General features: G+C 49.0%; 4 protein-coding genes, 2 long non-coding RNA genes, 1 other non-coding gene and 1 pseudogene across 30 annotated transcripts; 5 read left to right on the forward strand and 3 right to left on the reverse strand.

The window, feature by feature from the left end:
* Nucleotides 1-1,199: 1,199 nt before the first annotated feature.
* On the reverse strand, nucleotides 1,200-99,195 carry Rasgef1c (RasGEF domain family member 1C). Of its 9 annotated transcripts, none has more exons than XM_087194643.1 (14): nucleotides 99,072-99,195; nucleotides 40,084-40,266; nucleotides 39,830-39,952; nucleotides 38,750-38,887; nucleotides 32,736-33,143; nucleotides 25,619-25,708; nucleotides 24,340-24,442; nucleotides 23,922-24,001; nucleotides 23,749-23,844; nucleotides 15,565-15,660; nucleotides 13,063-13,186; nucleotides 8,758-8,830; nucleotides 3,842-3,913; nucleotides 1,200-3,148 (listed from the first exon to the last, which is right to left on the reverse strand). In XM_087194643.1, exons 2-14 carry the CDS (start codon nucleotides 40,258-40,260, stop codon nucleotides 3,115-3,117), a joined length of 1,614 nt encoding a protein of 537 aa, XP_087050769.1. In that variant the 5' UTR covers nucleotides 40,261-40,266; nucleotides 99,072-99,195; the 3' UTR covers nucleotides 1,200-3,114. The 9 variants fall into 9 exon arrangements, 8 of the variants coding, with proteins under 8 accessions (XP_087050769.1, XP_021098174.1, XP_087050773.1 ...); XR_015444682.1 differs by lacking the exons at nucleotides 1,200-3,148; nucleotides 3,842-3,913 and adding exons at nucleotides 5,761-7,939; nucleotides 8,165-8,273; XM_021242515.2 differs by lacking the exons at nucleotides 1,200-3,148; nucleotides 3,842-3,913 and adding an exon at nucleotides 5,761-5,953 and having other exon boundaries at nucleotides 32,736-32,810; nucleotides 32,943-33,143.
* LOC106007704 (uncharacterized) lies at nucleotides 33,149-37,213 on the forward strand. Of its 7 annotated transcripts, XM_021242545.2 has the most exons (7): nucleotides 33,149-34,409; nucleotides 34,725-34,808; nucleotides 35,545-35,665; nucleotides 36,096-36,218; nucleotides 36,399-36,557; nucleotides 36,687-36,819; nucleotides 36,920-37,213. In XM_021242545.2, the coding sequence occupies exons 1-6, from the start codon at nucleotides 34,331-34,333 to the stop codon at nucleotides 36,718-36,720; spliced, it is 600 nt and encodes a 199-aa protein (XP_021098204.1). In that variant the 5' UTR covers nucleotides 33,149-34,330; the 3' UTR covers nucleotides 36,721-36,819; nucleotides 36,920-37,213. The 7 variants fall into 7 exon arrangements, 1 of the variants encoding a protein (XP_021098204.1); XR_002388659.2 differs by lacking the exon at nucleotides 36,399-36,557 and having other exon boundaries at nucleotides 33,149-34,808; nucleotides 35,897-36,218; XR_015444685.1 differs by lacking the exon at nucleotides 36,399-36,557 and having other exon boundaries at nucleotides 33,149-34,808; nucleotides 36,687-36,829.
* LOC101697028 (histone-binding protein RBBP4 pseudogene) lies at nucleotides 72,904-74,319 on the forward strand (annotated as a pseudogene).
* A 3,367-nt stretch (nucleotides 99,196-102,562) lies between the features above and the next one.
* LOC147823042 (U6 spliceosomal RNA) lies at nucleotides 102,563-102,669 on the forward strand. The gene has a single exon (XR_015444905.1). It is a non-coding gene; the product is annotated as a U6 spliceosomal RNA (small nuclear RNA).
* A 9,334-nt stretch (nucleotides 102,670-112,003) lies between these two features.
* On the reverse strand, nucleotides 112,004-161,105 carry Mapk9 (mitogen-activated protein kinase 9). Of its 6 annotated transcripts, none has more exons than XM_004836741.4 (12): nucleotides 160,936-161,105; nucleotides 150,773-150,944; nucleotides 139,684-139,813; nucleotides 136,003-136,061; nucleotides 132,982-133,120; nucleotides 125,400-125,565; nucleotides 124,035-124,106; nucleotides 119,855-120,037; nucleotides 118,639-118,763; nucleotides 117,602-117,665; nucleotides 116,554-116,625; nucleotides 112,004-115,088 (listed from the first exon to the last, which is right to left on the reverse strand). In XM_004836741.4, exons 2-12 carry the CDS (start codon nucleotides 150,892-150,894, stop codon nucleotides 114,946-114,948), a joined length of 1,275 nt encoding a protein of 424 aa, XP_004836798.1. In that variant the 5' UTR covers nucleotides 150,895-150,944; nucleotides 160,936-161,105; the 3' UTR covers nucleotides 112,004-114,945. The 6 variants fall into 6 exon arrangements, with proteins under 6 accessions (XP_004836798.1, XP_004836803.1, XP_004836799.1 ...); XM_004836746.4 differs by having other exon boundaries at nucleotides 112,004-115,093; XM_004836742.4 differs by lacking the exon at nucleotides 124,035-124,106 and adding an exon at nucleotides 124,465-124,536.
* Nucleotides 161,106-161,218: 113 nt separating this feature from the next.
* Nucleotides 161,219-171,090, forward strand: LOC147823043 (uncharacterized). Of its 2 annotated transcripts, none has more exons than XR_015444886.1 (3): nucleotides 161,219-161,366; nucleotides 162,180-162,337; nucleotides 170,677-171,090. It is a non-coding gene; the product is annotated as an uncharacterized LOC147823043 (long non-coding RNA). The 2 variants fall into 2 exon arrangements; XR_015444887.1 differs by lacking the exon at nucleotides 161,219-161,366 and adding an exon at nucleotides 161,373-161,508.
* Gfpt2 (glutamine--fructose-6-phosphate transaminase 2) lies at nucleotides 164,979-216,272 on the reverse strand. Of its 4 annotated transcripts, XR_015444885.1 has the most exons (20): nucleotides 216,168-216,272; nucleotides 201,734-201,841; nucleotides 199,524-199,622; nucleotides 198,744-198,869; nucleotides 194,979-195,037; nucleotides 194,214-194,348; nucleotides 193,356-193,417; nucleotides 189,320-189,399; nucleotides 188,735-188,852; nucleotides 184,012-184,175; nucleotides 182,482-182,577; nucleotides 182,287-182,384; nucleotides 181,630-181,750; nucleotides 179,422-179,579; nucleotides 179,216-179,330; nucleotides 177,518-177,645; nucleotides 175,195-175,362; nucleotides 172,294-172,455; nucleotides 168,680-168,788; nucleotides 164,979-168,392 (listed from the first exon to the last, which is right to left on the reverse strand). XR_015444885.1 is itself a non-coding variant. In XM_087195006.1 (19 exons), the coding sequence occupies exons 1-19, from the start codon at nucleotides 216,172-216,174 to the stop codon at nucleotides 168,732-168,734; spliced, it is 2,061 nt and encodes a 686-aa protein (XP_087051132.1). In that variant the 5' UTR covers nucleotides 216,175-216,272; the 3' UTR covers nucleotides 164,979-168,731. The 4 variants fall into 4 exon arrangements, 3 of the variants coding, with proteins under 3 accessions (XP_087051132.1, XP_087051135.1, XP_087051134.1); XM_087195006.1 differs by having other exon boundaries at nucleotides 164,979-168,788; XM_087195009.1 differs by lacking the exon at nucleotides 216,168-216,272 and adding an exon at nucleotides 210,358-210,516 and having other exon boundaries at nucleotides 164,979-168,788.
* Nucleotides 179,382-188,873, forward strand: LOC147823044 (uncharacterized). Its single transcript, XR_015444888.1, has 4 exons — nucleotides 179,382-179,521; nucleotides 186,132-186,243; nucleotides 187,765-187,865; nucleotides 188,708-188,873. It is a non-coding gene; the product is annotated as an uncharacterized LOC147823044 (long non-coding RNA).
* Nucleotides 216,273-239,509: the final 23,237 nt, after the last annotated feature.

The following is a 239,509-nucleotide window of genomic DNA, read 5'->3' on the forward strand; positions in this document are numbered from 1 at the left end:
GTACCCATGCTGAGGCACCGGAGACCCTGGAATTCCCTGCCTAAACGGCCCTGGACCACTTTCTAAGACTTACTGCCGGAGAAGAACCTCCAGCAGGCGCCTCCCTCCCCTGCCCCTCTCACTTGGCATGCCCTAGCCTGTCCTTGCCCAAGACACTGATGGCCCCTACACCCTTCTCCTTACAAGTCTTCCGAAGTGTGGGTAACCATGCCCTTAGCATCAGAAACAGTTACAGAGGCCCCCACGCACCACCCTGTTAAGCCCAGTGGGGAGAAGACAGCTAGCTACCTTTAAAGCTCTCTTTCAGCCCTTCTGAATTTGTCAAGGAGAAAGTTGGTTCCAGGGCACCTTTAACACTTCCTTGGCATTTGCTGATCTTCACTTTCAGTAAAGTGAGACGCAGCCTTAGTAGGCTGCAGCATCTAGGGCAATATTAGCATCACCCTGTTTGAAGGAGCGTGACTGTCTTTAGTTTCATGGCAACTTTTCCTCTAGGGCAAGAGGATTTTCATTTATAATAGTGATATAAACCCACCTAATTTAACAAATGTGGCAAAATATACATGCAATTTAGCATCTTAGTCATTTTTAAGTACATAGTTCAGTGGCATGAAGTATGTTCTCACTGTTGAGTAACCATCACAATTACTCATCTACAAAAGTCTTCGTCTTGCAAGATTGGAACTTTGTACCCATTAAACAACTCCACATGCTCCTTACTCTCAACCTCTCACAATCACCCTTCTACTTTCTGTTTCTATGAATTCAGCTACACTAGGTAGCTCATGTTAGTGTAATCATGCAGTTATTTGCCCTTTTGTGAATGGTTATTTCACTTAGCACAATATCCTCCAGGTTCATCCATGTGAGGCATGTGTCAGGATTTCTTTCTTGTTAAAGGCTGAATAATTTATATTATTTTGCTTCCACTCATCTATTGATGGGCGCTTGGGTTGCTTTTTCCTTTTGGCTGTTGCTATTGATGCTGCCAGGAGCATGAGATACACAAATATCTCTTCAAGACCCTGCTTTCCATCCTTTTGTGCGTGTACTCACAGAGGGGTTGCCAAATAAAACAGCAGTTCTGTGCGGCTATACTGCTTTCTACAGCAGTGGCATCATTTTGCAAGCCACCAACTGTGCAGGCGTTTCGCTTTCTCTCCATCCTGCCGACACGAACACCTATTTATTGTCCTCTGTTTTACTACAGCCATCCTGACGAACGCGAAGTGGCATCTCCTTGTGGTTTTGATTCTCATTACCTAGAAATTATTTGTTGACCATCTTTCCATGTGTTCCCTGGCCATTTGTAAAACTTCGGATGGAGTCACTTCTAAAACACTTCAGTTTTTTAAAAGACGTGCAAGGACCCAAGTTCAATCCCCGGTACAAAAATTAATAATAAAAAATAAAAGAGTGAGCTAATTAAAAGTATGAGGTAAATAAAAGCACAGGGGTGGGTATGGCCCACCTCCTGGAGGACATGTGCTGAGTTCTGACTGAGCCTCCTCTTCTTTCTCCTCTTCCTTTTCTTCCTTACTTAGCATTTGAACCCCGCTGGTCTGAGCAGGGCCTTGCTCTTATTTTATTATTGACTTATTCTTTCTTATCACCATTCCTTTCTCCCATTCCCTGAAAGATAAGCAACCATTCTAATGCATTTAGCGTGTCTTTTTTGGTTTGTGTTCTTGTAAGACGTATATTGTTGTATAATGTGCACATACCTTTTAACTACTAAACACTGTTTAGTTATACCTGTTGTTCTGTCTTTCATTATCTTCACTCAATACTATGTTTCTTGAAAAAACTTTTCCTTACATTTATTAATTTTCATTTTGAATCATAACTATAATGACACAAACATCTTACATGTAATACTCACCCAATTCTTCCATGGTGAAAACACTTTTGTAACTGCCACCTAGATTAAAATGGGGAACATTACCAGCACCCGTGGAAGCTTCCCTGTGTATCTCAGTCTGATTTCCATGGCCACGGATTAATTTGCTTTGTAGAAAAAGAATCACACAATATATGCTTTGGCATTTCATTATTTTTCTTAGTGTTATATCTGTGAAGTTCTTTCTTCTTTCCTTTTCTTTTTTCTACAGATAGTTTTCTTTTGCTTTGCTGTATAGTCCTCCACAATTGATTTATTCATTGTTTTGTTGATTGGTGTTTATACTGATTTTCTTTTAGGGCTATGATGAATGGAGCTGTTGTGAAATCTGTATGTTTTCTATGGTTTGAACCCCAGAATTCATGTGTTGGTAACTTCATCCTCAGAGTCATATGATAATGGTATTTGGAGGCACCTCCTTGGGAGGTAACTGGGTCAGGGGGGCTCTGGGTCATGGGCTGAGGGGCTAATGATGATGATTGAGAGTAGCTTTGTAATGAGAGCAAGCTCTCTTGCCATGTGACACCTTCCTTCATGTTACAGTGCAGCAAAAAGGCCCTTCCCAGATGCTGGCACCACGCGCTTGGACTCCCAGCCTCCAGAACCATGAGCCAGATAAACTTCTATTCTTTATCAGTTACCCTGTTTCAGGCAATGTGTTATAGCGACAGAGAATGGCCACGACAGCATCTTTTGGTGTCCGCGTCCATGCATCCTGCGAGCATGTACTCTGAGCACAGTGGCTCATCGGGGGAGCAGTGTGGCAGCTCTGGGAGACTCCCGCTGCTCTTCCTCCACCTCCACCTCCACCTCAGCCGCCTCCTGGCCCTCCCTGCAGATCTCTGTCCTCCATGGCTCTCGGTCCACATTAGCTGTTCCATCGTTCTTGTGGACCACACTGCAGCCCCAAGCTGTGGCACAGGCAGAATCTCTGCGGAAACCCAGTCCAAGCTCGTGGGGAAGGTGCCCTGGGGATGTGTCTCACGTTGCTGTCTCCTCCTGGTGAAGGGCTGTGAGAAGCCGTACCTGTCTCACATAGCAGCCTCACAAGAGGCAAGCAGAGAAACAGGCCACAGGACCACAGAGCAGTCTCTGGGTCACCAGACCCTGCACAAAGAGAGGACTTCAGGAAGTGCAGAGAACATTATTTTAATGATTACATGCTCATTTTAACATCACCTTTGACTTTGCAGAAAGTGAGTTTGCTTCCAGTGCTAGTTGTGGGACCTGTCTTCTAACAGCAAGTGCCTTAAAGAAAAATATATAATGAGCAGCAGTCATGTGGAACCCAGAAGTGGTGAGATTCTGAAATTGGTATGCAAGGGCCAGAAGGTAGGAAATAGTAACCGAAAAAAAGAGTAGAGGCTTGAGGGACAGACCCCCAGAACTGGCTCCAAATCAGTGGTGCGCTAGAGATGACTGTTAAATATTCCGCAGTGTGTGTGCCCATTGTGAAACCACTGGCACCTTGAAGTTGGCTCTGCTGTCAGGGTAATAACTATACCACAGAAATTGGCAATCATCAGGAGTCAGAATATTCTTGTGATCTCTCTGCCCCCTTCCTCTCTGTCTTCCTCCTTATTTTTCGGAGTGGTTTGCCAGAGTGCTATTGGCGCACATTGTTCGTGCCAGCTGTGTCTTCTGCCGCCTTTTGTCCCTCTGGGGTCACGTTCCCTCTGTGAGGTGGAGGTGATGGCCTCTCTGTCTCTCTCTCTGCCCCTCCCTCTTATCCCCAGATGCAGATAAGATGCTGGATGCCCAGAAGCCGTGGCTTTTATCAGTGCCCCATTTCCTTGTGACCAGGACTGGCCTGGGTGAGGACTGAAGCGCTGCCCTCCCACAGCACCACCTGGAACAGGCCATCCTGAAGAGATGGATGCTAAGGCCAGTTAGCACCCTGTTTTGCTAATTGGATGTGGCGGTGTATGCCTGTAATCTTACCACTCTGTGAGGCTGATGCAGGAGGATTCCAAGTTTGAGCCCAGCCTGGGCAACTTCATGACTTCGTAAGACCTGTCTCAAAATAAAAAAGAGGTGGGGATGTGGATTTGGGTTCAATCCCTTATACTGCCAAGAAAATAAAGTTTGAACTATTGTCTGATGTCTTAGTCGATTTTGTTGCTATAAAAAAATAGCTGATGCAAAGGGGTAGGAGTGGCGGGAGGGGGAGGGGAAGGGCAAAGGAAAGGAGGGAAAGGAAAAATTATGAGAAGAAAAACAATGGAAACGAAGTCTATGTAAATAGGGAAGGGAGCACAGGGAATGGGGAAAAAATAAGAACCAAGATCCATCATGTACAGGTACAAGCACCCAATGCTAACTGTAAACGTATTGTTTACCTAAAATGTACCAATGAAAGAATTTAAGGAAAAAATATAGCTGAGGCTGGGTACTTTGTGAAGAAAGAGCTCACAGTTCTGGAGGTCTAAGAGTGTTGTACTAGTGTACCAGCAAGGGTGCCTTGGCCATGTCACAATGTGGTGGAAGTGGAAAGAGAAACGGCCACTTGCAGAAGGGCCACGCGTGTGAGCAAGGAAGCAGGAGCCGTGGGAGGGAGCGGACGAGGCCTGGCTGCTGGTGCTCAGGCTGAGCTGCACAGCCGGGCCTTGAGGCGCTCTCCCCCGGCGCTGGTGCTGTATTTGGGAACGCCTTCTGTGCACCGAAGAGGAGACAGGCATAGTCCAGCAGGGACAGACAGAACAAGGTTCTTTGGGAGGCTGCAGAGCTGCTTGTCTGGCTGAGGGAAGATGCCGGGACAGGGCTCAGAAAGAACAGCACCCAGGCAACTCGGGTCTGGCAGCAGCATTAGGGTGTCCCTGTCCAGCCAAGTCCACAGTCTTCCTCCAGGAAGAACATCTGATTGGGGGTCTGCCTTGAGTCAGGTGCCCGCACTTGGCTACTGAAACATGGGCCACCTTGATGGTCATCCCTGCCAAGAGAGTTTCCAATGCCAGAAGAATAGCCCCACCAGGGCCAGTGCTACATGGCACAGGCCAAACTGGCAGCCTCCGTGTGATGCAGGGAAAGCCCACAAAGGTGCCCAGTCGCACTTCCTGCCCAGTGAATGGTGGCTGCTTTCTTCCAGAAGTAGAAGTGGGGTATGGGCCTCTCTCTTCAGACCTGTCACCTACTATGGTCTGGGTGTTTTTCCTCCCCAAGCTCATGTTGGAACTTAATTTCCAAAGTCATTTGTTAATGGTGTTTGGAGGTTGAGCCTTTGGGAGGTGATTAAGATAAGACAAAGTCAAAAAAGGAGCCCCCCCCCCATGCATTAGTAGCTTTATAAAAAGGATAGAGACCCAATCTAGTGCGCCTGCTCTGTCTTGTCATGTGGCATCCTGTGCTACCTCAGTACTCTGTACAGAGTCCCCATCAGCAAGAAGGCCCTCAAGATGCTGGGCAGATGCCAGTACCATGCCCTGACTTCCCAGCTTGCAGAGACATGAGCTAAAATCTTTAGTCTTCATAAATTTTCCAGTCTGTGGTGTTCAGTTATAGCAAAAAAACCCACAAAGACATCATCCAGGTCATTTGTGGCCAACTGAGAGTCTGATATTAGAAGAGCAGCAGCTTTTCCGTAAGCAGCAACCTGAAGATTCAGGAGAGGCAGAACAATATGAGATACCAGCCTCAAGCTGAGACCAGAATCCAGACTGCTTTTATTTATGTATGTATGTATGTATGTATGTATTTATTTTGGTACTGGAGATTGAACTCAGGTCCTTGCGCTTGCAAGGCAGGCACTGGAACCACTGAGCCAAATCCCCGGCCCTAGACTGCTTTTAAACCAACATTCAACATGCAAATCAAACTGTGTGCATAAAGATGTTGATTGTGGCATTCACTACAGGGACAAAAAGTTGGAAATAAACTCATTTATTTGTTAGGCAAATTATGGTGCAACAAATTTGAGGATGATTATACAGCTATTAATATATCAAGGAAGCTGTAGCAGTGTGAAGAATGCTTCTGACATTCTGCTGAGTGCAGAAGCAGAATGCAAAATAAATCTCGTTACCACATGCAGAGGAAGACCACATCTGTGAACAAGTACTGGAAGAGAATCAGCAAAATGGAAATACTTAGGTTCATTTGGGAGGATTACAGGTGACTATTCCTATTTTACTTTTCTCTTCTTTTTGAGGCAGGGTCTCACTTTGTAGTTCAGGCTGGCTGTGAACTTGCTGTGTAGCCCAGGCTGGCCGTGAACTTGTGGTGCTCGCCCTGCCTCAGCCTCCTGAGTGAGGGGATTACAGGCTTGTGCCATCACGCCTGGCAAGGTGACTATTTTTACTTTCCATAATTGTTTTTTCAAAATGTGTTCTCTTTGCAGTGATAAAAAACTATATTCCAATGCTTCATCAAGGGGCACTGAGGAATCTATGAGAAGTAGTCCTATTTTGCTAGGAGGAACTGAAGGTTGGGATATTGTGGTATTATTGGGGCACTGAGGCTGGCAGAGTTGGTAATGTTCCTCGGTCAAATTCTCCTTGATAAACCTGGAATAGTCTGCTAAGTCTGTGAACTATGTGGCTTAAACAACAGGTATTGATTTCTCGCAGTTCTGGAGTCTAGAAGTACAAGCCCCAAGTGCTGGCTGATTTGGGTCCTGGTGAGCTCTCATGGGGAGGGAGCCCTCGGGTGGGGAACACAAGGTTACCATTGGTCTTCTCACTGAGGCATCCTTGTAACCTCAGCTCACCCTAATTACTTCCCAAACACCCTCCCGTTGTGAGGTAGGAGCTCAGTGTGTAACTTTGGGTGTGAGGACGACCCGACTTGGTCCACAGCAGAGGCCGGAAACCTCCCTGCTGCTCTCCAGCCACCGAATGATTCTGTCTCCACTTCTGGGAAAACTGAGACGCACATTTTGTTTGGCTGTGTGCACTTTTGTGGGTTTTAATTTAATTTCTGTTTTTATTGAGACAGGGTCTCGCTAAGTTGCTAGATTGCCAGGGTCAGGCTGGGCTGGAGCTTGTGATCCTCCTGCTTCAGCCTCCCGGAGCGCTGGGATCACAGGTGTGTGCCCCATGGCTAGCTTCGCAGGTATACTTGTAAAGATAAAGCTGTTCTTGTAGCACATGGGATATGAATGCTGAAAATGTTCCTGTGAGAAGTCCTAGTTCAAAAACCGTGCCAGGCTAGAGGTAGACCTTGGCAGTTGGAAGGCTGTGGTTATTGTTAAACTGTTTTGTCTTGTTTTGAGACAGGGTCTCGCTCTGTAGTGCAGCCTGGCCTTGAACTTAGCTGAGTCTAGCTCTGAGCTGAACATGCCCTTCGGGGGCCTGATATGGGCAGGAGGCAGCCAGGGTGGGCAGTGCACCCCAGGGCCCTGTCTTCCCGCAACTTCCCACCGAGCAGGCCCTGACCAGGGGAGATGCACGTTATCCCGCACAACTTCCTGGCTGGTGACCCGGCACTGTCAACTGCTCTGTGGGCCATCAGTGTGTGAGGTGTAGGAAGTGAGAGACAGGGCAGCCTTGTGCATTAAAGGCTTTATCATCCCTACTCCCAACAGGAGGCGTTTGTCACACCGATCACCAGTCACTGAAGGTTCCCTAAGCACCCACTGCACTCCTGGCGCTGCTGCAGGCCTGGGGCCTATGCTGGAAATGGCACCTCCCATCCTGCTCCTAAACCCTGGCTACGGCATTTCTGGAGCTCAGTTCAGAAACCCCCTGCACCTGGCGGAAGGTCAGAGACCGGTGTGAACATGGACGTCCAGGACGTGTGAAGGCATGTTGATACCAACACTGACGTTTACAGGGAACTGGGCAGCAGGACCGTAAAGTACATGCCATCAACTCCATGACTCCGGCTGGTCCTTCGGACCTGCTTCACAGCCATCACCAGGAAGCTGTGCTCAAACCAGCGGGATCCAGGGTGGGCAGTGCCCAGGGCTGAGAAGCCAGCTCCTGTGGGGACAGGTGGGGGCCGCCATCGGCTGAGCTGTTTGTTGCAGGCTTGACGCTCCTCACCCAGGATGCCTGCTGCAGCAGAGGCTCTTGAGCCACTCGGGATGGAGGGTGGGCGGCACTTCTGTGAGAACAAGACTGAAGTGGCCTACGATGGACAAACTGACTGGCAGTGTGGCCCCCATGGTCCTGAAGGCCGGGTGTCCCCAGGGGCTGTGCCATCCACATGTCTGGAGGGTCTGCCAAGTCTGCCGAGGCTGAGGTCCCACAAAGGCTTCCTGTGCCCCTGGGGCCATTGTGGTGGGCATCGGCCATGGGAGTCTCGGTTTGCAAAGTAGTGAGACGCTACCTGCGCCTCCACCCTGGGCCCTCTGAGGCGGGGCTATGGGAGCCTCTGCCGGCTCCATTTTCTCCTCCTTCAGCTCAGAGCTTCTCATGTCTTCCCCAGAATAGAAGATCTGCAGATCCAAACACGAGGACAGCGGTGAGAGCCCCAGGCTTCTGGCAGACTGCGCCCCAGCATGGCCACCTCCTCAGCACGCGGGACGAGGTGGGCACATGGGTGTCTGAGAAACCCTTCCGGCCCATCCCTCAGAGCACCTCCACTTGGCTGTGTTCACAGGGCAAACAGGCAAGAGACGATGGGTGAGTCTTACTTTCTGGCATAAAAGTATGAGCTGGGAGTTCCTGGTCCTGAGGCGCATGTCTGGACTGGCCACAGGGGCAGCCTCCGGCCTCCAGGGCGCATGGGCTCTGCCCCTCCCTACCCTTGCCTTTGAGTTCTGCCCCAAGGCCAGTGACCTGGCCTGATCCTGCTCCGGACTGGCCCAGCCGCCATGAAGCTGAGATCGACATCCGGGAACCTCCCTGCCCTATGCTGGCCCCAAGCAACCCCATCCATCCTCCAACCCTGCTTCCCACCCCATCTTGACACAGGCTCACCTTAGAGATTTCCACCTCTCCTTCTCTGTTTGGTTCTCTGGACTCTCACTCTCATAAGAAGCCAAATAAAGACCTAGAGAAAAAAAAGGAAGTGACATTATACAGTATGGTTGATGTTGATGGTGGTAACCTGTTCTACACCTGAGCCTGGCCTGCTTTTTGTTTGTAAACTAAATGATTGTAGATTCACAGATAGATGTGAGAAGTGACACAAGGAGGGCCTGGGGACCTTTACCCCACTTCCTCTGACGGTAACCAAAACACAGACTAGTTTAGTCAGACTGGTTTTCACTTATAATGGCTCGACTGAAGATTTTTCCACTTTAGGGTGCTATCAAAGTGCTGCGCACACAGTAGAAACTGCACTTTGGACTTGGAATTTGGATCTTCTCCTGGGCCGGTGATACGGGGTAAGATCCCCCTCACAGATGCTGGACAGCGGCCCCCGCACAGCTGCCAGGCAGCCACAGGGTCGTGAAAGTGGGGCCCAGCACCCAACAAAGCGCCCTCGTGTTGTGCTGTGCTTTACAGCCGCGGCCTGGTTCCCAGCTTAACTCCTCGTCTAGTCTCCATTTCTACAGTTTATCTTTTGTGTGTGTCGTGGCAGGGAATTGAACTTGGGGCCTTTGTACCGAACTACAGCGCCAGTCCTATCTGTCTATCATCTGTCATCTGCCCTCTCTCTATCTGTCCACCTATACATTGAGAAAGGCTCTCACTAAGTCGCTAAATTGCCCGGCCTGGATTCCACCTTGTGACCCCCTTGCCTCAGGCTCCCAGAGTGCTGGGATTACAGGTGAGTGCCACCACACCTGGCTTCTTTGATCATTTAAGAATATTTATAAATGGATGCCTATAGTATGGCACTTTTGGGGTTGGTTTTTTTTTTCCACTTAGCAAAATACCCTGGAGATTGATCCATGCTGTAGAATGTGTCAGTAGATGGTTCCTTTCTTGTGGTACGGATATATCACAGGTTTTTTAACCATTCACCCCCTGAAGGACGTCTGGGTTGTTCCTAGTTTCTGGCTATGATGAGTAAAGTGGCTATAAACACCGATGAAGAGGTCTTTCTGTTTTGTGAGCATGACTGTTCATTTGTCTAGAATAAAAGCCCAAGAGTGCAATCGCTAGATCACATAATAGTTACATATTTTATTTTCAAAGAAAAATCTTTGTCTAGCTCTATACCTATGCTTGTCGATTTATGATGGGATCACATCTCGATAAACCCTTCATGAGGTAAAATCATTGAGTTAGATGCATTCAACACACCTAACCTCCTGGCCGATGCAGCACAGCTGAAGCGTGCACTGATCGCCGCATCGGGGGTGCAGGAGCTGCAGCTCAGCACTGTCGCCCAGCTCCAGGAGACTCACAGCGCCAGCCCAAGAAAAGATCCAAACCCACACTGTGTGGTGCAGCTTCAGCGGATGATGTTCTCACATCTCTAAGGTTGACCAACCCTAAGGCTAAGCGTTGTAAGTTGGAGCAGTCTGTATCTTGAAGGTTTTCTCCCGATCCCCAGCACACACATCAGCCACCACAGTTTCAGAATTTTACACTTAAGTCCGTGAACCATTTCGAGGTAACTTTTTTTGTGTAAGGTGTCAAACTTATATTGCAGTTCAGTTTTCTTTTTTTTTTTCTTCAGTTTATGGATGTCAAAAATATTCCAGTATCACTTGTGGAATGGCTTTCTTTTCTCAAATTAATTGATTTTGCATTTTTGTTAAAAGCCACTGGGCACATCTGTGTGGGTCTGTTTCTGGGTTCTCTATTTTGTTCCATCGACCCATGTACCACACTATCTTGATTACTGAATCTACAGAATGTCGGCTTTAGAACAGGGAGATTGACTTCTCTCATTTTGTCTTTTTCAACATTGTTTTAACTATTTTAGTTCCTTTGCCTTTCCATATAAACTTTGCGATAGTCTTGTCTGTATCTTACAAAAGATCTTCCTGGGCTTTTTTTTTGAGGTACCAGGGATCAAACTCAGGACCTTGCGCTTGAGATGCAGGCATGGCATCACTGAGCTATCCCCTGCTCGCTACCTGGGCTTTTGACTGAAATCTCTATGGAATTTGGGAAGGAGAGCTGACATCTTTGCTATGTTGGGTCTTCTGATTTCATGGATGTCAGCTCTCTCCATTTATTCAGACCTTTGATCTCAGCATTGTATAATTTTTTAACACACAAATCTTGTACATGTGTTGTTAGATTTGCACTTAGGATTTCATTTTTTGAGTGATTGGAAGTGGCAATCACACACACAGAGGCACCCTTTCTTTTCGGCAGTACCGGGCCTTGAACCCAGGGCCTCTGTGCTGAGCTGTCTCCAGTTCTTCTTCTTCCTCTTCCTCTTCTTCTTCCTCCTCCCCTTCCCCCCTCTTCTTCTTCTTCTTCTCCTTCTCCTCCTCCTCCTCCTTCTCCTTCTTCTTCTATTTTAAAACAGGGTCTTGCTGAATCACAAAGTTGCCCCGGGTGGGCCTCAACTTGAGATCCTTCTACCTTAGCCTCCCAGAGTGCTGGGATTACAGGCATAAACCACTAGGCCTGGGTAAATGGCATCATATTTTTAACATTTTGGCATCCATGTATTTATAGCTAGAACACAGAAATACGATCAATTGCTGTATGCTCATCTTTTATTCTATGACCTTGCTAAACTCAGGTCTTAGTTCTACAAATGTTTTGTAGATTCCTCGGAATATTTTTATCTCACTACCTGCAAATAGTGACAGTGTTAAGTTTTTTCTTTTCTGATCTCTGTTGTTTCCTTTTTCTTGCCTTATTGTACTAACTAGGTGCTTTATCACTATGGAAACCAAGAGGGGAAGACAGACATTCTTGTCTTGCTATCCATCACAGTAGGAAAGCATTTAGTCTTTTACAGAAGGATAAATGTGTGTTGTTTTGAGCTACCAAATTTGTGGTGATTTGTGTCAGCACCAATAGGAAATGAGTACAGTTGTCCCTCTTTATCTTTGGTTTTGCTTTTTACAGTTTCAGTGACCCCTGGTCAAACACTGTATGAAAATATTAAATGGAAAATTCCAGAAATAAGCAATTCATGAGTTTTAGATGTGTGCCATTATCAGTAGCGTGATGGAGTCCTGAGGCACCCACTCCATCCCCCTGGGATGTGAATGTCGCTCCCTTTGTCCAGTTTGTCCACGCCGTCAACACTGCCGCCCTGGGGTCACTCAGCGGCCCTCCTGGTTATCAGATCCACTGTCACACGGTCACGGGCTTGTGTTCCTTTCACGAGGAACCCTTATTTTACGTAATAATGACCCTTAGTCGCAGGATTGGGATGGTGGTGATGTGGCTATGCCAAAGAAAAGCAGCAAGTGCTGCCTTCAAGTGTCAAGGGGAGAGTTCTTACCATGATACCGTCAGGGAAGAAAAAAATCATACGCTGATGTTGCTAAGATCTACGGTAGGAATGAATCTTCTATCTGAAATTGTGAGGAAGGAAAAAGATATCTGTGCTAAACTCTGTACGTTTTAAATTGCAGACCTCACGACCACGGGTGAGACGAAGAGGCGCCGCAGCCGCGTGTACGCAGAGCGGGGCTCGCATCATCCGCAGGCCCCAGTGCAGGCTGCCAGCCTTACCTGCCCGGCGGGTGTCGTCGCCCTGGCCAGGAAGGGCGTTCTCTCACCGCCCCTGGGGTGCTGCGGGCGGGCAGCCGGAGCGGTTTATCGTCGGCTGCTCTCTGGGGCAGTGGTACAGATATGGGTTAAGCCCTCCCCAGAAAGTTCCTGGCTCCAAACATGAAAAGCAAAATGCCTAAGTATCCAAAGGCAGTCCTGAAGAAATCCTTTCCCCCATTTTGGGGGTGCAGAAAGTGCTCCCTCCGTGGCATGCTTTGTGCTGAGAGCTGGGGCCCCTGCCCGGGGGACACAGTCAAGCACGGGCCCCTGCCTCGCAGAGCCATCGCCACTCGACCCAAAGGGGAGTCCGCGGGCGGCCCACTTAGTAAGTCTGCAAGCAAGTCTGCGTCTGATCAGTCACCAGGTGGGGGCGCCTGTCTACGGGGGGGGGGGGCGACATGGGCAGCAGACGGGAGGGAAGCCTCCCACGGGGGCCGAGCTCTGCGCCAGGCCCCGGCCGGCCACCCCAGCCATACAGGCACAGGCGGGGCCTCGCTGCCAGACTCAGGGGCTCAGAGGCTGCAGCCCTGGGCTCCTCGGCCACCCGCGTTGCTGCGGGGGACTGGCCAGCGGCTCACGCAGCCTCCTGTCCCCGGGCGGTGAAGGCTGGCAGGGCGAGCCTGCGTGCTGACCGCCACTTACCGTCCTCGCTGAAGATGGGCGCCGTGTGCAGGTAGTGGGTGATGCTGGGGTTCTGCTCGAAGGGACAGTCCGCCTGTTTCCACGTGACGAACTCCCCGACTTGCTTGGCCAGCTCCAGGAATTTCTGCCGCGTGAGGACAAGGAACGGGGGCTCAGGGAGCGCAGGCCGGCGGGGCCACGAGGAGCAGGAGGCCCAGGAAGCCCGCGGCTCTCTGAGGCCGCCTTCCTGGGCCTCCTGCTGTGGCCCTGTACCCTGGGGAACCCGGCTCGGCTCGACCCAGGCTCCACCGGGGCAGCATGGAGAAAGCAGCCTGGCCACCGCCTGCCTGCTGCTAGCGGGGGAGCACGATTTCATTTGAATTTGTCTTTGTGCTAACCTGTTTATGGAAAACGATACATTACAGACTGAGGTAAATGCATTTAGGTCAGCCTCCGATCGATTCCAGGACCCCCCATATAGAAATCTGGATGCACAGGTCCCTTATATAAGATGATGTGGTGTCTGTAGGGAGCCGGTAGCTCCCCTCCCGGACACCAAGTCATCTCTACCCAACATCTCATACCCAGTGCAGTGTGCACGCTGTGTAGGTAACTGCTATCTTGGATTGTTTAGAGAATAGTGACAAGAAAAAACCCTGTAAATGTTCAGTACAGATGCAATTTAAATTTTTTTCATTTTATTTTTATTACTTTTAATTTTGGGGGGTGGTACTGGGGATCAAACCCAGGGGTGTTCTACCACTGATTTACATCCTCAGCCCTTTTTATTTTTTTAATTTTGAAGTTATCCAGGCTGGCCTTGAACTTGTGATCCTCCTGCCTCAGCCTCCAAGTAGCTGGGCTGAGAGGCATTTGCCACTTGGCGTGGTCAGATGCACTTTTTCTGGCTTAGTCCGTGCTTGCAGTACATAATGACTGCATTCACCGTAGGGAGCTGGCACATGGACACAGCACACCTCAATCCTTCCTGCATCCGCTGTCCTCCTGCTCCCTCCATCTCCTGTCCCTCTTTCCATTTGGAAAAACAGAAGACAGACAATAGAAAGTGGGAGGTCAGGTCAGAGGCAGTTTAAAAAATACACATTTTTGACCCGTGCTTGGTTGAATCCATGGACGTGGAAGCCCTGGGCGTGGAGGCAAGCTGTGCATGTGCATAATTGTAAACAGCATGCCAAGTTTGGGAAGGAGTTGAAAAGCCAAGCAGCACTGTGCCAGGCCTGGGTGGGAGCCCTGCTTGCTGGACCCTTGATCTACCCTGGCAGCTGAGCTGGCCCCTCTGCTGCTCTGAGTCAGAGGCCAGGCGAGGACCTTGAAGTCTTACTTTATCCTTGGCCTGGTTTCTGAGGACCAGTTCAAGAAGGGCAAAAGACAGGGGCTCCCACATCTGCTATGCATCAGGGTCACCTACAGAGCAAGAGGCCATCCCAGCCTGAGCCTGCAGTCTTACCCCAGGGGCACAGCGGCCTGGGACACCTGCTGGCTGGACCTGAGTTGCTCTGTGGCTGTTGGGGGCAAGTTTGCCTGAGGGCTGCATGCGACAGCCCGAAGGGTCCCGGCATGTGCTATGGAGCAGGGGCCACGCAGGCCATGGTGGGCGATGCTATTCCCTTAGTCCTCCTAAACCTGCGGCATGGCCAGAGTGGTGGTTAACCGAGGGAGGAACTGAGGCTCAGACTGGGGAGTGGCTGACCTAGGACTCACAGCCCGGAAGGTGGAGGTCACCCTGCAGAGGTGAGCCTGGGGCTATGGCTGGCTCTCCAGCCAAAGAAGAGGCCTTCCCCTCCTGCAGACCACAGAGCACCCTGGCTGCACAGTGTGCAGCCACTGTCTAGCTCTGGGACCACCTACTGCCACCGCCCAGCGTCCACCCAGCCCGCCAACCACTCCAACACACAGCGTGTGGTGGGCCCACACTGAGGTCGGACGCAGAGTGAATCCGCCTGGCCTTGCTCTGAGGACCTGGTGAGTGATGGACAGGCTGCTGCTGTGTGGAGCCCTTACAGGTGGGTTCCCCTGCCTAAGAGGTCCTGAGGTCCCGGAGGAGGGCACTGTGACTGACAGCAGTGGCTGTAGGAAGCAGAAGTCTTTCTTTTCTTCTGCCCCCTGTAGCCTCTGGCCGACAGCACCCTCCCTGCTCAGGCCCCTCCTCAGGGGCCTGCCCTGACACCCACGCACTGAGGGCTTGTGCATGGCTGCACCTTGCCGGCTGGCACTGTGGAGCTACATGGCTGTCTTTCTCACCAGCTTAGTGTTTCTCAAGGGCCAGAAGGCATTTCGGTTTGCCCAAGGCCCAGCGTGGAGTGTATATCTGACACACATGTGAGCCTCTGCCCTCCGCTCTGGCAGATGTAAGGCTGGGGACACTGAGATAACTCCTCCCTGAGAGCTGCACTCTGCCTCAGGGGCCCCATTGGTCTGTCCAGGGGCCAACAGGCCTGCTTTGGGAACCTTAACTGGCCTGTCTAAATCGGCAGCAGTCCCCTCAAGGGCCCCAGTCCCCACCTCAAAGTTGACGTGTCCATTGGGAAGGCGGTTGGCACAGCCCTCGTTCAGGAAGTAGATGTCTTTGATGAGGAGGCTGAAGAAGGGAATGACAATCTGCAGGGAAGACAGTGAAGGTCAGCCCTTAGGTTGCTTCCCACAAGGCTGGCTCAAGGGTGGGAGGCAGCCTGGCCAGCACACACCTGTCTCAGGGACCTCAGACTCTACCCCAAGATGTAGACGGCAGACTTCCTAGGCAAGCCTGGCTTGCCTTGGGGCTTCATGACTTACAAGCCTGTGTTAGTGAGTTTCCTGACACTGTGAAAAAAAATCTAAGATAAACAATTTAAATGATGATTTATTTTGGCTCATGGTTTCAGTCCATGGACTGCTGGTCCACGGCTCTCGGGCCTGTGGTAAGGCAGAGCATCATGGCGAGGAGTGGTGGAGCAAGATGCATCCTCATGGCAGCTGGTAAGGAGGGGGAGGAGAGGCACAGAGAGAGAGAAATCTTTTTATCACCTTCAAGAGCATGTTCCCTGGGCTTGAAAATGACAGAGTAGTGATCAGCAGCAAAATACAGCATCTTCAGGACCCAGAATCCAGACAACTGGAAAATAACAACTTGGTGAAGAGAGAAAAAAAAAGATCTCTGGGAATAGGGAAGGAGATGACAGGAAAACTATAAACTACAGAGAAGCTGGTGGAGAAATGGAGCACAATGCAGAGAAGAGAATGAAGCAGACTGGAAGGTCATCCTGGCTCCCAGGGAGGGGAGCCTGTTTCTGCTAAGACAAAGTAAGCACCAAGCATGAGTAGTTCCAGGGAGAAACACTGGAGTTTCACTCTGAAAGTGATTAAGACTAAGCTACAGAATGATTCCAAAACAACTTTGCTTCAGGGTTCCCAGTGTCACCCTCCCACAGAGACAGCCACGGGACAGTTGTGGAGAGGGTGTAAGCTAGCCGTAGACCTCCTGAGAAGTTTAAGCTCAGGCTGGGAAGGACAGAGGGTCCCACCCTTTATGATGCAAAACCAGGCCTGGCATGTGTGCCTTCAGAGGCAGCTGGGTCTGAAAGTGCTGGCACTAAGTCCAGTGGTCTGCTTGAAGCCCTGCCTGCTGCTGACATCCAGCACAGATTAGGGGTCTGATCGATTTCCCCATCTACTAACATGAACAAGGACATACCCTCAGACAGTTGCCACAGCCTGGAGTGGGTGGACAGAGGGTCCTCTGGAGCAAGGAGGCACCTCACAAACAAACAGGCAGTAAAGCTAGGTGGAGGAACCATGGCTTGCTGGGTTTCAATACTCTGGATCCTGGAAGAAACCACTCTTCAAAAATACAGAGGAATTTTTCCCCTCTTTTTTCTCCATTGCCTTTTTTCCTTTTTTTTTCATGTTTTTATTTTTCAGTTCTTATTTTTCTCTCTTATTTGTTCTTTCCTGTCATTTTTATCTAATGCTATTATTTTTTTTTACTCAATAGAATCCTTTTTTTTTTCTTAATAGGATCTTTTGTCACATTTTTCTCTCCTTTTCATCTTTCATTGCTTAATTTTTCAAAATTTTCTTCTTTCATTCTCCCATTATCCATCTTTTCTATCTTTAGTAGTATAATCATTAAGCTTTATTAATCTTTAGGTAGTTAACTCTATGCTATTACTGTTAAATTCTTTTCTATTTTTAGTGTCAGTATGGTTGTTGCATTTAGTAGATATTTAATGTATGCCAATATCTGGTTTGTCAAGCCAGGGATTTAGATCAGTTGTTCTGGCACCTGCCTTGCAAGCGCAAGGCCCTGAGTTTGATCCCTGGTACCAAAAAAAAAAAAAAAATCTGGCTCATCTTAGTGTTTATATTGTAATTACAGATCTCTTTTCTGTGGTTAAAGGTGGTGTATTATTGGTTCTTATGGTATGTAAATATCCAATTTGTCTGACACTATTATTGTTGCTGATTCAGATGTTTTAGCCAGGGTGGGATAATTGCTGGTATTAATAGGTTTTTTTTCTGCATGCCTATATCTTGACTGCCTTTCTGTAATTAATAATACTGCAGGGGAAAAATAATTCTGCAGACCATTCCCAGAGAACTGGGTGTTGGGCCAATTACACTGCATGCTCCTCTCTCACAAATCAATGGAGGTGGTCGGATGTCGGGAGAGGCAAAGGTGTACAGTTAGCCACAGCAACAAAACACTCACAAACCTCAGTGCACACCCGCACACACTCTCACAAACCAAGAACACAACAATAGAAACATGAGAAAACAAGGCAACAAAATGCCTCCCAAAACTCCCAACTCTCCCAAAGCTGATCACTGGGGGACCCAGGGGGAGCCACCCACCTACATTATTTGAAATTATAAAAGAGAAGATTAAAAAGAAGATCAATAACATGCTTAGTAAGCTTAAAGGAGCTATAACTAAACAGATAATGGACTTAATAAACAAAATGATCAGTGAGTTTACAGAAGATACTAATAAACTAGATGAGCTAAACAAAATGATACAAAATACAAACGACCAGTTTAGCAAAGATTCTGAGTCCGTGAAAAGGTGCCAAACAGAAACGCAGGAGACTAAGACCTCTACGCAAAGTATGGGCAGCAGAAATGACCAACGGGAGGACAGAGTGTCAAAACCAGGAGTTAGGTCGCCGCCTGCTGTGCAAGCGCAAGGACCCCAGTTCGATCCCCGGTACCAAAAAAAAATTATGGAGAAATAAGATACTTTCATATAATGAACACCTAAAGAAATTCATGACCACAAAACCAGCACTCCAAAAAAATTCCAAAAGATATCCGAGAAAGAGTCAATGAAACCAACAATGACGAAAGGTCTAATAGAATGAATACACCAGATAGGGTGAGGAGTTAAGCAGAAGGGGAGAAAATGAAATCAGAAACAGGAAAATAATCCAATGACAAGAATAAGTCAATACCTTTCAGTAATAACTCTCAATGTGAATGGTTTCAATTCTCCAATTGTAAGATGCAGACTAGAAGAATGGATCAAGAAACACAATCCAAATATATATTGTATGTAAGAAATATAGTTAATCAAAAAATTCATAGACTAAAAATCAAAGGACAGAGAACAATATTTCATGCATTGGAACCCGAAAGTAAGCAGGACAAGCTATATTATTTCAGGCAAAGTGGACTTCAAGCCAAAATTTACCAGAAGGAGCAAAGAAGGTCACTACATACTGGTTAAGGAAACAACTCAACAGGAAGAGACAACAATTACGAACATATGTGCACCTAACAATGGTATGCCCAACTTCATAAGACAAAAACCACTGGACCTAAAAGATCAAACATCAACACAATTATGGTGGGAGACCTTGATACCCTATGATCACTAGACAAAAAAATCAACAAAGAAATGTCAAATTTGAACCAAATCTTCGAACAAATGGACTTAACAGATACCTACTAAGTGTTCCACCCAACAGCAGAATACACGTTCTTCTCAGCAGCACATGGGACTTTCTGCAAAACAGAACACACGCTAGCCCATAGGACATGCTTAAGTAAAGCAACAGAATCAAAATTGTATCACATATATTATCAGATCACAGAGCAATGAAACTAGAAATCAATGGCAAAATAAACCACAGAAATTATACAAATGTATAGAAATTAAACAAGTTTCTCTTAAATAGGGTCACAGAGAAATTAGACAGTTCCTAGAATCAAACAATAAAGTCAGCACAACATACCAGAACTTAGGAGGCTCAATGTATGCAGTCCCAAGAGGGAAGTTTACAGCCCTGAATGCCATAGTGGATGTAGTAGCTTACATCCCGCAGCAATGTGAAAGAGCTCCTTTTTCCCTGCAGCCTCACCAGCATTTCTTATTATTTGATTTCTTGATGGTAGCCATTCTCTCTGGAGCGAGGTAGGATATCAGTGCTGTGTTAATTTGGAGACCAAGCCTTCAACATGGGGCCCTTTGGAGGACACTGGGAGCTAAACTATAACAAATCATAACAAAGGCTGTTGTGTCTCAAAGGGCAATGAGCGAGCCAAAGAGAAAGGAGACATAGGCCCTAGAACTCTGGGACCAGACTGTTTCCTCCCAGGCCCCCTCAGATACCAGCTGAGCTCTTCCCCTCTTGATGGGGCTGGGTGAAAGATGCACTCACAAGAGCCTGGAGCATTTCTCCGGCAGCTGCCCAGAGAAGCCGGGGTCCCTGCTGCCTCCCTGCCTGAGGCCTGTGAGGCCCTGGCTCCTGTGCACTGTGATCAGAGGCCCAGGCTGGGCACACCATGCCAGGTGCAGGGAAGGAAAGGGAGTTCACTCGCATGACACACTCTGGCCTCTTCTTTTTTAAACAAAAAATACTTAACGATTTGTCATCCTTTGTCTTTCTTGGGCTAAGGATCCAATCCTGAGGCACATACAGTGAAGCCAGGAGAAAACATCCTTGCTGTTTCCGGAAGGAAGAGGCCTCTGAAGCCAGCCTGTGAGGGGGGGCAATAGCGTGTATTGTGGGGTCCGATGCATGCTCCCTGCTGGCTGGGCCCTGCTGCTGGAGAGTGAGCGCTGCTCCTGCTGGCACAGTCTCCCTGTGTCCTGCAGGCTCCCCGTGTTGGGAGCCTGGTCCTCGGTGTGGGGACAGAATGAGAGGGAGGAGCCCCCGAGCTGGGAGGTCATGCGGGGCCCCTCAGGAGGGGTTGGTGGAGGCCTCAGGGGACTCTGGGAATCCTTGCGTTGTATTAAAAAAATGCAGGGCCGGGGATGTAGCTCAGTGGCACTGCACCTGCCTGGCAAGTGCCAGGTCTTGAATTTGATCTCCGGTACCAGAAGAAAAACATGCAAGGCTGTCTGTTCCCTCTGACATGTGGCCTCCCTACAGGACTGCCCCCTCTGGCAGTGCTCCCACCGGGCCCCCTTCGCCTGCTGACAGTCAGGGTCACCCTCACCAGAGCCAAGAGGAGAGCACTGCGCAGCCTCCAGAACTCTGAGCCACATGAGCCTTTGCTATGGGAAGCCCTTGCCCCAGATGGTTTGTCACAGCAATGGAGTACAGACTGATCCGAACTGCACCCCATGTGGGCCTGACCGAGGCCCAACCCCTACTGCCTGTGTGGGGTGCTGCGCGGCTGTGGCCATCAGCAATCAGAAGAGCGAAGGAGTCTCATGGGGCCTTTGGTGGGAGCGTGGCCTGCTCACACTTTGCTGCTGGCCTTCCGGCCTCCAGAACCGGGAGCCTGCGTTTCTGCTGTTCCAAGCTGCCTCACTGGGGTTCTCGGTTATGGAAGTCTCAGGAATCTACTGCTCGGCCTCTGCCCTTGGCCCTCAGTGCTGGGGACATGCTGCCAGTCTCACCAGGGCCAAGTTCTCTCCAACTACCCTTGGGCAGTGGGCACCAGGCTCTGGCATGTCTGGCTCAGGGAGTGCTGGGGTCACCGTCATCCAAGCTGACAAGGGCCTTGAGATGAGGACTTGGACACTGACCACTCTGCAAAACCATGCATGGCAGATGGGGAAACTGAGGCCCACAGAGTGGCAGGGCCTGGCTCAGGATCCCCAGCTAGTGATGGCCAGGCCCAGGCCCAGGCCCAGATTTGGTAGTGAGTGACTGCCTGGTTTGCCGCGGGTTGAATGATTTCCTAGGATGCCAGACTTTTAACAATAAAACCATGACAGTCTTGGGCAGACAGGGTGAATGGGTCTCCCTGTGCTTGGTCCTGGGGATGGGGGACAGGAGATGCACTGCACCCCACGGAGCCCTCCACTCACATCCCGATTACAGGGGCCTCGGTGCATGGCCCAGGATCGCAGTCCATCTCCACAGAGTCCTAGGAAGCCGCACTGTCCCGGCCTCGCCCCTCACAGACGAGGAGCCTGAGACCCGCAGGGGTACATAACCTGGTCTCTGTCTGTGCTTCCCCTTCTCTCTGGGCCGAGCCCCCAGTCCCAGACCCTGGAGCCGGTCTGCGGGCGGCAGCACTTTCTCCACGTGAGCCTTTCTGACCACTGCTACCACCTCCGCCTGGGTCAGGGCTGCCATCACATCTGGCCTGGTCCCCTGTGCCGACAGGGACCTTTGTAACTACAAAGCCACTGCTTTGCCTTGCTACAAGGCCTTGCTTTCTGGACTTGAGAAGATGAATCAGAACCCAGCTCAGGGGAGACCTCCCGGAGAAGTGGGTCCCTTGACACCTCCTGGGAGAGAAGGGTAGGCAGGAGCTGATCACAGGCAGGCAGGAAGCATGAAGTGCTATAGCCTGAGCTCTCCAGGCCTCACCTTGAGCTGCTGTGCATGGGAACGGTGAGGTCATCTCTAAGCACCCACCCATCCTTCCATTCATCCACATTCGTCCATTCATCCATCCGTCCATCTTTCCCTCCATCCATCCTTCCTTTTATCCATTTACCCACCCTCCCACCCCTCCTTCTCTCCTTCCTTCCACCCACCCGTGCAGCTACCCACTTGTCTTCCTCTAAACACACACTTGTGAACCACCTACCTACAACACCAGTCTGAATGCACAGCACCCCGGCATCCTGGTGCTGGAAGGAGATGTGCAGCACAGGAACACAAAGTCCCAGCCTGTCCACCCGCCCCAGGCTCCCCCTGCTTTGCATGCCTAGCTCCTCTAGATCCTCAGTCCATGGTCCAGCTCCTGGGCTGCCAGCCAGCACTGTGTGTCCTGGGAACAGGGCAGCCTGGTACACAGACCATGAGATTCACACCAGGCCGGCAGGAGTTGGGGCCCTGGATCTGCCGCTTCCAGCCAGTGTGAGCGGTTGGTGAAGTCTCCCCTCTGAGACTCAGGCTTCCTGTCCAGGGAGTGGCGATGCTCAGGCCCGTCCCAGAGTGGCCTTGCGAGTTGGGAGGGGAGATGAGGCCAGCGGCCATGCACAGCAGGTCCCCCATGGCCAGGCTCCTACCCTGCTGCCCGCTCCCTGGTCTTGGGCTCCTGCTCACTTGCCTAGGATTAGGAGTCTGGCACCACCCCGCGCTGCTCCCCACTCCCTGCAGCATCCACCTGGGATCCAGCAAGTGCCAGCGGGTGAGGCCACACCACCAGGGAGCCAGGGCAGCTCACATGGCTCCTGCCGAGGACCTGGGGGGTGGCATGCGTGTGTGCCTGCTGCAGCACCTCAAGCCTGACCACTGTCCCCAGCTGGTACAAGCCCAGAGTGACTTAGAATTTTAAGAAAGCACTTTATGCTGTTGCCCCTCTGGTTGGTGCAGACCTCGCTCACCAGTGTGGCGGCCGGATGCCACCAATGTTCCTGGAGGAAACCAGACTCAGAAGGCTCACCATGCCTTGAGGTCTCCTCCTGAGGGTCAGGAGGCTAGTGACAGGTTTTAAGCCAGAGATCACTGCAATCCCAGGGCCTACATATAGCGTCCTGTATCACAGATCACTAGGAGAATCTGGAGGAGAAATAAATGATCAGGGTCAATGAAGTCGCTCCAGAACACAAAGGTGTAAGAACATCACCTGTGAGAACGCAGTTTGGATGAACAGGAAGCTTGGTTAGTCATTGCCAAAAACAAAAATGTGATTTGCGGTCACATAAATAAAAGTATTATGCTTAGAATGAGGGAGGCAAAAGACCCTCTGTATTTGGAACCTCAGTTTGATCTGAAACAAAGGATTCTGACAGGTGGAGCTGTGTGGGGTGAGCAGGGAGGGGCCTGGAAGCCCTAACACCGGGCGCGCCCGGGCTGGAGGGGACCGGAGGGCTGGGGCGGACCAGTGCCCGCAATCCGAGAGGAACAGCCCCGGGGAGGACAGTGGTGGCCCCATGAAGAGGCCCTTACGGAGGGGCTGCCGAGGGGCCTGGCCTGCTTTGGGAGGTGGGGCCCCCACTGGAGGAAAGCAAGCGAGGCGCACAGCCAACACCGGCAGGGCCGGTGCGACCCAGCCCGCACGCTCGGATCAGCCCAGGTGCCGGATTGCTGTCCACCGGATCCTCAGTGCCCGCTAAGTGGCGCTGTTGGGAGGTGCCCGAGCGAGCGCAGGCGCCCGGCCCTGAAGTGAGTGCTTTGCTCTGCCACAGGCCCCGGAGCAACAGGCCAGCCCGCCACAGACTGGAACCTCCAAGTCCAGGCAGAGCCAACCCTTCCTCTTTCCAAGCGGCCCTCCGGAATTTGCTGCAGTAACCAGCCGGCAGCACCTGACACCTGGCCAGGCTGCTCCCGAGCAGGAGGTGCGGCAGGGCCTCCCGCCTACCTTCTCCCGGCTGCTGTGCGCCGTCAGGGAGCGGTGGGCCGCCCCGCGCAGGGCCGTCCTGTAGTTGCAGAAGTTCCCTGTTGGGTCCATCTGGTGCTGGAAGGAGACAGGGAGGCGCTGGGAGGCTCTGTGGAGGCCCCGTGGCCGCGCCCTCCGCCCGGCAGCCTGGTTACCTCCAGGATGAAGAACTTGGCCGTCTTCACTTTGGCCCAGGTCTTTTTCAGCCTGGAGACGGGGCTCATGTTCATACCAGCTGCAAGAAGGAGGGCGGGCTGGGGAGGGCTCCCTGGGCCTGGGCAGTCTCCGCAGGGGCTCTGTGCACCCCGCCAGGACTGAGGTCTGCAGTGGCCATGGGCCCAGCTCATGTGTGCCCACTGAGCCTGTGTCTGCCTCATGGACCCTGCCCGGGGCCCTCATTCTCTCTGCATCTGAGGACACTGCCTGGCCCTCACCTGGCTCCCTGAGAGGGCGGGGCCGTGGGCACAGACCAAGCACTGCTCAGAGAGGACCTGGCCGGCACCTGGCTGCCCCACGGGCCCTGCCACCCGCCCTGCGGTCCCCACGTGGGACCCCGCCTGGGCAGCCACTCACAGATAATGGCCATCAGGGAGTTAAAGTTGCCGATGTTGAAGCACTCTCGGGCCACGTCGATGAAGAACTCGATCACCTGAGCCCTTTGCTTCTTCTTGGCCGGCTGCGGACAGACCCCAGAGTCAGAGATGAGACGTTCAGCCCGCCGGCCCGGCGCTCGGGACCCGTCCAAGCCCACTTCACAGCAGCACGGCTCCTACTGGAGGGCTTGGAGGGGGCCTGGGGCTGCCGTGGGGCCCAGAGCCATCTGCTGCACAGCCAGGGCCCGAGGCACGGCTTGGAACAGGTCGGTGGCTGCCCTGCAAGGGCCAGTGCGGCGGCACTCCATCTTCGATGCCCCAAACCACACTCCTCCTCCCTGGAGCCCGCTGGGTGCCCGCCTGGGCTCTGCCCCGGGCCCACGGGGTGACCCATCTCAGCCCTCAGGCCAGGGATGTGAAGGGGGGATATGTGCCCGGCCAGGGTGCCTGCACGGACTCTGCTCACTTACTGTGCCGCCAAGGCACGTGCTGTGGCGTCCGAGGAGACAGGCACAGAGCCTCCCTCACGGGCTGGCCATGGCCACGGGAAGCACCCCTGGCCTCGCCCTGTCCTCCAGGGGCAGCCTGCACCAGTGCCAGCGACCGAGCCAGGTGGGGGCTAAAGGCATCGCACCGAAGCTTCCCCTCCTCACATTACGGCCTGCCCTGCTCTCCTGTGCAGGAGACCCCACAGGAACACGGCTCCCAGGCTTGGCCTCAGCACCTGCTTCCAGGAGCCCTGAGTGGCCCCTGAGTCGTCACCTTACAGCATGGCAGAGGGTCCAGCGCTGGCTCCTCTGCAGGGCATCTCGGCTCAGGGACAAGTGTGTCCAGCTCAGGCTGCTGGGGCCTCCTGACGTCCAGGAGAAGCCACTGACTGGACTTCTCATATATGATCTCCCAACTCTTGAAGATCACTTTGGATCACTTCTACCTCTCAATCCTGACAGAGCCAAAGCAAACCTGCTACTGGCTGGGCTCTAAGGCAACAGTGCAGGCGGAGGTGGAAGCTGCCCAGGCTGACCTCCCCAAGCCTTCAGAGAGCAGCCTTGGATGTCACCAGGGGACACTGGCTGTGGAGCTGCCAGGCTCTGGCATGGGAGAGGTGTCGCCGCAGGACAGGGCGGTACCTGGAGGAGAGCCCCACTACACCCTGGGCTTGGAGAGGGTCCTGCGGAAGCTGCCCGGGGGTCTCTCCCTCGGGGCCCTCCTGGCCCAGACGCCTTTGGCCACACCATCCTGCCCGACTCTCCGCTCACCATGCAGATCTCAGTGGCCACCAGGTAGCACAGTCGGTTGAACCACTTCACGTAGGCCTCTAGGTTGTTGGTCTTGTCACTGAAACAGGGCTGGAAAAGGCACACAGGACCACACACTGGGTCTGTCAATAACTTAGAACATAAAGTCAGTTTATGGTTATGACAATCGAGACAGTGTGGAAAGCACAATCCGTCTAGAAATACCAATGCTTCAGTGGGCAGCCTTGGGGGGGTTCCTGTCTGTTTAAAGATGTAATTCAAAATTAGGTGCACGGGTGCACACGCGCTCGCGCGCGCGCACACACACAGAGTTGGCCTCATTATTCATGGATTCTCAATTTGTAAATTTGCCCACACCCTAAATTTTATCTGTAATCCCACAAAACAGAGTCACTCCACACAAGTGAGCATCTCCAGCAGAGGCTGAACTAGATGAAACTCTGCCTTCTTGTTTTGGCTCTTGCACTGTCAGCAAGTATTCTTTATCTATTGAATACCTTTCCCCATTTTCTGGCGCCTGTCCCGGCCCCATCGGGTAACCCAAGCACAGTGCTGATGTGATGTGAGGTGTCCCAAGTACACACAGGTGTGCTGTGTTCTGCAGAGCACAGGTGGAATAGCATCACTCAGGTACACGCCACAGTGCACGATGACTCTGATATTAATCAGAATGAAATGTCTTTGAACATAAACTTGAACAATGCTACACATCAATTGCCTGATGAACTGCCATGATGAGAAGCTTGCATTTGATGTAGGAACAATGGTTTAGTCACGGCATTAATGTTCTGGAAGATAATGCCTGTGAATAAGTGAACAACCCAGGCCAATTCTCAGTTCGATGCATCTCTACTGACTATATGCATCTCCACATTTCCACATTAACTTTTTCCTGTGTCATAAAGAATCCTTTGGAAAGATATTTTTAAGTTGATGTAGAACATTCAACTATATACATGTATCGTAGTTTAAAAGATTAAACCTAAGCTAGCTTGAAAGTGCAGGTTATACCTGCTGGCATCATTTTCAATAGCGGGGGAAGATGGAATAAGGGACCTATTAATTCAAAAGATGTAAAGGAGGAAGGAAAAAATAATAGAAAAAATGGACAATGAATAGTACAATGAGGACAATAAGAACAAATCCTTATAGATCAGTAGTTACAATCACTGTTAATTTAAAAAACTTCCTGGTCCTTGTCATTATTTAAGAGACACATTCTAAACTCAGGGATATAAGTAAAAAATGGGAAAATGTAAGTGTAATAAATATCAAACAACTGTTCAGATAGTTCTTGACAAGTGATGCTTTGCCTTAATGATTTTTTGACTTTACAATGAGCTTTCCTGGATGTAACCCCATTGTAAGTTGAGGAACCTCTGGATTAATATTAGACAAAACTGGGCTGGGGATTTAGCTCAGTGGTGCCATGCTTGCGTCGCAAGCCCAAGGTCCTGAGTTCGATCCCCGGTACTAAAAAAAAATCCAAACAAATATTAGACAAAACTGATTTCAAAACACAAAGGAAGAAAAGACTGAAATGTAACTACAAAATGGCAAGAGGCTTGGTTTATTGGGAATGGGTCATGAATCTAAACTTGTCTGCAGGTGTAACACAGCTTTCAGATGCAGAGGAAAAAAAAGTCAGCAGGAAGATGGAGCGCCTCATCAGGAGAAAGGGAATCATACTATCCCAGTGGAAGAGTGTTACACACATACCAGCAGCTAATGGGACAGGGAAACTGGGGGAAAAAGTAGAGACAGAAAGTTGAGGAACACAATTTACCTAGTTGAGATAATGGACAACAATGAAAGCTAGAACTCAATCACTTGAAAATATGCACTCTTTTCAAACACTTGGAAATCTAACAACACATTTTGAAGTATTCCACAGGCCAAAGATGAAATAATAATGGAATTGGAATGATAGTGAAAATACTGGAAAACACAATTTAGAAGCTATAAATAAATACGTATTTAAAAAGAAATGATTCTTTTATTAGAATTTTATTAGATAATAAAAATTCTTTTATTAGAAAAGTAGAAAGGCTAAGAAAAAGTTGAAATCCAGCATAAGAAATGAGAAAAAGAGTAACAGAATAAACTTAAGGAAAGTAAATGGAAGGAAATAAAGACTAGAAAATAAAATGGTAAACAAAGTTGAAATCATAAAATCAACAGTCAAAAGTTCTTTATGTGAAAACACTAGAAAAATTGATGAATCTTTCCAATACTGGTGAAGAAGCAAGGAGAGAAAAAACCCAAAGAATATTAAAGATAAATCAATTTGGATGTGACGAAATTTAAGAGATACAGTGGTACCTTGGTTCACAAACTTAATTTGTTCCACAATTCTGGAGAAGTTTATCACCCAATGTGGAATTCCAGAACAGAAGCAAAATTTTGCCAAATGCTTCTGTTTGCAAACAGAAGCGTTTGTGAACCAAGGCATTGCTGTAACTAGAAAATAGTTATCTGTGAATGTGTCTATGAATGTGAAAACTTAGTGGAAAGGCCAAATTCTTGGAAAAATATACCTTACAAAACAGACCTAAGAGGAAATGGAAACCTAAATGGTCTTATACCACAAGGATAAGCAAAGAAACAAAGAAGGAAAACCTTGAGCCTGCACATAAAAGTTATTCCTCGAAGAACATAGAAGGCCCACATACTTCACTGAAAAAGTTAACCAAATGTTCCAAGAATGGGTTCCAATTTTTAATTCAGAATAAAGGGAAATAGAAACCAAGTACCAGCCAAGAATAGTGTCAGAAAGGAAAATTACAGCTCGATCTCAGTCATGATTACAATTACAAAAATTCTAAACCAAACATTAACACACTGAATCTAGGGATGAGTGAAAAAGATAATGGTTTCATTTATCCCAGTTTTATCATAGAAATGGAAGGTTAATTCAACATGGATTAAAAAAAAAAACGAAAAGGAGAACACATGAATGACAGATCCAGAGAAAGAATTCAATAAAATTCAACAACCATTCATGTCAGAACCTTTAGCTAACTAGGAAGGAACGGGGTGCTTCCTGAGACATAAACGGGACCCCAGGAAGCCCAACAGCAAGCACCACGCAGTGCTCTACTGGGGCTGGTCCGAAGCAACCCTGTTAGAATCAAACAGAGCGGAGCGCCAGCTGCCACACTTCTGTCTACACTGTGGAGACCTGAGAGTTAGCACAAAGCAGTCAGACTCGCTAGCCTGGGCAGGGTTGGCTCTGCAGCAGCTCACAACCGCAACACCCCAGAGGTTTACAGTGGACTCAGAGGTCTCTACTGTTCTTGCCCATTCATAGCACTGGACAGAGACTCTTCTATGAACACGACAAAAATGGAAAGAATATAGCTTGGAAAGGGGGAGCAAAACTTGTTTTTCCCAGGTGATATGACTGTCTACTCGGAAAACCCTAAAGGACAACAGACACTTTAACAGAATTAATAAAGGTCTTCAATATTGTCACATACCAAATTGATAGATGAAAATAAATGGCATTCTATTAACAGCAACAAGCAGACAGGAAATGCAATAAATACATAGTTGAAGTAATGGACAAATACAGAAGGCTACGGTCATTTATTTGAGGATGTGTATATACAAATATATATATATATATATATATACTTTAAAAACATCTAGAAATCTAAAAACATTTAAAAATAATCTGCACAAATAGATTACCTCATATACAATAGCAAAAACTATGTATAGGCACATAGGGAAAACATCTACAAAATCTGTGTAAGACTTTATGGAGAAAGTTATGAGCCATCACAAGATATCATGGAGCTGTGTATTATTTTTATAGATTGGAAGACTCGATACCATGTAGGTGTAAATCCTTCCCGGATGGCTCTACATTTAATGGGATCCAAAAAGTCTCCATCAGAGTTTTCATAGAATTTGACAAATGATTCTAAAATTTAAATAGACAGGCAAAGGATCAGAAATATCCAAGCCAAGCCTAAAGCAGAACGCGGGGCATCTTCCTCCCTGGAGTCGGGAGTTATTATCCAACTGCAACAAGGAAGACCCTGAGTTCTGTCCCAGGGACAGATGCAGCAGGACCGAGCGTCCAGGCACAGACCCCAGCACCTACCACAGAGACGTGTGCCAGGGCATTGGCCGGGCAAGGGATATGTAAATAATGGCACAGAAGCCACTGGTCATTTTTCTGGAAAAAAAAAAAAAAGAAAATGAATCCCACCTGAAGCCAAATGCACAAAATGAATTTCAGATCAAAATGTAAAAGGCAGGCCAGGGATTTAGCTCAGTGGTTTCACCGCCTGCTGGGCAAGCGCAAGGACCCGAGTTCGATCCCCAGTACCAAAAAAAAAAAAAACGGTAAAAGGCAAAATGTAAAATCTTCTAGAAGAAACAGAGGATGTTGTCTTTATGCCCTGAGAGGGGCGTGGAAAGGATTTATTAACCCTCTTCTCTCAAAGAGAAAGAAAGAAAGAAAGAAAAAGTTTGGTAAATTTGCCTGGATCAAACGAAAGATCACTTGCTCATGAAAAGCCACTGAACTGAAAGTGAAAAGCAAATCAGCCAACCAGGAGGAAGAAACTTTGCAGGACCTCTGACAGAGGATTATTTTGAAAGTACACATTTCTAATAAAACAAAAATTTATGAAAAATCCTTCAAGAAAAAGACAAAGTGCTAATAGAAAACTGCAACAGTCACAGAGGAGGCCAAGACTGGCCGATGCGGCTGGCAGAGGCGCTGCTTTGCAGCCTGACTGGCGTGACAACGCAGTAGCGCGTGAGCCGCCCAGCAAAGGAGAAAACGCGAGTGTGGCTGGAGGTGCCCTCAGAGAGGCACAACTTTCCAGCTTTATTAAATCTTTCTCACGCAGTGTCTGATGTGACAAGTCCAGAGCACTTTTGTGGCCCGCCCAGCTCTTGAGGGCCGGTGCGTGAGTGGCTGGTGCTGAACAGACCAGCGCTCCTGCAAACGCTGCCTGTCCTCTAGAAAAGGACTAGCAAACTCTCATTTCCCAGACTTCAGTATTTGGCTGACATTTACTTAAAGAGAACGAAACAAACCCGTCACTTCAAGGGAAACAATTCACGGTATTTACTGCCAATGATAAGATTCAAGCTTTCAAGAGAAAATTGGGAACTTGTAAAACATGCATCTGCCTCTATGAGCTAGACTGTGTTTGATATTTAGTTTTTTTGCAGTGCTGGGGATGGAACCCAGGGTCTTATGCAAGCCAGGAAAGCTCTCTACCAGGAACTACACCTCAGCCTCAGCTGTCCTTCAAATTGTGGGATCAGGGGTGATACTACTGAATGCGATTTAAAGTTCTCTATAATGAAATGCGGCAATATTTGGAAGATCCGCCTAACTCAGTGACTATGTTTTCTAAATGACCAAAGCATGATGTTACAAAAACATGCACTTGAGATACAAGATGGACCGACGGATGTTATGCCACATAGAAAGTTCACTGTTACGCTTTCAGATCTTATATTACAATTGATCCTTAAAAACTATCATTCGCTGAGTTTTGATGCAGAATCTAACATGAACATTTACTTTCAACTTTCACACATGTCTGTGTGAGGTTGGGTTTTCTTCAACCAGAATAGGGTATGTTGAGAGACTGAATGCAGAAGAAGAGAGAATCTCTTTGTTTTCTGTGAAGTCAGACATTACAGAGATTTGTGAAAATATGATAAAACAATGTCACTCTTCTAATTTTCTATGGTGGAAATATAGTTATGGTTCATAAAATATATTAATTATGCAAACACGGGATCAGTTATTATAGCTATTTGTAAGTATTTTTAAAAGCCAGAAGTTTTAATGGCTAATATGTTAAGTAGCGATGGAAACAACTCACATAACCAAAAGTTCTTTGAGGCCCCCAATAATTTTCATGCATGTAAGGGGTCCCGAGAACAAGCCATTTTCCATGTGATGCCCTGGAGAAAGTGTGACCCCAACATGCGTCAGAAAGCTCACGAAGCCCCGTCTGCACAGCAAGGAGGGGAACGAAAAGGCTCATCACAGTGGGGTGGGAGCCGCACTTCTGTGCAACCCTGATACACACTGTGCAGTAAGAGGAAATGCTCACAGTGGGAAACCTCACACACAAGACCAACCACACTCCCAGAGGGCCCCCATATTTCTGTAGATTTGTCACGTACCTGGGTAAGCAGAGGGCCTCCGAAAGCGTTTTTTGTTATGATGACCCAAGAGGTCACATTCTCAGGTCCCCATCCCTACCTCTTTTTCTCTTGGGTAATTGGACGTATGGAGCTAACGGTGACCTTCTCTTTTGTTTTGAGAAAGGGACTCCCTATGTAGTTCAGGCTGGCCTTGAACTCACTATGTAACCCAGGCTGGCTTCGAACTCGAAGGGATCTTCCTGCCTCAGCCTCCCAAGTGCTGGGATTACAGGCCCGGCCAAGGTGGCCTTATTTTTAAAAGCTGTGTGTCACGGTGGACGTATTATACTTTTTGATCTACTCCTCACAATAATAAAGTAATTTCCTTCCAGTCTTTGCCCGTAGCAAACTATATATCCCGGGTATCTCTGCATGTGCGCCTTGTGTTTACTGCAGGATAAATGACTAGCTGCGGAAAGCTGAGTGGAGGATGTAGACTTACTTATGTGTCTGGCGTTCGGAATGCGTCCCAGGTCAGGGCAGCAGTAGGAGCTGCGTCCTAGCCGAGGCTGCCCAAACTGCCCCTGAGGCCTGCGTCCCTGTCCCCCGCTGCCCACGGTGCGGCTCCCCCAGCCGCCGCTCCTTCCTGCTGTGATCCTCGCTCACTGAGAGGCATAAGGCAGTCTCACACTGCAGTGCTTAGCTTGTATTTTTTTCCAGTCGTGGGGACTGACTTTGGGGCCTTTGGACTGAACTACACCCCCAACCCTTTTTGTATTTTTTATTTTGAGCCGCAGTCTCGCTAAATCACTAAATTGCCCAGGCTGGGCTCGAACTTGTGACCGCCTGCCTCAGCTCCCAGACTGCAGCACGCCAAGCCGCAGTTCAACCTCTTGCGTCGGGTGTGAGGGCGCCTGCGGGAGACCTGGCGCGCTTCCCCGCACGGCCGCTGGAGGGCGCCCGGCTCCCGCCCGGGGGCCCCGCCCACCTGCGCGCCGTCCAGCGGTTCCTTGCTCGCGAAAGCCTGGACGAACTCCTCGGGCCCGATGTGTCGCAGCCGCTCCTGCGGGGGAGAGGCCGCTGGCTCCGTCCCCCAGGCCGCCGGGCCGCCCCGGGAAGGGGCCGCGCGAGCCCGGTCCCCGCTGCCCGCCCGAGCCTTGCAGGCCCCCGCGAGCCCTGGGCGGAGCCTGCTCACCAGCTCCACGTGGGTCAGCTGCTGGGCCAGCGTGTAGGGGTCGCTGCAGACGCCGAGGAGCTCCCTGTGGATGGAGGCCTGCGGCTTCGTCCGGTAGGAGACGGGCTTGTCCGCGCCCCCGGGGCCTTCGGGGCCCTGGCCCAGCAGCGCCAGTCTCTGGTGCAGAGCCTGCAGCAGCTGATGCATCCTCTTCCGGTAGGCCTGGGGAGGGAGGCAGGGGAGGGGCCCTCAGCCTGGACACTAGTCCGGGCCTCTCCACGGAGGTGGGCAGGCTCGGGGCTCCGAAGGCGCGTGCTGCTCCCCAGGGCCACGACCTGCCCTGCCCGACAGACCGGGGTCAGGGCTGCAAGTCAAGGCCAGCCGGGAGGAGGCTGCCGGGAGGCTCACTCACCGGGCAAGGCGACTGGCCCGGCTCAGGTAGAGTAGGGTGGGCGGCAGGGAGACAGGAAGGAGCGGGAGGCTTGGGGCAGGCCCTGCGGGGAGTGGGCCCAGCCCCGCTGCCCTGCCCTCGGCCTCTGTCAGTGCCAGCCAGGAAACTGCAGCGAGCTTCCAGGGCTGGTGTTTATCCCAGCAGGACAAGGCTCCACCCGCACCTCCATGACCGGCAGCGTGGGGCGCACAGTGGGTGGCAATGAAGACCGAACTGCCACTCCCCTCAGCTCGGCTGGGACCACAGGGACCAAAGGCCACCACGGCCCCTCCTCTAAGACCCCCCCACCCTTCCACCCTAAGGAGAAACCGCCCCTTCCCGTTCAGAGAGCCTGTTGCTGAAGGGTCTTGCCTTCAGCTGGGTTTAGAGTGCAACAGCAGCAGTCCCAAGGGTCTGGTTGTAGAGCATAGCACCCTGAGCTCCTGAGCTGGAGCAGATGTCAGCCAGCCACAGACGCAGCCTCCCGTGAGCCAGGGAGCCGCCTGGTTGCTGGCAGGGCAGTGGCTGGCAGCAGGAGGCCCTGGTTCCCCAGCAACACTGAGGCCACCGGACAGACTGTGCCCGAGGCCTGGACAGGCTGGTGCACCTTCAGAATTGTCAGGCAACGACAGAGGAAAAGAGGAGCGAGCTTTTCCTCCTGCTGTTTTTTTTTTTTTTTTCCGTTTTTGGTACCCGGATAGAACTCGGGTCCTTGCACTTGCTCAGCAGGCGGCAAAACCACTGAGCTAAATCCCCGGCCCACTTCGTGCTGTTTTGAAACACACATCTAGTGGCCTTTTGCAGATGTGGGTGTCTGGCTTTCTGCGCTGAGAGGCACCAAGGCCCCCAGTTCCTTGGTGCCTCTGACAGGCTCGGGTGCCCCTGCTCTCTGAGGCCTGTCGGCTCCCAGTGTTCTGGTGACGGGTAGTGTCCTCCCTGGCCCCTGGACGTGGACACAGAGAGCAGGACGGGCTGCTTAATGCTGATCCTCTCTAAGCCTAACCCTAAAGAGAACCTGAGCTGTGGACGTCAGACGCAGGCGGCCGGAGAGCTGGGTGGTGAGTGACTAAACTGAGGACTGGCTCTGTTCTGGTGCCCGCTCAGCAATGCTTTGCACTATGTAGTCCGCACACTGCCTTGGGTTCTCCGCTGGCGGGGAAGATGGTGAGGAAGGTGACAGCCCCCTGGGACCCCCACCCTCCCCCATCCACTTCCTGCACACCATGTGCTTGGACACGAGTTGGGGCTACAGGCCCAGGCCAGCGGCTTCGTCTTGGCTCTTCACCCTGACTCCTCGGCCACTCCATTAGCTGCCACTCCCATGGGCCACCGGACAAACTCTCACTGGCCCTGACACCAGTCCCTAAAATCAGCGGCGGTTTCTCAGAGGCATCGTCCACAGCTGCCGGGGTTCCTCCTGCCAGGCTGTCGGTGGGCCCATCTGTCTGCCGCGCCAGGTACAGCTTCCTCCTGTCTTGGTCCAGAGCTCCCTTCCTGTTGCTTTGCTCAGCTCCACGGTGTCCTCAGCCTCTGGTCCCCACCGTGTGCTGCCCCTGGCCCCCTGATTACTTATGGGAGCTGCAGGCCCAGTCTTGGCAAGGACACCAGGCATCCATCTGCACACTGGCCGGAGTCCTTGATCCTCCGACCCTCCTCGCTCATGGCTCTAAGCCCCGTCCACATCCTTGGCATCCTTTTTTCCACTTCCACGCATGTCCACCATCAGCTCTGTGGTCCAGCCCCCTGCCACTGCCCTGGGTCCGAACTGGCCTCCAGGAAGGTCCCCTTCATCCACACTGGCTCCTCTCCATTCCTTCTCCGGCCAGACTGGGCTGTGCAAATGCAAAGCTGGTTGCCGCCTCCCTTTTCCTTAAAGTGTTTCCATGGCTTTTGTGGCTTTAAGGGCCAAGTCCACCTTTGGACAACTCAATGGCTCGCACGCGCCCTTGCTCCCTCTGGGCTCTGGACACAGGTCCCTCCTCTGGATCCTTTTCCATCCCCCCTGGTGTCCCCAGAAGACCCGAGTGTGCTGCTATCAGTATGTGCTGCTCGTCCCCTGAAGCTCGGGTGTCTTCGCCGCAGGGGGCCGGGTGCCCATGCACTGCGCCTGGCCCAGCTCCTGCTGTTGTGATCCAGGGCCCTGCAGAGGTCGCTCTGGTCACGTGTCTTCCCTCTGGACTGTGCTCCATGCAGACTACAGCAGGTCGCTGCTCATGCTCAGCTCGGCCTCGTCCGTTGCAGCTTGGATGAACAGGGCCTTCCCCTGCCAACAGCGCTCTCTCTGCGGGGCCTCAGGGTCGACTGCAGATCAGAGGTACAGGTGGCCGTGCCTATCAGGCAACCACCACCCACTGCCCTGTTTGTAAACAATGCCCTCCCCGCCCCTCATGCTGAGAATGGAATCCGGGGGTGTGGACAGGCTAGGGGCTCCTACCCCAGCCTCACCCCAGCCCTTCACAATCCTGGCCACCCAGGGACACCAGCCACTCCGACGGTCATGGTGCTCCCTGCTGCTCGCTGTTGTGACCCACATTTGCCATGCCAGGAGGTGCCTGGGCTGGCACAGTGCGTGCCTCACCTACCTTGGGGTCCCCCTCCACTGACAGAAGCTGGAGGACGTCCAGCCAACCTTCCCGGGACCTTCCTCGGAGCTGTCTGCGGCTCCCAGAGCTCGGGTGGAAGCAGAAGCCATGGAGCCTGGGCTGGTGGGCGGCCTGGCTCAGAAGGTGCCTGGGTTTTCGTAGATGGCACATTCCATGGCTGAGCCCCTCATCCTGGCTGGATAGCACCGGGCCCTGCTGTGTGAAGCCAGCTGGGCAGTGTCCCCTGGGCTCAGCCCATGCTGCCAGGGCAGGAGCGCAGGAGAGGTTTGTCCCGAGTCGGCTTCCTGCCACCCCTGCCCCCGGAGGGCAGTGTGGTCGGCCACCCGCATAGCGGGCTGCAGGGAGTGGGAGTGGAGGGTGAAGTCCGTCCTCGTCCTCAGGAGGCTGCCTGTGGTCAGGGTGGCTGCAGTGCAGGTCTGTGCTTCCTCCCTCCTGTCTCCCCAGCCTCCCCGAGCCGTCAGGGCTGAGCCTGACCTGCCAGCGCCCCCCAAGGCTAGGCTGGCCCGACACCAGAGCAGGTGTCCAAATGAACCCCAGAGCCCAGTCCCACACCGGCCCCTCTCCAGCATGCTGTTCCCAACCGCCTGGAAGGAAGGGGGCAGAGTGAGGACCTGGGGGAGAGCCAAGGGCCTCCGCGTACTGAGGCCGGCGGGGACGGGAAGGCAGAGACTCATCGCTGCCAGCTCACTGCCCTCTCCGGTGCATCCCTGAGCTCTGTTCCTCTCCTCACAGCTGCCCGAGGGAGGAGTCATCGCCTTCCCTTTAGGAAGACGTGCGGTTCAGCCTTCAGTAACTTGCCCAAAGGCGCATGCTCTGAAAACACCCACGCTCATTTCATGACTCGCGACCACTGAATTCCATCCCTGTGAGGACCAGTAAGACAGTGCCAGGGCTGGGGGGTGCCCAGCATGCAGGGCCCTGGGTGCAGTCGTCACCCTACTCCTCCTCTACCCCGTCCTTTCCAGACCAGAACGGCAGTGACACCGACAACGCTGGGATATTTCTGGAGCAGAAGACAGTCTGGCCCAGCGTCAACAGCTGCTGAAGCCAAGTGATGTACGAGGCAGCTCATGGTCTCCGTTCTCTGTGTGGGCATGTTTGAAATGTTCCCTAAAAGTCAGTGGCCTCCGTATGCCTGGACTTGTTTCTCATCCTAGCTTACAATTTGCCAAGGGCTGGATGGTGAGCATACGTGACGTCGGGGCCTCCTTGCTGCGGAGCTGGCAGTGGGAACAGGGAATAAAATCCGGGAAACTGAAGCTCAGAGAGGCTCAGCACCTTGCCAAGGCCCACCGCTGCGGTTCCTGAGCCTGCACCTCGGCCTAGGTGGTCCGATCCAGGGCCCGTTCTGAGCCACACGAGCCCTACTCACCCTGTTCCGCGCTCTTCCCACCGAGGCCCGTGGTCACCCACCGCCCACAGCCAGCACCCAGGGTGAGGATGCCGAGCGGGCCTGGCAGCAGGGAGACTGAGGTGTGGGAGCACACTGGCCCGGGTCCTGGCCGGCTCACAGGTTGGCGAGGGGCACTGGCCTAGGGGAATCCACCCAGGACGACACCAGTGCACCCGGCGGTGCGCCTGCCCAGTGTTGGGCAGGTCAGCCGGTGACCAGCCCTGCCTGCCACTGCGGCCTCTCACTGCGGACAGGCTGGGTTCTCGGCTCCTGAGGCCCCACCCCACCAGCAGGCTGCCTCCCCTCACAGGGCCCCCACAGACCCGCAGTGACGCTCCAGCCAGCCAGGCCGCCCGCACCTCATTCTCAGCTCCCACTCCTGCCGTCCTTTGGGTTGGTCGTCAGGTCTTCCCCAACCCCCTTGAGCTGCATCCGAGGCCCCGAATCTGGGATGGAGCAGGGAGCGCGGAGAGGGAGGTGGCGGGAGGGAAGGAGACATCTCTCATCTCACTTCCAGAGGTCCAGGCCCTGTCCCTGAGCCTCAGGCTCGGGCACCTGGGCCTCCTGTGGTCCCCCCTGCCTTAGGGCCTTCAAACCCACGCTGGGCCACACCACTAGCTCCCAGCCCGCTGGGTTCAGTTTCCTCCCAGGATGCCTGACAGCAGCCCTCCTTCACTCCTCAAAATGTCCTCTCCTTCCAGAAAAAGGACATCAGTGCTGCCCACAGGGTCCTCTGGGGCTCCGGTAACCCTCTCACTGCTAGGCACACAGGCGACATCTGGCCCCTTTGCAGGGCTCTTCCTTCGCCCTGACCACAATCCCGGGAGCTGGAGATTTCTGTCTCCTGGCACCCACAAATGAAGTAAGGCTTGGGTTCCTGGAAGTGCCCTCCCTGCAGTGACAACCAGGAGGGCAGGACAGGGCGTGGGACACAGAGGCACCCGATGCCCAGTAGACCTGCTGCTCCAAAGCCAGCAGGGTGTCCACGAGTCAGGGTCATGTCAGCTGCAGCGTGCTTTTGGCTGCATGACGGTCCTCGGAGGCCACCCCTGGGGACCCAGGAGATTCGAGGAGGGCCCGCCCAGTGTGTAGCTGTTAGGCCCGCCCTTGTCCTTCTGGTTCCTCAGCCGGAGCCGATCTCCTGCCCCTGCCTGGCAGTTCCCTGGCTGGGTGAACCAGCTGCCAGGCTGGCTCTGGGTGGGCCGAGGCACAGCTGAAGGGAGGCCCTGGTGGCCCAAGGTCCAGGAGGGCCCAGGCAGGGAGACCTCGGGTGCACAAGAATGTGTGAGGGGCTCTCCCCCCGCCACCATCTGCCGTCGGAAGCCAGGCCTGCAGCCAGCGGCCTCGGTGCCCCTCCCAGTGTGGCTGCGGTGTGCAGGTGGGAGGAGAAGGTCGGGCCCACCTCATCACAGGGCGCGATGCGGCCCACCACGTCCTCCAGGTGCCCGATGGCCGACGCCTCCTGGAAGTCCCGAGGGAAGGTCTCCGTCCACTCGGCCAACAGCTGGAGCAGTTTGGGGCCAAACTTCCGGACCTGGGCCTGCAAGGCAAGCAGAGGGCTGGGCCGCCAGGGCGAGGCGCGGGCGAAGCCGGCCGGCCTCACTGCGCATGCGCCGCCCAGGCCTGTGCCCGCGGAGGCTGGCGCCTCTCGGTGCCCCACGGGGGGCCGCGCAGGGCAGGGCCGAAGGGGCCGTGTCTCCTCCTGCCCGCTCCCCGCGTTCCTCTGCCTTCCGCGGTGGCCCGTTCAGTGTCCCCGAGACTTTCCTTCCGGCACACCCCTTCTCCCGGGCCTGTCGCTGGCCTGGTCCCCCCACCCCGTAACACTGACTCTCGGGTGGGCGTGGGACCTAGGCCGAGCCATCGACTGGGCCGTGTTAGAGCACGGAGAAGGCTTCCTCTTCCCGTGTGATCAGGAAGCATGGACGGGGCTCTGTGACTGGCCACCCGTCACCACTCGGGAACGGGGGCCCGGCGTGGGGGCTCCGCCTGGAGTAGACCACAGCAGCGGGTCGGAGAGTCCCCCGGGCCCCTGGAGCCAGCCGTGCCTAGGACTTGGCGGCTCCCCGAGACAGTCACGCCTCTGCCAGGTGAAGTTGGGTTTCTGACTGAAACCACGGAGGCAGAGCGACCCACGTGGCAGCTTGAGGGATCAGGCCGGGAAAAGAGTAAAGCATGCAGGAACCCGGGAGGACCAGGGCATCAGCAGAGCCCCGAGAAGCGGTGTGTAGGGGAAGAAAGCCCAGCAGAGGCTACAGGGCCACCCCAGGACACGGACAGCAGGGACCCATCCCACTGGGCCCCGGGGACACTGGTCAGGGCTTGACGTGCGCTCAAGAGCACAGAGGACATTGGGAAGCTGCCCCGGGATGCAGGGACAGCTCCATCCTTCCAGGGCCTGGCCTTCTTGTCAGGCCAGTGACAACCCAGCCTTCCCAGAGGGCCGGGCAGGGCTGTGCTGGCCCACCGGAAGCCCAGGGCTCACCTTGTCCAGCTCCGGCTTGTCCAGCTGCTGCTGCTCGATGCACAGGTGGCAGACCCGGGCCAGGAGCTCCCGGGGTTCAATGAAGAGGCGAGAGCTCAGCAGGAAGGTGAAGATGTAGGCTTTCTGGGGGTACATGGGAGAAAGACGGTGCAGCTCTCAGGGGCCCGGGTCAGGGCGTGCCCTCACCCGCCCCTCCTGGCCCTCGGTGGAGCGAGCCCTCTCTGCTGCCCCCACCCACGAGGTGGCGCACCCACCTCGGGGTAGTAGTCGGCCGTGGGCACCAGGTGCTGAATGAGGGTGTCCAGAGAGGCTGAGGAGGGAGCTCCGTCCAGGAGGGGCTGCCCCGCCTGCTCGCCGTCTGCGGGCTCTGTGGGGGGCAGGCTGAGGCCGCCTGGGGTGACCATGTCGGAAGTGCTCAGTGTCCGGGGCATGCCTGCCTGCAACAGCAAGGGGCCATTGGGGTGCCCTGGAGCTGGGGCCTGTGGGTTCCCCAGGTTCCCCTTACCCTCGATGTCCACCCAAGTCCAGTGATCACTTCCCGAGAGAGCTGCGCCCCCCCAGTGCCCCTTCTCCTTCCTCTTAAGCCCCCAACCTTCCCCTCAGAATCTGACCATCGCTTTTCTACGGAGCTTCTCCACTTAGGGGCAGACACCGTCGGGAGCCCCTCTCCCCATGAAGGTTGTTTCCAACAAGTCCTGGATCATCAGCGTATTCCTTCCTCCCACTGGCCACAAAGACTGGCTCAGAGATGGCCCTGATCCAAATGGAGTGGGGAGCGGAGCTCAGGCATAATCCCACAGCTCCCTGGCAGCTGGCGGCTCCGTGAGCTGAAGCAGTGCAAGGCTGACATTGCTTGGGCCATCTGGTCACTGTGAGGGGTGGGAAAGTGGGTGCATTCCTAAGGACAGCGCGGACCCTGGGTGCTACTGTGCTGGAAGCCGCTCCATGGACACTGCAGTACCCGCACCTGTTCAAGCTGGAGTTCTCTCAGGTGCACTCAAAACCTCCGGCCTCTGCAGCCTGGCATTCCAGGCTCTGTGATTTGGACCGGCTGACCTGTCCAGCCTCCTGCCACGCCCTATGCCCACCAGGTACTCTTCTCCAAATGCACGGCCTTCCTGCCATCTTCAGCCTTATCCTCCAAACCTGGCTGAAATGCCTCCTCCAGGGCGGGGGTGCCTCCTGTCCCTCCCTGTCCACCCACCAGCCCATCCAGACCTCTGGCACCATGGACTCTTTTTAGCCTTGCTGGGTGCCTGGGCACTGCTGTCAGGACCTGGCCTGGAGAGAGGCCAGATGTGGCTCTCACGGTGACCTCTCCCCGCACCTCCAGGGCCTCTTCCGGGCCTGTAGCAGGTGTGGATACGCTGCTGTGGACAACTCCTCTCCGAGGTGCGTCCCACTTCCCGAGGCCATCCTCCTGGAACAGGAAGGGGCCCTCACTGTGCAGCGCCCCTACCCTAGACACTCGGGCTGCCCTGAGTGCTCAGCCCCGGGCTCACCACTGGGACTTCCAGGACTCGATGTCCCTGCTTACCTCACCTCTGTGGGCCCCCAACTGTCTTTTCCAACCCGGAGAGGCCCTTCCCTGAGAGAGGAGGCAGGACATGGGGCTGGGGGCCCTGCAGAGGGCTGGCCCGAGGACCAGCGGGTGAGGGGAGCTGGGCCTGGTGACAGCTGAGGGGGCAGTCAGGGCCCTGGTGACAGTCAGAGCTTTATTTTCACCTCCTTGGCCCAGCTGTAAACATTCACTTTTGGGCCGATGAAACTGTACCGTTTCACAAGGCCACCTCCTGGACCCCCGAGGGAGGCTGCTGCCCGGGCGCGCACACGGGGTTGTGGATGCTGAGCAGGGATGCAGCCAGCTCTGAATGGGCCTCAGCTCTGCCTCACGGTGGGGCCCAGCCTGTCTAACACCACAGGACAAGGTCGGCTCCCTCCTGTAGTGTCGAGCCTGCCCCAGATCCCAGTCCAATTTTCTCCAAGATGAGCCAGTGGCGGGGCTGGAGGTTAGCACAGTTTCCCTGCAGGAGGTTGCTAGAATAGTCAGTCATCAAGACAGAAAACAGGAGGGTGGTTTAGGGGCTGGGGTAGGGAAGGGGAATGAAAAGGTAGTGATAAGGGGTACAGAGCTGCAGTGTTGCAAGATGAAAAAGGGCTAGAAATGATGGCTGCACAACAATGTGAACGTACTCAGTTCTACTGCACCGGACACTTGAAGATAGTTGAGACTGTAAAATCTTGCATTTAAAAAATTTTAAAAAGCAAGTGACAGTAGGAAAAGTATCATTCCAATTTCCCTTGGAGGTCCTTTAAGGCACCAACAAGTCTCCCTGGCAGAGCGGGCGCACTCTTGGATGCGGGGTTCGGAGTTTTGGGGCTGCATGGGGTCCCTGCGTGTCGGAGAGCAGGAGGAGAGGGCTGCACCGGAGGAGAGGGCTGTACTGACCGTGCCCTTGGAGAGCCACTTCGGTTCTGGCTTGAACCAGACAAGAGCCTAGTGTGCTTCCAGTAGGCCTTCGCTCTTTCCAGCACACCACTCTGACAGGCGCCCGAGATAATCAACTCAGAACGAGAGAAAGGCTGCTTTGGTTCACAGAATGGAGGCTCCAGGGCACGACTAGTGGGCCCTGGCCTTGTGGGAGGCACTGCAGCAGGAAGGCTACTGAACAAAACCACTCACCTAGGGCCGGGGAGTTAGCTCAGTCAGTGGTTCCGCTGCCTCCCAAGCGCAAGGTCCTGAGTTCGATCGCCGGTACCAAAAAAACCCCCAAACCACTCACCTCACTGCTGCTAAGTGAGGGAGAGGAAGGGGCTGGGGCCCTGCAGTGCCCTTCCAAGGTCCACCCCAGTGACCCGAACACTCACTGCACCCTCCGCCTAAAACCTCCCACAGTCCGTGCCTTAGCATGGAGGGGACCAAGCCTTAGCACCTGAGCTTCGGGGGAGCCGTTAGGGTCCAAGCTATAGCAACATTTGAGGAGTAAATACTGAAAACACTTAGCAGCACCCTGTAAACACTACTGGGGCAGGGTGTAGGGTCGCCACCCCTTTCATCTGTGTCGAGAGCTGGCTTGATGTGTCAAGAGCCTTATGTTCTTATGTCCTTTCACCCTGATAAAATCCGTGGAGAATTATTCCAAGAAGATAATGTAAAAGCAAAAAGCTCCAGAAAAAAGCGGTTCGCTTTGGTTTTAATTCTAAGCAGTGAACACAGTCTACATGCTGTCGGTGAGCCAGCACGGGCACAATCACACACCCACGGGTAGATTTCCATCGCTGTTGGAATGGTGGTGAGGAATGCTCTGTAATAACAGGGAGTGATTTCGGCATAATGAAGTGAAAACGGCAGGGAGAAAACTGTGCATGACACAATGATGTTATCCCGGTGGAGGAAGACTAGGCCCTGGGAAGCCTGTCTCGGAGGAGCCCTCCGCTCGCCCTGTTGCTATTGTCACCGTGTGGTGCCTTCAAGCTGAAGGTAAATCCCCAGGCATCTGACGAAGCCTCAAGGAAACAAGGCCCAGGGCTCTGTGAATGGCGGGCCAGGGGCGCGTGACACCTGGTACCAAGGCCACAGCGGGGCCACTCCAAGAGGGAATGCCATGCTCGGCACGTGGCCAACACGGCCTAGCCAGGGCCTGAGCTGCAAAGCCCACGTTCTGATCCGCCCTGGCAAGGACCCCGCAGCCAGGCCATGTGCGGTGCCAGGCCCTCAGCACACCAGACCTCCCCGTCCAGCCTGCCGCTCCTGACTGCTCCTGACCGGGGCTGCAGGCTCCCTGCTGCCCCTCCGTGTGCACCTAGGAGCAGGTGCCTCATCCACTGTGCTCCCCCAGGGCCTGGCACTGCCCAGCTCCGAGCAGGCACTCAGTAAGGAGGGGTCAGGCTGGGCCCAGGCGAGAGTGTGGACTGAGATCAGACAGCATGGTGACCTGCAGACACGCCAGGCAGCCTGTGTGTGAAGGGAGGAACCGGCTGGGGCTTGGGGACCCGGCCTGGCCCGGCCTCCATGGCCCTGAGCTCTCCCATCTTACAGACACAGTGAGGCTGAGAGTGGAAGGTGGTCCCCAGCTCACTCGCGGAGCCCGACAGAGCTTCAGGTGGACACAGGTTCCTGAGGCTGCTCCCATTCCCACCCACCAGTCCCCTGAGCACTGATGCTGCCGTCCCCCAGCTCTAGGGTGCAGGGCACGGTCAGACTGCTGAGGCAGGACTAGGCCTGCCGGGCACCAGAGAGAGCAGCGTGCCCTGGCTTACTGGTTGCCGCGCTAGTCACAGCAGCCCTCCTGGGACACCAGGGCCCCTGCAGGGGTTCTTCCACCCACCACTGTTGACACCCCGTGGGACCCCAAGGCCACAGGGCTCCTTTCCAGCCCAGACCTAGTTCAGGCCCAAATCTGCCCTTCCAAGTGCCTCTGGTCTGTTGGATCGGCCTTCTGGGCAGCCAGGGCCGCGGGGTTGCTCTGGGGAATAGCCCTCCCATGGACCCTGGTCTTGAAGGATGGTCAGTGGTCGCTCCGCCTCCCTGGGCTGAGGCACCAACCAGGCTGCGCCTCCCTGGATTTGGACTGGCAAGGTCCCCAGACCCTGTCTGACCTGCAACCAACCAGGTAAGCAAGCGATCGGGGACGCCCACCTGGCATTGGCTTCTCCTTCCTGCCTTTGGCCTAGGCCTACACTCCGGCCTCAGTTTCTCTGGTCACCTCGCCTGGCCCAGCACCTGCCCAGAGCCCACTCTGCTCCTGGCGGTGGCACTGCGCTCACTGCAGAGGGGGCAGTGACTGCAGGGCAGGTGGTGGTAGGACAGTCCAAGGACGCACAGACTTTTGTTCCCCTAATGTTGGTAGAGAAGGTGACTTTCTCCTTCATCTGACCCTGCAGTCGACACGGGGCCAAGGACTGGCGGCTGCTCCTCCCGGGCTGTGTCCACACTGCCCAGGTCCAAGGGACACAGCCTCCTGCCATAACTTTCACAGCTGGCTTTGTGGGCGGCAATTTCCATGGGGACCCAGAGGGCCTGGTTTCAGGATCCTCGTGGACACCAAAATCCTCTGTTGTCCCTAAGATGTGGTATTTACATGTAGCCGAGAAGCCTCCCGTATACTTTAAATCATCTCTAGATCACTTATGCTAGGTGAATAGCTGTTAGGTTTTATTGTTTGAGGAATAAGAAAGTTTGTGTATGTCCAGGACAGACACAATTTCCTCCCAAAATATTTCCTGTCTGCAATTGGTTGACTCCAGGGATGCAGAACCTGTGGATACAGAGAACCAATTGTAATTTTACTTTATTAAACAAAAAGCCATTTTGAGCACTTCGGTGGTTCATGCCTGTAATCCCTGCTACTTGGGAGGCTGAGGCAGGAGGATCAAAATTCAAGGCCGGCCTGGCACACTGTGGGCCAAGAGAACCTGTAGAAATGAGATCTCTGGATTCCAGGTGCCCAGTTTACACAGAACCCCACCCTGGCTGTCCCAGCCCCGAGAGCTGGCAGTTACAGAAAGTCTGCAACAGGGCAACACTGGGCGCAGAGCAGAGCGGGCGGCGGGCTGGGCAATGTGGCTCTCAGGACGTCTCACGCCTGGAGAGGGCAGGGTCTCCCAGCGCCCTTCCCCTGGCAGGCGCCGGGCTGTGCATGAAGGACAGGGGCCAAGGACGCGCTGGCAGAGGACCGGGCAGTCTGCAGCTGTGCCCACGAGGACACCGCTCTCTGACGAGCGCCTAGGACCACGCAGAGCAGGAACAAGGACACCTCCTCTTCCCCGTGGGGACAATGACCTAGCACCCGCTGGGTGCTGCTCCGGCGCGGTGCTCCCCGCCTGCTCTTCCCCGGCGCCCTCTGGCGGCCGGGCCTGGAGCTGCCCCTCTACACAGCATTGCCCCGCCCCCCCGGACGGCCGCCTTCTCATCCGGAGCCTCAGCACGGAACCAGTTTTGAGCAGCGGCCGGGAATTTCCCCTACTGCCTGGCCTGGAAGGCATCAGGAGGCCGAGGCTGTGGATCGGACATCGTCACGGTGCAGCTGGATAGTGACTGGCCACTTGGGGAGAGGTGCCCTTCGGAGGCCATCGCACTGCTGAGGGAGCTCAGTGCCTCTCTCGTGTTGCTGATTAGCCGCTGCTATGCAGCGGCCTGGCTCGAGCGCCCTTGTGCCTCTTTGTCCCTCACGTGCTGCTTGGGCGTTTCCCACCACGAGCTGGAGCAGACAAGGCCCTTCTAGAACTGTGCTTTCAGGCTTCCCAGCCTCCAGAAGCTTAAACCAAAATCAACGTCTATTCTTTATAAATTACCCAGTCTCAGATACTCTGTTACAGCAACAGAAAAAGGACTGACAACCCTAAATCAGAGCCATTCTGCTCTTGCCTTTAATAAGCAGCATTTTACACATTCTTATCATTTGCTTTCATTTCCCCCATTATATCTTTAAAATTTTAGGGTTAAAATGTACTCAACACAACGTGCACCCTTTCAGCCATCGTTCAGTACACAGTTGGTGGCATCAGGCACCTCACAGTGTTGCAAGACCATCGCCACTGTGCCCCACAGAAGCCTTCCTCACCCCAGCCTGGAGCATGGCACTCCATCCTAAATCATCTCCCTTCCCCCAGCCTGCAGTCCCCACCTCTCCACTTTGTGTTTACGCACTTGACAATCCCAGGAACCTCAAGCAGGAAAGGTCCCACAGCGTGTGCGTGTGTGCGTGTGCGTGTGTGCGTGTGCGTGTGTGCGTGTGTGTGTGCGCGTGCACGCGTGCGCATTCACTTATTTCACTTAGCATAACGTCCTCAGGTCTCATCCACATTCCAACATGTATCGGAACATTCTTCCTTTTCAGGGCTCAGAATATTCTGTTTTATGCATGTGCCATGCTGCGTTCATGTGCTCATCTGCCGGGGGACATGGGGAGGTTTCCACCTTGGCAGTATTATTTTGCACAGAACCTGAACCATTGTACGTTACCACTCAGCACTGTAAAGGGGTTCAGTTTCTCCACACCCTCACCAACACTTATTTTCTACTTTTTGAAAAAGTAACAACCATCCTGATGGGCATTAAATGATCTCACTATGGTTTTGATTTGCATTTCCTTAATGACTAGTGTCCCTCAGAAGCTTTGCACATACCATTTGCATATATCCTTTTGAGAAATGCCTATGCAAGTCTTTAGCTCCTTTTTTTTTTACTTTTGCTCATTTTTGAAGTGAATTGTTTGGGTTTCTTTTTATTGTTGCTTTTGTTGTGTTTTAGAAATTCTTGACATATTCTGCATATTAATAATACTTTATTAGGTAGGTGATTTGCAAGTATTTTCTCCCATTCGGTGGGTTATAATTTTGCTCTGTTGCTATGTCCTTTGATGCATGAAGGTTTTCATTTTGATGAGGTCAAAATAGAGTTGTCTTGGACCGGGGATTTAGCTCAGTGGCACCAAGACTGCCTGGCACCTGCAAGGTCCTGAGTTTGATCCCAGGTACAAAAGAAAAAAAGAGTTCTCTTTTTGTTGCCAGCAGCTTTGGTGTCATATCTAAGAAATCACTACCAAGTCCGGGGTCATGAGCTTTCCCTAGTGCCTCGTTCTAAAGAGTGTTATAGCTGCAGCACTTTCGAGGGCTTGCATTCATTTTGAGTTAATTTTGTATATGGTATTTGGTAAGGGTCCAATTTCATTATTTTGCATGTGATATTCCATTTCTCCAGGAACGTTTGTTGAAAAGACTGTCCCCATTGGATCAACTGGGTACCCTGGTCTAAAATTATCGATAATATCCCCCCCCCCCACCGTCTCTGTCTCTCTACACGGGGTGTGGGGAGCAACCCCAAGGCCTCTAGCCAAGCACTCTGCCACTGACCCACACCCCCAACCCTACTAATCCTTTAGATTTCTGTAGAATTGGTAAGAATGCCTCCAGTTTCTGTTCTGCTCTAAGAAGTTTGAGCCTTCTTTCTCTTTGTCTTCGTAAATCCAGTGAACGACTGTAAATTTGGAGAACCCTCTTTAGGCCTAAGTGGTCTCATCTTTTCTGTTTTCCACGTCTGCGCTCTCCTCACTCCCTGCCTTCTGCTAGTGTCGGACCCGGTCACTGCTGCCTGCCCAGCTCCGCGCTGTGTGCGCGCTGCTCCAGGACCACACAGCTCTGCCTGCCCAGCACCAGGGTCTGGACGGCAGCTGCCCTGAGCCAAGAGCCAGAGCTGGCTGGAATTCATCGCCATTGCTGCCCTGTCTTCCCTCGGAGCTGCTGCCTTCAAATAGACGCCGGAATTCCAAAGCAGCGCCATCCACGGATCCTGCCGGTCCCACCGTCGTCCAGGTGGGGAGAAGGAATCCCAGGGTCGCTGCTCCTCCTCTGCCACCTTCCCTGCTCCCCTCGCCCCAGGGCATCTTCATCTTGTTACTGCTATTGGGCTTTGTGCGTGAATTTTATATCCCATTTGTTCTAATAGTCTTGGGGTTTGCAGAAGCCGATCATGTACAATTGTGCTTCTCATCTGGTGGTTCAAGCTCTCTCCCTTTTGTTGTCTTAATGCACTGGACAGGACTCCAGCAGAGACAATGCTCGGGAGAGTAAGGCTGCATCAGAAGGTGTGGCCTGGGATGAAGCCGAGAGCCCTTCTCGGGCAGCGTCCCTGGTCCATAGCCTCAGCTTTGGGGAGGGGCTCTGGCTCTGCGTGTGTCTTGGAAGCCCCGGGACAGTGGGCTCTTCCACCCCCACCGCGAGTGAGTGGCAAGCCTGCACCCTTGAAGCCTCAGCACCGCCTCCACACAGTTTGCTTCTTCCTGCAGCTGTGAGTAGAGGACTGAGTCCCTGCTTCCTCACAGCAGCCTCAGCCAGCTCAGGCCCTGAGTGGCCACACTGCGTCTCTGCTTGGGATCGCTGCTGCAGCTTCTCCAGGAGCGAGGGCCATCCTGGGGCCTTAGGGGACAGGGAGCCGAAATCGGGGCGCTTCCAAGGTCCTGGATGAAATCTCCGGTGCACTGCCCCGCGGGTCCCTGCTCCGACACCGGGGCTTCCGTTTGCAGAGGAAACAGACTGTTGTTTTCCTGGGTCTCTTCTGCTCCCGTCGCTTAGTTCTGAAAATGAACCCATGGGATGGCAGAGGACAAACCTCAGTCCTGAGAGGTGCAGCGGGTGGACAAGGTCACCAGCAGGTGGCTGGGAGACTTCCCCAGATGGCCCTGAAAGAGGGAATTAGTGAGGGCTGAGCAGAGGACACACAAGGCCTCATACAGGATGCCCCTCCGCCTTTGGAAAGCTCTATGTCCAGGCACCAGTCCGCTGTGCGTCCTGGTGCTGTCCACCGCAGGCTGGTCCTACACCCTCACAGGAGACTGCATCTATCCATCTATCATCTATGGATCATCTGTCAATCATCTATCTATCTGTTGATCATCTATCTAGCATCTCTTTAGTACATTTTACATACACATATGTATCTGTACAGATATAAAAACAGCCCATTGATACTAAGGCCATGATGAACAAAACCCCTCCAGAAATGAGGGCCCTGAACCAACCCTTTTGGACTCAGCTGAAGGACAGACCTCAGCCTACCTCTCCTCCTGCCCCTACTTTGCACAGGACCCTGTGCATGACCCCCACAAGAGCCTGGACCATGCCTGCTCATGCCCAGCTGCTCTGAGGACAGACAGCACCTTGTCTAGACCCCAGCAAACACTGGGGTCCTCCTCTTCCCCTTCCCTGGTAAATCTTGGAGCTCAGACAAATCTCACTCCAGCCTGGGTCCCCTGAAGGGCTCTTCTGTGTTCCCTGGGTCTGAAGCGATGCTGTGAGGAATCTGGGGCCTCCTGCAGATCTGGGCCCAGGACTATGCATGCCTGGCTAGGAATACACCTGCCTTGCCCTCGGGAGGCCACCTGACAGACTCGGCAGGAAGAGGAGCACAGGATGGAGCTCTCTGGGGCTCCAGATGGCCCCGCTGTTTCCAGGCCTCCAGAAGCAGTGGTCTATGAGAGTGCAGGGCCTGGCCTGCAGGCGACCTGCCGGACAAGTGGACAGCATTAACCCAGCATTAACACTTGTGCAGTCACACGCACAACCATGATTTTGGCCACGATTTGTGGCTGGGCACAGAGGGAGTCGGCCTCTCCTCTGCTCTATAATCCATCCCAGCCATGTTCTCGATCACTCCAAAGGCATGATTCTTCTAGGAGGGGCTGTGGGCGGGGTGACACGGGCTTTCGCAGGGGTCTGAGACACCACCCAGGCGCCCCTCACCCAACAGCGAAGACGCTGCTTCAGCTTCCCAACCACCTTGCTTCTTTGCTTCCGGGAATGCTTCTCCCCACTGGCTGGGACTCCAGTTAGGGGACGCGGGGCAGGTGGGGGTAAACTGAGTCCCGGTCAATGAGAGCACAGCACCCCTCCTCAACCTGAGCAGATGATGCAGGTTACACATTGGAATCAACCCTGGGCCTTGTTTGGGGACTATCATGGGGAAATGTTCTCTTGATATTTCCCCTCATTAATTAAAAAAATTTAAACATAGAAAAACCTATAAACACATATATACGTTAAGTAACAATAATAATATTATTATCACTGCAACAACATGAATTCCTGTGACCTACAACCTAGGCTAATAAGACGAGCACTACTGGTACTTTAATGTCCCTTATGCATTTTCCTCAATCAATCCACTCCTCACTGCCCTAATCTTTAGGCAATGAACACTTGACTATTGTGGTGTTTGCTTGCTTTTCTTTAGGTACTACCTGTTTATCTGTCCCCAAACAATATGCAGCCATCCTGTTTAGTGACAGAGACTCATCTGAGAAATGTGTCCTTAGATGATTTCATCGCTGTGGGAATCACAGCACGTTCTTACACACACCTAGCTAATACAGCCTACTCAGTACCTAGGGTCGATCAGTTGATGCATCATTTACCTACCTGACTGGTGTAGTTTACATACATACACGTACATATACAGATATAAAAACAGCCTATTGATCCTACGGACAGGATGAACAAAGCAACACGAGACTAAAGCGAGCACAAGAGAAACGCTGCAATAAAAATGGGATGCATGAGGCCACTGTCTGTGTAACAAGACATATTATTCTACAGTGAACATCTTTGTAAGTAGAAGATAACAATAAAAAGTGTGATATACGAATACATCAGCCAGCAAAAACAGTCGTTTATTATTATTACCGTCATTCTTTATTACCATTATCAAATATGCACTACGCATAACTGTGTGTGCTCTGCGGTGATAGGAGAGGTGGCATGGTGGATCTGGCCCCACGGCATCATCACAGACCTGTGGGGAATGTGCTGCCCCTGACTCCGCGGGGTGACAGGAATTTTCGGCTCCATTATCATCTCGGACAGCCCATCATGTATGTAGCCCATCACTGGCCAAAATCGTGGTTGTGCGTATGACTGCCCGAGCACTAATGCGTGAGAACAAGCACATACTCAGCATGGAGGAAGAGGGCAGCTGGGTGGAGGAGGCTCCAGGCCACATCAGACTTCTGCTTCTCTGGGATTTACGTGGTGCCTTTGGGGAAAGTCATAGGCAAGATCACAAGGGAGTCTTGGGAAACACAGGGCTTAGCACGGCGGGGCACATAGCAGGGCTGGGGTGTGACCAGGTACCGGGCATGCAACTTAAATATGGTCAGACGGAGACGGATGCTCTGAACTCCAGCTCTGGAGGGAAAAGCTGAAAACCTCTACACGTGTGAGTATGGGAGTTCTCAGCAGAGCAGGAGGCAGGGGCCCCCATCGGCCCATGGTCAGGTCAGGCCTGCGAACCTGGACCCATCTCGCCTGGGTGTTGTCTTAGGTTTAAAAAATGCCCTGATGGGAGAACAAAGACTGAAGACTGATGCTTCCTGATTTCAAGACTTACTAGAAAGCTACAGCAATAAAAAAAACAGACCAATGGAATAAAATAGAGAAATAGACCCCCACAAATACAGTCAACTGATCTTTGGGAAAGGAACAAAGGTGACACGACAGAGACAATATCCTCCCCACAAGGGATACCGGGACAACTGGACACCACATGCAAAAGTGAATCTAGACACAGACTTTATGTCCCTCACAAAAATTAACTCAAAGTAGATTACTGAACTACGTGTGAAACACAAAACTATAAAACTCCTGAAAGAAAACAGGAGAAAACCTAGATGACCTTGTGTTTGCTGATGACATCTTAGATCTAACATCAAAGACAAGATCCAGAAAAGAAAGAATGAGTAAGCCGGACTTCATTAAGATTAAAATGTTCAGCTTCTGCACAAGACAATGTCAAGAGAATGCATAGACAGGGAGAAAATATTTGCAAAAGATTATTGATAAAGGGCAAACATTGTAGAGCTTCCTTTGCCCCAGTAGGGTGACCACCACTCTGGCTTTCCCCAGATCGTCCCAGTTTTAGCACTGAAGGTCACACATCCTAAGAAACCCCAGGCCCAGGCAAACCAAGATGGCTTTCCCCTGGCCCCAGCGTTCTGGTCCTTTGCAGTGCTACACCTGACAGGGGTCTTTCTGTGCAGAGTCACCAGGCTCACAGCTGGACACCCATGCCCTACAGTGGGGGAGAGCAGTCCTGAGTAATTTCACTGACGATTTCTTCCCATTATTTTCTCTGTCTAGCGTTCTATGGACCCACTTTCCATTAAAAAAACCTTTTATCTTCTACTTTCCATTTTAAAAATCTTATTGCTTTACTTTCCGAAAGCTTCTCAATTTTATCTTCCAAACCTTCTATTTTTTATTTCTGTCAACTTGTTTTTAATTTTCATGAGATCTTTTTCCTCTTTGCTACTTTTAACATGAATAACATTTGGTCCTTCTTAAAGCTATATAGATGGTCATTTTCTCCTACCTCTCTGAGACAATGAGCTGTAATCCTTGTTTGAGGTTTCCTCCCCGCCTTGGCTCTGGTTCCTCTGCTCTGCCTTCTCAGGCTAGGCTTGGCCTCCGCCCGCCTTGGAAGCTTTCGCACAGACGTCTGGAATCCTGGCTGTCAGAAGGGACCAGGAAGCCGATTGCCCATTCTGAGGGGCGGGCGGGGCTTGCTGGCAGGCTCTCCAGCGGGGACCGGGTGGGTTCTGGGAGGGTTCTGACCCTGAAGTTGGCAGTGGGAGCTGTGGCCTAACTCTCGGCCCTTCGCACCCCGCCGCTTAGTCCCCTGGCTGCAGATTTGGTCTTCTGAGGTCTGCTCTGACACTAGTTGCTCTCCATCTGCTTCCCAGCCTCCTGAGGCTTCTTCCCACTCGCGCTGTCCCTGGGTACCGTTGTGGGCCTGCTCATTTGGCAGAAGTCCCACTGGCACACTTCGGGGAGTTTCAGGAGGGACCGAGTGCGCAGCCTTCCCCGCTGCTCTCTTCAGTGGGCCTGGAGATGAGAGAGGAGGAGCCTCTGGGCATCCGGCTGCGGGCTGTTGGAATCCCTAGTCCAGCTGCCCGGGAAGTTAGCCTTGGGTAGCTTTTATTCTGTGAAGCAGTAAATTCCTGGTGTTGTGGTGGTGGTGGTGGTTATCTGGGCCGCTTGATCGGGTCTCTGAGGCTGGGGCAGGAAGAATCTGGATACTGAGGAATGGCCCAGGCCACTCTCCCCTGGCTGGCTCACCACCTGGCGCCTGGCCTCCTGTTTCCCACGGAAGGAGAGGGGGCGCACCAGAGAGGCGGCCTCTCCGCTGAGGTGGCAGCTTTCCTGTACGTCTCGCTCAGCCCAGCACCCTCCTGAAAGACGCCATTTGGCTCCATCTTGGCCTGAAGAACAGAAAAGGCTCGAGGGTCTCCAGGGTTCAGAGAGGCATCGACCTACTTGATACTACACTATCTACCTACTTGCCTTCTTAGTTTTGTTTTTTGTTGCTAACAATGCGATGTCACAGACTGGGTAAGTTACAGAGGCTCATGATTTTGTCCAAGGTCAAGGGACTGCATGGAGTGATGCCTTCTTGCTGGCAGAGTCCAAAGGCAGCCCAGGGCATCGTACAGCGAGACAGGGAGCATGGAAGGGACCTCGCCCCAGTGGCTTTCGCCACAGACCCCTCCCAAGGTAACCCTCCGACCGCATTCATCCACTACTGCGTGAAGGGACTGATGCATTCGTGAGGACAGAGGCTGAACCACCGCTTCACACTCCCACCTCCTCCTTTCAGCTCCAGCAGCCCACCGTGGAAAGCTGGCCAGAGCAGCTGGACTGCACACTGAGGAGGACTTCTGTGCTGGTGACACCCTGACCGCAGATTTACCAGCTGGGGCCACGCCACCCAGCTCCCTGCAGCAGGGAGAGGGACCCAGATTTCTATCCTCCTGCAGGCACAGCACTATCCCTATCCTTCACGGCACTTCACCTTGAGGAAGAAAGGACTGGTGGTTTCAGGGAGCCATAAAATGTGCATGTCAGCAATAACCAGTGCAAAGCTTTGAAAATGCCTCTCAATCTAAGAAATACACAATGAACCTCTAGATAGGTCACAGTGGAGAAAAAAGTGCAGAGAAGAGTATCTGTAGCAATAGGGTTGTCACACAGCAATAACCTACACACAGCTTAAGAACCTGCCTGTAAAAGCCAGGCGGATCCCTCGTGTGGACTAATAAATGCTTCTGACCAAGGCTTTGGGCCACTTTCACTGTGATGCTGATATTTATGTACATATTTATGGCAACCGTATTTATAGTCTAACACAATGTGGTGACATTTGAGAAATGTGTCAACAAGACAGATGACAGAACTGAGGAAGGGGCACGGCTGACACCTGGGGGTCCCTGCGAGGCTGCGGGACTGAAGAGAGGTGGGAGCAGGCGCACCACGAAGGAGGCGGGCTCGAATTCCACACGGGCATGCCTCCTTCCTCCCTCGGCCCAGCGCTGGCCCCTCAGGTCCCTGGGAGGAAGCAGCAGAAGAGAGCAGAGGGGCCTGGAGTTTTGCATGCCTGGGAGAAACATCAGGGGTACAGGCAGTGTTCCTCACTACAGTCAGTTATATTGTTTCACGTGACGGAAATTTACCAAGATAGTGGATTTTAGGCTTTTACCACCAAAGGGGGAAATGGGCGAGATGTAAGACACTGGAATTTGATTGTAGTATACTTACACGTATTAAGACAGCATGCTGTACACCTTAAATATGTACAGTTTAAAAAAAAAAGACAAAGTTGCTTTGTGGCCCCCAGGCTAAAAGAAGTTTCTCAGCTGTGGGAGAGGAACTTGCAGAGGCCCTGAGAGCCAGGCTGGTGTGGGCAGGAGGCCCCTCCTCCCCTGGTCCCCAGTCCTGGACAGGGGAGTGGGCTCCGGGCAGGGCAGGGCAGCAGCTTTCCAGGGGCAGCATCCTAGGTGGGGAGGCTAAGGACGAGCTCCTGGGGTGATGTGCTCCAGGGCCTGCGTGGCGCAGGAGGAGCAGGGCAGCGGCGGGAATCGCCCTGGAGAGGCACAGGTGGGGCTGTGACTGTCCCTTTGGGCCTGATCCAGCTCTGAAGTCTTGGACGTGGGCCCTGGGCGATGTGGACCTGTGCGGGTGAAGCGCAGACGCCAGGCACTGGGCGCAGCAGCTGGAGGGCAGGGCAAGCAGACAGCCTCACCTCCTCACTGTGCAGCTCTTCCAGCCCGCCCTCCGGTGTGCAGAGTCCCCTGTGTCTCTCACTCAGAGGATGGGTCTCCGAGATGCCTCTCGGCTCACAGCCCTGCCTTGCCTGACCCCCAACCCCACCACTGGAGCCACATTTTCACGGCCCCTTACACAGCTGAGGCTCTCAGGTCTGTCTGCTTACTCACTTATGCCCTCACAAGACAGTAGGCCCCATGAGGCCTTGCTTACCTACACTAGCGCCCTAGGGCCTGGAGTGTGCCCAGCACCTTTGAAATGAGTAAATGGTCGGTGGATGAATGACTACTCGGCTGCGATCTTTTCTGGCTGCTGACTGGCTGCGTGGCCTTGGACAGAATGCTCTCCACGCTGGACAGATTTCCTTCACTGAACTGTGGGACCCGACTGGGAAGGTCCATGGGTTCTCTGGCGCTGGCTTGCAAAGGGCCCGGGAACTGCCCAGGGCCAGGGCTCCCACTCACTGCAAATCAGGACGATGTTCGCTGGCCTCCAGCCTCTGGACCCTCTCATCACTCCGGCCACTGCTCTGGTGCTCAGCCTAAGCTCTCAAAGCCTCGGGTGAGGGCAGCTGAGGCAGGAAGTGAGCAGACTGAGGCCCCGAGACAGGACATTTGCATCTAGGCAGTGCACTTTGGGTTCACGCCCTGGACTCCGAGTCCCCAGGACCCCAAGTCCTAGGCCAGTGGATGGAGGGGCCACAGACTGCGAGCTCACACGCTACGGCACCTCGTGCAGAGCACACGCGGGTGGGAGTCTCCAATTCTCAGAGCTCAAGTGGAACCGTGCTCCTCAGCCGCCTCTGTGCTCTCCTGAGTCACAGAGACAACAGCCTTTCCTCAGTGACTCGTGAGAAGCTGTGCCCCTTGCCTCATTAAGGCTTTTAAACAGGTGTGAATTGTCATAAATAATCTATTATTACTCCTATTTTGGTGTTTCTAGCTATCTTAGTTCCTTTGCTTTTCCATATACATTTAAAAACTGCTGTGACTCTATCTACAAAAACCAATGAACTAACCAACCATCCAACCAACCAACCAAACAAAAATCCACCCTGGGATATTGGCCGGAACTGCCTTAATTCCGTAGCTCCGTTTGTTGAGTCTTCCAATGAACACAGTCTGTCTCTCCAATTACTTGTGGTTTTATTTTTTTCATTAGAGTTTCACAGTTAATAGCATACAGATTGTGCACATAGCTACATTTATCCTTTTGCGGGAGAGCTACAGCAAATAACATAGTATTTTAAATGTTGGTTACCAGTTGTTCATTGCTAAATTATAACCATATGTTATATTGTTATGTTGATTATATATTGAGTAAACACATTGATTATCGGGCTGGTATCCTGTGATCGTGCTAAGCCTATGCATTAATCCTGGTTGAGGTTTTTTTCTCCTCTTGTGATTTTTTTATACAGATAATCATCATAAGATCTGAAAACAGGGCCCTACCGAGGTCCTGGGTCACATGGAGGACGCCGAATCACCTCGCTGCAGGAAGGCAGGTCTGCCCACGCCCTACCGAGGTCCCCAGTCGTGCAGAACACACGCCGAATCAGTACACTGCAGACCGGCAGGTCTGTGCATGCCCTGCCGAGGTCCTGAGTCGTGCGGAAGACACCGAATCACCCCGCTGCAGACAGGCAGCCACCTGATTCTACACTACAAAGATGCAGAGGACACCAGACCACCAGACCAAGGTACTGAGTCCCACCGTTCCCAGCCCAGAGGTAGGGGCTTCCGAGCCGTTGTCCCACTGCTCCTGGTCCAGAGGAAGGGGCTTCCCGGTCACCATCCCTCCCGCTGCTCCCAGCCCAGAGGAAAGGGCTTTTGGGCCACCTTCTGTCCCGCTGCTCTTGGTCCAGAGGAAGGGGCTTCCAGGCCACCGTCCCTCCCACTGCTCCAGGGCCAGAGGGAAGGGCTTCTGAGCCACCATCCCACTGCTCCTGGTCCAGAGGAAGGGGTTTCCCGGCCACCATCCCTCCAGCTGCTCCCAGTCCACAGGAAAGGGCTTTTGGGTCACCATCCCTACCGCTGCTCCCGGCCCCTGTCCCACCTCACCCAGCTCAGAGGAGGTAATCCGTGCAGGCGCTAACAGCCCCCCGCCCAGGTCGAAATGAGAAAACACGTAAATAAGTCTCAAAACCAGACTTCCAGATCAGCTACAGCAACCCCAAAGGGAAATGAGATGGAACACTCTGATACTCAACCACCTGGACCCACTGAACTGGCAACAAAAGGGGATCTGGAAAAAATGAAATCAGAAATAATTTCTCAGATAACAGGAGAAATTGGGCCCCTAGTGCAAGACATGATTAATAAATCTAGAGAGGAGCTGAGGAACATGATGGAATCCCAACATAAGAAACAAATGGAATCCATAAAACAGATGCAAATAGATTTCCAGGACATGAAAAACTCCATTGAAAGTCTACACAGCAGAATGAGCCAATGTGAGGAGAGAATTTCAGATATAGAAGATAAGACTGCAATTAGTGACCAGGAAAAGGAAAATTGCTTCAAAATTATAAGGGAACATGAGAAATCAATCCAGCAGCTGCTAGATGATGCAAAGAAGAATAACATAAGACTGATTGGGCTCAATGAAGAAACAAGAGAGAGTGCAGATGACATAAAAAAAATCTCTTCACAGAAATAATGGCAGAAAACTTCCCAAGCAGGGGAAAAGAGCTTGACATACACATAAGTGAGGCATATAGGACTCCAAATAGCCTTGATCAAAAAAAATCTACACATAGGCATATAGTTGTTAAGATTCCAGAAACACAACAGAAGAACAAAGTTCTCCAAGCAGTGAGAGAAAAGAAACAAATCACATACAAAGGAAAGCCCATCAGAATCACAGCAGACTTCTCAACACAAACCATCAAGGCAAGAAGAGCTTGGAGTGACATATTCCAAGCCCTAAAAGAAAACAGCCTCCAACCCAGATTGATGTACCCTGCAAAAACTATCTTTCAAAATGGATGGAGAAATAAGATACTTTCATGACAAAGAGCACCTTAGGAACTTTGTGAATACCAAACCAGCACTCCAAAGAATTTTACACAATATCCTAGGAACAGACATTGAGGATCACAACCCCAGGAAGCAAAGCAGAATGAACCCATCTGGCATGACAAGAAATTCAATGGAAAGGGGGAGAACCCAACAAAAAGAAAAAGTCATGGCAATGACAAGTCAATACGTTTCAGTTATGACCATCAACATTAATGGTCTCAATTCACCAATCAAAAGAAATAGACTGGCAGAATGGGTCAAGAAGCAAAATCCAACAATATGCTACATACAAGAAACACACTTAATTCAAAAGGAAACTCATAGACTGAAAGTTAAAGGGTGGAAAACAATACTGCATGCGACAGGAACCCCCCAAAAAGCAGGAGTAGCTATCCTCTTGGCAGATCAAGTAGATTTCAAACCAACACTGATTAAGAGAGACAAAGAAGGACACCACATCCTTGTAAAGGGAAGAATCCAAGAGGAAGAGAGGACAATCATAAATATCTATGCACCAAACACTAGTGCACCCAACTATATAAAACAAATACTAACGGACATGAAAAGTCATATATGCACTAATACAATTGTAGTGGGGGACCTCAACACCCCACTGTCACAAATAGATAGATCAACTAGACTAAAAATAAGTAATGAAATACTAGAACTCAATCGAACTCTTGAACAAATGAACTTAACGGATGTTTACAGAGTCTTCCACCCCACAAAAATCAGAATACACATTCTTCTCAGCTGCACATGGGTCATTCTCAAAAATAGACCACATACTCAACACATAGAACATGTTTAAGTAAGTGCAAAGGAATTGAAGTTATCCCCTGTATATTATCAGACCATAGTGCGATGAAACTGGAGATCCATAGCAAAAGAAACTCAAAAAATTTCATAAACACGTGGAAATTGAACAACACACTTCTGAATAACCAATGGGTCACAGAGGAAATTAAAGAAGAAATCAGACAGATCTTTCAAGTAAATGACAATGATAATACAACATATCGGAATCTATGGGAAACAATGAAAGCAGTCTTACGAGGGAAATTCATAGCAGTGAATACGCATATTAGGAAAACAGAACGAGCCCAATTAAACAACCTGATGCTGAACCTCAAGCTTCTAGAAAAAGAAGAGCAGGACAACCCCAAAGCTCATACAAGGGAGGAAATTATAAAGATCAGAGGAGAAATCAATGCAATGGAGACTAAGAGAACGATACAAAAAATCAATGAAGCCAAGAGCTGGTTCTTCGAAAGAATCAATAAAATTGACAAACCTTTAGCCAACCTTGTCAGAAAAAGGAAAGAAAAGGCCCAAATCCATGCAATTAGGAATGAAAAGGGTGAAATGACAACAGACCCAGCAGAAATCCAGAGGATGATCAATACCTACTTCCAGAACCTATACGCCAATAAGATGGACAACACAGAAGAAATGGACAGATTCCTAGATACATATGAATTACCAAAGTTGAACGAAGAAGACCTAAAAATTCTGAACAACCCAATATCAACCAATGAAATTGAAAATATAATTAAAAACTTATCAACTAAGAAAAGCCCGGGCCCTGATGGCTTCACTGCTGAATTCTACAAGACATTTAGAGAGGAACTGCTGCCACTACTGTTTAAACTCTTCAATGAAATTGAAAGGGAAGCAATACTCCCAAATTCATTCCTGGAAGCAAGCATCACCTTGATCCCCAAAGCAGAGAAAGACCCAACTGAAAAAGAGAACTATAGGCCAATCTCACTAATGAACATAGATGCAAAAATCCTTAATAAGATAATGGCAAACAGAATGCAGAAGATCATCAAGAAGACCATACACCCTAATCAAGTGGGATTCATCCCAGGGATGCAGGAATAGTTTAATATACAAAAATCAATTAATGTAATACACTATATCAATAGAGCCAAGGACAAAAACCATATGATTATCTCCATAGATGCAGAAAAAGCATTTGACAAAATCCAACATGCATTTATGATAAAAACCCTACAAAAAATTGGAATAGATGGTCTCTACCTCAAACTGATAGAAGCCATCTATGAAAAACCAACAATCAATATCATACTAAATGGTCAAAAACTGAAATCCTTCACCCTAAAATCAGGAACAAGACAAGGATGTCCACTATCACCACTCTTGTTCAATATAGTTCTGGAAACATTAGCCAAGGCAATTAGACAAGAGAAAGAAATAAAAGGAATAAAGATAGGTAATGAAGAAGTCAAATTGTCATTATTTGCAGATGACATCATACCCTATATAGAAGACCCCAAGAACTCCACCAAAAGTCTTCTAGACTTAATAACCAAATTCAGTCAAGTAGCTGGTTACAAGGTCAACACACAAAAATCAATAGTTTTCCTCTACACGAATGACAGACTCACTGAGAGAGAAATAGGGCAAATAATTCCTTTCACAATAGCATCCAAAAAACTGAAATACCTAGGAATCATCCTAACGAAAGAAATCAAAGACCTCTTCTCTGAAAACTATGGCACTCTGAAAAGAGAGATTGAAGATGCTATCAGAAAATGGACAGACATCCCCTGCTCCTGGGTAGGAAGGATTAATATAGTGAAAATGGCCATACTTCCAAAACTGCTATATAGATTTAATGCAATTCCAATTGAGATCCCAGCCGCATACTTCATAGACCTTGAGAAAACAATCCAAAAATTCATTTGGAACAAGAAGAGATCCAGAATAGCAAAAGCAATTCTAGGTGACAGAGACATGGCAGGGGCTATCACAATGCCCAACCTGCAACTCTACTACAAAGCTACTGTGATAAAAACAGCATGGTACTGGCAAAGAAACAGACCTGAGGACCAGTGGAACAGATTAGAAGATGCAGAAACAACGCCAGACACACTCAGCCATCTTATCTTCGACAAAGGAGCCAAACATCCTCACTGGAGGAAAGATAGCCTCTTTAATAAACGGTGCTGGAAAAATTGGACTTCAACTTGCCAAAGATTAAAACTAGACCTATATCTCTCACCATGCACTAAACTAAAATCAAAATGGATTAAAGATCTAAATATTAAAATAGAAACTCTGAACCAGTTGGAACAGAGGTTAGGTAGAACCCTTGGAGACATCGGTGTAGGAAAAGATTTTATGAACAGAACCTCAGTTGCCCGTGAACTAGCACAAACAATCAACAAATGGGATCTCTTCTTATTAAAAAGCTTCTGCATAGCAAGAGAAACCACCAGCAGTGTGAAGAGACAACCCACAATGTGGGAAAAAATCTTCACCTGCTCTTCCTCAGACAAAGGTCTACTATCTCGAATCTATAAAGAACTTAAAAAGATCAGACCTCCCAAATTTAAAGACCCAATCCAAAAATGGGCATCTGAAATGAACAGATGTTTCTCACACAAAGAAGTAGAAATAGCAAATAAATACATGAAAAAGTGTTCAACATCATTGGTCATTTGAGAGATGCAAATGAAAACAATGCTGAGATTCTACCTCACCCCAGAAAGAATGGCTGCTATCATGAAGTCAACTAATAACAAATGCTGGAGGGGCTGTGGGGAAAGAGGAACCCTGCTCCACTGCTGGTGGGAGTGTAGACTGGTGCAACCACTGTGGAAATCAGTATGGAGATACCTCAAAGAACTAGGACTAGAGGTCCCATTTGACCCAGCTATTCCCCTGCTGGGGATCTTCCCAAAAGAATTAAAAGAATCATACCACAGTGATATATGTGCACCCATGTTCATAGCAGCGCAGTTCATAATAGCTAAAACTTGGAAACAGCCCAAATGCCCATCAACTGGAGACTGGATAAAGAAAATGTGGGGTTTTTAAATAAAACGGAGTACTACTCAGCCATAAAAAATGAGAAATTAGAGACATTTATACCTAAGTGGATGCACATTGAGGCGATACTCTTAAGTGAAATAAATAGGGCACACATGTGTAAATACCAAATAGTTTCTCTGGTGTGAGAAACTGAAAGTGTAAATAAGGACTAAATGTATAATAGGTCATGTGAAATAGGAAGAAAAGGGGCAAAGGGGAAGGAAGTGGGAGGGCTAGGGGAAAGGATCGAAGGGAATGGGATTAATATGAGAAAATGGAAAAATAGGAACAAAATCTTTGTAAATAGGGAGGACTGGAGGGGTTGAAGGGAGGGCTGGGCAAGGGTGAAAAATAAGAACCAAGAGAGACTATGTAAAGGTGCAAATTTCCAATGATGAATGTCATTATATTGTATACCTAAAATGTACCAATGATTAGAATGAATAATCGATAATGCAAAACAGGAAGAAAAGGTCCAAAGGGGTAGGGGTAGTGGGAGGGGCAGGGGAAAGGAAAGAAGGGAAAGGAAAAAATGATGAGAAATGGAGAAAATGGAAATAAAGTCTTTGTAAATAGGGAAAGGTGGAGGGCGTGAAGGGAGGGTTAGGAATGGGGAAAAATAAGAACCAAGATGCATTATGTAAAGGTACAATTCCCAATGAGAAATGTAACTGTGTTGTATACCTACAAGGTACCAATAAAAGAATTTAATACAAAAAAAACAAGATCTGAAAACAGGACAATTTCTTCATTCTAAGCTATGTGTCTTATTTTTCTTGCCTACTGAGCTAGCTAGGACTTCTAGGAGGATACTGAGTAAGAAAGGTAAGAGTGAACACCCTTGATCTGCATCTGATCTTAGGGGGAAGTGGTCAGTTTCCACCATCGAGTACAGGATTAGCAGTAGGGTTTGTGGACAGACCCATTATTATCTTTTGTTTCCTCACTTTTTTTTTCTTTTTGGTAATGGGGATCAAACTCAGGACCTTGTGCTTGCGAGGCAGGCGATGAAACCACTGAGCTAAATCCCCGGCCCTCAATTTCTTAAATAGTTACAGGATTGTCCAGGTTATATGCTTCATCTTGGGTGGGTTTTGGTAGATGTTTTCATAGAACTGGTCATTTTATCTGAGTTGCCCAATTTGTGTGTAGAGTTGTTATTCTTTTAAGGCCTACACATCCGCAGCGAAGACCTCTCTTTCATTCCTGGCATTGTGTCTTCCGTCAGTCTTGCCAGCAGTTTCCCAATTTTAATGATACCTCCAAATGAACACCTGTTTCTTTCAGTGACTATTTCTATTATTTTTCTGTTTTCAGTGTCATCAATTTCCATACTAAATTCTTTCCTTCTTTAAGGTTTATTTTGCCTTTCTTTTTCTTTCTCTAGTTTCTTAAGATGAAGCTTCCAGTTATTCACCTGAGGCTTTTCCTTTCTAATGTAAGAATTTAATGCTATAAATTTACCTTTTAAGTTGCTTTTGTTCCCCTAAATTTGATATGCTCTATTTTCATTTTCATTAAATTCAAAATATTTTCTAATTTCTCTTGAGACTTCCAATCTTACCTATGACTTATATGGAAATGTCTTGTTTAATTTCTAAATATTAAAAGATTTTTCTGTTACTGTTCTATATTTGATTTTTAGTCTAATTCCATTATGGCCGGAGAATATTTGTATGAGTTCAATGCTTTTACAACTGTTAAAATGCACTGTATGCTCCAAGATATAGTTAATCTTGGTGAATATCCCATGTGCACTTGAAAAAAAATGTGTACTCTGCTGCTGCTGGGAGGGGAGGATTCTATAGATGCCAAACGGGCCAGATGGCTGATGATGTTGTTAGGTTCTTCCACATCCTTTCCATGTCTGTCTGCTAATTAATGAAAAAGCAATGTTGAAGCCTCTGCATTTATGGTTTGTCTATTTTGTCTCTCAGTTCTGCCAGTTTTGCTTCATGTATTTTGAAGCTCTGTTGTTAGGTGCATGCACTTTCAGGATTGTTTTGTCCTCTTTGTAAATGTCCCCTTTGTCATTATGTAATGTTCATCTTTGCCGATTTTCTTTGTTCTGAAGTCAATTCTGTTATTAAAATTCAAGGTGTGATTGAATTCTTCCATTTTGCTTCTTTGAACCTACCTATACCATTATATTTGAAATGAGTTGCTTTAGGCAACAAATTGGATCATTTAAAAAAACCTATTCTGACAATTTGTGTCTTTCAATTGTATGTTTAGATGATCTACAATTAATGTATTTCTTGATGTGTTTAAATGAGGACTACTACATGAATAGACATACTTTTAGAACAATTTTAGGTTATCCAGCAATAATTTCATGAGGATGTATCTTGGTTCTTACATCATCAAAACATCATGTACAGGTACAAGCACCCAATGATAAATGTAAATGTATTGTATACCTAAAATGTACCAATAAAAGAATTTAAGGGAAAACAAATTTCATGTTTTCCTTTTTGTTGCCTCTTTTTAATTCAGTTTCCTTCTTTCTTCCCTCTTTTGAATTATCTAAACACTTTTTAGTATTCCATTTTAATTTTTCTATTCAGTTTTTTATTATCTCTCTGGATATCTTTTTCATGGTTGGATAAGGGATTATAATACACATACTTTAACTTTTCACAGTCTATTCAGAAGAAATATTTCACTGCTTCAAGTGAAATATACAAAACTTACTATTCCGCAGGTAGCTTTCCCCTCCCTTAATTACATATGGCTCTCTTACGTGTTACATACCCTGTCTGTTGGAAACACCATCTGATAATGTTTTTGACCATCAAACATAATTTAAAATTTCAAGACCAGCACAGTACGTTTACATAGACTCTCATCATTTCTGCTCTTGTGTCATTCCTGGTGGTATAAGTGTCCTAGTTTCATTTCTCTTCTGGCAGGAGAACTTTCTTTATCAATTCTTTTAGAGCAGGTTTGTGACCAGTGAATTCCCTTAGATTCTCTTCACCTGAGTGTGTGTCGTATCACCTTCATTCCTGAAGGATATTTTAGTAGATATAGAATTATAGGCTCATAGTTCTTTTAGCATTTTAAAAATGTCATTCCACTTATCTCTGGTCTGTATGGTTTCTAAAGATAAACCCAGTCATTTGAATCATTCTTCCTTTGTAAGTAAAAACTCATTTTTTTCTGGTTGTTTAAAAAAATTTTTGCCTTTGTCTTTCAGCTTGATTATGGTATACCTGGCTATGAATTTGTTTTATCCCAGTTGAAATTCATCCTGTCTGGGGCTCTTGTATATGTAGGTTCATGTCTTTGACCAAATTGGGAAATTTTCAGCTATTATTTCTTCAATATATGTATTTTTTTAATTTTTATTTTTTGGTACCAGGGATCGAACATGGGTCCTTGCACTTGCAGGGCAGGCGGCAGAACCACTGAGCTAAATCCCCCGCCCACTTCAATATTTTTTAAATGCTGCATCCTTTCTCCTGTCTTTCTTGAACTCTGGTGACATAAATGTTAGAGCTTTTGCTATTGTCCCACAAAAGCCTAAGGCTTTAACTTTTCTTTCATTGTCTCTCTGTTCAGACTGGATAATTTCCCTGATCCTTTCCTTGTCCTGTGTATTCTATGACCGAGCTATAGTGAGCTTACATTTTTGCTTATTGTATTTTTAGTTCTAAAAATGTGCATTTATTTCTTCTTTATAGCTTTATTTCTTTGCTAAGAATCTCTAGCTTTCCATTTGGTTCAAGGGCATTTGCCTTTACTTGATGGAGCATTTTTATAATACCTGCTTTAGAGCCTCTGTCCAACAGTCCCAACATCTGCTTCACCTTGGTGTTGGCACTTGTTCATTATCTTCTCCTGTGTGATGGAGATCTTTTACTTCTTCAAGTAATTTTGAGTGGTGTTCTGCATATTCTGAATACTATGTTATGGAATTCTGGGTCTTGTTTAAATCCTGTGGAGAACATTTAGCAGGGAACTGATCCAGTTGAGCTCAGGGCAAAAGCTCTGACCTGGTTTCTATGGATTATGGTTTCAATGCTAAATCCATCTTCAAAGCCACTGAACTGGTATTTAAATTTGTGTGCTACCTTGTAACCAGTCTGAGACCTGAGCAGAGGTCTGCTTCTCATTTCAGTTATCAAAGCCTTTAGTGTGCTGTGCAGGGTCAGATTCACACTCATGAACCTGGAGGCTAAGCCCCTGAGTTAATAATGGGGACTGCTTCTCCACATTCCTCCCTTTGTGCAGTCTCTACAGTACTTTTCAGTTTCCTGTAACTCCCTTTTTGGTTTTCCAGCCAGAAAAATAAGGGTTTACTTAGCCTGTTCCATTGTGCACTTCCCTGTAATTCCGGCCAAGTGGCAGGAGGACAGCGAGAGAGAAAAGCAGTGAGTTCCATCTACCTTCTTTGGGGCAGCAGCTGCTCCACACACAGATGGTTTCCCCTCCCTCAAAGTTTTAGGTTCTTGCAGAGCCCACATAATGTTCCTGAGGGATTGCTTGTGAGAGGCAGAAGACTTTTGGGGGTTTTGGGGTGGTACTGGGGATTAAACCCAGGGTCTCATACATACCAGGTAAGTGCTCTATTCCTGTGCTACACCCTGATCCCCTCTTAAATTTAGAAACAAGTTCTCACTAAGTTGCCCAGGCTGGCCTCGAACTTTAGATCCTCCTGACTCAGCCTCCAAAGAAGTGGGAATATAGGTTTGTACCATTATGCCTAGTGGGGCAAGATTTTTCAGATATTCTCCACTCTTTCTGAGCAATGAGAGACCCCTGTTCTGTTCCTGGAGCCAGAAGCATAGGGCTTCTCTGGGCCTTCCAGTGAGTGCTGCTGACCCTGCCAGGTTTCCGGCCATTCTGGTCCAGGATGGGTCCTACCAGGGGAGGAAAAACAGAGAACAGTACCAGTCTGGTTGTACTTCAAATCCTGATTTTTTCTTTCAATCTGCCTGCTATCATTTCATTTTTGAAGGCCTCCATGCATTGTCAGATTTTAAGCTCCATTTAGTGGGAGAGATAGAGTGCACTATGCTGACACCATCTAAGAACCAGAAAGCTGTTGTTCATATTTATATTGTGGCTGTATTCCATTTAAAGGAAGAATGTTTGTTTCATTATACTAACTTTTATGGTTGTTTTCTATTTCTGAGAATTCACACCCATGATTTAGGTAGAAATGCAAAATTTCATTGGAAAATAGACTTATTTTAATAAATGTGACTTTATGAAAAACAGTAAAGAAGATGACAGCACACTTAAGTGCCTGACTGCCACGCCCCAAACAGGCCATTCATGACCTCCCAGTCAGGCCTGGTGGTGGCCGTGTGTGCCCAAGGTCCACACGTGTGAAACTTATTCCCAAGGTCATGTTAATGGACTTGGAGGCAGGCCCTTTGGTGAGACAGCATCCGAGACCTACCCAGTAGTCTTCAAGGTGGACCTGCTCTCAAGTCAGCCCAGTAACCCAGTTCGCACTCCGTTACTGCAGAGAGCAGACAGAGCCATTCACACCGATGGAGACCTCGCCACCACTAAAGGCTCCCCTAGTCCTGCCTGACCTCCCAGGATGGGGGCTAAATCTTCACACGAGTTTCGGCGGGGATGAACCATAGTCAAGTCAGCACCTTCCGTGTGCAGCTGGCTTCTGGGCCCCAGACTGGTTACCTGCTGTTTCCAGACACCTGGAAATTAGATCAACACAGTGGCACCCCAAAGGTGTCGGTGGACAGAGGGCTGACTGGCACTTGCTCTTGCCATGTGATCCCCCTACCTGCTCATGGTGCAGCAAGCAGGCCTCAGCAGTGCTGACCAGATGCTGACACCACGCCCCTGGACTCTCGGCCTCCAGAGCGAGAGAGTCAAATACACTTCGTTCTTTAAAAATCACCCAGACTCAGGCATTTTGTTACAGCAACAGGAAATGGATGGAGACTCAGGTTTTTCTCCTACTTTAGAATCCCTCACACCTGTTCCCCTGAAGGCCCAGCTCCAGTGTCTCCTGGAAGAAACTTTCAAAATGCAGTCGAGACTTCAGGCACCAGTGGCTTCCAGAGGGGTCACTGCAGGAAGCGAGTGAAGAAGGGGCTGAGCAGGGTGCAGTGGAGGAGAAGAGCAAGGGAGGAGGCGGCAGGTGGACGGAGGCAGAGAGGGGGCAGGCAGAGTCCTCCCTGTGCCTGCGCTGCACGGATGAAGAGGCCGTGCAGACATGGAGAGGCTGTGGCGCTCCTGCCCCGCTACCGCGTGCTGGCCCGCAAGTTTCCTCTCCCTGCGTCCTACCCGCTCCACCCGCTCCTGAACTCTCCCCTCGCTCTCCGCTCGCCTCCTGCAGTCCTCATCGTCAGGAATGAAGGGCTCGGTGCTCACTCCTGTTTCCGTGCAGGTCCCCGGGTCTTTCCCTGCTCTCCGCTTCCCCCTCCTCCCCTTTCCTGCCCGCTGGGCCACATGGACTCATCGACCAGTCCTTCTCTGCCAGGACCTTGTTTTATTTTCCCAGTGGCATTTTCAGAACATGAGGTGCAGGTCTGTGAAGTCCCCGGGTACCACCTTGTCCCTGCTCCGGGCTGCACCCCAGCACCTAGAACAGGGCTTAGGAAGTGGCTGCGAACGAGTGAGTGTCTGGCAGTCATGGGACGTGGCTGTAGGTGGCAGCAGATGGAGGAGCTGGGTGCTGGGCAGAGGAGAAGGCTGAGCGCTGCTGGCCAGCAGCTAAGGGTGGCAGCAGTGACAGGACCGTGTCCACACATGGGCTGGCCGGCTGCATGGCAGCTGTGGGAGGGGAAGCAGCCTGTTTGGTGAGCAAAGACAAGGGCCTCATTCACCATGGAGAATGCGTATCTGCCTGGGCCAGGTCACGTTTGCCACCGAGTGCTGGGAAGCAGCCAGTGCCCAGGGACGGAAGGGCTGCGCTCCCTGGGCCACTGCTGCAGGGACTTGCACCTCGCAGGTCAGCTGTCAGGCCCCCTCCCCATGCCTTCTAAGTGCTGTGGCCCCAAAGCTGTGGTCTGGAGGCCCTGAGGCCCCGGTGCTTTCCTCACCCTCTCCTGTCTGGGCCCTGACCTCAGCCTGTCCTGCCCACCGGGCCACCTGCCTCCGCTGCCTCAAGACTGGCTCAGCGCTGTCGCAAGGGGCTTCCCTCTGCTGCTGGCCTGCCCGCAGGCTCCGGTGTGTGAGGCCTCCCGCCCCAGGACGACCTGGAAAGGACACTGCAGAGCCGCTCCAAGGAGGCTCCTCCAACCCCGGACAGCAGACAGTGCGCCATGTTGGAGGAGCTTCCCCAGGTGAGGTGTGGGTCCCACCAAGGGAAAGGACCCCAGCGGAGCATTGGCCCGGCAGGGGTTCTCCAGCTCCAGCTGTGGGCTGCTGGCTGCAGCGAGCACGGGAAGAAGCCTCAGCCTGGCTTGAAGGGGAAATGGAAGCCACACCCTGGGGGCACGGCCTGGGGCAGCTGGAGCCGGGGCCACATTCAGCCCCGAAGACCGAAGACCAGCAGGAAGGGGCTGTCAACAAGGACCAGGTCCCCTGCCCACAGCGCTGGGACCTCCACACACCCCGGGAGGACAGCGCACCTGCAGCCTGCAGCACCCCAGCCACTCAGAGCTGCCTCTGGGGCCTATGGGTGTGCGGTCAGGTTCCCAACACAGGGGGAGTCCACTCTGCCAGGCTTCGGTGCGGGCCTGTCCTGTCCTGCCTCCGCTGTCGCGGTGGGCACCGGCAGGGACAGTGCCCCGCCTACCTCCCCAGAATCTGGGGCAAAACGAGCCAATTCCATCTCCAAGTGTCTGCATGAGTCACCCACACCTCCTGGCACCTTCAACAACACAGGCATTTTGCAAAGATAAAACACGGTGTTTTCCCTCTGCAGATGGTGGAGTCGTGTGTAAGCGTGGTCTTGGGAGGCTCAGGGACCTGCTCCCAGGCCGGACTCCGTGTGGGCCTGCTGAGGTCTGCTCCGACTGGCTGCAGGACGCGCCGTCACTTTGGGCCTTAGTTTCCGCATCTGTGAAGTGTGAGGGTCCACTGGGGCCAGGAGAGGAGCCCTCTTTGGATGCGGTCCTACCCTGCCAGCCCCACCCTGTCCCCTTCACGGTGACGAGAGTACAAGGAGGCAGCCGCCGGCGTCCCGCGCGTGCCCAAAGGCCCGAGGTGCGGCCTCTGGGTAGCTTGCCCGCCCTCCACGGTGGTTCTCCAGAGCCCAATTCTGGCCTGGGCTGGGCTGGGCTGGGTGTGGCTGTGGCCTGGGCTGGGGAGGTGGCCAGGAAGGCGCAGGCGTCCCCACCAGTCAGCACACAGCCCAGTGCACGCCTCCCTGTCTCCAGGACCCTCCGAGGGCCACCCTAGAGCTGAAGCAGTGCCAGCCTCGCTCCCTGTGTCTGGCTGCCCGCTGTGCTGGCCTCTCCACTCCCGGCCCTCCCTCGGGCCTGCAAACATTCGCTTCTGGCCTCTCAGGACTCCTCCTGCCTCGGTGCCCTTTCTCAGGCTGCCCCTTCCTGACAGTCTGCCTGGCAGAGGCTTCCCACATTCAACACACACGCTTGTCCCGCAGAGCCCAGCAGGGCTGCCTCGACCTGACTACGCTGCATCTGCTCGTCTGGGGCAAGGATGTCCCACTCAGCCTTTGGTCCCGAACCTGCGCCGTGGGCACCTGCCAGGTCCATGCTGCTCTCCGTCCCAGCAGGTCGCCTGAGGTCGGCACACGGCAGCTCGGGTGTCCTGTTTGGCTTCTTCACTGTGAATCTGCTGACCTTATTTACCCACTGGGGCGTTCCATGACTGTCAGCGCGTTCGTCTTCCCTCAGAAGCTCAGGAGAACTGGCCGGGCTGGGTCTGCGTTCCTGCCTGGTGCCATCCGCTGAGGCTCGGTGGTGCTGCCTCCAACCCAGGGAGGCCACCAGCTCCCTTGGCTCACCACTGGCACCTGCTTCCTGGATAAATGCTCTGTGGCTGCTGGCCTTGGGGGATGTGTTAGGTACTTTTCTCTCATTGCTGAGACGAAATACCAGACACCCAAGGTTAGAGGGGAAGGAGTTATTTGGCTTACAGTTCATAGAGGTTTCAGTCCATAGTGGGCTGGCTCCAATACAGGGAAGGCAAACAGGCATCACAGAGGAGAAACAATGGAGTACACAAGGTAGCAAAGGCAACAGAGAGCCTTCACCAAGTCTTCCCGACGCTTTTATCCCATCCAGACTACAGGGATTAGGGAGGTGCCAAACTAACATTCATGTGTTGTGGTTTAGTAATCACATGCCCTTAATCCCAGCATCACACATTCCAGATTCAACAGGGCACAGGGAGGGACACCGAAGCAGCAGTCCTGGGGCCTCAGGATACCCTGGACGCCAGGCTGTCGCTCCAGCTAGAGATGACTGTCAGGGATCTAGAAAATCCTAAGTAAGAAATAAGAAATTAAAAATAAATAAGAAGAAGAATTTCATTTCTCCTCTACTTTTGGGAATTTGGAGAACCGAGTGAAAACCTGCAAAGTTCTTCATGGATGGTGACGTCGAACTTGACACACAGGTTTGGGGACCCAACAAGGGGGCGGTCTCTCCAAGTCCTGCTGTGGCTACTGTCAGGAGCCTAGGAGCCCATCAGTGAGAGGCCAGGGCAGGCAGCCTTGGTGTCCTGCAGACAGGGGATCAGAGACAGTCCAAGCACCCTGCAGGAAGCCAGGGCACCAGGCACTGAGCAGGACCCGAAAACACTGTCTGAAAATAACTCCGACAAGCAAGAAGCTGCTTTGAGTACTCAGCGCCGTCTTTTCTGGGAAGAACAGGGGAGATGAAGTCATCGGAGTCACGAAGAACAAAGAAGGGTGCTGTTTGCTCTGACTTCCCTCGGAAAGGATGAGCGGACGGAGAAAAGGCCCTTGTCAGAGAGGCAGGACGATGTCCGTGCGTATGTGCGTGTGTGTCAGGACCCCTCACCACCACTCCTGCCCACTGGCTCCACACAGAATTCTGGGCTCAGTCCCTTCCCGGCCACAGCTCTGGGACAGTGGGGCCTTTATTTACAGCCAGCACCCGGGACCTCAGACACATGCAGGACTCTGCTTCCTTCTCAGCTTGCTGCAGAGGTTTGTGTTGGTCTGAGACAGGGTCTTGTATGCGGCCCAGGCTGGCCTCACCCTCGCTGCAAAGCATTTGTAAGAAAATATAGGTTCACCGTGATGCAAGGGACATTCCATTCCACCTGCCCGTGCGAAGTGCACAGCTCACTGATTCATGCCTGAACTCTATCATCAAGACAAAACCACTGTTTTGATTAACTATAGTTTTGCTATTTTCATAAGAAAACATATGAGTCCTTCAGTTTTGTTCCCATTCAAGGTTATCTTGGTTATTCTTGGACCCTTGAATTTTCATACAAATTTTAGGATCACCTTGTCAAAATCTGCGAAGAAATCAGCCAAGACTTTTACAAGGGGTCTATTAAATCTGTAGATGACTTGGGAGGGGCTATTGCTCTCTTAATAGTACGGTCCTACAGTCCATGAACTTGGGGTATCTGACCATTTCTTTAAGTCTTCTTTGGCGTCTTTCCCCAATAAAATGTAGTTTTTACTGGCAGCCTCCCGGCCCCTCCCATGTCGTTCAGCCCCAGGGCCCTCCTGGCTCTCCTGCTGTCATGGCTGACAAGGAAGCAGCTTTGGATGACGCAGTGGAAGAACGTGTGATCGATGAGGAGTACAAAATATGGAAAAAGAACACGTCTTTTCTTTACGATTTGGTGATGACCGATGCTCTAGAGTGGCCCAGCCTAACCGCACAGTGGCTTCCAGATGTAACCAGACCAGAAGGGAAAGATTTCAGCATTCATCGACTTGTCCTGGGCACACACACGTCGGATGAACAAAACCACCTTGTGAGAGCCAGGGTGCAGCTCCCTAACGATGATGCCCAGTTTGATGCATCACACTATGACAGTGAGAAAGGAGAATTTGCAGGTTTTGGCTCTGTTAGTGGGAAAATTGAAATAGAAATCAAGATCAACCATGAAGGAGAAGTAAACAGGGCCCATTATATGCCCCAGAACCCTTGGATCACTGCAACAAAGACTCCATCCAGTGATGTTCTTGTTTTTGACTATACAAAGCATCCTCCTAAACCAGACCCCTCTGGAGAGTGCAACCCAGACTTGCGTCTCCGTGGACATCAGAAGGAAGGCTACGGGCTTTCTTGGAACCCAAATCTCAGTGGGCACTGACTTGGTGCTTCAGATGACCATACCATCTGCCTACGGGGCATCAGTGCTGTTCCAAAGGAAGGGAAGGTGGTGGATGCCAAGACCATCTTTACAGGCCATACAGCAGTAGTAGATGTTTCCTGGCATCTGCTCCATGAGTCTCTGTTTGGGTCAGTTGTTGATGACCAGAAACTTACGATTTGGGATATTCAGTCAAACACTTCCAAACCAAGACACTCAGTTGATGCTCACACTGCTGAAGTGAACTGCCTCTCTTTCAATCCTTATAGCAAATTCATTCTTGCCAGAGGATCAGCTGACAAGACTGTTGCTTTGTGGGATCTAAGAAATCTGAAATTTAAATTGCATTCCTTTGAATCACAAAAGGATGAAATATTCCAGGCTCAGTGGTCACCTCACAATGGGACTGTTCTGGCTTCCAGTGGTACTGATCGCAGACTGAATGTCTGGGATTTAAGCAAAATTGGAGAAGAGCAATCTCAAGAAGATGGCCCACCTGAGTTGCTGTTTATTCACGGTGGTCACACTGCCAAGACATCTGATTTTTCCTGGAATCCCAATGAACCTTGGATAATTTGTTCTGTATCAGAAGACAATATCATGCAAGTGTGGCAGATGGAGAAGAACACTGATAATGATGAAGACCCTGAAGGAAGTGTGGATCCAGAAGGACAAGGCTCCTAGATATATCCGCACTCATGATTTTAGACTCCCCTTTTTTCCTCTCAGCTCTGAGATTGATTTAACACTGGTTTTGAGACACACAGACTTTGTTCAGCTATCCCTCCACAATAGGTACCACCAATAATACTACTGGCCCAAAAAGTGGGTGTTTTCTAAATATTAACTGGGGTACTGGAATCAGCAAAGCCACAGACTTATATTTAAATTTTCTTTTTTTTACATTTAAATATTCTTCAGGAATTTTCTATTAACAAACTTAGGTCTAAAGTAGCTACAGAAAGGGGAATATAATGTGTGATTATTTTTCTTCTTAAGATAAATCCCTAAGTTTTTCAGACTTGTTTCAGTAAAGGCTCAAGTGAGTAAGGAATAAGAGCCAAGTGAGGTTAGGTGTCTGAGCCATGAAATACAAGTACTGCAAGAGGTCATTTGTATTCAGGAATTACGGGAGAATAAAGTCATAGATTCCTACTCTGAATCTTCATACCCAACTTTCCAAGATGCACATTTTGCCTATGTAGACCAATCTCCTCTTGGTTTATTCAATTAAGTCAAAGCTGCATGTTCCTCCTTCCTTATATATTTTTGCTAGTTAGTGTATTTCTTGAGCTGTTTTCATGTTATTCCTTTCTTTTCTGTGAAATGGTTTAGGCCCAACAGAGGGAAACCATCAGGCAAGGTTAGAAACTAAAGGGAAAGAGGGAAAAATAAGAAATAAAAGAGCCAACAAAAGTAAAACATCATGACAAGGATGAGTCAATATCTGTCAATTATAACTATCAATGTTAATGGCCTCAATTCACCAATCAAAAGAAGTAGACTGGCAGAATGGATTAAGTAGCAAAATCCAGCAATGTGCTGTATACAAGAAACACACCTAACTCAAAAGGAAATTCATAGACTGAAAGTAAAAGGATGGAAAACCGTTCTCCATGTGACAGGAACCCAGAAAAAAGCAGGGGTAGCAATCTTATTTGCAGACAAAGTAGATTTCAAACCAAAACTAATTAAGAGAGACAAAGATGGTCACTACATCCTTGTGAAGGGAACAATCCAAGAGGAAGAGATGACAATCCTAAATATATATGCACCAAATACGAATGCCCCCAACTATACAAAACAAATATTACCGGACATGAAAAACTAAATAAGCACTAATACAACGGTAGTGGAGGATGTCAATACCCCACTATCACAAATAGACAGATCATATAAACAAAAAATTAACAATGAAATTCAAGAACTGAATCAAGCTATTGAACAAACGGACTTAATAGATGTTTACAGAGTGTTCCACCCCACAAAATCAGAACACACATTCTTTTCGGCTGCACACGGGTCATTCTCCAAAATAGACCACATGCTAGCTCATAGGACATGTCTAAGTCAATGTAAAAGAACTGAAGTCACCCCCTGTATATTACCAGACCATAGTCCAATAAAATTGGAGATCAATAACATGAGAAATTACAAAACTCCCTCAAACACCTGGAAATTGAATAACACCCTCCTGAACAACCAATGGGTCACAGAAGAAATTAAAGAAGAAATTACACAGTTTCTACAAGTAAATGAAAATGCCAGTACAACACAAAGGAATCTATGGGACACAATGAAAGCAGTTCTTCACAGGAAATTCACAGCAGTGAATGCCCATATTAGGGAAACAGAGAAAACTCAGATAAATAACCTAATGCAGAACCTCAAGCTCCTAGAAAAAGAAGAGCATAACGAATCCAAAGCTCATACAAGAGAGGAAATTATAAAGATCAGGGCAGAAATCAATGCCATGGAGACTAAGAGAACGATACCAAAAAAATCAATGAATCAAAGAGTCGGTTTCTTGAAAGAATAAATAAAATCGATAAACCTTTAGCCAACCTTATCAAAAAAAGGAAAGAAAAGGCACAAATACATACAATTAAGAATGAAAAAGGTGAGGTCACAACAGATCCAACAGAAATCCAGAGGATCATCAATACCTACTTCGAAGACCTCCACTCCAATAAAGTGGAAAACACAGAAGAAATAGACAGATTCCTAGATACATATGAATTGCCAAAGTTAAACGAAGAAGACACAGAAATTCTAAACACCCCAATTACAATGAGTGAAATTGAAAATGTAATAAAATATTTACCAAAAAAGAAAACCCCAGCTCCTGATGGTTTCACTGCTGAATTCTACAAAACATTAAAAGAACTATTGCCATTATTCTTTAAACTCATCAAGAAAATTGAAAGGGAAGCAAGGCTTCCAAATTCATTCCTGGAAGCAAGCGTTACTTTGATTCTAAAAGCAGGGAAAGGCCCAACCCAAAAAGAGAACTACAGACCAATCTCCCTAATGAACATAGATGCAAAAATCTTCAACAAGATACTGGCAAACAGAATACAAAGAATCATCAAGAAGATCATACACCCTGATCAAGTTGGATTTATCCCAGGGATAGAAGGGTGGTTCAGCATTCATAAATCAATAAATGTAATACACTATATCAACAGAGTCAAGGACAAAAACCATATGGTCATCTCAGTAGATGCAGAAAAGGCATTTGATAAAATCCAACACTCATTCATGATAAAAACCCTACAGAAAATTGGAATAGAAGGTCTGTATCTCAACTTGATTAAGGCCATCTATGAAAAACCAATAGCCAACATCATACTAAATGGTCAAAAACTGAAAACTTTCACACTAAATTCAGGAACAGGACAAGGATGCCCACTATCACCACTCCTGTTCAATATTGTTCTGGAAACATTAGCCACAGCAATTAGAAAAGAGAAAGAAATAAAAGGAATAAAGATAGGAGAGGAAGAAGTTAAACTCTCTAAAACCCTAAACTATCATTAGTTGCTCATGATATGATACTTTACATAGAAGACCCAAAATACTCTGCCAAAAGACTTCCAGACTTAATTGACAGATTCAGTAGAGTAGCTGGATATAAGGTCAACACTCAAAAAACAATAGCCTTTTATATACAAATAATAGACTCACTGAGAGAGAAATTAGGGAAACAATTCCTTTTACAACAGCATCCAAAAAAATGAAATATCTAGGAATTACTCTAACAAAGGAACCAAAAGATCTTTACCCTGAAAATTATACCACTCTGAAAAAGGAGATTGAGGAGGATATAAGAAAATGGAAAGACTTCCCTTCTTCCTGGGTAGAAAGAATCAATATAGTCAAAATGGCCATACTTCCAAAACTATTATATAGACTTAATGCAATGCCAATTGAAATTTCATCAATATATTTCACAGAACTAGAGAAAACAATCCAAAAATTCATTTGGAACCAGAAGAGACCTAGAATAGGAAAAGAAATTCTAGGCAACAGAGATATGGCTGGGGGTATTACAATCCCTAACTTGAAACTATACTACAAAGCTACTGTGATAAAAACAGCATGGTAATGGCAAAGAAACAGACCCGAGGATCAGTGGAATAGATTAGAAATTGCAGAAACAACTCCAGACATACTCAGCCACCTCATCTTTGACAAAGGAGCCAACCACCCTCATTGGAGGAAAGATAGCCTATTTAATAAATGGTGCTGGAAAAACTGGATTTCAACCTGTCAGAGATGAAAACTAGACCCATATCTATCACCATGTACTAAACTAAGATCAAAGTGGATTAAAAATCTAAATATTAAGACAGAAACACTAAACTTGCTGGAAGGTAAGTTAGGTAGAACTCTTGAAGACACTGGCATAGGAAAAGACTTTATGAACAAAACCTCAGTAGCATGGGAACTAGGACAAAGAATCAACAGCTGCTTGCTGCGCAAGTGCTAGGACCCGAGTTCGATCCCCGGTACCAAAAACAACAACAACAACAACAACAAAGAATCAACAACTGGGATCTCATCTTATTAAAAGGCTTCTCCACTACAAGAGAAACCACCAACAGAGCTAAGAGACAACCTGCAACGTGGGAAGAAATTTTTAGCAGCTGTACCTTAGACAAAGGACTACTGTCTATAACATATGAAGAATTGAAAAAAATCAGACCCCCAAATTCAAAGACCCAATTCAAAAATGGGCATCTGAAATGAACAGACATTTCTCAAAGAAGTAAAAGCAGCAAATAAATTTATGAAAAAATGTTCAACATCACTGGTCATTCAAGAGATGCAAATGAAAACAACACTGAGATTCCACCTCACCCCACAAAGAATGGCTGCTATCAAGAAATCAACCAATAACAAATGCTGGCGGGGTGTGGGGAGAAAGGAACCCTTCTCCATTGCTGGTGGGAGTGCAGACTGGTGCAACCACTATGGAAATCAGGTGTGGAGATACCTCAAAGAACTAGGACTAGAGGTCCCATTTGACCCAGCTATTCCCCTGCTGGGGATCTTCCCAAAAGAATTAAAAGAATCATACCACAGTGATATATGTGCACCCATGTTCATAGCAGCGCAGTTCGTAATAGCTAAAATTTGGAAACAGCCCAAATGCCCATCAACTGGAGACTGGATAAAGAAAATGTGGGGTTTTTAATACAATGGAGTACTACTCAGCCATTAAGAACAACAAACTAGAGACATTTATGGCTAAATGGATGCATATTGAGGCCATCCTCTTAAGTGAAATAAATAGGACACACATGTGTAAATACTGAATAGTTTCTCTAGTGTGAGACACTGAGAGTGTAATTAAGCATTAAAATGATTAAAACGAATAATGGATAATTTGAAATATGAAGAAAAGGCTCAAAGGGGTAGGGGTGGCAGGAGGGGAAGGGGAGAGATCAGGTTACAGGCTGGAATCTTGAAAGAATCCATACATAGGTTGTGTTTTAAACTATAGGAAGAGATGTAGATAGAGACCAGGCTGGAGCTCATCAGTGGGTTGGGAAGGAAGAATCACTGAGACCAAAGGAGAGAAGGGTATGTTTCCAGAAGAAGCACATACAACTATCTACAGTACACAGTACTCGACAGTGATAAATGACTGTTACTGTTTTATGTACTTATCATAACATGCTATGCTTTTCATCCTTTAGAGCATAATCCTACTTATATAAAAGAGTTTACTGTGAAACAATGTGCTGCTATGCCAGTGGTAGCATCATGTATCTTGTGTTTAATTGCATATTTGGATAATATCAAGGGGCCATCACAGGTGACTGATGTATATCTTCTCAGTTTGCACTTAGAAGTTGGCACTCTGTGTGGTACTGTGCGATACACATGGATGAAATTGCCTAACAACACATTTCTCAGATTATATTTCCATCACGTGTGATGGAATACATCATTACTGTATTGAAATTTAAATTAAAAAAAATTTGGCCTAGGTGGAGTCTACTAGTTAATTAGAATTTTTTCTCCAGATCACTATTTGTTCAATATTAGTTTTGAAAATCTTTCTAAAACAATTCACATCTTCTGATGCCTTGTTAATGCTTGAGATTTTTCTTTTAAATTATATGGAAAAATGTTTAAGTACTTTTCAGTTTTGCTTTGGTTGAGTTCTATTATATTTGAATATCATTATAGTTTTTTCCCCCTTGCATTGGTTTTCTTTGAATAATTTTAATTTTTGTATATGTGTGTTCGGTGAATAATAAAGTTATACATTAATTTTAAAAATGTAGTTTTTACTGTATACATTTTACATTCTGTTGTTCCTGCTTTTGCGATTTCTAGGCACTTACTATTTTGACTCAGACTAAATAACTGTACACATTTTTGGGGTACAGTGGGATAACCGTGTGATGATCAAATCAGCTTCACTGGCAGGTTAATGCCTCTTGCCTTAAACATTTATCAGTTCTTGTGGGGAGAACATTCCAATTCTTCTCTTGCAAAGCAGTGTTGTTGTTCTCTGCATTTCACAGAAGGGGGCGCTGAGGGTTGTCAGAGCCTGCCCTGCGCTCTGTCACCCAGCTGGAGTGTGGGTTCGGGACTGGGCAGCCCTTTCTGCAGTCTTGAACTGACGAAGGCTCCGAGCACCCCTGACAGGGGCAGGTCTGCCAGGGTGTCACGTTCTGACTTGGGGAAGGGGTCTCCACAGAGGGACCCGGGAGAGAAAGACCCAGCGCAGACAGCCAGTTGCTCACAGCACAGGCCCTGCCGCCCGGGACGCGACCCCGGGCACTCGGCAGGGCAGGGCCTCCCCGTCCCCTCCTGAGAGACGTTCAAGGGGTCCCCTATGAGACCCTGCCTCCGAGGGCAGAGCCCCTACACGGGCGCAGGCCCTTGCTGTCAGACGGGGCCCTGGACACCTGTCCCCGCCCTCAACATCCCGGGCAGGGGCCTCCCGCAGCCCCTGGCAGCCCTGGTGGTTCTGAGGCTCAGCCTGGGAAGACCCTCGGCCAGGAGAGGGTCTGGCGTCGTGCGCACACATGCTCTGTGGCACCCTAGCTCACCTGCTTGTGCATCCCCCGAGGCCCTTGTGCAGACCCGCAGAGCGGCTGAAGGAGCCCTGGGCACGTCCCAGCCTCGCCCCCTGTGCTGTGCATTGGCTCCTGTCGCCCATGCCGACTCAGTTTAAAGTCAGCATTCATCCTCACCCTAACAGTGCTGAGCTCATGGGTTCGGTGTGCTAACTGTGCTAACTACGCTTTTTAAATCCATGGAAATAAACACACAGCGACAAGTGTCGAACCGGTGATCTCAGCTCTCGGCTCAGCCCAAAGCGGCAGGGTTGCTGGCCTGAGAGGGTGGAAGACACATGACTCTTGTGGTGGATTTCAGAACTCTCCGAGTAGGTTCCCAGAGGGGACTGTCCCTTAGCCCAGGCTGAGCTCGGGCCACCCCCTCGCAGGCAGCAGGTGGCCCTCCAGGCAGAGGGCGAGGCTGGGCAGCGCCGCCCCTGCTGTGGAGGCCCCGGAGGGCACCGGACCAGCCACACTGAGTCCCACTCAGTCTCGCAGGACTCTCTCTCACAGGGCCCCTCCGTCCTGGCCTGCAGTGATGACCTCCAGCTCGGGGCGTGCCGTGGGGCCAGCCAGCCCGCACAGGCACAGGGGAGATGCAGCCTGTGCAGGGCCTGCTGAGCTCCTCTGGGCGGAGGACCCGGCCACTCTGAGGCTAATCCTGCTTTCCAAAAATGATTCTCCACAAGGGAGAACACAGAAGCACTGGTGCTGTGGCAAGGCCAGCTGCTGGGTCTGGGGTAATCCTTCTGACTCCCGAGTACTGCAAGGCCCGGCCTCTGGCTCCTGCCCGCCTTGATCTACCTGGAGGAGGGCCACAGGCAGAGGGGAGGGTGAAGAGAGCAACTCTGCCCGTGCTTGGGGGCCCCGGGGTAGAAACAGGACTTTCTGAGGGGGCAGGAGGGGCGGGCTGGCCAGAGATCTGTCTGCAACACCCTCCCCCCAGGACAGGCAGTGTCCAGGCCAGCCGCAGCCCTGCTGCCCTGTCCCCATCCAGCCCTGCCTCCGTCACACACGGCTCAAGCTGTGTTCACTCACGCTGGCACCGCGCTCCTCCGGCAGTTTCCCGTCAGGACAGCGCTGTCCGTGAGCCCCACATTTGGCCTCCTCTGCGCCCCAGCAGAGCCCCTAGGCCAGGCTGCGGGAAGGCCAGTGTGGGGCAAGCCTGTTGGGCCAGGGGAGACCTGGGAGTCCCCTGCCATGGCCTGGCCCTGTTAGCAGCTGCCCAGGATCACAGCCTCTGTGGTCTGCCTGGCCAGCACCTGTTCTTCCTTCTGACAACAGAGCCCATTTGTCCTTCTCCTCCGGTCTGCACAGGAGACCACAGCCCCACTGCCACTCCGGGAAGGAACTGCCCTGGGCAGTGGTGGTCTGGGATGGGCGCTGATCTTGGCCTTGCCAGAACGGGCAGCACGTGCCCTGGCTGGGCCACCAGACTCAGAGCGATGATTTGAACTGCCAGGGCAGAGCCTCTCTCTCTGCTCAGCAGTGTGGAGGCAGGGAGGAAGGGTGGCGCTCCTTTCGTAAGAAGCCCACAGGGAGAAAGCAGAGGCAAAGGTCACGTTAGTTCCAGCCGGGCCTGAAGTCTCCCCCTAGGCCCTTTCCTCACAAAAGCAACCATGTTCTCCTTTTGTGCACAGGGCTGCTGGAGTTGGGTTTGCATGCCTGCAGTGCCCAGTCTTACTGGCCAGGCTCCAGAGACTGATACTGTGGGTTTTCGGGAAGTACCATTACCAGCCAGTGACTGCTACAGAGTCAGCTGCGGGCTGGGGGAAGTCGTGTTAGTCTGCTTTCTGATATAACCGAACACCTCAGACTAGGCGCTATGAAGAAAAGGGGTTTAGTGTAAAGGCTGAATAGTTCCTCTGGTGTGAAAAACTACAAGTGTAAATAAGGTCCAAAATGTATAACTGATATTGTGAAATAGGAAGCAAAGGTCTAAAGGAGTAAGGGAAGTGGGAGGGGCAGGGGAAAGGAAAGAAGGGAAAAGAAAAAAATATGAGAAAAGGGAAAAGTGGAAACGAAGCCTTTGTAAATAGGGAGGGGTGGAGGGAGTGAAGGGAGGGCAGGGAAAGGGGGAAAAAATAGGAACCAAGATGGGTTACGTAAAGGTGCAAATTCCCAACGATGAATGTAACTTTACTGTGTACCTAAAATGTACCCAAAAAAGACAAAAAAAAAAAAGAAAGAAAAAGAAAAGGCTTCCTGGTTCTGGAGGCAGAGAAGTCCAAGCGCATGGTGCACCCATCTGGCAAGGTCTCGCTCTGCTCATCTCAGGGCAGAAAAGCTGAAGGGCAAGGAGGCGTGTGTGAAGGAGACACAGAGGGACAGCCTCACTTACAACACCCGCTTCTGTGGTAACTAAGCCAGTCCCTGAGAGCAGCCTGAATCCCTCCACACGGGTGAAGCCCTCGCAGCCCAAGCGCCTTGTAAAACCCCAACGCTTTTCAACACATTACACTGGGAATCACACTTCCGGGGTGCAGAAACCATGCCCAAGCCATAGCGGAAGCGCAGTAGCTTTGCACATGGGCCGACTGGAAGGCAGCAGAGGTCGCTGTCCCCTCACGTGCCCATGGGTGACAGGCCTGGTGACGGGCCTGATGCTGCACCTCCTAGGCTGATGTGCACAGATGGCCTGCAAGGTGTCCTGGGAAGCACCAGCCATGGGATACCTCGGAGGAAGCGAGGTAGGAGTCAGCACCCAGGCCACGGGGAGAGGCAGGCCGAGAGCAGGGTCAGCGTGGCCAGAGTGGGCGAGGGAGGCCCTTGTCGGAGGTTTGCCCGCATGACACAGGACGGCCCTGCTGGAGGGAGGGCCTGCTCTACAGGGAACGGGAATGAGGTGGGCAGCTGGGAAGGTGAGGCCCATGGGCCACGCTCACTGGGCAGAGGTGGGGACTGCTGTTGACGAGAGCGCAGGGCTCCTGCGGTCTGAGGAGAGCTCCCTCACCTGGGGACAGCAGGGAGAAGAGTTTGGAGGCACGAGGGGAAATGGAAACTGGGGAGCACGTGGGTCTTGGGGGTGCAGAGAAAGGGCTTGAAGGGTTTGGGACTGAAGGGCTGGTCCCTGGGCCAGCGGTATACAGCAGGGTGGAGGAGCAGGAGGCACAGCAAGCCCAAAGGTGTGAGGAACCTGGGGACTCCCCGAGCCACACTGAAGGATGCTGAAGGCGGAGACCAGACTGAGACAACTGGGTAATCATCGCAAAGACCAAAGTGACGCAGCGATCAGTTCAGTAGCTACCAAGGCAACAGGACTTACTGTGCCCTGAGTGGCAGGAGTGAGGGGCAGCACCAAGATGTGGGGAGAGTGAATGGCTGGTTCTTCCACTCAGGGCAGACCTTGCAGCTGGTGAAAGAACACGAGAGCCTGGGAAGAATATCTGTGCTGCCCAAGAAGAGTCAGACAACGCAAGCTACCCTTGGTGGGAGAAAACAGTTCGGAACTCCAAGCCCCAGGAAAGTCTGGTGCATGAAATGAGGAGAGGAGTTACTATCAGAAGTGGAGAAGGTTTAGCTTTCTCCTTTACTCCTTTCTGCATTTCCAACTCCCCCTACCCCCATAATGTGTTTATCTGATTTTAACAAAAGAAAAGCAGAAAGGGATTTCTAGTTTGGAAAAACAGAAAAGAAAGACAAGGTCAGAAGGGTGGAGGAGGGATGATCGTGCTGTTGCTGAGGCTCATGCTGCTGCTGCTCTGCGGGAAGCCAGCCAGCTGGCTACACTGACAGGCAGCAGCCCACCCCTTAGCAGACTGCAGAGGTGACAATACATCAAAGTCCCGAGAGCACGCTGGAGTGTGGTGAAGGACAAGCATGACTGATTCCAAGTCATCTGTCAAAGTGTTTTGGCATAAAGGGTGGCCTGGCCACTCCTTCCGATGCATAACAGCCTTCCTGAAGCCAGCACCTCACCACGGTTGCTCTCTGACATGGGCTCCAAGACCCAAGGATGGCACGGGACCACACTGCACAGCTTGCAGGCGCAGACAAGGATGTGATGTCGCCGCTCCTCCGCGGGCTCAGGCCCACTGCACCCCAGACCAGCCTGGCTACTCGGGCTCCTGCCCACGGGCACCCAGACCTTTGCCCTCTTGCCTCTGGCTCCTCCTTTCAGCCTCAGTTGTTTGCAGTTACCTTTTCACTAAGTATAATGTGGAACCTGAAAACCACATATACTGAAGAGTGCAGCGGGCGGCCAGCACTTGGACTGAGAAACAGGACCCATCCAGCTGTTCAGAGCCCCCAGTGCCACCCTGCTCACAAAGCCCCTTGTTTCAGAGGGAAGAAGAGGATGCTTCGCCATGCTGGAAACCATCGCTGTTCATAACAAACTTTGAAGTTAAGCAGGGATGCACTCTGGAGCAGGAAGGTGAAGTCACGCCCTGCGAGCCGAGCCCGGCCCTGTGTGACCCTGAGCGTTTGGAGCAGAAGTGGGGTGCACTGGGCCTCCCATCGTGGTGAGCAGGAGGTGGGCGCCTCTGCACCGTGCCCACCTCTCAACTAGCAGGACGAAGCAAGGACAATGGCAACAGTGGCCTTGTGGCAAAATCAGCTGCTTTCCCTCAAAGGACAGACTGGGCATTCCTGAATCTGGAAACCTGCAAAGCTCCAAACCTGAAACTTTTTGACTATCATCAAGACACAAGTGGAAAATTTCATACCAGGAAACTTCATTTTGTGTTCACAATTACTTAAGATACTGTACAGAATTAGCTTCCGGTTACATGTTTAAGTTATATATGAAACATAAGTGAATTTCATGTTTAAACTTGGGCCTCACCCCTACAATATCTCCTTATGCAAAGGAAACTATTCCACCACCAAATCGAGATCTGAAACACTTCTGGGTCATCAAGCATTGTGGATGAGGAATACTCATCCTAGATCTTTCAACTGTTTCAAGCCAAGATAATACTGCAGCATGGGGCACAGAGATAGGGGGAGCAAAACGTATGACGATAATGGCAAGGTACGTGCTGAACCGTGTCTCCTCGAGGTCTGACCTCCTGGCCCCAGAACTTAAAACATGGCCCTGTTTGGGAACAGTGGCCGGCAGAGGTCATCAGCTGGGATGAGGCCACACTAGAGGGGAGTGGTCCGCAGTCCAGTGCGCCTGACGCCTTCTGAGAAAGGGGCACACCTGTGGCAGTAACCTGGGAGACCAGAGTCACGCCGCCTCAAGCCAAGGGGTGTGGAGACTTCTGGAGAACCAAGGAAAGCAAGGAAGAGGCAGGGATGGAGTCTACTCTTGGTTCCAGAGGGAGCCTGCTCTGAAGACACCATGGATTTCCAGCCACAGCACTGTGAAAGAAGACGTTTTTTTCTGTTGTTCTTAAGCTATCCGGGGGACATTTTACCAGGGAAGCCCTAGGAAACAGATATGAGTGCAAAGGCTGAGAGTAGAGAATGGAAATCTTGCAGGCACGGGCCTCACACCTCATGTGAAGTAACACAACATCACCTGAAGGTAGCTGTGATAAATTATCGCTGCTGCAGTAGGACGAGCTCTAGAGAGGACCTCATATTCCTACCCTCTGGAGTATACATCGTGTTAATCCCCTCTCCCAGAGTGTGCACAGGACCTGTGACTCTGAGGATGTCACTCCTATGTGCAGGTTATATTGTCTGCCAAAGACGAAAGGAGTTTTGCAAATTGAATTAAGGCCCTTAATCACATGACCTTGAGTTAATCAAGAGGGAGACTATCCTGGATGATCCTTACCTAGTCAGGTGAGCTCTTCAAAAGAAGATCTAGAAGACAGAGGTTTCTCAAAGACAAAAGCCACCATGACCTCTACTGCTTCAAGGAAATGAATGTTGCCACCAGCCGCATAATATAAGGAGGCCCTAAGCCTCAGATAAGACCCCAGCTGAACTTGTCGGTCCATGAAGAGAGGATCTAAGTAAGCTGTCTCTGAACATCTGACTCTTGGAAAGTCTAAAATAATAAATATGTGCTTTACTTTGCTAAGACTATTTTAACGTTTTAGATAGCCACAAAAAATACAATGTATGACACCTAACTCAAAATTAAAACAACAAGGGGATACAGCTAACAAGCAACAAAAGATTTAAATAGAATCATAAAAAGTAATTAATGAAATAGAAATAAAAAAAGAAAAAGACAAAAAAATAAATAGCAAGATTGTTGATTTGAATCCAACAATATCAATAAGCACATTAAGTATAAATGGTCTAAGCCACCCAACTAAAAGACAGAGATTTTCAGATTGGATAAGAAAGCAAGTACCACATAAATGGTGTCTACAAAAATCCTGGTTCACTATAGAAATTAGTATGGAGGTTCCTCAAAAAACTAAAAATAGAAATTCCATTTGACCCAACTATTCCTTTCTAAGTATCCTCCCAAAAGAGATAAAGATATCATGCTACAGTGATGTATGCATACACATGTTTATAGCAGCATGACTCATAACAGCTAAATCTGAGAAACAACCTATATGTCCATCAACAGATAATGGATAAACAAATGTGGTGTTTATGTAGTAATACCCTGCCATAAAGAAAGATAAACTTGAGTCACTTGTAGGGAAATGGATTCACCTTGTAACTATAATGCTAAGTGAAGTAAATCAGACACACAAGCTGAAATAGCACATGGTCTCTCTTATATGGAAAACTCAGGAGATAAAGCACAAAATAAAAGAAAGATAATAGGAAAAAAGAAAAAGAAAAAAAATTATTGTAATGCGGCATGGACAATATTCTAAAAGTGTACCTTGATTTAATATAATTGTCTTATGTGTTTTATATGTTTTTGGCCTATTAGTCTGGTTGTTAATCTGTGTATACGATAATGAACTTTATAAAGACAAATAAGATAAATTTGAACATAAGCAAAATAAAAGGGGATGGAAAGAAAGGGAAAAAAGAATTGCAATGTGCTATGTACATGTACCAGTCCCCCACAATGAATGTAATCATTCTGTACTGCAAACATGTACTAATAAAAATTTTAAAAAGAACCCTGGTGTAAATTTAGAAACACAAATAGGTTAAAAGCAAAAGGATGAAAAAAGGAAAGAAAGCTGGTGTGTTGATATTGTAATTATTATGTATATGTTATTATTGTAGTAGGCTTCATATCAAAGAATATTACCTCAAAGAGGGTCACTTCAAAATGACAAAGGGGCCAATTCATAAAGAGGACAGAACCATCCCAAACACGTTTCAGATGGCATGAGTCAAGGACCATTAGAACTCGAGAATGAGCAAATCCACACCTGTACTTGAGATTTTACACCTTCTGTATCAATGGAGTCAACAAAGGAGATGGACAGAAGTTGCGGAGGATGAGGAACACGTGAGTATCTCCGAGCGACTTTATCTGACCAGCATTTAAAAAGCCCTCCTAACACCGCTGAATTTACGTGCATTTCAAATGCACACATGTATCAGATGGCTTTCCATTAATTTAACAAATACATGAAAAATCAACCTATGAAGAAAAAGGTTTATTTCGGTCACAGTCTTGGAAGTCTCAGGTCACGCTGGCTGGACCCTTTGCTTTGGTCCTGTGGTACCATGCGCTGGCAGGAGGATGTGGCTGGGCTGAGGAAGAAGATGCAGGGACACAGCACACTCCCACGGTCCCATCGAGGCCGTGGCCCAGACTGCAGAGCCATCCACCAGGCCCTGCCTGTTACAGCCTGTGCTACCTGCCAGGGGCACCAAGCTCGACCTCTCCTAACACATGGGCTTTGGGGCCAATTCAGCCTCGAAAGCTGATTCAAGGTCACACAGACAGACCACCTTCTGGGCCGCGAGGCCAGACTCAGAAAGCTTACAAGCATCGAGTAATAGAAAATACTGTTCTTTGACCACAGGGGAGGTAATTTAGGTATCACTAATGCAGATAACTTTAATAAACCCCAGATTTGGTAGTTAGGGCTAAATACAAGAAAAGATGCACAAGGTACAACATGGCTGAGAGAAATGATAGCTCTAAATAAATATCTGTGTATCAGAAACTCAATTATGAAGATCTCAATTTTCCCCAATTGATGGAAATAGATGTTAGAAATTGATAACCTGATTGTAAAATGTATTTCAAAATGCAAAGAAACTAGAATAGCCAAATCAGTGTGAAAATGTGGGACAGAGCTAGAGCAAATGCACAGCAGCAGCGTCTTCAAGGCTTACAAGAACGCTGCAGTCATGGAGAGAGAAGGCGCTGTCCTCAAGACAGAGAACTGAACACAGTCAGGGAGCAGAGCCACAGATACGTGCTCGGTGAATCTTTCAAGAAGACGCAAATGCATCTTTAGTGGAGAAAACGGGCATCTAAACAAATGGTGTTGGAACAACTGGTTACCTGATGTAAAAAACTGATACCGAGCTACTTTTCCCACCAAAGGCAAAAATGAACTAACAATTGATGAGACACAACAACAAACCTTACAACGATAAACTTCTGAGAGACAACAGATGTAGGAGAAAATCTTTGTAACCATGGGTTAGGTAAAAATTCCTTGAATACCAAAACATGATCAAAAAAAAAATTGACAAAGTAGATGTCATCAAAATTAAGAACGTCTGCTCTTCAAGTTCACTGTTAGGAGAATAAAATGTCAACCATGTGGGGGGGGTTATAAATCACTTATATAACAAAACCTTTGTAGTCAGAATATATACAGAACCCCGAAAACAATAAGAGAATAAACCCCAGTAAAAGTAGGCAAAATACTTGGACTGAGACTTCGTCCAAGAAGAATTACAGGTGGTAGCATAGGGAAAGATTCTCAGTATCATTAGTCATTGGGGAAAGGGGAATTAAAGTCACATTAAGATACCAATATTCACTATCAGAACGGCTAAAATTTAAAAGGCTGACAATAGCAAATGTAAGGATGGGGAACAGCTAGAATTTTCATTTGTTGCCAGAAGGAACATATAATGACTCAATCACTTTAGGAAGGAATTTGGCATTTTTTAAAAGTTAAACATGAGTTGGGTGTGGTGGTACACACCTGTAATCCCAGCACTCTGGGAGGCGGGTTAGGAGGATCCCGTGTTTGAGCCCAGCTTGAGAAATTTAGCAACTTAACAAGACCCATCTCAAAACAAGAAGGGCTAGGGACAGGGCTCACCACAAAGGCCCTGGGATCAATGCCCAGAACCAAAAACAAAACAAAAAAAGGTTGAACTTAGTATATCATCACGAGATTTCAGTTACAGGTTGACATATAAATGTTCACAGCAACTTCATTCACAATGGTCCCAAAGCACAAACAATCCACAGGTCTATCCACAGCTGCAATGGATGCAGCATTAGTTTTTTATTTGCTGTGCAACAGTTACCACAATCTTAGTGATTCAAAATGAAAAGAATTCTTACTCTAAAGTAAGTTCCCCCCTTGGGCTAAAATAACATTAGGAAGCTTTTATTAATTTCAGGGTATGTGTCAAAGGCCTAAGCGTTATGGAAATAAAGTACCTCTCAGCTCCAAGGTGCACATCGAAGTCAAGAGGAGCTGGTAACCGTCTCAGATCTGCCTTAAAACCCAGCAGGGCCGGAGGAGGGTCAGAGAGACAGCCGGCTGTCGGCAGCTGTGGAGCTGGCGGAGGCAGGGCGTGGTCCACATTCTTTCTGCTCTTCACGTGTTTCAACAACTTCCACAGGAAAAGGCTGGGGAAGGGGAAGGTTTGACTTCCTCCCAGAAAGTGGCACCTGGCCTAGATGCTGTGTGGCCTTGGGGTTTTAGAGGGCAGCCTGTGGGTCCTCCCTGTCCAAGCCTGGGATGAAGACAGCGGCAGGAAGGAATGCAGGGCTCCATGTCTCTCTCCTTGCTAAGGTGAGTGGCAACACCACCAATCATGTTTATTAGGTGAAATGTGCATCAGTCAAGGACTCTGCGCAGGAAATCGGTCACAGCACAATCACCTAATTTGTTCCTCCTCCTCACACTTGCTGTTTTCGAAATAGAAGTCTATCTTCCCAAGCAGACATTTCAGAACTGCAGCACATGGACACTTAAGGTCCTTCTCCTCATCCAAAGTGCTAACGCAATTTGGCTGTGCTCATGCAGAAACATCTGTTTCCCAGCTGCAGGCCACCGAGGGCCCGCAATTCATGTCTCATGAGCAGCTGTCACACGCTCTGCCATCCCTTTAAGCCTCTCCCCCGACTCACCTTGCATACATTCACAGAACCACTGCATGTGCAATTTCTTATTCTTAGGGGCTTGTCAGAACAGCCTTGCCGTCAGAAGGGGACGCTGGGGAAGGCCCTGGTGTGGCCAGGACACGGCTCCTTCCCTGGTGACTGACAGATGCTTCTGTCAGACATACCACTGGGAAGTTGAGCCGATCAGTGGGAATTTGTCACAAGTAGATGCAATCCCCCTGGGGCTCTGGAGTGTGGTTACCCTTCTCTGAGGACTCAGAGGTGGCCCACGGTTCCCACTCCACATTCGAGGGTCTGGGGTCGATAGCTAAGTGTGCGGGAGACCACGTCTCAGAGGACAGCCCAGCCTGCTCGGTGCAGAGACTTGGGCCCAATCTCCTGGCTCCTGCACTGCCTGTCTGGAGCGTGGAGTTTGCTGAAGGCTGGCAGGGACCAGGGAAAGGTTGGTTGAGAGCTGTTAAGACAGAGGGAGGATGCTGGGTACTGGGAAGTTGTCCTGACGTTCTATGGACTGTAAGGTAGCTGTAGTCCTTAAGAATTAATCTTACATTTCCAAATAACGAGAGAAGAGCCTGCAGATTCCTAACACCTACACACGCGATCTGAGAAGATGGACAGGCTAATTACTGACTCAGTAGGTGGTTGTGCAACTGGGAAGCTGCAGGTGTTGTCTGGTTCAGCCCATGGTGGGAAGCAGGAGGGTGAGCAGGAATGTGTGGAAGAGGGGTGTAGCAGAGAGAGGCTGCAGGGAGGGCAGTGGGCTGGGGCTCACCCTGCACCTGCACAGAATCACTCCAGTCCTGCAGCGTGAGGAGAACCCCTCTCTGCTAGAAAAGCGCTTGCTTGTGGGCTGGTCGGTCGGCTGTTGGTCTTGTCTGTGGTACTGAGGACTAAGCTCAGGGCCCTCTCCACTGAGCTGCATCCCCGGTGCTTTCTTATTTTTTATTTGGAGACAGACTCTCACTAAGTCGTTACATTGCGCAGGCTGAGCTGGAACTTGGATCTCCCTGTCTCAGCCTGAAGAGTGCAAGGATCGCAGGAGCGGCCACCATGCTGGCTTCGTGAATTCTTGTTAACAACCTGATCACACCTTCAAGGCCCCGATACTCTCTCAGCTCTGTTAGCCTCCACGTGAATTTGGGGGCAAAGATCAGACTCAAACCATAGTGGGTGATGAGCAGAGGGCGGAAGCCCACGAAGACAGAAGACAGGTGGGCGAGGCTTCCTGACGTAGTCCAGTCTGTGGACAGTGCAAACCACATGCAGCAACCTGAGCTCCAAGAACCACAGGGGCTGGGCGACCCTGGGAAGCACCCATACATCCCTGAGCCTCAGGTTTCTCACCTGCAGAAGTGTCTGGCCCAGTGATGGTGCACCCTTTGGCGCCTTCAGTGATAACAAACATCCCGAAGCCACTGGCCTAACCCAGCAAAGAAGCAGTAGTGAGTTCAGGAAGAATTTATTGATCAAGTGTTAGAGTTTGGGGACATTTCGTTTCCAATCTGTAGCAGGGACATCTCTGAGTCCCCATGGGTAATGGGAGCTGCCCAGATCTAAGCCGACCAACCTGGAGAGCAAAGGCACCCACAGTGCGAGCAGAAGACAGGCCATTGCGCACCTCCAGCTGGTGTGAGCGAGGAAGGAAAACCCCAGCTCTTAGAACTAGCTCCAGAGCCCATGCTGCTACTGGGAGCAGGGCCAGAGACTGTGGGGAAGAGGACAGGACAGCTGGGCCAAGCCCTGAGGAGGAGGGAGTGCTGCCTGCTCTGTGAGGGCCAGAGCAGGCTGGAGACTGGTGGGCGGGGCCCTGTTCTCCCAGGGGATGAGAGGAGACAGAAGCGCATCTAGTCCCAGGGGCTGTCTGGGAACGGCCCTGCTTCTAGGGCAGCTAAGTGGCTCAGAAGGACAGGCAGTGCTCGGAGGCCTGGTGGCAAGGGCATAAAGAAGCAAGCAGGGAAATGCGAGGACCTGCAGCAGCAACAGCAAATTCTAGGCTCAGACACATAATTCCCGAAAACACGAGGCAAAGACCCTGCACCTCACTGCCGCTGCACAAGAAAGCTTCCAGACCTAAAAATCCTAGTTTGGTTCCCAAACTCCCAACTCCTGTCTAGTGACCTAACAGTGTCAGTTCAAGCAAAGCCATTTCTAAATTGACAGAAATAACAGACGATGTCCGCCCCAAGCCAATGTAACCGTCCCCACAAACCAATTTACAGAGGGGAAGCTGGAACACAATATCGCGACTTGACCTGCCTGCGCTACAGGTCGAATGTCTGTGTCCCCTCAAAGCTCCTGCTGAAATCCAATCCCAGTGTGGTGCCGTCCGGAGGCGGAGCTCTCATGAAGTGATGAGGCCAGGAGAATGGGATTTTTGTCCTTATAAAAACAACCCCAGGGAGAGTTCTCTCCCTTCTGCGGCCGAGGCGCAGGGAGAAGGTGCTGTCTGTGAACCAGAAAGGCGGCTTTATCCACCGAACACCTAATCTTCTGCCACCTGACCCCACACCTCCCAGCCTACAGAGCGGTGACAAATAATTTCTGTTGTTTTTAAGCCACCTGGTTTATGGTATCTTGCTATAGCAGTTTGTACGGACTAAGACACCCTAAGAAAATCCCCGGCCCCACATTCAGGAATATGAACAAAACACCCAAGTTACAAATTTAGAAACTCCACAGAAATGGACAAAAGAGCAGTAAACATGAAGTCAGAGTTGTCTGCACTCTAGAAAGAAAATGAAGAAAAAGAAAAAAATCATCTCTAAAATAAACACCAACTTAGAAGATCTCTTAGGAAGAATAAATTTGACTAAGAATTTAATAATATTCATTAGGGAAATAAAGGAAAACAACCACAAAACAAAACTGAAATAAAGTAGTAAAGAGAAAGTAACAGATAAAGAAGATAGGAAAGAAATCTAACACGCATACACATTATCGGAAGTCCTGAAGAAGAAAAAGTAATGGGATACAACTAACATTCAAACTACAATCCAAGACAATTTGTGGAGTAAAAGAAGGCTTGAATCTGAATATTCAAAAGGCCTCCCGTGCACCTGAGAAAACCGATCCTGCACGGGATCAACTCTGAAACGCTGCCTAGTGAGATGCTTAGACTTCACAAATCAAAAAACAAAAGCCCCTCAGAACTCCAGGAAAATTATTAAGTCACTTACAAAGGAAAAAAAACCCATGCAGCATGTTTATATCAGACTTCTTGACGACATGATGTAGCTAACACAACCCACAGAACAGCTTAACAGATTTAGGAAAAATATGAGCCAAGGATTTCATAACAGCCAATTTATCCCCAAGATCAAGGGTAGAGAAAGAAAGGAGTCCGGGGAGGCATGATCCACTCAAGAGCTCTTCAGGACCTGTCAAATGTCAAGCTTCATCCAATCAAGGAGGACCAGGCATGCTCTAGCAGTCGGAGTCCGACCACCCAGGACTTGGTCTCCACGCGGCCACTCTGAACCCTGTCTCCTGCTCCCACACCCCCGGGAGAGGTGGATCTTCGACTGACTGATGGGAGAACATGTCCGTGACAGGTGACATCGCTCTGTCCGGCTATTACGTTTTGTTAGGTTATCTATGGCATAGATCCTGGTAGATTTGCTCTAGAACCTCTTTTTTTTTTGGTACTGGAGATCGAACTCAGGACCTTGCAGGACCTTGCAGTTCCTGACCTTGCAGGTTCCTCAGTGGCAGAACCACTGAGCTAAATCCCTGGCCCTAGAACCTCTTTTGTTAGCTTAGTGGACTAAGCAGCCACCTTGGGGAGGCTCACAAGGAACTGGAGTTTGTGGGTGACCTGTAGCAAACATTTAAGCTTTCTGCCCTTTGCCCACAAGGAACTAAGTGCTGCCAGCCAGAGTGGAAAAGCCAATCCCTCCCCAATTCAGCCTCAGATGAGAACCCAGTCCTGGGCAACACCAGCAAGGACCCAGTGAAGCCTTGTAGAGATAACTGAGCCACAGTTATCCACTGCTTCAAGTCAGTCAGTTGACATAACTGGTTACACAGCAGAGACAACGAACACAGCCATATTAAAACAGAATACCTCACGCCCAAGAGGGACTGGTGTCGGGAATGCAAGGATGGCTTAGTACCAATATTCACTCATTTTATGTCTCCTCTCTTGCCTCTCCCTCACCTCAGACTTGATACTAGAAAATCCACTAAGATGATTCACCATATTAATAGAGCTGAGGAGAAAGAATATGCTATCTCCATATATGGCTACAATAAAAACATTTCCAGGAAGTTAGGAATGAATGCATACCCCTGGTCTGGCTGGAATGCATCCCAAGCTCACCCTCAGCGTAAGTGTTAGGAGGTGGCTAGGTCATGAGGGTCAGCACGGATGGATGGATTCAGCTGTTGTCATGGGGCTGGGTTTGCTACCTCTCGAGTGTGGCTGTTACAGAAGCAGCTGACCACTCCCCGCTCCCTCTGCTGTGGGAGATGGAGCACAAAGGCCCTGTCAGGTGTGTCTCCTCTCCTGCCTCCAGAACTCGAAACCACGTAAACATGCTGTTTATAAATTACGTCTTCGGTATTCCCTCAGAAGCAGAAGATGGACTGAGGCACTCCTTTACCTGCCCCTTCTTCCCATCATAAAGACAGCATCTTTTCTAATGGGAGAAGCACTACAGGGCTTTTTACTAAGCTCAGGAACAAGGCAGAGATGGCCACTGTATCCAGTGTTTAACACTGAACTGTAGGTATTTAGCCAACTTAGTTAGATAAAAGAAAGCAACAAACGCACAAGAAACCAGTAGAGAAAAAGCAAAACTACTTGTATTTGGAGATGACAGAATATCTGGACTAAAAGAATCAATGATAGGGCTGGAGATTTAGCTCAGTGGTTCTGAAACCTGCCTTGAAAGCACAAGGACCTGAGTTCGATCCCCAGTACCAAAAAAAAAGAATCAATGATAAAACTAACAACAAATAGATTTAGTGAGGTAAAAAGATAGCATATATAAGAACAATAAGTAGAGGGTTAATGGAAGAAGAACATTTATAATTGTAGGAATAAGGCAAAATACTCGTGAATAAACTTAGTAAGAAACGTGAAACCCCTATACTGTACAAGGAAAACTTTAAAACACTCACGAACAAACAGAAAGACATTTTCCTGTTTCTGATGATTCAATTTCACAAATATGTCAATTATCCTGACGTTAACACATACATTTACTATGATCCCCCCAAAATATCAGCAACATGGTGGAATAGTTAGGAACCCTTGAAAAAGAAAAGGAAGAAGAGGAGGAAGGAGCCAGCCCTACCAGGTATTAAAACACATTGAAGAGTTCAGTTCGAGCTGTCTCCCTTGCAATAATCTTGAACAGTCTTGCCAACACATCACACACACACACACACACACACACACACACACACACACACTGACACACCTACCCGCAAGGAAGACTGGAAACAGGGCCAGTGCTTTTGGATGATTAGCAAGTGACCAAAGGATATTTCCAATCACTAAAGGCAAGCTGTCCTTTTTGATAAGTGGTGTTGACACAGAGACAGACATTTGGAGAAAGGTTACCTTGGATCTACGCACTAGGTACAAAACCGAAGAAGTAGTAGCATGAATGAAGTTCTTTATAACTACACTGGGAAATGTCTTTCTATACAATGATTTAAACCTTGATATAATCAAAGAAAACTGTGATTAAACCAACTACACAAAAATGAGAAGCTCTAGGGCCAGAGGTTTAGCTCAGTGGCGCCAGCACCTGCCTGGCAAGCACAAGGTCCTGAGTTTGATCCCCAGTTCCGCAAAAAAAAAAAAAAAAAAAAGAGAAGCTCTTCGTGATAGAACCCATAAAAGCAATATAAGAAAATACAGAAATAATTGCAGAATAATGAGGATTAAAATATAGTAAGAGTGTAATAAGGATTAAAGAGCAATCTCTTTCATATGCATTTTAAACTTTTTAATCAAAGGGAGAAAACACCAAAAATCCAAAAGAAGACAGGCAAAATATATGGACAGATAATTCACAGAAAGTGTTAAGTGGCTCAGGAAGATGAAAACATCTCCAGTGTCACCCTGATCATGGAAAGGGAAACTGAAACATGACTTCTCAATGCCCGGATCAGCAGTGCGGCACGGGGGAGACACACACGCCGGTGGGGGACCGGGCGGCAGTGCAGCGCTCCACACGGAACGTGGGATTTTACAGCAAAACTAGCACACACCTGCTCCTGCGCCGCACACACCGCCTCCACACATGGCCACACGCAGAGCGAGCCCTTCCTCCCCGTTCCTGTAACAAAGGCCTGAAACGGCCAACACCCATCCGCAGGACACAAGGTAAATTGCCACAGTACAGGTGCATAGTGCTGTGTGGGGCGGCTGTGAAAAAGAATGCGAAGTGATTTTCAAGAGATATTTTTAATTTGAAAAAGAAAAGGAAGGAGAGGTATATGTTAATTTTGTCATAATGCATAAATGGCTTGTTTTGCAAAAAGAAACACAGATAAACCAGAAACTATTTTTTTTTTTTTGAGACAGGGTCTTGCTATGTAATTCAGACTGCCCTTGGACTCACTCTGTAATCCAGGTTGGCCTTGGATTTGCGGTGATCCTCCTGCCTCAGCCTCCTGAGCACTGGGATCACAGGCGTGCACCACCATGCCAGCTATAAACCAGAAACTTAAATGGTTACCTGTCTGTCACATGCAAGAGGGAGGAAGACACAGGGCTGGGACTGAGACCTGGTAGCTTTGGTACAGCTTTGACCTTTGAACCATATAAAAGTTTTACATATTCAAAAACCATAATTATATCACACAGACCAAAGGGGAAAACTTAAATTGAATGCAAACAAATGCTATAACAAGCAGATAATCACACAGTACTCTGACTGCTCACCCAAAGAAATCCTGAAGCTGACCTGGTAGGTCTTGGTTGGTAGTGGATTAGATGTAGTAAGTCTGAAACTATTTTGGGTGTATTCTAGTACTAAACAGAGGGTTTGCTATGCTGTGTTTGGGGGAACCATGTTCTTAATGTGAGAAAAGAGATGGGAAAATTAACTTCTAGTTTTAAAAAGATGCCTGGCTGACACAGCCTGGGTCCAAGAGGCCAAAGTGAACAGGGACTCACCTGGGCCCAGGCAGTGGCTTTCCCAGCCCGCGCCCCTAAGGGAGCCAGGGCTTCGGGAGCAACGGTCAACTCCGGATTCGGGGCTGAGGACAAGGGAGAGGTGGAAAGGGCGGTCCAAGACACCCGGCTCACCAGGATCAGGGCGCGGAGACCGGCCTGGGGGGCGCGGAGCCTGTGCGGGGCTCGGACTCGCGGAGAGCGGGCAGCGCCGGATGAGACCCGAGCCCCCGTCGCTGAGCAGGACCCAGGCCCTCGCGGCTGCGGCTCAGGGAGCGGAGCACGGCGGCCTCCCCAGCCTCCCGCCCCGCCCCTGTGTGCGCCTCGGCCTTGCCCCGCACGGGCGGAGGTCGCGCTCGGGGGTGTCCGCCCTGCCCCATCTCTGGCACCCGTCACCTCGCTCCCCGTCTGACGGGACCTGGGGTCCCCTGCCCAGCTCTGCCTCCGGCTTCCCGCTCCCCCTGCCGCTCGGAGCGCTCCCGGGCAGGGGCAGGCGGCAGGCGGCACGCAGGTTGACCGGTCCCCCGGCACGTGGCTTCCCCTCGCCGCCTCTCGGGCCTGGCACCCACCGCTCCGCCCCTCTTCACGCCTCAGCTGCAGCGGGGACCGGAAGCAGCCCGCCTGGCGGCTGGGCCTCCCCAGGACCCTGCTCTGGTCTCGCCGAGGCAGCTGCCCCGCAGCCGGGGGAGCTAGGGCTGAGGAGACTCCGCCACCGAGCCAGGTTCAGAGCGGGGACCGGAACAGCCTTCGCCTCGGCCCTCGCAGCCTCCCCCGTCTCCGTCTGTCTCCCCAGAGGACGCCGAGGGGCCCCTCGATCCCGTGGGTGGCCACGGCGCAAGGGCCACACCCCAGCCCACGTTCACCCGCGATTCCAGCTTCAGGGACAACACCCGCTCCCCAGAGACAAGGGCGCCCCCTTCGTCGCAAGCGCCCTGCAGGTCGGCCTTGCGGTCCCCATTCCGCAGACAGGGAAACTGAGGCCCACCGCGGGGCGAGGCTGGGACCCAGACGGCGGAGAGAAACGCTGCCGCTCGGGCGCGTGGAGGGGCGGGGCCGCACCCTCCGGTCTGCGGGCGCTCAGGGGCGTCCCACAGCCTCTCCGCCGCCCCCCAGCCGCTGTCACCGCGCGCCCCTGCACCGTCGCCGCCCTCGCAGGGTCCGGCCCGTCCGCGCCCCGCTCCCCTCGTCCGCAGCCCGGGACCCCGCCTGGCCACGCACCACTCACCGGCTCCCCGCGCGCCCGAAGCCTGCGCCCGGCCCATGCGCAGCGCTCACTGCAGCCGCCTTGGCGCTGCCCGCCTCCCGCAGCGCTCGGATCCCAGCGCAGCCCGCCGTGCGCCTGGCGTCGGCCGGACCAGCGCGGAGCGGAGCGGCGCCCCCTCGCGGCTGCACGGGCAGCACGCGCCAGGCCGGGCGGGGTGGGGCGTGGGCGGAGCTGGGCCGGCTCTGCGCTCTGCCCTCCGCCCTCCAGCTGCGTCCCACCCGGTTCCCAGGTCCGGGCCAGAGCCGCTCTCGAGGAGCTGCAGCGCTGCTCCTGAACTCGGCTGCCGAGGACGCTGCACCCGACGCGGCTCGGCTTGCCTCCTCCGGCATCGGGCATCGAGCTCTTTGGGGTGGTCTGTATCCCCGAGTGCGGCGGCACAGCGTGCGCACACACGCGCCCGCCTCTGGAGAGAAAGCCCGGGGAACCAGCCGTGGGAGGGGACACCCCTCAGACGACTGGCCGGGACGGCAAGGGAGGGGGCCTGGAGCAGGCCGGTGAGGCCCCCCCCCCCCCCGAGCTGCAGCGCTGCGACCGGAGGCGTTCGGGGCTTGTCAGCCAGTGAAGGGTCAGCAGGACCCGCCGGTGACGTGTGGCAGAAACCCAACTCACCTCACACAAGCGAGGAGTCCGTTGGCTGGGAAAGCGTGAAAAGCCAAGGGGTGCTGCTTTCAGCATGGCTAGATCCAGGGGTTCAAAGAGCAGGAGCAGGGCCCGCGCCCTCTCTTTACCGCCCTGCTGTGGCACCCCAGGAGGAGGCTTATTGCGAGCGCACCGAGGCTGGGCTGTGCCCAAATCAGAGGAGTCCTGCTCAGCTCGCTCTGCAGAGTCCAGAGGATCACAGCCTGGAGCTGGGGTGGACTCAGCCCTGGCTCTGTGGCCGCTGAGGACGGAGAAGGGCTCTGCCCCCAGCATGTCCTGACGGCCGTTTCCAGAAGAACGGACCGGTAGAAACCGCGGGGTCCAGCCCATTTCGCGCACAGTCGGAGAAACCGAGGCCCAGAGGGAGCGGGCCTGGGACACACAGATGCATTAAGACCGGTGTTGTTGGGTGGGCTGGCTGAGGAAACCTCAGGCCTCGGGACAGAGCGGCACTAGAGGCTGGCCACCGTGAGGGAGACGCCTGAGGCAAGGCCGGGGCAGATGTGGGAGCAGAGGCCCCGACAGACGGCGCAGGGGCAGGAGGCTTCCGGAAGAGCGTCCTGGGCTCAAGACACTGGGGCCCAGCCGCCTTCTCTGTGAGCTATGGCCAGGGCCACTGAGGCCTTTTCTGTCGTAGTGCTGGGAGCCAGGCAGTGGCAGAGCAGCCAAGGCAGACTTGCCCGCCGCCACAGCTGAGTCCCTGCTGGGTGAAGGAGGAAGGACTGCTCCCGAGTCTCTGTGACCGCCCCCTGCTCTGCCTGCTGCTGCACAGGTGTGGCAGGTTTGTGCAAAGGACGCCCCTGCCTCCTAACTGGTCTGTGAGCCGTGAGGCTGCACCGGGTTCCACGCTCCCCGCCCCGGCTCTGGAGTACACTGTGTCCCTGTGTCTGGGCCTAGGGAGACACCTGGCCCTGCCCCTCCCAGCCCAAGGACAGCACTGGCTCCAGCGAGGCTGTGGCCGCCCCAGCTTCCCTTCCCGCTCCAGAATGTGCCCAGAAGCCATTTCCAGAGACCAGGAGCCCCTCTAGAGGAGTCTTCGGGTGGTGAGGATTGGTGGGCCCCTTCAGTGGCTGGACTTGTGGATGCAGAGATGGTCTCCCGGTGGTGAGGGGGTGAGGGAGGGAGATCTTGGGGTTCCAGCAGCTGGAAACACAGTGCAGGAGACTGAGCATCCTCAGCGGCCCCCAACCCTTGGTGCAGGAACAGCAGGTGACCCAGGGAGTCTGATAGCAGTGAGGCTGCCCGGCAGAATTACCAACAAAATCTGAGAACAAGAAAGACAGAACTTTGGGCTCCAGCCAATGTACGTTATTGGCACAGCCCAGAAACTGCATTCTTGGGTCTGGTGAGTGCTCTCCAAAGTTACTACACGGGCAATATACAGCAAGGCACTGGGCAGGGGAACAACCATCCCTGCTCATAGACCAGTGCCCTGCTTACCCACATGCTCTGAAAGAGGTGCAGTGAGCATGTGTGTGCATGTCCAGTGTGGGCACACACGTGTGAGGGGATGCACATGGGGTGGTGTCCCAGGCACTGCATGGGGCATGTGCACGCAGCACACGACTGAGGTGTGTGGTGCACTGTGGTGTCTGAGTGTGGTGAGCGTGTGTGGGGTGCATGTGGGTGTGGACTGACCTGGGTCCCCAGCACCAGCACCGACACGAGACCACACACGGCTGGCCGCGGATGTGAGAAGGTGTCACAGATGGGACCCCAGCAGAGCCAGCAGTGAGGCTGCAGGCTGTTGATGGGAAGCAGATCCCAGGGAGCTGGGAAGGGAGCAGACAGAGTGAAGGAGGGAGCGCCTGAGAAAGGCAGGCATTAGGGTGGTTCCCATCATGACCAACAGCAGACACAGCCCGTTGGAGAGCTTCTGGGGAACGGTCCAGAGGAATCTTCAGAGTCCCCCACTGGGCAGTGTTCTCCCTCCCCTCACACTTCCTGCTCGCATGTGGGCTGCATGGGCTTCCATGGCCAGAGGCACAGTCCTGAGGCAGCAACACAGGAGCCTGCGGTGGCCTCTCTGTGGATAGCCTGGGGCCGTGCACCCAGCTAGGCTGAACCCAGGCCTGTGGGTTTATGGTGCAGAGCGAAAGCCTTGCCTGCCACAAGACACCCCAGGTCATCTCTCTCCTCTAGTACCCCTCCTGGTCCCCAAAGCCACACACAGCACTTCCTGCAGAACAAGTGGCATACCCGGGGTTGGCCATGGGGTCGGACCCCCAGTTACTGTCTTTGTCAGGCTGGTACTGAGCTTGCCCAAAGGTGGCTATAACTGGACATGGGCACAGAGATACCGGTGCCCTCTGAGTCCTAGACATTGTCCCCACCTCGTGCCACGGCAGCAGCCCTGGGTTCCCATGCTGCTAGCAGAGTGGCTGCTTTCATTGCTGGTCTACAAGTGTCCCAGAGCACAGATTTAGCTTCAGAGGAGCCTTCGCTGGGTCCTGAGGGCAGCGTGCAGCAGAGCTGAAATCTGCAGGCATGGGAGACACCTCTTGGAGGCCCTGCCTGTGAAGCTTGGGGCAAGTGGCCACATGGGCAGCCCAGCGGGTTCAGGTGGGGACAGGTGGCGTAAGCCTTCCCTACCTTACAGAGCATACCCAGGCTGTCACTCCCAAGGTCTCATCTAGGAGGGCTGTCCAGTGCAGCATGTATAGAAGGCCCCTGGAACACTAGAGAGACAGCACTCCAAGCGCCCCATCAGGACTCACGTTTGGGTGCATTTGTAACAAATGGCTCAAGTGATGCTGATTCAGGCTAAAGATGAGGTAAGCGTCCAGAAATGCCAATTTGAAGGGCTATGAGGTGTGCTCGCTTCAGCAGCACATATACTAAAATTGGAACAGTACACAGAAGATTAGCATGGCCCCTGCGCAAGGATGACACCCAAATTCGTGAAGCATTTCATCTTTTTTAAAAAGGGGGATATGAGGTTGTCATCCCCATCTGGGATAGGCAGAACGACCCCCAAAATGTCTACTTCCTCATCCCCGGAACCCGTGACTGTAACTTTCCATGGCAGAAGGGTCTTGGTAGGTTCGTGATGAGGCCAAGGATCTTGAGGCGGGGATATCATTTTGCTTTATCATAGTGAGCGTAACGGAGCCACATGGGTCCTTAAATGCAGAGGAGGGAGGCAGAAGAGAGCCAGGGAAGACGTGACGGTGGAAGCAGGTCTGGCCTTGACGGCAGGAGGGGCCTGGGTCCAGGAGCACAAGGGGCCTCGAGGAACGGGCCTCAGCAGAGACGCAGATTCTCTCCAGAGCTTCCGGAAGGAGCCATCCCTCTGGCGTCTGGCTTTGGGCCCCATGGAACCCATGCTAAACTCTGGCCCGCAGAACTGTAAGATACTGCACCTGTGCTGTTTTGAGCCAAGTTTGTGGACCTGTGCAGCAGGAACAACAGGAAACAAACATCATTCCACAGGAGGGGCTCACAGAGGGCAGGGACCCAGCACGGCCAGGGCCATGGCCTTGGCTAATGTCTGGATCCACCATGCTTCCCACCCACTGGGGAGGATGGGCAAGAATTGCCTAACCTCAGACGCAGAGGGTTTGGGCGGGGCCTCGGATTCTGAATTTTAGCAAATGTTGTGAGCAGTTCTGGCCCAGCCAAGTTTGGGATCCAGGGGCTCAACCATTTCCGTCCTGTACTTTATGGGTGGATTTGCCACTTCTCCCAGATGGCCTGGAGATAGCAAGTGTGCCAAAGACCGGGCAGCAGCAGTTTGCCACCCACACTCTTGTGGGAGAAGACAAGGGTGCCCAGCCTGTGCACATGAGCCTGCGGGAGGAGGCCTGGAGAGTGCTGACCGCATACCTCTGAGCGTGACAGTGGCCATGGAGAGCAGACGCACGATGCACTGCGGGTCAGGGTTTCTGATGGAGCACACCCAGGCCACACGTGCAGAAGAGCCTGAGAAGCCACGGTGGGCTGCAGAAGTCTGGGGCTGACGCAGGGCCGGCTGCACAGGCTGCCTGGGCAGCTTGGATGTGGTTTTCTGCTCTGCTATTGCCATCTTGAAATCCCCGCAACCCTAACCTCGTCTGTCCTAGGGATTGATCTCGCAGCCTTCTCACTGAGCTATACCCCTCCCCTTTTTTTCTTGAGACAGAGTCTTACTAAGTCACTAGGTTGCCCACACTAGGCTCCAACTCTCAGTTTTCCTGGCTCAACGTCCCAGAGTGCTGGATTATGTGCACCAGCCAGGACTGGCGTCTCCTAGGCGAAGCCCCATGGACAGGGATGCATGTGTGGAGGAGAGACCTTCAGTCTGTGTCCACCTCCACTCCTTGGCCCCCGGCCACCTTTAGGGTGTGCAGGGCCCCCGGAGCACAGGATTCAGGAAAGCCACAGTGCCTGGTCCGTCAGACTCAAGGTCAGTACAAGGTGACTAAGCTGACTCAGTGGGGCCCTAACAGCCCGAGAGGCCATGCATTAGAGATCTTCAAGAAAATAGGGCTGACCAGGTAAGCCAAGCGTGCCTTTCTTACCTCAGTTACTTCCTCACATCAGTCAACAAGTTAGGTTGGAGCTGGTGACAGAGAAGGAAAGGGAAGTATGGGGCCATAACAGTGCCTTTTCCCGAGACCTTCCTTACGGAGCAGCAGCCAAAGAGTGCGGCAGGGTGTGTGTTCCAACAAGCGAAGTGCAGACGGCTGAGCTGCTCTTGTGCAGCATTCCTACTGGTAAGAACAAAATACATATGCATGTATAAGGCACAAAACACAAATTTGTAATTTCAGTGACTATAGAGGAGTTAAATGTTCTTATATTTGCATTTCAAGAAGACATTGAATAGGGCCGGTGATTTAGCTCAGTGGTTCTGGCACCTGCCTCATAAGCGCAAGGTCCTGAGTTTGATCCCTGGTACCAAAGGAAAAAAAAAAAGATGGCATTGAACAATATAAAGATGAACACTAAAGCTTGTGGCAATGATCTCAAATTTTAGGGATTTTTTTCACTTAAAATAACATAATGTCTTGAAAAAACCCAAAAAAATCCCACCAGAGTCAGGCATGGTAGCACAGGCCTATAGGCAGAGGGTGGAATGTTTGAGCCCAGCCTGGGGAACTTAATGAGACTTTATCTCAAAATTTAAAAACCAAATTTAAAAGGCCGGGGACACAGCTCACTGCAAAGGCACTGTGTTCAATCCTCAGCACCATAAAAACAAACAAAAACACCAGGACGAGGGGAGAGAGAGAGAGAGAGAGAGAGAGAGAGTGAGAGAGATTGAGAGATTCATATTTTAGTACCTTAACTGTTTCTCAGGCACCTTTCCATTTTGTACTGGGCTCTGTTAACTGTGTAGCAGCTTTGGGCTGAAGAGGGAAGGAGCACTTTCCCTTGAAGCACCTTTGGGTGGAGTCTGGGAACTACTTGGAGAGACCAGGGAGACAGGCTGGGCAAAGACATCTCTGGAGCACTGTGGCCAACTCCCATGTGTGAGCAAGTCCCACGCACGCACGCGCCAGCCAGAGTGCCGCCAGCTATGGAGTGCTGCTGAGCACGTGCCTATGTGGCTTCTCGCCCTCTTGGTGTTTGAGTCTGGTAGGTCCCAACCTGAAGAGGAAGTGAGAGGAGAACAAAGCCAGGCAAAGGGGAGAAAGACTCGGTTTCCTTGTGCCGGTTAACATGCTGCTGACTCTGGGCTCCAAACCCCACCTGGGGTGGAGGCACTACACATTTCTTCATACGCGGCCAGCTCTGTGTTGGCTCTACCATGGGAGCTTCTAGGAGACCAGGAAATCGTGAGCTCCATCCTGTCTTGGCCATGTCCTGATGGTGGCACTACAGCAGTGGCCCTTCCTGCAACCGTGGCTGGCTCCACACTCAGCTTCATTCCATTCTCCGAAAACAGCTTCACAGGAGCACCACAGCCTGGGCATGCCACCTTCTTCACAGGCTGGTGCCCATCCTCAGGGCGCCTCCTCTGAACTTTTCGACTCTGTAAGCCCAGACGCTCCCTTTACTCCTCATCCTCCGGTGTGTGGTAGCTGCCTCTTACAGTTTTGTGGTTTTTTTGAGTCTTCCAACACCTGTTTATCAAAGTCCAACTATTCAATTTTTGCAATACCTAGAGTGGTTCCTGTTTTCCTGACTAGCCCTTGCCTGGAGGCACAACCTGATACCAGGAGTGGGGTGTCCAGAAGGAGATCCTCGAAGATGAGAGAGCTGAAATGCATCTTATGATGGATGGACCAGTCAAGTACGTACCTGTCCTACCTCTCCTTGTCTCATGCCCCCACTGTGACCCTAAGGGATAAAGGAGATAAATATCTCATGACCCCTTCCTGTCTCTTGCTCTCAATGAATTTGGCAAGTTTGAATGATATGGCACTGGCCATTTTAATTTAATGAAGGAGACTGAAGGACGCCAATTCCTCCTAGCACATCCCCAGAAGACTCCAGCCAGCTGACACTGCCTCATGAGCCTGGAGCACAGACTACTTGAGCCAACCTGGACTTCTGAGCCACAGACTTGTCAGATGATAAAGCTTTTGTTTTAACCACTCATTACACTTCTTGTAATTTGTTATGGCAGCAACAAAAAGGCTAATACGCCACTAAGCTGACCATATCCCTTGAGTCAGCATTCCACTCTCAGCGAAAGGCACAACCAAAGACATAAAATGCTTACGGTGCCACTATCTGCAATGGCCTCAAACTGGAAACAACCCAAACACCTATCAGCAGGGGAATGGATAAGTGAATTATGGTATCCTAAATGGCAACAAGAGGAAATTAATTACAACTCTGTCCAATAACCCGGAGAGACCCAGAGACAAGAGTACCCATCGCAGCATTCTAGTAACACAAAGCACAGAACCAAGCAAAGCTGATCTAAGTTGTTAGAAACCAGAGAATGGTTACCCCTGGGGGCTGTGACTGAAAAGGACATAAAGGGCTTCTGGGGTGAATGTCGTGTTTCACCTCGGGATGTGGGTGGTAGGTACTGTCGATACAGGTGTGTTCCACTTATAAAACCAACCACTTGGGCCAGGGATTTAGCTCATTGGTTCCAGTGCCTGCTTCACAAGCACAAGGTCCTGAGTTTGATCCCCAGTACCAAAAAACAAAACAAAAACAAAACAAAACTGACCACTTATTGAGCTGACCACTTAGAGTCTGTCCAATTTCTGTATGAATATTACATTTTAGACAAGTTTAAAAAGAGCCTCCCACCACTGATAGCAGGCATTTGATATAATGTAGTTTGTAATAAGTTGAAACTAAGTGATTGTAATCATGTGTGAGTCAAATATTTCTTTTTGCAGAATTGGGGATTGAGCTCAGGGCCTTAAGCATGTTATACAAGTGACCTAGCACTGAATTACAGTCCCAGCCCCTAAATCAATCTTCTGTCTCTCCCTTCCTTCCTCACTATCTTTTTTCTCTTCTTTCTCTTTTTATTTTTTTACTGGGCCTTTGCACTACATCCCCAGTCCTTTTTATTTTTTGAGACCGGGTCTCACTAGGTTGCTAAGTTGCCCAGGCTGGGTTCAAACTTGCAGTCTTCCTGCCTCAGCTCCCCAGAGTGCTGGGACTGTGGGCAATGCCATCCTGCCCAGTCCTAAATGTTTCTTTGACTTAGAAAGGAACTGTCATCCAAGAAAGAGATTGATGATCACTCTCACCATGTCTACTGTGGCTTGGTTGTACTCAAGAATATAAAACCATATATAGACTTTGAAAAATGAAAGCAAAAGTACAAATAAAAATGAAAGTGTAATAAAAGAAAGCCCAGGAAGAGTAAAAAAGATGTGTGTAAGACAGGAAATGGAATCCAGGACATCACTTGCCTCAGAGGTAGTACCCCAACACAGTGTCAACATGGATCACCAGCCTTCCATTTTTCAGAATCCTCCAGTGAAAAAGCACAGAAGATGGTCTCAGGGATCTCAGCGTCCTAACTATGATAGCTGGCAACCTCGATGGTGTCGGAGGCGTGCATGTGGGTGTCGTGGCAGGGAGACGTCCAAGTCTGAGGCACACCCATGAGCTGCAGAGGGCCCAGGGTGGTTCTCTGTGGGGCGATGACATGGTCAGAGCTGCATCCCAGGAGGCCAGAACAGCCATGTCCACACTGGAGGACTGGATGGGGAGAGGGTGAAGGAGACAAGCCGAGGTATTTCTCAGTGATGGAGTCAACATGAGGGGTCTTTCCCTGTGGAACTTCTTGTTTTTCGCAGTCAGCTCAGCTACCACTTCCTCAGGGAAGTCTCACTCACTTTCTGGACCGGGTGTGACCCTGTTACACAGCTTACTTCCACCATCTGACTCAGCTCCTACTGCAGCTGAGGCTGAGGCTAGATTCATGTGGTTATTTGGTTACATCCGCTAATGCTGGCTTAATTATCTGACCATGGCCATGAAGTGTTGAATGACATGAAGTCTGGAAGTCCCGAAAGGCAAGGACTGTGTGTCTTGTGTACAGCATGGTGTCCAGCTCAGGTTCTGGAACTGAGATGCTCAGTGCACATTTGTTGGAAATGAATAAACACATGGCACAAAGTGGGGAAACATCATTTCCCAGTTGTAGTCATGGTCACAGCTCTGAAGAGGGGTCCATTTTGATTGTGCAGAGAAGGCAGGCGAGGGCCAGAGATTTAGCTCAGTGGTTCCAGTGCCTGCCTTGCAAGTACAAGGTCCTGAGTTCGATTTCTGGTATCAAAAAGAAAAGAAAAAAAAAAGAGGTCCCGTGCTACCTCTACATGCATGCTTGTACACACGTGTGTCTGTGTGCATGTAGGGAGCTGTGGCAGCCTCATCTCCTTACTACTAATTTTTGCCTTCTTCCAGGATGACCTGTAAGATTTTAGTGCACCCTCTCCCGGTGACCATGAGGAAGCTTTGACATTTGCTGCCTCCTCTCATTGTTTCCCTAACAGGACCAGCAATGCCCCAAAGGAAGCTCTTTTCTATGCAGTGTTTTCTGACACAGTTTTTAAAAAACAAAAATTGGCCATCTGTTGGAACTACTGTGTCACTCTAGCATTCTGGAATGAACCATACAGTGATGAATTCAGTTTACATCTACCCAAAGGGCATATAATCCTCTTGATTAGTCTTTATCCAATTTGGGAGTCCAAATGAAATGAGCCTCATGAACTAAGCTGGGCAGCTTTAAAACTTTAGTGAAAACCGACTGTTAGATTGGTTGTCTTGGAGAATCCCTGGGGTCATGTCACTTTCTTCGAGTCATGGTCTCAAGTGTTCTGGAGTCCCTGTGCATCACACAGAAGCTAGGACCGTGGAGAGCGGCCCAGGTCCCCTGGCCCCAGACTCCAACTGTACATCCTGGCTATGGGAGCTCATGTTCTCTTCCTGCCTGTCTTCCCAACTGTAAGAGAATAACAATGCTGGGCTCCTAGAGAGTAAATGGTTGGTATGCATGGTGTGCTTAGGTGTTCTTCTTGAGCAAATTTTGGTACTTAGCATCTCTACAGAAATCTATTTGCTTGGTGCAGATTATCACATTTGTTAGATTATTGTGAAATTTTCTTTTATGTCTACAGTTATTTCTCTTTTCCACTTTGCATTTACATTTTTTCTTGTTCTTTATTGCCAGAAATTTGTCTGTCTTATTAATCTTTTGGTTTTACTAATTTTTTCTTTGCATTTTTGCTTTGTTTTGGTTTTGTTGCTGATTTTTCTTGATCCCTGCTCTTTAGTTTTCCTCCTTTTGTTACTTTAGGCTTGTTCTATTGCAGTTTTGTCCATCTCCAGAGTTGAATGGTGAACTCACTTTTTGAAATTAGTCATTTTTGACAAATGTATATAAGCCCTACATGGGTCCTACCAAATTTGGTGCTCCGTGTTCTTTGAGGCTATGCACTTTTAGGAATCTCATAGTTTTCTTCATGATTTCCTTTTACCTAGTTTGATTATGATTAAACAATAGCTTAATGTCCTGGTGTAAGATCTTTTCAAATTTATTTTGAATTTTATTACATTACTATAGAAAAACAAGTCCTGTGACGCTGCCTTTGGAATTTACTGTGGCCGCCTCTGTGGACTGCTACATAGTTAACTTTCCTTTCAGTTCCAGGTATGGTCCAAAGTAATTTTCCTATTGGGTACGATATTCCCTATGAGCCCTATGAACCAAGATGGAATTCCAATCTTCTAGGTCTTTGTTCACTTTTCACCTATTTGACTTGGCTTTTGAGAGGAGTGCATTCAAACTTCAAAGTGTACATTTAAATTTTTTTGTTTCGCCTCACGGTACTGTCAGCTATTCACACACACACACACACACACACACACAATACATATATTGGTAATACCTGTAACTAATTTTTTTTTGGTACCGGAGATCGAACTCGGGACCTTGCGCTTGCGAGGCAGGCAGCAGAACCACTGAGCTAAATCCCCGGCCCTTGAAGTGTTTGGTAAGTGTAAATCTACTTGATAAATGTATTTACATTTATTTTAATTACTGGTATATTAGGACTTATTTATGCCTTTATTTCATTTTTTTATTCACCATATTTTTCCTTCCTTTCCTTTTAGCTCAAGGGATGAATTTTAATTTTCTCTATTAGTTTCTTAAAATGTTCGGTATCTGTCTCCCTGACTCTCCGACACCTGGCCTGAGCCCTCAGCCTTCTCTCCCTCCCTTCGGTTTCCCTCTCATCTCATCTCCAACCTCCTCAGCAGAGTGGGTATCCTTCTAGAGCTTGCTATAGTGAGTTCAAGGCCAGCCTGAACCACATGCAGAGAGGCCCTGGTGGACAGCGGAAAGTCATTTCACTGGAACCAAGTCCCTGCATCCTTTCTGTCACACGAGAACACTGACCACTGCCAGAACTCAGAGTGACTTCTATATTTACACTCAGGGCCTGGGGTTAAAGTGCTGGAGCTAGGCAGAGAGCAGGTGGCAGACTCTGGTTCCCTGGGAGCACGAAGCATCTAAAGCTGCATCTAGAGGGACTTAAGGCGGGATCCACTGGGTCCAGGATTCTGCTCAAGTCTGCCAAGATTTGTGTTCACGCTATTTTTCTAGGGAGAAGTTTCCAATGGAACCTCAAAGGTATTTCTGAATAGAAGAGAGTGAAGAAAGACTTGTGAGAACATGCAGAGGCCTGTAGGGAAGAACAAACTTCACTTCCTCTTGCCAGGCAAGGTGTACCCCTCTCCTGAGCTACAGCCTCCTCAAGCTACTGGGGTGGGATTTGGTGGAATGACTCTGGATGCCCCCTCCCATTCCTAAACACCAAGACAAAGGACAGAATGACCCCTCGGGCCCCAAATCCTTGGTCTTTCAAACGGTGGAGGAGCAGGCAGTCCTGGGGCCTCGAAGACATGTAGCTCGTTCCTACCCAATGGCAGTGACAGACACATTCCTCATAAACCACGGTCACATTCAGCTGCAAGGAGATGTGACTGACTACTCTGTCACTCCTATTACCAGTTTTGTTGCTGATTTTCCTGAATAAAAATGAAACACATCAAACGACTGCCTTATTTTCAGGGACCCTTGTACCTAAATTCACATGCCTCCTCACAGAATCTTCGGAGCGACACGGAGCAGCTCAGCACAATGTGCCTTTGGGATATTAGCCCCAAAGACCTCCACACCATCTACACGTACCGCTGCAGGCAATAAATACAAGGTATTTGGGTGCTGTCTACATTGAAGGTGAGAGGCGGTAAGACAGAGAAAGGGAGCCAGACAGATGTCAAGGGTCTTCCTAATCTAGGGGCCTTTAAAGATAAATGGGTACTCATCTATCTGGAGTGGTTCTGGTTCCCTCAAGCAGAGAAAACCAAACGAACCGTGGAGGGCCTCGCTGTGCCAGGGGACCTAAGCATCAAACATTCTCAATTGCTCCAAACGACAAGCAAGGTACAGCAGATTGTCCCATGCAAAAAACCACAGCACACCATCACTGTCAGTGATTTTAAGTAATGTAAGTAAGGACAGATTGGCAGATTCTCCCGGTTACACCTTGAAAACAATGACATCAATAAGTATTCCCTTTTAGACTTGCATGGCTTCAAACTCAAAACTTACCACCTTTGCTTGCAAACTTAAGATTCAGAAATGTACAGAGTATTTTCAGTAAGAGAAGTAACAGAGAAATATTCTTGTCTTTCAATTTGAAAGTGCTTGCGAATTTTGACTGAAATCATGACACTCCAACATCTACCCATCTTCCTGTTAAGACTAATCAGAGAAAGCGATGTAGACAGATACATTCAAACAACACTTAAAAACACACAAATTTGGACAAGCTATATACATTTCTCTTTTAAAATGTAGTCTGTATTATTTTTCACCAATCAAAACACACACAATATATTTTATTATAAAACATTAGGCAATGTTACTGTTGAGATATGCACTCTGAAAGGTCACACCTGTATTTACTATCCGCGTGAAATACCAGAGGAGTTACATCAGAAATCAACCGGTGAACTCATACATTGTTGTCAGGATGTACACAGCATTCAGTCCGTTAAACCACTGTCCTACTCAGTCTTTCAGAAATGGCCCCTGGGTGTCAGCAAGGGCCCCTGCAGAGGGCTTTCTCCTTTCAGGGTCTGAGTTTCATGTTCCAAAGATAAGGCCTGGCTCCATCTTTAGGCCCAAAGCCATTGGACGCTGTACAGCCAGTGTTTCTTGGCTGCTCTCCTCCCCTGACGGGGTTCTGCCTGCCCTTGGGAACCTGCACGAGAAACTGAGACCCAGACACAGCGGAGGCAGTCACTTCCCTTCGACTAAAAACTAAGCCAACAAAAGAAACAAACCCAGCCCAAATTCCAGGATAATCAGAAATTACCTGGTTTATAAAAATACAAGTCCAAAATAGTTACTTCCAGGGTTGTGTACAATATAAATTACAAAAATAAAATAGAAAAGATGAAAAAGTTGAGCACATTTTTCAGTTCTTTATCCAACATCAGCATTTATCCACAGAGATCAGCTTGAACCGCTATGTTGCACCAGGACCCTGGCTAGTCTTGGCTCGGGAGGGCGGGCCCTCAAATTGGGGTGAGGTATTTCTACAGAGCTCTGTGCCTGTCCTGGCTGCAGTGCCTCTGCCTGATGGGAGAGGGTCCTGGCAGGAGCCCCTGTCCACACAAGCACGGGCTTCATCTGTGACAAAGGTCTGCCGGATGTGCAGAGGAACAGGTGCGCAGAAAGCCACTCTGCTGGGGCTCCTGCTCCGCTCACAGATGTCGCCTGGCAAGTGGGACCTGCCCAGCCTCAGCATCAGCATGCCTCTACCCCGCGTAGAGCAGACAATGCAGTTTAAACTCTCTCTTTTCTTTGCTTTTTTTTCTTTTTAAAGATAGATTTAGTGAAGTCTTTTAAAAGAACATGTATTAGAGAGAAGGCCATTGTAAGAAGTTTATGTATGTATAGTGAAAACGTTCTTAACTGTAAAAGCAGGCCTCCTGATTTGAGTAATCCAAAACTATGTAACAAGTGTTTCTTCTGCCTCCATCCAAGTTAGCATTTCCATTTTGTACTTGAAAGTGTCTAAATTACACAATATAAAACTCTTTCTTATTTCAAGATGAATTTTGTTCATCCAGGGCTCCAGTTTCCAGTGGTAAGACCAACCATTAAGATACAGCTGGTACATGGGAATCATATACTGCAGATCATGTACTTATTATAATAAACTTCCTTATCAAAGCTCCTCTTCAAGACATTCTACAGAATGCTGACCAAATAGCTTCCAAAGCAATTAAACACAAGATACGAATTGGTAACAAAGTAAGCTCAACATTCTGAGCACAGACAGACAAAATGTGATAATCATAATTCCATTTCTGCAGTAACACGCAATACTCAGTATCTTAAAGAATTTTTAATCATTTACATATCAGGAAGTCTGAAAGTATCAATTCAGGTGAGCAGTTTTAAATCAGAAAATATTCAACAGTGAATCACTACTTTCTACGGTATTTCCCCATATTCCTCTGAAGAGTTTTCCCAGAACATTCCTGGCTTTTCCTTCAGAAAAAGAAATGTCTCTTTAAGATGGAAAACAACAGCAGCAAATGGCATTCTGAGTCGGCCCGGCTTCTAAAGCAGATGAAGGGGGACTGACCCAGCTTCTTTCAGCGAAGAAAAAACTGAGCCACAATGTGACGTTGGCAAAGGAAAATGATGCTTTGTGAAATCACCTTGTATTTCACCTTGAATGACGGGAGTGAAAAGGACAGGCTGGGCTCTGGCACAGGAAGCACTTTGGTAAAGGACTGCAATGATCTTGAGACACCATTTTATGAAGCTCTACTCTAACAGTAGGCCAAAAATTCAGAAATCTATTTGCCAGCATATTACTGAGATGGTGTGTTGTGCATCTGATGAAGAAGGTGAAGTTCTAGATAGCATTTTAAATTAATCAGGAGTCCAGAAGACCAAGAAAAAAGACGTAAGGTAGACAGGAATTCAAAGGTGCACACCTCTCAAGCAGCATAAAACAGAACTGAAAATGTTATCATGCAGTAAAGCTGATGTACAGTCGTCCCAGACTATTTAGAGGAAACAGTGCCCGCATAAATGTCTTGGTTTTAGCAGTGATAATTCTCAGTTCAAAACATCACAAATTTAAGAAAAGCTGTATTTTTATTTATTAAATAGATTTAATTATATTCCTTCTGAAATACAAAAGATAGAATAAATCATACCATCTCTTAAAGAGGGTAAGATATATAATATGATGGTGGCCAATTAATACACATAAATCCATTTTTTCTTGACAGACAAAAAATTGACTCAGAGGATAAAGAGATCATTCTAGAAGCAACACTAACTGGAAGATTATTTGGTTTATAAACACGGATTTCCAAAGTGCTAGGTGGGCAAGTCCAAGCAAGCATTTGAGGTCGCATGCATGAAAGACCCAACAGTTACGCATGATGGGAAACTGCCACCACTGTTACCATACAACTTGTGAGAACTTCATCTATTCTAATTGCTCACCTGAAATGATCTTGAACAAAATCTCTAAAGTGTGGCTTCGGTTTTTTTTCTTCAGACATAATCTGCTTCATCTTATAATCTAAGCAGGCAATCCTATTGGAACTGAGTAGGGGCAAGGCATCGTGTTTCTTACATGCAGAACACCGGGCTTTTCTATTTGGTTCCATCGACTTTCACACATTTCAGGATCGTGAAAGTGAGAGTTCCTTTGCTGATAACAGCTCTGCTCTTTCCAACTTATCATCGACAGCCTTCGAGGGGTCCTGTGGAGGCATCAAGACTGCTGTCTGTGTCTGAGGCCAGTGTCTGCTCAGTGGACATGGATGAAATGTCATTGATAGAGGACGACTGAGAAGGAGTGGCGTTGCTACTTACTGCTGCATCTGTGCTAAGAAAACCAAATAGAATAAAATCTGAGGCACGACATGGCTGCAAACGCAGGTAAAAAAGGATTTTGGCCACTTCTTGGCTCTGTTGGTTTGCAGTCTCCTAGTCCTATTAGTACAAGCAAGAGGGCAGTCAACTGAGTGTCTGGAACTCTTCCTTGAGTCTGTCTTCAGGTCTGGTACTGCAAATCATCCTAGGTCTATCTCTGTGACACGCTCCTTCTCTACCCCATGGCTAGGCATGTTTATGGTCACATACAATCAATCACGTTAGTTACTTTTAAAAATACCTGCTGATTTCAAACAGGCCTTTGAAATGACATTGCTGAATTTATCCTAACAGTATCACAAGAACCTAAAGCCTAAATAGGATTCAAGTGTCATCATATATATCTACTCTAATATAAGTGCTACATTTAGGGGTGAAAACTATCAACATTCAAAATAATATTTTGGACAAAAATACTTTCTGAGGGCCGAGGATTGAGCTCAGTGGTTTCACCGCCTGCTGCACAAGCACAAGGACCCAAGTTCGATCCCCAGTACCGAAAAAGAAAAAAAAGGAAAAAAAAATACTTTCTGAAATAAAGACTGTACACCAAAAAAGGAAAAACTTACACATTTAAGTTTTGTTTTATGAACCCAGAAAACTGACATTTTAATCTTTGAAGACAAATGAAGCTATCCCATTTCCTATTATCCACATTTTAGTCTGGTTTGAGCAAAAATAAAACTTTCAAGCTCTCACGGATCAATGCTTGCAGTTTTAAATTTGTACTTGCTTAAAAGAAGTACCTAAATTCCTGCTTAAGTTATATAATCTCCAGATGCTGACACAGGTTCTTGAATACAAAAATAAAGACTAAGAAGTAAGCTCTGTGTCTTTACATGAGTATGATTTCAAGCAGGAGTGAGAAAATACACATAACTGAAGAGTCTCCTTTAGTAACCCAAAGATAGATGTTAACACCACTAATACTAGAGTACTGTCTCTCAGCAGGACGTGATGGTCTAGTCATGGGCTTCTACCCCTGAGTACGTCCACTTTAAAAATGGGAGAATTATAATAATTTTCTCAACAGAAAACCAAATTCCATTTTACCTTGGTGTGTATTAATGTTCTTTTTTGAAAAAAACAAAACAAAACTGGATGGGAACCAGTATAAAGAGGGTCTTGCTTACTGAAAAAGCTTGAAGTTCAATTTCCTCTTCTATAAATGGAGCTGACAGCAGTTGTTCCAAGGATGAAACAAGAATTTTTAAAGTGTAGTTACTGGAACATCAGTGAAATGTTAGCTGCTGCCACCACGAAACCACCAGGACAAGTAAAAAAGGAGAGGCCATTTCACATCATCAACTTTCTGATCCATTCACGCAGGTATTTAACACACTGCTGCCATTGATAAAAGTTCAAGAGGCAAAGAAAATAATATATAATCACATGATTAAAGCAATCACCAACCTGAAGGTTGATCTTTTACAACGCCATTCTTGCTTCTTTCTTCCCAGTCCATTACTTCTTTGTAAATTAGTTCTTCAAACAGAAATGTACATTAAAATACTTTGTCAGTTTCTTTGCATCTCTAAACTCTGCTTCCAAACTAACTGGAAACATTCTAAGGGCACGGTGATGTGTTATTTTAAATTGTGATACACAAAAAATTTATTACTACAGTCTACCTGGACCAAAACACCTGTATTTTGATCCATTATATCTTTTCTTTCTTTCTTTTTTTTGCAGTGCTATGAATTGTACCCAGGATCTTATACATGCTAGGCAAGAGCTCTACAACTGAGCTATATCCCTAGTCTTTCAATGAAACTATTAAGCATCCAAAAAATGTAGGGTTATTCTAAATCCACGTAGAGATTTCTCACACACACTCACACACACACACACACACACACACACACAGAGGAAACAGAAACAGAGTGGCTTTCTGAAATATTTTAAGGAACTAGGTATCTCAAAGCCATCTGAGGGCCAGGGATTTAGCCCAGTGGTTCCACTGCCTGCCTCGAAAATGTAAGGTCCTGAGTTTGATCCCCGGTACCAAAAAAAAAAAAATTCAGATTCAAAGCCATCTGAAATGTATTCCTTCCATGATTATTTGTGGTTCTTCAAGTGGGACCAGCACTCACATATGGGCTATAAGCTCCTCTAGACTGGGCAGAAATGAATCCACATATTTAAGTCTTATCTCGCCTTCAATATCAGTTTCCCTCAACTTTCACTGACAAGAACAACAAATTGGTTACCAGTATTTGATAGTGTAAAATCACATGAAAAGCCCTTCTATTCCACCCTGAATCAAACAGTCTGGATTCAGACATGGCGCTTTCTAACACCATTATCTCCAGTTCTTTCTCTCCCGGACCGGGGAGAGAGTACGGGCGCGGCAGTGCCTGCTACCTGCTCTGGAAGGGCAGGTGTTAAAAGAACGAACAGGCTCTGCTTTGCATGATTGTAAGAAATGCCCTTCGGAAGGATCAAATCAAGCTGCCTTTACCTTTCCACTCTTCAATTGCATGTTCTCTTTCTTCCAACTGGGCATCGTAAATCTGAGGTGGTGGCTAAATATTAAACAATATGTGAAGTCAATATTTCAAAGAATAATGAAGCATGAAGTAAAGGTAACATTACTTGGAAAATTTCTAGTGTACTAAAGGATTTAGTTTTCTTAACACTTGGTTTATTAAAGATTTTTATCATCAGTGTGACACGGCATCAGCTTCAGAATCAAAATAAGGAAAACTTAACCCCCCAAAAGAGAGCTATTAGTAAAAATCCTCTTAATAATCACACGACCTCAAGACATTACAGACATCTGACCAATATAATTACAAAACTAGTCCTCACAGAGTGCTCCCTGGAGACCGCTGGAGCAGGCACTGTGTGAGAGCCGTGTGAGGCACAATATCATAACACACTTCAGGCTTCCAGGCCCAATCCCCAGCTCATAAATGGACTGTTCTGAAAGGCTGCTTATAAATCCCATTCTTTTGATATCAAACAACATTTAAAATGGTGGTCAAATCTGTAGCTGAGACATAAAATGTGTTTCACCCATGGTATAGCAAGCACGTTGCTGTACTATTTCACGTTCAGCTAATGTTATTCATACAAGCGCCCAACACAGCAAGGGAACAGGGAGGCTGGGATGCCTTGGAGAAGGATAAACAAATCTGTGACTTCCAGCAAGTCGCTTAGCCTCTCTGCCTGGGGGCCTACATAAGAGGATATAACCAAAGCCCTGCCACAGGGCCAGGCACAGAATAGATGCTTAGTAAATTAGCATTGGTGTAAATGAAGGCAATTATATCTCCACAGCATTAGCATGTTCACTGTGGAGGTCCTCTGAGCTCAGCCCCAAAAGCAAGTCCCTCAAAAAGAGTATGGACCCAGGCCTCAGCTCTTAGCCTTTTTTGGAATTAGCAGCCCTAAAATGGACAACTTGCTATCCTTATGTAGCCATTAAGGCTAACAGAAGAGCAAGGAAAGTGGCCACTGCCTGTACAAATGAAGCCTTTCCAAATCAACACTCACCGCTTCTGCTTCAGCAGGGTCATACCACACAGTAATGTAGGGGTGACGCAAGGCTTCGTCCACAGAGATCCGCTTGTCGGGATCGATCACTAACATTTTTGATAACAGATCTCTGGCTTGACTCGCTAGGTGAAAACAAATGCTAGATTAATACACTAATGCTGCTGATCTGAAACAAAGAAAACTACAATAAAGAACTACATGTGATAGCACAAATAGAACAAAGACAAATTAACTTGGAGAAATATTTGATAGTTTCCAGATCGAGAGTCTTACAACTTTTAAGAGAAAGATGAATGGCCACTCTTACGCCAAACCAGGCTTTCAACTGTGGTTTCGTGCCCTGAATATGAGAAGGGATCAGGGCACCATGGGTCCGGTGTGTGGGTGGAAGGCACCAGGCAGGCAGCCTTAGACCAGTGGCCAGGCAGAGCTGCAGGCTCAGAAGACATGGCAGGAAGTGGCCAGGTGCTGAGCTCAGGGTGGTGCAGCCGAGTGTGGCCAGGAAGCATGGGGGAGCACTTATCATGTCACATGAAAATCAAATCAGAACAGACTTTCCAAACCACACAATAATCTCACACCCCACAGCATAACACACTTCACAGACATCTCTCCTTTGCCTACCTGTGCACACTGTAGGCAGCATACACTTTTTGTTTTAATTTAGAGATTAGCAGTTAGGAAAAGCCCCAATAAATTTAATAACTTAGTTAAATATGAGGCATAGCTGGGTTCTGGCAATTAACTTCACAGCAAAGGACAGACCGGGGCTTTTCTGATGAAGGTACAGCTTACCTTGATGTGGTGGGAAATAAATCTATTCTTTTTTCATCACACAATCACATTTTAGTAAAGGGTGCAGAAGGGCAGGGAGGACCTTTTTAAAAATGAACTACTATCATATAGTCCCTAACTCTTTATACCTGAAATTTTTTAAAAATTCTAATTGCTGATAGTGTAATTCAAGTCTTTAGGACTGCTCTGAGTATCTCAGTTTTGGCCAAAGACTTCAGTTAAATTGTTGTATTGAGGGCAAGACTTTAAATTTTCTCTTCACGATGCCGTCATACCTCAGCCTTCTAGCCTATAATTGACTTTATTTCAGGGTTTCAGTTATTTTATAATGTTTATAAATTTTAGAATATATACATGAAAAAAAGAGAAGTGTCACCTGGATTATAAAAACAAGTATTAGAATAAAAGGATATCTTACTTTTTATTTTGTCTCGATCGGATTCTGATGGGAATATCCAATCTGGAAAGAGTTCTTCAAATTTGATTCCAGGATACTTTGGTCGATTTTCTACATAATTTCTCACAGTTGGCTGAAGTTTCTTCATGAACTCTGCTGATGGTGTTCCCAGTTGCTCAATAACTTTATTCCACTGATCAATATCTAAGAGTTCTCTTGAGGAAAATACAACTGAAATGCCTATATTTATATTACATATAATAGCATCATTTGAAGAAAAATTATGTTTATACTTATGGGGAAATAAGTGACCTACCCCACTGAGTCAGCTACAGCATTCTGAAATAATATTCAAGTAAGGTTTGGGTTTCCAAATTAATTACTTTAAAAAACTTTTAGACTCTGTATCTTCATAAACTATAACCACAATTTATTAAATCAACACAATGAGGTCTATATGCCTTCCTATTCTAGTTCAAAATAAAATTATGAGGGAAACAAACCTATGACAGAAATGATCAGATGTGAAATTAAAAAAAACCATTTTTTAAAGCAAATTGAAATCAATTTTTCTTCTAAAGCTGCTAAAGATTCATAGCTCTCTAAAGGACAGAGGAACTCAAGAGAACTATGTGACCACCTCATTTTACAGCTGGGCCAGCAAAGCCCTGTGGGTCAGCCTGGCCAGGATGGCATGGTGAGCACAGGGCAGGAATCTGCGCTCTGGCCTTTCTCCCCTGTGGCCTAGTCCCCTCACGGGAGCATAATGCTTCCTGAAAACTGCTTTCAACTAAGCAGTGACAGCTCTGATGCCTTTCTGTTCTACTTGGCGTTAACTTATTCCAACCTTCCCTATAACATACAGCAATGTATTTTATTTCCTTTCAAAGACATAACACGGGTTAGAAACCTGCACTAACTACTCCTAAGGTGTAAGGGAAGTCAGTCTTTCTTGGGGGCAACTTCCTCCTCCACACAGTGTCAGTCATACCAGTTTTGCCTACCCCACACGAGAAGGCTTGGCACGACTGGGGTAATGTGAGTGGAAGGAAAGTCATGCCGAAACTATAAACAGCTACGCAAGATAACGTACGCTGGGAAAAACCATGCGAACAGCAGCTCGCAGTGACCAAGTGGGGCATGTCTGGGGAAAATGAACTTACACTCCTGTGAAATGACCGCGGGCCCAGACACATGAGGTCAGTTCTTCCAAAACGTCACGCTTCAGAAGACCCGCTCAGGAAACGGCAGATTCAAATCACTAGCCATTCTCCTTTACTTCTGTTTTGAAGAGTTTGCCCAGTCAGAATGATGCATGCATTTTATTTACCTATTTTGCCAAAATGTGACCCTAAATCACACTGACCTCTCCTCACACACTTTCAGCACGTCTTACGCATGCCTACGCCTCACCATGAAGAGCCCCACAGGCCCTGCAACGCGCTCACACCAGCACCCGTGTCCCGCTTACACTCGGTGCTTCCGGCGGAAGCCAAGCCACCCAGCTGTACTGTCCCCCGCTCAAGGAGGAGGCCCTGTGACCTCAACTCTTACTCCTACAGCACCAGCGCGGTGCTCTCTACAGGACGCCCCATCAGCTTCAAACATGGTGCATTCTTCTGTGCCAACACAGCAGCCACTTCCCTTTGACAACTCCCAATCCCTACTAGTTATCACTCCATTTCTTTGTACGCAGCAAAATTCCTGTAGAGCTATCTATACTTGTGTTTCCAAGTTCCAGCCTCTCATTCTCTCTTCAACAGACTCTCATTGGACTTTCTCCCTATAACTTCACAAAAACCGCCCATCTACGCTGCCAGTGGCCACCACGACATCTGATGGTCAGTGCTGTCCTCGGTCATTTCCTGCCTGTCCAAGCACTCACGACCAGCTCAAGGCTTCCGTTCTCTTGACAGACCAATGACCCCCAAGTTCACTTCTCCATCCCAGCCCCCTTCCCTGAATCTTACACTTGGCATTTGTACTGAGGTCTCCAAATCCCCACAAGGCTCCCTGAAGGCAGACGCAAAGTTCAGACCCTGTTCTCCGCCTGTGTTCCCCCTAGCATGGAATGAGCCTCTGCCGTCTCCCACTGGACAGCAGTGGTTCCTGCGTCTGCTCCCTTGGTTGGCACCCTCACCTCAGCTGCTGCAGTGGACTTTTTAAAGCCTAAGCCAGACCAGGAGGCTAGACTTGGCGGGTGCTCAATAACCACTGCTGCATTCGTGTAATGGGGCCATTCTTACATTGCAGGAGAGCAGGGTGGAAAGGTCATGCCGAGCCTGGCGGGCATAGGGTGTATGCAGATACCACTGTCCTTTCTCCCACAACCCTGGGGCAGACCACTGGTTCCTCATTGTACAGGGTTCAGAGAGGCCCTGAGTTTCTCAAGGATACACAGCCACCACAGGAAAAGTCTGAACTTGGTCTAAGGGTGGCCTTGCTAAAGTTTTCTCTCTCACAGGCCAGAGTGGGGACAGGAGTTCTTTATCTACCCAGGGCTGCAAATCTAAAGGACATCTCTGAGAACCTCAGCCTGGCTTCTGGAACCCTTTCCCATCTTCTAAAGTTTCAGTGTAATGTCTGAAGAAGTTGTCAAAACTTTCTTTAGAAAAATGATGTTGGTCTCTGTGTGAATTTTGAGAATAACATTAGGTCACCTTACACAGAAACCATTAATTACTCATGTTACAACATGTTATATAAAGTAGAAATTTTAAACTATTAAATGTACCAAAAAGTACCCACATTTTTCACTTTTGTACTTTCGGGAAAAATATTTATTTTTAAATTAATAAGAAAAGTCACAAAATGAGTTAGTGTTTAACATTAAGTACGTATTTAGAACATTAAGTAGATATTTCTAAATAACCTTTAGAATATCCCAACTTTTCCCTTTTAAATTGAGTATTTTACAAAATAAAGACTCCTTATTTATACTTTGAAACAAGTGAATCTGAGATAAGGCTATTGAAAACTGCTAGAAAATTTATTAGGACAAAAGAAGATGCTTGCTGGGCATGGTGGCGCATGCCCATAACCCCAGCACTCCAGACGCTGGGGCAGGAGGATTGCTGGGAGTTCCAGGCCAGCCTAGGCTACGCAGTGGGTGCAAGGCCAGCCTGAACTACATAGTGAGCGCCTGTCTCCCACAAAAAAAAAAAAAGCTAGATTTAACTTTACATATATAATCTATGATGTAGAAAATGTAAAGGAAAGTAAATGAAATGACAATAATAAAGTATTTTCATCCTGTTTGTGTTGTGAAGAATTTATGTAAGAAAATTAACTTCATAAAATTGTAAAAACTAAATTTTCATGAAATGCATAAAAAACTCTGACTATAGACCTTAATTTCCTTTAAACGCAACCATCAACCTGCTCACAGATAAAGACCATTTTAAACTTTTATAACAAAAAACAAAATCAAAGACTTATGAAAATATTAAGAGGTTAGAATACAAATGAAAAGGGTTTATGTGAAGAACCATGTTAGGGGTAAAAAATATTAAGGATGGAAGAATGACTATGAGGAATGAAGGTGTTATAACTTTCATGTTACTTATCCTCCTTTCTACTATAGCATCAATATATTTGTTGACCACAACATGAGTTAATTTTTTGCATTTTTTATTTAACTTCTCCAGTGTGTGTCATAAAATCACCCTCGACACAAATTTTTTAAAAAATGTATAAAATATCAGGGGAGTAACAAATTGTTCCTCACAAAATTTTCATTTGAACGATTTCCATGTGGGTTTCACACAATGTGCTTCAGTTCTTACTCTGGGGGAAAATAAGATATACCAATAACTAATAAAATATACTGATTAAGTCATTAAATCATATTTAGATGGCACCTTTCTAACAGAATGAACTAAATTATAAAATGGTATTCTCACTGAAGTATCAGAACACATTTATCAAAGAGTAAATAATTTCTTCTGTATGTCCAGTATTTTTGATAAAATTAACAGCTAACATAATTGATTTCACATAACTTTAGGTCTGAACAGTATCGTCACAGGTAGCTAAGTGAGCCAGCTGGCTTGCGATATTAATTTGACACACACAACAAGCTCCCCTTGGAACACTGTTTGCACTGCGGCATTTTCCCTCTGCATGTCCGAGTGAGTAGGCGTGATCATGCTGCCCTTGGTACGGAAAGCATGGCCGGGGCCAAGGTCCTGGGGAAGGATACGGTCAGTGCCTTGGAATATCACACAACCTTTCACCAGCTCGCCCATGATGCAACCCACTGACCAGATATCAACTGAAAATAAAATGAAATGACAAAATTATGAAGTGCCATGGACAAAACAAAGGTGAGGAAAAATGAAGTCTAACAGCACTTAACACACAAATATGGAAAAATCAATTGCCGGCTGAGGGTGAGATCTTTACATGATACAAATGACTGCTGACCCCTATTTTAGCTTTCAGTTTGCAGCAATCTGGGGCTTTAGTGCTAAAGATTCCAATACTTTACAGCTTAAAAACGAAAAAAAAACCAAAAAAGAACAAAAACCAGACACAAGAAATGCCTATAAACACAAAGCTTTCGGGGCCACATGCCCACCCAAGCCCCAGGCTCTGTGGCCAGGTGCGGGGTCTCTCCCTGTGAAGGATACAGTCTCTTCCTGGGAACAGGACTTTATGGAGGACCATTTCTGCCATGATGCACCCGACAGACCAGATGTCCACTACCAAACACCAGGTAATTAAAAGCGGCTAGCAAGTCCCACACTTTTCTCCAATCCCCCTCCCAAACAAGGACAGACCCAGTACATTTCAGCAGTCCCCAGAGGGAGCTTTGTAAAATACTGACACCTCCGTTTCTGAATGATCAATTCCTAAACTGCCACTTCAGAGAGGCAGCAGTGCTGCGTGGGGGAATGGGCGGGACGCAGGTGGGCCCGCTGGGCGGGGCTCCAGGCAAGGCCTTGCTCAGGTGCTCCACAGTGGGACCCTGGGCCTAAGTGTGGGCATGGACGGGGAGAAGCCCACAGGATCTGAGGAAGCACAGAGCTGCACCTCAGGCAGGAGCACAGTCATGAAGGGCTAAGATAAACTCAAGCTAAATGGACTTCAGAAGACTCAAGCTAACTTTCACTCTGGTTTACTTTTTTTTTCCCTACAAGTAAATGTGTTGTAACTCTTTTCAACAAATCTGTTAAAGGCTAAGTTTCAAAGAGCTTTGACATTGCCAGAATAAGGGAAGTTCTGACGCTAAAAACCACTAATTTTATATGAAAGACAATATGTTGCATTAGCCCATTTATATCCGTTTTAAAAAATTACTAAGGCCACTGCTGGCTATATGGGTGTGCTCACGGCAAGCTACACACTAGGGTGTGCACACTTTTCTGTAAGCTATACTTCGATTTAAAAAGTTCAAAAGTGAATTTTAAAGTGAATGATTCTAACCACTGGAAATGCAGAACGATTTCTCATCTATGGATTGTAACCTGTATAACGCCGTCCCCACACACACAGTTCAAGAGCTAGTGATGAGCGCTGGAGTTACGCTCAACCACCAGCGGCCTCTGCAGCTCTGTCTACTCACCGTTCTCTTTGTAGCCCATGCCCAGGATGACTTCGGGCGCCCGGTAATACCGAGTTACCACATAGGGGGTCATCATAAAGTTGGTACATGCCGTCCGGGCCAGACCAAAGTCAAGGATCTTAAGGGTACAATCTGATTTTACTACAATGTTGCTAGGCTTCAAATCCTAGGGAAAAAATTATTTTTAAATAAAATGAACTAAAGCACACCGAAGGCACGGATAAGTTTCACACTGATAAGGGTGTAAAGCTGGTGACTTCTGAAGTTTGTGAGCAGGTGGGGAGGAGGACAGGTAGAACTGAGCCCTGGGACTTGGGAACCATTTTGGAGGACGCTATTCTTCAGACCCAGATGGTGCCCCCCTCACCCCATTCCGGGCCCGGCCTGGGAGCCTGGAAGTCAGGGCTGCGGCTCCCAGGCCCTGCAGGGCGCCCGGCCCACACTTCCCACGCTCGCCGCCCACTCTGCCCTCTCACTGGCCTTGCTGCCGCACGGCCAGCCCTTCCTCCCCAGGTCCTCACACTCAGCAGCGATGTAACGCCAACGACATCTGTAATTTACAACTTCTAGTAGCCATGTTAAAAGGTGTTAAAAGAGGGCTGGGGATTTAGCTCAGTGGTTTCGCTGCCTGCTGTGCAAGCGCAAGGACCCGAGTTCGATCCCCGGTACCAAAAAAAAGAAAAAAAAAGTTAAAAGAAACAGGCGAAATTCATTTTAATAATATATTTCATCTAGCCCAGTATGTCCACAGGATTATTATTATTAATGGGTGTTTTCCACTCTTCATGGTACTGAGTCATTGAAGGTCAGTGTGTACTTTACAACTGTGGCCACATCCTGAGCACTCAGCGGCCTCACTTGCTAGCAGCCACCATACTGACCACACAGGTCCAGAGTTCCCTGTTTCTCTCTTTGAAAGAGGATTCCAAGCTTACTAATCTCAATTCCTTTTCCTCTCACAAAGACTTACTACTCCCTACACATCACAGCTGTTATTGGTGCCACAGCCTAGATTCAGTACAAAAGAAATGACTCTCTTTTTCTGGTTCCCACCTCTCTTCCTGTCCCAAGTGGCCCAGGACTTGGAAGCTTACCTGACACAAGCACACACTTTCGAGAAAATGTTCAGTGAGTGAACACGCATGTCATGCTGTATCACACTTCGGGTGCCTTAACACTTCTGGTTTTTCCTTCAAGACACAGGGGCTTTCTTTGTGCTGACCCCCGTGCCCCTTCTGCTTCCCCAGGCTGTGGGAATTTGAGTTCTGCCTGGGAGTACAGTCTGCACGCTCTCTAGAAACTGTAACTTCTAAACAATTTCCCCCTTTTCTTCTCACAAGAGAAGAGACACGCAGCTGCAATGTTACACCAGTAGGTCACCACCACATGGTACAACATGGGGTTCTTTTTTTTTTTGGTACCAGAGATCGAACTTGGGACCTTGCGCTCGTGAGGCAGGCGGCGGCACCACTGAACTAAATCCCTAGCCCCATGGGGTTCTTAAACGTGAATGTGAGGTTCCATAACACTGTTCAGCACTGGAAGTTAAACATTTCCCGACATGCAAGAGTGCCTTGAAATAGAGATGCTGGAAGGTTATTAAGACAAGCAGACAGCTACTTAAAAATTTACAAAAGCTACAATTATGTTTCAATACTCTTAGATGCTTTCTAAACTTCCTGTATTCTGCGACATTTAAATGATAAATATATAATGTTTAAAAATGCAATGACAGGGCCGGGGATTTAGCTAAGTGGTGCCGCGCCTGCCTCGCAAGTGCCAAGTCCTGAGTTTGGTTCCCAGTACCAAAAAACAAAGAAAGAAAAAAAGCAATGATAATCTCTACCCTCTAGTCTACCTCAGGGAACAGTGCAAATACATTCATCTCAGTGTCAGAGGAGGACTGGTCTTGGACACCCAAATCCATGGAGGCTCAGGTCCCCTGTACAAAATGGCATATCCTCCGGTGTGCTTTAAGCCATCTCTAACGACTTGTAACTCCTAATACAATGCAACTGCTATGTCAGTAGTCATTACACTGTATTGTTAAAGGGGTAATGACAAAAATAAAGTTCATACATGTCCACCTCAGATGCAAGTTTTGTTTCCCAAATACCTTTGGCCTGCAGCGGGCTGCATGTGTGGATGTAGAACCTGAGGATACAGAGGGCTGACTGTCTGACCAGGGGGATCAGGCCTGCAAGCAGACCTGCAACTCACAGCCCAGCCACACGATCCAGGCCACAGCAGCACGGGCTCTAACGAGGGCAAAGGGCAACAGTGAAAATAATCTTCATATGCTAGCTTGATGAAGTGAAGTGAACCCACCTCCAGACAATGCCACCTGCCAGAAAGCTGTGGGTATATGCTGGTTTTGTTGGAAGGACACACTTTACTGCCAACTGCTGGGAAACGAGGACAATAAAACACAGTTCTGGGATGCCTGTGATGTGGACAGCTGCCCTTGCCTATGGCCCTCTGTGCATAAGATCACAAACAGGACTGACAGGTGGTTAATACCTGCCAGTGGGAGTCGGCTTAAGAGCTCTCAGGGGCTCCCAAGGGCCCTCCTACAAGCCAGGCTCTCTAGGCAGCTCCACCACACTGCACTAGAGCCAGTATTCCAAAACCAGGCAGTAAAGACAGCTCTGCCTCTTCAAATCTTGAGAACCAACAGAAACAAAGAAAAAGAGGAACGCCAGTTACAAAAGACCCTTGACCCACAGGTCAGGCTTGACCCAGCACAGGCAGTGGAGATGGTAACTAGAGGGCAGCACCTGCAGGGTCAGGGCAAGAACAGAAGAGCTGAATGTGGTCACGTGATGGACCAGCACTCCCCCTTCAACTCCCAGGTTCAGACCCACTGATGCAAGAGGCACCCCGGGAGGGGACCCTGCTCCCCGTGATTAGCATCCACTGTCTGGATTTCCCTGTCCTTCCCCTACAGGCTCCCACGGCCACTTACTCAGGTGGCTACACGCTGGGAAAGGAGAATCGTCAGGCATTTTGAGGATGACTGGACCCAGGATCTGAGTGGCAGCTGAAAGCTGAAGGGCCCAGCATCCCAAGCCTCCTCCACCTGGGGGTTCAGGCAGCAAATGGAGTCTGTCTGGATCTCTTCGCATAATATCCTGACAGAGGTGAGACAGCTAACCACACTTGAGGCCAAACTATAAGACAGTTTCACAGTCTGTTCACCAGTGTGAACGGTTTCTGACCCTCTCTTAGAGTCAACATTTGCCCAAACAACATGCCAGACCCAAAGCTCACCTAAGCTGCTCTGTCCACTTTATGTACCCACAAGCAGCTGCACCCAGGATGACTGGATGGTTAAGCCCGTGGTAGTCACAGTCATTCTCCAGGAGCCATCTAGTGTCCCCAAGGCTGGACGAATGAATGAAAGTGAAATGTGAGAGGGACCACTGTCCTGCAACTCGAGGTCTTAATGCTGCCACCGATCTCCTCTATCCATCCCTCATTCCCACAGGGTACAGTAATTTTGGTGATTTATTACACTGAGGAGGTCAGTATCAGGTTTCCACATGGCCTTCTCCAGCTTTACAACCTCGCCTCACAGGCCGTGGAACTACTTTGGAGTTATTCCAACTGCCAAGCATACCAGATCTGGCCGTAAAGTCACGGACTGGGGGAAGTCTACATGCCCCACTGCGAGCTGCTAGACTCTGCTTTGGGTCAAATTCCAGATAGGCCACAAACACCTACCAGAGGGAAAACAGAGAGAATGAGTATTAGAGAAGGAGAAGAATGAGCATGTGTGTTGCTCCGAGATGAACTGCAGGGACAGGCTTCTCCCACCAATGTCTGCCTTCTAAGCTCCCCTTGAGGAGCGGCTGCCCAGTCATGTGGGAAACAGAGCTGAGCAGGCTGGGGCACTGTGGAGGCATCATGCACAGGTACAAGCACCCAGTGATAAATGTAAATGCATTGTATACCTAAAATGTACCAATAAAAGAATTTAAGAAGACAAAAAAAAGAACTGTCGAGGATAAAAGAGTTCCAACTAACTTGTGCTTCACAGGAAGAAAGAATAAAGAACAGAGTAAAGAGGGCATTCTAAAAAATGCAAACTTCTTCCTCCAATGTCTCTAGACTAATGTCTCCAGACATATACACAGCACCAGTAATGGAAAACAGTAGTCCTTATCAAGGAAAGGAATAAGGAAATGATTTCAAATTTTCCCAGAGATAGAACCAGAACCAGGGCATCATGAAGGACAGAAAAATGGCATTAGAAAGAGCTACACCAGATGCCTCCCTACTATGATGGGGAACTGACTGCATGTACCACTCTGAGGGCAACTGATTTGTAACTAAGAATTCTATATTCTGTTGAACTTTGAATCAGGGGAGAGGCCAAGAGGATTTTAGGCATTGGAGGCCTCACAGACTTCATCCCCACACCATTTTTCTAGGAAGATATTTCCCACTAAGATAAGAAAATAACCTGAGAGAGAAAAAAGACAAGGAAAGTTAGAATGAAGGCCAAGAAATGGGGACTCCAACATGGGAGGGAGGGCGAGGAAATCCCAGGAAAATGCTGGGGTGTGTGGGACGATCCAGCTCAACCCCTCTGCATCAGGCACATGGGCAGCAATCCAGAGGGGACCAGACTGAGATCTGCCAAGAAGATGAATACCTGAGACAGCAGCACGCGGTAAGAGAAAATTTAGAGACCTGGCAGAAAGCTTAAGGCTGTATTAGCAGTAAGAGCACAGACGATTACTTCCCCTTGAAAACAGACACTTTAAAGTAACAAAAGGTTGTTACTGCCTGTAATCCTAGCTCTCGGGAGGCTGAGGCAGGAGGATTACCATGAATTTGAGGCAAGTCTGGGCTACACAGTGAGTTCAAGGCCAGCCTGAACTACACAGAGACCCTGTCTCAAAAAAAGATAAGAGATCAATGAACAGAAATCTAAATGCATTATTTCATGATATGGAGATAAACACTAAAATAATCAGCTAAAAGAACTAAAAGGAGAGGATACAGTTTAGTGGTAGAGTGCTTGCCCAAAATGTGCAAAATCCTGGGTTCAACCCCCAACATCACAAAACAACAACAAAGCTGAAAGACCTTGCCTCTAGGGAGCCAGAAATAAGAGGGAGGAGGTGGAGGAGTCTTTTATAAATATTTATACACCTATATGATCTTTGGCAAAAATAAGAAAACAAATCCACAGCTTGTTCAGCACACTGCATGGCAATTATGTACAAGGTGACCCACTTTTTGAAGTACTGTTAAGAGGGACATGTGCACAAGCAGATATACTGGTAGAGCACAGGCGAGCAGAGATGTGTTGGTATAATCAGGAGGGAAATGCACAAAACTGCTATCCCTGGCCATCTCTACGTACTAAAAGGGGGCTGGGTGTTTTCCTTCATTCCAAATTTGTAAATTATATAAAATAAAAAGTGGGGCCGGGGATTTAGCTCAGTGGTTTCGCTGCCTGCTGCACAAGCGCAAGGACCTGAGTTTGATCCCTGGTAAATAAATAAATAAAATAAAATAAAATAAAATAAATAAATAAAAAGTGGTGAGGGCCGGGGATTTAGCTCAGTGGTTTCACCACCTGCCTCACAAGCGCAAGGTCCGGAGTTCGATCCCCAGTACCAAAATTAAAAAAAGAAAAAGTGGTGAGACTGTAGTATAAACTACTTTGTAAATAATTGAAATTTATGCGTACTGTGAAATAATTTTAATAAGTAATGTTATAGGTACGTCTGTGCATGGTGCTGCAGACAGGAAAGAGGCCTGGTCCAGCTCACATGAGATGGTCATCACACCGAACAGTCAATGTAGGGTTCTTCACCCCTCGGGACATGGCAAAGTTGGGGTGGACTGGCAAGTGGGGACTTTCGTCTTTTGTTCTATGTACCTGTGCATTGTGCGGAAGTTTTCCTTAATCATTGTGCATTGCTTTCACAAACAGACACAAACGTGAATGTGTAAAGCAAGATGGCACAAGAGAATACAAGGAAGAGGTGAGGCCCAGCAGGGTGAACAGAGTGTGGAGGGAGTCAGGGCCCTCTTCTCAGGCCTTCACAGGCGTCTAAACAGCACGCTAGGCAAGCCACACACCCCTCCGCGTCCTGTCTGACTGCTGCCCACAGGCAGGGACCCCCAAGGCACGAGCGTGCTGCAGCTCTTATAGGGCCTCCAGGAATGGGGCAGATTCTTCCCTGCTCGCCCCAAAAGCTTGGCCCCAAGTAGGGAAGCAAGTAAGGCAAATGGCTTCCCCTTCCAAAATTAACGGGGCCCAAGAATCCGGGAAATCATTCTAAAGGATGAATTTTTTAAAAATGTACTTAAGAGATATTAAGAGTGTTTTATATTTTTAAAGATCTAAGATAATTTTAGAAAGAGAAATAAAGTGGTTCATCTAATTTTAATTTAGAAGCCTAATGTTATTTTTGAAACTAATTTGCCTCCATGAGTCACATTTTAACTGACCACTGGGAGGCAGCAAAGGCTACACTTTAGACCAACATACTGGTCAGCAAACATGTTCATTAGCAGTGTGCTGCCCCTGGGAAGCTGAGGAGGCGCCAGGCCCTAGGGCAGTGAGGTGAACCTTTTAGAGCTTTCAATGATGGTAAACGGCTGTGGGCATCCGTGCCATAAATTCACCACCACTGCCCTAGGGGGAACCAACGCCCGACACTGGCCTCGCACCACACATGTGAGGCTCAGAGAGGGCCAGGCCTCTGGCCTCTGCCAATGCAAGAGGGGACGGCTGTGGCACCTAGCAGATGTGAATGAATCACTACTACTGTATCGACCTTTCCTGTCTGCACAGGCTTTACTGTCCCTGTCTCTTTCCCACACAGATTTTAGTTCAAAGAAGACTTCTCAGTGTTCGAATATAAAGTTCATTGTGTCAATAAAATTAGTATAGCAAAATTTAGGGGAGGCTATGAATATATATTTCCAAATAAATTATATTATGTCTGTATCTAGTCTTCCTCAACATTTTAGGTGTTTTAAAAAATTGCATCATGATATTCTGCGTATACAGCAGCACATGTCAAAAGATAATAAAAACCTATAAAACCAGCTTAGAGAATTACATTGTATGTCCTTGCTTTTTAAATGTTACTTCATCACAGTTCAAACAATATTTGGCCACTAACTCTTCCTCACCCCAAATCTAAATTTCTTGTTCATTAAAAAAGTGATTTCAAATATGGCAAAAATATTAACAATGGGTGTATCTGGGTCAAAGGCATTTGAAAGGTCTTTGTCCTGCTCTCACGATTTCTCTCTAAATTTATGTTACTTCAACATGAAAAGCTTAAAAAAATTTACAAAGTCCTTCTCTGCAGTACCAGTCTACGAGCTGGCAGGCAAGTGGTGGCCCCTCACCCACGTCCTCTGCAGCTCTCATGGGGCTCCCACAAACCACAGATGTGTTCTGACCCAAACAGCATTGTGAAATACAACATGATTCAGTTCAATTGGATTTTCAGCTATGCTAAATTTTTGATTCGTTTCTCTTGGACCTAGTGGATTGTGATAACCAAATGAGTTATTTTAAAAATAAAATTATCATGTCACTACTTACTCTATGAATTATACCAGCTGAATGCAGATGTTTAATACCACAAAGCATCTGGTAAAGAAGGTAGGACATTCTTTCATGGTCCAATTCCATATGAATAACCTGACATAAGTTAGCATCCATTAATTCCATAACCAAATACCTGAGGACAGGAAAAAAAAATCAGCTACATTCATGAAAATTATCCAAAATTCCATTCTGGTTATTAAACCAAAATTGTTATGAAACAGTAACAACTTATTATCTGATTGCTGCAGTGGTAACATGAAAAGACAACTTATTTTTTTGTAAGTATTTGTGAAGCATCTTGAAAAGAATCAAATGTATAAGAGAACTTTGTAACATGTTTCCAAAGAATATAAAAACAACTAACTTAACCAATGTCTTCCAAATTAAGAACAAAACAGCTTTTATATCATGGCACACAGAATCTCATATCAACGGCCCTGCTTCTTACAATGTCTTCACTACTTGGTTATTCTTACTAGCGTGCAGAACACGCTGCTAGAGGTACACCATCTTTAACAGATGCACGGCTCTGGAGGGGCAGTGCATCTGCTATGGGGGTGCCGACAGTGGGGAAGCTACGTGTGCCAGAGCAGGCACTGTGTGAGAGCTCTGGACCTTCTGCTGAATTCTGCCATAAATCTAAACTGCTCCGAAAGTTTATTTTTAAAAAAGTGATCCCATGACAAGAAAAAGAAACTTTCAATCCTGCTCCCCCTATCAGCTCTCACCGCATTTCTGGCTCCCTCTGAAGTGTGACTCCCCACAGAGCTATGCAGAGCGCCATCTCCAGTCCCCCTGTTCTTTCTCGATGCCACGCTGATCAGGCTTCTACTGCTGAAAGTGTCCTCACTGATAACTTCCATGTTGCCAAACCCAATGACCAAGCCTACACTCCCGGCCGATCACCCTGCCCTTTCTGTTCGAGTGTCCAGTAACCAGCCCCTGGCTCTCCTCTCATAGACCTACCCTCACTGTCTTGGAGATCTCCAGTCTCATGGCTATTTCCAAGTTCCTAACTTCAGCCCAGACCTCTCTCCTGAACTCTCTCTGCCACCTGGACGTCCAATGGATTTCTCCAAGTCCGTGTCTAAAACGGAACTCCTGATTCCACCTGTTCCCTATCCCAAATCTGTTCTTCTCACCACCTTCCTCCTACAAATGCTCAGGCCAAACATCCAGACACATTTCTCAGCTTCTGTCTCTCACACTGCATCTTAGCTATCGGCAAATACTGTGGCTTCCCATTCCAAACAATTTTGGTGTCCAGTCTCTTCCCTTCATCCTATTACCCACCATAATCTCTCAGGTGAATTGCTGCAATAGCCTCCCTGTGGCAGATTCTCAACCCGGAAACCAGTTATTGCTTTCAAACAAGTTGTGAGCTCACTGCTTTGCTGGAAATCTTACTCTGACTGGCCTTAAAGCAAAGGGGCTTCTTTCTAGTGACCTAGAGGCCTCTGTAGTATCTGCCTTGCCACTTCCCTGAGCTCACCCTCTCTTCCTCCTCTCCTGGCCCTACCGGCCTCTTGCTGGTCTTGACACTTACCAGGCCACACCTGTTCCTTTGACCTTCACTCCACCTCAACCCAAATGATCTGCAAGACTCAATCTCTCACCTCTCTCGAGGCTTTCTTCAGATGTAACCAACACACTTTCCCACACTGCCTGTGACGGTTAACGTGGGTATCAGTTTGACTAGATTAAGGAATTCTGTGCCTAAAAGCTCGGTAGAGCATTATTTGCGGTACATCTGGGAGGGCGTTTCCAGAGGAGACAGCCTATGATTCTGAGTGTACAAATAGGGGAGATCTGCACTGAGTTTGAGTGGGCACCACCCCGCCTGCTGAGGGGCCCCAGAGGCCGCATACAGAAGGCGCTGAGAGAGAGTTGTTCCGCTGCCTTGGACAGAGCTCCAGGCTTTCTAGCCTTCGGATTCCAGAACTTAGACCTCAGCAGCACCAGGGTTCTCAGGCCCGTGCCTCAGACTGAAAGATGGACCACTGGCCTCCCTATTAGCCACACTAATAGGATCTCAGGATCTCCAGCCTGCAAATGCCCATCCTAGGACTCCACCACCATAATCACGAGGCGATTTTTCCAAGTCCCGTTTCACGTTTCTGTATGTATCTCCAGAAAACCCTGACCCATACACCACTGTACGCAAATTGCAGCCTGAACCTCAACCCCCAGCACTTCCAATTCCCTGACTCAAGGTGACTTTTCTGAACACAATCTAACAGACTACCATTTTCCTTACATAGTAAGTTTATTGGCCATCTTCCCTGGTTTCCCTGGAAGGCTCTGCGTGGGAGTTTATCATCCCTTAATAGCAAGGATTTTCCCGTGTTGGTCACTAATATGTACCAAGTCCAAGAGAGCATGTAGCACATGTGAGCCATCAAATACTTATGGGATGACTGGATACAGCAGTGAATCTAGGATGAAGTTGGGCATTATAAATCACTATGATTTACTAATGTTTCACTTTGCCCATTCAGTAATTTTCCCTAAGAGTCTGGAAGTAAGCTGGTGACACGTGCTTAGGAGCCCAGCACTCCTACGAGACCGAGGCAAGAGGATCACAGGATCAAGCCCAGGCTGGGTAGCTCAGCTGTCTCAAAAAAAAGGTCTGGAAACACACACTGCTTAATGATATAATAATGATACAATCATTTAAAGAATGCCTGTACCGCCTGAACCCCGAAGTTCTGGCTGTGACTGGAGAACAGCTCTCCATAGCTCAGTAAAGCAGGGCGCGGTGTGAATGTCACCGCCTGCTCCGAGTCCTCAAGCCGCCCTTTCACAGTCAGGCAGAGGGCAGCCCTCTAAGCACACAGAAGCAGCGCGCCGCTGGCTGCCCGTGTTTGTTGGTTTTGTCACCCACAGACAAAAGCATCTACGACACAATTAGAGATGTATGGCCACCTACATTTCCTAAGTATGAAAAGTAATTCCTTTCTTTTCTAAATTTTGTCACTGATGCATAGTACACTGCTGAACGAAAGCGATACTTACACATCTTGAAATTCTTCTAGAGTTTTTTGTGGTGTGAACACATTTAACAAACTAATGATCTGAAAAGAGAAAATTAATTATGCCCAGTATGTCAGATGAGTCTCCTCAATTTTAACAATTAAATTGAACATTAAAAAGTACTAAAACTAGAAAAAAACAACAGTAGAACTCAGTATGCATTATCATTGTGGCTTTTATCAAAACATTCTATTACATGGCATCTGAAAAAAGTTAACCATCAATTAAAAATAAGATGTTCCTATTTTTCCATTTTCTCATATTAATCCCATTCCCTTCTATCCTTTCCCCTAGCCCTCCCACTTCCTTCCCCTTTGCCCCTTTTCTTCCTATTTCACATGACCTATCATACATTTTAGTCCCCATTTACACTTTCAGTTTCTCACACCAGAGAAACTATTCGGTATTTACACATGTGTGTCCTATTTATTTCACTTAAGAGGATGGCCTCAATGTGCATCCATTTAGCTATAAATGTCTCCAATTTCTCATTTTTTATGGCTGAGTAGTACTCCATTTTATAAAAAAACCACATTTTCTTTATCCAATCTCCAGTTGATGGGCATGGAAAAATAGGAACAAAATCTTTGTAAATAGGGAGGAATGGAGGGGTTGAAGGGAGGGCTGGGCAAGGGTGAAAAATATGAACCAGGAGAGACTATGTAAAGGTGCAAATTTCCAATGATGAATGTCATTATATTGTATACCTAAAATGGACCAATGATTAGAATGAATAATCGATAATGCAAAATAGGAAGAAAAGGTCCAAAGGGGTAGGGGAGGGGCAGGGGAAAGGAAAGAAGGGAAAGGAAAAATGCTGAGAAATGGAAAAAATGGAAATAAAGTCTTTGTAAATACAGAAGGGTGGAGGGGGTGAAGGGAGGGCTAGGAATGGGGAAAAAATAAGAACCAAGATGCATGACGTAAAGGTACAATTCCCAATGAGAAATGTAATTGTGTTGTATACCTACAAGGTACCAATAAAAGAATTTAATACAAAAAAAAGATGCACTTTTAATCAACCACTTTTATATGTCCCTATTACATTATTATTACAAAATTTAAATGCAATGTTTTTTTGGCTCTGAATGTAAAAGAATAAGAATTATGTGTGTGAAAACACTAATTCGAGTAATATGTTAAGTGTGAAAATCTGAATTAAATTTCTAAAAGTTTAGATATATGAAGGCTAAATGAGTATTTTTTGGTATCACAAAGATGAATCGCCTCACAACTACAGACCTCCTTCCTTCCTTCATGGTTGCAGAAAAGGAGGCTTACTGTTTTGACCATCACTCACACATCCTCGGCCATTTCAAATGACCAGGGAAAGATGAACTGTTCACTGTATCAGACTGGGGTGACTGGCTAGTCACAGGAGAAATTAGTACAGTATTCATACTGCAATCTTTATGCCAGGATATACTAAAAATGGAACAAAGATTTAAATCTAAAACACGAAACTATAAAAATTAGAATAGAGATAAATGTTTATGAAATCCTGGTACAGAAAAATCTTTTCTCAGCATGATGGGAAACCTAGGACATTTGATTACATTAAAACAAAACTAAAACACACAGAAAAAAATCAGTATGGCAAAAGCAACATAAATAACGTGAAATTTAAAAAGCTGACTATATAAAAGCTTCCAATGAATACATAAGAGACTAGCAGTCCAAGACAAAAATAGACAAAGACCAAGAAAATCAAATTCTCAATAACATAAAAATAATTTACTAATGAACATATGGAAATTCAACTTCACAAAAGATATTATGTGTCATCTATCACATTGGCAAAAAAAGATCAGCAAAATGTAATGTTGGGAGATTCTGAAGTTAAAGATACTCTTAGACACTTTTCATGAATGTATAAAACTGATGGTCTTCACTGAGGTCAATTTGTCAGTATATATGAAGCCAGAAGTGTTGGGATTCTTTGCAGAATAAGAATTTACCTGGATAAATGTGCAAATACTCATGTGTAAGGGTCTTCATTGCACCATGTTTATACGAGCAAAAAAACTGGAAATAATCTATCCAATAACAGTAACTTGTTAAATAAGTTATTGTGCATCTGTATTGCGCAACCATTTAAAAATGGATTATAGGGGCTGGGGATTTAGCTCAGCGGTTCCACAGCCTGCCTCATAAGCGCAAGGTCCCGAGTTCGATCCCCGGTACCAAAAATACAAAACAAAAAGCAAAAATGGGTTATATCTATATTCATTAAAGTATCCACCAGGGGAAGAAGCAGGATGATTGATTTTGTTTATATACATGTGCACAATATGCATAAAAATGCTCACCAAAATGTTAATGCTAGTGGTCTGTGGGCAGAGGGACTTCAGGAGTTTTGCTTTCTTAGATATACAGTTTGAACTTTTTTTTTTTTTTGGTATTGGGGATCCAACTCACGACCATGCGCTTGGCGAGGCAGGCACAGTGCCACTGAGCTAAATCCCCGGCCCCCTACAGTTTGAACTTTAAAAAAAATAGTATTTTTAAAACCTAAAAAATTTAAATAAAGCATGCATTGGAAAAATTAAAACTAATCCAAACCACAGACTCAAAACAAACCTATCCATTTCATATTTAATATCCCTATCCTAAAAAGATCCAGCACAAATTTAAAACAAAGGGAATAATATATAGTTTAGTGTAATTTTAAACATTCTTCCCTCTCCCAAAGGAGGGGGTGGTGGATGTTTTTGTGAGTTGATTTCCAAAACCTCTTCCAGATTTCACATTCTATGATTTTTACCACAAGGCAAGGTTATATAAATTTTGCTTAGAGATCACTAGTAAGACAAATGGTATGCTTGAGAAAAACTTCATTTTCTAGAGACATATTATTAATTCTACTAAAAATTTAGTGGCCTATTACTATGGAAAAGCCAAGTACAGCTATCCTGAATGAAACATCAACTAATAACAGGTATTTAATTAAAACTGAGATGTCTGTATACAAGGCAAAAGCTACATATGCAACTTTCTTCCAAAAAATATTTAGTTGTTTTTCAATGTATTAGGTTAATATCTGTTCTCATTTAATGAAAACAGAAATACATTGTTCTCATTTTATGAAACCAAATGGCTACAGGATTAAATCAGCATTTCTACCTTAACTGAGTGACCTAATTCCTCTGGAACACAACTCATCTTTCTAATTTCAATTTTCCCAGTGCTAATTAAAACTTATAAATAAATCAGGCATGGTGGCAGGCACATGCCTTTAATCCCAACAATCCTAGAGGCTGGGGCAAAAGAATCACAAACCCGACCCAGGTCGGGCAACGTGGTGAGGCCTTATCTCAAACTACATAAAAATCAAATCAAATTGGGCCCGGGGATCTAGCTCAGTGGTGCTGCCGCCTGCCTTGCAAGCGCAAGGTCCCAAATTCGATCCCCCGTACCAAAACAAAAACCAAAAAAACCAAAACCACAACAAAAAAAATTAAATAAAATATAAAAAGGGGTGGGGATGTAGCTCAAGGTGAATGCCTTTGTTTCAATCCCCAGCACCACTAAATAAATAAATAAACAAACAGGCATGTTCTCATTGGTTCATCCCCGGTCTGAACTGAATGTATGTCAAAAGACCCTGAAGATCATCACATTGTCAACATACAGGCATACCGAGGAAACTTAGGTATAACTTACATTTTTATGATTGACACATTTTAAGAGGACAAGTTCACGATAAGCTCTCTTTGCGTGAGTTTGATTTTGAAAAGGACGGCTTAGTTTCTTGACTGCAACATTAATCCCAAGAACTGTATCAAAAGCAGCACTATAATTAGGAAATACAATAAGCAATTCGTTAGAACGGTTCTGGAGAAACAGCAATGGAGACTATACATTAAATGTACTATCTTTTAAAAAATGAACAAGGAAAATCTTTGTGCTTGTTTTATTCCAGGCACAGGCCTTGCACACGAAGAGCCAGCCAAGAGGCTGAGGCTAGTGCTACCCACTCTGTGGAGGCACGGACATGGAGACGTAGCTAGGAGGAGCCGAGCAAGCCTCTGCAACTGCACTTTTAGTATGTTAGTTGAGATTATTATTTTCAGAACCAGGTAATTTAACACAGAGCACGTAAGACATCAAGAAATGAAATCCTCAGTTTAAATAAGTAAAGAAATTGAAAAATTCACTGTCATCGTTGATTAAAATATTTTTGGAGTTATAGCAGAGGAAATGGCTGAATTCATGAAAATAATCCAATAAATCTAAGTTTGATTGAATGTGTTTTTCCAAGATGAAAACATCTTAGCTCAAGGTAAATCCTCTTACTCTAGTTAAAAATAAAATCTAGGAGGGCCGGGGATTTGGCTCAGTGGTTTCGCCACTTGCTGTGCAAGCGCAAGGACCCGAGTTCAAGCCCCAGTACCCAAAAAAATTAAATAAATAATATAAAATCTAGGCCCTGTGTTTCCAGCACCTGATAACATTTTGTCATAAAATTTGGTGTTCATTTCCCTCCAGAAAATAAACATGAAGAATTGAGTAGCCATTTTCAGATTTCAAATTACCATTAACAATATCATTAGTTTTATTATTTTTTGACTACTAATCATCAGAGATTAAAAGCTACTAAAGACTACTTAAGAAGTAGGCATCATTTTACATATTGCATCCATTTATTTATTCTATTAAGTTTATAACACTGGTTATACTTATTCTTTTCTATTAATAATGCTTTTGGGTCAAACAAGTCTAACTTAATTTAACAATTTTTTTTTTTGGTACCGGGGATCGAACTCGGGACCTTGCACTTTCGAGGCAGGCGCCGGAATCACTGACCTAAATCCCTGGCCCTGAGGCATAATATATTTAAGATAAATGTATCTGTGAAACAAATCATCAACATACATATACACAGGCATATATTTGTATCTAAATATTTTTAAGGTTCAACGTTTGAAAACAGATACATCTTTCAAAGTTTTTGGTCAAAACTTCAGTTAGAAAGGGATATGAGAAAGTTCAAGCGCTCTGCTGTACATGGGGATTGCAGTTAATAGCACTGTTCCTAGAAACTGCTGAGAATCCACTTTAAGTACTCTCACCAGCAAAAGGTGAGGTAATGAATGTGTTAAGTAACTACAGCCATTCCACCAATGTATATATATTTCAAAACAATACGCAGCATATGATAGACATATTCTTTTTATTGATCAGTATGTTTTGTCCCAAATGAGCCAGATGGACCAGTTCTAAGCATCTAAGTGAACACATGCTTTTCCATTCCTGGTTCCAACTCCAAGAGGAATGACCAATTATTCACGGTTTGGGTTCTTGTGATCACTTTTTAACCCCAAAAAGTATATTTTTAGCATCGCTTTTTCATTTATCAACTTTAAAAAGAACTATTTACTCTCCACAAGAAAACTGAGGATTAGCCACTTACTTAAAATCCCCAACACCATCAAGGTTTGTTCTCATATTATTTTTAGGTTTTTCTTTGGTTACCTATGAAACTTTAAATAACATGTCTAAACTTCTCGTTCTGTCAACTTTTAAAAGAACCTCGCAGTACAAGAAATGAGACCATCATATGAGACTACTACGAGGCTAAAAATAGACTATTATGTTCCATTCCCTTTTCCCTCTGTCTCTCTATCCTCCTCCCTTTCCTCCAAACTCCTACCTTAAATGGTCAAGCTTACTAACCCATTTATTTTGTAGTTAAAAATAAAACCCCTTCAGTGTTCCTCTTTAGGATGTGTCTAAAAATTGAAAACCAATACAATGGGTTATGTATGTAACTTACATGTAAACATTTCTAGTTCTATAGCTGGGATCACATTTCATTTTCTAAGACTACATGACCTTTGCTGTCACTCATACATATAAAAATTGAAAATGTTTCCAGAATGGGTTCTCTTTTCTTATATTTCATGAACTACTCAAACATCATGTCCTTTTTTTTTTTGGTACTGGGAATTGAACTCAGGACCTTATGCTTGGGAGGCAGGCTGCGGAGCCTCTAAGCTAAATCCCCGGCCCCTGAACATCATGTCCTTTTAAATTTGTTTTTTATGTAGATCATGATTTTTTTCCAGCTGTCTAGTACCCCTCAAGTTTCTAATAAACATTCTTTTCTTATTAAAGAAAATATATCCTTTTAAGCCCATCACCAGTACTTATCTATCATTTGGAGTTCATCCCATTCTTTTTGAAGCCATTTTTCTTGGATCTTCTCTCAAAGCCTGCTGTGTAACTACTACCCTGGGATTTCTTTCCAGTGACCTCCACGGTTCTTGAAGTACACATTCCTGTATTGTCTTTCTTTTTTTTTTTTTTGAGACAGGGTCTCACTGTGTGGTTCAGGCGAGCCTTGAATTTGCGCAGATTCTCTGCCTTGGCCTCCCAAGTGCGGGGTTACAAGCGTGTGCCACCACGGCTGGCTTGTCTTTTTAGTTGGACTACATCCTCAAGGAATTTCCCCAGAAAGAATATATGGATGATAAAAGATTTCACTTTGCTCTCATCCTTGACTGACAGTTTGTCTTCTAAGTCGAAAATTGTTTTTTCTCAAAACTTTAAGGCAACTCTTCCAATGACTTCCAGCTTTGAGTGTTGTTCGTGAGGTTTATGCCTTCGATGTTCCTTCCGGTGCTTTGTTTCGTTCCTTGACTCAATGCTTTATCACAGAGGCACATTCCTCTACCATCCCGTAAGTCCTCCCCTTACATCCTCTTCCAACTGCCACCCTCCTGTCCACCAAGGATAACTACTCCTGATTTTTAGGATAATCATTTCCTTGCTTTCACTGGCTAAACGTGTATCCTTATATGAAACCTCTATCATTTATTTTGCCTGGGTTCTTTCACATAACATTATATTTATGAAGTTCATCCATATTCTGAGCTTTAATTCATTCTGTCACTGTTGTAGCATTTCTTTGCATGACATACAATGTTGACAGATATTTTCACTATTTTCAGTGTTCAGATGATTGCAAAACAGTCCTAAACATTCTTGTACATGGCTCTGGGTGCCCTACGCATTCATTCTTGATGAGTGGATAGCTAAGAGTGGGAATGCATATATTATATTTTAGTAGATGACACCAAACTCTTTCCCAGAGTGATTCTGTCCAGTTCTAGGTCCACTGGCAGTGCATGGAAGGTTCACCTCTGAGAGCTGTATATGAGCTGTCCATATCCCTGCCAACACTTGATACTATGAACAGTTTAATTTTTAACCACTGCTGATTGTACAGTAGTATTTCATTGCATAGGAAGACAATTTTAATTTGCATTTCCCTGACGAATAATGATAGTAAGCATATTTTTCTGTGTTTATTAGTTATTTGGAGAGTCTTGTTTTATGGCCACTGATTTTACATTGGCTGTCTGATATTTTAGTGATTACAATTCTTTATGTATTCTGAATAAGAGACTCTTGTCAGTCATAGACTTGTCTCTCAGTATCCATGGGAGACTGGACCCAGGACTCCCCAGACACCAAAATCCCTTGTATAAAGTGATGTAGTGTTTGCATACAACTTATGCATATCTTCCCATATATGCTAAATCATCTTTACATTTCGCATAATATCTAATACAATACAAATCCCATGTAAATAGCTGTAATGTATTATTTAGGGACTAATGATAGAAAAAAAGTCTGTACATGTTTGGTACAGATTCATACTTTTCTGAATATTTCTGTTTTGTTTTGGTATTGCGGATTGAACTCAGGACCTTGCACTTGCGAGGCAGGTGCGGTGCCACTGAGCTAAATTCCCTGCCCTTTCTAAATATTGTTGATCTGCAGAATCCCAGGATATGAAAGGTAGACCATGTATCTTCTCACACACTATCGTTGTCTTTTCAAGTTCTTGATGATTTTTTAAACAGAAGTTCTTAATTTCAACACAAATATACTAATACTTTCTTTTATTTTTTAATGTCTTGTTCAAAGAAGTCCTCTATTTCAAAGATCATGAGAAACATCCGTATATATTATCTTAAAGTAGCTTTACTGTTTTGCCTTAGACATTTAGAAGCATTTAACTGAGATAGATTTTTGTGTTAATGTGTACACTGGGGTCAAATTTCACTGCTTTCCCTATGACTATCCAGATGTCCATTTATTTAAAAGACATCCTTTCCCCACTGCTCTTTAGAGCCACCACAACCATAAACCAGAAGCCCATTGGGCTGGGGATTTAGCTCAGTGGTTTCGCCGCCTGCTGTGCAAGCAGAAGGACCCGAGTTCGATCCCCAGTACCAAAAAAAAAACCCAGAAGCCCATCTATGTTAGGGGTGGTGGTGCACACCTGTAATTCCAGCACTCTGGGAGGCTGAGGCAAGATCACAAGTTCGAACCCAGCCTTGACAACTTAATAAGACCCTGACTCAAACAAGAAAAAGGGAAAATACAGTTCAGTGTGAAGGCCATGGGTTCAATCCCTGGTACCACACACACACACACACACACACACACACACACACACACACACACAAAGGAGGAGAAGGATAAGGAGGAGATGGAGAAAAAAAGGAGGAAGAGGAAGAAGAGGAGGAGGAAGCCACTCTGTGCAGGGCACTGTTTCTAGGTTGCTTACGGGATCCCACCAGACTGCTCTCTCCGGTTGCACCCAATCTGTACTAGCTCATCATCAAGGCTTCCTGATAAGTCTTCACATCTGGAAGAGTAAGCTCTCCTTTGTTTCTCTTAAAGGGTGGTTTGACCATCCTTAGAATTTATTTTTATGTATACATTTTAGAATCAGTTTGTTAATTCATTTTTTGAAAAAGGCTATTTAGATTTAGGTTTCAGTCAATTAGGCAAGTTTTAAGTCATACTTTTATAGTATTTACAGTAACTCAAAATGATATATGCTACCATTAAGTTTATTTTTCTAATATTTTTAGCTTTTTACAGAGTTATTTCACATTTTGTTAGATTTCCCCCCTACATATGTAATAACTGAACATTTTTGTCCAATTTTAAATGGTATTCTTTTGGAATTTTCTTTTTTTTTTTGGTACCGAGGATCGAACTCCAGACCTTGTACTTGCGAGGCAGGTGGCAGCACCACTGAGCTAAATCCCCGGCCTTGGAATCTCTCTCTCTCTCTCTCTCTCTCTCTCTCTCTCACTGACTTTTCATTTTCTACATGCTGTTAGAACATAAAAAATGCAATTAAAAATTCTTTTAGACATGACCTTGGGTCCTGCAAAAGGTCTAAACATACTTGTTAAGTTAGCAAAAGGGAGATTATCCAGGTGAACCTAATCTAATCACAAGAGACTTTTAAAAGTAGAATTGTACTGGCTGGTGGGAATGGGGAGAAACAGATCTGACTCACAGAGTACCGGGAAAGCCACTGCTGCCCTATGGATGGAGTCCCTTGAGAAGGAAAGCAGGTAAGTCTCTAGGAGCAGAGGTGGCCTCTAATTGAAAGAAATCAAGAACTGGGGACCTCAAGCCTAGAGCTACAAGGAACGAGATTCTACCAACAACCCGAATGAGCCTGGGAGCAGACTCTTTGCCAGTCTCCACAGAAGGGCCCAGCCCAGCCAACACACTGACTTCAGACCTTAGTGGGATGCTCTGCAGGGAACACAGGGCAGCCCACCCAGATTTCACACCTATGGACCATATGATAATGAAAGTAGGTTATTTTAAGCCAACCTCATATTCCTTTGCTATGCAGTCACAGAAAACTAACACACCCACCTCCTTCCATATTTTTCTACTCTTTTAGTCTCTCCAGGCTTCATTCTGGATATTTCTGGCTGGCATATCTTCCAGGTCACTGATTCTCTCTTCAGTTATATCTAGTATGCTTACAAACTCATTCAGTTAGTATTTCAACCATTATAGTTCTTAGTTCTAGAATTTTCATTTAGTTCTTCTTTTTAAAAAAGTTCTAATTTATCCACCAACATTTTTCATCTTGCCTTTTACCACCTTGAACACACCATCATAGCTTTTTAAAAATTTGGATGTGGGCCAGGGATTTAGCTCAGTGGTTCTGCTGCCTGCCTTGCTAGCACAAGGTCCTGAGTTTGATCCCCAGTACCAAAAAAATAAAATAAAATAAAATAAATAATAATAAAAATTTGATGTAATAACATCAGTGTCTCCTGTAGATGTGTTTCTTTTGTCTGTTGTTTCGGCTGGATTTTGCCTTATCTCCTTGTGTATCTAGTTATTTTACATGGGTTGGATCTTGTAAAACTGCTGTCTGGAAATACTTTGATATCCAGTGTGACACTATCTTCTTCCAGGGAGAATTTACATTTACTTCTGACATGCACATGGGGCCCTAACAATTCAGGTTCACCTCTGGAGAGGTTCAACAGATGCCTCCATGAGCTTGTCTCTCTTCCTGTCACACACTTCTAGGGTGTGGCACTTTAACGGTCCTGATACAGAGCAAAGGAAGTTTGCCAGGCTCTGTGAAAGAGCCCTAGATTCCAGCCCTACCTCCTAACCACAGGAGTCCAAAGCACTACTCAACCTCTCACCTGCTCTTTCCAGAATTTAAATAAACTTCAAGGCAGACAGCCTTAAATGGTGGGCTTCGCACACTAGGCTGCCCTTCCCTGGATTCTAACGTGATCGTTGTTCCTCACCTTATTAGCTCTCTAGGATAAATGCTGAGCAGGGGGAGGTGAGGGAATCGTTGGCAGCAAACTGGCACAGTTGCTTCACAGATGCGTTTTAAATCAGCATCCCTGGTTTTGGCTACCCTTGGCATCTTCATGCTCTGTGCCTGTCACTCCCATATTCACAGCCTCTTACGGCTACTGAGAGCCTCTCTAGGGCTCTACCACTTACTGCAAATGACTCGTCTACTTATTTTCACTCCTGCTCTGTTATCTCATCAGGCCAGGTGTTCGATTACCATCTTAAATCAGAAGCTCTTAACTACCTTCTGGAGGTGAAAATATTAAGACCCAGGAAGACACAGCGGGTGCCCCAAGTCACAGGAATGATGGCTACAAGGCTCAGAGCTGGACTTGGAACTCAGCACCCAGGGTCACGTCATGCTGGGCCTTTTACCATGCATCTTCCTCATCACAGACTTTCGCTGTGAACTTTATGTTTTTATTTATCTATATTAATATAGTGAAAATACAACAATTTAGGAATAGGCCAATGTTCATGCTTATAGAAAACTGGAGGAAAAAGACCATAAAAGCTATACCAATTATTTCATGTTAAGGTGGTAACTGTTACTTCTAAGTTCTGCCAGACCAAATATTAAACATATTTTTTAAAAAGTCAAACATTTCATAGAGCTGTCTTATAAAATCTTTCCTATTTTCATTGAACTTGAGATTCTAGAAGGAGAAAGAAAGTACACATATATTTCCCCACTAAATCTTGCAATTAATATTACTACATAGCTTAGTTGATTTTTATGAATACTTTAAAATGATAAACATTTAAAAACTTATTTCCTAACAAATTTTACTAACATCTAATGAAAAAACTAGAAGTAAATCAATGACAACTGTAAAAACTATTCAAATTAGGGGTCAGGGATTGGGCTTATAGCCCAGTGGTAGAGACCTTGCGTAGCATATGTGTGGTCCTGGGTTCGATCCCCAGCAATAAAAAAAAGAGGGAGAGAAAGAGAAAAAGAAAACAAAAATTGGAGATCAGAATATTTTATTCTGGTTTCAATTCTTCTTAATTCTGTCCAAGTCCCTGGCCTGACATGCACTGTCCCTGTATCTTCCCAATCCTCTAATTTAATAAAAGACTAAGCAATTTTGTTTTTTTGTTTTGTTTTGTTGTTTTGGTACCAGGGATTGAACTCGGGTCCTTGCAAGACAAAGCAATTTTATAAACCACACACTACTGCTAGTATATTTCTCAAAAATATAAAAATACATCTGTCCCCAAATTAGTTTTCTAACGTTACCACAAATTATTGGTTGTAAACAACACGCATTTATTATCCTGCAGCTCTAGAGGTCAGGGGTCCAAAACGTATCCCACAGGACTAGAATCCAGGCATCAGCTGCGTCCGCGAGAATCTACTCCCTTGCCTTTCCCAGCCGGCAGCGGCTTCACCTGTCCCTCGGCTCCTGGCCCCACACTGCTCCACACTTCACTTATTGCCACCTTTCCTTCTCAGACTGCAACCTTCCTGCCCCTGCTTCGTAGCAGCTACACCGGACCCATCAGCCTCATCCAGGCTACTCTCCCACCTTAGGACGGCTGCCGTGGTTCAGAGCTCCTTCGGCTGTGTGAAGTAACACACGCATGGGGTCCAGGGTTAGGGTGTGGACACCTCTCGGGAGGGGCCGTCTTTCAGCCTTAATGCATCCCCAAGGGTCACTGATTTTAATACACTAACGACAAAAGGGAGTTTCACATAATCAAAAAACAATAAGATGACAATATTTTAATAAGCAATACGACAGGAAATCCAAATCGTGTTGTCAAGGCAGTAGCTAACCTGCTGTTGAGTTTATTTTAGCAAGTCAGTTGATTTTTGATTTTTAAACAGGAATGTGTCATCACCACATTGTTTCCCAATCCTACTTGGTGTCTTAAGCCTGGTGAAGGATGAATATAAAAAAGAAAGAGGGACAAAGGAAGCCAAAATCACTTCTGAGGTTTTTACTTTTCCAAATGAGAACATAAGATAGGAGGATATCAAAACAGCAAGTATCAGTTACAGCTGTAAAGTTAAAATTGCTTGAAGGTAACTATTGTCCTATGGGGACAAATACAACTAATACGATTTTTCAAACAGGTATTTAAGGGCCGGGGATTTAGCTCAGTGGTTCCGGCGCCTGCCTCGAAAGCACAAGGTCCCAAGTTCGATCCCTGGTGCCAAAAAAAAAACCAACAAAACAACACACACAAACAGGTATTTAATGAACATTTACTCATTATTGCTAAGATTCTAGGCATAAGTTAGGTCAGTTATACCAAGAAGTATTAGTGATTCAAAGTCATCAACAAGTCTTACCTCAGTATAAGCAATGAGGCCCAAAAACCAACAGCTGGTAGTGGTCCCGGGCCTACCCTTAATACCCCGTGAGACGGAAAAATCATTGAGCCTTCCTAGTCCTTAACGCAACATTTATACAGTCAGGGTTATAGCAGAGCTCACAGTAACTACAAAATGTACACTATTTACATTACTATTAACCTTCAAAGACAAGCAAATGGCAAGCCAATTGGGACAAATGAAACTCATATTTTAAACAGCTGCCTATCCACAATCATAAAGTGAACTCCCTCAAAACCTCCCTCCCTGTCTTCCTCCTTCCTCTCTACCTCCCTCCACAAATTATCTGGGTCAAATTACCATCCGATCCTAAATAAGAGATGGACTGTAAATCAAAAGAATGTTCTAGTGTTCCTATCTTTCAATTAACATTAAAGTTTCCAATTTGAACTATCCACTAACTTCACAAATTCTCTTGGCACAATACAGTTACGTATAGGTTGAGTATCCCTCATCCAAAAATTCAAAATCTGCAGTGCTCCTAAATCTGAAACTTTTGTGCACTGATATCATGCTCCAACGGTTTTAGATTTTGGAGCATTTCAGATTCACATTTTTGGATGAGGGATGCTCAAGTGGTAATAAAGTCTATGCAGATATGCTAAACTCTGAAAGCAAAACAGAAATCAGAAACAGGCAGATGTGCCCAGGCATTTCAGGAAAGGGATGCCCAGCCAGTACCAGTATGCCATCATTTGGAAACTAAGGCCGCCACTATTCTGGACGTGAGCGGGTACGCCTCCCAACTGCCTCTTCCCCCAGGCTAGCTTCCCTCAGAAGCTCTGGGCTCAGTCCTCTCAGCTCCCAGGGCCATCAACCACTTAGGCCCAAGAGAGCATCTCTGCACCACAGGACAGTTAGAACCACTGACAGGCACTCTCCAAGCTCAGCCTCTCTACTACATGAAACCATAAACTCGTCTACCAGAACACGCAAAGGAGTTCTTTCATCTTCAGTGCCCCCTGCCTACATCTGTAAACATCAGATGCTTAGCTTCATCGGGTTCTTTCAGAGGCAAAGATAATCTTGATTTTATTGACCAAAAATAGAAAGGAAAACAATTTTGTCCAGAAAAATAAGGGATAAAGTTTGGGAAGTGCTGATAACTGTAGTCTAGAAAACATGTGAAGAACTTTACCTTCTGCTAGCCAGTGACGTCGCAGCAGCTGACTGTTTGACCATGCGAGACTCAGATTCAGGGTCAGACTAATGGTTCTGACGTCCTGGGCTGGACACATAGTTGAAGAGACACCAAGGAAGGCGACCAGCCCAAGCCCTGACACAGCATCCCTTCCTGGTTAACCCATGGTGTGACAGTGACACCGACTGGCCTCGTCCTGCCAATGGAGGGCAAGGCACTGCAATGACGGCGCCTGGAAATGAACAGGGGTGACTGGGAATAAAGGGGGGGAAGGTGGCCGTGATGAAGAAATGAACAAAACTCCAAATCCCCATTACACCTCACTGTCATACCTACTATGCTGATATCATAATGACAGGAGCAATGGGAAAAAAAGGAAAAAAAGCAAAAGAAAACCTGCTAACCTATTTAAATTTATGCAGCTTTCTGGAAATTTGGGTTTGTAACCTATAACCTGACCACATATAATTATAGCAAGAGGTTGATTCAATTTAGCTCATTAAGTCTGTAACTGTATTTTTATCATTAGTGTTTCTAAATTCTAATGATTTAGTTCTATGTTTCATTACAGCAAAAACTCAACCTATAGTATTAAAACAGACCATACTTACCAAACAATCCCTTGGGCTCCAGAGCCAATTGGTTTCAACTGCTGGTACCGTTTCAGGACAGTGAAAGTTGAGTCTGCCACTTGCACACTGTAAAACTGACTATCACATTTGCTGTCACTCATGATGTAGTGTCATACAAAATCCCAAGGAGCTGGCACTGCTGACAAGACTCCTGAAAAGAGAAACAGAATGAACGTACATTCTTACGGAAATATCCACTCACAGCTCACAAATTTACTGCAATATAAGCCAATGCGGCTCTAAATTTCTAAACTTGGTTTGACCAAGTTCTGAACTTAAGCAAGACACAAAAATGCAAGACATTACAGTAGTACAAGACCATTACGAAAGGAAGGGATTTCTGAGGCACAACCAGATCACATATTAAGGGACTGGATTAGAAAATAACCATTTTCAGAGAAAAAAATTTATACATCATTACTAGCCATGCCACTAAATGCTTCTCAGCAGTTTGCCTCCTATGGGACCAGCTTAAGTCTAGCAGTCTCAACCAGAGCTGAGGGTATTACTTCAGAACGGCTGCCTCTAGAATCCCGAAGAAAGGCAAACTGACCAGACCCTGCTGAGTGCCCAGATTCAGGCTGACGCGATGGATGGAAAGCAGCATTCATATGCCAGAGTGACAGGTCACAAGGGCTGTTGATACTGCCATGTGCTCTGCATACCGACAGGCCGTCTCATGAAGGTGAGACGCGGCGTGCACCCCTTGCACCCACAAACTCTGCTGTGTGCCCACAATAGAAAATAGTAACAGTACAGGGTTTCTCTACGTGTGGGTATAAACTGGCAGCCACGGGAAGTAGCCTTTCTATGCCTTCGACAGCGGGCTGAAAGTCTCACTGCACAGGACCTTGGATGGCTTTACACAGAAACAAGCAAGCATTCACTTGGTTTCCCAACGCTTGCCTGAGGACATCTACGGAAAAGGTGGCAAGCTGTTTATTTTGTTCTTTCTTTTAAACTAAAAAGCCAAAAAATAAAATCGCATAGGTAAACATTTCATACTGTTTAAAAACAGAGAATTAAATTTTTTTTTCTATAGCTCCCTGAAGTTCCTGCCCTTCTGGTTCTACTATCTAATACTTAAGAGCTGCTCAATGAGTTTTTTGTAGTGATGATTTACAGTTCAACAAAATGGTGTCTAGATTTCCCTTAAACATGAAAATAAATTAATACCCACTGCCCCAGGCTTTTCTCATCAATCTTTTCGAACTCAGGACCTTGCGCTTGAGCTAAATCCCCGGCCCCTCATCATTCTTGAGTGCACCGAACTAGATGCTGGACAAACACAAGTGCCCACCCTGACCCACATCAGTGTCCTCAGTCCCACTTTACCCTGGAGCAACCTAAAGCTTTGTGAGCTAGAACACATGCCCAGGCTGCACAGCTGTGAGGAGCACTCGGAGGCAGTCCTGGGCCAGGAAAGCCAGGGGAGGGGGAAGCAGGTCTGTCTTGGTCACTATGGCATGGAACACTCCAAAGAAGGGAGGGATACTGCAAGAATTCAATAAATCTTCACTAATCTGACCCACACTGCACCATTTAATGATTCCCTATAACACTTCCAGTTTACTGACATCTGTACGAATATCCTTTTCTAAAGATTAGCTTATTTATAGTTTGTCAGCGGCTGACACAAGTCAACACTCAGGGAGTGCTTTTGCACATGAAAGTGCTAAGTATTATAAAGGCACACCTAGGAATCAGTCTTGCGGTAGCATATAATTCACAATTTCAGAAGTGTGAGTAGCCATATTGTACACGAGCCATAAGAAAAACATAAAGGCATACGCACAAGAGACCAACAGGGACAGGTGCATCAGACACGGCAGACTTCATGGAGAAGGCAGCATCTGCCTAGGACTGACAGGGAGACAGCACAGGCAGAGCTTAAGCTGGCTGTCCACACAAAGTGAACTGCTCAGCTTGGCTGGCAAGGTGCAAGTGCAAAGGATTCCACAGAAGGACCTGTCGCCACGAAAGCCTGTTCTACTGGGGGCAGCCATTTCTTTGCCATACTGTAAATATGCCAGCAACACTGGTTGTTTACAAAACACTTACCCCCTGCAGAGGTGTTGTGTGGCATAACACAGCGCCTGTTCCCAGGGAGCTTATAAAGCACATGCTGTGGACACACTCAGGAAGACCCAACACAAGGTGACCCTAAACCCAGAAGCAAGGGGAAGACTTGGGCCATGGGGAGGAAGGGCACACACAGAGGTAGAGATGCACTCATTTGAGATTATTTGCTGAGTAGTGGGGAAAGGAAGATGGAGAGAGAAAACGAGGGCAGATGACCATAGGCTGTGGCAGCCAAGCTAACTCTGCACCTCAGGCTGGAGCTGAGGGATATGGGAGCCATCAGAGCACCAGAAGCACGTGCTTTCCATAGATTATTTGGGAAACTAAGGAGAGGCCAGTAGAGTACCTGGAGCTGAGAGATCAGATAAAAATGACAGGACTGTGGCACGTCAGGAAGAGGATGAAATGCATGGCTTTAAGAAAGGGTTTACATGACTTGCTGACCTGGCCAAGAGGCAGGCTATAAGGAGGAGGTCGATACAGGGTTGGTGAGTTCAGTTTTGGACAGGTGAGTGTGAGAAGCGAAGAGGTCAGCAGCAGACTGTGGCACAGGCTGCTGACACACACGAGGTCCACTCCCCTCCTCGCGTTACTAACAGGTGCCAGCCCGTCCCTCCTGGACAAGTGGCTACAACAGAGACAACACCTGGCAGCTTTCCCAGTGGCTCAACGTGGCCAGACGGTCAATTTCTGGCTGACGAGATATGAGCAGAATGCTGCGTGCAAGTTCCAGATCACGTTTCGTCTGTCTTTATTGAAGCTGCTTGCTCTCCAACGTGTCCTCCCTTGCTGCTTGCTGTCTGAGCATCAGCTGTCCTAGACCTGGAGGCAGAAGCCTCACGCTGGAGATGGTACAGCTGCTGGCCCTCTGGCAGAGCTCCTGCAGACACCCCCATTCAAGACCACTCGCCCATGCTGGGGCCGTAACAATGGTTTTTTGGGGGGGGGGGGTACTGGGGATCGAACTCAGGACCTTGCAGTTGTGAGGCAGGCGGCGGAACCACACTGAGTTAAATCCCGGGCCCAATCAGTTTTAACCTTGCCGAGCAACTCTGGAACTCTCTGCTACAGCTGCTGGTAATCATACTCTTAACTGGTACCATGCTGGGGCAGTTTCATTCAATTTTGAGAGTATATCCAATCATATTAGGTTCTAGAATTATTGATATAATCTTTCACAAGCTGGTAAGAGCTATAAATTGGTAAAATTGTTTTGGGAAGAATATAAGAAACAGCTAATGAAAGATTTAAATGCATGTGAATTCCAACCTGACAACTACAATTCAATAAATGCATCTGCCAAATATATGTGTACAATTATTCAAAGATACATGTGCAAAGGTATCTGCAGCACTTCGAACAGGCAAAAACCCCCCACTACAAATAACTTAAAAGGAACACTGTGGATCAAATGAATCAATTATGGCATAAAAATAAAGCCATTAAATAGAATGCAGGGATTTTATGTATTACTATGGAAAGACGTCTAATACACATAAAGGAAATAAGACTTGTGGACAGAGTATATACAGTAAATTCCAATTTGTGTAAAAATACACAAATACAGGCTCTATGCTAGAAAGTATGGAGGAATAGAGAAATGAGACATTTTCTTCCTATCACATCTTTCTGTTCTGTATTTTTAAAACCACGTGCCCATTTTACATTAAAAAAACTGACCAAACAAAAGTTTAAGTGAAAAGCTGCATGATGATCCTTCTAACAGAGGCGTGGAGGGTGGGTCTGAGGCAGAGGAGACTGGAGGAGGCTGGCACGAGGGACACAGTTAGAAATGCTCGGGCACAGCCTGTGAGGGGTCTGTTACCACCCGCACTGTGCCAATGAGGAAACAGGCTTGGCGACAGTGAGGGAGTCACCTAAATTCCCAGCATGGCCCCAATTTGAACTGAGGGGTGCGTGACTGCGATATTTATTTCCACCTAGCACACCACTCTAATAACTCTAATTTTATTTACAAAGTAAAGCCTCACGTCAAGGGGCCACTGAGGGCCAGTCCAGAAAACACAAACCTTCCCATTTTACCCTACAGCTCCCCTCTGCCAAAGTACTTTTCCTGCTGCTGCTGAGGAAATGATGGTTCAGTGACCCACCCGGATCAAACCTTCAATCACACTAACCCTTCAGAACACCCAAGATGTGCACTATTTAAATGAATCTGCTGTGGTTAAAGGCTCTCATAATTACCCTCTGTTTCCTGAAAATTTTTTTTTTTTGGTACCTGGGATTGAACTTGGGACCTTGAGCTTTCAAGGCAGAGGCAGGCGGTGGAACCACTCAGCTAAATCCCTGGCTGCTCCTGAAATTTTTATTACCAACTTGTTCTTTGTTTTCTACTTTGAGTCTTCTGAAAAAATAGCTTAGCATAATAATAACCTTTCTTTCCTTCCTTTTTCTTTCTGGAGTATTGGGGATCAACTTCACGGTGCTACCAATGAGCTACACCCCCAGGCCAAAATTACTTTGCTAATCAAGAAAGTCACTGGGCCACCTTTCTGAGCATCAGTTCTTTAACTTCAGTCTGCACTGTGATACAGAACAACTAGCATTTACTTACCACTGCACCTTCAGGCAGCCTGGCCTGTCTGCTCTCCCCTCTGTAACCCCCATCCCCAGCTGCGGGTAAGGTCGCGGCCGCACTGCTCCCTGGACCTGGCCACAGCAAAGGCACCATCCCAGCCCCCATGCCTGCTATTCCAAACCACAGCACACTTCAATGGGTGAATGGTTAGATGGCTGTATGTCCACACCCTGGCATACCGCTCAGCCCTAAAAAGAACCAACTACTACAACAACTTGGGGGATTTCAAGGGCATGGTATAGTAGGGCCTGCGTATTCACAGACTCTGCATCTGCCAATTCAACCAACCAGATAAAAAATATTCAGGAAGATCCCATGGGTACCAAGTTACAGTGATACAGGAGCAACTTTTGGAGTGCCACTGCACAGTAGGGTGACTGCAGGCAACATCAAAGTACTGTGCCTTTCAAAAAACTACAAGAAAATTTTTTAAGTTTCACAGTAAAAAAACTAACAAGTGGCTGAGCATGGTGACCCATGCCTGTAATCCCAGCAATCGGGAGGCTGAATCAGGAGGATCCAAGTTCAAGCTCAGCCTGAGTGTCTTAGCAAAACCTTGTCTCAAAATAAAAAATAAAAAAGGGCTATGGACACAGCTCAGTGCAAAGGTCCTGGGTTTAATCCCTAGCAACTGAAAGAAAGAAGTGTCTGAGGAGATACATGCGTCTGATCTGATTTAAATGTTCTATAACACAGTATACATGTATCAAAACGTAATTAATGATACCACGCTAACCTGCAATTTTTATTCATTATGTCTCAGTTAAAAAATTTAAATTAAAAGAAAGGAAACATTTGGGGGGAAATGTACTGGACATGTTCCATACGTGTGCAATTTTTTCTCCATCATTATTCCCTACATTAGATAATAACTATTTACTTTGTATTAGGTATTATAAATAACCTAGAGGTGACTTAAATCTACACGGGAGGATGTGCATAGAATATATGCAAATGTTACCCCTTTGACAGAAGGGACTTCAGCATCCATGGACTTTGGTGTCCATGTGGGGACTTGGAACCCCACTGAGGGACAAGCGTAATTAGTGAACATCTTTGCTGAGACAAAATACCCAACGCCCAAAGCTAAGGGAGGAGAGGTTTATCTGGCTCAGTTTGTCGAGGTTTCAGCTGAGAGTCGGCTGGCTCCACGGCAGTGGCCCGGCAGAGGGCGTCACAGAGCAGTCAGGCAGAAGGGAGCAAGCACTGCTGTCCCTTAGAGCTTACCCAGGGAACCTGGCCTCAGGGCGGGCGTCACTCTTGCCTTTAATCCTAGCATCTCATGGTGAATCAATCCCAGCCTCACGTCCTTGATCCCAGCATCCCACAGCTTAGATCCAGCCAGCTTCGAAAAGCCCCACCTACTATCACATGAGGCTTTGGGGATACATCCGGACAAGCCACAGCAGTAAATGAAGCTAATCTCAAAAGGGCACGTATTGTATAACCCCATATATTCTCGAAATGACAAAGTTAGAGAGATGCCGACCAGAGTAGTGGTTGCCAGGGGTTATGGATGATGAGGGGCAAGGCAGTTCATGTTGCTATAAAACGGTAGCATGAGATCTTTGGGTTGACAAAATAGTTCTACATTTTTTTTTTTTTTGGTACCAGGGATCGAACTCGGGACCTTGCACTTGCGAGGCAGGTGGTGGAACCACTGAGCTACATCCCCGGCCCCGTTCTATACCTTGATTGTGGCAGTGGTGGCAATCTACGATCTCTGCATATGATAAAATGACATGAACTATATACACACGGCACCAGTGCCAATTTCCTGGTTTGATATCACAGTATGGTATGTACATATACAATCTTTGGAGATAACTAGGTGAAAGGTACTGGGATTTTGCAACTGCTTATAAATCTATAATTATTACACAATAAGGAACTGAAAGAGAGATTCGTTGAAAATAGAGTCCATACCATTTTCCTGCTTGAATCCCTTTAACAATGACTTTGAGAGTAAGATTCAAATGCTTAGCACAGGGTAGGACACAACAGGCCCCTGACCACTCTTGGGCAATTCCAAACCACCTGGGATGAGTGGACACATCCGGCTACTGTACACCTGTAGGCCTCTGCCCTTGAAGTTCCATTTGTCTGAAATTACTTCCTACTGCCCTGGCCAAGCTTCAATGTCCCTCAAAATCTGGTTCCGGAACCTTCTTCTAAGTTTCCCTCTGTGCTGGGCATGTTCCCTTTTTGGCTATCCCAATTTGTATTTCTTTTATTTTGCATTGCAAAGCTTTCTCCACCTCTACTCTGGCTTCCTCAGGGCAGAAAATGTATCTGACTTATTATTTAATCCCCTACTAATTACACAGGGGGTGCCAAGCCAATTTTGTTAAAGCAAGCCTATGCAGGAGGGTAAATGTGACAGGGCAGTGCAGAGCAGTGGTTTGGATCAGGATGCTGGTGTCAGATTCCCAGCGGGGCAGCCACTGTCTGGGTAACCTGGAGCAATGACTGCACTGATCTGTTAAACAGGTATGAGCACAGAATCGCAGGGCACCTCTCAACAGGACAGTGGACACTTGACATGAGTCCACCCTGAATCTGGCCAAACCTCATCGAGATCCAACTATTAATTTTCAGGAAGTACAGAGAAATACATTAAATCACACTGCAGAGAAACGATCAGTAAAAGCCTTAACGCTGCAGGAACAACTCAGTGGCTTCAACAAGTAAACTACAAGGAAAATAAAAAAAAAAAATAGAGGGGAAATCTACAGCTTAAAAGAAATTTAAAAGACACATCAACTGCAAAATATGGGCTGGATCTGGATCTACCTTCAAACAAAGAAATTATAAAATTCACAAGACAATTAGAAATTCAAGCGAGTGGTTATTTGATATTAAGAAATTATTCTTTTTCAAGTTTAAGAGTATCTTAGAATATCTTAGAACATACACTGAAAAACTCATGGACGAAATGATGATATTTAGGGTTTTTTTTTTTTTGGTACTGGGGATCGAGCTCGGGTCCTTGCGCTTGCGCAGCAGGCAGCGAAACCACTGAGCTAAATCCCCGGCCCGATATTTAGAATTTGCTTGCAAACAGTATGAGGAGGGTAAATGTGTAAGTGAATGAAGTTAGGGATGAAATAAGACTGGCCAGGGGTTAATCACTGCTGAAGCTGCCTACAATTCTGCTTGTTTTTTTGGTATGTTCAATACCCCCACGGAAAACAATTATAATAACAGCTGATGTTGAAACTAACTCACACAACAGCAAAAGGCTAAATTAAGTAATAATTATTAAGGAAAATTATGTAAATGGGGACTTTCCTAACCAAATGTGAAAGATAACTACATATTAGATGAAAAACAGTTGCTCTTGTGCTAAATCAGTATGCATAAGAAAAAAATTAGATTTGTTTTATCTTCTACAACATGAAAACAACTGGTTATTAATTGATTTGTCTAGCACTTTGCCTGATAATTAAGATTTTTAATTTAAGTAGACAAATTCAAGTATACCTTCAAATATTTATTTAGGGGGGGACCAAGTAAAAACATTTTAAATCTATTAACAATTTACTGTAAAGTCTTGGCACCCTATGAATTACATTATCGAAGCTCTTTAAGACGAGGCCAAAAAAGGATTATTTTTAACCCCGAAGGATTATTCTGGATGGAAAAAAAAAAAAAAAGTTAAATGGAAGACTGGCTGTTGTTCTTCCAGAAAAAATTAAAAGCCAAAAAGAATTTTCATAGCTGAGAACCCAGAATGTTGACTTGGGGGTAGGTATGGGTTGAAATCCACTTAACAGCTGCTTACTACGAGCAGACTGCTGAGATGCTGTTCCTTAGTTTCCTCTTCTGTTAAAATGGGTTTCAAGCCGATACTTGAGGCTCCCTGATAACCACAAGTACCTGGGCTGGGCAAACAGGGCCTAGTTTCCCCTGCCTTAGGCTACTTTTCCAGCTCCTTACAACTCTTCACTCCCACACAGCTTGCCCTAGAGGCTGACAATCCCGCAACCAAGCTGCATATCTTCCTTTGGCCAGGCTTGAAGTGTTTTAGAGAACATTTTCATTAGTTATTGCCAACACTTAAAAAGTGGGTGAGTACAAATTTGGAGCTCTGACTTCTTTAGAAAACTGCTGTGTGAAGTTCTGGTTCTAGGGTCCCCAACACTCCATGATCTTACACCTGGCCTCGAGAATCAGAATCGAGTCGCAGTTCCACAGTGGACTGTGTTCCTTTGCTAGCCTTGTTCTTTCACTTCTGTGCCTGTCCCTCCCTGGCAAATTTCTGGTCACCATGCAAGAACCAACTGCACCACCTGTCACCTCATTTCCATGGCAAAACCCTTCACTACAGCAGGCACTATACCTGTCCTGGAACTGTCTGCATGGTGGCCTCTGCTGAGCTCCTGGGCTCTCCAGGGGAAGGGACCCCGCTGCTATCTCCTTTGTGTCCCAAGGGCCTAGCAGAAAGCATGACCTAGATAAGGCAGAATTCTCCTGAATGTGTGGAAGAAAGCTAAATTCATAAAAATGTAAGATTTATGTCACAGCTTGTTCTGCCAGTTACCAAACAATGGGGTCGAGGACATTAAAATATTTCACAAAATAAGAACAAGCGTCCATCTGCTTACAAGTTTCAGAAGTTTGTCAGAAGACATGAAATGAACAGATAAAACATGGACAACACAGAGGCAGGGCCATTCCTTCACTCAGCCATTGAACTGAATACTCACTGCGTGCTTCCTCAGCACTGAGAAATCAGTGGACAAGTCAGACAACTACCTGTTTCATAAAGCTATAAAAAATAAACAGGCGAATAAAAAAAGTTTCAAATCAGAGTAAGGGCTAGGAAGAAAACAAAACAAAATAATGTGACAGAATGACTCAGGAAAGAAAGAGGGTGGTCAACCAGGCCTCACTGAGAAGGACGCAACTAACCAGGGGAAGGGGTAGAAGGAGCCAGCCTTGCAGAAAACTGGGAGCCAGTTCCCAACACGACCGAGTGCAAAGGCCCTGGGGTAAGTGGGCCTGGCACGCTCCAGGCAGGCGAGCAGGGCCCTGGGTGTGGTGGGCGGCACGGGAGGTGGGCAAAGCCTGCTCCTTTCCGCCGGGCACCGGGTGGGCAATGACAAGGCACCGGAGAGTGCGGCTGGGAGGGGTGTCCTCGCAGGCCCCCCGGCCCGACCGGCGGCGTTTCCGCGCTTTCCCGGGGAAGCGGGGGCGCGAGGGTCAGCGCCCCGGCCAAGGTCGCGAGCCCGGCCCCGGGCGCCAGAGCATCGTCAGCCTCGGCGGGGTGCACCGGGCGCCCCGCAGCTGGAGGGAGGAGGAAGGACCACCGAGGCGGGGCCACCGAGGGCTAGGCCGGAGCGCGGGCCGCAGCCCTCGCTGACAGCGGCGGGAGGGGCGACTGCGGCATCGGCAGGCCCCGCGGCCCAGCTCCCGAGCCCCGCCGCTCTGCGCCCGCCCGCTCGCACGCCGGGCTCACCTCGCCTCCCCGCCGCCGCGCCGGGGAGAAGAGGGCGGCGGGCGGACTGGCGGCGCCGCGCGCTGCCGCTCCCGGCTCCGCCGCCGCAGTGGGCCTGGGGGGCTCTGGGCGCTCCGACCCTTCCGGCCCGCTCCTCACTCCCCGCTACCCCGCCGCACCGCCGCGGCGCTGGCCTGAGCGACCCACGGGGTGGCCAATCCGCGAGCGGAGAGCCTGGCTGCGGCGGCCAATCGCTACAAGGGGCGGGCCGCGGAGGGCGGTGCGGGAGGGGCGGGGCGGAGCGGGGCGCGCGGGGTTCGGGTCTGGCCGGCGGCTGCGCCGTGTGGGCCGCGTGGCTGGGCGAGCGAGTTGGCAGCCGCCGGGGACGCGAGCGCCGCCCGGAAAGCCGAGCGGGCCCCCGGCGGGCCCGGGAGTCGGCGTCCGGGCTGCAGGTGCACGCTCGCGGAGAGGCGAGGAGCCCGGGCCGAGGAGGGAGGCTTGGGGCCGAGCGGAGCCCGGCGCGCTGTGCCCGGAGAGGCGAGGCCGAAGGAGGCCCGAGGAGAAGCCCGGCCGGGCGCGCGGGGGCTCTGCAGGGTGCGGCCCGAAGTCGTGCGGGGAGGGGTGCGGAGAGACGGCGGGACGGGGGGCGCGGTGCCAGGGCCCCTCGGGCTTGGAGCACCTGCTGCGGCCCGAAGGCCCTCGGCTCCGCTTCCCACAGGCCCGGGGGATGTTGCCGGAGGTCGGGGTTTTGAGTGTCGACAGATCTGCATTCGGATAGTGAAGCTGGAAGTGCGGCAGGGAGGCTGACACCTTGGGGAACAGCTCAGAGCTGTGCCTGGGGTGGGTGGGGCTGGGCTTTGCGGACTGGCGACTTTGCCAGAGTGGATCGCCCGATGCCAGAGGCCTCGGAAGGACCAGGGTGGAGGGGAGGAGCAGGACCCGACCGCCGGGAGGTCGCTCAAAGGCCCGGTGGTGTGGAGGGTGTGGCTGGGTTTGAGGGGGCCAGCAAGCCCGGCCTAGGTCCCCGGGACGGGAGGCCGATGCGGTCCGGTCGCTGGGGTCGCGGTCGCAGAAGGGATCCCCCAGGATGTCTCTCTTTGGCCATCCCAACCTTGGCCACCAGAGGGAGTTTACTAAAGTCGAGTATGGCTCGTCCCTGCTTAAAAGTCGAGCTCGGGAGTGGGGCCAGCACTGAGGAAGGTCCAACTGCTGGGCTCCTGCCTGCCCGTGAACCTCACCCCAGCCTTCCCTGCAACCTACCTCAGGTGCACAAGAGGAAGCAGAGCACCAGCAGTTGCCATTACGGGGAACTAGTAAAAAGCCTGGCTGTCGAGCAGTGGTTTCACCAAGAAGCATTCATGAGTGCTTCCCCTCAGATTAGGAAGGGCACAAGCCTGACTTCGTGGCACTCATCCCACACAAGGTGAGTAACAGAAAAAGTCACTCCTGGACATATTCCACACTGCTTCTGTTCATTCTGGAGACACTGCTTTTTTCTGGTATTTGAAAGATGATGTACCTTTATGGCCACAGAGCCGAGGCTGCATGATGGGGGAGGGACGGGTCCGTGGCTTGGAAAAGCGCAAAGAATCCTGAAAAGACCCTGTCAAAAGTGTGAAGCAGTTGGGACTCATGCCCGCGACTGACACCTCCCAGGTGGGGAAACAGTTGAGGCCTGAAGGGCAAACCCTCAGCTAAGGCTGGGAGCCGCCAGAAAAATGCTTGGCCTGTGAGTGAGGCAGCAAGGCCCCTCAGGCCCAGAGGTTCAGAAATGAGCACCAGTGTCCTGTGGTCTGAACCACAGGTCCCCTAGACTCGCTGGAGGGGGGGGGGGGTCGTTGGTGTGAGGCCTTGAGGAGGATTGGTATTGCTAGCCGGGGGTGGGGGGAGGTCCGGGATTGGCTTCAGCACACTGATAAGCCTTATTCAGCCTAAAGGTGTCTTGGGGTTTTTTTATTTTATTGCTTTCACTTAACTGCCGTGATTTAAAAACCAGGAGACTTAGCTCAAACAAGCAAAACCCTCCATTGTTGGCTTCTCTTTATTAGTTAGGTCTGGCGACTTGGGGCCTACATTCCTGAAGGGCAGTGGTCAGGCTGCCTGCAGCTTTGCTGCTCCCTCCTTGCCGCCCCCGCCCCCTGGAGGCATCTCAAGTTGGAAACCTTGCTGTGGGGATGAGGACAGCTGCTGAAGTGCACTAAGCCAGGGGCTCGGTGATGCAGTTAAGGGTTCACTTCGGAAGGGCCACTAGAACACGTAAGATTTGAGGGACAAGGGGCTCAGGGGCACAAGGCTAGGCGCTATTTCTGTGAGAGAAACAGACCTGATCTGGGGCTGTGGCAATAGGTGTGAGAAGAAGGAACTGGTTCTGAAATAGTTCCACGACACTGGGGAATTACAGACGGATCTGTCATGAGCCACCACAAGGTACCTTCTTGGATGGCTGCCCTAAAAACAGTAGCAAGTGCTGGTGATGTCGTGCAGCCATCGGAGCCCTCAGGCATGCTGGGAAAGCACAGTGTGGTAGCCCCTTTGTAAAGAGTCTGGCAGTTTCTGATAAGGTTGCATGTACACCAGCCAGCACCAGTAAGCCTGTTCCTGGATATTTATCCATGTGAATGTTTATACCATCTGTATTCAAAAGAGTCAAAAGCCAGAAGCTTATTCCTATGACCACTATCCAGGGAATGGATAAACAAACCCTGGTGCATCCATACGGTGGGCTGTCACCTGCTGGCAAGTGCACAACATGCCTAAGCATCAGAAGCAGTGTGCTAAGTGATAGATGCCAATCAGGAGACTACCCTCTGTGATTCTGTTTGTGAGACAGTCTGGAAAAAAATGTCTGGGGAAATTTAATCATTGGTTATGAGAGGCCAATTTAGCTGAGGAGGTGACTACCACAGACCACGAGGGAATTTTGAGCAGTGATGGTTTTACGGTTTTGTGGTGATGGTTATATGACTCTGTATTTGTCAGAACTCGGAACCATGACCCTGAATGTACGTGAATTATATTTAAACAAACTTGAGATAAGGGAGGGTTGAAATTGTCCGATCTTAGTGAGAGGTGGGGCACGGGCCAGGCAAGGCAGACGAGGAGTGGGAGGGAGCTGAAGACCTGGCGTGATTTCTGGAACGAGGCACTCTGCCCTGCGCTGCCCCCCGGCCACCCAGAGGAACTCCTGTTCCAACTCGCTACCCAGCCACTGCCTTCCTGCTCCTTTCCTGGTGCTCACTCTCAGCCCTGTGGCCCCTGGCTGTGGACCCGCCGTGATGAAGCCACGTGCCCAGCCCCTCCTCCCGAAACCTTCAGCCTCCCTTTTGCCTGTTTGTGCCTCTCCTTCCCCTGCCCACCTCCCTGCCCACGCTGGCCTCTTTACCAGGCCGAAGAGGGCACAGGAGGCAGGAGGAGGCTGAACGTGAGCTCCCTGGGCTGGCGTTGAGGCAACACGTGGACAGAGACCCAGGGCTTGTCCAGAGGCCAGCTGCAGGTACGGCTGCAGGATGGTTGCTCTCCTCGGGTCCAGGTCCCATCTACCCATGACTGGCCTAGGGTTCCAGTCCGGCTCTGTGCTTATCAGCTGTGCTGGGGCAGGGGATCTGCTCCTTAGTTCTGTGGGAGATGCACTCAGTCCTAGCCAGTGGGGATGCTGCGCTAAGATGCCTAGGAGCTGGGCAGGCAGTCCCAGTGGAGACCACGGCTGCAGGGACGGGGAGTCTCCTCGGGCTGCTCTCCACACCCTCTCCTCTCACCCTGCCCGCTCTCCTAACCCGTTTGCCTTCTCAGCCTTTACCAGGGCCAGAGATGTGCGGAGGAGTATAAGTCAGAACGCTTCAGGTGTGTGTTGTAGGAAGCCAACTTGCCCTTAAACCAAGGAGGACAAGTATTAGTCCATTTTTTGTGTGTGGCTATAACAAAATCCTTGAATAGACTACTTTATAAGGAAAAGAGGTTTCTGGTTGGGGGTGTAACCCAGTGGTAGAGCACTTGCCTACATGGATGAGGCCCTGGGTTTGATCCCCAACACCACAAAAAACAAAAACCACACACATACACACACAACCAGGAAAAACGGTTGATTTTGACTCAGTCCTGTAAGTGCAGTGTGGAGGGGCTGCATCGGGTGATGGGCTTCTTGCTGGCCAAGTCCTGGGGGTGCGGCCCAAGGTATCCCATGGGAAGAGACGGGGAGTATGCGCGTGTTTGCCTTAAAGCCGCCTGGAGACAGTCACTGTCCAGGGGTCCCACAACTCAACATGTGATCGAGATAAGTTTCCACCCTCTTAACACGGCATCTCCTGATGAAGCTGCAGGGCCACCCCAACAGTCTGCCCAGCCCGGCACATTTGTTGGGAGGGCAGGGCAGGCTCATGAGCCAGGCCTAGAGCCTTTGAAGCCACTGGTGTCCTCTCCGTCGTTGCCTGCGTTTCTCTGCCAGCGTGCTCGTGCTCGTGCTCGTGCTGGGGGTAGCCTCCCACCTGTGTCACCTGCTCCTCCACCATTCAGGGGGTGGGAGTGGCCTTCTGTCACAGATTGAGTTTGAGTCCTGTGTGTGGGGCTGGCACTCCTGTTCCAGTCAGCTGGTCTGGGCACTAGGGCTCACAGGAGGACACAGCAGGAGAAGGACAATTGGCTGGCAAAGGCAGAAGTCTAGGGGATTATTCTTTGGCCACCATAAGAAGCGGGTGTCTCAGCTGGGGCACAGTGGAGGCATGAGTGCCTCACAGAAGCAGTGTTGTGCAGGGGCTGTACAGTGGAGTGTGGAATGGCCCTCTGCTCTCCTCCGCGCATCTCCAGAGCGCCAGCAGCCGGACTCTTCACTCCCAGACAAGGGACCAGAAAGCTCTCTTCTGGAAGTCTGAGTAGCCCTAAAGAGAAGGCCTGACATACTGACATCATCCACAGCCCTTAGAGCACTCCCAAATTTCCCCACAGTGAGTCTAGGCATCAACAAGCCCACCGTGTGCTCAGAACTTGTGATCAGCCCACCTGGAGTCTTAGCAGAAATTCTTAGCCCAAATGCACGTGGCAAAGACAACTAAGGTCATCAGGCAGAGAACTGCATGTTAAAGGAAACAGGTTATGTGTGGAGAAGGAAATTTCTAATGAAAACGTCTATCACTGGTGGTTTCAGAGAGAATGAAAAAAATTCACATCCTCGAAGAGGGCTCGGGATGCACATGTATGTCCTTGCTCTCAGCTGAGGCGGCCTAGAAACCATGATGTCAGCACAGCAAGCACACCCAGAGCTCAGATCTTGGTTTCTAATGCCATTCTCCAATAAATGCAACCAGGGGTCCCCGGAGAACGGCTGACACTAGGGCTGGGACAGGAGATATACAAGATGAACCTGGAGTTCACTGTAGTGCAAGGAAGGAAGTACACACAAGCACATTGGGCCGGGGATTTAGCTCAGTGGTTCCGGCGCCTGCCACGCAAGCACAAGGTCCTGAGTTTGATCCCCAGTACCGGAAAAAACAAAAAAAAAATACCCCCAAACCACACAAGCACACACAATGATGGGAGTATGTCAGACACAGAAGGCAACTGAAAGCCTCCAGTAACCAGAGCGAGAACTATCTGAGCAACAAAATAGTACAGAAGTAGGTTGGGTACCTGTGTCATAGGGAAACTTGGCACACCGCCTCAGAGATGATCAAGCTCGGTGGCAGAGTGGCCAGACTTGTTGCTAGTGTGTATCCTGGGGTTAAAGTGATGACAATGGCTCTTTTCTTGTGGTCTTCCTCCTAAAAACCCATTCTAACCTCGAGAAAAGCATCACACAAACCCAGCCGAGGGACACTGCACAAAATACCGCCAGTACTCCTAGCACTGTCAAGGTCAAGCAAAGCAGGGAAGGTGAGAAACTCACAGCCGAGAGGAGCCCAAGGAGACAGGCATGTGGTGCCCCAGAACGGAAAAAGTGCGTGAGATAAAAGCCAAATGTGATGGTAGGATAGCCTTTAATTTTTAAAACCGTGTTATAAAATACTTCTATATTCAAATCAAAGGGCTCTGGGAAATTATGTTGGGAGAAATGAAAAATCTTAGTGATAGGTTGGGAGATAAAATGGAATAAGTTTCACAATTAGTAGACAACATGATAGACAAAAGGAAGGACAAATGCACAGGTCAATCCAGGGCTTCAACTTCTAACAGGCATTCTAGAGAGGCCAGAGAAACAGAACTCCACGGCAGAGATGGTGACTGTAAGAGTATTCTGGGGAAGGGCATGAGTTACTGGCTGAAGTCAGCTCTCAACGACAAGAGCCCTGAGGCACCACGTGATGTTTTAGAACACAAGGAACAAATAGGAGATAAATGGTCACCGACAAGGACTCCTCAGAGTGACTTTGGACTCCTCAACAGCAACACTGGGAATGAGATGATACTGGTCTTCCCTTTAAAACTTGGAAGGGAAAATTTTTTTGACCTAGAATTCTATATTTAGGTAGACCCTTGGAAGTGTAATAAAGTCATTTCCAGACCCACAAGCTTTTAAAAAACTGTACGTTCTTCTGTGGTCTCAGTGTTTGTTCCTGCACCCCCAATTTGTATGTTGAAATCCTAACCTTCACTATGATGGCATTGGAAGTGGGGCCTTTAGAGGGTGATTAAGCCATGAAGGTGGAGCCCTCGTGAACGGGGTTGGTGCCCTTATAAAAGAGGCCCAGCAAGCTCCCTCGTTTTGCCACTATGTGAGAGGACACAAAAGAAGACCTCCATGTGTGAACCTGGAAGTGGTCCTCCCCTGGCACCAGCTCCTCAGGTTCCTTGATCTTGGGCTTCCCAACTTCCAAAATAGCAACAAATACATTGTTTATTTTTATATTGCCTAGTTAGTGACATTGTATTTTGTCACAGCAGGCTGAATGAACTGAGGTTCTGAATGCTGGAAGTTCAAGATTGGGCTGCTGATCTAGTGAAGTCCTTGCTGGTGTGGACTCTTCCCAGAGCCATGCAGAGAACCACATGGTGGGAGAAACAGGACATCCTGGCTTAGGTCTTTCTTCCTTTTATAAAGTTACCTCCTGTTGGATTACGGCCCCATTCTTATGGCTTTCTTGAACCTCTAAATACTACAGTTGGATTGAGTTTCTACCCTTCTAATACTTGACAACGGGAAGTAAATTTCAACATGCGTGTTGGTGAGGACATTCAGACCACAGCACCTGTCAAGCACCTTTCCTCAGAAGGGTGTAAGTCCCATCAAAACAAGAAAAGGGGACCCAGAAAAAAGACACAGATAGGAGACAGGACCTCAGTGTATGAGATGAGATGGAATCCCTGGGAGGATGATGAAGGCCATCCAGATAACAGCTCTGCTCCAGATGGAGGGCAGCTGAGCCATTCTGCAGCAGTGTGACCCAAGAAGTAGACTGTGATCACCGACACCAAGCGAGTGTCCCGGAGAGTGGGGACAAGGTTCTCAGCATTGCCCGCTCCTGTGTGTGCTCAGGAGCTCCTTCGTCGGGCTGTGGTGAGGACACACACATCACTGCGCAATTCTCAGCTTTGCTCCGAGCGGGAGGTGGGCCACGGCACACTCAGAAGCAGAGGGCGCAGAGCAGCCTCTCCCTGGCCGTATTTCTGTTGCGGCCCAGTCCCTGCTCCAACCTCAGGCCCGCCAGGTGTCCAGCCATGCTGAGCCCCGTGTCTCCAGGGTCCTCTGGTGGCCTTGCCCACAACTTCCCTAGAAAGGGCCTTGTCTGCGCCCAGAGAAGTGGGAGTCAGATGGCGCCCTGGAGACCCAGCCCCTCACCTCCTCCTGTAGCCTCCGTCCAGCAGGGGCGGTGTGTGCTGGCCCTCCATTTTCACAAATAGGCAATACAGTCCTGCCTTGGTATCCAGAGGATTGGATCCAGGAACCCCTGTGGATACCAAAATCAGTGGCTGCTGAAGCCCCTTATGTAAAACAACATAGCATTTGCACATAAACTAGCAACATACTCCTACCTTAAATCATGTCTAGATGACATTATACCTAGTACAGTGCCTACATATCACTTCATTCATGTGGATTCAGCGCACTACTTGTATAATAGCTTCAAGTTTTGGGGTTTTTTCTGAGATTTTTTTCAAATATTTTCGATCTGTGGTTGGTTGAATCCACGGATGTGGATGCAGAACCCACGAGGGCCAAGTAAATATTACTGAGGATAGGCACACAGGTAGAACTACAAAGAAAAGTGAGGGGAATGATTAGCACAAAGCTCAAGATCACCAGTGTTTCTTGGCTGTGAGGTTCAGATAATTTTTCTGGGTCTTGACCAGATAAACATGGCTAGCTTGTAAACAGTTTCCTAACCTTAGGAGTTACATCGACCATGGTTTGATCAGGAAGATAGAGGTGGTCTAGCTGTTGCCTTGTTAGTTGCTGAGGACAAGATGGAGGTCTAGGAAAGCCACCACAGTTCCTGGGTTCCTGCCAGCACGCTACAGATGGTGTTTGGGTGGAAGGGCAGGGAACTCCTGTTCGTGGCCAGCATCACCTGGGGCCCGAGGTGGGATTTTGGGGAGCACTCAAGGGCTGTGCGAGGGCCCCCTATCTGCCAGACCTACACCTCTGTCTGCCTCTTCCAGAACAGAAATGAGTGCAGGTGTTCCTCAGTTTACAGTGGGACTGTGACTGGGTAAATCTACCACACGTTGAAAGCACTGTAAGTTGAAAATGCATTTAATATACCTAACAAACAGCCAGCCTACCTAGAGCATGCTCGTAACACGACATTTGCCTACAACTGGACAAAATCATCGATCACAAAGGTGTTTTATAATAAAATGTTGAATATCTCATGTAATTTATTGAATATCATATTGACTGTATGTATATGATTTCTACTGGATGTAAAGTACTTTGGCTATACTGTAAAGTAAAAAGTCCTAAGTCAAATTGATACTTGGGCCCTAGAATTTCCCTCCATACCAGTTTTCAACACTTGAATCCCTGTGAGACACATCAAACCACATCCATTTGTGGCACTAACAAACAGGGCTTTTCCAACCACACCCTGCCTAGATCCTTGGAAGTCCTCAATATCTAAAGTGTACAAAAAGAATGTGGTTAACCAAATCCAGAATATAAACACACATGCAAATGTACTGTCTTTATTGTCTTAAAATTGCATAGTACTTTGATTGTGCGCGCTTTTGAATAGAGACCAGGGTAGCCCACTTGAAACTGCCCTCCTGCATGGGACTTTTCAAGCTGTTCTAATATCTAATATGGGTAGGGGAGCAGGGACCAAAATGCTGCTTGGGCTTATAAAGAACCATTGTCTGATTCAACCTAAGTCAGACAGTTGGTCGGATTTGGGCCCTAAAACAGAAAAAAGTATTGGAGGAAGCTGAAATGTCAACTAGACTTAGGGAGGGCAGAGGAAGATGGCTGGAGGGCTTCACTGACATCAGAGGACAGAGCCAGGAGCAGCCCAGGGAGGAGGGAAGGGCGAAGAAGTCCAGATGGTCAATCCCTTGTGCTCAATCTGCGATGAAGGCCACTCACCAGGAGCGAACCCAGAGCCAGTGCAGTGGGTAGCTGAGGTGAAGAGTCTGGGTATTACCGTGGCTACAGAAAGCCACATATAGAAAAATAACTTAAGCTATACAGTCGTCATTATAAATACTTCGTTTTTTAAAACTAACTAGTGTTGGTTTAAAAGGTTCACAGTTACTCTGAGAGAGCCATATATCTATTGCACAGCAGTGGGAAAGTCTGCTCTGACCCCCGTGTGTAAACAATAATCCTCTTCTCCTCAGGCGACTTCAGGACACAGAGACAGTATTTGCTGTAAGCAAAAGCACTTGGGTACAAGGCACATCGCAGCTGTCAAGCTCTACTGGGAACACGCGGCACCAGGAGTGCTCACTTTCCCCTGTGGCATCCGCTGCGTGACAGGTCTCGAACAGACTAATGGTCACGATTCTCCTCATTCCACAGTGACAGACTTGGCCAGATTTCTGGGGAAGTCAACCTGAAAGAAAGGAGCTGCTCAGGACCCCACCAATGGTCATTCCGTGCTACACCGCAATGGCTCTTACCAAGAAAACAGGTGTTCCCAGTCCCCTCCAACCTCGAGTTGCCTTGACACTCACGTCTTGGAAGTGAATTCCTCCTAGAAGCTTCATTGCATTCTATAATGCTTAGTTCATTGAATAAACATTTAGTGTGCACCTAGTGTGTCGTGTTGTATAACTAACACCTAAAAGACTATGACCCACGCGTTTAAAAACAGCTAGCTTGGTGTGTGCCGTTAGAACTCTTCAGGGGTGAGCGTGTAGCTGAGTGGTAGAACACTTGCCTAGCAGGCATGAGCCCCTGGGTCTGGCCCCAGGCACTGCCAAATAAATAAATAAATAAATAAATACACATTTTTGAAGAATACACACAAATTTCACGAAACTTGTTATTTTTAGGGTGGAAATTGGGAAGGAAATATGATTGGGAATGGGTGATAAATTGGGATTCAACTTTACCTGCAATGAATTACTTTCTTTATATTTTAAGAGGAGATGAAACAAGTATGACAAAGTGGTAGCAAATGTCAGTTCTGGACGCTATGTACACATTCAGGTATTTGTTCTACTGTGGGCTTTGTTACATGTTTTAGAAAGCATCTCTAATAGAATTGTAATTAAATGTTTATTTCTTTGCACAGTGAAGTATGTGTTCTTACATAAGATCCTAAGTGGTTCTTTTCTGGAACATAATTTGGCAATATATATGAAAAATCTCAAAATGTTGTCTGATTAGCTAGATGAAGGACAAATCTTAATCGTGGGACCAAGGTGTATGTACAAAGATGTCCACTGCAGTGTTATTTATGAAGATGAAAAACTGGAAAAAATTAAATAGTAACAGACTAGCAGAATAACTGGTAGGAAAATCACGTTATGAGATTATAAATGAAATATGCAATGATTAAATGTTGCATATAGCAAGTGCGTAAATGTGAAAAAAATAAAAGAAAGAAAATTTTATACTTGATATAATATTGAGAAATGTTTTTTAAAAGCTCGCATGAACAGGAAAAGATGAATAAAATATTCACTTTGTTAACTAACATTGCCTCTGGGTGATGAGGTTATAATTTAATGATGTGGTCTCCTCCGCCTTTTTGCAGTTCTCAGCTGTTGTTGGGATATAAGCTACTTTAAAGAAAGTTACTTGCAGTGAGATTATTCCTCCAAAGACTGCTCTAAATAGATACGTAAAGAAAAGGGAACTGGCATTGCACGCCACGTATGTGTGCTGAAACATCGCTCTACCCCGTAGGCACATACACCCATGTGTCAGTTAAAGTGAGAAGTGTATTTTAGAAGGAGCTCAGGGCTGTGTTCTCCTCTTCGGCATGCGGGCGCAGTGCTCAGACTTACATCATATCCTCGGAGCACAGCCAGGTGGAAAGAGAGAAGCTGCAGCGGGATCACGCTCAGGATGCCCTGCAGGCAGTCCACGGTGTGGGGCAGCTCGATGGTTTTGTATGCAAACTTAGAACTCTCAGTGTCATCCTTGCAGCACAGTATAATCGGGCGACCCTAGGGTAGAGAAATACGTTTGCAAATAGGTAAGTTCTGAAAGAAGGAGCTGTTTCCACATTGCAGTTTTTGGAACCAGCATTAGTGCAATTGTTGGAATTATGAGTGAAGGTGCAATTCATGATTCATGTAAGGGACAAAGCACGTGATGCTTCGTGGTGCACTCCTGTCCTTCCTGGTAAGATGACTGGCACCTACCCACACCGTTCTGCACCCATTTGTTGAGTGGCCTCAGGATGCCTTGCAAAGGGCCAGGCAGCCCTCCTGACCCCAATGGGCTCACCATCTAGTGATGGGAAACAGACCCATAAGCAGACCAGGACACGAAGATGAATCTTAGGAAAATGCCACGGGGCAATAAAAGAGGCAGTGTGACTGAGGAAGGCTCCTCAGAAAGGAGATGTCTGGCTTGAGACCTCAGTGATGAGAAGCTGACTCTCTGACTGTGCAAGAGCATTCTGGGCAGAGAAACACCCAGCACACAAAGGCTCCGAGCCGGAACGAGCTCGGCATGAATAGGACACGGGGAGAGTGGGGTGGTGGAACTCGGCATGGCAGGAGGAGAGGAACAGGTGACACAGGCTCGTGGGGCACTGCAGTTGGATGGGGGGCTGCAGGAGGGTTTTCGGCAGGGGGAACGGTGCGGTCTGACCACCATGCTGAGTCAGGTGTGGCGGCCCCTGGCTTGAGCAGCTTACTGTGTTTCAGCTACCTGTAACTTCATGAGCCAGCCCAAGATGGAGCTGGAGGGCTCTGGCCTTCTGTGTCAGGGAGCTACTGTACAATAAAGAATCTGGCTAGGGCCGGGGATTTAGCTCAGTGGTTCCGGCGCCTGCCTTGCAAACGCAAGGTCCTGAGTTCAATCCCTGGTACCAAAAAAAAAAAAAAAAAAAAGAATCTGGCTAGTCTTTGTCCCTGCTGCCTGGGAGAGAGACTGTAATCTTCTGGACTTTCCTGAAAGATAGAAGCATCTTTGTCTCCTGGTGGGCCCCTCAGCCAACACCTGAGTCTATGCTGGTGAGAAGATTCACAATGAGTCCAAGGACAGTTTCAGTGTGGGGGATCAGCGTGTCAGAAAGTTCACCATGTGATTACTGGATTGGGACCTTGGGCCCTGAAGTCAGAGGGAGAACTGGAGATCAAGTTCAAACAAAAGCCAATGATCTAATCAGTCATGCTTACTTAATGAAACCCCAATAAAACATGGGCACTGGAGCCAGAAGCTCAGGTGAGCTCTCAGGTGCTACACCAGGAGGATGACTCATCCTGAGGACACAGAAGCTTCACGTTTAGCGCCTGACTGGTATCCTTACAATCAAACTGTAATAGGAAGCAGAGCACTTTCCTGAGTTCTCTGAGCTGCTCTAGAGAATCATCAAGCCTGGGGGAACGCCCCAGTTTGCAGCTAGGTAACAGTGGCAATGCCCACATCATTTTGTCTTATGCCACCTGGTTGGAGATTAGTTTACTTTGAAAAATTGCCCTTTGTAAAGCCATTTTTTTTGTTTTTTCCCTTTCCCCAACATTGTTGCTTCTAAAAGAAAGTCCCCCTTTAAATGGCTGAGGTATGCACTACTAGAGTGAACTATTCCAGAAAGGAGGACAAAGAGGAAAACAATGATCCTCAGACTCCTAATCAGTGATTTTTCTTCAGGTCTTTAGAACAGGGACACCTGGCGGTCTTCAAATTGACCCGTTAATCGTGTTTTCTAAAATAAGAACTCTTATGAAAATTATGTGTTTATCTAAAGCATTAAAGGACGGCTCAGGAGCTGAAGGTCCTTTGTAATCACAGGGATGCCCAAATAAGAGAAAGAAAAGCATCCCCAGTGCACAACCTTCCTGTCCCTCCCTCCCTTTTGCTTTTTTGGTACCTGGGATTGAACGCGGGATCCTGTGCTTGCGAGGCAAGGGGCAGCACCACTGAGCTAAATCCCTGGCCCCCTCCCTCCCTTTTGAAGAGGATGTGGTGGTCCCTGCCTGGAATCTCCGTGCTCTGAAAGGCAGGAAGATCACAGGTTTGAGTCCAGTCTGGGAAACTTAGGGAGACCCTGTCTCAAAATGAAAAATTTTAAAAGGGCTGGGGACATAGCTCAGTCCAAAGAACCTGGGTTCAATCCCTAACACTGCAAACAAACAAAAAACAAACACCCTTTCTTGATCCTGAAGTTTTTGAAATGGCCATGAGGACAGAAGTCTGGCCATTTTCCCTATCAGTTGCTTATTTTAATAAAAACTAATGTCCTTCCTACTAACTTCTGTCTTCAGAATATCAGCTGTCCTCAGAGGGCAAGGCTGGACCTTGATTGGTCAAAACTGTGAGTGGCCCAGCAGCCATGTAAGCACCTGACTGGTGTCTGACATGAGGCTGCCCTACACCGGGGAAACCTGACTTCAGCCTGCCTGGTCAGCGTCAGAACGGCACTGGTCAGCTTGGGAGAGCCCACCCCCAGGCGCTCTGCTAGGAGTACACGGCCTCCTCTGGTCCCCAAGCCCGGAGTCCAAGGCGGCTGGGGACCGTCTGGGCACTGGGGCTCACTGAGGAGCTGCTGCAGGATATGGCTGCAAGCCTGGTATTTCCTTCCCAGTGTGTGCGTGTCTCACAAGGGGCACAGGAGTGTGTCATCATGCCTGCTCACTGGCAGCACAACCCACAGCTGGTGCGGCAGGAAGTGGGTGAGGTGGGCGTGTGCAGAAGACAGCAGGGCAGAGGTGTCCCCGGACCAGCAGAGGCCTCACCTGGCGGGCTGTGACTTGCTGCAAAGCGTTCTGGCATTTGGCAAAACAAGGATCCTTCATGATCACCATGATGACTGGCATCTGCTTGTCAACCAGTGCCAGGGGCCCGTGCTTCAGCTCCCCGGCCAGAATGCCTTCCGAATGCATGTAGGTTATCTCTTTAATTTTCTGGGAAAACACAACAGTTCAGTGTCACCCTGGGCAGACAGGGGCTGGAGCAGATCAGCCAGAAAGGAGGAAGGGAAGCGAGGAGAGGGATAACGTGGGAAGGCAGGAGCTTGGGGCTGAAAGGCCAATGGGTGCATGGACCCGTCACGGCAGCAATGGCGAGGCAGGGCCAGGGCTTCCTGTCCCGAGCACACACCGCCGCTGGCTCGCTGGCTCGGGGTCCTCAGGCCAGCCCCAGGCGCTACAGCTCCATCTCTTCAGTCGCACACACAGCCACCCACTTTGGACACAAAGTCGGCACTGGTCTCCCTCCTTCCTCCTGGTGAGCCAGACTCATGGTTTCCCGTCACCATGGACAACACCATTGTGCCAGCCTAAGACCGACCCTTATTCTGCTAGTCGATTCGTCATTCCTTCAACTTTAGAGCCTTCATACCTTCCAGAGGGTCGCTCCAGCTGACCTATCAAACGAAATCACATCCTCTGGGCTATTTCAATTTTTTCTTATGTTCAGGTAAGATCCGTTTCTTTTTTCCTTAATATATGTTTGCACTACACGAGGCAGACCCGCGTCTACTGTTACCATTAAACCCATGTCATTGCCCCGATGAGACCATCGAAGGAAACATCTCTCCTTCCCCGGAGCCATTCCTCTGGGTCAGGGAAACACTGTAGGGACTGAGGCTCCTCCCTGGCGGCTGCAGACAGCTGGAGTCCTGGCCTCCACGTGGCCACAGAGGGGCCATTCACTTGTGCCAGCAATAGCCTAAAGGCTTCTTTCTTTGCCAGTGACTAGTGTGGAGACGATGTTGAATATGCATCGTTCACCAGTACACTTAGCCACTGCAGCTGAGCATCCCAGCCTGGGGGCAGAACTACCAGGGTCTAAAAGTGTACCCACCCAGGCCCTGTCTCCACTGCGCCCTTTGAGAAGCAGTGTGTGTCAGCTCCTCACTTTTTCTGACAGCAGTCAGAATCTCCTACCACCCTGAGTTCAAAGGCCAGGGATTGTGAAATATGTACGTTGTCTTCACTCTCTTTCCCGGCACATAATCCTAAAATCCTTGGACTCTTAAATAAGAGTGACAGGTGCTAACGATCAACTGCTGGCTGACAGCTCCTCAGTAGCTTCAAGATGGGGCCTGGTCACCAGAAAGATGGAGGCAGAATCAGCAGGCTGGAACTTTCAGCTCTGTGCCTCAACCCTAGGTTAGGGTTAAAGTTAAAGGGATCATCACTGGAGATGTGAATCGATCCTGCCTGTATCATCAGCGTCCACAACAACACTAGATGCCCAGAGGATCCTGGAGGGTGATCTGTCCAGATGAGCATGGAAGCCCACGTCCCTTCGCCCATACCTTGGCCTGTGCACCTCTCTCTTCACTGGGGATTCACTGCTGTCCTCCGAAATACTCTACTCTGTGAACCAGTGACCCTAAGCAAAGAAGGCTCTGTGTGGGATGCAGGTGGTGGAGGTCGGAGTGCACTGAGGTCAGGCTTGGACTTTCAAGGCCGGCTAATGCCTCTCAGTGCTTCCTGAGAGCCTTATTGGGGTAAGCAGCGGAACCGGGGCGCTGGAAGCTACCTGCCACTCTCTCTGCAGCCCTGTGGTCCACACAGGAGGAAAGTCAGTCACTGATTTTAAAATGTAGGCTCATTCTTGCAGGATCTCAAGCTCCCTTTGGGTTTAAAAGGTAACAAGGAAGCTCTGCAGAGGCCCCATCTCACAATTCTGGTGTGTGGCTTGTGGCAGTGGGAAAACTCAGGTCCTTTATGTAATCTTGAGCAGGACACTTCACTTGCTGGAGGCTTAGTTTCTTCCTGAATATGGTGTGGGCAGTTCCTAGCAATCTCTCAGAAGCTGCCCGTGACATGTGACTGAGCTTCTCCAGATGGGGCCTGGCTGCACCAGCCGGCTCCTGGGGCTCACCTTTTCTCCTGGGAGACCAGGAGCTCCCTGGGGACAGACACCCAGCTGTGTCCCGGGCCATACCAGCCTGGTTGAGAGCTGGGGCTCGTGCAGGCCCACAGGATGGCCAGCCCTTCCCTCCCCACACAGTGCTGTGCCCTCCCTTGCCCTACGGGTTTCTCTGCAGGTCTCCTATGCCGGCCTACGGCATGGCGGGATGCTGGGAGGGTGGGCAGGGGCGCTCACCAAGGCTCCTTCCAGGCACGTGGCATAGTTGTAGCCCCTGCCCATCACCAGAAGGGACCTCTGTGTGTAGAGCTCCAGGGCCAGGTCGTGGATCTTCTCTTCCAGGGACAGCACCTCCCTGATCAGCTCTGAGACACGCACACAGCAGAGGGAGAAAGTCAGCCATTCTAACTTCAAAACAACTTTAGGAAGAAAGCTGTAGGGGACACACAAGGTTCTGGCGCTCAATCACTTGGTATACTTTGCTTCTTTGCATTAGTTTAGAAGGACTTTAAACTTAGATTATGGGAAATAACTTGGGTTACTGGCTAGAAATTTGTTGGGACAGCAATTCATATTTGTGTGACTTTGAAAAGCACTTGTAGTAGACAGGGAACTATTATTTCTAGCTGCATTTTATAGGAAGGCAGCTGAGGCTCTAAGAGATGAAACCACCATCTGGTGAGAGTGGAGCGCCTAGAATGAATGCCGCCCAAGCTGGGTCTTAAGGCCAAGCCGTGCCCTGGGCCAGGTGCTCAGACTTCCCCGCCCCAGGACTCCTCCACAGTCTTAAAGACCAAATCCCTCAGGAGCTTGTTTTCATGGGTTAGCTCTCACTGTTTACCACCTTAGAAAATAACACCGAGAAATTAAAAAGCATTCATTCATTTAAAATAGCAATAAACCTATTAGATTACTTTATTTTTCTGGGAAAAAAATGGGTGAGAATAGTGACACTGCTTAACATTTTGCATATCTTTTTTTTTTTTGGTACCAGGGATCGAACTCAGGACCTTGTGCTTGCAAGGCAGGCGGTGGAACCACTGAGCTAAATCCCCGGGTCTGCATATCTTTTTAATGTTTAATAAAAAGCACTTGACTGTTTTATGTTTCCACATTCAATTTGTTGTGATTTTTTTTTTTTTTGGTTGAAGTATAAACTGGGCTTCCAGAGACAGAGCAAATAATTTTTTCAAATATTCAAATATTCTTTGCTACATCATACTTGAGAAGGGGTAGTTCTTAAAATGGTTGTTACAAATATAGAATTTGAAATCATATCAATGAAGCGTTCTGATTTGTTACATTAATATTTATCTTATACTGTATTTTATTTTTTTTGTTTTTTGGTACCGGGGATCAAACTCGGGTCCTCGCACTTGCGCAGCAGGCGGGGAAACCACTGAGCTAAATCCCGAGCCCTATCTTATACTTTAAATGGTTCTTTACACATGCAGAATTTTGTTACATCATGCATTGGCCACAAAACAATGTAAATCTTCTAAAAATGGACACATTTCATTATAAAATACATTTTAGAAATCATATTTGTTAAAACCACCATGATCTGGGCTGGGGATTTAGCTCACTGGTTCCCGCGCCTGCCTTGAAAGTGCAAGGTCTCGAGTTTGATTCCCGGTACCAAAAAAAACCACAAAACCCAAAAAACCATGCCACCATGATCTCATCAGAAAAGTCAGGAAGTGGTGAAGCTCGTGGTGGTAGGCACCATTTTCCAAAATTCTAAGTTTTGATCCAAAGCCTGAAGTTTATTATTGGCAACAAATTCTGTTGTTTGTTCCCCTGCAGTGCGGGGCTAGCGGCCCTGGTCCGTGGGGGCTGGGAGGGGTCAGCACCGGGCAGGCGGAGGAGGGTCGTCTAAAGGGCCGAGGCCTGCGACTGCAGCTGCAGAGGCGCCGAGGGAGTTGGGGAACATACCGGGTAAGGACCGCAGGCCCCGGATGATCTCTTGTCTCCTGTTTTGTAGCGAAATCCGGTCTTCAGACATCATCAAGCCAAACATCACCAGGGAGATGAACTGGCTGGTGTAGGCCTGTGGGCGGAGGGGCGGCACGGACCTCTGACCCGACCGGCCTGCGACCAGCGCTGCGAGGACAGGAGGAGGCGCCCGGGGAGGCCCCTACCTTGGTGCTGGCCACGCCGATCTCCGGGCCCGCGTTGATGTGGACGCCGCAGTCGGTCTCGCGCGAGATGGAGCTGCCCACGGTGTTGGTGACGCCCACGGTGAGCGCGCGGCGGTCCCTGCAGTAGCGCAGCGCCAGGAGCGTGTCCGCGGTCTCGCCTGCACGGAGGACGGACCGAGGGAGGGAGGGACGGCCTCAGGCCTCAGCGCGCCGCGCCCCACCCGCCCACGCCCAGGCTTCCTTGCAGTTTGCGGGCCAGCCCGTCCTGAGCTCTCCGGAAGTCCCGACCCTGTCCTGTCCCGCCCCTGGGACAAGGCGAGGGGAAGCTCCCTCCAGCCCTGAGCGGCAGCTGACAGCAGGCCTGGCCGCGCCCTGCCAGACCCCTAAGCTGCGTGGTCGGGACTCGAGGCTCCACAGACTCAGCAGTGAACACCCAGAACACCCCCATCGCGGTGTTCCTCAAACAGATTGTGTTTGAAAGGAAACAGTTCCTGAGGCCTCAGTGTGGACTCAAGTGGCCTTTCCAATAAAGCTACTTAAACAGGTTCATGCACAAACCCGGGCAAACTCTGCGCTGCTAGGTCTTAAAAACTCAACCCAAATAAACAGGAGCCAGACCACAGGGTCAAAACCACTGGAATCCACATGGGTCTCTGAGGCTGCTCCTCACAGGCGCCTCGCAGGCCGCTGCTGCGGGCTGTGCTCAGCCAAGCGCTTCGCAGTGCGGTTCGGGTCGGTGTTCGAGGGCTGCCCGCCCAGCTCTCTCCACTCCTCAGCACGCCGCAGCGCATCGGGCCTTGCCCAGCACCAGAGGTGGGTGGCAGGGGAACCAGGAGGGCAGGGCAGCACCTTCGTCAGGCCCGCCCCTGGTTTTATTTATATATTTTTTTGGTACCAGGGATTGAACTCCGGTCCCGCGCTTGCAAGGCAGGCGCCAGAACCAGAGCTAAATCCCCGGCCCCCCTGGTTTTATTTTTGTGTTTTGAGACAGGGCCTAGCTATGTAGCTCAGGCTGGCCTTGAAGTTACTTGGTAAGTTTTTTCCCTGTATGTAGAGCCTCAAGGGCTGACACTATTATATTTATATAAAATCCATCTCCTTTTTTCCCATACTGGAGATGGACCCTATTTCCCACCCCCGCCCCCACAGTGTTAGGGTGACAGGCTTCAGTCACCACGCTGCACTCCAGCACTGTTCTTTTACTAATGGCTCCTGCCAATCCACGAAATATCGTTTGGCTCTGGTGGGATGGTCCACCCAGAGGTGAGCATGGCAGTCCTTAGGTAACAGGTGGTCGGCCGGCCACACCGTGGCTGTGTCTGCTCTGGTTTTACTTAGCTTGGCATCGAAATGGAAATGGCATTAAACAATGAAAATGGAAACAGTATTAAACGCCCCTATACACACTGGAGCATGACGCCAAATTCTCAGATGTGATAATAACCTGTGGTTACATCTGGATCTTTTTTCACATATCCTGAGGTTTGTGGAGAAAAGGATGTGGTGTCTTCAGGGGCGAGGTTAATGTGGGTATGGCTGGGACAGATTAGCTGAATTGATCATTGCTAGGACTAGATGACGAATTATGTGAATTTCTCTACTTTTACAAAAATTTGGAATTCTTCATAATTACAGTGTTTCAAAAATCCTTCTAAAGCTCAAAAGCACCCCAGAGCACGTGACTGCAGATCACCTCTGGACCCAGTGCTCGACCAAGTGAGGGCAAAGGCCCTTAACTGTGCAGTGTTACCCAGGCAGGGCTTCCTCTCCTAGGGGAAGCCCCCAACCCGAGCAGTGACTCAGCGTCCCCCCTGCTGGGCAGTGTGGGCACTGCACCAGGGGGACTGCATGGCTTGGGCACAGGACCCACTGAGTCCTCAATGTGAATCTCAATCCAGAAGAATTTTGAATGAGATTTTTTTTGTCCACTAAATTAAACCCAGCAAATGTTTATGGTCCTTAAAGCGCTAGACTCGGGATGGCAGGAGCAGGGAGAAGCCACAGGGCAGGGGACAGAAAAACAATGGATCTGGATTCTCAGGCCAACTGCAGCTCTTTCACACCCCTCTCCACAAAATGGTGACAGTAGCTGATGCCTGCAAGGGTTAAATGCCTAAGGAAGGAAGGCCAGCATGTGGTATGGTGCAGAGAGAAGAGCGGGGGATGAGCTACTGCAAGTCTGGCCGTGCTACCTGCAGGCTCCCTTACCGGACTGGCTGATGAAAAAGCAGACATCATCCCTGAAGACAGGTGTGTTCCTGTCCAGGAAATCGCTGGCAAGTTCAACCATCACAGGGAGCTCGGTCAGTTCCTCCAGCACTTGTCGTGTCTGAAGACAAAAGGAACAGAGGCTGAAGTCCATCCTGGGCACCGCAGAGACGCAGGGCAGCTGGGCTTCGAGGGATCGCGTGTAACACGGTGCTGCAGGGACACACGAGAGGGGCACAGGCAGAGAGCACAGGGCAGGACCCGGTGGCGGGCACTGTAAAGGCATCACAGCTTGTCTGCATACCATGTGCTGAGAAAGGTCCCCTACCGGATGCCTGAGAGATGCGCTCCCTGTGACAGCGTCACTCACAGAGAGCCCCTCTTCTGCATGCTTTGCTGGAGCCAGAGCAAGGGCCCGAAGAGAGGCGGAGAGTCATTACCACGACCAGGCCCCTGCCCCTCAGTCACCCCCCGCCCCGGGGTGCACCAGTGCCTTGCTGTCCCGGTGGGAGAGGCTTGCAGAGGAAAGGTTGGTGCCACTTCCAGGCTGGTTTGTGGCTATGGGTGAGAGCACTGTGCTGCATTCAGAGGCCAGTGTGGGACAGCACTCAGGCCGCTAATCCCAGCACTGCCCAGGACCCGGTGTGGCACACTTACAGCCACAGCGGCGTGGTAGCTGGTTCCACAGCCAATCACGATGAGCCTTCGGCATCGTCGAATCTCCTTCAAGTGGTCTTTCAAGCCGCCCAAGAGCACTACAGGACACACAGACCGTGTCAGGGCTGGGTCTACAACGTGGCTGCTCACTCACAGGGTGCAGCACAGGCGACTCCTGATGAGTTTTGGGATTACCTGTGTTGGTCTCAAAGTTCACTCGGCCTCTCATGGTATTGAAAACGGATTCTGGCTGTTCAAAAATCTCCTTCTGCATAAATGCACTGAAGTTACCTGGTCAAACAAACACCAATGAGGTGGGTTAGTTTTAATTTAGTTTCATTTCCACTGCTTCACTTTTATCCAGGAAGAAAAATCATTATAGTGATAGGGAGACCTGTAAAGCCATCACAGATTTCAAGGGCATCTCCAGGTAATGCTCTGCTTGATGCTCCTTGGGACAGGTCAGAAGCAAGCAGGTTGGGCACAAGGACCATCTCCAGTGTACACCTGAGGGCCTGCAGCTCAAGGAAGGCAGGGATTTATGTGAGGCGTGGAAGGAACAAACAGTGGGCCTGGTCCTCTTGGACCATGCTCCCTTTAGCAAGTCCCCACCCCCAGGGCTGAACTCAGGGCCTTTGGCATGCTGGGTAAGTGCTCTACCATTGAGATACAGGCCCAACCCTGGCAATGTCCTCATAATAAATACCCTCCCAGCTTCAACAATAGAGACACACTTTATCCAGCCTGCTGCGCATTTCCAGGCCTCGATCTGAATGGGACTCGGTGGCCATTACAGCGACAGTTTGGCTGCAGGGATTCAGGCCCATCTGAGGTATAGCATGAGTGATCTGGAGGCTTCCAGAGACCTGGAAGGCACCTTCTCTCACGTCTGCCACCTGGGACAGAGCTGTACACAGCACAGTGAAGTGAGGGAAGAGGATTCTGTGAGGAAGCAGGACAGCAGGGCTCAGGAGGGGCCTTGGTGGTTGAAGGATCAGACCCTCAGGTGCTCTGAGGGTTGTGTTTCAGGGGAGCTCCGGATGAGCCGGAGGTCAAACTGTTCTATGATTAGAACAGGAGCTGCAAGAACCACCAGGTGGGCCAGCGAGACAACCAGGCCTGCCAGGAGGGCAAGGCACAGGGGGGAAAGGGCTGAGTGGGTGGAGCTGGGCTTTGAACTGCAGGGTGGGCTGTGTGCTGTAGCAGGGGGTTTGGGTTCTGTGCTAAGTTCAGTGGGAAGCAGCAAGATGATAACAGGGTCTGATTCATGTTCTTAAAACTTTACTCAGTGGGCCGGGGATTTAGCTCAGTGGTTTCGCCGCCTGCTGCACAAGCGCAAGGACCCGAGTTCGATCCCTGGTACCAAAAAACAACTTTGCTCAAGCTACCGCATGGAGGTAGGCACCGCCGGGGGCAAGGGTGAGTGCAGGGAGACAGGCTCTGCTCATGGGGATGTGGTCCACGGTCCTCACCCCCATCACTGCAGACCTTCCCCTCAGAGAAGAAATAATGCTGGGGTATGGGACCATCCCAGGGAGCTGTGATGCAGGGGTCGCATCAAGAAGATTCCTCTTTGGAGGTACAGGTCAGGCTCTCCACAGCTCCTCAGTTAGGCAAGTCACAAGCCACCCGCAGTCCTGCCCTGGTGGCCACAGTGGGCAGAAGGGGACAGTGTCAGGTGCTCCCCTTACAAGGCTGTTGCATGGACTCTCAGAGGACACCTGCCTTTCATGATTTGCTGCAGTTCCATTTGCAAGGTCTGGATGGCTCGAGATGGGTCATCACTAGCCGAGCGTTTGACTCGGTGAATGGAGAGTTTCCCATCAGCCACTGCGGCGATGTCGTCATCCTCCAGGAAGATGACCCTGTTGGTGTGTTCTATGATGGCACTGCAGGGACACAAGGGCATCATAATTACCCCACTCTGGACAGTCACAGTCACTTACTGTTTCCCAAGAATGGGGTCAGCATCAGTGGCATTTTAAGAGTGACAGTGACATCACACTAAAAAGATCAATTTACGGTGACCCTTCCCCTCCTGTCCACACCCTCCCTCGGCTGTCAGGGTCACCCTAACCCTAACCTATCCCTAACCCATTGAAGAATGCATAGAAACATTACATGATTTCTTCTATAAACATTTTAGCTTATATCTCTAAAAGCCAAGGAATATTTTTAACCCACTAGAATACTCATATCATATCTGAAATTCATAGTTATTCCTTGATATCATCAAATATCCAATAAGTTCAAATTTCTTCTATAATCTCATGGAAGTCTTTTTATACTTAACTTTTCTTCAAATCAAGAACCAAACCTTTAGAGAATGCTCAGGAGCCAACATACTATTCGGAATTTTAAAGGGCAAGAAGAAAGCATTTATCTTGGATTTTAAAGCAGTCTGACCTTTAGAATAACTCCATAGTTATTAAAACAGGTTTCTCTTTACAGAAATAATATAGCCAGTAAAAAAAAGAATGACAGAATGAGAATTATTATTTTAGGAACTCCTCATTATTACTAGTTGTACTCAAGGATCATCCATGGCTAATGAAACTGGAAGGTAAAAAGCTGAGAAAGTTTTATAAGGGATGGATAAGGCTGGCAATACTTGAACCCCTGATCGATCGTAGTACAAAAAGACAGACAATGAGACATCAGGTGCCTCCCGGAGGGAAGACACACCACCACCTATGTAATCTTGCAGAATAAGATTCAAACCTAAATTAAAAATTGAATACGATCAAACTTGTAGACAAACGTAAACTCATTTACAGAAAACACAATGGACAGAAGATTCTGTTAAATAAAACTGTGGGGGTGTACTCAGAAAAATCCAGAGGGCAGGAAGCCCGAATGACCCAGTTTCTTAAGACACATACACACAGACAGAGCAAGACCCAAAGGGGACAAGATACGCTCTTCACTGAAATATGAGGTCACTGTGTTTATTTTTATAACTTTACACTAATGAGAAGTAGTAAAGATTTTTCCCTTCTGTCTCAGTTGCTTTTTCTTGTTGTTGAGGCAAAATACCCAACACCCAAAGTTAAAGGAAGAAAGGTTTATTTAGCTCACAGGTTGTACAGGTTTCAGTCCAAAATCGGCTGGCTCCAAGCACGGCAGAGGAGAAACAGTTCATGGCAGGCAGAAGACAGCAAAAGCACGCAACAAGAGACAAGTGGCAAGCCTCTTTCTGTTCCTTATATTGTACCCAGGCTGCAGCACTCACATCTTTAATCCCAGCACCCTTAATCCTACCACTGTACCACGAATCAATCCCAGCGTCACCCACCCCAGATCCAGCTACTCTGAAAAGCCCCACCTATAACTGCATGAGGCTTTGGGGGGAGATCTAGACAAGCCGTAACACCTTCAGATTGTGATAGGAGTTTTAAAAATAAGTTTAGGTTAGAAAAGTGGGTGAATAAAAACTACGCATGGTCAACAGCACAGGTCACACAAAACCACAAAAGCAGTACTGGGGAACTGGGGAGGGGGGTTCATTCCACCATGGACCACATCCACTTGCCTCTCTAAAAAAATGCAAACCCCTGGGACAAAGTCAAAAAGCGCTATGGCTCTAAGAAGAGTTATCTCCACTCAGATTCTAGGGGAAAAGATAAAGGATAGAAAGCTACTGTACTAGAAAAAGATCTTAAATAATACACACCCACTATATAGGAAGTAAAAAATACAGTGGAAGAAGTAGAAATGGCCTGGATCACATCTCCGAGAAATATAACACTGCTGACATGGTAGCACTGCCCTGCTGCAATGCTTGATCCATGTGCGTCTATATTTACATGTGCAGGTTGAAATATAACTACTGTTTTAACTTACAGAACAGATGGCAACACCATCCAGTCACGAGGATCACTGCTGTGAGGATTAAATCACCTCTATCGACCTGGGAGCTCTCCGAGATGTCTCGGGCCCCTGCTCCATGGGACGGAGGTGAGCTCTGCGCCCTCAACTGGGGTCCGCTGTGGCGACTGAGGAGGCCCCGCACAGCCCCTGCACACAGGCCAGCCCCGCCAGGGCGCCACATGCTGTCTGCATGGCGGGGAGGGTGCCCGGTGTGGGTGTGTGAGCCCGACACACACACGAGATGTAATCCCCGAAGATGTGCGTGAACAGTATTTGGAGGTGGCACCTTTAAGAGCCAACTGGGTCACGAGGGACGAATGGATTAATGGGTTACCATGGGAGTAGTTTTGTTAGGCAAGTGCACTCTCTGTCTTGCCGGGGGCTGCCCCTGCTGTGTCGAGAGGCAGCTAGAAGACACTTCATCCTCCCCTGGGTCTAAAGCTCTTGTTCTCATCAACCCACAAAACAGTAATTTTTGAGAACTTCTGATGCAGCAAGAGTTGCCAATACCATGCTCTCAGACGTCCCAGCCTCCAGAACCATGAGCTAAATTAGTCTCTAGTTTTACAAACTGCCTCGTCTTGAGTATTTTGTCACAGCAACAGAAAATGGACTAACAGCGGGTTTTCCTGTTTATATACTACAATTATAGAATCACTTTTTTACATTTTAAAAACATAAGCAAACAAAAGAACCTTGAGGGTTTTAATTATAGCACAGAATTTGTAGATATGGGGGCGAATCAAGATTTTTAAATTTTTTATTTGTTAAATTTTAAAATTTAATTCTCCTAACTTTAAAGTAATGTTAAGCCCAGCTGAGCTCAGATCTGCTAGTTTTTGGAGGGAAGTTAGAAATGAGAATGTGGAATCTGTTCATGTATTCAAGTCTCTTCTTGTTTCTCAGTGTACATTTTTGTGGTCTTCTCCAAACATTTTTGCAGCTATTTTTATTAAACGTTATTCTAAGAAATCTAATTAAAGCATTTTCCTTCAGCTGTGGCGAGTAGTACTGCTTTCTGTCTAACAAACATTTGCAGAGAGCCTGCCGTGCCTGGTCGGGTAAGGACTCCGAGGGACAAGGCAGGCACAGCCGTCCCTGCCCCGACAGTGGAGGGTTTAGCAGCGGCTGCTGGGATTAGGCCTCGCTCACCTCTTCGAGCCGCCAGGGTTAGTGCTAACAGCCTTTCCACTGGAGTCCAAGTGTATCATTACATTGCCTACAAATCATCATCTCGTCTTCCTCCAGGCACTCATGCCTTTTCTAATTTTGAAACATCTAACATATTTCTTTCAGTATCAAATTTCTTTGATTGTAACTTAGGTACCACTGAGTGTAAGATCACAATTATTTTGCATGCTTCTAAGAAATAAAAAGTTCAGCAAATTATAATTTCAAGATGCCACTTATGGATACAAAAATAATTGTATGCAAAACAATTGTGTGTCTTGGGATCAGTAAAATAGTATTCGCTTCTCACTGAAACGACGCTTTAGGGAACAGTTAGGGAAGCACTGCCCTTCGCTCAGTGTTGAAGATGATGCGGCCTGGCCTCTTGAAACGGGTCTCAGCCCTGCCTCTGGTTTCCTGTCTCTCCCTGCTTCCCAGGAGAGTGGGCCCGGAGTCCTCCCCGCCCAGAACAGGACCCTCCTGGAGGTTAGATGGGAGAGAAAAGCCACACAGAATGGAAAGAAACTTGGATGAAGGAGGTAACGCTGATACGTACAGCAGCTTTCTATTTATAGCAAGAAAGTATTTTAGTTCGTTCTCTCTCTCTCTCTGTATCTCTCCTTTCCCCGCTCTGACCTTCCCATCCCCACCTTCCTCACGTGTGTGTGTGTGTGTGTGTGTGTGCGCGCGTGTGTGTGTGACGTAAGGAAAGAGTTTTGTTTCAAAAATTATTCTTTTTTTTTTTTGGTAGCAGGGATCGAACCCAGGCCCTTGTGCTTGCGGGGCAGGTGGCAAAAAATTATTCTTTTGAGAGTCGATGAGAGCTTGAGCTTTACCCCCGACTGTACAAGCCCTGACTCTCTGGCCTCTGATTGAGGACAGGTCTGACACCAGGCAAAGGCGGGGTGCAGTGAAGGAAGGACTGAGGCCTGTGCCCCATCAAGAGACGAAAGTGGAGCCCTCCAGACAGCGAGGGCAGGGAGCACAGCCCCAGGAGCTCCGATCAGTTAGGTTTTCGAAGAAGCTAGAAATCCAGGTTTTTATGTGAACTCTCCCAATTCTGAGATGTTGACAACTGATTCCATTTTCCCACGAGGTCCCAAACAGCGGCTCAGTGGCTCTGGGCTGTGGCCCCGGGGCAGCCCACAGCAGAAACACAGAGCCCAGCCCCAGGAGGGTCGGGAGCAGGGGCACTGGGGCCTGGGCCGTGCCGGGTGTGAGAAAATAGCTCAGATGGGGTGAGCAGATGGCGGGCCAGGGATGCTGCTCCGCTCCGAGGCAGAGCACTTGCCTGCCCTGTACAGGGCCCGCCGCTGGCATGCGGGGGGGGGGGGGCGCGGAGACAGTGGTAGGCAATCACTTACTGTTTACATAATCCCAGGAAAGGAAGACGAAAAGGTTTTGTTACCTTGCATCAGAAGCAAAGAAGAATTCCACGGCTTTGTCGCCCACAGCGTGAAGGCAGGTGGAGCTGTCCAGCCTCTTCATCCTCTTTTTACAGATATTCTTCACATTCTCAACATTGCCTAGTAAATAAAGGAATCGACTGCAAACCCCCAGAGCCTACTTCATTTGCATAACATGTGGCAAGGAACCCATTTCCCCTTTGAATATGCGTGGGAGAAATTTGCAATTTTTAGCTTTGGTTGTGTCAGCCAAATCATGTAAAAGCTCCCCAAATAGCACAGCACCACTGCAAGAGCATTTTAATGGCAAGCAAAAACAAGCCGAAGAAATGCTTGATCAGGGTACCCTGGCCATTACGCCGAGCTGCATGCTGTTCCATTTCTGTCTGTTTGAAAATATCCTCAATGAAAAGCTTTTAGAAAGATGGAGCTGAGTCTGCATAAACTCTTTTCGATCTGGGGCCCATGCCAACTGAGTGCCAGTCAGACAGAGGCCTGCCCACCTCAGAGGGCAGCTGGTGGCCCAGGGCAGCTGCTGAGCCTGAGACACTGGCCCTCACTGTTCAGGTCTGCCTGGGGAAGCTTACATGTCCTGTATAAGACGGGGATCTGCTCCGTGGAGAGTTTGTATTTGCTGCGCACTCCGATGAGCAGTGGGCTGCCTCTCCTGGAGGGAGAAGCAAGCATCGTTAGCCATGCCACCGACACCCCGGGCTGGGTGTCCTCCTAGCACCCGAGGTGGAGTCCCAGAATCCAGCCCTATCCCTGGAGCAGAGAATTGTTTGGGTCCCATAGGGTGGACACCCTGACCACAGATGTTCCAAGGCTCGGTCAGGGACCTCAGGCCAGCATGTGATGCAGCTCACGAACACTGTGTCACCCACCTGCCCCACAGCCTGCGGACCCGTTCCCAGCTTAGCAGGACTCGCGACTCCTGCAGCTCACGAATCCCCACAGGTGACTCACCCCACCCCCGGGTGGGTTGCAGTGGCTGGGTGCTTACATCAGAACAAACTCTGACAGTGTAAGGAGCACAGGGTCTCCGCTCCACCTTCATCAGCCCTGCTCTGCAAAAGCAGGTGCGCTCGATGCCCAGGAGCAGCCGAAGACTCCCATTTGTGTCCCCTTTCACCCAGCTCAGGTGTCCTCTCGCTTCCTGGGCCCCCAGCTAGGGACTTCTGAGTGTTCAGCTGGCGCCTCCAGACTCAACCCAATACAGATTGAAAGTATTTGGAAAAAATGCCTTGGTATTGAACACATACAGATTTTGGGGGGTCATTATTCACTAAGCAATAAAGTATAACAACTATTTTTATAACACATTTCGTTAGGATAAGTAATCTAGAAGTGACTTGAAGTGTATGGGAGGATATGTCTAAGTTATATGCATATATTATGCCATTTTATTTTTATGTTTTTCAGGGCAAGTGGTTCATCCTTCCCTTTTTCCTTCTTCCCTTCCATTCTGTCTCCCTCTCCCCCCCTCCCTCTCTCTCTCTCTCTCTCTCTCTCTCTCTCTCTCTCTCTGTGGATTAAAAACAAAACAGAGGGCCTCACACATGCTATCAAGTGCTCCACCACTGAGCTACCTCCCCAGCTCTTTCTAGGTTTTATTTTGAGAACGGGCTCTTGCTAAGTTGCCCAGTCTAGCCTCAAACTATGATTGGCCTGACTCAGTAGCTAGGATTACAGGAAAGCTATACCATTTTTATAAGGGACTTGACCATCCAGGGATTTGATATGTGCAGGAGGACTGATTCCAGGACCCCTGGAGATGCGGATGGAAGACTATTCAGCTTTGTGGGCTACTTAAGGCAATTTCCAGGTGGTTTTCTCTGCCTGAGTGACATTTCATAGATGAAGTTTAGAATCTTTGACCTATACAACACGAACTTGGTCATGAAAGAGACCATGGTTTTCCCCGGGTATGATCTTGGGGGAATTTCTGTAGCTGAGCAAGGGAGAACTCGGGTCTCCTTCCTGCCAGCACCTGGCTCTCTGAGCACAGTGGAAGGGCTTTATGATATTCCCTTCTGATCCACAACTTCTACTAGTGAATGCGTTTACGGTATTATTCCACGAATTTTAATGGCATCTTGCCTTTAAAATCTACTTCTTTGTTCCTCCTTAGAAATTACAACATACAAATAAAATTTATAATGGATGCGCATAAAACGGGAGGATCACTTCTGTAGCTCACATACTCGAGACCTCCGATTCTTAGAATCCAGGAAGGTAAAGTTGCTCCTTTCCCCTGTGGGATATGTTCTAAGACTGCTGGGTGGATACCTAAAACTATGGATAGTGCCAAACCCTATATATCAAAGATTTGCTATACATACATAACATCTATGATGTTTAATTTATAAATCAGGCACATTAATAGACTAACAGTAACTAATAACAATTACAACAATACACTGTAATAATAAATGCTATTTTAAACTTATAATTGCTTATTTCTGGAATTTCCCACTGAATCTTGCCCGTAGGTAACTGAAATTTTGGAAAGCAAAACTGGGTAAGGGGGACGCCTATAGTTACTAAGGAATGTGAGCTTTTTATCCACCACATGTTAACTTACAGAGACGAGAACAGAGGGCTAGGGTCAGAGCTGAGTGGTAAAGCATGTGCCTAGTGTGCAGAGTTTGATCCCCAGCACCAAAACAAATAAGCAAAAAACTCAAAACACACTAAGACTGTTTTCATAAGACCATTTATAAGAGCTGTATCAGACATTTTAACGCAGTATAATGGGGCAATATTTTACCTCAGGCAATTCCCTACAAATGTAGATCAATGAACTAATGAACAATTGTCCATTAACCTGAATCCAGCCCACATATATGCATTTGGTCTGCTAACCTGACTCAGTGCAGATCCTTAATATTTGCTCAGGTCTAAGAGGCCTTGGTTTCCAGTAGAGTTGATCTGTTTGATCCCTCTTTTGACTTCTTGAAGTATGGTGGAAAGTTCGTAGCATTGATACAGGTGCTGTGAGCACCCTGAATATTTTGGAGTCTTTTATTGTGACTAAAGCAGATCAGAGACAGTTCCAGGTCCACAGAGAACTAGCTCCAACTGCCTTCCCAATAATGCCTGTGAGGAAGTGTATGCTTATCTACTCTTCTTGGCAAATGGCACCCCCAAATCTTATTGCTGTAGATTGAACTCTGTGGTTTCTCGAGACTTTGAGACAAAGAATTCTCCCAAGATATCCAAAAGATTGTCCGGGAGGCTACAGAGCCAATAGTAATAGGCAATTTAGAAAAATAAAGCGATATTGCTTCTTCATGCTGCCTTCTGCAGCCATTTTAAATAGTAATAGCAGATACCGTCATATTTTAAGGAGCCTTCTAAATTTAATAGCAGCCAATCAGTACTTTATAATTCTGTGATAAAATTAGAAGGAATTAAATTCTAAATGTTAAATTAGTTCCAGTCCTAGGAAAAATAAAATCATGCTAAATTCGTATCATTTCCTGCACAGTTACTCTCAGAGTCTTCGAAGGACAGCTTCAGCCTCTGTCTCAGCCTCCCAGGACCTCAGGAGCACTCTCCTTGGCTCCCCTGGGCTTCAGCAGGAAGCCTGCAGCCCAGCATGGCCCTTTAGAGTGGATCCTCCTCCCACGTGTCCACGCCCTACCAGCGTGAAAACTGCAGGGGCCACGTGCACCCCAGCTGTGCCCTGCTGTCCTCCACGCCTGGCCCCGGCAGACATCTGTAGGCACACTCTGAGACCAGAAGTCCCCCAGAGCCCCTCTGCCCTCCACCATCCCCAACACCCCACCGAGTGCTGTCTCATCCTGTAAGACGATGCTCTTGCTGTCTGCCCCTAGGATGGCATCTGCTCCCCCTGGCTCCCGGGGCACAGGCCCTGCCAGCCCCATCACAGATCATCAGAACCCTCTGCCCTTCTCCGTCTTGTCCCCAAGAGCAGAGACCGGGTCAGGTGCCACCAGGTCCCCAGGAACCAGCACACAGTGAGTGCTCAACAAACACTGGATGGAATATGAAATATAACACTGCAGGATGGCACTCAGTCTGCTTCTGTGAATTCAAGCGGTGCTGGGCACCACGGAAGGGAGTAGGACCGAGGGACATGTGGTCTGATCCCAGCTCTCCGGGCTGATTCAGGGATGCCCCTGACATGAAGGTGATGAGACCTTCAAGGACAAGTTCTGAGCCTTCAAGGGCTTTCCAGCACTGAGTCTAAATCTATGTGCACTTTGGTTCTCAGTTCCATGTTCATAATTTTGCCTGCTTTTACATAGAGGGACATCTCCAAAACTGGATACGCTTCAAGCCCCGCAAAACCAGGGTCTGGCCCCACTGTACAGTTTCATTTTTCATTTGAATTTGTTGTCAACATCTAAAAATCTGGAGATCTCTCACAAAAATCCAACTTTCTGGTTTTTTTTTTTTTTTAAAAATTAGGTGCTGTAGTACCACCGGTGACAGAGATGGTGGGGTGCCTTCTCTGGGTTGAGCCACAGTTGTGCCTCAGATCCAGCAAAGCGCCTTCCAGTTAGCCCAAGGGCCTACCCTCCCATCCTGCCTCAAGCCAGGTGATTTCATCTCATGCACTTATTTATTATGGAGATCTCAATGAATCGGCCTCACCTTGTGGCTACCGCTTCTCCTGGGTAGTGCAAGCTCTTGAAAACCAACGCAAACGCGCCTTCCTGGAAGCACAGGAGAGAAGGGTGAAGGGTGCCCATCCTGCACAGAGCAGCTGCTGCAGCCTGCTGCCCGGGCAGTCTCCCGACCCTTCTTCCTGGCAGGTAGTCCTGGGGTCGGTCACTCGGGGCACCAAACGTAGGAGCAGCTTGTGCAGGAAGAGGACAGGAGAGAACAAAACAGAAGCACACTGCAGTGGCAAAGACCAGAACTTGTGAGTTTCATGATGAGCAGCATAAACCTCATGTGTTTGGGGAGACCCACCGGGCCCAGCAGGGATGCCCACCCCTGGAGCCATCTGGAGGCATGGGCGCAACTGAAACTGCTTTCTCCTCCTGGGAGGGGCCGCCTCTTGGACAGTCTCCTCAGTGTGAGGGGACTTTGCTCCCTGGGTCTAGCCCTGTGGGACATCCAGTTTCTCTTGCTCTCTCCCCCAGATCATTCCCTTCAGCATGGAGACGTGCTCTGCTATCTGCTACGTATGCTGTCATAAGCACAATCCTCCCTTGGAGGCCCAACCCTCTCCTGTCTCTGGGCCGTAGGTTTGCACTCTTCTAAAATCAAACAGCTCAACTTTCCCTGCCTGTCTCCCGCAAGGCCCTTGCTGTTGGGTGTCACTGCCCACATCACAGCACTCTCTACTCCACGGGATGTAGCACCCCAAGGGCAGGCATTTTAGGGGGGCCATCGTTCATCCTCAGTCCTTTCATCCTTAGTATTATGTGCAAATTTGCCTGATAAATGCTTATGAAAAATGAAGGAATAAAGGAATGATTTAGGAAAATAGGACCTGTAACTCACCAACTGCTGAATGACTCTCTCGACCAGTGTTGAAAAAGTAATGTCCTCAGTTTCCCTGTTGTCAAACACGTATTTGATCAGCTTGGCGATGGTCTCTGTGTCTGTTTCCGACTCAAACTCGTAGCCTTTGCTTTCCTGGAACATGGGGTTGGACATGAGGTGACAGATCATGGTCACTGCACAATGCTGGCCTGGCCAACCCCTTCTGGTCCCTTCTGATTTGACTTAAGGCGAGAACAAGTACAACTGGGAAGGGACAAAAAGTGTTTGCCAGAATCACACAGCCAAGTGCTTCTGAGTCATCTCAGTATTCCTTGAGATCATTCTTCTTTGGGAACTTGTCCTTGCCAGTAATCTGGATATTGCAAAATACCAGCAGTCAAAATGATAACTTACGTTGGATCAAACTGACCACATCCCGACCGACACCATACAAGCTTTCGATATCCGGAACACTCACCGTCTGACTTCCCACCCGCATTCCAGCTGGTATACGAGTCCCGCGGCCACTTCACTGAAACCAATTCATGCTACTCTGAGTCTCTGACGCTGTAGTCGCCCTTGATAAATGCGAATGCCCTGGCTTCTCCCTAGGCAGGATCTGAGCCGGGAGGCTCAGGGGGCTGAGGCTGATGCTGTGTGACATGGCCGAGGGTGAGTCTCCCTCCGCTGCTGCACTTGGTGCGGAGGGAAATGAGCTGGTTGGGAAGTTTCTGGGGAAATCAAGACCACTCGATCCAGACGTGGCCCAGGGAAATGTCTTACCAGAAATTTCCTCAGATCTTTGTAATTTGTGATGATCCCATTATGGATGACAACAAATTCTGAAAGAAAAGTTTGGTGAAGAGGAAAACGCTGTCAAGAAATGAAGTTCACCTGCCTCGCAAGCGCAAGGTCCCGAGTTCGATCCCCAGTACCAAAACAAACAAACAAACAAACAACAAAAAAACCCAAGAAATGAAGTTCAAGTCAGATGTGAAAGAAAATGATTTGATGGCTTGCAAGCACTCTGGAAACTGACTCCTACAAAGACTTCTGTTAAGCAAGCTTTGTTCACAGTGATCAGGACTGGTATCTGCAATGTCTTTCAGTGACAAGACCACCAGCCTGAACTTGCAGAAAGTTCTTACTGCATTCTACAGGATTTTCAAATATGTCTAGTGAGGGATAAGTAACTCATCATGGCCCAGAAATGACTCCAGTCCTTTCCACCAGGACTTTGACTCAAAGGAGTCACAAACTAATGGCTTGCAGATGTGCTTTATTTGATTCACACTGTATTATAAAAATATTTGAGTTTAACACTTTCTGAGTTTCACTTTAAAATCCTTAGGGGAAACCCCTGAAGTTGTGAGGTCCCTACGCTCCCCAATTTTCCTGTGCTGCTCTCTAGCCGGATGAGCCCGGCAGCCTCTCCCACCCTGGGCCCCCGGGGCACACCCCTTGCTGTGGGGGCTCCCTGCACAGGGGGGACCTCCGTAGACCTGGGAGGCCAGGGGGTGAGGGTTCCTCTGCGTCACCAGCACAATGCCTCAGTAAGTGGCTGAAGAGTGAGGAGCAGGAGGGCAGGCACTACCCGGACTGACAGTGGAGGAGGACAGTAGACCCTTCCCTTCATCCTGGATGGGGGTTCCCTATTCCTCGGGATCTGGTAATTATCCGCGATTGTCTGGATATCAGGTACCAGGTACCTTCAAAAACACTCTATTATTCACTGACCTTTTGTGCTGTGTCTCCAATTCAAATTTTTTCTTCCGCTATTTTTTCTGTTTCACATTTTAAAACTTTTTCTGTTGGTTTTTTCTTTATGTTGGTCACCATAACTTCTGCTTTTTTTTTTTTTTTAAAGAAAATCTGTTGTCGTGCAGTCACACAAAAAAATGAGAGGGCTTGAGTAGGACAGGCCTATGCTTAAAACATTACCATTATGTGTTGAACTATGTATCACACGGTGCCCTGTAAACATGTACAATTTTAGGGTTTTTATGTATCAGTCAAAAAATAAGTTTAAATTTAAGAGAGAGAGAGAGCCCAGTTCCAGCGGGCGTGCTGGTCTGGCCACAGCTCCGTAGAGGTTTTTCTTTTTTTGCTCTTCAGTTTGTTTGTTTGTTTGTCTGTTTGGGGGGCAGTTCATATTTTGGATCTCTTTGACTGACTGTCTCCCTCCCTTTCTCCAGGGTTTTGCTTTTCATCATATCTATTGTGGGATTACTTCTTTACATTATTTTCGTAACTGTCACATTTTTCTTTCATCTTAGACTTATTTATTCCCTAGAGTTCGCATTTTCCTTGCAAAAGCTTTCTTTTCCCATTGTGGGACTGAACCAACAGCTTCACCCCACTGAATGAGGCCCGCAGCCCTGACAAAACGTCTGTGTGATTTTCCCCGCTCTCCAGCGTCACGGAGGAGCCCTTGCTCTTGGCTTTGCTGCTTTTAGTTACTCATCCTGAGTCACAGCAGGAGCCCACACTTGCTCAGAGGGACTTCTTGGAGGCTTTCTGCTCTGAGGCCACAGCAGGAGTTACTGTCTGCACTGAAGTGGGGGTCTCTGGTGGGGCTCACTGTGACCTTAGGGTGGAGGTGGGAGGCCGGAGCTACACTGCAACCTCACAGGGCACATGGTCTTGGCAGTGTTTTCTCAGCCGACACTGCATGACGTGGGGTTTGGCCAAGTCCTCGGCCCCACAGGCTCTGCTGTCCTTATCCTGGCTACAGGATTCTTGCTTAGCTGTGGACGCTGCGTGGTTCAGGACCAAGCCAGGGAAGATCCCCCAGCAAAACCCCCCCGGCCAGATTCGGACCAGGCAGACACCCTGGAATCCCAGGCCCCAGTGCTGCCTGCAGCTGCTCCGTGCGCCTTCTGCTCCCTGAACCAGGCTGGCGAGCCACTTCGAAGTGCCCTGGAGAGAAGCTGCACCACGCTCCCAACCTCGTGTCGGCGTGGGGCACTTGGCCTTCCTGCCCGTGCTGCAGTGTTGCCCTGGGTACCCTGGCCCACAGTGGGTGAAGGAACCAAGCAGGGAGGTTTTGCTCTTCCTGGCATCCCTTCATGAGGAGGAACTGCATGAGCTAAGTGCTGCCAGGAAGCCCTGCAATGAACTACTCTCATGTTTTGATCCTTACTTGAACGTGAAGTGAGGCAAAGGCTTGCACTACACCAGGAGCTGTCTCAGGATGGGGACCCTGGCCGACTCCTGAAATCTTTTTCTCTGGGGCACACCGCGCCCGTCACACCCGCGTATGGGTCTCCAGGGCCTCTACCTGGCCAGGCTTGATCCGAATGGCCCAGCTCACTCTCACCCTCCTGCCTGCCCTTGAAGGAGTTAAAGATGAAATCCTCTCACACCTCACTATGTCCAAACTGTAGGCGGCCTTCGCACCCTGGCCTGAGGGCCCGAAAGAGCTGCCCCTGGGAGCTCCAGGCCTGCTCTTCTCTTCCCCAGGAGAAGGCCAGACGTCATTTAAGGGAACCACAGCATGGAGAGCCATCTGGCAAGTGGCGTGGACCCGTGATCTGAGGCTGACATGAGAGGAAGTTGGCAGAGCTGAGCAGCCCAAAACCCAGCAAAGACTGCCACGAGCAGTGCCCCTTCCCTGCTCTGTGGCCCTGGTCCACTGCCAGTCAGTACTGGACTTGTATGTATAATAATTCTCAATTTTTCAACACAAAGCAAGCTGAGTTGAGGGTGTTGCTGCTGGGAAGTGCTCTGCTCTGGGGCTGGCAGGTGCAGCCCCTCCTCCATTGTAAGCTCTGCGCTGCTGGAGCAGGCACCCAGGACCCTGACCGAGACTAGCAGTGTCACCTGCCCTCACTCAGGACCACTCCCTTTGGGGAAGCAGGTGGGTGTAGGCGGACAAAGAAGGTGCACGCCTTCCCTTTAGATCCCAGGCCTCTCTCGGGGCTGGAGCCCTGGACCCGCAGCCTGCTGCTGTGAGAGGTGGTAGGGTTTTGAGGGGGAAGTTCTTTGCAGCTGAGCTCTCAGAAGGAACCGATGCCCTTCTCAGGGCCCCTGTTAGTTCTGGTGAGAGTGGGCTCCAAGGTGAGGCCACCCCACTCGCTTGGCCCCTCATGCATGCACACAGCCAATTCCCACCTTTCCACCATGCTGGGCCGAAGCCGAGGGGCCCTGATCAGAGAGCACCCAGATGGCCTCACCTGGTCATGAACTGCAAGCTAAATAAGCCTCCTCTCTCTGTGCAGTACCAGCTTTGGGTATTCATTATAGCAGTGGAAAATGGGCTAATACACACCCATAGCCCCTCCCAGGCTGGTTCCAAAGTCCCAGCAGCCCTCCTGGCAGTCTCCTCAGGCTCCTGTGGGCACGAGGAGGTCAGCAGCACCCCAGGGCCAGCTGAATTTGCATCTGACTGAGGCCCAGGGCCAGTGCCAGGGCTTTAGGAGAGGGAATGCCTGGATTATCGTGGGAGGACAGGGCGGGGAGAAGAGGCGGGCATGAAGCCCACTCTGCTCGGAGCATCCCTGACACGTAGGATGAGGCAGGGACACGGACGCAGGCCAGACTACATACCGTTCCCTTTGTCTGAGCGCTGAGGGTGGCTGTTGACAGCACTGGGGACCCCGTGGGTGGCCCAGCGCGTGTGGGCAATGCCAAAGTGCGTCTCAAACTCCACCTTCAAGTCCATACTCTCTTGTTCTAAATGAAAGAAAAATCAGTTCACTGCCTTTTAAAAACGACCATTGACACCAAACTGTTAAGATAAAAGGGTTTCGCTACATCACGGCACATCAGCTATGCCCACAGCAACTCTTCGCCATCGATCCACACGCCCTGCCCAGGGGGTCTGCGCCACACCTGCACTGAAGTTTGCTTAGTTCTAACTCAAGACCAAGTTTACTTCGTTCTTATCAGCATGCAACTCATTTCTTAGCCAGCACAAACTGCCTGTGAAAAGAAAATGCGGCTGGACACGAAGCTCAGTTGGAAGGGTGCTTGCCTAGCACGAATAAGGACCTTGGTCTGATCGTGAGCATCAAAAAAAGAGGGGGGAAAAGCAGAATGAAAGAAAAAGATAGATCACTACTGTAAGTAAAAAAGCAGTATCATTTGCCAGAAAAATTAAAATAAATACATAAAAATTTAAAAAATTTAAAAGTTCTCCATGTGCCACTACCTAAAATAAACCATCCCACACTCGGTGAAATAGTTTTACAATGTGGTTTCATTCAATGTGCTACTCATTCAAGCTTTGACACACTCATATTTTTAGTGGTGAATGCTGTAAGAATAAAAGCTTTCAGGGGGTCCATTCTGTACTGGTTATGCCCACAAAAAGCATTTTCCACCTACTGTAAAGTTCTTCATCCAAAGCCTTCACTTTGCCCTTTTTCTTGACCAGCTGGATGTGTCTTTCTTTGACTTCATGATTATTGCCATCAATGGCCACACCTGTAGTTTAAACATTCATTTCTTTACACTTTAAATCTTTTGTTGAAGTATAATTCATAGACAGCAAAAAGCACTCACCAGTGAGTTTGGAAAGTGTGCACGCTATCCTGACCCACACCCCAGCAAGATGCAGAGTAATCCCATCATCTGTCTTTCCACCCGATTTCCCCACCCTAGAGGGGAACCACTGTCCACATTTGCACCACAACAGACTAGTTCTGCTGGAATGTCACGAAACTGGAACCACAGGGAGCACTTTTCCAGTGGAATGTGCCTCCTGTCTCCCTCAGCACAAGGTACAGCCCACCCTCCACCCCATGCTCCTGCACCCACCGGACAACCGACCACCGAGCAAAGATATTAAAAACACACAAATCCAGCTGCACCTGTACCGAACACATACAATGCTTTTTCTTGTCATTATTCCTTAAATAAAACACTGTAACGACCACTTACATATAGCATGCCCACTGTATTAGGTCTTGTAAGGAATGCAGGGATTTTAAGAAATCAAGTGATGATTTAAAGTGTACAGGAAGATGTGGGCGGGTTTGATTGCGTCGTTTTATGTGGGACCCGAGCGTCTGCTCGTGTTAGCATCTGCAGGGTCCCCGGCACCAGGGGCCCACTGACACTGAGGGCCAGCTCCACTGCCGTGGCAGGCACTGGGTGTAAGTGCTGTCTGTGCAGGGAGGGGTGGGACTGACTCATCTCCGACCTGGGAGGAAACCCAGGTCCCCTCACACACCGGAGTGCACTCTACCACTGAGCTACCTCCCTGGCCCCTGCAATTTTACATATATATTTTCACTTTTCTACTATCCTAACCTCTTCCTAAATATCTTTCTAACTGGCCACACAATTCTCCGCTGGATAGCTGACTCAGGGTCTCCTCCACCACTTACCAACAGGTAACTATTTAACCTGTTTCCCATTTTTAACTAAGCAGCCAGAAGAGAAAAGGAGAGCTAGGTAATTTCATATCCCTAACAGTTCTTAACAGAAAGCAAGTCAGGGAAAAGGCTGAAGGCAGACCAGTAGGGGGCAGGTAGCAGACAAGACATCACAATGCGAAGAGCAGAGGACAAATGCCCTTGACTGAGACTACAGCTCAGTGACGGCGAACCTTTTAGAGACCGAGTGTCCAAACTGCAACCCAAAACCTACATAGTTTACTGCAAAGTGCCAACCCTGCAATTAAACCTGAATACTGAAGATTTAGTTTAGAAAAAACAACGCGTAGGGGCGGGGATTTAGCTCAGTGGTTCTGCCGCCTGCCTTGAAAGCATAAGGTCCCGAGTTCAATCCCCGGTACCAAAAAAAAGAAGAAAAAACAACACGTACGTTAACATCTTTTGTCTTAAAATAAAAGAGCTTTCAATGATAAAAACAGCTTCGTATTGAAAGGTAAAAGTTTGCATTCGGTGTGCTTTTGCACAAGTAACGTGATCTTTGCTGTTGTGTGTGTGCTGGTACTGTGTCAAACCCTGGATCACACTTCCTTAGTCTGAGAGCAACACATGCAGCGCTCGGGCCATCTGTTAGTCGCCTGTGCACAGCCCCAGAGTGCGCTGTTATCTGATGCTCGGTCCCTGGGATGAGCGAGGCTGGGGCGACTTGGCCGGCGTGCAAGGAAGGGCTCTGTGCTACTGCGGCACACGTGCCACAGGTTCGCCAGCACTGCTGTCGCCTTGGTGATAGGTGTGGTGGCCAAGCCCGAGGATCCAAGCACACTTCTCCTGGCTGACCGTGAAGGACTGCCACAGTTGTGGCTTCTCTCAAAATAGATTTCCTGAAACCTAGGTAATTATCCTGTGATTAGCTATACCGGAGAACAAGAACTGTTACTGGAAAACACAATGTGGAGTATTTTTCACAGAGGTTTTAAAACTTTTATTTCTTCTTTTCTATAGTTTTCTGCACTTTTCTATAGTCTTCAAATATCTTTAATGAACAACTGCTATTTTTATATTGAAAAGAAACATTAAGAACTACCAGAAAAAAGGCCCAGGTTGTGAGAAGTGCCACCACGAAGAAAATGGGTGAGAGAAGAAGAGGCCACGTGACGTCCACACAATGCCCGCGACCACCAGGTCACCTGTGGCACCTACCTGCCGAGTCATAGCCTCTGTACTCAAGACGCTGCAGGCCCTTGATGAGCGTCTCAAAAATCTCCCTCCTTGTCCGGGGGACTCTGTAGTTCATGTAAGCGAAAATTCCTGTTGAAAGAGGAAAAAATATGTGACGTTAAGAAAACACTCAGATTGCATTTAGAGCAAAATACTTCTCAGGAAACAGACAAGGTGGCATCTCAGGAGGGCTCCAGGGCTCCCTGCAGAGGAGAACGCCGCCCTGCCTGGGATCACTGAAGAAGAATGACGCTCCCTGCCTGCTCCGGACACGTGTTTACTCAGCTGCCCCAGGAACAAAGCTCTCCCGAACTGTGTTCCACCTCTTAGCCTTGCAACCCCACTACAGAGAATGCACCCTCTGGATGCACTTGCAAGAAGATACTTTCAGTGTGGGACAGTCTGCAAAGGTTAGCAGAGGAACCTAACTGCCTAGGCACATTCTGAAGTGCCACCTCCGCTTTGACTGTCACAGAAGACGCCTGGGGAGTCACGAGGAGGTCCGCAGGCCCCTGTGGCAAGGAGGGACAGGAGCTTTGCTTCTGCCTTCCACTCGATGGCGCGGCTTGGGTGTGAGTGTAAGTAAACACCACTGTAATAACAGCAGGAACAAATCTACCTCAGGTTCCCCCGGCCCCTGGAGAACCCTTATTGCAAGGTAGGTAGCAAGGCAGGAAGATTTGATCTGGCTTCATTTTCTGTATTTATATTTCAAAATAGTATTTTTCCAAATAGTGACCGACAGCCATCATGCCGTTTCTGTCTTTCCAAAGTCCTCCACTGTCTGTTTGCAACTATGGACCCTTGATCTAGTCTCTCCTGCTCTGCTAATGCCCCGTCCACCCTCCCTCCCTCTGTCCTTTCCTCCTCTTTGTCCCCACTTGGGAACACCTGCCCACTTCAAAGCTCAGTCGCAAGCCCACCTCCCAGAAGGGGTTTTCTTGGCTCCCAACAGGAGTGGGCTGTGTGTGTTCCCCTGACGAGCGCACCACGGTGGATGTGGGCCGCCCCGCAAAGGGCTTCGTCCCAACAAGAGGTGGGACAAGGTGGAAGGTGGAAGGTGGAAGGTGGTGCGGTGACAAGGCTGCACCCTCCGGGCTCAGGTGGTGCTGTCCCCGGTGTGGGCCTCACCGGGCCGCATCAGTCCTCAGGAAAGTGGGCTGTTATGGAATGAGGCCACCCCCACGCGTGGCAGCCGTGTCCCTTCGTGCCTCTTTGCCACACTGTCGAGCAGCCAGGGGCCCTCGTCAGAACCCTGCACCATGCCGTCGGGTCCTTCCAGCCCCCAGAGTCGTGAGCCAAGTCAACACTTAGGAAGTACCCACAACAGACTAAGAGAAGGGCACAGGCTGGCACTTACATCTTTATACTCTTCTCTGTCTTGGCACACGGTCATTCAACACCTGTGTGGAACAGAGTAACTACACATCTGTATTCCGGGAGGAAAGCGCTAGTGCAGAAAGAGGCTCCTGGGGTGCAGGCATGTTCACAGGAACTGCCAAGTGCACGCAGGACGCTGTAACGGCTACGCAGAGAGGACAAGCTATAAACCACAGAAGTTTACTCTGCACTGTTGGAGACGCTGAGGAGTTCAAGGCCAGGGTGCTGGCAAACTCAGGGTCTGCTGAGGGCCGGGTCTGCAGAGAGCCGCGTTCTCTGCTTCCCTGGTAGAAGGATCAGGTCCCGCCCTGCGGGTCTTTCCTAAAGGCCGTGATTCCATTCCCGAGTGTCCTGCCCCCGTGACCTGACACTTCCAAAGGCTCCACCTCCCAATACCAACCCTAGGAGTGAGGTTCCAACATACTAACCTTAGGGGACACAGACACTCAGGTCACAGTGGTAAACAGTCTTTTCAGCAGTCAGCAGTTACTGAAAGCATACCACGTGCCAGGCCCTGGGCACAGGGCCCACCACAGCCATCACCCAAAGCCTTCAGCATGGCGCTGCCCCTCTTTCTTCTTCACTTCTGGGACAGAAGCCCGGGACTCATCCTGAGCGGAGAGTGGACCGAGGAGCCCTGGCTGCAGGGCATAAAGGCTCTAACCACTGGGCAACGCTGCCCCAGGGTGAGCATCATGTGGGTCAAAGATTTATTTCCCCAATTACATTCTGCTGGGGCGAGAAGAAGATCTGACCAGGATTAAACTTTTTCCAAGGACGACCCTCAACAGAGAACAGCCTGCCCAAGGATAACAAGAGCCGACCACCACCACATACTACCCCACCTGTAATGTCCCCAGCCTGAAGCAGCTCAGAGTCAGGTCCTTAAGTCTGAATGGCCAAGCTCCAGAGAATGAATGTTATATTGGATCCCATCGTACCAAGGCTTCCTTTACTGAAAGTCACCTACACACACTTGGTGGGAAAGTAGGCCACCAAATTAAACAGTACTGGAACTATATATAGCATTCTTACACAATGCACATCATTGTACACGGGATAATTTGCACATACATAGTTCAGATATAAAACTATGCGCACGGTGCTTTCTGAGCAGTTACAGGTGTTCTTCTTTTAAAAATGGCTGACGGCAATTCTGACAGTAAGCTACTTTTGTCTTCCTCGAGGCCAGGTGAAAGCCTGTGCAGTGTGGACCCCTCACCAGGCGGAGGTGCCGGCCTATAGCAGGCACTCACACTGCAGGACCCACACTTCCGACCAAAAAGGCATCTTAGATGCATTTTGTCCGTCACTTTACTTATTTCTTAAAAAGTTACCTTTCACTATCAGCATTAAAACCTGTTCACAGCTCTCTTGAGCTATAAAAGCACCACATTATCTCATTTAAAGTACACAATTCAAGCTGGGGATTTAGCTCAGTGGTTCTGCTGCCTACCTCGCAAGCACAAGGACCCGAGTTCGATCCCCGGTACAAATAAATAAATAAATAAAAAATAAATAAAGCATAAAATTCAATGGTTTTTAGTCTATTTACAGATGTGTGAAGCCATCACCAAAATCTATGTTTAGCTGAAATCTGGCAGTGAGAAATTTTCCTGGGTGATATACCCAAGTTACAGTAAATAATAAATAATAAAATAAATAATAAAAGATCATCTAGCTACGGCAGACAGTTATGAGAAGGATGAAACAACTCAATATAATTGTCCTTGCTTCCCAAACTTTGCTTTGTTTTGGGGACACTGGGGATTGAACCAAGGGCTTTTGCATTGAGCTACATCCCCAGCCCTTTTATGTCTACTTTTTAAAATTTTGAGACAGGGTCTTGCTAAGTCATTGGCTTGCCTGGGCTGAGTGTCCTCCTGCTTCAGCCTGGCAGAATGCTGGGATTACAGGAGTACACTACCAAGCCAGACTGAAGAGGTTTTAAATCTGAATTGTTTTCGTTAGCAGCCTCAGCAGTTTAGCTCTCCAGATCTCTTCTGCAAGTCCTTGTGCCCCAGCTACACTGCCCTTCTGACCACGTCTGGGACACGGTTCTGCTGGCCTGTGGGACCCACAATGGCCCTGCGGGAGGAGCAGAGGGGCAGCCAGCCCTGGAGGGTGGAGCTTTGAAGGGTCTCTGTCCTCAGGCAGAGCAGGAGGCCTGGTGGCCACTGGGCACCGTCTAGGAGCTGACTGCAGAGAGAAAGCTGCCAGCAAGGGCTTTGCGCAAGAAGGCACACATTGAGTTTTCAACATGAAATTTCTTTCCATAACGAAGCACTGCCTCTTTCCTAAAGCAGCTCATCCTCTTGGCTGGATTCTCTCTGCACTCAGCTGAGGCAGGTGAAGCAGCACTTAGGTTAATTATTATGAACAGTTCTTATTATTTGACAAGGATACAATAAAGCTGCTTCCCAGGAATTTCTCTCATCACAATTCCCTTTTGAATCCCTTCCATCCCTAAGTAAAAGCAACAACGAGAATCCTGTTTTTTTTAACCTAGGAGATCATAGTTTGATGATAAGTGATGGTTTAAATTCAGGCCTCCTCTTTGGAAAGCAATTTGGCAATCTCTTAAAATTAAAAGTGTACACATGTTTCCAGAGCTCTTGTACTTCCGGACATGGGTCCCACAGCCACCTGCGCAGAGGTGCAAGTGTGGGCTCGAAAGCACAGCTTCTTGGGGTCCTCTGTGGCCACCAAAGGTTGCGGACATGTCTGGGCGAGCTAAGTACCCAGAGCCATTGGGCCAGCGGCCCCCGCGAGGCGCAGTGAGGTGTGCAGATCGAAGCTGAGTCAGGTGAGACAGCGGCTTGCAGCACAGTGCAGGGAGAGCCCAGAATCCACCGGGATCGGACCCCGGACCCCTGCAGAAAGTCCAAAGCTGTTTCCACTCCTTTTATAAACTGGCCTGGGATGTGCGTGCAACCTGCACACAGCCTCCTGTGTATTCTCTCTCTCTCTCTCTCTTCCTTCCTTTCTTTCTCCTTCCTTCCTTCTTTGGTGTTGGGGATTTAACCAAGGCTCTTGTGCATGCTAGGAAAGTGCTCCATTGACCTACAGCTCCAGCTCTTTCTGACACACACTTACTGTATGCAATACTCAATACCACGGCTACACACTGCTTCATTCAAATTCAAATTCTGCTTTCTGGAACTTGCTGGAATTTTTCCCCAGAATGTTTTCCACCCAGAACTGGTTAGATCTGTGAGTCAAAAATATCTGAGAAAAAGCTTGCGTCTTGTCCTGAATCCATACAGACCTCCCCTTGGCACGACTGCCTAAACAACACAGTATAAAAATGACTGGCACGGCATTTACATGGCATTAGGTATGGTCAGGAATCTAGAGATGACTACAGTATACCATGGGATGTGTGTGGGTTCCATGCAAACTCTATGCCATTTTACACAGGGAACGTGAGCATCCATGGATTTTGATATCCATGGGGGTCCCGGAACGAACCCTCCCTGACACCAGGGGACACTTGTATTTCTCAAAGGGCACCCAAGCCTCAGGGAGCAGTTGTCATCTGAGAAGTGGCTACTGGTTGTGGGGCAGAAACTTCCTTTTCCCGTTGTATGTATATCTGTATGCTTGAGCTATTTCACAACGTTTCACTCTATGAATCAGACACTGGTAAATACATGAGTTATCTAGATGACTAGAAAGGAATGACCTCACTCCATCAGAACGATGACATCCTAGCCAAGACACGAGGGTTGACAAGGACGAACTCTGTGGACAGCGGCAAATGCAACAGAGCCTTGGCTCAACCTGACTTCCGGTGTGGACAGCCAGTCCCCTGAGGGGCCCGAGGGCCTGCAGGGACAGGAGCAGTCACACTGAGGCCCTGGGACATCCGGCCACACCTCTGTAGGCTCTGCTTTCCCAGGTTGTTCCAGCCCTCTAATCAGGCCTGCTGGGCCACAGCGCTGAGCTCCCCGCGGCCGGGCCCTGGCCCAGCCCTCCTGCCGCCACCTCTTGAGCCCAGGCAGCTAAGGACCTCACCGTGGCCCCCATGCCCTGCACCTGCAGGAGTAGCCACAGAGGGCAGAAAGACCACGTGTGCACACGTCCCCACCCGGCCGGGGAAGAACCTCAAGGTCTTCCACCTAGGCGGCCTCCGTCCTCCCTCGGCCACTCCTGGCTCTATGACAGCAAGGTGTGCAGTGTGGTGGCCGATGTCTGGGGCCAGGGCCAGATACCAGTTCCAAGCCCACCGGTCCTGTGTGCTTTGTAGCCCTCGGCAGGTCACTGGACGCCGGTAACAAATTTTTCTTATTGGTCAAACAGGGGATGGCAGCCTCTACTCACTAGGCAGTTGCGACAATTCAGAGTGCTGTGTCTTCTTAAGCACACAGCACAGTGCCTGCCACGTAGCAAGTTCCTACTCCTAGGGTGCTGTTGGCCCAAATGCAGTGTGCACCTGCGGTACATGGCCAGATTGGAGAAATTATCACTCGGTTAGGCCAAGGGGAACGAGTACCACCTCGCTGTTGTTTCTTCTTGGACTTCCACGTTGGGGAAATAGTGGTTAAGCCTAATGTGTGATTCGGCTGTGGCTTGAGCAGGATTTAATTCATCCTTTAAACAGTTCTCTCTCAAGGGCCTTGTTCCCGTGCTGGGAGCTCCAAGGTGCAGAGTGGACCTCACAGATCGGGAGCCCTTGGGCTCTGCTGCAGGGAGAAGGACCTCCTGTTGGGTCAGGGGCAGGCAGCCCAGGGCTGGCTTTTTACACAGATGGTTTCCACTCATTCTGCAGGTTTCAGCTGACAGGTCACCCATGAAATCACTGCAGTCCCCCGCGCAGTCTCTGGTGGCCACATCGCCCTGTCAATTCCCACGCAGCACTTGCTCCCTTGCCCCTCTGCTTACTGTCATCTGCATGAGGGTGGGGGACTGCACCTTTCTCTGCATCTTCAGCACCCTTCCCCAGCATATGTGAGTTGCTAAATATGTAGTTGCTGAATGAAAGAGTGAGTAAACGAATGGATGGGGAGGCAAAGACAAGTGGCCCTGAAGCTGGGCCTGAGATGAGCAGATGTTTGAAGAACCCTTGGCAGATCTTGTTGCTTCAACTCATGTGGAGCAAAGAGGCTGGAGAGGTGGGCACTGCTGAGCCAGGGCACAGCCAGCGTTCAGGGTTAACTGCTGGGCCCTCAAACGCAGAGCTCCATGCCCAAGCCGCTCCCACGCAGGCCTGCACACACTCTGCTGACCCCGAGGCAGGGCAGCCTTCTGCACACACTCGGGAAGGGCCCAGAACCCTGCTGGCTGGCGGCAGCACAGGCCACGACCACCACCATTACCGAGAGCTCCAAGTGGCAATCCTCGCTCGCCTGACCCTCACAACGCCCTCAGACGAGAGTTCCATTCTCACGAGTGGGTGGAGCATCTGAGGCTCTAGGGCTGAACTCCTCAGGACTTCACGGCCGGCTCCTGACTGCAAGCTGGGCTCACCTACCTGTCAGCAGGCTCCCACCCAAGGCATGAGAAATCACTCCAGCAGAGGCCTCGGCCTGCGGGTAGATGCCTGCCCAGTGCTGGACGCTCAGAGCTCAGAGCTTCCTTGGCATGCACCCCTCTGCCCTGAGAGCCCCCTCAGGACGCCCCACCTCAGGACGTCCCACCTCAGGACACCCCTGCTTCCGACTCCAGCCCTCCCCACCAGGCCCCAAGGACCACAGCAAAGCAGGCTCCAACTGCATTCCTCCTCTCTTCCTAACCCTGTGCCACAGCTGCCCCTCGGCCTGGTGTCAACCCCTCCTCCCATTCAGTCTGCACCGCCCTTACCCCCATCCTTCTGAAGGATCTGACCTCCCGGTTCCACTGCTGTGGGATGCCCTGAGCTACGCACAGTCATGCGTGGGGCTCACAGTTCTAAGACCCTGCAGTGAAAATAGTCGTTCTCTTCTGAACACTTTTCCTTTTATCCATCCTTTTCAAATACTCATCACCTCTACCTCTACTTCTCACCATTTACTGGCTCCGCTCCACAGATTGATTAGATTTTTTAAAAGCCAAGATGATGGGGCTTTGATGACACTAGACTACTTTAGGGGACAGTCCTCCATTCCTGAGCCTCTCAGTCTTTCCCATGAGGTCAGGAAGGAAGGCTTCGAGGGGCGCTATGCTTTTGTTAACACCTTTTCTCACACATGGAAGTCCTGTGCAGCCCATAGAGGGCAGGCTCCGGGGCCAGAGCAGGTGAGAGCAGTTTCACCTAGTGAGTGAAACGACCAGGGATGCAGGAGTGGTAGGAACGCGGCATGGCAGAGGCTGGATACTGGCTGGGGTAGACATGCAGGCTTTGGGGCTCCTGGGAAACCCTCAGAATCTTTGACAGCAGGACAGCAAGAAGGCCGTGAGCACGGAGAAGTTAAGTGGGAAGCCTGAGAAGTAGAATACACGAGACTTTTTAAAGAAGAGGCGCACCTTGCAATCCCTGCACAGCCAGCCCTGAGCCATGTAACACTCCCTGTGCGAAACAGAGCCCAGTGGCTCCGAGAGCTGCCTGGAGGGCCCAGCTCAGCCAACACACCCGCCCTGTGCCTACCTCCTCCGCCCGGCACCCAGAGCTACAGACAGCTTTTTAGGGCTCCATCTTAAAACTAACGGGTGAAGGGAGTGAGGAAATGTTATGGAGTGACAGAAACAGGCAAACTCGGAGGGCCTCCTGAGGAGCCCTGCGAGGGGCTGTGGCCCGATGGCCTCACCTCGCCGGGGGGCCTGGGGCTTCAGCAGTCTGTGCCAGGCTGGAGAGACCACCCAGGAACTCAGGATCAAAGGTCCCAGAGGGCCCTGAAACTCAGGGCTCACCCAGACGACCGAGGACAAAACGGCCAGCTCGCGGAGGGAGCTCCCCGGAGGCCTGGCAAGGAAGAGCAATCAAGAGCCCTGAGCCCCGAGGGCCTTCTCCGCCTGGACTGCTGGGGTGGAGGGGACCGGCAGCTCGGGCCGGGGGAGGAGGGAGGCTAGCTCACAGCGGGCAGGCTGCGGCCCACATTCCGGTTTCATTAGGGCTGCCTTGCAGACTCTCTCCTCACTCTGGCTTCCCAGCGAACACGCGGCCACGGCTGTGAGAGGAGCCCCTCGGCGGGCGGCGGGCGGCGGGCGGCCCCGCTCCGCGTCTGTGCCCTCCCAGCAGGGCCGGGCGCTCCCACACTGAGGCTCTCTTTCCACCAAATGCGCTGCTTCTCGGAACAGAAGGGGCTGACCTTTTACCGTGTGAACCCGGTGTAGATTAGTTGGTACTCTGAGTCCTCAACTGGATCACCCTCTACCCGAGCAGGAAATCACGGCCCCAAGGAACGCTCAGAAAATCCCCGCGCACGTGTGCATGTGCGCGTGCGTGCTGGGAAGAGCGGGCCGGCTTACTCTCCCGGTGAGGCCCCCGGGAATGGGGAGGCACCGGCCGAGGGCTGCAGAGCACGTGGCCTCTCCTGCACGCTCCTCACTCTCCTAGGCCGGGAAAGGCTGCTGGGCGGCGGATGAAGTGGAATGACAATTCCTGGTGGCTCACGAAGAAACCAGAGTAAACGTGGCCGTGCCTTGAAGCAAGCGGCCCACAGCCAGGCTCCCAGAGCAAGGCAGAGAGGCCTGGCGCCCGGTGCAGGAGACCCGAGGGGCCATGGCCCAGGTCAGGGGGCGCCTCGGCTCCGCCACTCCTTCCCTGGCCGGGGCCTCCTTGAGACTCCTGCGTTAAAGTCCCTGACAGATAAACCCACCAGGAAACAGCGGACTCTGCTTCCTGCAGCAAACACGGTCAAGGCGTTTCTGTTTTTAAAAGAAAAGTTCCTGATCTCCATGTTATTTTAGGATTTCACAAAAATGAAGCAGGAAGTGCCATATACTCTTCGTTTTATTAAAAGAAAACTAAACTTTTAAGAAAAAAAAGAAAGCTTTGTTAAACTGCCAAAATTTGGCTGTAAAAGAAGCCCCAACTTTTTTCAGCAGGAACTGTTTCCTTTGAAAATTAAAGGCAGATAATCAGACTAAACTACTTAACTGAGATTGTGAATTCATCTAGAATTTTCTCCCAAATTGTGTGTAACCTCAAGTTAATTTCTCTTACAAGCTATTTTTGCTAAATAAAAAAAGTTTCTCCATTTAAAATCAGTGTTAACTAGGTCCTGCCATATCATAAAATTTCCAGAAGTTCCTACGAATATGGGAAACCCCCGACAGATAAAAGTGGCCAATGGAGGAGCATATCATAGCTGGAAGGAGGGGGGCGGCCAGCACCGAGGCGCCCCTGACCAGCAGGCTGCTAAGGGCAATCCCTCCATCCCAGGGCGCGAACCTCACTCTGCAGGAGGCAGCTGTGTGCCGCAGGAGCTGCTGGTCGCAGCCTCTGGGAACCAACTGTGTACTGTTCAAAACCCCACATTTAGGCCTCACACTGACAACCTGAAACCAGCACGGCGAGAGTGCTGGCACCACAGCAATCGGCAAAGCAGGCGGAGAGCCCACTACTCAGCACACCACCGGGGAGGAGACTTCACCTGGGCGAGGCTGCGGGGCGTGGGGAGAGAACAAGCCAAGCGCCCTGTGGCCATTCATCACGCACTTACCTTGAGTCGGTCAAGAAATACCAGCAGGTCAGGGGCCGTGCCGGTGTGCCTGTGGGTGACTGACACGCAGGCCAACAAATCGGGTGGGGAAGATCCACGCTGGATGTGAGTGGGCCTGACCAGCAGGCTTGCGGCTGGGCCGGTACGGGGAACAGGGGAAAGAAGGACGCACGCTGGTTTTGGAAGAGCTCTGCCATCGCCTTTGGACATCGCCTCCAGTTTCTTCAGACTCTAACGCAGGCGTGCACTGGCAACTCTCCAGGGAGCTTCCAGACCCTCGACCTGGGACTGACGCTGCCCCCCCCCTTGTTCTTCGGCTCCCATCTCCTTGGGCTGAGCAGTTCCTGGATCCTCTGATCCTCCGGTGTGCCGATGGCCACTGAGGACTCTCTTGCCTCTGACCACAGGGACAGCCACTACGGACACTCCCCGAGCTGATCCTGCTAGCCTCCCTGGTTAATCCTCTTGAGTAACTATACTCATGCTGTCTGGTGCTGCTCTCTGGAGAACCCTAGCTACCGTGCACCCAGGTCCCAGAGTCTGTATCCTCAACTCTTATCCTCACAGGAGATGACACTTCCCTCCAAGGGAGAGAGGACGTCATATTTGATGAGATTTGGAGAGGTGGAAGAAGGAGGGGAAACATAAGCCCTCATCTGAGCCATTTAATCTCCCTGGGTTGCCATTTCCCAAGCTGTCACAGTATAGGAGCTCTATCCCAGCTGAGACAAAAGGCAAGTCCACACTAAGTCCTCGATGAGCTCGCTCAAACGACTACTATGCAAGTCGACAGACTGTGCACGTGCACACTCGTGTGTGTGTATTGGTATGCACACGTGTGTCTCTGGCCTCTTGGTTCTAAGAGAAAAACCTTGCTTCTTGCAAAGAAATGATGAACAGAAGAATATGGTACACACAAGGAGGGCAAGATCCGGGAATGGCATGGCCCTGTGACACAGCAGCTGAATCCTAAAGAAACTGTAGTCTGTCTGAGCCTCCTGGGCCTGTGGCACAGTGCCAGTGAAGGAGGGTAATATGGTTTAGGTCTAGAATGTCCCCCCAGCACCTCATGTGTTCGGGGGTCTTCTGGAAGGTGACTGGACCATTGAGGTGCTGTGCTCATCAGTGCATTAGTCCCCTGAGGGGTTCACAGCCGAGGGTGCTATTAGAAGGTGGGGCCTGGTCGGAAGAGGTGGGTCACTGCACATGACTTGGGAGGGCTCTTCCTTCCTTCCCCTCTTTCTGCTTCCTGGCTGCCACGAGATGAGCAGCTCTCCTCTGCCATGTCTTCCACCATCTGCTTCTGACTTGGTGCCTGCTGACTGTGGCTCTCCCCTCCTTTAAGTTGTGGGTATTGGGTTACTGTGCCCCAGAAATGGGAAAGTGACTAAGACACAGGGGTGTGCAGTTCAGGCCTACAGTCACCTTCTCACTGGGGTGGGTATGCGTGGGAGGGGATGCTGGTGGACTTTTGCCTGAGATGCTCAAGGCCAAGACTCATGCGTCCGGGATTCACAACACTAGACTATTTGGGAGGAAGGAACACGAAAGTCACAATCCAACTGCAGGAGAACCCTCAAAGATATCAGGTTCTTATCCCCAGAATCCGTAACGGCTGCCTTTTGTGAGAAAAGGTCATTCTAGATGAGAGTAAATTAAGGACCCTAAACTGTGAGATTATCCTGGATAATCTGAAAACCCTAAAAACAACCAAACTGCTAAAACAAGTGTCCTTCAGGAAGGAGGCACAGGAGATCTGATAAGGGAAGGAGGCACTGTGCCCACGGAGCAGAGGCTGAAGAGTGCAGCACCTCCAGCCTGGCACGCCGCTACCCTCTCTCTGTACGGGGAGGGAGTGGAGTGGACCTCCACGCACTATTTAATACTGACTAAGGATCTCAGGATGATCCTCAGATTTTTTTCAGGAAAAGTAAAAAAACTCCACTGATGTCAATTCTCCCCACTTTGTAGTTTGGTAACTAATTTTGTTTTTGGCAACTAATTAAAAAATGTTTAAACTATGTTATCAAACAAAAAGGTCTGTCTGCGTGGTGGCCCCAGAGTGCCAGGCTACTGTGGCCTCGCTTCTGTGGCAGATTTACCTTCACTGTTATGGGTCTCTGACTGACCCCCAGCCCCTAATTCACCTGCCCCTTCCTGGAGCGGGGAACACACCTGTGTGAACTATGAAACTGAAGGGCTGGGAGACAGGGCCTCTCCACAGCAGGAAGGGAGGGAGGGAGCAGGGAGTTTAGTAAATTCTCCACTGGGGGACAGTCAACTGAACTCCAGCACCTTTATCAACAAATCCGAACACAGGCCCCTACGAGTCGCTCCAGCTACTCTAACATACTAGAAGTTTCTGAGGTGCATCTGCTCCGACTATGGAGGATCAACTACTGTCAGGTCCGGGGCTTCTGTAGGAAGAGCAGCAAAGACATAATCTGAGCATGGCTGTCAACTGATAAGGAAGGAAGGAGTTTAGTCTTAACCCCTGCAGGACGGCCCAGGAGATCTGATCTTAAGGTTGCTCTGAATGGCAGTGGCAGGCATGGCCCAGGGAAAGGACATAAAACAATTCCTGCTCAAACACGGTGTGCACAGATCTCTCTGGGCCTCAGTTTCCCTCCATGTAAAGTGAAGATGGTAGGTAGGTCTTTCTGGGAACACTGTTACATTTTTTGCTGCATCCTTGTACCAAAAGCACAGTTATTCCACTTTCCTGTAAAACTAGTTCAATTCTCAAAAATTTAGGTGAATTCATTACAAAAGAAAACAACCGTAGAAGGAAAACCAGAATCCTTTGCCATACACACGCAGTCCACGATCCAAAAAACCAGACCAATGTATTCAAGTCTAGCCAGCTGCTGCCACCTGCTCTGAACTGGTGGCAGTTGCCCTGGGGAAAGGTGCTTGGCAGGTGTCAGAGAGGTGTTAGGCACAGTGGCGCTAAGCTGAGACTTTCTCCTGAGAGTCTACGTGAAGAGGAAACAACTTTCCCTAGAGGAAGCTACTTGAGTGACTCCTTGCTGAGAAGCACAGCCACCCCCACCCCACCAGTGAGATCAGGAGCCTGCTCCTCTAGTCCAGTGCACCCTCTTTCATCTGGCTCCCAGGGGCCATCCCCAAGGGCCAAGGCTGATCTCGACCCCTGGACACCCCTGGTGACCTCAAAGCCTTTCCCACACACAGGCAAAGCTGAGCCCCAAAGATGTGAACATACAGGTTGGTTACAACCCAAAGAGATAACACACATGTAGCCCTTTAAGAAGCAGAACAACAACAAAAAAACCTGTGATTTTGAGAGTTTGGAGGCGGTAGAGTCCCTCGAAGCTCAGAAAGACATGGGAGAGAGAGGCAACAAGGAATCGGGATGAAAAGCTGGGGATGTTGGGGCACAGAGGGGTGTTTGAGACCAGGAGCCAAGGGGAGCCTCTTCCAGTTGGAAGGGCCCCTGCGCACATCTGGTGCTCAGGCCCCTAGCGGTAAAGGGCCTTGAAGGCTGCACGGAAGAGCTCAGAAGGGCTTTGAGATCCGGCAAAACTGCCACCTGTGCTAACCTCTGTCCCTAGAAACACCCCAGGGCGGCCTACACATTGTCAGTGATGCTTGGAAGGCCTTGGATTGGCCGAGCCTTCAGGAATTTAAACAGATGCCTGCTCCCCGGGGTGGCTGCCTCTCCTAGTGGCTGCCCACTCCTCGGCCAGTCATTCCTTTTTCCTAGGCGACTGGCCTGCAAAACAAGGCCGGTACAGACCTTGGCCAGGGCTCACAGCTGGCACACCCCGCCCTGCAGCCCTCAGCGAAGTCAGAGAGGCGCCTTTCATTGCTTCAAAAGTCCCACCAGGTTCTCCAGCCACCGGGGACTGGAGTGGGTAACCAAATCCTACTCCGGAGAAAAAAGCACAGTGACCTTTTGTCCCAGCAGAAGTTCCTGGCTCCCCGGGCAGCCGTAGCGGCGGAGGCGGCCCAGCCTGAAGCGTAAGGAACTGCAGATGTGCGCTCAGCGGCCACGCCGCCCCCAGCCCGCAGGGGAACAGGACAGCTCCGGTGGCCCAGGAGTGGACGCCGGAGCCGGCCCGGATCCGTGCCCTGGATCCTCGCCGAGCTCCCGACAGTTACTGAGCGCTGAGAGCTCTTTTCGCACAGAGCCGTCAACGCAGAACCGCGCTTCCCGGACAGGAGCCGTTCCGGCACGCGAGGAGACCGCAGGCCGCGCAGAGCCGGGCGGAGGGCGCAGGTGGGGCCGCCTCCCTCCGTGCGCGCCGCGGGAGGAGGCGCGGGTCGTGCACCGTGCGCCGGCGCGCAGCGAGGCCGACTCGGCTGAGCGGAGGCAGCGCTTCTCGGGGCGCGGGGGGCAGGCCCGGCTCCCACCAGGTGGAGCCTGAGGCTGGGCACCCGCAGTGCCCCGAGACCCCCCACGGGGCCGGGCTGGCGCGGGCAGCCGCACTCACCGCACATCCTGGCTCTGCTCCGGCGCTCCGTGCGCTTCGTGCTCCGTGGCCTCTGGCCCTTATAGCCGCGAGCGCTCCGGAGGGGCGGGGGGAAGGGGCGGGGCCTGCTCCCGCCCGCCCACACCCCGTGGGGCCCCCGGTTGCCGTGGCAACGGCGGGAACCGGGGCCCGGGAGTCCACGCAGCTGGCGAGGGGCGGCTCGGCAGTCCCGACTGCGCCGCCGGGGCGTCGGGCTGGGGCAGCAGGCCGCCTGGGCCCGGATCCCGGTCACCCACTGCCGAGGGTGAAGCCTGGGTAGGCGCGCGCTTCCCCGTGCCTCGGCTTCCCCATCTGTAAAATGGGGATGGTGGTGGAACCCACTTCCTGGTAATGGCTGAGGATTACCACGGCCCTTGTACAGCCCCAAGATACCTGCACCCGCACTCCGCCCTGGTCCCTGCTCTTAACGCGCGCCCTCCGTGCGCCAGGCTCTTTTCGAAGCGCGAAAGAGCAGCACCCAGCAGGATGACCCCGAGCCGCGGCACAGGACCGCGGGGCTCGGCTGGACAGGGGAGGCCCGAGGCTCCCGAACACGGGAAAGCACCTTTCCTCAGACCCAGAGCCCCGGAATTCGAACCCGGGTTTACCTACAGCTAAAGCCGGAGGCAGGGACCCCCAGCTTCGAGCACAGGCAGGGCTCCCCGGGAAGCCTCCCAGGGGAGCTGCACCCCAGACCTGGGGGCGGCAGAGCCGGGCTCCCGCCCAGGTGGCCTGCAGCCCGAGCCCCCGCATGACTCAGGGGCCTGGGTCCCGCCTGGTTCCCGGCCGTCCCTCCCTGCTCTGCGCTCCAGCCCCGTCTCCCGAGGGAGATCACGAGAACTGGCCCAATATTTGCTTGTGTTGAGCCATCTGGTGCTTTCTGATTTTTTTTCCTTTCTTCTCTTTTCATTAAAAAAAAAAAAATCCTGAAATTCTAAGCGGCTCCTTTCCAGTCGTTCAGGGAAAGATCTATGTGCCCCGTCTGGCCATCCCCTGGCTTTTCTCTAGCTCCACCAGGGCTCCCAGGCTTGGGGGAGATATCTGTCGTGTCCCTGAGCTCTGGAGGACACCGAGGATCCCTGGGAGTGAAGGCGAGGGCGTGGTCTGTCACACTGGAGAGCAGCAAGGGGGTTCCAAGCGGATGCGCTTGCCCCTTCCCTCCCCTGTGCAGGGCACACTCCATGCCTGCCCTGTGCAGACGTGAGTGAGGACAGACCACCTGGGCCCTCCTGGTACTTAAGAGTGATCGGGAAGCAAGCAGAGAGCTGGACAGCTCGGGGTGGGCGCCAGGGAAGGGACTGGGGTGGACAGGGGGGAGGGTGACAGGCAGTGCCCAGGACTGCTCGGTCCAGAACGAAGGCAGGCAGTCACAGAGAGCTAACAGACTCACAGACCGGGAGGGGAGGGAGAAGCAAGCACATGCCCTCTTTTCTGGGGTCTCTACAGCTTGCTTGGAGATCAGGATGTTCTGTCCCACATTGGCCTCCGTGGGCCATAGCGGAGGTGAGAACAGGATGGAGTCCTGGGTCCTAGCAAGGTTCAGACCTGTCCTCCATCCTCCTAGATGAGTCCCATCTCCACAGCGAGGAGCAGAGGCCATGACCCCGGGGCAGCATCTGCAGCAGCACCCCCAGCTCTCCCAGCTTTGGGGACCAGCTCCTGAGCGTCCTTTGGGAGGGTGGTTGTTGCCTGGGTCCACCCACACAGCCTCTGGATTCACCTGACTGCAGCATGGCTAGGATTCAGGGCTGGCCCATTCTGTGCTCTTGGTCATGTGCTCCAGGAAACGGGGACGAAGCGGAAGAGTCGAGCTGGCCCTCGTCTGTGTGAGGCAGCTGGTGGAGGGTAGCCTGGAGGGCTGGGGCTCTCTTGCCACCTTGGGGTGGGCTAGGGAGGGCTTTCTGAAGGTGGAGTGATCCAGAGCAAAGCAGGTCCCCTAGGGTGGAAGGATACACTTCAGGGGATTCTGTGGTATAAACATGACTGTCCAAAGGGACGTGCTGCACATGGAATCCCCAGTGCACATTAAGAGGTGGGCTTTGGGCTGGGGCTATGGCTCAGTAGTAGAGTTTGCCTAGCATATCTGAGGCCCTGGGTCCTACACCTAAAAAGCAGTACCAGGGCTGGGGATTTAGCTCAGTGGTTCCACCACCTGCTTCGAAAGCACAAGGTCCCGAGTTCGATCCCTGCTACCAAATAATAATAATAATAATAATAATAAAGCAGTACCAAAAGAGGCTGGACCTTTGAGAAGCCACGAAGGCTCCACCATTATGAAAAGCTCATTTTGGGGTCCTTGCATATCTTAGTTACTTTCTCATCGCTGGAACAAATACCCAACACCTGCAATTTAAAGAAGGTGGGGTTTATATTGGCTCAGAGTTCAGAAGTTTCAGTCCATGTTCAGCTGTCCTAAATACAAGAGTGGCACGAGGGAAGGGCCTGGGCAGAGGAGAGCTGCTCGTGTCACGGTGGTCAGGAAGCAGAGAAGCGAGTGGCCCAGAAGGAAGATGTGCCCTTCCACGTCAGGCCCCTCTTCTGGTGACTTCCCTCTTCCCATCAGACCCCACCTCCTAACCGCAAGCCAGCTGTAGCTCCCCCATAATTCCATCATCTTCCCAAGCCCTGCCTCTGAGCACATGAGGCTTTGGGTGACATTATCGATCTAAACCACAACATTCCCTCCGACCCCTCAGTCATGCGTGTCTCTTTATACAAATTGCATTTAGTCCATCCCTAAGAGTTACCAAAGCCTTAACATTTTTTTCAAACTGTATCCACCTTTATTAAAGATACTTTTCATAAACAGTCATGGTATTTCAGGCAGGACATGAGCACACAATTGTGAATAATACACAACAACTTTCAAACTCCCTTCTTGGATGGACCACCAGTGCTCGCTGTGGTGGCACATATACTAAACTTGGATGGACTACCAAAAATCAGAGAGCCGCTGTAAATCCAATGAAGTCCTCACTCGATGCTCTGAGTAGGGGAGTTTAGGGTGAGGGTTGACCCTTCTCGTTCAGCAGGTTGTTTAACTTTTCACAAGCCACCTCTGACTTTCAGAAAATGAAATGAAAATGGCAGAATTATCAACCTGAAGATCCACCATCTAGAAAAGGAAGTCACTGCTCTTATGGGAGAGCATCTGAGCGTCACCTGCAAGTTCAGATTGCCTGACACACTGGAAACATCAATGTTTGGGAGTCTGGTCCCAGTAGGTCTCTGGGCATAAGGGAGTTAAGTCTACACTGATGGCAGAGGAAAAGAGGACATCAAATGAACTGGGAGTTTTCCCGCACCACAAGGCATTTGTGCCAAGGTGGCTACAGGTGTCAACATCAGGGAATTCTTCCTCCTGGGAGCCAAGAGGAAGTCTCTCAAAACTAGCAGGGAGGGCTGGGGATTTAGCTCAATGGTTCCACCGCCTGCCTTGCAAGCGTAAGGACCCGAGTTTGATTCCCAGTACCAAAAAAAAAAAAACAACAAAAAAACCCCCACCCTAGCAGGGAAAGGTGCTTTCCCCCTATCAATCCAATCCAGCTTTGGAGACACTGTGCTAGTGACACATGATCCTCCCCCCCAAAACAACCATGAAATATTCTAACAACACAGCTTTAAAAGTGTACTAACAACATAACATTAAAAAAAAAAAAAAAAGTAAAACAGAGCCAGCAGCCGCTCCTCACAGGTCCACACCCCTCGGGCTGTGAGGTATCTGAATCCGAACTGCAAAGGTGCCTGGGGGCCATAAAGGCCATGGTTATGAGTCCCAGAAGATAGAGCAGAAGTGGACAACAGAGAGAGGGCCTCTCTAAGGCTTCTCCATGAAAACTGAAGCCCAGTGGGAAAGTGAAGAAAATCTCTGCAATAAAGGCACACTGGACAACCATGGTTGGTAAGTTGGTGGGATCAGCACCTCCCATAGAAACCCGGACTCGCTTAGGGGGGAGGACAACTGGAATCTGCAGTAGAACTTTGCAGAGTTCAATCCTGCAGGAGGTCAGGGACTGCAACCTGGGCCTCGCAGCCAGAAATTGAAAGGGAAGCAATACTCCAAAATTCATTCCTGGAAGCAAGTGTTACTTTGATTCCAAAAGCAGGGAAAGACCCAACCATAAAAGAGAGCTACAGGCCAATCTTCCTAATGAACATAGATGCAAAAATTCTCAACAAGATACTGGCAAACAAAATACACAGGGTCATCAAGATCATACACTCTGACCAAGTCAGATTTATCCCAGGGATGCAAGGATGGTTCAACATTCATAAGTCAATTAATGTAATACACTATAGTAACAGAGCCAAGGACGAAAACCATATGATCATCTCAATAGATGAAGAAAAAGCATTTGATAAAATACAACACCCATTCATGATTAAGATAATGAGATACACGCACGTTCGTGAGGACTGTGACCATATAGGGCTTGTTCCAACATGAAAAGTCATTCGAAATCATAGAACATTTATGAAGGGAAAATCGCATGGCTATATTAAGAAATGCACTCAGGCATTTAATGCAATTTAGCAGGCATTTCTAATAAAAATGCCAAATGAAATAGAGGAACAATGTTAAGGAAGGCAAATATATTTATCAAAACCAAGGGCAAATCTCATTCTAACCACTGAAAGACTGCATTATTTTTATTAAAACTATCAGCAGACCGTGACGCCTGAGGAAAGGAAGTGGGGGGCTGTTAGAGGAGAGAAGGCAAAGGGGGCAGCCGCTCGGCGAGGGTCCCCCGAGGCGGACGTGACCAAAGGGTGTTGCGTGGGTGCCTAAAATGCTGCAGGGAGAGCCAGTCTCGTGCCTGCGTGCACTAGTTTTTTTTAAGTGCACGTCTGCTTTAACCATTAAATCAAGACTATTTTAAAGGTGCTGCCTAAAGATATAGGCAGAAACATGTCAGCCAGTTATATTTGGGAGAAGGCAGATAAAAGTTTTTAAATGAAATTATTGTATATCTAGAAAATTTAAGACACCTTGGAAATAAATTACTAGGATTGACAAAATCATTTAAAGTGGTTAAATATACTAAATTTTAAATTTATTGTTTTACGTATTTACTTTTGCTTCTGGAGCCTGCTGTATACTGTGAAATATTTTTTAAAATGTAAATATTCTGACTGCCAGGGATTTAGCTCAGTGGTTCTGCCACCTGTCTTGTAAGCAGGAGGACCCGAGTTCAATCCCCAGTACCAAAAAAAAAGGAAAAAAATACAAAAAAAATGCATTTACAAGAACTATAAAATCCTAGCAAGGATATTTTTTAGATGTACAAACCTACATGAGAAAACTGAAATTGAATGGAAGATTCAGACCAAAAGTTGACCACATGAAGAAAAATCATGTTATTGCAGGATGGAATGTAGGATCATAAAAATATCACTCCCCATATTAGAATTTGAATTTAACATGCTCTGGCTTTGTGTGAGGAGGAGGTGGAGAGACAAGGAGGAAGAAGGGAAGCTAGACAAAATGGTTTAAAAGTTTGTAGCAAAGGGTAAGAATACAAGGAAATCATTAAGGTAAAATGTTCAGGGGGATTGACCTTCCAGATGTTTTTACTTTAAAGTCACTGTAATGAAAACAGCGTGCTGGGAACAGCCTGCTTTCACAGTCTGGCACTGTGAGAGGTGTGGGCTTCCCCTGGGGCCTGGACTCTGGAAGGAGGCTGCCTGGAGCTGTCAAGACCCAGGGTCTGGCGGCTGAGCTTCCAGCGAGGGGTCTTCTGCAGCCAACCTCAGAGGTGTTGCCAATTCGAAGCCCACAGTTTCCCATCAGGTGTTGGCAGGAGAACCCGGAAGCACTTGGCCAGGGAAAGAACTAACGTTTGGATCTCTCCCACACCCAGGAGGCTCCACAGTGGGTCAGGTGTGGACACCTTTCCTCCCTCCTCGCCAGCCTTGGAGGAGTGGGCAGAACATGGCTCACTACAGACGAGGAACTGACGCGGCACCAGTTTTCTACTAAGGGATCCCAGTGCAGGGCTCCAGCTGGTTGTCACCAGGCCAGCAAAGAGATGGTCCCCACACGTGGAGGAAAAGTGTGATGGAAGAGAAAGGGGGGACTCCCGCCTGCACCCTCAAAATGCAGCTCTTTCATCCCTTCGGGTGTGTATCAGAGTGTCTCTACGTTTCATTAGCCTGTGGCTATGTTAGTATCTGGAGGTGGCTGCTGTAACATTACCACAATCTGGATACCGTAAAACTCACTCACCCTCCATAGCTCTGGAGGCCAGGAGTCTGGAATGAAGGTGTCAGCAGAGTGAGCTCTTTTCATCAGCTGCCTCTCTCCTTGCTTCTGGTCACTGCGGACAATTCTTATTTTTCCTTGGCTGGGGACACATTCCTGCCTCCGTCCTCACAGGGCCTTCCCCTTTTTGTGTGTCTTTCTTTCTCTCTCATCAGTACATCCATTGCTGAACTTGGAGCCTACCCTAATCCAGGGTGACCTCATTTCAGAATCTTTCCCTTGATTACGGGTCCAAAGATTCTTGTTTCAGTTAACATCACATTCTGAGATTCCAAGTGGACGCAGCTTGAGGGTATTGCTAACTGTGCGCAACTGCCAGGAGCACGTTGGTCACAGAGACTGTTGCACATGATTCTTCTTTCCTACGGAACGATGTTGTACCTAGTGTTCCCTGCTTAGGGGAGGAGTGTGTTGCATTCAGTAATGGGGTCAGCTTGGTCCCTCAGTGCAGTTGGAATCAGTGGAGCTGAGGACTCATTCCCTTCCATCCATTTAATTCTAAACAGCACCCTGTGGTCATTCCTCCTTCCGTTGTCCTAAGGTAGAAAATAAAATAACAAAATCCCGGGAGATCTCTGGTGCTCCCGACAAGAGCACATGGGCGCTGAACCCTCTACTCTGACCCTCAGTCAGCTTCACCCTAGTCTCACCTCAGGAAGGGCTCATGGATGTGTAGTACATGTTGTGCACGTAATTAAGATCAGAGTGAATTATGGGACAAGCACGCGTGTTAGAGCCCCTGAGATGCACAGCGCCCCGTCGGTCACGCCTGTCAGTCACACCCCGAGATTCAGGGGAGGCACCTGGGCGAAGGTGCAGACGCCCTCAATTCTGAGAGCCTGGCTCGTTTGCGTTAGGACCTATGTGCAGTGCTTTTGCTTTCCTGTCACCCTGGACCACTCTTCTGTTTGTGCCTCAGCTTTTGTCGGCCCAGACTCGCCCCAAGCACCACTTCCCGTGACCTCCATAGGTGCAGCTGCGTTCCACTTGCTGCTGGGTGCACCCTGCAATTCTCCACTCGTCGTACACAAGAGCCTGGACTATGCCTGACAGGCCGTGACTTAGCGTGGTCATCTGCCCTTGATCGGCTCCCGTTCAAGATGTGGATGAAGAATTCACACATCACAGTTGAGAGTGAGAATAGCAGACGAGAGATGCCTTAGAAAGAGACCAAAGAGTGTTCCATACAATATTATTTTTAAAAAAGGATGTTTTGGGACAGAGTCTCACTATTGCCCAGGCTAGACTCAAACTCAAGGGTTCAAGCTATTTTTCTACTTTGGCCTCCCAAATAACCAGGAGTACCAACATGTACCACTGTGCGTGGCTACATACATGAGTTTAATGAGAGATGTACAAGAGCTCTATGCTAGAAATCGTAAAACACTGCTAAAGGTAATTAATAAAGATCCAAACAATATAGCAATATCCTAAGTTCATGAAGTGTTAAACATTTTGTTAAGGTGTCATTTCTTCTTAAATTGTTCTACAGGTTTAATGCTGTTCAAATGAAAATTCCAGCAGACTTTTTCTTAGTAGAAATTAATAGGCTGATTCTACGTTTGTTTTGCAGTACTGAGGATTGAACCCTGAGTCGTTCTACCACCCTTTTAAATTTTCTTTTCATTTTGAGATAAGGTTTCACTAAGTTGCTCAGGCTGATCTCAAACTTGCTATTCTCTTGCCACATATGGAAATATAAAGAGCCCAGACAAACTCAAAGAAGGACAACTTTGAAATGTTTATACTCTGTGATTATCAGGGTTACTGCAAAGCTACAGTAGCCAAGACACTGTGGTGTTTGCAAGGACAAACACATAAACCAACGGAAAGAATAGTCCAGAAATAGACTCATACATATGTGTGGTCACTTGAGTTTCAACAAAGGTTCCTGTGTAAATTAATCTTTTTTTTTTTTGATACTGGGGATCGAACTCTGGACCTTGCGCCTGCAAGGCAGGCAGCAGAACCACTGAGCTAAATCCCTGGCTCTCCTGCATAATTTAATAAGAAAGAAAGAACTTTTTAATAAATGGAGCAAGAGCAGCTAGAAATTCACATAATACAATGAAACTTGATCCCTTACACTGCAGAAGAAAGCATTTTGATATGAAAGACAAAAAAATAAAATTTGTAGAATAAAACAGGAAAACATCTTTTTGATCTCAGGGCAAAGATTTCAAAATCTGAATATAAAAAGCACCAATGGGCACAGAAAAAATAATAAATATGGTTTCAATAAAACTGAGAACTTTTATTTATCAACAAACACCATTAAGAAAATAAAAAGGCAAGCTGCAGACTCAGAGGAAACAATCGTAGAACATATATCTGACAGTCCACTATCTCCACTCCTGTTCAATATAGTTCTAGAAACATTAGCCACAGCAATTAGACAAGAGGAAGAAATAAAAGGAATAAAGAATTTGCTGGCGATATGCTACTTTACATTAAAGATCCAAAAAACTCTGCCAAAAGACTTCTAGACTTAATGGACAGATTCAGTAGAGTAGCTGGATACAAGGTCAACACTCAAAAAACAATAGCCTTCTTGAACACAAATAACAGACTCACTGAGAGAGAAATTAGGGAAACAATTCCTTTTACAATAGCACCCCCAAAAATGAAATATCTAGGAATCAATTGAGTGAAGGAAGCAAAAGACCTCTACACTAAAACCTACAGCACCCTGAAAAAGGAGATCAAAGAGGATATAAAAAAATGGAAAGAGGGCCAGGGATTTAGCTCAGTTGTTTCGTCACCTGCTGCGCAAGCACAAGGACCCAAGTTCGATCCCCAGTACCAAAAAGAAAATAAAAATTAAAAAAAAAGAAAGAAAGAAAATGGAAAGCCATCCCTTGTTCCTGGGTAGGAAGAACCAATATAGTGAAAATGGCCATACTTCCAAAGCTGCTATACAGATTTAATCCAATCCCGATTGAAATCCCAACAGTATATTTCACAGATCTAGAGAAAACAATCCAAAAATTCATTTGGAATCAGAAGAGACCTAGAATAGCAAAAGCAATTCTATGCAACAAAGACGTGATAGAGGGTATCACAACCCAAAGCTTGAAACTATACTACAAAGCCACTGTGATGAAAACAGCACAGTACTGGCAAAGAAACAGACCCGAGGACCAGTGGAATGGATTAGAAGATGCAGAAACAACTCCAGACATACTCAGCCACCTCATCTTTGACAAAGGAGCCAACCATCCTCACTGGAGGAAAGATAGCCTCTTTCATAAATGGTGCTGAAGAAATTGGGTTTCAACTTGCCAAAGATTAAAACCAGACCCATGTCTATCACCATGCACTCAACTAAGATCAAAGTGGATTAAAGATCTAAATATTAAAACAGAAACACTAAACTTGCTGGAAGACAAGTTAGGTAGACCTCTTGAAGACATTGGCACAGGAAAAAACTTTATGAACAAATCCTCAGTAGCACAGAACTGGCACTACAACTTGGACCTCATTTTATTAAAAAGCTTCTGCACTACAACAGAAAGCACCAACAGAGCTAAGAGACAACCTACAATGTGGGAAAAAAATTTTAGCAGCTGTACCTCAGACAAAGGACTACTATCTAGAATATACAAAGAATTGAAAAAAAAATCAGACCCCCCCAAATTCAAAGACCCAATTCCAAAATGGGCATCCGAAATGAACCGACATTTCTCAGACAAAGAAGTAAAAGCAGCAAATAAACATATGAAAAAATGTTCAACATCACTGGTCATTCGAGAGATGCAGATGAAAACAACACTGAGATTCCACTTCACCCCAGAAAGAATGGCTGCTCTGAAGAAATCATCCAATAAAAATGCTGGTAGGGTTGTGGGGAGAAAGGAACCCTTCTCCATGGTTGGTGGGAGTGCAGACTGGTGCAACCACTGTGGAAATCCGTATGGAGATACCTCAAAGAACTAGGGCTAGAGGTCCCATTTAACCCAGCTATTCCCCTGCTGGGGATCTTCCCCAAAGAATTAAAAGAATCATACCACACTGATATATGTGACCCCATGTTTATAGCAGCACAGCTTGTAATAAGTAAAAAACTTTGAAACAGCTCAAATGCCCATCAACTAGAGATTGGATAAAGAAGATGTGGTTTTTCTATAAAATAGGGTGCTATCAGCCATAAAGAATGAAAAACTACAGACATTTATAGCTAAGTGGAGCACATTGAGGCCATACTCTTTTATTGGTACATTTTAGGTATACAATACGTTTACATTTATCATTGGGTGTTTGTACCTGTACATGATGGATCTTGGTTCTTATTTTTTTCCCCATTCCCTGTGCGCCCTTCACCCCCTCCACCCTTCCCTATTTACATAGACTTCGTTTCCATTTTTTCCTTTTCTCGTAATTTTTCCTTTCCCTCCTTTCCTTTCCCCTTCCCCTCCCACTTTCCCCTTTGGACCTTTTCTTCCTATTTCAAATGATCAATTATTTGTTTTAATCATTTTAATCCTTATTTACACTTTTCGTTTTCCACACCAGAGAAACCCTTCGGTATTTACACATGTGTGCCCTGTTTATTTCACTTAAGGGGATGGCCTCACTTAAGTGAAATGAAGAGGACACATGTGTAAATATTGAATAGTTTCTCTGGTGTGAGAAACTGAAAGTGTAAATAAGGATCAAAATGTGTAATTGACATTGTGAAATAGGAAGAAATGGTCTAAAGGGGTAAGGGAAGTGGGAGGGGCAGGGGAAAGGAAAGAAGGGAAAAGAAAAAATACGAGAAAAGGGAAAAAATGGAAACAAGGTCTTTGCAAATAGGGAAGGGTGGAGAGGGTGAAGGGAGAGCAGGGGAAGGGGAAAAAAATAAGAACCAAGAGACTCATGTAATGGTACAAGATCCCAATGATGAATGTAACTGTATTGTATACCTAAAATGCACCAATAAATGTACTGGAAAATAAAAGAACGTATATCTGACATAGGACAGTATCTAGAATAAAAAAACTCATCAAAATGAAAATGACAACCTCACCCTGCCAAAAAAGGAAAAACTGTATTCATTACCAGGAAAATGTGAATTCCAATCACTGCATGTGCCCTAGCCTGGCCAGTGCTGACGGAGATGCTGGGCGTCGGGAACCGGCTGGTGGAGCCATGTGGTATGGCCACCGTGGAGACCGTTCTGCAGCTTCTTGTGCAGTGAAGTGTGCTGCTCTTCTCCAGTCTGGCAGTTTCCCTGGGCATTTACGTGGGAGAAAGGAAACCATCGGTGCGTGGGGACTTGTGCAGCCACGTTTACGCAGTGTAATTCAATTCATATGAAGCTCCAGAGTCACAGCTGACAGATGACAGAAGTCAGAGCTGGTTATCCTCTTAGGATGTGACTACGGGTGACTGGTTGGGCCTGACGGAGCATTTGTGGGGTAATGAAAACATTACATTGATCTGGGTGGAAGTTACATGGGTGGACTTAGATGGAAATCATCACTTTAGGATTCAGGATTTATGTGTTTTGGGGTTGGGGATACTAGTAGAGTGCTTGCTTACCATTTGCGTGGTAGGCCAAAGAGAAAAAAAAAGATGTGTGCATTTTACTGTGCGTAAACTATGTCTCAAAAAAAAACACCCGAAAAACAAAAGCCACAGAATAGCTAGACCCCTTTATGCACCTTCGCAATGAGTTTCTTGTTTAACAGGACTTGGCCTGACAGTCTCCGATCCTTGCAGACAGAAGAGCCTGCTCTCGAGGTGTGAGGTCAGATGGGCCCCTCCCGTGCCCTGCACGTGGCCCTGACCATATGGGCTGTGCCTCTCTGAGGCTGGGCTGGCGGCTTGCGCAAGGCCAGCAGGCACGAGGGCTGCCCACAGGTTCTGCCCCATGAACCAGACGTGTTGCCAAAGACCACAAGGTGGTCTTGGCTGCGCCAAATTGGACGCAGCTCCCACATTCACGCATGCGTGTGTGGATGTTCACCTGCGTGCACACACCCAGCACAGAGTGGCTTTCTTGTCCAGCAGCAGTGCTGTGTCCAATTAGACTGTGAATGCCTGTGAATGGCTTCAGGGAGGGCAGGCCCTCCCCAGGCCTCGAAGTCCATCTGTCTCCGCTGTTTGGCCCTGGGGGAGTTGGAGCTCCTTCCCGCTTTCCACAGGGAAACACGAGGCCTTCTTGTTCCATCGCTTCCCTGGCGCTTGCCCTGCTCGCCGGCCCAGTCCCCTGTGTAGACCATGGACAACTCACCAGCACCCCCCAGCCCCTGTGTCTGGGAGCCGGGGCTTCTCCCTTCCCCTTTGAGGAGCCTCTGACAGCCCATACTCAAGATCTTCCTCCTTGGGTCCAGTGGCCCCTTCTTTAGAGTTGCAAGGAGCAGGAGGTGGGCTTAGGCAGGGGCCTCCCAGGCCCAGGCTGCTCTGCTGTGAGCCAGCTGTGCCATCCCCAGGCCTGCACGGGAGTCACTCTTCCTGCCAACCCACTGTGAACAAGATGGGGCGGACACCGGGAAGCCCACACGGGGGTCACACTGTTTTGCTCCCCACCAAGGCTGACCACCCCTGTGTCTCTTGTCACACCCTTCCCGGCTCCCATGGGGAGCTCTGAGCCTGGCCCCACCTCGCAGAGAGGCCGAGTGACTGCAGCAGAGGCGCTCATAGCCCGGCGGTGCCAGGCTAGGCCAGACAGCTGCCGGGAGTCTCTCACCCCTGAGGGCTGTGTGCTTCCCTGACCTTCATTATCCCAAACCGTAGACAGACAGCTCTGACCCCATCGTCCTGCTGAAGTGGGCGGCGAGAGTGACAGCGTGTGATGCCAGGGAGTCAGTCAGAGGCCGGCTGAGCGGGAAAGCAGAGCTGTGTGACCCAGCAGGGAGGAGCGGCCAGCGTCATAAACAAGCATGACTGCATGCTCCTCTCCGTCTACACCCCTCTGAGGTCAGACGGCCCCTCCCGTCCCCTGGGCCACCTCGCATGGCCCTGACGCCACGGGCTGTGTGTCTCTGAGGCTGGGCCGGCGGCTTGCAAGGCCAGCAGGCAGGGGGGCTGCCCAGGGAGGACACGAAGGTTCTGCCCTGTGAACCTCAGCTGAGCACCACTGGCCCCTCTCTGGCCCCCGACACAGACTGGCCTGCGGGCAGGGTGATGGGGAGCGTCCAAGATGCCAGGGTGCCCAGTCAAGGGGATTTCTTCTGCCTGTGGGGCGGGGAAGCTTCTGGAAGAAGAGACTTTCCCGGTGTGTCTTGCAGGAGCTTGCCACAGAGAGAAGGGCAAAGCTCCAGCCAGGGAGGACGGGAAGGGCTGTCTGGCAAAGGCCAGCTGCCCGGGGCAGAGGACTAGGAGGCAGGCTCTGCTGACCTGTCTGCCTCTCATTTCTCTTCCCAAAGTCTGTCTGTCTGTCCGGCTCTCTCTGCTTTCTCCCGTTTTTCTTCTCAAAGCCTTCCTTCCTTCCTAGCTCCCTCCCTCAGCTCTGGGATGCTGGGGATTGAACTCAGGACCTTGTGTATGCTAGGTGAGCACTCTACCACCGGGCTACACCACAGCCCAGTTGCTCCCCTCAAAGGGACCCAGGGGGCCCTGTGGCCCCAGTGAGCACAGATGGCAGGTAAAGCCCCACCCCGATAGTCCTGAGGTGAGGACCCCTCTCCATCCCCTGTCCCAAGCAGGCTGGGGCCACTGGGCTCTGCCGGTGATGAAGGCTAGCTGCTCCACCCACCACAGCCCTGGCCATCTGTCGTCCTGTGCGTTCCCCTAGGCTCCCCTACAGGGCCCAGACCAGGCAGCAGGCTGCCGTCGGCCCTTGGGAGGGGCCCTGCACCCGGCATAAGGGACGGCATGGCTGAGCAGCTCGGCCCCGTGCTGGGCTCCCACCAGCCCCTCGACACCCACCCACACTGCCCATGCTCGTGGGGAAACTGCCCGCCCCGGCCGGATGGAGACAGCTCCTGGCCAGGGCACTGCTGGCACACGGCAGAGTGACTTCGGCCAGGAGGCGTCATCGGACCTGGCTCATCCGGCAGCAGAGGGCTGGGTCGCAGCGGTCCCCATCCTTTGCTGGGTCCGGCAGGGAAGAGCAGCTGGTTGAGAACGCCGGGGGCCCAGAAGGGAGATGCTCTGTTATCTGAGGGGTGGGGCTGTCCTCCAGCACCCGTGGCTCTGCAGGTCACGCGGGGCTGGATCACAGTGCTGGTCCTGCCCCTTCTTTAGAGTGAAGCTGGACATTCTGATTTCAGTAAGCACCTTCTGATGTTAAAAAGTTGGCTGGGTGAGGCAGTGCACACCTGGGATCTCAGCCACTCAGGAGGCAGAGGCAGGAGGATTTCCAGGTTGAGCCCTTTAGAAGCTCCCCTCTGGCCAGTGCTAAGAGGTGGTTCCTCACCCAGAAGAGGTCAGTGTAACCAAGCCCAGCGTCTAGCAATGGAGCTGCCCTTGGGAGGGCGGGATGAGCCTGACGCCTGGGGCCGGAAGGGAAGAAGTGTGTGCCAGTGGGCAAGTACGGCTGAGTGAGGGGCTGGGGCAGGGGTCAGCTGCTGAGCACTTGCCTAGCACATGTGCGGCCCGAGTCCACTTCCACCACTGCAAAGAAAAAAACAGGAAAGAGGAGGAGGGCTGGAGGGAATCAATTACCTCAGGCATTTTGCTACAGTAATGGGAAGCTGACTAACACTGCTCTAAACAGGAGTTGTAAGAAAACCTGGCAGTTTCCCCTTTTGTGCTCTTGAGAGTTATTGGAGGGTGGTCAGTCTTCCGACTGCCTAGAAAGGGGGCCAGTGAGGGCTAAAGAGAGAAAACGATAGAAATTTGCATAATTTCCAAGAACATGGCGGGCCGGGAGGTCAGTGCCTCAGAGTGGGCAAAGACAAAGACACGCAGAGCTTCCACTGTTTATTGGGTGCACACAGTAATTGGAGGGAGCATTGGGTAACAGAGGGCGGCAATAATCCTACGTTAATGAGGATCTTACGTTGATGAGGGTGGTAAGGACAGCATTCTTTTTTTTTTTTTTTGGTACCAGGGATAGAATTTGGGACCTTTCACTTGCGAGGCAGGCAGCAGAACCACGAGCTACATCCCCTGCCCAAGGACAGCATTCTTAACAATAGCAGGTGGAACAAGATAGCAGGCTAATAAAGAATGTGTCCTTCCCCCAGGTGGATCCTTTCTCTTTTCTAATTACTACTCGGTTCTCAAAGAACCAGGATGTCTTTAGCTGATATAACCTTGCCCTTGAGAGTCACAGTATCACAGGACCATTGAGGCCTCAGCTGTGACAGGAGGCAAAATGGAGTTATGTTTCCCCATGTAATAGCCCGCTTGCAGGCAGAGTGACACTGGTCTTAGACAGCTATAGTCATACTTTAATTATGAAGTGATTTTCCCCCCAAAATTATGTAGAATGGCTCTGGACAGAGAGTTGTCAGGTTAGAAGTAAGATGTTTACAGCAACTTTGGTCAAATAAAAACATTACACTGTGCCCTCATCTACCTTATTCACTGGACCTGGTTCCATGTGATTTCTGGCTCTTTCCCAAAGTCCCAACGGTCATGAGAGATGTTATGGGGATCTGGGATGCCCCCCAAAAGCTCACGTGCTCACAGGCAGGGCTCGTGGAAGGTGGGACCCAGCTGAAGAGGCGGATCCCTGGGGCCAAGACCCAGAAAGGTGCCTCTCCCTTCCCCACCGCTTACTTCTCTGTGCTCTCTGACCGCCATGATGTGAGCAGCTTCCCCCACACCAGACCCTTCCAACGTGTCCCCAGCCACCCAAACTGAAACTTCTACATGTGAGCAAAACAAACCTGTCCTCCTTTAAGTTGTGGGTGTTGGGTATGTATTTTGTTCCAGCAGTGAGGAAGTGACTAAGACAAAAGGTAAACATTTTTCTTCAATTCGGGGCATCAAGGCAGCCATGATAGTGCAACAAAAGACACGCACGAAAGAGGACTTCCAGAGCTGCCGAAGACAGTGGCAAGATGATGAGATAAAGCAAGGGGGACTGCTTTAAGGGGAGTCAATGGCAATATTTCTTTTACTGTAATAAAATTTAAAAATTTTAAATATTCGCCACATTTTGTGATCACACTACAGCTGACATCGGCTCTCAGAAATGAGCACAGAGAGCAGTGGGTCTATAAGACGTGCTGTGAACAGTGCTTCTCATCCTCAGTTGTCTGATGCCAGGAAGAATGAAGACAATGGCTGTTTTCTTTTGAGAAAAGTCAGCCATCTCAGAGTGCACGTGATGTCTCCTGAGTTTTAAGTGCTAGTGCATAATGTTTTAAAAACTATGTTGCCCACTCTACCTCAAAAACAAAACAAAAAAATCAGGCAAACCCATGTGCAGGTTGATTGTGGCTTATGGGTGATCATTTTGCCACTCCTCCTCTGGTCTTATGGTTTAAATATGCTTTGTCCTATGGAGCTCACGTCGAGTCTCAGTCTGCAATATAGCACTGTTGAGAGATGTTGGGGCCTTTTAGAAGTGATTGAGTCATTAAGAGGGATTAATGTTTTTCCTCTGGGATTAAGTTCTCACTGTACCAGGACTGGATTGGTTATCACAAGAGTGTGTTATTATAAAGCAAGCCTGGTGGTTCCTTCCTGTGTCAGCTAGCTTCTTGTTGCCATGACAAAACACCTGAGAAAATCAGTCTGCAGGAGGAAAGATTCTTTGGCTCAAGGTTTCAGAGGCTTCAGTCCATGGTCAGCTGGCTCTATTGCTTTTACAACTGAGGCAGGGCAGAAACACCATGGGCTGCCCAGCTGACGGCAGCCAGGAAGCAGAGAGGGAAGAGCTGGAGACTCTGCTGGCAGCTCCTCCTCCTGCTTCTGCCCCATCCGGACCCCATCCTATAGGGTGCTGCCACCCATTCAGGGCTGGTCCCTCCCCTCACTTTGCTGCCGTCCACCCAGTCATCTCTGGAAACACCTCACACCCACACCCAGAAGGGTGCTTACAACTCTAGCACTGAGCTATGTCTCCAGCTCACTTTTTCTCTTCTTTCCTTTTTTAAAAAATTTTGAGACAAGGTCTTGTTCAGTTGCCCAGGCTGATCTTTAAACTTGCAATCCCCCTGCCTCAGCCCCCTGAGTAGCTGGGATTACTGGAGTGTGACACCATTCCCTGCCCCAACCTTTTTCTTTATTACGGTAAAGCATACATAATAAAGCCATCTAACAAATTTCAAGTGTAAGTTCAGTAGTATCCAGTACATACGGTCATAACCCTGTCTATAGGGCTGCATCAGATTCATTCTGTGAACTCTGGTTTGGGCTTCCATAGCACTTCCTGAAGGTTGCACTGGGCCGTAGGCAACACCAAGCATTGAGCATCTCTGTCCCAGAGGTCTGGGGTTGGACTTCAGGATCCCAGAAGCGAGAGAGAGCCCTTTAAGAGGCTAGAGAAAGTGACATTCAAGCTGGATCGTAATGGACAAGGAAGAATTTTCCTCACGGGGAAAGCAGGGGGTGGCTTTCTGGTAGGAAGCGAGAGAAAGCTGTTATGTGTTGTCTCATGTGATGTCAGGCGTGGCCACAAAGGGAAACGCAGGAGAGGCACAGGAAGACAAACTAACTCACGTGTCCTCAACACAGGGGGCACAGCGGGTCACACAGCACCGGGTGAGGAGCACCTTGTTTGGCGCCAGGGACAGGAGACAGGAAGCAGGGGAAAGCGCCAGCAGAACCCTCATTAGGGTTCCCATGGGACCAGCCAGGCCGGGCAGGGTGAATGGTTTAGGGTGGGCCACTTTGCAGCTTCTCTGCACTTCAGCTGAAAGGAGCACCCAGTTCCTGGCTTGAGGGGAAGGTCTTCTGCCCTGTAGCTCAATCCCTGTCACGAGGGGAGGGCACTGTGCGCTGTGCGGGAGCCTGCAAGTGCCAAGGGGCTATTTCTGTGGCTGAGGATGAGGACTCTTAAGGGCATAGCCGAGTCTGGAGGCCTCTGAATTTGCCCTCCTTCTGCCTGGAAGGCTCTGCCCCAACATAGACTGCATGTCTGTTGCATGGACAGCTCCTGCAGCCCCACAGAAGGCTAGTCCATTAAGGAACACCTCCGTGCCATATTCCCAGTCTCGCCCCCTCTACTGCCCACTGCCCAGCTGCAGATTTGAGCATTAAGTGAGGGAGATGTAGGCATCTTGAGCATGGTCAGCCCCCTCCTTGGGGCCTCTGCTCCCTCGTGACTTCCTTCATTTTCTTGGCTCAGTTCCCTGACTCTCCCTGCCATTTCCCCCTTGCAAAGTCACCTCCAAGGCCACCTTGCATCCACCCCACCTCCAGGTATCACCTTCCCTATGGCTTCCCATGCCCCTGCTCTATCGGGACATGGTGCTCTGGCCTTAGAGCACTGAGCTCGAAGCCTCGCTGGACTCCTCTTGGCCAGGGTGGAAACCCAGGGAAAACTGGGTCCAGACAAGACTTCCATTGCTTGGGTTCCTGAAACCCCATGCGTAGACTGCAGACTTCAGCCTGGGGTTTGTCTTCAAGCCCAGGCCTGTGCATCTCCCTGCCAGACCACTTGTGTCTGGGCTCTGCCATGCTGTGGGCTGGTGTCACGGCAGGGCAGGCCCCAGCACTTTAGAATTCCACAGAAAAGTCCCCACAAAAGTCCCTGGACAGTGTTCTGTCATGTTGGGTTGAACCCCTGCCCCCCTCAGGGGCAGTAACTGGCCGAGTGTGGGATGCTCTGAGGCAGACTTGAGCCTCGGCCCCGCGCCTGGCTGGGACAGGAGGTCTTGTTGGAACCCTTGCTGCAGAAAGCAGGGCAGGAGAGGTCCCTAAGGGAACCCACCTTCAGAGCGAGTGATGCGGGGTGAGCAGAAAGTGTAAAGCATCACCAAAGGCCCAGGAAGGTCGCGTGCACACTCACATCTGTACCACCTTCTGCAGCTTCCCCAGGCACACCCCGTGTCGTCCCTGCCCGCACCAGGCTGCCTCGCCCGGCCGTGCACAGAGCCTGGTCACAGAGGGTGCCGCTGGGCTGCAGGGGCGCTCTGCTCTGTTTACCCCTCCTTAGGCACCCGGCTCAGCCTCAGCCTTCGTAGGGCCCAGGCCGAACCAGCTGTCTTGTCTTAAGACCCTCCTCACCTTCCCCAGCCAGAAGAGGGAGTAAGAGGCAGGAGAATGGGTGTGTCTGCTCCTTAACATCCCGGAGAATTAAGAACCTGTGCTCCTCAATGTAACACTGAGGTTATGTCCTGATGAACCCAGCATGAGCTGGAAATACCACAAATGCTAAGAGTGTTATGTACACTTAGCATCACAGCTTAGCAACAGAGTGTTGGCTGTTCCCCTGGCTGACCCGGATGCTGCCACTGCTGGTGTTGCTGCCAGCACCACAAGAGAGCGTTGCATGTGCATGCCACGAACCCTGGAAAAGATCCACGTTCAACACCAAAAGTATGGTTTCTTCTGAATGTGTATCACCTTCTCTCCGTGTAAAGTTGAAAAATGCTAAGTGAAACCAATGTAAGTTCTGGATCATAGTAGCAAGTTCTATGACTTCAGTTTCCTCACTTGCAAAATGGGAGTGGTAATCCTGCTAATCTGCCCGACCGGGCTGAGGACAGCTTCAGGAGGCTGCTTTGCAAGATGACAGGTGCTGTTCGAATGTGAGCCAACCCGTGGGTCTCATAGGAAGTTCTCCCTGAGTGGCACCAGTACGGAGTATGTGCCTCAGATCAAGGTCCCCAGAGGAGCTGCTGCAGGCTGGACTCCTCCACACAGAACGAGGCTCACCTGTTGACTCTCAGCGAGATACACCCTAGCGCACAAGATGCCACTGGCGGAGGGGCTCTGGGGCTGAATGGAGAGGAGACGCAAGTCCAGGAGTGAGTGGCCTAGGGGCAACTGGCTTGGCTGGGCACACGACACCCTCAATGGCCTTCTCACACCTGTGTCCCACACAGCACCTAAGAGCCCTAGAGAACCCAGGACCCAATCTGTGGGGTCCTCCCCACTTTGCTTCCCTAACCCTCCCCAGGGTGCAAGGAGAAGCATTTGCAGCAGCTCCTGTGGCTGATCAACACCCCACTGAAACTTCTAAATTCTGGATTTCAGGCCTGAGCCACTCCCTGGGGAGCTAGGCTGCACGCTAGACGGTTCTCAAACCCCTTCTGAGCCACACCGAGGTCAGGGCAGGGGCTCAGACAAGTGCTTGATCCCATCCAGCGAGCAGGAGGGCCCCAGCATGCTGCTCAGAGCTCAGCTGGGCCTAAGGGGACAGGAGAGGCTCAGAGCAGACCCAAGCCCTGGACACTTGGCAGCGAGCCTTATTCCCCACAAAGCACAGAACCGATGAATAAAGTTCCGTGTTCCTGGAACCTGGGGTCATTCGGAGATTCTCTGAGGAGGAAGCTGGGGCGGGACTGAGGCTGGGCAGGGGTGCCTGTGGGCGAGCCAGTGGTGGTGCCGAGCAGGCAGGGTGTGTCGGCTTGGGCTCCGGCCAGGCCAGTGATGAGTTTGGAATTCCCCAGGGCTTTCCGGAGGCCAGAGAGCCAGGGTGGAGTAGGTCGCCCCTCCTGTCCAGTCCCTCTGCACCAGCCCCAGCTGGGAAGCCCTGGGCGGTGCTGTGACAGCTGGCAGCCTCGGCCTTGGCGGAGAACTGGGGTGGGCTGGGAGGACTGATGGGAGGGGGCAGAGGTGCCCCGGGGCTCCAGGGCGAGGACTTTTCCTTGCCTGCTTTCAAGATAAGATCTGAGGGAGCTGAGGGGAGAGGGTGACTAAGGAAGCCGCCCCATCCGGCTGTGGTGCCGGGAGAAAGGTGCATCTCGGGCAGAGTCAGGGCGGATCAGCCCCAGCCAGGTGCCCCACCCCTGTTGGTCCAGGAGATCTGAAGAGGGCAAAGTGGGGAAGGCCGTTCACGTGGTCAGAGAGAAACTGTCCTCATTCCAGGTTTCAGAGAAGCAAACTGGAATTACCTAAAACACACTAAGGGCCAGGCAGACGGAAGCCAGTTGAGAGCAGCCCAGGACTGCCGACAGCTAACCGGTGGCTGGAAGGAGGAGGGTGCAGGCGAGCCCTTGTCTGGGCAGGGAGAGCTGCAGTCACTGACGCAGGGGACAGGAGGCTCGAGAGCCAGGAAGTCCACAGGAGTCAGGCAGGTGAGCTGCCCCGGGGTTGGGTATGCTCCCGAAAGTCCCTGTGTTGGAAGCTCAAGCCCCATTGCAAGTGTTGAGGGTGGATCACTAAGAGGCGACTGAGTCATGAGGGCAGAACATCCGCAAGTGGATTAGTGTTGTTTTCATGGGATGATGCCTCGAGAAGCCCCGCCAGACGTGAGCCCCTCACCTCGGACCTCCCGTTGTCCAGAGCTGTGAGGTAAATAAATTCCTGTCCATTCTAAATTGCTTAGGCTGTGGTATTCCATTAGACTGGCACAACGTGAGCCACAGCAGAAGCTATGGGCGCTCGCATCAGGGCGGGCCACAGCGTGAGCCGACTTGGGACTGGCTCAGCGCAGGGCAAGGCCTCAGGTCAGAGCTGGCTGCCCGCTGTGCGGGACTCTGCTCAGAGACCTCTAGGGCCTTCTGGGCCCAGCCTAGCCCCCGGGGTGCTCAGTGCCTTTCTGTGTGCCCATCCCTCCTACAAATGACTCAAGTTTCTTTCTTTGTATGGCAGAGAGTACTCCATGGTGTGTAAACACCATATTTTCTTTACCCATTCATCTGTGGATGGGCATACAGGCTGCTTCCAAGATGTAGCTATTATGAATTGCACTGCTGTAAACATGGGTGTGCATGGGTCACTGTAATAGGATGTCTTTGCATCTTTCAGGAAAATACCTGGAAGGAGACTAGCTGAGTCCAGGAGAATTCCACGTTTCAGTTTTCTGAGGAATCTCCGTTCTGGTGTCCGTAGTGGTTGTAGTTATTTACATTCCCACAGTGTGGAAGGGCTCCTTTTCTCTGCAGCCTCACCCGCATCTGTAATTGTTTGATTTCTTGATAAGGGCCCTGCCCTGCCCTGCCCTCCCCAGTTTAGGGTAACCTCCCTTCATTCTACTCTCTACTGAGAGATTACCGTTTGGGCTTCCATGTGCGAATGATGCTCTGGTTGGATGCTGAGTGTCCCCAGAAGTCAGTGTAAAGGCTTGGTCTCCGGGGTGGCAGTATTGGAAGGTGCTGTGGGCCTTTCAGAGGTGGAGGCCTGGTCTCCTCCTTCTCTCTACTCCCTGTCTCTTGCTCCCAATTTGCACTCCTGCCACTGGCATCTACTATGAACCCTGGTGCGATACAGCCAAGAAGTGGCCCTCCCTAAGCCTGGACTGAGACCCTTGCTTTTGGCCCTCTAAAACTGTAAGCTAAATAAATTTCTCTTCACTCCATAAATTGCCTGCTTCTGGTATTTTGTCAGTGATGAAAAGCTGGCTGATACAAGTGAGAACAATGATACTGTATTTATCTTTTTGTGCTAGGCTTATTTAACATAATGTCCTTCAGTCCCATTCAGGTCACTGCAGGTGGCAGGATTTCTGACAAGGCCCCAGGTGCTGTCATGGCTACTGCTGGTCTTTGAAGCACAGTGAAAAGTGAGGCTTTTCTAGAACTTTCCGTCTCCTTTATCACCCGCTCCACATCAAGAAAGCTTCCTGACGCTGTCTCCTCCCCTCCTTCTACACTCGAGTTCAGGTTGTAACCTGGCACCTCCTTGACAAGTCTTCCTTTGGTTCACGCTGTTGACAGTTGCTCCCAGGATAAATCAAATGCTGGGAAGTGGTACTTGTCCACTCACCTATTCGGCATGAAAACTGTGAGTCTGGTCCTCTGCCTCGGGGCAGAAGGCAGCTCCGGGGTCCAGTATCGCTCTTCACCCACAGACGCTGAGCATGGGGCTAGAGGACACACGCAGAGGTGTGTCTGGGGGGACAGCCAGGGTCAAGGCCAGAGTGGAATTGAACAGGGCCCTCCCATCAGTCCCGCAGCGCATCCAACAGGGGCCCTGAAGGTCCCAGGCCAAACTGGGGCAGAGCTAGTAGTGAGGCCCCACCACACCGAGGAGGAAGGAAGAAACCTCATACCCCGTTACTTAGTTCTTTAAATCTGGGGATGTTGAATTATCACACTGTGGAGCAAAATCATTTTTGTTGTTTTTGTTT

The sequence above is a fragment of the Heterocephalus glaber genome, unplaced genomic scaffold (genome assembly GCF_053883595.1).
Source record: "Heterocephalus glaber isolate CG9 unplaced genomic scaffold, H.glaber_assembly_v1.0 deba00001606, whole genome shotgun sequence".
In the NCBI taxonomy this organism is placed as follows: domain Eukaryota; kingdom Metazoa; phylum Chordata; class Mammalia; order Rodentia; family Bathyergidae; genus Heterocephalus; species Heterocephalus glaber.

Bases quoted from the DNA above. Each gene is read 5' to 3' on its own strand.
- LOC106007704 (XM_021242545.2), top strand. From the start codon at position 34,331: ATGCTGATCCTCTCTAAGCCTAACCCTAAAGAGAACCTGAGCTGTGGA. The intron at 34,410-34,724 runs GTGAGTGACTAA...CCCTAAAATCAG, and splicing joins GGCGGCCGGAGAGCTGGGTG to CGGCGGTTTCTCAGAGGCAT. The intron at 34,809-35,544 runs GTACAGCTTCCT...TGCTCCATGCAG, and splicing joins CCATCTGTCTGCCGCGCCAG to ACTACAGCAGGTCGCTGCTC.
- Rasgef1c (XM_087194639.1), bottom strand. From the start codon at position 40,260: ATGCCCCGGACACTGAGCACTTCCGACATGGTCACCCCAGGCGGCCTC. The intron at 39,953-40,083 runs GTGGGTGCGCCA...ATGTACCCCCAG, and splicing joins CGGCCGACTACTACCCCGAG to AAAGCCTACATCTTCACCTT. The intron at 24,002-24,339 runs GTGAGTGGCTGC...TCCTTCTTGCAG, and splicing joins CTCCCTGATGGCCATTATCT to CTGGTATGAACATGAGCCCC.
- Mapk9 (XM_004836741.4), bottom strand. From the start codon at position 150,894: ATGAGTGACAGCAAATGTGATAGTCAGTTTTACAGTGTGCAAGTGGCA. The intron at 125,566-132,981 runs GTAAGTAGTGAC...TTTTTTCCCTAG, and splicing joins CAGCTGGTATAATTCATAGA to GATTTGAAGCCTAGCAACAT. The intron at 118,764-119,854 runs GTAAGATATCCT...GTTTTCACCTAG, and splicing joins CGATCGAGACAAAATAAAAA to CGAGTCAAGCCAGAGATCTG.
- Gfpt2 (XM_087195006.1), bottom strand. The intron at 199,623-201,733 runs GTAGGTGCCACA...TTTAAACTACAG, and splicing joins CAGAGGCTATGACTCGGCAG to GTGTGGCCATTGATGGCAAT. The intron at 182,385-182,481 runs GTAATCCCAAAA...TGTGTCCTGTAG, and splicing joins GAACTTTGAGACCAACACAG to TGCTCTTGGGCGGCTTGAAA.